The sequence below is a fragment of the Cimex lectularius genome, unplaced genomic scaffold (genome assembly GCF_000648675.2).
Source record: "Cimex lectularius strain Harlan isolate CLEC.00 unplaced genomic scaffold, Clec_2.1 scaffold218, whole genome shotgun sequence".
NCBI classification, from domain to species: Eukaryota; Metazoa; Arthropoda; class Insecta; order Hemiptera; family Cimicidae; genus Cimex; species Cimex lectularius.
In genome coordinates this window covers 319,158-607,515 of record NW_019392822.1, presented here as the reverse complement: position 1 = coordinate 607,515, position 288,358 = coordinate 319,158, and the positions used below count along the sequence as shown (strand labels likewise).

Sequence of the window (288,358 nt, the reverse complement as noted above, 5' to 3'; positions counted from 1 at the left end):
ATGTCTTAGTTCTGTGTCGAGCTCTAAAGCATCGGTGTGAATATTTATCAGAAAAGTGGCAAATTTCAAGTTACGTCAGCTTTTTTGTTTAGTGAAGGATTTTATGCTGTACCGAAGTCACATTTTCACATTATGATAAACTGTTGTTAAACCAATTGTATAAATATGTTTTTCGTAATATGAAATTAATAGAGGCACTGATGATGTCCTTGAAATAAATCGAAAGCGAGGCAGTAACAACTGAATTTTGCTTTTTTCTTCAAGACGATACCTTCATCTTCAGCGATCCAGCTTCCTAAATAATTTTAGTTTCATTTCTTTTATATTAATAACATTCTTACTTACGATATTGCTTTTTCATTATTTTTTTTAATGTTTTTTTTTAGATGTTTAAAAATGTTGTTTGTTTTTAAAAAATGTTGTCTTTCAACTTTTACATTATTTTATAATTTCAAAGATTTTTAATGCTTTAATTACAGTATGTTTAATAATCAATAAAACCTTTATTTCAATAATTAATTTTATATTTTAATTAGCTCTGACTTTTGCGACTGAACGAAAATAATCTTAGTAAAACTTACTACTTGGTAATAATACTTGGTATTTATTCTTATTTGTTAGGTTTTATGTTGTCTGTTACTATCACAAGAAAATTAATACTCTTACACTCATACATTGAGCACCATTATCGTTACAACGAGCAAACTTAAATGACTGAAACCCAATATCTGGAAGAAAAGTGTTACAACTCAAAAATAGGTAGTTTTTAGGGGTAGTACAGCTGGATTTTTAAAGTTTTGTGATTTCGCTTAAATCTTGGAGAACTGAAAGACAGTATTGATGGATCATGACAGTTTTTATTGCCAACAACCGTAATGGCGTGAATTTAATACATAAGTAGAAATAAGTAAACTTCCATTTGTCTCTCCTGTAAAATCTTCTTTTGTTGAGTCATTTTTCTTGCGGGTATCCTTTTTGATGACCCGGTTGAATTTATCTTGAACTAATGTCACTATCAAAGAAATACATTTTAATATTTTTTGTCAAGTTTCAAATATACAGTATACCCTCAGGTCCAGTTCAATTTCAAAATTTCAAATACGACCCTATACACCCTGTCAAATCATTTTAAACGATTTTTAATAGGGATGGATAGGACCTCATGCCTCGATCTGTTGGCCTCCTCGGTCACCTGATTTAACCCACATGACTATTTTCTGTGGGGTCATTTAAAAAAACAGTGTCTACGCCAATCATAACCCAGCAATTTCAGTTGATGAATTGCGGCAAAGGGGAGGAAATGCTTGTCAATCCATCTCCCCTGACTCTATCCCTTTTTTTTTGTAAGATGAAATTATTGGAATTAACAACGAACAAATGCGGTTTTTTCAAACTTTTACCGCGACTAATTTAAAGTCCGATTGCACAATATTGCAATCTCAATAAGCATGGGGAAATATAGAGAACGCCAAAATATAGCTTAGTTCTTGCAAGAAAAGGGACTAAAACAAACCCATTAAAAACAGCACTAATTGCATTTACCAGAAAAACCGTAATAAAAATGCCAAATCTATGAAATAATTGTATGGAGATCGTGAGGTGCGGTCTGGTGTTGATCAATAGCTCACTGGAACTCACACGACACACAATAATGACACATCTACACATAAAACAAACACTTTGATCCTGAAGATGATATCAATAAAGATCGAAACGTTGGCACGATAAAGAAAATGTTTTTCTAAAACCTACGTCACACCCGACCGCATCTCACGATCTCCAAATAATTACTATGAAATAATAATAAATAACAATAATAAATTATGAAATGCTGCAGTTAAAATATGAGGGCAAAACCTAAACAAAATCATTTAGAAGAAATTACAAAAACTTGAACTCTCACCTGCAATATATCACACCACAAAGCAAAATATCACTAATGACTACATGAAGAACTCTTGGTAAATATTTGGTACAACACGAAAATCGCCTATTGGCTATATACCGCAGTAATAAGATCCAAAATAGGTAGCGTATAAAGACTGGCAAATCGACATGTAGGGGCAATGAAAACAAACCGTCAAATGCACTAGAAACATTGCTAAACTTGTAAACATAAAAGGAGGAGCGAGGAAACGCTCATTTACGCTCCAAAAACAATCTCATTGTATGGGGACTAAACATTTAGGGAAAATAACAATAATTAATGCAATCGTACACCTATTCTTAGATATGGCGACTGACTACATGACACCAGAATGACTTTTTACAACATTCTGTAAAGTCTTTACAGACAACAAAAGAGAAGAAGAATTCAGGAGGAAATCAGTTACAACGATATAGTACAAAGATAGCTTCAATATAAATGAAGTACCGTATCAGACGTTTTCTGTACAAGGCCACAATATGAGCAATCAAACTCATTAGGGAAGCACACCTCGGTCTTTCATGCTGAAATATCAACGCTTCTAGGACGGAGAAGATATTTTGTTACGTACACAACTACTAATGGCGTAGTCATCATTTTATTTTATTTGAACCGTTCTTGTTTGGTATATGAGATTCGTTTCGACATCTGTCCTATAAAAATTGACATACCCATGGGAAAACACAAACCCACCTCTGGACTTGGCGAAATGCCGATATAGCCAAAGTTCGAATTTAATGGCACCTATAAAGAACATTTGGACACGAGAGAGGATATTAAATATGGATTTATTGGTAGGAAACCATTTTGTTTTAAGTATTTATAGTCGATGTAAATATTGCGCACATTCACGGATCAGGTACGCCATGGGAACTTTTAACATTCGAAACCGATAAAATATTTTTTGAAACACTTTTTTTACGGTTCTGATAGATCCTAAGGATATTGAGTAATTGAGAACATTACATAACCGAACAATATTGAACATGCTAAGCCAAGACGTGCAACTATGTTGTTTAATATAGTAAAATTATTAATTTTTCCCATAAAACGACATTTTTCATAGTTCTTATCGATTATTGGCAAATAGACGTGAATCCGTCGATTCGGGTCGTCGGTAAATGTTAAGGGCATCGGTTTGACCTTCGGTCCTTAGGTCGTTCGTGAAGATGGGGATAAGACTATTTGGAAAGTGTGTATTGTCTGTACTAAATCACCGTCTGTTCCATCGTTCTGACCGTTGGACACATAGTTTATCGAGTTTTACTTCTGTGAAAACAATCAACGCGTCCTAAACGTCCTTCGACGACGGGAGATAACGGAAGTCATGACAAGATCCGAGATTGACTTATATGCCACAACCTGTGTTAGCAAAGGCCCGGGAGATATGTCAAAGAGAAAGGCAAACACCTGAGGCTTCTTAAAGAAAGGTCGTAAAACTCTGTTGGGCATTTTTCATTTGCATCTTACAATATTAAATTAAATCTGTTTCGCCGTCCTTGCTTTTTTGATTGCAAACTAATTATAATCTTCAAGGAAGTTGAAGATGGTTTTCAGTTACGGACGGCCGTTTAAAACGAGTTTGCAATGCTGACCTGATTCATGATAAATGTTTCTGCCTACCAGCGAATAATCTACATTAACAATTATTATATCAGTACTCACTCAAAACCCAACATCATCATATTGCTTTTCAATCAATTTAATGAGTACGTTTGTTGAGTCGTTCATTTCTGTCAGCTTCAGTGAGCATCCCAGTTAGCGTTTATTTGGCGCATTCAGTACACAACGAAAATTTTGCAAAAGGGTGCGGATCATTTTCAAATACGAAGAAAAACTTCTCGTGAGGCTAATTCATCATTGTCGAAAAGATTCTTCAGCGGTTTGGTTTCCGGCTACTCGGTACAAGAAATTGATAATTCTCACCAGTTCGTTCTTGGGGAGAATCCGTTTTCAGTCTTCTTACCTTGTGGCGAGAAGTTTTCAGCTATGTGAGAGGGATACCTGAAATTGTATGGAAAGCAGCCCAGGACAACGAGCTGCGCAAATAATAAAATTTTCGGATCAGGTCTAGTCCTTAATAAAAGAAATTACAAATTACGAAAAAATGAGACTGTAGCGAATCAAAAATTATACCAACTCAGATGTAAGTCATATATAGCTACATCAAGTGTATTTATTAAAAAAAAAATTATTAAAAAAAAATTTNTATATATATATATATATAATACTTTATTGCAAAAAAGAAAAGTTATAAACATTACATAATACATAATTTAAAGTAAAATTACGGCATGGAGGGTCCGTCTGCCGGAGGTATATTTTCATTTGACTTAAATTTTTGGTCGACACAGAGAAAAAAGTACAAAATAAAAAAATAAAAAAATAAAAAAATTGATCCTTAAATAAATATTACAATTGATAATTTAATTTTTAATAATTACATTAATTACTAACATATATTATAAACAATAATGTAATATATATATATAAACACAAATTTGGTATGTATATATAAATTATGGTAGTATATATAAACACAAATTAAATGGTGTGTGAAAAGTGCGAAGATAGTTGATGATTAGATGGATGATTTTTCAAGTTTTCATTCAATAAATCAACTTAGTAAAATTGCAAAATGCGGGATCGTTCACGTACAAAAATGTTCCATTTTAATAAATGCATATACGAAAAATAATTCGAATGATTGAAAATCGAAAAAAGTAGACAAGACAAATCAAGACTGACTTTTCAGTGTAAAGTAAATAACTTATAATTTAATAAAGTAATACGTCTTTTAAACAAACATGATTAAAATAGGGCAGATTTGTCATGCACTTATAATTCGTGTGGGTGCAAAGTTTTTATTGATCCGATACAGCGTTTGAAACTTTTTTAATTTTCAAACTAAAGATTGTTATAAATGGAAATTTCTTTTTTTACACACGTTATTATTTAAACATGTTTTTGTAATCTGTCACGTCAGTTATCATCTCCAACCAAACCCGAAAATTCTACAAGAGAATTGAAGCAAAAGTGGCCTCGAGACCTCCTCATTGAGTGAAGATTGAAACTATTTCAGTGCGAATGAGTGTCGAGACTGGGTAATTTCTCCTACAAGAGACTCAAAAGACATACAGAAATTTAAAACTTTACCTAAAATAAATTTAGGTCTTTATCCATAAAGAACACAACAACAAACTAAAAATTATCGCAATACAAATTTAGCATAAACTTGTCTGTATTGATATCGGATTTCCTTAGATGGCTTCATTTTCTTCTGGTGATTTCATTTCTTTTTACTTTGGTATGCAACATAACGAAAAAGTAATAACGTTTATCTATTGAAAAACGGAAACGTTCCTTTTGGCCAATTACCTTTCCTTTTTGTGGTTACTTGAAAAACCATATTCCTTAATTTTCACTACGACTTCTGCAAACTATTACTGAATCCCAGTATAAGTTGCTTTTGTTTCGATACTGAGATGCCTCACCTCAAGTATCTAGTAACAAGTATGATAAAGATATACCGACGCCATGAATAACATTCTTAGTACTACTTTTTCGATAATCAAAAAGCTTTGGGTTGTCTTTGCTCTTGAGAAAAGTTGAAATAATATTTACATAGCAAGATGAGGCGATGAGAGGGCCGGGACCTCCCAACTTCCGGAATTAACCACTGCAATTCGACTCTCTGCTCGGCTAAAAATACAATAATATTTTTTTTTAAATAATGTGGCAGCGTTGGTGGGCCTGGACGGTAGAAAGTATCACTTATCAAGAGCACAGTCCGACCCTTCGGAGTTTCCGACCGGAGAAGAAGGGTCATGGTTTTAGGAACTAATTGCGTTAGGGGTTGAAAAGACCTAGCTGTTCGTCCCCCCCCGCGAGATCAACCTCGGTGGTTGGAAGGATGACCCTGGTTTGACTCCGGGTGTTGGCAGTCCGGTTATTCTCAAGCCCTGCTGGTAATTTATTGTAAATTATAAAAACTGGAATTTCCGGTGGACCACGAAAAGTGATAGCTCAAACCTGCACATGTTTGTACGTATGTACATACAAATGCAAATTTAAAGTTATATAAATCAGTAAACAGTAATTACGGCTTTTATTTCTGTATGGCATTCCTACAACACGCACACTTTTAAAATATGACTCATCCATGTCGTTGCAAGAGAATTTAATTTGAGTCTTAAATCTTGCGAAATATTCTCCGTTAATACAACGTAAGCATTCTACAGAGCATTCGACATTGGTGTTGCATGTGCCGTAAAATTATCGATATTAAATATTATAAAGAAAATATGTTCACGGAATGTCAGGAGAAGAAGACATGGAGATTACTCTCGTGATAGGGCCTAATTTACGGTTTTATGTAATGGAGGCGTGGCGGCAACACATATGGGTTGCAAGTGTCTTCCTTTGACCAAACCCGGCCCGTATTTTTATTTTCGCGGAGGATCACGACTGACACACGCTCTTGAGGGTTTTTCTATGTGAATGAATCGGCGGAGTGAGAGAGAAAAAAGATGGAGCGTCGTGGGACGGTCTCGAATGTTAAAAGTTCCCATGGCGTACCTGATCCGTGAATTTGCGCAACATCTAGACCGGCTATGAATTCGTAAAATACAACGGTTTTCTACCTCTAAATCCATTTTTGTAATCTTGTTGACAAAATGCATTATATATTCGTCTGGAATGCACTAACAATCGTGCTATTCGGTTTACATCTTGAGTTCCATCTCGAATCGTTCTTATACTTTCAATGTCATCTATTTGACTTCTTGTTCTTAATTCGCCTTCTCTCGAAGGTTAGCGATCCAAGCTGCTACCTCTTCCTTGAAAACGTCAGACAAGCAGCCAAACTACGCCTGAAAATTTTCAACCAAGAGTTCTGCCGCCTTCCAATGGAACGCGTCTCCAGCATTTCTCTCTCCATCATTAACTTGGGCCATTCATAGCGTGCTCCATGCATCACATGTTCCATATACCGTGTTTTTTCTTTTTTTGATGGTGAACAAAATTTAACTGGGTTTGCCCATTCTGCAAAGCACTTCTTAATATATAACCTTCACGATCAACGTATGCGGAGTATACAAATCATCTCAAAGGCCTCGATCTTCTTCTCACTACTTAATTCAAGTGACCAGCTTTCGCATCCATATAACAGGACCGAGAACCATCTTCTTATTAGTAGCATAAATTAAGCGTAGAATGAATAAAAATGTTTTCATTTGAGATAAAGTCTTCTAGCCATCTCTATTCTGCCCTTACCTCTTTAATTATCGAACTTTTGCATTAACTCATTATATATATAGGAGACACACACACACACACACACATATATATGTAGGATGAGGGAGGAGTGTAGAGTAATTGTCAGTACTCACTCAAAACCCAACATCATCATATTGCTTTTCAATCAATTTAATGAGTACGTTTGTTGAGTCGTTCATTTCTGTCAGCTTCAGTGAGCATTCCAGTTAGCGTTTTTTTGGTGNTCTCTCTCCTCTCCATTCCACCGTACATTTATATATATATTTGGAATTAATAGGTGCTCAAAATGAGAAGGTAATCGTGGAGTGAAACACTGTAATTACAACAACGTCATAAAAATTACAATTAAACGTCTTAATACAAAAAACGATGCAAACTACGTCGTTCTTCTTTTTTCACTGTCCCAAAACCTTCTGACCGCCAACTCCCCTCCTCCATACGTCACTTCAGTCAGAAGATGACGTCATTGCTATACATGCATCTTCCCACATTCGGCCATCCTACAGGTCATCCGCCCCGGATGACACCCGGTCGTCATAGTCAGCCGAAGTCACCCATGGCTTGACCATGTCTGCAGCTGTTGACGTAGAATAAGGCCCCTCATGATCGCCAACTCTTCGAACGTCATAGCGGTTATGTCCACCAATTCCAGTAATTACATAAGGCCCGAGAAATTTTCTGCCGATCTTCTTACCTGTAGCAAACTGGATACGCGAAATTGCTACCAAATCACCAACTGAATACTGCTTGGCTTCTTTGCGCTTCTTATTGTAGGTTTGTTTTTGCTCTCGCTGAACGTCCATTATCTTTCTCTTAGCCGTGTTTCTCAACTCGTCTCGGAAATTTTGGAAGTACTCGATATATTCCTCTTCGATTAGAGTTTTAAGTCGTAGATCGTCTGGCAAGCGCATTTCTACTCCAAACAAAAGCATAAAAGGCGTTGTTCCTGTGGAGCGGTGGAAAGTACTGTTTATTGCCGTCTGAACTTTCCCAACATGTTTATACCATTGATCTGGGTTGCCCAAAGAAAATTTTGTAAGTACAGCAATGATCATCTGGTTGAGGCGCTCTACCTGGCCGTTTCCTCGTGGAACTCCTGTAGTAACTTGTACGTGTTTTATATTTTCTTCTGTGCAGAATTTCTGAAAGTCATTCGAGGTAAAAGCTGTTCCTTTGTCCGTTATAATTCTTCTTGGGTTTCCGAATGTCTTCTGTATGCATTTTAGACTCTGTAAAACTTCCTTTGAATTCGTAGTTTTTGTAGCAAAGAGCCAACAGAATTTTGTGAAGGCGTCCACCACCGCAAATATATGCTTGTATCCTTTATTGGTCATCGTCATCGGTCCAAGATGGTCAAGATGAAAAGTTTCTAATGGAGTATCACCTTTGTCGATAGGATGAAGAAAACCCTCACATATATATACATATTTTTTTTTTCTGTTTTGAGAACGCAATGACCTTGGTTTTGGAAACATTCGTTAGTATGTGGGCTCAACAAAGAGTGTTCATCCTACATTGCAGGTCATTTATGTTGCCAAGTAGCACTATTTGATTTAGGATTGTCCTATTGATCCGGACGCCCTTCATCTGAAAATCGTTGAGAGCTTCTTTAAATGTAGCTTCCGATTATAGGTTAAAAAGCAAGGGTATTTCATTAATCGATAATAACAATTTAATAGTTGACCACGTTGCCATCTTCAAGAAATTCTACAGCTAGAATCAAATTGGTACCTTAATTTCATCGCTTGGTTCGAAAACTCTCACGAAAGATTGCTTTTTTTCGACCTAACAGTCTTAAATAGTCCAAATTATTTATTTTACAAGTTCGTGGCTGAGTTAATGTTTTTCTGCGTTTTAAGAAATGTTGACATACTTTTCCTATAGAATGTTTATTAGAAAATTGCTATAGCAATCTTTCTCTTCTATAAATTGTCTGTTTATTAGCGAATATTATACTGCATCTTTATTTAAATCATTTTAATCGACAAATTTGCTGTACGCAACTCCAACAACCCAAAAGAGTTACGAAAAATCAAACGTACGTGTTGGAAAGTTATACGAAGTGAATTTGAACTGTTTATTATTCTGAAAGTAGGGCAGGCTAATTTTATTAAAAATTTTCTTTTCGATCAATTTGTAAATATTGGTTACAAAAATCACCGTTGTTTAGCTCGTTTAATTAATTCATATTTAACCTTTCTTAAGAAAAAAAACCTTAAATTGGCCGGCTTCATTTCATTATACATATTGTAATTAAAGGAATAGATTCTTAGGTGAATAAAGTTCAAGTCAATCAGCCTTAATTTGCAAAAATGCAAATCTTCCACCATTTTATTAATTTACTGAAAAAAAAACCGGTTGAAATCACATACATGATGTATTTATTTTAAATATATTTTTTTAAATAAAAATATCTTTATCTATTGGGGCGTCGGTGGCCGCAACGGTTTAGGCGTCGACACGACGCTCATCACTGCAAGGTAAAGGTCCCGGGTTCGAATGCAGCGCAGCATTTATTTTTCAAAAACACCGGCACCCTGAGGGTTTATATGATCTCGGCTGTTGCGTACCCTCGTAAAAAAAAATCTTTATCTATTGTGGCCGTCAGCTTCTCAAGTGTCACGTACATCATGTTGGGTTCGCTTCCCAGGTTGCCCTTGGATTTGAGAGGTCAGTGATCTAAGATATTTGTAAAGTTGACCTCTACCGTTTATATGTTCATATACTTTTACAACCATTGAAACCTTGGAAATGGAAATTCATACCTGAAATTATCGACTGCTGTATTTTAATGTTTTATTAAATATATATTCATATATTCCGTACATATTCCAAAAGTGACCGACGTCTTATTAATGGATTATAGGAATTGTGATGGTTTAAAACAAATAGATTTGTCAATTGCTTTGCTATTTTTTTAATATGTTTATTTATTACATAACGAGTTTCTTAATAAATAATATATTATACAGTATTTTGGACATGTCCGTACATTTATTCCTTAGCTGTATGTAATGTGATTCGGAGAACGTACGTACCTCTCTCTCCTTATCTAATTTTTATCTTAAACTCATTCTTTTTTGCTTTCCTCTCCGTCTCGCTCTCTCTCTCTCTCTCTCTCTCTCTCTCTCTCTCTCTCTCTCTCAGTATCTATTGAAAGATTACTTTCAATTTCAAAATTCTTGTTTAAAAAATATTCAAGAACTCTCTGGATCAAGGTATGGTCTTAAAGGAAAAAAATGCAGTTGTTACTGCCAGGCTTTCGACCTATTTTAAGGTCATCATCAGAGCAAAGCAATCTTAATTATGTTTAAACGTTGAAATATTTAAGTTTTTTACAGGCGATCTCAGATTTACTTAAAGACCGACACGGTCTTACTTTGCTATCTGTCCTCAGTCGTAGGCTTCTCCTTTGCAAAAGCTGTTTATATTAAAGTGTCAATATAGATTTTGGGCCAATTGGTATATTGGTGGCCAACATTGGTTTCATATACCATTGCTATCATTATACATCTGTATAATTACGATTTTTAGGTAAACTTCTAATACGATGTGGTTTATTTTATTTTTGTGTTAATTAATTTTTTGTAAAGGGAAATACCGACAAAGGGGTCGTAAATTACTGGGTCTTTCACACAAACGCACCACTATGTTAATAAATAGAAGACCAGTTATCACAAGGAACACCTGCTTCCGAATCTTGTTAGCTCTTACTCAGCATAGCCATACTGAAAGCGCTGGAATACTCCGCGAAGATATCAAATTAAAAAAATTGGGGTTATGACGGACAGTCTCAGCACGATATGCCAGCTACGCACTTTCAATTTTGATAAGAAGTATGAATATATTTTAATCAAAATTGTCAGGTTAACCTACAAATTAATCAAGGAAAAACATTGTAATATGCTTGATAAAAGGGCATGCAGGTATAAAACATAATGAAAGAGTCGACCAGTTAGCCAAGGAGGCAACCATAAAAGGATCTCCCACCACTGTGCAGCTAACCGTCGGAGACCTTACAAACAATATCAAGAGAGACGTGTGCAGAAAGTGGCAAATTTGGTACGGGCACAGCAGAGATGTTCTACTGTTCATTATTCCCAACATTAAAAAGAAGCCGTGGTTTCAAGAAATAGAGAGAGGAAAAGCTTTCTTCGGAACAATTACACGACTCCGAACTAGCCATGGCATCTGCGGTTCATATTTATACAGGATTAACTGTATAAAATTGCCAAACTGTACAACGCGCGATGTTGAGAGCCTTGACCATCTACTACTACAATGAACCGAATATGAAGCCCAGCGAGAACAGTTTCTGAAAGTATGGAGACTCTGGGGTAAGTGAAAAGGCCACTGAACTTAAGCTCGCTGCTGGCAGAAGGTGACACGGAAGTCTATGCCTTGTTCAAATCAAATACTTCAAGGATTGTGACATTAGTGTTTAAGTTTTTAATCCTATTAGTTATATATTTATTAGCCTATTTATTTATTCATCTATTTATTTATTTCGTAGACAGGCAAAAAAAAAGAAGAAGATGAACTCAATAAAGATTGAAATGTTGGCACGATTAAAGAAAATATTTTTCTAAACCTACATCACACCAGACCGTATCTCACGATCTCTAAATAATCATTACTTAAAGGTTACTAAATATTACACATATATTGTTAAAATTGTTGTTATATTTACTTACAAACTGTATAAATACTGAATACTACATTATATGCAATATTTACAGTCTAAAAATGAGCAAGCAATTCCCTTAAAAATTCAGCCGGGGACCCAACAATCTACACTCATCTCCAAGAACTATATGTAGCGAGGGGCCATGCCTACTCGCTCTCTATATGGGGCCAAACCTTGATCAAATGAACGACCTTTCTCTACAAACGGGATACTTGCCCGTGGTTTGCTCCAAAACGTGTGTCAATTGAGTATAGCCTATTCTCAAAGTGATCAGCACAATACATTCCTTGGATTTCAGACATTCTTTCTTAATTACACTCCTTCTTACAGTATAAAAACTAAAATTTTAAATCTCTATTGATAGGATGAAAAATTCCAAAATCTCCGTGGTTGAAAACTTTTATTCAATTTAGTACATTACATGGACGTTTCGGGCTTCTGGCCCATCATCAGAAACTAAACAAAGAGAAATCTCATGGTAGAATGCATGCAGGGCAGACCCATCTGTAATGGGGGGGATGATAAATATATATTATTTTTCCACCCCCTTTATTTGTTGAGGGGAATGTCGTCAAAATTGTTTTAAAAACTGTAATAGAAACATATATTTTTTTAATTTTAGTAATTTTAGTAAAATAAAAAATATGTTTCTATTACAGTTTTTAAAACAATTTTGACGACATTCCCCTCAACAAATAAAGGGGGTGGAAAAATAATATATTTATCACAATTAATTAAGGTTTTTAGTTGAAATAAAAAAGTCAATGGCACAAGCGGGATTCGAACCCACGATCTTCGGCTAGATACGCCGCTGCTCTACCACTTGAGCTATCGTGACCTCGATCCACTNTCGAGGTCACGATAGCTCAAGTGGTAGAGCAGCGGCGTATCTAGTCGAAGATCGTGGGTTCGAATCCCGCTCGTGCCATTGACTTTTTTATCTCAACTAAAATCCTTAATTAATTGTAATATATTAATTGGTCAAGCGGACCACGAAATTAGTGAATTTAATATATTTATCACTGGCATAGTCTAGGTATAAATATTTTTATTTAAATAATTGGAAATTACTGATAGCTATGCCTTCAGATTGTTAATTGTACCATGAGATTTCTCTATGTTTAGTTGGTGATGATGGGACCGGACCCCGAAACGTCCATGTAATTTACTAAATTGAATAAAAAATTTCAACAACGGAGATCTTGGAATTTTTCAACCTATCAATAGAGAAGATATGAACCGTGGAGTTGGTAATATATAAAATAAGTTAAAATTTTCGCAGATTTTGATAGCCAATGAGTTGTGGGATGTATAGGCCGCACTCTATATTTGCGCTGAATATTTTCTGTTTGCAAAAACATTTTTTTCCGATATTAGTATACCCCATGAATTAATTAAAAAATTGGCTGTTAAAATTATTAAATTTAAGCCGAATTCACTTCGGCGGACTTGAATGGTCCAATATTTTGTGTTCAAATAATTTTTCGAGATTTTTTCCTGGTGTAGTTTATTACCCTTTCAGTTCATACTAAACTATCGTTTAACAATAGTTATTGGGTTTCTTCAAGGATTCCGGATCTCTCATCCTCGTCCGTCATTCTTTTATTTGTTTCAGACCAATTGGAGATTATACGTCCATTCTGTTAGCACAAATTGTCTTCAGACCTGCACGTCCTCTTGCTATAAATAGATTTAATGGCCGTCCACCCGATGAGAAAATGCTATCCTGGACGAAGGATGGTAAAAAGGGCAGGATAGGTACACGATTCTGCAAGGATAATCATCCCCCGGGTGTTTGTGTTAGTGAGTGCTCGATAGGTCCACCGTATAAGGTCTCGGCATGAATATGAAACGACCCTGGTGTTGAAATTTTAAGATGGTTATTTCAAGAAAACGCTCCGCGGGAGCTGTGGGTTTGGCCGGGAGTTTGAATATGGATTAACCTTTGCCCTGATCGGATGCTTTTTTGAATATATGTTTTCAGCCCTGTTATGAATACACCGGGCACTGTTTCGTCACGAGAAAAGAAATGAATTGTGTCATTGACTCGTTTTTTGAAAAAAGGTTCGTGACTTTAGAATTTAAAACAAAACCTGATACTTTTCATTATCTCTGGTGATAAATGGTCTGCCGAACACGATGCGAGCTAACACTACCAAATCACTAAGACAAACTATCAATGAAAAACATTGTGAATTGGGAAACTTGTACATCTCGATTGTATAACTACTACAACGATCAACTTTACAGACACATTCTAGACAATCCAGAATTTCTCTCAGATATGCAAAAAACTATAAAAAGCAAAACCAAAAGCAAAAAGCAAAATAAAAGATTTTATAATAAATTTTCACAACAATCAACTCAAGTCAGTTTATCCACTCAGTCGGCTGCTCTAATAGTTTTAACTGTTAACCGGTATCAATCAATTGGCTTACCTTTAGTAAGCACAACAATTAAAATTGGTGAGCAGTCACCTTGAAAACTGCTCGTATCCTGGTGTTAAGGGTTTCATTGTTTCACAGCAAAAGCGGCTGACTTTGTCGAATAAAGGGGTAATTACATCGTGTACAATGAATATTGCACACGGATTTCTTTCGTTCAACGATATTAATAGGCCGTTCGCACGGTCTCGTTGCCCAAGACTCCGTTTTCCAGGACGCTGGACTCCTGGCTATTCGAATGTTGCATTTGGCTTCACTTCGAACGCATCACTACCGTGCAGAGACACGCTTCCAGTTACATAACAGTTATGTCAATAACATTATTTCACTTCAATCTCTCAATATACATAACAATCCGTGAAAAGGAAAATCATATTACCAAGGCGTTTTTTTTTTTTAATTTAACGTAAAATTTCAGTAGACACAAGTGTCTTGCATAAATCTGTGCCATTTATTGAATTATTTATAATGACAATAAATAAGAAATAAGGTCATGATATATTTATAAAAAACTCGAAAGAAATATATATAGACTGACATAGAAGTAGAAAGATAGAGAAAGAGAGCGAGTGAGAGATAATAAGAGGAAAGATGAATAGATAGATCGACAGAAAATTAGAGAAGGAGAACAAGAAAGATATAGATAGATAAGAGAGAAATTGATTGAATGATTGATTAAACGTTTTATTTAATTCCTTAATTTCGTAGTACGCTTGACCAATAAATATATTACAATTAATTAAGGTTTTTAGTTGGGATAAAAAAAAGTCAATGGCACGAGCGGGATTCGAACCCATGATCTTCGGCTAGATACGCCGCTGCTCTACTACTTGAGCTATCGTGACCTCAATCCACTCGGACATCAACTTACTATCTCAACCCTTTTCCCTCTTTTTTGCCTTTTTTCGAATGTCGTGTAATCGGATTGGATTTTTGGCGACAAATGAAATGGCCACGGAGAGCTTTAGTGAAGTATACTTCATTTTAATGAATTAAATTCACTAATTTCGTGGTCCGCTTGACCGATTAATATCTTACAATTAATTAAGGTTTTTAGCTGAGATAAACAGTGACCCACTCGGACACGATAGCTCAAGTGGTAGAGCAGCGGCATATCTAGCCGAAGATCGTGGGTTCGAATCCCGCTCGTGCCATTGACTTTTTTATCTCAACTGAAAACCTTAATTAATTGTAAGATATTAATTGGTCAAGCGGACCACGAAACCAGTGAATTTAATAAAAAAAATATATTTTGCATTGTATAAATTCACTTTTTTCCACATCCTACATGTATTTGTTAAATTTAGACAATATTTGTAAATCCCAGGCTCTGAAGATGATCTCAATAAATATCGAAACGTTGGCACGATAAAGAAAAGGTTTTTCTGAAACCTACATCACACCAGACCCCATCTCACGATTTGTGAATTATATTAGAATGTAAAATGATTTTTATACATGGATATGTTATTGAATTGCAGTGTGAACAAGGCAATTAAAAAAAGATAAATGTTTTTGTTTTTATTTTAAACAGTAATATTGAAAACTGTCTATAATCAATTCTCCCATTGCAAAACCAATTTTATGTTGCAATCCTGTATGAAGCACATTGCTGTCTAACTGTTATATATGTCTCCTAAGTGCACAATGGTCTGAAAGCATGTAAGGATGCCAACGATGTCTCTGGCATTTATAACGAACATGACCTGACGTCTAGTCAAGTTAAGCGTTTATGTGCTTTAAAGGAAGTTTATTTACGCGTTGAGTCGTTTATTATAGCCATGGAATGATTATGGTTTTCTTCTGGAGAGGCTGGTCTTAATTAGCCTTGTTTAATGAAAAACTTCCGCAATTTCATTATTGCCGTGAGTATGCTATATATGTATTGTAAGGATTATTTAATCTGTCTTTAATATTCTTTAAATTAATAATATATGCAAATTGCGATTTATATAATTGCTTTCTATTTATATTTGGACACATCTGTACGGTATTTAAAAAAGACTGAAATTTATCTTTTTTTAAATGCTTGACCCTCTATTAGTACTTTCCTGTCTCTAGAAACGTGGGTTCGTCATGGAAACAGTTTAATAATGTATGTGACGGGATTACATGCGTGGGGATGAATTAATGCTATGGGAAAAACTCGAATAAGGCGCAAAAATACTTTCAAAGACCTAAGCAGTCTAAGAGTGATGAAACCGAAGAGCTAGTTTTTTTCGAATAATCCGTTCCATATCTGCAATTTTTTTTTTATGAATTCAATCTTGTTTTGTTGGCTTGTACTTTTGATAAAAATCGATTCGTTAATGTGAAATGATTGTTTACTACATTGACAGAGTGAAACTTTCGGAATCGGGAACGGACCAGTCCGTTGACCAAAGGTTGGTCAATTAGGCCAATTTGTCTGAGGAATTTTTATTGGAAGGATTGCATGCCCTGGAAATTGGATGGCTTGGCAGAACCACACAGTTCTACTCCGTATGTCCAAACTGGTCGTAGTAAAGTCTTGTGTGAGGTTATTTTAGTGTTGACGGTCAACAAGGATTTTGATCTTGGATGTCTTTGTTGTTATCCAAGTCTTCTGTTAAGTGTAGTTTTTATATCTCTTGTTGGGATTCCACAAGAGTAATTAAATATGTGACTGTGAAGGAAGTCAATATCTCTTTGTTGTTGTTGTACAGTGTAGGGCAAGACTGTTATATTCAATATGAACCTACACTGAGTATATTTATTTTTCATTTTTTCTTGTCCTCCAATTTTTGCACCAGTCGGGGTCTTCTTGGATGATGGAAGTAGCATGGTTAGGATATGAGTACAAAATTACATGGGTATGTTGTGATGGTATGAGGTGTGCGGGTATGAAAGCATTATAGCTGATGTAAAAGATGGGATCTCATTTTTCCTGGGAATATCGCAATTTTTAAGTAAATTTACCTTTTTTACCTTTAACAATTTATTATAAAATGCTTAAGTAATAACATAAAAGGAAAAAATATAGATAATCATGAAATACACTTCGTATTGTACTGTACAAACATAAAATAAATTGATTCAAAGTTATAGAACTCAGTAAATAATATTACTTTTATCATTTAAAACCCTGGATATAATAACTGTAACAGTTCAATAAAATACAAGTTTGAAAGTTTACTAATTTCTTATATAAGTCATTACATTAAATAATTTTGAATGACATAATTAATTTAACAACTTTAACATTTAACAACAACGCTCTCATTAACAATTTAATATATCATTCACCATTTAATTAAAAAAATATCTAATTAAATAAATAAAAATAAATAAAGTGAAACACCCTATGTAGTTTACAATTATTAGTCTTAACAATTTGAGAAACGTACATAGATAAAGCTACTATATTATATATTCATATTACTGTGAATAAGAAATCGTACATTCGACAATTTTTTAATATTCATTAATTACTCAATTAATTGTACACAATTTTTTCGAACTGAAAAATATGTGTCATAGGCGGGATTCGAACCCACGACGTTCGGCTAAATACGCCGCCACTCTACTACTTGAGCTACCGTCACTTCGATCGCCCATGCTACAAACTTGTAATTTCGTCTCTCTCTCCCCGTTTTACATTATAATAAAAAGTGTTTCTATATGAAACCGCGATTTGCTGACAATTGGAATAAAACGGGGAGTCGAAATGAGAAGTTTGTGGCTTGGGCGTTCGAAGTGACGGTAACTCAAGTAGAGCAGCGGCGTACTTAGCCCAACGTCGTGGGTTCGAATCCCGCCTATGACACAAATTTTTCATTTCGAAAAAATTGTGTATAATAAATTGAGTAATTATATAATTAAGAATTAGCTGATAAATATAATTAAAAAGTTAGTATTCATTAATTACCACAATAAATAAGTTACGAGAATCGTGATATAGCCACAGTCGGGAATTTAAAATCTATCTAATATCTATACATCGTATTGCCTAAATTTTATTTTAGTTGTCATATTATTTTATTAGAATTGAATGGATTTTCGGTTTGTTTGACGTCATGACTGCTCACTTTTCAGACTTTTTGAGTATAAGTTATGTTCAAGTGAGGATTGTCGACTATAAAGAACTTTTTATTTCCAGATGAGTACATGTCTCTAGGAATTTGTAAGTTTAATTCTGGTATTATATGTGTGGATTGTCGCTAAAAATGTAAATTTTGTGTATAGGTAACTCGATGTTTAAATCTTTAAATGAAAGAGAGAGAGAGAGAGAGAGAGAGAGAGAGAGAGAGAGAAAACATGAGAGAAAAAGAGGAAAGGATGAAAGCGAAATATATAGAAAGAAAGGGAAAGAGAGAGAGAGAGAAAGTGAGAAAGAAAGAGTGAGAGAGAGAAGAGAAAGAAAACATGAGAGAAAAAAGAGGAAAAGATGAAAGCGAAATATAAAGAATGAAAGGGAAAGAGAGAGAGAGAGGAAGAGAGGAAGAGAGGGAGAGAGGGAGAGAGGAGTAAGAAAACATGAGAGAAAAAGAGGAAAGGATGAAAGCGAAATATATAGAAAGAAAGGGAAAGAGAGAGAGAGGGAGAGAGAGAGAGAAGAGAAAGAAAACATGAGAGAAAAAAGAGGAAAGGATGAAAGCGAAATATATAGAAACAAAAGGAAAGAGAGGGAGAGAGAAAGTGAGAGAGAAAGAGTGAGAGAGAGAGAAGAGAAAGAAAACATGAGAGAAAAAAGAGGAAAAGATGAAAGCGAAATATATAGAAATAAAGGGAAAGAGAGGGAGAGAGAGAGTGAGAGAGAAAGAGTGAGAGATAGAAGAGAAAGGAAACATGAGAGAAAAAAGAGGAAAAGATGAAAGCGAAATATATTTAAGAAAGGGAAAGAGAGAGAGAGAGAGAGAGAGAGAGAGAGAGAGTGAGAAAGGAAAGATAAAAAGAAAGAGATAGAAAGAGAGGGTGTAATAGAAAGATAGAAGTAAGGAAAGGTAGAGGTTGGGAGGGAAAGGGCTGAGAGAGTGTAAGAGAGAGGAAGATGGAGAGTGAGAGAGAGAGGAAGAATGTGAGAAAGATGTTTTAAGACTCAAATCATTCGTAAATAATTAAGTACGATAAGTATAAGTATCGTACAAAGCAAGAACTATTATTACACATCTCACACTAATAGCCATTCTAAAAAGCCACTAAAATACAAATAAATAGTAAATAACTTACTATTAAGTAACACGGGGAGATTGCAATGCTTTAACGAAAAAGTCGGAATCCAAATATTATCATTGGTTTAATTTAAAATTCATTTCTATATCAATAAAAATTGCAATTTCTTCAACGTCACTATCTTTTAAATTCGTTTAAGCGTTCGTGTAAAAGTAACTAATTTTAAGATTGTTCAAACAAAATTTTTTGTGCGTTAAGTAATTTCACGTAGTTTCTCATAGCACGTTCCTCTGCAAATATGGCTGCATGATTTGAATGGATGAGTAATTTTTAACGTGAGCCGAAAAAAATGTTATATAACTTCTGTACGTGAATACAGGGGTAGAAAGAAGACGTGGTGAATCTTACGTATTTATCAGGGCTGGCTCATCGTTTTATTTCTCAATCCAGTGAACATTTTTCACCGTCCCACAAACTTAACACCTCGCTATGTACGACAGTTAAACAAAAATTCGGGTACATCTTAGATTTGCTTGGCCCAGGTTCTGAATATGTCAAATCAATTCATAGTGTAATATGCCAAAAAAATATTTGCATTCGGTTTATATTAATTATATCGGCTAATTTCAATTTAATTTTTTTGGGTACACTATAAAAAAATGTGATAGACCACAATATCATTCATTTTTCAATTCAGTGAATATTTTTCACCGCTTCATAAACTTAACATCTCGCTATATATGAGAGTTAAAAAAAAATTTGGGGACATCTACGATTTCCTAGACCAAAATGAGTCAAATCAATTCAGACTGTATTAAGTCAAAAAATATTTGGGTTCAGTTTATATTAATTATATCGGCTATATTTTAATTTAAATTATTTTGGATACACAAAAAAATGTGATAGACTACATCACTCCTTTCTCAATCTGGTGAAGATTTTACCCAACCGGCAAACTTTGCACTTTAAACGACAGTCTTAAAATAAGAAATTGACTTTAAATTGACCAGGTAATTTTTAATCTGGGGGGGGGGCTTCCGCAATTTACTTAACATAGGAGTCATTTAGGATTTCAGGTTAGCTTAATTTATGACCTTATAAACTTATTATAAGAGGTTTAAAAAATAACATATTTTCAATATAAAATATAGTTTATTTAAGTTATTACATTAGGAATGTTTTAGGAATGTTAAAAAATCTTTTTTATCAGGGATGCTTAAAACTTTATTTCACAATCCTCAGAAATCATTATATCGCCTTGTTTTAAATGACAGTATGGAATTAGAAATTAAATTGAAATTGTCCAGGTCATGGGATCCTTTCATAATTTATAAAGCCGAGGTTCAGGTGAGGTCGTGCCAGATCTGAGGTCAGCGTTATCCATTTCCTCGTGAACTTAATTCAAAAAGGTTAGGAATAAATTATTGAAATAAAAAAATATTTTATTTTAAATAATACACTATTTTTAAAATTAATCAAAAGTAGACGCTCGAACGAGTAATCTCTGAAACAAAATAAAAAATAATGAAATATTAATAAAGTTCATGTTCTAGTAGCCCTGGTGGGTCTTTCGTCGTGATATAAAAACGTTTTACCACACGACGAAGCATAACGGCACTTTCATACTTTATTGCCTTTCTGAACGTACCATTTCACCACTTGGTGTGCAATTAGCGAATAGCATCGTATTAGGCATTCATAACGGTCGAGAGGATTGCCCAAAGCCCGTTTCGAGTCGGGTTATCTGAGAATGCATCCGTTATCAAATGTTTATTTTTATCGGTGAAAACATCTCAGGAAACGTTCAAAGCATATAAATTCTATACGCGCGGACGCACAGGCAAACAAACTGAACAGTAAGAGAGAGATTTAAAATTGCAAGCGAAACAACTGGACATACAGGAAACATAAAAGCCTCAAACGTCATGTTCTAAAATAACAAATTTAACTGAATTAAATGAAATAATTTATATCAGCACCCTTTGACACTTTATGCTCCCTGGACGCTGAAAACAATCGAAAAAGTGACAGAGGGTACGAAGAAATTTTTATGCAAGGCCCGAAATGAAAAAAATTTCAAATTGCAAATTTTTAAATATGAAAAAATTCACTGATTTCGTGGTCCGCGTGACCAATTAATATATTACAATTAATTAAGGTTTTTAGTTGAGATAAAAAAGTCAATGGCACGAGCGGCCATTGAAAAATGGCAAAAAGTAAGGAAAATTCAAAAGGTGCGGTTGAGATGGGAAGTTGGTGTCCGAGTGGATCGAGGTCACGATAGCTCAAGTGGTAGAGCAGCGGCGTACCTGGCCAAAGGTCGTGGGTTCGAATCCCGCTCGTGCCATTGACTTTTTTATCTCAACTAAAAACCTTAATTAATTGTAATATATTAATTGGTCAAGCGGACCACGAAATTAGTGAATTTAATGATTTAAAATAAAGTTTACTTCACTAAAGCTCTCCGTGGCCATTTCATTTGTCGTCGAGAATCCAATCCGATTACACGACATTTGAAAAATGGCAAAAAGGAGGGAAAATTCAAAAGGTGCGGTTGAGATGGGAAGTTGGTGTCACGTAATCTCCAGTGGTATAGCAGCAGCGTATCAAGCCGAAGGTCATGGGTTCGAATCCCGCTAGTGCCATTGACTTTTATATCTCAACTAAAAACCTTAATTATTTGTAATATGAAATTAAAGTTAATAGTACACTATTTCACGTTTTTTGCTATTTCAACGCTCAAAGATGAAATTGACAAGTAAAAAGTAAAAAAAGTTTAGGCTTTTGATACAAATACAACTTTTTACGTAACTTTATTTTATTTTTCTTCTCCTGATTTATGAAACTCTCTCTTTCTCTCTCTCCTTCCTCCCTCCCTCCCTCTCACTCACTCTCTCTCACTCTCTCTCAACTTTAACAATTTTACACTCTGCCAGGTAGTCATTGGAATTTCCACATATCATATTTTGACAAAAATTGAACTTCGCAAGTTTTGCCCAACGATGAAGTAAATGTGCAATGTCAATCCTTGCAGATTTTGTGTATCCAAAACACTCTAAATACCATCCAAGATTACGCCCACCAGGGGGATAAAGTAAGAACACCGTCAGGCAGCCGCATCGCTCTTGATTCTTGTCGGCAACGTACTCAGCTTATAGAGGCAATTGGGGGAAGATCGATTACACTTCATTGTCATGTTTGGTTAAGTGAAATCCAACGCGGGTTCAGCTGGTAAGATGCAGATAATCTGGCGAAAACGGCATTCAAGAATTTAGATTTACCTATCAGCTACAAGTTCCCAACAACGATGTGAAGTGTTGGTTAAGACGGCGAAGGATAGCCTCCGGGGAGCAGAGATGGACGTAATCCAAGACTGGTATTCTGACGAAGGGATTTCTTACCTCTGTTTTATTTCCACACTTATAGCGTCCCGGTTCACACACATTATATCTTGTCAAGACAAAACGTAGTCTTGACTGCACAGATTCGGTAACAGAACATCTCCCGCTGGCATATGTGATCCTATGATTAACCCTACTGATGATCGACATTTAGGGTGGCTTAGCATCCTGGCACAAAAGAAGATACATCTTAAAATTCTTAATGAGTCCAAAACATGGTGGAGCAATACCACAGGTATGAGGCACGCGAAGAGATTCATAAAAGGACCATCCGCAAAACTTAGAAAAGAATTACTGGAAGGCAACCGCAACTGAACCAGGATTCTGGTTGGACTCCTGCACTTAAGAAAGCACATGCATCGGATAGAAGTACAGACAGAAGAAACACTTTGCTCATACTGCCAGGAAGGGGAGGTGGCTGCAGAACAAATTTTATGTTGCTGTGAAAGTCTATGTAGGTGCAGGCTCTTGCAACTAGGAGAAAAAAACAGCAAGCCAGATCCTACTGTAAGGAGTCGCTTGCAAAGCTATGGAGACTGGTAAACAACCTGAAGATGTCCAGTGAGTTATAAAAGAGGAGAGAACAATTCAGCTCTAGGTGTAGAAGGCTTGGGGCCGCCGATTTTATCCCTGACCCTATCCCTATCCCTAGATCGTCAACAGGAAAATATGATTTAACGCTAATGGTAAGATTCTTGTTTAAATAATCTTCCACCAGAAGAAAGTGGGAGAATAGATATTTAATAAAAACCGTGGATATGTAATTGCCAAATATTCTTCAGAAGATTGCGTCAAAATTGGTAGCGTTCATTGAAGTGGCTTCGAAGAGCGGAGCTCGGTAAAGTTCAATGCCGGTTGAAGGCGCGGCCGAGTTCGCGTGCTTCACCGAGTCTTCATCGCCGGCCTTCACTCTCACTGGGTCAGAACCGGAGGAAGATCATCGCGTGAAACCAAGTTTCCCGCTGCTTCACAGAAGCGGTTTTGTTCCCAGGAGCGGGGAGGACGGGGGAATAAGAACTTATACTTTCTAATACAGCTACCTAACTATTCCGACGATATTTTAATCTTAAATATTTATCACGGATTTAGTTGCACAATCAAAACACGCACATTTAAATTTACACACAAGGACTAATAAGGTCGTCAGTAAAAAATTTAAGAAAAACCTACAAAAGGCAACCAAAACACCTATCTGACCCTCTTTATAAACTTTCCTAGTAATTCACTATTTTTCGTGGTCCGCTTGACCAATTAATATATTTCAATTAATTAAGGTTTTTAGTTGAGATAAAAAAGTCAGTGTCACGAGCAGGATTCGAACCCACGAATTTCCTAGTAATTTAAAATATATGCTAAGAGATGAGGTCATAGTCAACTAGCATCCCAAGGTCAGTGAATTTACACGAATTACAGTACTGTTTGGTTAAAATGCTATTATTACATCATACGCTTTGGGTCATAATACCTCTGACTGAACTGAGTCACTGCAAAGAAACCATCAATGGACGACGAACACGTTTTGTTCTTTTATTATTCATAATAAATTTCAGATTTTCATCCGCCTCTTTCTTGGGAACGGTGTTCCACTAGGTTTTCCGCCGTCTTTCATGATATACATAACAAGTGGATTTAGCAATCACATTTTATACGGAAAATGATCCCAGGCAATTATAAGTTTATAAAGGTAGAATTATACAGCAATAAAACACACTCCGCGCAATTTTTATGGTCGTTTTTATGGTTCACTTCACACGATGTTTGTTGAAAAAAGTATTTAGAAAAAAATTAAATGTAAATTAACTACAATGCACATTAAACTTTTATTTTCTCTATCTAAATTCACTTGACTTGGTTATGCTATTTTCTCATCATACAGGAGGGCTTAACGACCAACTACAAGTTGGGGATCGCAGGCGAGAGATCGTAGACATTTTAAAATAAATGTGACAAATTGTTCTTAATTGAAATTTCTAGGGCTATGCTCGGATTTGAACCCAGAACCGATCGACAACTACGGCCCTTTATAATGCTGCGTTGTCTTTTCTTTCTTTAATTAAAACAAATTGTGTTAAAAATATATTAGTTACATGCCGGGTTCATGGTAATAAATAACATTATACAAAACATATTTAAAATTTTGTTGAATATTGTGAAAAGTTATTCAGAAATCGTGAGATGCGGTCTGGTGTGATGTAGGTTTCAGAAAAATATTTTCTTTATCGTGCCAACGTTTCGATCTTTATTGGGATCATCTTCAGGGCCTGGGATTTACAAACATTGTTTATATTTAACAAATACATGTAGGATGTGGAAAAAAGTGAATTTATACAATGCAAAAAAATTTATTTTATATTCAAACAAAGTATTTCTACTCACTCAAGGTGTTTGTTTTCTGTGTAATTGTGCCATTATTGCGTGTCGTGTTGAGAGTGCCAGTGAGATTTTGCTGTTTTATGTTTATGTATGTTGGATTTTGAAGGGGTGGTGAAGGAAGTCGGTATAGAAAAGACATTTTTGTATAAGGCGTCGGCTTCTTTGAGGTGAAAAGAGCCGACGAAGGGAAAAAACGTTGGTAATAGTTCAGCCAGATTATCCTTTCAGGATTATATAGAAGGGGATAAATAGGAAAAGGAAAGCTAAATTGTTTAAAAATTAGTCATGTGAAAATGTATGATGTGTGGTATGTGATGGGATGATTATGTATGTTATCTATATTGAATTTGATTAATGATATTGGCGTAGCTGTGACCGAGTTTACATGTGTCTGTTCTGTAATTGATGCTGTGTTTATCTCTATTGATGTAATCCATTTCTAAAAAATGTTTATGTTTGTTTTGTTCTGTGTGTAATATTTTTGGATTGTTGAAGTCGAAATTTTGAAAAGTACTGGCAAAATCATAAGCTACACGTTTGCACCGTATTCACAATTAAAAAAAAATGTAAGAACCATTAGTGGATTAATAATTAAAGGTCTAGAAAATCAACATAGTTTACAACAAAAATGAATAATGCATGCAACTCTAATAAATAAATATGTACAATTGAAACATAATATGCCAAATAAGGACAATAGGATGTGTTTTTAATCTGCGTTCATCTTTTTATTGATGTCAGCGTAAATTTTAATCAAATATTATAATAATGATGATATATACAAATTATCAGTGATAAGGGAAATTTTGAAATGACGAAATACACTAAGTTCGTTAGTCTATCTTTCCGGGCTTCTATATACTCTTCATCAGAACTTTGACAGAACACCAAGGTATAGATATTTTTAACTTACATAACAGCTTTGACGATGGTCCTAGAACGTGGTCCGAAGTGCATTACCAATAAAGTACAAGCATTTAAAATCGATGTCTATACCAACAAAAACATAAAATAAAATAACCCAAAGTGATTGTGTTTTTTTTATTTCAAAATTCCCATACCCCCGATCAATTCTCTTTTTCACTCTTGCCTGTTTATTTGTCTATCTTTTTCTTTCTTTCTATGTAGCTTTATCTAATTCGTTTCTTCTTACTCCCTTTCCCATTTTCTTTTCATTTCTCTTTATTTCTCTCTCATCCTCTTTCTTTTTGTCTCATTTTCTCTTTCCCTCCCACCCCCTCTCACACATTTATACTTTCTTGTTTTTCCCCTTTCTTTCGGCCTCATTTTTCAATTATCTATTCAATTATTTGAGCCTTAAAATATCTTTCTTTATCTATAAATTTTTCCCTTTGTCTTCTATCTCTCTTTCCTATTTTCATTCTCCCTTTTTCTCCCTCTCACCCACTTTTTGTCCCTCTAACCCGCCCCTCTCACTCTTTCATTCTTTCTTCCTTTTCCTCTTTCTTTCTGCATCCTACACACAGATATTGCATGTAAGAACAATTTTATTATTAAAATTAAACATAACCAACGCTAGGGTTTATATTTATTTGGTAAAAAACATGAACTTTATTAATCAATAGTCCCATGGAGGCGTCGGTGGCCGCAACGGTTTAGGCGCTGACACGGCAGTCATGACTGTAAGGTAAAGGTCCCGGGTTGGAATCCAGGGGCCCTGCGTAAGAACCCGGCATACAAATGGTGCGAAGTTGAAATACATATATGAAGATTTGTATTGTTAGAACTCGCGTAATAGTGGATGTGAAAATAAACGAGCCTACCTTTTAATTTTGTAAACTTCAAGACATTAAGACTGACGTTTATACGTGTGAACTTTTAATTACGATGACAGGTAATTTATTGGCGGAAGATGATTGTTGTAATTAAAAATACAAATTTGAGAACTAGATTAACATTTTTGATTTATATAGAAGAAGTCATTGAGTACAGTTCTCATAAAAGGAATCATCGCTTGTTAAGATGTTTTTTTGACATGATTCATACCGGAGGCCGTTCCAGACACGACTGCCGTATATGAATTAAGGAAGTCGAATGGCTGGATACATCGTCGTTAATCGATTTATCGTTGCGATTGGGATTGAATTTATTTAGTGTACACATGAACGCATATGATCGTTATCGAAATATCTCGGCACGGCTCTTTTCAATTGTTTCATTTTTCTCTTAAGAGTTTCTACTCGCGATCTTCAGAGAAAAACGGCCAATGGCGGGAAAACGAGAGCTGAGGATCAAAGAAGGTGATCGATCTTCAACGCGACGAATAGAATCCTATGAAAAATTGTATGAACAAAGCATTTTCTGTTTTTTATTTATTATTTATCGATGTTCATTTTATTTTTGAAATATTTTTCCAATGTTGACGAGTTTGTTATGCAACATAATTGTGCGTGATTTTTCAAACTATCGGTTTTTACCGAGTCTTTTTGTACCTATTCTGGATAGAAAATGATCTATATTTAGAAATGCGCTGACATAATGTACTAGATCATTTTGCCATTGTTCTCCTCAGTAATTGAATGTTGAACAAGACTTTTTAATTTATGATGTACAATTTGCAATTGCGATGTACCTTTACATTTGCATTTGCAATGATATGTTGATAACGTTCTGCCGTGTACACAATTAAGTCAAGCCTTTAGTGAAAAATGCATCTGTTGAAAGAAAACCGACCCGGAAAAAAGCCGTTTATGACATATTCCCGTCGTACGGACACGCTTGGCTAGTTGTGCGAACTGAATTACAGCTTTAACACGATGTTTCCCTTCCACGACCGATGATCTGTCAATGTAATTGACAGACGGGTGTGCAAGCCGGCCACGAATCGCCACTAATTGGCCATTTCGAACAAATGATAATAAGAAAGGAACGGACATTTAGTCTATCTTCATTTTAAATCTATTAAACACTGAAGCATCCTCGAGCTATAAGACGATTATTCGATAATCGTCTGTAAAGGGTGCGTGCATAAATAATTGTATAACCCCTTGGGTTGAAAGTTTGGCGAATTCTGAGCCTCTACGATGTTTTAGATACGACTAACGGCGAGCAAAGGGCAATTATGTAATGGGCAACAAATACGCCCACATAGCATCATCTCGCATATTCCCAATGCGAGAAATCATTGGGTAATTTTGTCAAGAAATGATTTCCTGTCATCATCCATTCGAAATAAATTTTATTATAGAAAAAATAAAAATAAAGTAAATATCTAACTGTCATTTTTGAGCGCAAATACAGAATTCTTAAAGAGGTATACATTTAAAAAAAGTAAACTTTGAATGAGTACCGTACAAAAGTTGCCAAAAGGTCTCATAAATACGCATTGTATTTACAATAAAGAACCCAACCTTATCAAATCTAGGGGGGGCAAAAGTCAACCCAAATTTTTAAAACTTAATGATTGAACTTAACTGATGGATTATTGTATTAAAGTATAAAGACAGTCTAAATGGTTATCAATGGAAATTTAAGATTATTAAATTCTTAACTCGGTTAAAATATAAATAATAAGTACATGCCTGAAAAAAAAGTAACCTATACGACCATGTTATCGTTTTTTAAACATTTTTATGTTATGTGTGGTGATTAGTGACCGTTAATCGATATTTATTTAGAAATCGTGAGATGCGATCTGGTGTGATGTAGGTTTCAGAAAAACATTTTCTTTATCGTGCCAACGTTTCGATCTTTATTGAGATCATCTTCAGGGCCTGAGTTTTACAAACATTGTTTAGATATAGCAATTAAATTTTGGATGTGGAAAAGTGAATTGACACAATAATACTTTGATTGAATACATAAAAAATATATTTTGCATTGTATAAAGTCACTTTTCCACATCCAAAATGTAATTGTTATATGTAAACAATGTTTGTAAATCCCAGGCCCTGAAGATGATCTCAATAAAGATCGAAACGTTAGCACGATAAAGAAAATGTTTTTCTGAAACCTACATCACACCAGACCGCATCTCACGATTTCTAAATAAATATTTTTTTGTTATGTTGTTTTATTGTTTTTAATTAATTCAATACTATTAATGTTTAGATACTGAGCCTCACCTAATTTTAAATAATCATATCATTAATGCAGTTTCTTGTTCTCATGATATATTTGAACACTCATCGAGTTGTAGTAAGAAAAATAATTGTTTTTGTCATTTTTTTTAATGATATAACATGTTCCAACAGCGATATTTTTCTAAAATAAATAGGCCCTGATGATGACGATATAATGGTCGAGAGCTCGGCAAAAACTTAAAGAATTGTCGTTGTGACCTCATCGAAGAACCTTTTTTCCATGTTATAAACTTGGTAAAACACGCAGTTAAAATTTTTGCAAACTCGAGGTCACGATAGCTCAAGTGGTAGAGCACGCCACTGCGTCTATCTAGCCGAAGGTCGTGGGTTCGAATCCCGCTCGTGCCATTAACTTTTTCTCATCTCAACTAAAAACCTTAATTAATTGTAATTTTTGCAAACATTTTGATTTTTGTCTTTTTTATATCCATAGTGAATGCATGTATATAAACAACATACATTGCAAGCAAGTAAGTATAAACACGAGGAATAATACTGTTCTGAATAACACGAAAAAATGTACCATCGTACTCAAATCACGCTCCCGAAGAGAAAAGAACAAATCCTGTCCATCATTTTCGTTTCCATTTCGTTATATAAGGTCGATCGTTTCTTCTATTCCAAAGAGTAAGCTCGTTAGGCTTATTATCTGAGGTTCTATCAATTATTAATTAGCCTTAACAAACAAAAAACCCGTTTTTTCTGTCTCTGAGTTATCCAATTAATATGAGTTATTATGAAAATTAAAAGTTATTATTAAATACAATTAACTTTTTTTATCGCATACGAATTTTGAGGAAAACGTTTGAAAATAGAACTACATAGAAAGAATGAAGTAAATGTATAAAACATCGACTGTTTTTGCCGAAGAAAGTTAATATATAAAACGTACGATTAGATCGTGAAACGACTATAGTAAATGTCATTGAAAATAACTATATTTACTATTGTTTTAGAGCCGAAATCCTTGCTTAATATATTGCATAACGTCTGTGCTGTTTTGCCTTATTTTAGATTGATTTTTAAAATGTATTTTATAAAATGGCTAGCTGCTACTGTAATTATTGCCAATTATACTTATTTTAAGCTATAATCTTATTTTATGAACTTTAAAAACATCCCAGTACACGATCCAAAATGTTTTTTTTTTTTTTTGTGGGGGGGGGGGAACAATTAAAATATAAATTGTTGATTTATTTCAGTTTCAAGTTTGATGGTAAAAAAGTTGGGTAATATTATACTGGACGTTATTCTCTATTTGAATAAAGACACTCGCTATTTTTCAAGGTTTAAGTTTTTAATTTTAATAATTGAATTTCCGATATTTTAATGGCAAATTCTAGAGAAAGTAATAATGAATATTAGTAAAGCATAATATTCGTGTAAAAAATAATTATACAACAATATACTTTGAGGAAAACCCAACCCAAGGTAGTTGGACGTGGAGCCGATTCTAAAATTTAGAGAAAGAAACTTGTTTTTTGAGCTGTGGGAGATACACCCTTAACAGGGCATATAAAGATTTCTCCCTTAATTTGAAATGTTTTATTTTAATTAGTAAACAATTATTATTCGCGATTTTGTAAATTTATAAAAATATAAACGCCGACGAAAAACATGTTATGTTTCAAAGAAAGATAAAAAATATTGTAAATCATCGATAACATTCATAACTTTTCATTCTTCTCAATTCAATTATTTAATTATAAATGTTTACTACCTTTTTCCAACTTAACTTTGCTTTTTATTATTTCATTAAAATAAGTAATTTACAGAAATTGTTTAGATGATTATTACCCAACGTATACATTTTTTTGTATTTAGATGAATTTGTGATAGATGCTATAGTAAATTTTTTGAAAAATTGTTATTATAAGAATGCTCTAAGGAGAAGGCCTAAAGTGTGTCGAATTATATCTAATTAAAAAATCTATACCTTATAATATATTTCCTTAGGTCGCTTATTTAAATGTGAAAGAGCAAGGTCAAATTGAAAAAGAAGAAGGATAAATAAAATTTAGAAATTATTATTCAAATTTCTATAAATCGTTAAAATAAAGCTGACAAAGAAATCAGTTTAGAAATGATGAATGATGGAGTGAGTGCGATGTTCAATATTTGTGGAAGAAATTAGTTTAACTTTAATAAACATTAGAAAGGACAAATGTTACATTTAATATTGAAATTTCAGTCGAAGATACAAAGATTTTATAGCTCCGATAAGACATAAAAGTTGATAACTTTTCATCTCGATTTAAATTATCAAATAATAAATTAGTTATTTTAGTTAAATTGGTAAAATAAGAACATCATTAGAATTTTAAAATAAATCATTATAATAAAAATTGATTAAGTTAAAATACCATGGAGAGTTCACAGATTTTATAACTGCAGTAATGTTTCATTATTTGTAATTCGCAACGGTGCAGAATTAAATTTGTAATTATGAAATGTAAAATATAGTCTAATAAAATGAAAGAAAAAGCAATCAAAAGAACACACTAAATAGAAAGACATAATATTACACTGAAATGTATAATTCTATAATAATTTGAAATTTTTTTATTAATTAACGATTAATATGATTACCTCCTGCAGTCTGAGTTGCAAAATTGAAGGTTAACTGATAACTACTTGGTTGTGTTTTTTGAACTTCAATTTCATGATTGAATAGTTTTGTTATAATTTTGATTAAAAAATGGGTTTACAAATAAAATATTAACTTATACAATTTTTGTCATCACGAGTATAATTATTTTTATTGCACATTTCGGTATATGGTTTACTTATGTTTACTTTTCTAAGTTCCTTATTACTTTCTTTTCTGTGCATTTTTTTTGCAAAATATTTTCGCGAAATAGTGGAAGTTGTGTTTTTTCAGTTTTCAACTTAGATTTTTTGATGATTGGCTTGATGGCCAAAACAAGCGTTTTGTTCTAAAACAGTTGAACGTGAGATTTTTCAATAATAAAAATGAGATTAATTACTGTAATAACGCACAATTGACGACCATTATTCAACTTAGTCGTTCTACGTTCGTCCATTTTTATATTCCGGCATCGCTTCAAAAATAAGAATAGGAAAGAACCATTGGGCGCTAATCAAAGGGGATTCTTCTCGGCAAAAAAGGCCTAAGTGGCTCTTATCTAACGTGAGTCGATCACGAACAACCGGAGAGACTTGAACGGTCGGAGTCTGGCGTTAAAATCCTTTACCTTTCGGCATCCCTTAGGTTTCATTGGCGTCTGCAGATCCGGCCGTGTAACACTGACAACCCCGAAGGAACGCCAGCATCCCCCAAGTCGGAACAGTGATGCAAACCTCCCCTCCACAAGAGAGCGATCCATATATAAGACGGGGAATCAACATTGGGGAGCATCACTTCACTTCCTTTCACATCACAACAAAGGTTTACCATGAAGGCAGTGAGTACAGCAGATTTTGGATTATTTCTCTCTTATAAACAATTTTCTTTCTATTTTATAAATCAATAGTTTCAATATAAAGTTTTAAATTTTTATAAAGTTTAAAACAGTGAACAACTTTTGGCTTAGCTAACAAATTAAAAATGTTCCAATAGTGCTGAGTTAAATAGGTCAAGTTCCATTTCATAACGTTTGTGCTAATTGATGTAAAATTAGTCAAATATACAAATTAACAACATTTGAGATAAATTTAAACAACATAAATGACGTTTGTTCTTTAAATTTTAAAAATTAATTTTTGTTTCATGCTTAGAATTTTTTACAATTCAAAGTCAACAACTTTTATACGTTAAATAATACTCTAATCAATAACGCAATAGTAGAATTTGATTGAAAAATTTGATGTTTAAAAATATTTAAGATATTTACCCTGTAGTTTTATCGTCCGTGTTCCTGCTTTTCTTAAAAAGTACGAAAATAACATTTTCAGTTTTGGTTTGATTTTTTCTGATACTTTTAAATAAATTATATTTTAAAAATGATACTCATTAATTGAGGTTTTTAGTTGAGAGATTGTAATGTAATAATTGGTCAAGCGGACCACGAAATTAGTGAATTTAATGATACTCATTGTTGATTTTTTTTAAATTTATTTAATGATCCAAACGTAAATAATAATTTTTTAAATACGTATAATTATTTAATCAGATTTTATTTGAGACTTCTTATATATATTCTGTTTTTTTAAATACTATAATTTTTGTTCTCCTTATTTTCAATTTAAATCATGGTAAAATACAAATAGTTTTGTTTTTTCGTAGTACAGTTATTTTGAAAAATATTTGTTTACGCTATTTAAAAAAATAGGTTAAGAATTTGTATAATCGTAAAAAATATTAAACTAATTTGTCTGTTAAATATTATTATGTTACGATAGTTAATTTATTTTTAATTAATTATTTTGTGGGTTCCCTGGTATATCGATTTTTTTGCAAAGCATCTTGGCATATTTGAGTTTTGTATAGTAATATATATTTCCGTAGACAACGTTTTTTATTTTTATTTTCATGGCGGCTCACAACCAACTGACGGTTTTGGAAAATTATGCAATTTTTAAAATCTAGTCCGTCTGGTGATCTCGTGACACCTCATTTCATTTCTAAACGTGTTTCCCTGATAATAGAAAATCTTAATCGCTCACGACTTTTAGTTCATGACACAAACGCTTAGCCATTGGATACAAACAAAATTTATTGTTATGAGTATTGTATAATATTTTGAATAAAAAACTAATTTATTGCTAATTTTTCAAATCTTATTTAATCTTTAGTGATTGGCACAGGTCTGAATGTTGCAAGTTTTATGAATGTTTATTTATTAATCTTAAACAATTCATTTAAAAAATTCAAGCGAAATGCCCTTGATGGGAATTACGCGTTTTGTGGTACAATCTAATTACGCTATTGTGTACGTAACTACTCATGAGACGAATCTTGTGAAACGGTGAAAGAAATGCATTATGCTGAATAAAAAGAGAATTGCTTCATAATACCTACAACGCCTTCACTCGGGATTGTACCAACGAACTCAAAATTTTCTGAACTTTTCATGAATACATTCATATTTCGTTTGTTGTAGATTATTTTGGCGTTATTTGGGGTGGTGGCGGTTGCGAGATGTGCCCGCTTGGATAATACGTACCTCCCACCAAGCGGAGCAGCCGGAGCTGGTGGTACTGGTAGTATTCTCTCTGCTCCTCACGGAGGCAGCGGATTCGGAGCCGGAGGAGGAAAGCCAGGATTCCCGGGTAGTGGTGGTGCCGGATCCTTCCCTGGGTCCCAGGCTGGCAGTGGAGGTTTCGGAGGCGGTGCTGGCAGACCAGGTTTCCCGAGTGGACCTGGTAGCGGATCCTACCAAGGAGGTGCCGGTGGTGGCTCTTTCCCAGGTAGCGCCGGTGGTGCCCATCATGGTGGCGCTGGCGGTGGTTCCTACCAGGGAGGTGTTGGTGGAGGTTCAGGCGGTGCTGGAGGTTTCCAAGGAGGTGCCGGTGGATTTCAAGGAGGCGCCGGAAGCGGTGGGCACCACGGTGGTGCAGGAGGTGGTTCGTTCCAAGGGGGAGCAGGTAGCGGCTCATACCAGGGAGGTGTTGGGGGAGGATCAGGTGGTGCCGGAGGATTCCATGGAGGGGCTGGAGGATTCCAAGGAGGTGCTGGAAGCGGGGGCCACCAAGGAGGAGCAGGAGGATTCCAAGGTGGAGCAGGAGGATTTCAAGGAGGAGCAGGAGGATTTCATGGAGGAGCAGGAGGATTCCAAGGAGGTGCTGGAAGCGGTGGCCACCAAGGAGGAGCAGGAGGATTCCAAGGTGGAGCAGGAGGATTTCAAGGAGGAGCAGGAGGATTCCAAGGAGGTGCTGGCAGCGGCTCATATCAGGGTGGTGCAGGAGGTGGATCTTTCCAAGGTGGAGCTCCCTCTGGACCTGTTATTCCAATTATTTCTCAAACCAACGAACCAAACCAAGGAGATGGCAGTTACTCATGGAGGTAATATATAAAAAATACCAAATAAACATTTAACTAATAACCGTTTTTCTTTTGGCTCCTTTGAACAGTGAGGTTCTGTGTAGGCAACAAGTACAGTAATCACGATTTATTTACAATTTCAGCTACGAATCTGGTAATGGAATTAGAGCCGACGAGAAGGGATATGTTAAGAACTTCGGTGCTGGAGAACCTAACGAACTTCAGACTGCTCAGGGATCTTTCTCATATACCGCTCCTGACGGAACCCCTGTCCAATTAACTTATACGGCTGACGAAAATGGTTTCCAACCACAAGGTGCACATCTTCCTACTCCTCCGCCAATCCCAGAGGAAATTCTTCAGGCTCTTCAAAAGAACGCTGCTGATGAAGCCGCAGGTATCTTTGATGACGGACAATACAAAGAACAACCTGGTGCTGGTGCTTACCAAGGCGGCGGCGGTGGAGGAAGTTATCAAGGTGGTGCCGGAGGCTTCCAAGGAGGCGCAGGCCGACCAGGAGCCGGAGGCTTCCAAGGAGGTCCTGTAGGTCCTGGTGGTTACCAAGGAGGAGCCGGAGCTCCTGGAAGTGGAGCAGGAGGCTTCCAAGGAGGAGCAGGTAGACCTGGTGCCGGCGGATACCAAGGAGGTGCTGGAGGTTACCAAGGAGGTGCTGGAGGTTACCAAGGAGGAGCTGGCGCTCCTGGAAGTGGAGCAGGAGGCTTCCAAGGAGGAGCGGGCAGACCCGGAGCCGGAGCTGGAGGATATCAAGGAGGTGCTGGCAGACCTGCAGGTGGTGCTGGTGGATTCCAAGGAGGAGCTGGTGGATTCCAGGGAGGAGCTGGCAGACCAGGTGGGGCAACAGGAGGATTCGGAGCACCCGGTGCCGGAGGTGCTGGTTACCAGTCCGGAGGATTCGGGTCCAGGCCGTCGGGTGGTGCCGGTAGCGGATTCGGCTCAGGAGCGTCATCCGGTGGCAGCTTCGGAACGGGTACCGGTTCTTACAATGCTCCTTCTGCAGGAGGACAAAGGCCATCTGGAGGACAAAGCTTTAACGCCAATACAGGATACTCGTACCCGAGACCAGGAAAATGATCTTTATTTTCCAAAAAAGTTCTACCCACTTTCTTTCTAAGCTCAACTATTTATTAGACTTCATACTTTACCCCGCCAAATGTTACCACTCAAGCAAATACGTCGAATGACGTTGCCTTTGTAAATAAGCCATTCGTATATGTAAATATACATTTTATAAAAATTAACCGACTCGTCTTATTTAAACCTTAAGCGCATTGGATTTTTTCTAGATAAATTTCATCAACAAAAAATTTCCTTTGCTATACAAAAGAAATTGCAAAAACTTTGCAGGTGTTGTATACATTTTCAAGGTTCCTTTCATAAATCACCAGCACTCTTGGAATCTTTTTGTTTAATGAGATGGGAACAAATCCGTCTTGGGTAATCTTAGTTTAACCGCCTTTTTCCCGTGGGTCTGATTCCGATTCATATGTCTTAAGTTTCGCTCTCACGGCATTCCTTACCCTCAATCTTTTTGAACAAATTCAAAATATTCTCAAATTCTGAAGTAATGTGAAATGCCGCACTTGAAACATTTACTGAAATGAAAAGCCGTAGGAAGTTATGAAAAACTGCAACTATTTTCGTAAGTGTTTCAAATGAGACACAATAAATCATTTAATCACTTTTAGGAAAAACGTACATTTTTTTTAAATAAGCACATATTTATTTACTTGAATAATAAAGATTTTACGTTTAATAAATTATGTAAGCATTCGCTAACGACTTTAATCACAAATTAAGTAATATCTTATTAGGCTTTCAAAATTAGAAAACAAACTTGGTCATATTTTTTATATCGCAGATGCAAAAATTTTTAAATTAAATTAATTTTTTCAGTACAATAAAATTAAAATGGCACTAGATTTAAATGTTTTTTTGGCACCAAATCGTTTGCTTAGATAAGTATGACGATTTATTCAACATAAAACATTTAAAAAAAAGTTTTATTAAGTGTTTTGTTTGTTTAAGTTAGAAGACATTTTCATGCGGTTTTTAAATAAAAAACTATTTGTATTATTTATTTACATTCATTTGGTCGTTTTGGAAATTTAAACCCAATTTCGGTTTTATTAATATCATATTGTATTTTAAAAGATATAACCCCCTTGTATCTATAATTTAAGTTTATTTGTATACATTTTTGTATTATTACTAATTATTCAGAAATCTCAACACTCTCAACACGACACGCAAGACTGGCACAATTACACAGAAGACAAACACTTTGAGCCCTGAAGATGATCTCAATAAAGATCGAAACGTTGGCACGATAAAGAAAATGTTTTTCTGAAACCTACATCACATCAGACCGCATCTCTCGATTTCGCAATAATTATCGATTAACGGTCACTAATCACCACACATTATTACTAACGTATGTAATATTTGAGAAAAAAATACTAACCGACAGGCTGCATGGCCAAGATGGAAGACGATTATCTATTATTTTGAAATGCACGGTTTTGTTACACGATTTGCTTTTTAGAAATCTAATTTTTTGGTGTACTTTTACTATTTTCTATCTTATGCATTTTTTCATAAATTTAAATTTATTTTAGATTATTTTAATATGTTTTGTGGAAAAATTTAAAATATTGGATTTTTATTTTATCTCTAATTATGAATGTTGTGAATTAGTAAGAGGGTTCGGTGGGCTATAATGGGGTTTTACGATAGAATAGCATATACTAAGTACAACATTGAACTGATGACGATAGCCTGAGGGAAGCGTCCTTTTTGTCCAAATCCGTACTCTAAAAAACCTCTTGGCCAAGTAGGACTTGATGACGAAGAAAAGTGTGTGGAGTAGGATGCCCTAGAAGTTCCTGAGCGAGCCAAATTCGGAAAAGGCAATTCGGCAGCGTTCCTTCTTCTCCAAGGAGGGTGCAATGTCCACAACATTATAGCACTGTTGAAAAATTGAATGGTGAAGTCTATTCTATTAGTCTAAATGCTCTTTTCGATCTATGACGGTGTGTTCAATAAAAATACTCCAAAATGGGGACAAATCTTTTTTTACAGCAATTTCCAGAATATCTGAAGTGCAAAGTTGTGTGACAACCTCCACAAAATAACCAAAAAAACCGGATTCCATTACCATCAAGTAGTCAGCTTACTAATACCAGTCTTCTTTCACTAATTAACCTAAAATTTAATTAACGAGATTTCTAATCAATCTAAAGGCAGTCTATTACTATACTTCACTCCCACAACGGGCAGTATTTCTTCACTAAATTCTCGAGAAGAAGTATGAAAGTACAGGAAAACCACCATTAACTATCCGGTCCTCGGGTCTGTTATATACGTATAAAGTTGACTCCAGACATGCGGTATTCGCCGATTGTTGTCCAAATCAGTTTTGGCATTCGCCAAATAGTGTGCTTATGTATACACACATGCGCGGTTTGTATAACCTTCTAGTTGTTGCGGAAACAGGGAATACTTATTTGCCCAATGCCGTGCGAGTGCTCAGCTTGCTACCACTCGTGATATACAAGAGTGAAACGTCATTGCTGCAGGTACGGTTACCGTTTCGTACAGTGGAAAAAACTAATTAAAAATATATATATTTAATTATATTTTTATTTATTATTTTATTTATAAAATAATTTATGATTCGTAAGAGAATCTTTCAAAATTATTGGTTTTGTTTCGTAAACATAGAGCAACTTCAAAACTGTTGCGTTGGTCCGATCCATTCCTAATTTAAAAGAAAGCTATTGTTATTGTGTAAATTAATACACATATGCCAGTCAGGAATCGTTTTTAATGAAAAAAAAAGTTTCTTGATTTTGATAACAGTTGACAGTTGGTTAAAGGTATGTACAGTTACAGTTGATTCCTGAATGTGTGGATGGTTTCAGTGCGCTTACTTCACTAATATTCGTAATTTGGAAGTGGTCAAAAAAACCGACAAAAAGCCGAGCACTGAATACTGTTGTTCGGCAAATAATCGAGCATCATCCCAACTAATCGGGATTTGGCAAAACTTTGCTTACCTTTATATGTATGCAGGCATGAATGTATATTTCGCGTAGCAAAAAGTCACTACAGATTCGAACCGCCTTTTTTCATGTTCTTATGAAACACTCACCGATCTGTATACATTGAGCACATTCCACGTTCCAAAACGACACCCCTGCTTTCAAAGCTTGTTGTCGACTCTTGGGGGTATTTTTGGAATCGAATCGGTGTCATAGCACTTTGCATCCCTTTGTCAACTTAAGACAATGAGTTATTCAGATATCGTGAGATGCGGTCGGGTGTGATGTAGGTTTCAGAAAAACATTTTCTTTATCGTGCCAACGTTTCGATCTTTTATTGAGATCNCGTTTCAACGTCTAATCCGTTGCAGCCACCGACGTCCCCCCACTACCATTATTGGTACGAAACATGTGAGAGCCTGATTGTTAGTTGCCATGGAAATTCATGACCAACAACTTTGTTCTCTGCGCGTCCAAAACTAAGCTAATTCGTACTTTCATCGTCCCCCCCTGTCATTCACGTGGAATTGACTTTGACAATGATGTGTTGTAAAATACAAAAATGACACAGGTTAAAAATAATATTTGCATACGTCCGCTTTACTATTCAAACGTTATTTGACGTTATGACAGCAGACGTCTTTCATTCGATTGTGTGCCGATCTCATATGTATAACAACTACCTGGGAACAGCAGTTTTCTCGTACGGTACGGGCGCGTTAGGGTCCTTCATTTACTTAGGTAGAGCGATGAAAATTTGGCGTGTGTAAGGCGTGCGTGATCCTCGCATGGCTTTTATCCAAGAACCGGTTCACCCTATGACCCGACCTCGTCTAAACCGCCGGCCCGATACTTTGTGCACTTCCTCCGATTTCCCTACGTCTACGCTCTCTTGCCCAAGATGGGAGTTGAAATTTTCGCAAATACCTCTAACGAAACTTCTGGGTTTTCGTAAGAATCCCCGCAGCCTGAGATCATCTACGCTTATGGAACGTGTTGCTCGTATTTGCTTCTCTTCTGATTTATGAGAAACGTGAAAATCATTGTCGTGTCACTTATTATTCCCTTTATTAATACAAAATTTATAATGAACTATAATTTTGTCTTTTTTATTTATGCAACTGTTATTCTTAAATGGGAAACACACATTTCGTTATTACCAAAAGCGACGTAATAACAACCGTAAATTATTTTGAGATTGTATCAACAGAATAGTAATCTTTGATTGTAATTTCTGAAAAAGCTAAATGGCTAAGGTCAATTCGTGGCCACCGCCTTCTCACTTCTCTCTCTAAATGTAATAGGTTTCTATAAATAACCTAAATATTATCTAACCACCGCCATAAACAAAAAGATCAAATCAAATTTTAAAACGTAAAAATCTTCAATAAACATTTAATTGATTTAACATCAATTAACCTAAAACGATTCGTCTTGTTGGCCGTAAAAGAAAGTCATGAAGGTGCAACGCTCACCGAGGAAGCCCGTACCGGGCCAAGTGCAACTTTTTTTGCCAAGTCACTAAATCTGAGGCCTTGCGTTGTCATGGTGGCTAACGACTCTATTTATATTCAGTAACGCTTTCGTCAAGTTCGAAACAGTACATTATCTAATATATAGGAAACAAATTGCTGGGGAAGTGTTTACAAATGAAGATGATTCATGAGGAGAATGGACGTAAATAACCATTAAATAATTAAGCAAATATAGTAGATTATTTTCGTCAAAATTAGTGTTAATTAATATTACCTTCTATTAATCGAACATATTAATTTTATTGTATGTTAAATTAATATTGAAAAAAAAAATTTCAACTTAAACGATATTTTAAATTTTTTATCTAAAGAAAAACGTTTTTGTTTGAGGACATTATGTTCCTCAGTTGGAAATTTAATATGGACCATGTATTTTGTTCAAAACAATTAACACTTATATTTATTAATTACTGTTTTTTAATATAAATTAAAAGTGTGTGGTGTTTAGTGACCATTAGTCAATGATTTATTCGGAGATCGTGAGAGCGGTCTGGTGTGACATAGGTTTTAGAAAAACATTTTCTTTATCGTGCCAACGTTTCGATCTTTATTGAGATCATCTTCAGGGCCTGGGATGTATAAACATTGTTTAAATTAAAGAAATACATGTAGGATGTGGAAAAAAGTGAATTTATACAATGCAAAAAAAATTTTTTTAAAATATTCAATCAAAGTGTTTATTTTTTGTGTAATTGTGCCATTCTTGCGTGTCGTGTTGAGTGTGCCAGTGAGATATTGCCTTTTTATGTTTATATACGTTGGATTTTGAAGGGGTGGAGAAGGAAGTCGGTATAGAAATTTTTCAGAAATAATTTGGTGATAATAATCCATTTAATAAATATAATAATCTATTTTTTTCGATATTGTCTTCAGAATTGACTGCCTACAATTGAAATTATTTAAAATATTATGCTATTGAATTATTTTAATGTTTCATATATTTGAATTTATAAAAAATAAGCGAGTGAACACGGCGATTATTTTTTTCTATTTAATTTGCATCAACTTTGATCATCTTTGAAGAATTTTGTCCCGATGTCGTACTAATAATATTTATCACGAGTTAAAAAAATTAAACCATTAGTGCACACTTCAATGCAAAAGCATGAATAAACGTTTTCCGTGAATAGAAATTAAAGCAATACAGCTTTGCTTATCTGTAATACTTGTTGCCTATGCTCAAGGGGTTTTCTTAAGAGCAGTTGGAAGTCAAATGATTCAGAATTACATAAAATTCACTAGTTTTCGTGCTCCGCTTGACCAATTAATATCTTTCAATCAATTAAGGTTTTTAGTCGAGACAAAAATATATACTATATTAATATTATATAAAATATTAATAAAAAGTAAAAATTGTTTATAGTGGTGATATCCGTTAAAAAATATATTCATAATAATATCTTTAGTGCATTATTTTTTAATAGTATGGAAATGGCATAGCTTAAAAAAATGGAAATTCTATTCTACCGAATTGAACTTAATGTTTAAATTTACTAAGGCATGTTGGATTGAATGTTTGTCAGAAGTTCGATTTTCTAAATCGGAGTGCAGTTGCGATTAAAAATAAACAGTATCATTATTCAGAAATCGTGAAATGCGGTCTGGTGTGATGTAGGTTTCAGAAAAACATTTTCTTTTTCGTGCCAACGTTTCGATCTTTATTGAGATCATCTTCAGAGCCTGGGATTTACAAAGATTGTTTACATTTAACAAACTCATGTAGATTGTGGAAAAAGTGAATTTATACAATGCAAAATATTTGTTAAATGTAAACAATGTTTGTAAATCCCAGGTCCTGAAGATGATCTCAATAATGATCTAAACGTTGGCACGATAAAGAAAATGTTTTTCTGAAACCAATCACATCAGACCGCATCTCACGATTTCTGAATAATTATCGACTAACAGTCACTAATCACCACACATAAACAGTATCTTTACTGATCTTGTCTTGTTAGGTTGTAAAGTAAAATATTTGAATAAAAGCTTCAAGTTTTTTAAAGCTTGTAATCAGTCGAGGTTGTTCAACTGGCCAAGTAATTTTTTTATAATTTTTCTCTTTTCGCCGTTATTAACATAGTCCTTTGCTGAATTTATAAATGAAAAAAAAATTATTCAAGAGAAAGCAGATTGTACTTAAAGGTCTACGACTTAATTTATTTCAGTCGCAGTAAAACTGAATTTTTTTCTCCATCTGTTGTCATAGGGATTTCTCTGTTTAACACTTAAACTTCCGTGTATTGTGCCGGTAGACAATGTTACAAGGAGGCCGAAATCATGGTGTTTTCCATTTGTTATCAACTTAGCTGTTGCAATGGAGATTTGAGGGCATACATCAACATGGCGGTTTACGTCGCTTCTACACCACACCGCTTCCAAAAAATAAAAAAAAGGGATAATTTCCGACCATAATATTGTATTATCTACGGGGCCTACTCATAAACTGTTCTTAAAGGTTACACACGACGTAAGAAACGGGCCGATTTCCTTTGATTTGACCTGATTGAAGACGAGATCTAATTGCACAATTGACCCCGTAATTAAGGCCCCCTCACTGACGTCAGAGGTCGTCGTGTCACGGGGATGGCAGAGGAAACGCGAGTCCATACCTGGAATGTGGGTTAGAGGCGCCGCGGGTGGGAACCTTGAAAGTAAAAGTAACCTGAGAGGATCTCGTTGCGAAAGAAGCAGTCGGGCCCGTCCCTCCTGTCCTTCCTGATATATTCAAGGCAGATGACAAGAACCAATTATCAACTGACTCGTCTATCCCAGGACATCGGAATTTTTCAATTCTGTGGACAGACGATTTATTTTAAAATGATGGCTTGAAAAAATGAAGATAAAAACAGAACTATAAACGCGGGATAGAGCTTTCCCATGTGCTTATTTACATCTATTTATATCATATTTATTCTGATTCGTTATACCTTGGGTGTTTGAAAGTAGTTACATATTAGCCAATAAGAATCAATGACTTCATATTCTTCTTGTGGGTGTCATTGCGATTTTTATAAACATGTACTAGAGCGATTGTGGGATGTAGTCACACACACACGCACACACACACACACACACACAGAATTACAAACTTTTTTTTTATTGGCCTTATGATCTTTGAATATTAGCCATGACGAATTCTTATATATGTTTTTCAAATTGGGGGTTATCAGAAAAAAGGGCCAGAGGCAACGGTGGGAATCGAACCCACGACCGCGGCGTGAGAGTCTCTCAATTACAAACTTAAAATAGTTTATTTTTGTACTACCTACAGAAAAAGAAAGAAAAGACCTTTGTATTTCTAGCGGGTTTAATGTGATGAGTTAGTAATGAAAGTATCCATTTAATTCACACCATTTTTAAAACCAAAACTAATTTCTGCTAATTGAATTTTTATAGTAGCCATTATAATTTTCTCTAATTGGTTTTATTTATCTAAAACTGCACAAATCTGAGCGTTTTCAGTCGCCAACTATAACTAATCAAAACGAAATAATCAAAATAAGTGACAGACGTGATATCTAAAACAAATCCGAGTTGATTTGTACATTAAACGATGTTGAATAGAAAATAAGCTCATTTTTTAATTTTAATCTAAAATAAATAGCAAAAAGGAACAGAAAAATACCCTTCTTACCCTTCTTTTATGTATTTTTCATAATGGTACATAAAAAGATCATTTCACATATGATTTTTTATTTCAAAATTAATTTTTACTAGTTTGTACTAATATTGAAGCTAGTGTTTTTTTAATCTATCTAGCCTTCTTTATTTAGTATCGAAGTAAGGGTAATTTATTGCATCCTCATTGTTGCAATGTTAGTTCTGTGTGTAAGGAAGTGTAATTTGTTTAAACATATTCTCAACGGCTCATCGATGTAAGGTAAAGGTCCCGGGTTCGAATGCAGGATCGCTGGAAAAAAGAGGGAAAATTCATACGGTTGCAGGTTGAGATGGAGAGTTGATGTCCGAGAGGATCGAAGTCACGATAGCTCAAGTGGTAGAGCAGCGGCGTATTTTGCCGAAGGTCGTGGGTTCGAATCCCGCACGTGGCACTGACTTTTTTTATCTCAACCAAGACCTTACATAGAAATAATAATTAACTGAAAGATTTAATAATAACAATAAACAATAAAATATATTTACATATTTTATATAATAGAAGAAATATATTTTATATAATACTTCTATATTTTTTTTAAAACAATATATAAAATTGTGGCCTTTAATTTATGTTTAAATGTATTAAAATTTAGATGGAAAAATAAATATTTGAACATATTTTATTTTCTTATTTCATTATTCTATTTACTGGTGAATAAAACATGTAATTTATTTTACAAAAGGGTACACCAAACATAGATGAATGCCTAGTACCATGTGTAAGCATTAAAAGCGTCAGGGTTATTTATTGCTTCCTCATTGTTGAAGTGCTAGTTCTGCGTGTAATGAAGTGTAATTTGTTTAAACATATTCCCAACCTTTAAAAAGGAGGCGCGGTGGCTTCAACGGTTTAAGCGTTTACACGGCGCTCATCGCTCTAAGGAAAAGGTCCCGTGTTCGAATCCAGCGGCCCTGCATTCGAACCCGATATACTCACAAATTTTTTTTTTGTTGGCAGCCCCGGGGTCAGACCCAGAGTTGGGCAAAATCAAGCTAATTCGATCATGATTAAGAATTTTAATTGAAGTTTAATCATGATTAAATTAGTCATGAGTAAATTAATCATTATATGATGTAATCATAATTAATTCAATCATGAAGTATGACTAAATCATATAATGATGAATTTACTCATGACTAATTCAATCATGATTAAACTTCAATCAAAATTCTTAATCATGATCGAATTAGTTTGATTTTGCCCAACTCTGGCTACGATGACCAAAATCCAACCGACTCCGGATAAAAATTTTAAGATGAGAGTCGTGCTCAAGGCTAACCTTCAAAAAGTGTTAACATAAACGAAAACCTAAGTTACATAATTATTCTACATGTGTATTTTATTACAATCAAGACCCCTAGATGGTGTATTTTCCAAATAATGTAGAAACCTCTCCTTTTAAATAGAATAAATTTTAATTCCAAGAAATATTTTTTCCACTGATCGGTTATGTAACCATATTTACTTTTCAAAGCGTAGCTTGTTCTAGGATTTTTTATTTTATTTTATTATTATTATCATTATCATTATTTTTTGGCTTTTTATAACGACGGAGTTTTACTTATAATTGGAAGATTGATTTTTGTTAAATAAGGTGTTGAAGGATTTTCGTTTTGATGAAATAAATTTCTGTTAGAAAATTTTTTAAAAGTGATGAAGTTGTGTATTTTTCATTTTTTTAGCACCCATTTGAATATGATTTATCGAAATTTAGTCATGAATAACTATATTGTGACTAAATTAGTCATGCTCGTATTTAATTACTAATCATGACTAATTTAGCCATCAATCACATACGGCGACTAATGACTAAATTAGTCACTTACTACAAATCATGACTATGGGTCTGAGTGATCAATAATTAATCATTAGACATGACTAATTTTTGCCCAACACTGGTCAGACCTCGTCCAGTCACTGAGGTGCTGTCGTATGCGGAGGTGCGTCAGCTCTCAGTTTGACAATCGAAACGTCCGATAATGCCGAACAGGCAAGGTGCGGACGTTAAAGATTTCTTTTAGGACGACCGAGTATACGGGAAGCAATGTCAACACCTAGGTCAATTCAGCACCGTGTTTCCTTGATGCAAACCTATTCACACTCTCCCTCATTCTTAAATACATACTTGCTCATTTACCCATCATCCACTCATTTAGTGAAGAGGAGTAATCGATATTCCTCCAACTCCCTTTACACTTATTATATAACTAATCTAATTGAAGGTCCATGACGATGGGGTACCCAATATTGAGCAATTAGCCCTCTCACATTAGACATTTACGCTAATAAATACAAAAAACTATTAGAACTCGATACAATAAAACAACCAAATATATACAAGCACGATTCTCATACCGGTTGCAATCATACACAATCTCTTTATGAATAAAGCCAAGGGGTTGCACCCTTCAATTAGGTGGGACACATCGAGCAACCTTTCGCTACATTTCATAGGCGGGCTTTGGACCAAATTTGTCCGTGTGTCAACCTCGCATGGCCTAACCTTAATCGGGTGAGGATGACCTTCTAAGAGAGATCCTCCGAGGACCACCTACGTCGACAGTGCGTCTGATACGTGAGAGTTCTTGCTGAACCGGCCCACCGACGCTTTCATCTTTTTATAATCATGTTTATATATCAATTTTTTCATGAGAGGGCCGAAGGTTGGGACCCTTTTAAATTTTAAAATATTTTTCAAAAAATTGTAAAACTGAAAGAAAAAAATTAAGTTTTGATATGGAACAAAGATGAATGCAAGAAACGTTTTCTTTATTCCATAAATAAAGAAATATAAAGTATTTTTGATAAATGATAATAAAATCCACCCATTAAAAATAAATATTATTATGAATACTTGTATGTACCACAAATACTTTACTTTAATTTGTAATAGTTCGCAAATTAAACACGCCAGAAAAAAAATCTATTTTAAAGTTTAGCTCTGGGTTAAAGTTTGGGCGTTCCTGGCCGCAACGTTTAGACGTTGACACGGTGCTCATCACTGTAAGGTAAAAGTCCCGGGTTCGAATCCCAATTATTATAAACGGGCTTTTTTCAATAACACCGGCTGTACATCGACAAACGCGTGACGTAGAATCCTCGCATACGACTGAAACGTCAAGAAAAAAAAAAAAAAAAAAAAAAAAAAAAAAAAAAAAAAAAAAAAAAAAAAAAAAGGTTGCAAGAGTTGCATCTCAGTTGACTTGCCGATCTGTCTTTTATTTCCATATTAATTACTGTTTGTTCTAACTTGGTTATAATTGCAGTATTTTTTCTTATTGTACCGAATTTCTGTGTTTCACTTTTTTCATACATAATAATTATTAAGTATTTTACGTTATGTATGATTATCATAATTTTTGGCACTTTTTTACTATCTTGATAACATGCATAATAAATTTATTTTTTTACTTTATTACGTTATTTAGGTAGTATTTTATTTGATCAATATCGATATTAGTTATAAAACATGTATTTGTAGGGAAAAAAACAAAAACTAATGTTGTATGTGATAATGCACTTGTTTTCGATTGTAATAAATCGTTATTATTTTTAGATGCAGGAAATGATATTAAAAAGTTGATTTTAATAGACAAACAATTACTAGTTTTATTTTTTGAACATTTCAAGTACAACGGTAATAACCGATTACTGTTCTGACTTGTAAATCACTGAGCAATTATTCAACATTTCACGACCTTCGTTTGTGCATCACCGACCTCTGCTTGAAGGGCGGAAGCATTTCGTTGAAATAACCCGGTTAAAATCGCATTGAATTCCGTGAATAAATGTGGTGGAGATGATTACGATAATCCAGCTGGATATTTATCAAGCGAGTCGACGCGTCGGCCTTCAATTCCATCGGGATGGGATTTAATTGTACCACCATTTACGGTGTTTATGTTTAACCTTAGTTCAACGGAGTAAACATGTCGAGTCGTAAAATAATTGTTCGATTAATACTTTCACCTATTTTAAATAAAGTTAACGGCCTTTATTTAAAATATGTGAAATTATTAATCGAAATCTTAATTTACGACTCGACATACTTTTGTACATTGTTTATAGAACTATAAATTTAGAAAATCATAATTGCATATTAAATAAAAATTAATTCTAATTCTAATGCCAAAAATATAAGAATTTTTGTTAAATTTAAAAATTACAACAGAGTAAATATGGCGAGTCGTAAAATTATTAATCGAAACCTTATTTTACGACTCGACATATTTTTGCATATTGTTCATACAACTATAAATTTAGAGAATGATAATTGCATAATAAATAAAAATTTATTCTACTTCTAAGGCCAAAAACATAAAATTTTTTGTTAAATTTAAAAATTAACACGGAGTAAATATATCGAGTCGTAAAATTATTAATCGAAACCTTAATTTACGACTCGACATATTTTTGTATATTGTTTATACAACTATAAATTTAGAGAATGATAATTGCATAATAAATAAAAATTTATTCTACTTCTAAGGCCAAAAATATAAAATTTTTTGTTAAATTTAAAAATTACAACGGAGTAAATATGTCGAGTCGTAAAATTATTAATCGAAACCTTATTTTACGACTCGATATATTTTTGCATATTGTTTATACAACTATAAATTTAGAGAATGATAATTGCATAATAAATAAAAATTAATTCTACTTCTAAGGCCAAAAATATAAAAATTTTTGTTATATTTAAAAATTACAACTAGTTCAACAGAGTAAACATGTCGAGTCGTAAAATTATTAATCGAAACCTTAATTTACGACTCGACATAGTTTTGTCTATTGTTTATACAACTATAAATTTAGAAAATTATAATTGCATATTAAATAAAAATTAATTATAATTCTCATGCCAAAAATATAAGAATTTTTGTTAAATTTAAAAATTACAACGGAGTAAATAATATGTCGAGTCGTAAAATTATTAATCGAAACCTTAATTTACGACTCGACATAGTTTTGTATATTGTTTATACAACTATAAATTTAGAAAATTATGATTGCATATTAAATAAAAATTAATTATAATTCTAATGCCAAAAATATAAGAATTTTTGTTATATTTAAAAATTACAACGGAGTAAATATGTCGAGTCGTAAAATTATTAATCGAAACCTTAATTTACGACTCGACATATTTTTGTATATTGTTTATACAACTATAAATGTAGAGAATGATAATTGCATAATAAATAAAAATTAATTCTACTTCTAAGGCCAAAAATATAAAAATTTTTGTTATATTTAAAATTTACAACTAGTTCAACGGAGTAAATATGTCGAATCGTAAAATTATTAATCGAAACCTTGCTTTATGACCCGACATGTTTTTGTATATTGTTTATAAAACTATAAGTTTAGAAATTGATAATTGCGTAATAAATAAAAATTAATTCTTACTCTAATGCAAAAAGTATAAGAATTTTGTTATATTTCAAAATTACACCGTTTTTATAGGCATTAAAAACTTAATTTATATATATTCAAAGACAAAAAACCGGACACTCTTACGTTGTTATTTATTTCAAACCATATATTTATATTTTTAACGTTATATATTGCTGCAACATATTTATTTTAATGTAAACCAAATTAAACGAAATCAGCAATGTATGAGTTTTAATAATAATGATTTAATTATGATGGTTTGAAAGAATATTCTCCAAAACATGGGAATATCATTTTGATTAAAATTTAACTAACCGTAACCGAACAAACAAATAAATAAATTGAAATGAGAATTTAAACAGAAATTAGAGCTATAGATGTTTATAAATATGATTTTTTAAGAGACTAAAATTTGTGTGTTGGTTAGGCAGGTGGATAGGTAATAACAATTTTACATATTAAGCACTTCGGTACAATCTGAAAGTTAAATGGAATGTTTAAAAGTGGATGGATAAAAATGTGAGTAGGTAGATGGGTAAACCAATAAAAAGAAACGAGTAAGAGTGTAGGAGTATACAATTTATGCTGTTATGCACGTAAGCGCTCACACGTACATAAACACAACTTGGATTGCGAGGGAGAAGAAATAGAGGTAGATTGAGAGAGAAAAAGAAAACAGAAGATAACGGCTACAGGGTGAGAAAGAATGAAAAAACTTTGTGTGTGTGTGTGTGTGTGTGTGTGTGTGTGTATGTGTGTGTGTGTGTGTGAGAGAGAGAGAGAGAGAGAGAGAGAGAGAGAGAGAGAGAGAGAGAGAAAGAGAGAGAGAGAGAGCGACAGAGACAGAGAGAGAGCGAAAGAGAAAGAATGTCGGAAAGAGAAGAAAGAGAGAGAAAGAGAGCAAGAAAGAGAAAGAAAAGAGAGAGAAAGAAGATAAGGAGGTAGACAAAAGTGATAGAATGAGAAAAAGAAAATAAAACGGGAAGAGGAAAAGAAAAAAATATGTTGAGAGAGTGAGAGGGAGAGAGAGAGATTGAGAGAGGGAGAGAGAGAGAGAGAAGAAAATTGGAAGAGGGAAAGAACTGGATAGAGTTACAATACATACATAAATAGGTTGATACAAAGATAGATAGATAGTTAAATAGTAAGATAGATAGTAGGAAAGGAGAATGAGATAAAACGAAGACAACACGGAGATGGAGAGAATGAGAAAGAAACGGGAAGACGGAAAAAATGAAAGAGAGAAAGAAAGAGAGAACGGCAAAAAAAGACAGGGCGAAATTGAATTGAATATGTTTACTTATGTTCTGGTTAATTAATTTTTATTGTATCAGAATTGTTGCTGGTCTTTGTAAATGAATGGTCTTTATCGTTGATAAAACTATAACCTACATTTATAAAAATAGGAATATAAATTAATTTTACAGATGGTCAGTTTTAAATAGCATGTAATGTTATGTACAAGACGTAAATCGATATAATGAATATTTTAATCCCCGAAGCGATCCTTGGGAAGGATTAGTTCTACGCTTCAAGGATTAGATTCCCACTCGATTTCACCTTGGTATAATTAAGAAACAGGTCTTGAAGAATTTATTGGTAACTTACAATATTAACAGATTGCATGAAAACGGATGAAAGTTATCGTTTATGTATCACTCTCCGTACATATAAGAGAGGAATTTGTAAATCCTTTAAAGCCCGCTCCTGTAAATGCTAAAATGGAGGGAAGTCCAGTAGACTCGGATTGGGAACGCTTGTGCCAGGGTGAAGGTCGGCTTATGCAACCTTTCAACTCATCCCTAGCGCCTCCAGTCCCGAGATCAATAATCTTCCTGTCACCTACTCGTCTTCTTATGCAAGCCATCATAGACTGGAAGACATTACCATTTATAAATCTATGAATTATGGTCTAATTTTTTTGTTTCGCCTCTTCCGACCTTAACCTGCTATTGTGATTGATGATCGCATTTACACTTTCCATAACTTCATATCATATTTCGATGTGATTCGTAATAGACCGTAACAAGAAAAATTAAAAGATTTTTTATATTAGTTTTTATCTTTTACAGGCAGTTTAGTAGATCTTCTCTTCAGTATTGCATGGACAGTATAATATTATATTTTTATCTGATCTCATAATAAGTCTTTAAAACCGTCTTTACGGTGCTTTCTTCACTCACAACTTCATTAGGAAGAAGTTAAAGTTTGATATATAAAACTACAGGATTCACCAATAAAAAAATCATTTATTTTCAACTGTATTTCATAGTTGAATAAATAACATGAATAAAAAAAGAGTAAAATTTTCCTTATCGTAAAGATTGGTCCACGGCAATTAAAACCACTAACCGCTTGATTAATTAAGGCCAGCTGACGATCACAGTAAATTAAATGTTATCACCTCGGGCCCATCGCAACGATGAGGGCTGAAAGCCATTGTTGCGATATTTCTAATAACCTAGCTTACGACTCATGCCGAGATAAATTCATCGGTGAACTATGGAATTGTTATGATCTCCGCCTTTACCAAACGGTTAACTGATGTGATGTAATCCGTCCACAAACAGTCGACGTCCAACGGCTAATACTTCCGCAAAAAAACCCCGGAAGAATTAAGATATCATAAATGTATTATCCAGGATATTTCTGACTCTTATAACTTCCACAATTTCAAGATTGTGCACGGATAACTGATTATCTATTTTCTCGTAGAATAACGATCTGACCTGCTATAGTTTTAAGATGCTAGACTCTTCACAAAGCTTGTATCATGTCTAAGAACGCAGCCAAGCGGTTCTATTTGTCCTCTAAAGCATAGGAAATGGTGTGAGAGTATAAGAAGTATTCCTAATCGTACGATGGCGAGGACGGAAACCAAATTGGAAGAGAACAGTTCTATGGAAATCTAGGATGGGTACTTCGTGTTATAAATGCAGCATGTAAGAGATGACTGGGAGCGAGCTGACAAATTTGTGCGTTTGTTTGGTGGGATGTTTGTTTATGTAAACAAGTAGATAGATAAAAGAGTACAGCTATAAATTCACAACTGGAGAATGATACAAACGATAAATAATGACAGAAATAAAGAGAGAGTTGAAAGATATATATCATATAGGAGATATATGAGACAGAAAGTGAGAGGGTGTGGGTGTGAGAGAGAGAAGGGGAAAGACTGGATGGGAGGGAGGGAGAGAGAAAGAGAGTGGGAGAGAGAGAGAGAGAGAGAGGTGAGATAGGGAAGGGGAAAGACTGGATGAGATGGAAGGAGAGAGAAAGAGAGATGGAGGGAGAGAGAAACAAAGTGAGAAAGTTAGAGGGTGAATGTCAGAGAGAGAAGGGGAAATACTGGATAAGAGGGAGGGAGTGAGAAAGAGAGAAAGAGAAAGAAAGAAAGAGAGAGAGAGAGAGAGAGGGAGAGAGACAGAGAGAGAGAGAGGTGAGATAGAGAAGGGGAAAGACTGGATGAGACGGAAAGAGAGAAAGAGAGATGGAGGGAGAGAGAAATAGGGAGAGAGAAACAAAGTGAGAAAGTTAGAGGGTGAGTGTCAGAGAGAGAAGGGGAAATACTGGATAAGAGGGAGGGAGTGAGAAAGAGAGAGAGAGGGAGAGAGAGAGACAGACAGACAGACAGACAGACAGAGAGAGAGAGAGAGAGAGAGACAGAGAGAGGTGAGATAGAGAAGGGGAAAGACTGGATGAGATGGAAGGAGAGAGAAAGAGAGATGGAAGGAGAGAGAAAAAAAGTGAGAAAGTGAGAGGGTGTGTGTCAGAGAGAGAAGGGGAAATACTGGATAAGAGGGAGGGAGTGAGAAAGAGAGAAAGAGAAAGAAAGAAAGAGAGAGAGAGAGAAAAAGACAGACAGAGAGAGAGAGAGAGAGAGAGTGAGAGGGAGAGAGAGAGAGGGAGAGAGAAATAGAGTGAGAGAAAAAAAAGAGAGAGTGAGAGGGTATGTGTGAGAGAGAGAAGGGGAAAGACTGGATGAGAGGGAAGGAAAGAGAAAGATTGATGGAGGGAGAAAGAAATAGAGAGAGAGAAAGAAAGTGAAAGAATGAGAGGGTGTGTGTGTGTGAGAGAGAAGGGGAAATACTGGATAAGAGGGAGGGAGTGAGAAAGAGAGAGGGAGAGAGAGAAATAGAGAGAAAGAAAGAAAGAGAGAGAGAGAGAGAGAGACAGAGAGAGAGAGAAAACGTGAATGGCATTTATAGTTTGTTACAAGTGCATTAAATAAACAGAAAAATGTGAAATGCATAATAATTTGCATAAAATACATGCATTTTATAATGTACAATGTAATCTTTTTTCAAAATTGTTTTACGAGGGTTCGCAACAGCACAGGTCATATAAACCCTCAGGGTGCCGGTGTTTTTGAAAACAAAAAACAACCATTTGTAAGTATATCGGGTTCGAATGCAGGACCGCTGAATTCAAACCTGGGACCTTTACCTTACAGTGATGGGCGCCCTGACAACGCCTAAACCGTTGCGGCCACCGACGCCCCTATTATAATCTATATTATTTTAATGTGTATTAATATACTATTATAGGCTTATATTGGACAATTTTTACTAGTCTTATATATTTTGATGTTAAGGCAATGCCACAAAATTGTTTATTTTTTGTTAGAGAATTGAATTAGTTGAATATTTATGTTCATATACATACAATGCTGAAAGTTCGTTAAATTGCGATAAGTTCTTTTTTAAACGTTTTGTTTGATATGACTACCCACTTGTATGAAATGTCCGATTGTCTCGGAGAGAATTCAGTTCGACTAGTTTCGCCGCGTAATGTCGGTCACCATGAAGTTGCTTTTACCTGCCCTAGCGATTTGTTGCAATGCTGTTGAATCTTTTAAGAACAAAGGGTCGGCTAATCACGGCGAACCGGTATTTGTGACAAATTACATCAACAAAGGGGATATTCAAGGAGGACAGTTGGCGGCAAAAGTAGCACCGATTGCTAAAGTCGAAAGCTACGCGGGCTTTTTTACAGTCGATCCTAAGTACAATTCGAGTATGTTTTTCTGGTTTTTTCCTGCGGAAAATAACCCGAAAAACGCTCCCTTCATCGTCTGGCTGCAGGGAGGCCCTGGATCTTCTTCTCTTGGAGGCCTGTTCGAAGAAAACGGCCCGTTCTACGTTAAACCCAAGGGAGGCCTCGGGTCAAGAAAATACTACTGGTCTCAGGTCTTGAACGTGATTTACATCGACAATCCTGTCGGAACGGGTTTCAGCTTTACAGACGACGATGCCGGGTACGCAAAGAACGAAGTCGACGTGGGAAAGAATCTTTACGAGGCTGTAAGACAATTCTTTCAATTGTTTCCAGATTACAAAAACAACGACTTTTTCGTCACCGGGGAGTCGTACGCGGGCAAATACGTTCCTGCACTCGCTTATACCATTCATACCAGCAATCCAACGGCAAAGGAAAAAATCAACTTGAAAGGCATTGCCATCGGAAACGGACTTTGCGATCCTGAAAATATGTTAGATTACGGGGATTATCTGTTCCAACTGGGTTTACTCGACTTAAATGGCCGGGACCAATTTATCAGTTTGCAAAACAACGTCGTCAGCTTGATCAAGGAACAAAATTACGACGCGGCTTCTGAAGCCAATGAGAAGTTAGTAGGCGGAGAAAACACTTTGTTTAATAACTTGACCGGTTACGAATTCTATTTTAACTTCTTACACACCAAAGACTACAATCCAAACGGCGATTTCAGAAAATACGTCCAAAAAGACTTCGTGAGGAGAACAATTCACGTCGGCGGCCTCCGATTCCAAGATGGAAATAAGGTGGTGCGAAAGTTCTTAAAATCCGACGTCGTGAAATCGATCAAACCGTGGTTTGAAGTTCTCGTCGAGAAATACAAGATTCTCTTGTACAGCGGCCAACTGGACATCATCATCCCTTATCCAATGACCACCAATTTTCTTAACAACATGAAATGGTCGGGAGCGGATGAATTTAAGCAGGCGGAAAGGAAACTGTGGAAGGTCAACGGAGAATTGGCAGGCTACAGCAAAACTGCCAAAGGACTCACACAAGTCCTCGTGCGCGACACCGGCCATATGGTCCCCATGGACCAGCCTTTGTGGGCCCTTGATTTGATTTCCAGGTTCACTTATAATAAAGCCTTTTAAAAATAAGGATTTAAATCATGAAATAAAGTAATATTAAAATGTATACGTGTTAATATTCTTTCCCTTCCGTATTTTTATTAACAGTCATCATTATCGCCATAAACATCTTTATAGCACCCGTTGTCATTGACGTTTTTCCATTTTTAAACTATTCTCTGAAAGGCCATGCGTGAAATGATCCATGCAGTCGGATTAAGCGTCCAACGTCATAAAAGAACATTAAACCGTCATTTAAAGTAACTTTTTAGCTCCAAGTATTTGATTGATTCCATAAGTGTTGATAATGATTTGCTGTGTAATTACTTTAAAGATACTCTGCCCCAATAAAAACGTAACCGTGAAAAATGGTCAATTTCTACATTCCTTCCAAAAAACTTGCCTATCAATATATGCACTGTGGCCAAGTACGATCTGTTTTATTCTATAAGATGAGAGAACGCAAAAGAAAAGATAAAAGTTCCATGGTATGGCCCAAATATGAAAAAAAGTCTAAAAAAATAGTGTGGCCCACCTCACTTCACTCCTACTTTTATGAGCAACCCAAGTTCTTTTACGTTTATTGGTTAACAGTTGGCCTGTTTCTGAATGAAGATTAAAATATGAGGACCAAGTTTGCCCACATAGGAGAGGTGGGTTTAGAGAAGTTAAGAACTCTTAAGAAAAGAAAAAAGTTCCAGACTACTCATTGCTCATTGAAAAATTCGATTCGATAACTCATCTGTTCGTAGTGACAAAGGAAATGCGCTAATCTACAAATTGTAGAGATTTTCGAAATTTATAGATTATGAAGAATCTAGTGTTGTAAATTGTAATTTTTAAGTTAATCTATTGAAAAATCTAAAGAAATCTAAAGATGTAATATTAAATTGAAAACTAAACGAACATTAAACATGAATAACATTAGTAAAAGTGTAGAAAAAAGTCAGAAAATAAACGAAACAAACGCAAAAATCGAAAATTCAAAATGTCAACCTGATAGTCCTGCCTAAAGGAATGCGAAATATTCAATATTCAAAAAATGGAGAGAGAGAGAGAGAGAGAAAATGGCAGAATTGGTGTTCTTGTATTGCCTCTGCGCTGTGTGTGAGAGAGAGAGAAGGGGGAAGACTGGCTGAGAGGGAAGGAGAGAGAAAGAGAGATGGAGGGAGAGAGAAATAAAGAGAAAGAAAGAAAGAAAGAAAGAAAGAAAGAAAGAGAGAGTGTGAGAGAGAGAGTGCATGTGAGAGAGAGGAGGAAAGACTGGATAAGAGGGAGGGAGTGAGAAAGAGAGTAGGAGAGAGAAATAGAGAGAGAGAGAGAAAGAAATAGAAATAGAGAGAGAGAGATAGGTGTGTGTGATAAAGAGAAGGGGAAAGACTGGCTGAGAGAGAAAGAAAGAGTGAGAGAGAAAGAAAGAGAGAGAGAGAAGGAGAAAGATAGAGTGAGTGAGAGAGTGAGAGAGAGAGAGAGAGAGAGCGAGCAATAGGTAAAGAGAGACATCTAAAGAAAAAATGTAATGAGTATTGTTAACTCAGTACTAAAAATGCTTAATTTTAATCAATCTTTATCAGATGATTCCCCTTAATTTTGTATCATGTAGAATACATAGATAAGTAGTTAGTATGTTTTGTTTGTTAGGATATACTTGAGTTTGTGACACTATGCACTTCATACTCCTTTGTATATTAAAATTTGCTGAGTGAGTCATATAAAAATATACACTTTATATCACATAAACATGTAAATAAGGCAACTTATATTTTTCATTACTTTATCATATTATATTGTGAATTTACAATATTACAATTATATTTTATTGTATGGAAATATAATTGACTATTAATTTGCATTTCAATTCTGGAGATTGTAACTATCGAATTAAAATTATATTACTCATTTATATACGACTTTTAACAAGAATTACATGAAACTATATTAATTGACATAATTTATATATATATATGTGTGTGTGTGTGTGTGTGTGGTGATTAGGGACTGTTAGTCGATAATTATTCAGAAATCGTGAGATGCGGTCTGGTGTGATGTAGGTTTCAGAAAAACATTTTCTTTGTCGTGCCAACGTTTCGATCTTTATTGAGATCATCTTCAGGGCTCAAAGTGTTTGTTTGTATTTGTTAAATTTAAACAATGTTTGTAAATCGCAGGCCTTGAAGATGATCTCAATAGGTTTCAGAAAAACATTTTCTTTATCGTGCCAACGTTTCGATCTTTATTGAGATCATCTTCACGGCCTGCGATTTACAAATATTGTTTAAATTTAACAAATACAAACAAACACTTTGAGCCCTGAACATGATCTCAATAAAGATCGAAACGACAAAGAAAATGTTTTTCTGAAACCTACATCACACCAGACCGCACCTCACGATTTGATAATAATTGTTGATTAACGGTCACTAATCACCATACACTTTATCAGATATTTAAAAACGGAGAAGTTTTACACTTTTTCCTTTTGAACACAGACCCTTTTGTCTTGGAAATAATCTACTCTTTTGTTAAGTCAGTATTAATTAAGGACGACTTATTCATGAGCTTGGTTTCTAGAAACAATAACCAACCTTTTGAATGCAGTTCGGTCAAAATTTATCATCTACAAAACCCACTACCCTTGCTGCTGTCCTGCTATCACATAATGGACAATTTGAGGAAGCTGTCGTTGAGAAAATCGTGTATGAATTATTAATGATAGATTATAAATCAATAATAAGTAGTCAATGTTTTCAAATAAACTTTAGCACCCAAAGATCACAATTATCGTTCCACATAATTACTTTGATTTATTTGAATTTGTTATTATTACTTAATAAAATAATGGCAAGGGAAATCAAAAATTTAACAGATTAGGTTTGTATAAATAAACATTGTTACCGTTTACAAAATAATCTCACGACGACTTGATCAAATCGTACTTCGGCGGGGCTTAGTGCATTTAAATGCGTTTTCCTGTTGAAAACTATTCATGCGAATCGACTGCTCGTGAGATCTGGAATCGTGCCGTTGCTTAACCTCATGCAACGTTCTTAAAGACTGTACCTGTTCTTTGTCGTTTTACTTGAAACTTGTCGCAACACTCGATCCTTGTAAAGTCCTAATTGTACCTTCGATTCAAAGTTCAACTGAAAAGTGTTTAGGTCACAGAAAAATATCAAAGACGTTAGTTAGTTTCTAAGGCATATTTTTCTGAAGTTTAATGTAAATGATAGCAATAATAATAATTCAGAATTGCAAAGAATTTGTCATGCCATTATTTGCTCTGTTCGAAGTGTGGTGTCGAAGCCATCAAAAATAATTTCTCGGTTGACCCATACTTCTTAGAAATTCAGAAATATTTCTATGAAATCAAAGAACTTAACAAACAAGTGGTATTCGTTTGGGTTTCTAGTCATTTCTGGAAATGAAAAAGCTGATCAACAGGCAAGGAATGCTGCAAACCAACCACAAAGAACAGATCAGTTACCTCTCCGCCCAGATGATATAGTAGTTTAGGTTAAAAACATTATCAAACGAATGTGGGCGGCAAGTTGGAACGTCTGTAGAGATAGTATGAAAGAAATGGCCAACTGTGGAACTTGAGGGAAAAGAACTTGTGATTCTTTCTAGATTGCGAATAGGTCACATCAGGCTAATCCATAATAGGCTTTTAATAGGCAACAACCTTCCAACTTGTCCTCGATGTATGTGAAGTGGAGAACGTATCATGCTGACCGTGAAACATATTTTGGTCGACTGTCGCACTTTGCCACCCTTTTATGCAATGGTTCAATCTTTCGAGTAATTTAAAGGAATTACTGGGCCCACAGTGTTTCTTTCGAAGAGCAATTTTCAGCTTTCTCAAATTTATTGGAATTTGTGAGATTTAGGCCTTTTCCCAAATTGTTGTACCATTGAATGTTTGTCTGCGAGTGTTTGAATAAGGGTTGTCGGTGAAAGATTTCTTTCTTAAGGAATTTTTAAGGCTGCCGGAGCGGTAATAGAAGAAAATACAAATTGCGAGGTACTAAACTACAATGCCCAAAATCGCAATTTAAATAAGAAAGCTCTCTCTCTCTCTCTCTCTCTCTCTCTCTCTCTCTCTCTCTCAAAAAAAAAAAAAAAATAGATATATATATAAAAAAAAATGAAGTGTTATTGTTTCATATTATTGTTAAGTAGAATTAGTTTATAAATCATATTTGAATGAAAGAGTAGGGAAAGATAATGATGAGTCTGTACTCATGCTGATACTGTTTGCTAGTCTGACTCCATTATTATTATTAGTGGTAGTATTGTGTGGTGGTTAGTGACGGTTAATTGATAATTATTCAGAAATCGTGGATACGGGCTGGTGTGTTGTAGGTTTCAGAAAAATATTTTCACGACACGACATGAACACGACACGCAAGAATGGCACAATTACGCAGAAGACAAACATTTTGAGTGAGTAGAAATACACTGATTGAATAAAAAAAAATATTTTGCATTGGATAAATTCCTTTTTCCACATCCTAAATGTGTTCGTTAAATGTAAACAATGTTTGTAAATCCCAGGCCCTGAAGATGATCTCAATAAAGATCGAAACGTTGGCACGATAAAGAAAATGTTTTTCCGAAACCTACATCACACCAGGTCGCATCTCACGATTTCTGAATAATTATTAGTATTATTATTGACTATATAAGCCTATGGAAAATAGTTATTCAGATATCGTGAGATGCGGTCGGGTATGATGTAGGTTTCAGAAAAACATTTTCTTTATCGTGCCAACGTTTCGATCTTTTATTGAGATCATCTTCAGGGCTCAAAGTGTTTGTCTTCTGTGTAATTGTGCCATCCTTGCGTGTCGTGTTGAGAGTGTCGTGTTGATTAACGGTCACTAATCTCTACACATTCCTATGGGAAATGTTGAAATTATTGTACAAAAATTCCAAATTTTAATTAAAGAACAGGAATAAATTTTATTATTTAAAATGGGATTTTTGCATATATTCGACCTTCGAAATTAAGAATTTTAAAATGATAAATTAAAGCTTTGGATGGGAATAGGGTAGATTAGTTTATAAGTGAATGTTTGTAGTCAGAGCTTTATAGCACTCAGAAGGGATATACCTAAGCTAGAAGGATTGGATGTTAGGGCGTAAAATGACCTTAGCCTTAAAACTCCCTTAAAAATTAATAACAATAACAATAATAATAATAATACAATAATAAGACTAATAAGCATATCTCAATTGGGGCAATTTAATTTGCATATGTTTCCCATTTAGAGTCTCATCATTAGTTGGGCACACTGTTAATATCTAACAAATATATATTATAAATCTATCTTTGGAGACGCATTAATAAAAGTTATTGTATGTTTAATTGTAATTTCAAAAAATCCTAACTTGAAACACTTTCACTTTACAGGCGTTAAGGGTAGATTAAACAAAATATCGTCATGTATATCGGGCTTAGTCTATAGCAAACGCCGTTAAAGTCACCAATTTTTTTTTAAACTTTATTTTCATCTACAACTAACTGTTCATGTATTATATACAACCAGCAAATTGTATTTTTCTACTTTGATAGAGCAAATCGCATTACCCCGGTAAAATTTCGTAACACTTTTTATTTAGCAAAAAATGATAATAGTTGTTAAAAAATTATTATATTTTATAAATATTTTTCATGTTCTTTGTTTTACAATCAATGAATATTTGATTAATTTATTTAGTATACTTTGAATATAATTATTTGAGCCGTGCGACTCAGACGAGAAAATAAATAAGGAATTTTTACTACTTTTATGGCTTAAAATGTTAAAAAAAATTTACTTCATTTATTTTCATCTACAACTGTATATGTACAACGAGCAGATTGAATTTCAATTTATGTTTGTGACATTACGGGCTTTATAGAGAAAGCTACCTATTGCCAGCAGCTCTTGATTAATAATATAATATTAATAATTTAATAGGTCTTATATCCATATTTTTCAGTCGCCTTTGACTAATTGTGGGGAACGTAGTAATTGTATTTGTGTGTTACTGTGATATTTTAATTTATTGTGAAAACGTCTGTAATATGTTTTGTTGGATGGCTTGTGAATATCTCTGTTAAATGTATTATTTTTTACGTAAGAATGAACAGAAACAATTAGTCTTAAAATTTTGGAATGAAAACATTGTATATTGGAAAATGTGGCCGATCTCAAATTTGAGAAAATTATTTCGTTTTATTACGTAATTAGTGTTCATTAATGTATTATTATTGAAATGAATTAATTGATTTTTAAAACATGCTTTAATATGTTTACATAATTACACATTCATAATTTCAGTGGTAAGAAAATTTTAAATATAATATTTTTCAATATGAACAGCACTAGTGCAATTAATAATTTAAAAGCAGTACAAGATAGACAATCGGTAATAACATTAAAATAAAATGTAACAACATAAACGTTGTTAGTCAAAGTTTTGTAACTACAAAGGAATTATATATACACAGAGTGAGCCTGAAATTTCATTTGCAATTTTGTCAATTGAGGCGAAAAAAGGTCACACTGGTCTCACGTTAATTTTAATTACGTGATTAAAAGCACCTTTGTATGAACGGTATGAAATAATTGTGAGTTCAATTAGACATATTCTTTAAAGGTTTACAGATTGCAAAACATATAGCTTTTACATTATTCAATAAATTTCCCACTTTTGGACTTATATACTCCTTGAATTTCAGAAAATCGGGTAGGCGAAAGTTTTGAAGAAGTTTAAACCTAATGTTGTACAATATTTTATTTCAAATATTTTGGTAAATTGTAACCTGCGTTAATTCATAAAAGAATAATTAATCGGAAATCGTGAGATGCGGTCTGATGTGATGTAGATTTCGGAAAAACATTTTCTTTATTGTGCCAACGTTTCGATTGAATATAAAAAATACTTTTTTCATTGTATAAATTCACTTGTTCCACATCCCACATGTATTTGTTAAATTTAAACAATGATTGTAAACCCCAGGCCCTGAAGATGATCTAAATAAAGATCGGAACGTTGGCACGATAAAGAAAATGTTTTTCTGAAACCTACATCTCACCAGACCGCATCTCACGATTTCCGAATAATCATCGACTAGCGGTCACTAATCACCACACATTTCATAAAAGAATGTGATACAACTTCTGTGCAAGTTAAAAGGTCATTTTTAGGGGTTGTTTATATAAATAGGTTCAAAGTGTAAATTTCACTGTATTTTTCTGACCATACATGCTTGGTTACAGAATTTTTATGTTATCGATAAAAACAAAAAATGGGCCGAAAATTAGACTTTACTCTAGGGAAGCTAAATGTTTGCGTGATATTGACTAGTTTACGAATTCACTTGCATATTTTTGAATAACAACGTTTTTATCATATTTTGAATAAAAGAATGAAAACAAAATTCCTTTTATATTAGTTTTCTTTTACAAAACCAAGAGAATAACGCCGACATTGACTATAAACATTGTTACAGGCATCACTGACACTTTTTTCTTTCGTTACTAGCCAAATCAACAATCAGATATCAACAGAAATATGATTGTTTTTGTTTTAACCTTTGTTCACATAAATGTGTAATTCTGATACTTTTGTCATTTTGAACTAACTATGTGATCACAATAAATAAGAAAATTACCATTATATTATTTGCAAAAGTTTCACATATGAAAAAGATTCCCGAAAACTAAAAAAAGAAACGGGCTTTATAATAAATCACCATGTGAGATTCAAGTACACAGAGGAATGCTTCTGTGACCTTGTTCGCATTTAGATGAGAACCGCTGCCACTCTGAGAACGGTTCTTGTAACGTATTCACATAAAGTTCATATCTCGCAAAAAAAACAACAACCCGGAATAACGATGAGTAAACTCTTTCCGTCCTTACTCGGGGCAATGGCATTTTATCAAGGTGGGATATTTCTTGTAATATTGGACAACCGAGGTTTCATCTAATTTTGCAAAGAAAAAGTCAGCGTTTCACAATGGTAATTGTGCCTGTAGAAAAATAGGGCACATGGTAAAGTGATGCATACACCTGGAAAATGTATAGTATAGAATTTTTCATCCAGCGAAGTTGGAACGGTTCTATATCAAAATTGCACTTTTGCGGCAAAAATGTATTTGCCCAATTTTGGAAAATATGAATAGTGCATATTATACTAAGTCTTTAAACTTAACAGAACGTGTATAATTGATAGAAGGAACCTTTTCATAAAACGGGAGAAAGAATTTTTAAAATATTAAACAAAAGCTACTTCAAAATTTGATTTTTTGTACCAAACAATTATTTGAAGATCGTGAAATGCGTTCCGGTATGAAATGTCTTTCAAATTTTCTCTATTGTGCTAACGTTTTGATCTTTATTGAGATCATCTTCAGGGCTCCAAGTGTTTGTTTTCTGTGTAAATGTGTCATTATTGTGTGTGGTATTGAGTTGAGGGTTTGTACCAAACATCTAATCATTAAAATTCGCAAACAAAGTGTGTATGTGTGTGTGTGTGTGTGTGTGTGTGTGTGTGTGTGTGNGCATATACATTCATAGAATTTCCATAAAAAAAATTTCTTTATCTGGTATCCATATGACTATTATTATAAATAACACCATATTATGTGTAAAAATTGTAATGATTATTAGTATAAATATTGTTAGCTTAATTACCTCTTTTTATGTAATTACTTGTAATACACTTATATATTTATATGTTTTTGTACAAGGATCCGTATATAAGTAAATAAACATTTCTATTTTTCTACTTGTATTTTACAATCGCTCTCCAAATATATTTAGCATTAGATCTAAAAAAGTGTGAGTAAAGGACAATACCTTGTGAATTTAATATATTAATGTTTATAAATATAATAAAAAAACCCAGGACACTTGTATTTTGTTGTTTATTTCAATCTATTTGTATTTTTACCTTATATTAATTACAACGTACTTATTTCAATGTGAAGCAAATTAAACGTCATTTCAAACAATTCACGAGTTTTAATTAAAAATATTTATTTATGATGGTTTGAAAAATTTCATCAAAATATAGGAACATGGTTTTAGTTTGTCTAATTTTTTTTTTTTAAATCGCCGAGAGGCATAGTGTTTAACCATCTTAGAGTCCTTCTTCTCAGTAATCCTTCAGACTCTAATTAGCCTCTACGAAAGCTAACGGACGTCAATCAAATAGGTTTCCCCTTTCTCAACCGCATAGGCGTTTCAACAAAGCAACAACAAACCATGAAGTGTGTCTAACAAATGATCTAATTCAGAAATTGAAATCTGAATGCGGAGGCCGATTTAAATATTGGGTCAAAGATATACGCCTAGGTCTGCGGCTTGTTACGTCAGAATCAAACCCATCCTTCGGCCGTCTCTCCCTCTAAGGAAACCGGGTACCATCCTTATTACTCATCCCGGTTCATTAAGAGGAAATAGTGCTCTTGATCTCGTGATAAAACCGACGTTTATAGCGTTCACTTATGTCGTCATGCATTGGATAAGCTTTATTAACCAAATGGCTAATTAGTAAAATACGACTGAAGTTACCATAATATGCAAATGAGAAGAAGTGATAAAATATAAGTTGTTAGATTTGTTTTGATGAAACCTGTAAGAGTATGGGTTGGTACATAATTTGTGGACTCATTACGATAGAAAATAACTCTCTATTAAAATCATCATCTTGGAAATCTTTATGGACCAACACATTTCATAAATCGTATATTCATACGTATACTACAGACCCATAGTTTTATCACCAAAAAAATTATAACTTTATAATATGAAACTTAAATAAAAATAAATATAAATTCAACGATTTCCCACTTTTTGTCCATCTGCGCAGATATACTAAAAATAATAAAATATGTAAAAACTGGATAAAACTGCTCATGTTATCATTTTGAAAGGAAATACCTAAACTGTCTCCCAGTATGTTGGCAATATTATTAATGCACAAAACTCGTGGGAATCAGACCAACGACTTCAATCATAATAAAATCCACAGTGAGTCTTATAAGCGGCGTCCACTGGACATATGAATATATTTATTAAGTTAGTATGGTATGATGTAAAAGGATACTAGGAAGCGGGGTTTGCGCTCCCCAGGCACTGCAGCCTTCTGCCTTATTGTACCCAGTTTTGGGCAAAAATTAGTCATGTCTAATGATTAATGATTGATCACTCAGATCGTTAGTCATGATTGGTGTCTAATTTAGTCATTAGTCGCCATATGTGATTGATGGCTAAATTAGTCATGATTAGTAATTAAATACGAGGCATAACTAATTTGGTCACAATATAGTTAGTCATGACTAAATATCGATAAATCATGTTCAAATGGGTGCTCAAAAAATGAAAAATACACTTCATCACTTTAAAAAAAATTTCTAACAGAAATTTATTTCATCAAAACGAAAATCCTTCAACACCTTATTTAACAAAAATCAATCTTCCAATTATAAGTAAAACTCCGTCGTTATGAAAAGCCAAAATATAATGATAATGATAATAATAATAAAATAAAATAAAAAAATCCTAGAACAAGGTACGCTTTGAAAAGTAAATATGTTTACATAACCGATCAATGGAAAAAATATTTCTTTGAATTAAAATTTATTCCACTTAAAAGGAGAGATTTCTACATTATTTGGAAAATACACCATCTAGGGGTCTTGATTGTAATAAAATAGACATGTAGAATAATTATGTAACTTTGGTTTTCGTTTAAGATAACAATTTTTGAAGGTTGGCCTTGAGCACGACTCTCATCTCAAAATTTTTATCCGGAGTCGGTTGGATTTTGGTAAGTTGGTCATTGTAGCCAGAGTTGGGCAAAATCAAACTAATTCAATCACAATAAAGAATTGTGATTGAAGTTTAATCATGATTGAATTAGTCATGAGTAAATTAATCATTATATGATTTAGTCATACCTAATGATTGAATTAATTATGATTAAATCATATAATGATTAATTTACTCATGACTAATTCAATCATGATTAAACTTCAATCAAAATTCTTATTCATGATTGAATTAGTTAGATTTTGCCCAACTCTGATTGTACCTTCCAAATTCCTCAGTTCAGTGCAATGGAATCAATTCTGATGAAGCTTATACGCAAAGGAAACAAGATTTTAGAATGTATGTAATAACAAACTTTTTTTCCTGTCAATACATACAAATATAGCGTGTTATTCTTTTATAAAATAAAAGACACTCTTACAGCCCTTAGAACCTCTGAGTTTGAAGGTGGAACTTCGACTTCATCGGTCTCCTCCTCGTCAACATCGTCATCGTTCTTAGTGTCCGATATGCTGCTATGGCTCGCTTCGTTCATAACGGACTGGCAGATTTGGACTTCAGAGTACGCTTCAGAGGTTTGAAGATTGTGGTCGATATCCATCCAATCCTGTAGTTCCTCACATTAAGGTCTTCTGTCGTCTCAATAGGGCAGTTATCTTCCTTCTTCTCCACCTCTTCATCAGTTTCGACAAGTGCCGAAAGCAGTTTCGAATGGTCACATTACTAACGTTATACCACGCTTCGTTGTCCAAGTGTACAGCCTCGAAAATGTTGATTTTCTTGGCGAGGTCATTAGCGTTCCAAGTCGAATTTGAAGATGAAGTTGCCTAGATTCCAAGGTTTCGTCAATAAGGCGGTACGGTTTTTTTTCTTCTCATTTTTGACCAGCATTGTGTTTTAAAGGTTCGAATGATGCCTTGGTCACACGGCTGCATCAATGACGTAGTGTTAGCACGTATTAGCCGTGTATTTCCTTGGAGACCAGGTGGAGGGCTTGCAAGACGGTGGAAAAAACTGAGTCATATCTTATAATCGAGTTTTTTTTTGCAATGTATTCGGATACGTCCGGACTGTTTCTGGCGATTCTGAGTCTCATAGGCGACTGAACCTTATATCCGTGAGTCTTATAACCGGCGTCCACTGTATATCCTCGTATATAATTGAAAAATTTTCTATTCAACTATTTATTTGTTTCCCTTTTTCCAGCTGTTTATTTACGTGTAAATTTAGGTTTCTTTTACTATCCTTTCTTTTGTCAGTTTTTTCTATATTAGCAAATTTATTTATAAATATTTCTATGTATTTATGTATTTGACAGTGTTAAATTTACGACAGTGCCTCCTTTATTCGTACACGATTTCAAAAGATTTAATATAATTTTTTTCGGCCGACAAACTGCTTCGGTCATTGCCGGCACCACGCGAATATCTTTCTCACATTTTGAAAAATCTGCACTTTCTACTGATAACTTCATTCTAATTGGCTACTCATCGGACCTTTTTATCGGTTTTTGTTGCATTTATCTTTGTATCCCCTCCACATGTGGTAAATTGAAGTATTTGACCATTTACATACACACACATTCATAATACACATTTATACTAATAAACCTAGTTTCCTAGTATTACAACTAAAGTGAAGGTCGGTAAGATGGTTCTAACCCTGTCGACCTCCTTCCATTCTCGCGAATAAATACATTCAAAAGGTATGTACAAATTCCACTCATCCATAAAACTAATCCTAATTTTGACTGGCCTGTGAAGTACTCGATATTCCTCGACAACCACGTCCATTCACACATAACCTCTCACGCTAATAAATACGATCATACTAGAAAGGACGCAGCAATAGTATTACTACAAACAAGACGCAAAATTGTTGTTGTTAATTTAATTATGACATTGGTAGTATGGAAATTAATTTACATAAAATATTTACTCCAGTATCTATTATACGTATACATTTTGGGATATTGATATATTTTTGAACACATTTTTCTATTAATTTATCATTCTTTTCATCCCTCCATCTATAAATATGCACAATGTGGAGTATAAAATAAAACTCAAAGTTTGACGAGGGCTTAGAATCTTTTTGGATCGAATTTAGTGGTTTCCTAAATAGTAAACAGCATTAACAAATAAGGAGGATATTTGCTATTTCTTAAATAATAAACCATAATGAAAACCTTTAGGAAAAAAGTCAATCCTGTTTAAAATCTCACAGTTGTGTGCAGTACCCCATATAATTCAGTGATTAAATAGAATTTATTGAAACATTTTAATTCTATATAACGATGAAATGGGCTTCAAAATTACTATATGAACTTTTATTCGATGTCCAACAATTAAAGAGAACATCAAGTCAAACGTTATTGCATTAAAAACTTTTTCAATTATTTCAGCAACTGTTGTATATTTTACAACGATACTAATCACAAAAATAAATAAAATGATTTTTTTTTGTTTTATTCTTTTAATACCTTCCCACTGTCCGAAAGACGAGCTGCTGATTCCCCCACGACCAAGAAAAACAGGCGAACATCAGACGAAACGGGTTCAGCACCGTTGGCAAATTTGTTATTATCTATTGGGCCTTTTAAATTAAATGAATAACTAAAATCCCGACTGATAGTGGTTTATCGCCTTTCGATTTATATTAAACCTTCTTTGATTTTCAGTCACGTCTTTTACTAATATGTCTTACGTAAAGGACACAAAAGAACGCACTTTCAATCATAAATAGTTTCTTTTCTTTCTCCCTATATCGGTTGCTAACCGGCAATCTATCAAATATTCATCTTTTCTGGACATCAAAGTCCTTTTAAGCCAATTCTCTCGTACGGTTTCACAACAAATGGGGAAATAGTCTTCATGTAATCTTTTGTATCTTGTCCGGGGTCTTTCTCACCCTGGGCTATAATTTATACGGGTGTTTAATGGATAAAATGAAAAATTGAAACATTAAGTTTATTAAGATAAGAGTAGGCATTTGTTATGAGCACACGATTAGGAATGAATACTTAACTTATATGTAATCAAGTCTTACATCATCTGTTAATAAAATTACATGTTTTTAAGTGTTTGACATAAAAAAGAAAATAATTTTGGTGCTATAGAACTGTTAAATCTTCTATGAAATAAATGATAGACTGATTTTTTAAAAGATAGTCTAATATAATTATTAATTATTTCTTAAACGATTATCCCCTCTTAAGAATATCACAGTTCTACACGTATGTTTTGAAATAATGGATGACATAGATCAAAAAAGTGCAACATTTCTTGTCGTAACATGTTCATTGTTGTGCCTCCCATCAGACTTTGACTCACAGTTGTACTCTTCTAAAATTATACAGAACCGGACGTGAGATGCATTGTATGAAACATACCTAAAGTGATTCACAATGAAAATATGCTCTATTTTTCTAGGAACTGCATGGGCAAACTTTTGGCCAGCAACCTTTCGTGTTGCGCCAAACGGTGAATTCTTGACCCGCCGATATGCCACGACCTTCTCAAGGAGCTCACCTCACTTTGTTTTATTATTTTCACATTTCGATCCTCCCTCGGGACCCAATTTGAACCGATGCCATTTATGAAGCGCAAGATAACCCCGAATGTGAAACCGCTACCTATAATCTTCTCGGTCGTTGTTTTAATAGGGGCGTGTTACAATCGAATTAGTAGGTTGGTTGCCAAAAAAAACCTTAAATTTTGTCGGCAGGATTACTGTCGCGATTCTGTTTAACCTATCAGTTAATCTTTTTAAGTATGCCCAAATTTTTATAAATCATATAGCTGAATGTGCAATTACGAAGATAGGAGGCAAACCCTCTACTAACTAAAACCTAGGCTATCACTCAAATCACGCAACAACGATTTATACAGTCATTCTAAATTGACAGCATCTAATCTTAGTGTTTGCGTCTGTGCTTGCGAATATAAAGTGTACGTTAAAAAAATCTATACAAAATATTTATAAGGGGATAAAACACGTGAAAAATCGACATGTACAGGGTGAGTTTAACTTTCAACCACGCTATTTTTTTTATTAGGACGTTTTTGAGCCTACCGACGACAAACAATAAATTACAATGCGCTATTAAATACTCGAGCAAATAATTTACTATCAATTAAAGTGATGAATAAATAAATTGGTTTTGGATTCAAGAAGTTGTAAAAGATTTCGTTTTTCCAAAAAACAAATTTTGCGAATAATTCGAGAACGGTTGCTCTAATATAAAATAGCCATTGTTAAATTCAATGTAAAAATACTTTTGAGCAATCTTGTTATTTGAATTAGTAAAGCCACTATTTGTTTCACACTAGCCTGGACAGTTAAACTTTTTAGCTTATAAGAAATTAGAGAAAAATAAACTTTGGCGCGATTCTGGGTGTTTCCAAAAACCGCACCAATAAAAAATATATATGGAGGAAAAGAGATTAAATTCACCATGTATATATTGATGCATTCGTAGTTACAATATAATGTATTGTTTCGCATTTATTCACTCATTGGCAAAAAAAGAAAAAATTGCTGTTTATTTCAAACTATATGTATTTTTATCGTTATATTAAAATCACAACATACTAATTGTAATGTAATCAAAAATAAATAAGATCGGAAATTCATGAGTTTTAATCAAAATGATTTAATTATGATGGTTTGAAAAAACATTCTCCAAAACATGGACAACTATTTAGTGTCAGATTAAAATTTAACAAACTATAACCCAACATACAAATAAATAAACTGAAATTAAAATTTAAACAGAAAATAGAGCTACAGATGTTTATTAATATGATTTTTTAAGTGAATAAAATTGGTGGGATGGTTAGACAGGCGGTTAGGTAATGATAATTTTACCTATTAAGCACTTCGGTACTATCGGCAAGTTAAATGAAAATGTTTAAAAATGGATGGATGAAAATGTGATGTTCATGCGAAAACCAATAAAAAAAATAAAAAAACGAGGAAGAGTGTAGTAGTATACAATTTATGCACGTACGCGCTCGCACATACGGAAAGACAACTTCCATTGCGAGGGAGAACAGATAAAGAGAGTTTGAGAAAGAAAAAAGAAGAGAATGGCTACCGGGTGAGAAAGAGAGAAGGAATGAAAGAAACATTGTGTGTGTGTGTGTGTGTGTGTGTGTGTGTGTGTGTGTGTGTGTGTGTGTGTGTGTGTGTGTGTGTGNCAGAAGGCGACAGAGAGCGATAGAGAGAGAGAGAGAGAAAAAAACAGAGAGAGACAGAGAGCGACAGAGAGCGAGAGAGAGAGAGAGAGAGAGCGATAGAGAGAGAGAGAAAGACAGAGAGAGACAGAGAGCGAGAGAGAGAGAGAGAGAGAGAGAGAGAGAGCGAGAGAGAGAGAGCGAGAGAGAGAGAGAGAGAGAGAGAGAGAGAGAGCGAGCGACAGAGAGCGACAGAGAGAGGGTGAGAGTGAGAGAGAGGGAGAGAGAGAGAAAGAGAGAGAGAGAGCGAGAGAGAGAAAATTCATCAAAACACTAGAAAATCATTCAATGCTAAACGGAAATTTAACTAACAATTTTACCTAATTTTTTCCTAATGCGTTATTATGAGCTAAACAAAGTTGTGTATTGTTTAGGTAAAGGAATTTAAATATATATTTTAAATATGTGCTACCCTTCTATATTTACCATCACACATTCACACACCAACACACACGGTCACACACAAAATATTTTAGTTTGTGAAACTTTCTTTTGGGGTCTACGGGGTGAAAACGTAACTTGGTAGCTAGGATTCGTAAACCAAAATGATCGTATTTTAGTCCGAAATAATTTTAAATATTTATTCCGCTTTATATATAAATATTAAGGCAGCACACGACGGATTTGACAATTTTGACAAGTAGTCCATGTGGCTGATGGTCAATTGTCTGACGTAAGTGCCGACGAGGCGTGACCCGTACTTGCACTTTACCACCGTCGTCGCTGATCTCATCAGGACGTTGCCTCTCACGATCTCAATGGAGAATGAGGCCCCGGCTTCACAACTGGGACGGATCAAATCCGGCAAATGACAATTCCCAGGGCGGGCTGGACACTTATTACATTTCTATACGAAATCTTAAGGCTCTTGCATCCGTCTTACCCAGTTTTTTCATCAATTTTACGTAATGTTACGACTGTATGGAAATGTCTGTGGCTTGTACATTCGTTTGGTCAAAAGTTATCCTCCATTGCTTCACTGGATCGGCATCAATTCAATCTTTTCTTGATCATCAAATCTTTACGATTTTAGCATTATTTTCATTTTTACATAGACTTAGTATAAAACGTATCTCGCTAATAAGTAATGAATAATTATTTAATATTTCATTTGAATTTACTTTTTATCATGACATAATTGTTAACTTAATTTTCAATTATTCTAACGAGTAACGTCCACGAATTTTCAATCATGATCATCGACTTTCAATCAGCCTTTTCTTTTTTTAATATTTTCCCTGTGTTCGCATTCCATTAAATGTACTTATATCCTACACTAAAGGGAAATAGATTACCCGTTACTGACAACAAGAGGTGGGTACAAAAGAATCACTTGTTTACAAATAGAAACGCGTCTATTCTTGATATTCTTCCCTTGACGTAGATGACAATCCCATTGAAGAAGATCCTTTGTCATTGATGAATGGTTGAGTATGCACCATGTCGGATTCATATCACGACATAAATCATGAGAGGCATAATCAGATAACCGCTATGAAACAATAAACGTTATTTTGTCTAGTGCGTCATTTTTGGTTTATTTCCTTTATTTATTTTATTCTTTAAACGTCTTAAACGTTAGGTCGCGGTGATCTTGGCTAATCTTGTTAATTAGATGGTTAATTATGTTTAGGAAAAAGAATCATATTATCTTTAGAAAAGCATAAAATCAAAATGAAAATGTGCAATGTAGAAAGTTTTGGGTTGAGTTGAAAAACGGCAAAATGTTCGTCTATCATAAAAACTATACTTTTATACGGGCGTCGTCCTTTTCACCTTTGCCAAGACACAAGTTCGAATTTATTGATACATTTTTATGGGGTAGGTCAAAAATTCTAAACATAACGGTGGAAAGTATACAAGACCGCGTTTTTTTTTTTTTTTTTTTTTTTTTTTTTATAACGAGAGTTTTCAACAGGGTGCCGGTTTTTTGAAAAAAAAAGGCCATTTGTAAGTATGTCAGGTTCGAATTTAGGGCCGCTGCATTCGAACCCGGGACCTTGCACCTTGCAGTGATGAGCGTCGTGTTATGTCATCCCCAAATGCACACATTTCCCATAAAATCTTACTGATTGGAAGTTTTTTTATTAAATAATGAATTCAAATAAGGAATTCATAGCGTTAAATTATCCTAGTCACCGAAAAATTGTACTTTAGAGGGCAAATTACTTTAAAAACAGCAATTCTCCTAATTGCCGACGATTGTGAGGCATTCGGAACGTGATAGAAGTTTCAATAGGGGGATAACCTTGTCGGACGGATGTGAAAGAAAATCGGTGACTTTTTTTTTCTTCCTTCTTCCAATTTTAACACCTTGTACTGCGATTATAGACCAATTATGTGAATTATTTATAAAATCAATTATATTTAAAAAAAAAACATGGTTAGTATCTTTTTATCCATTCGGGATATATTTTAGACGTCGGCGGGAGAAAAAATTATTATAAGGTTTTTAGTGTTTTTTAGTGTCCGAGTGGATCGAAGTCACGATAGCTCAAGTGGTAGAGTAGCGGCGTATCAAGCCGAAGGTCGAGGGTTCGAATCCCGCTCGTGACACTGACTTTTTTAACTCAACTAAAAACCTTAATTAATTGAAAATTATACGCAATTTCATATTATAACCGATATAAAGTTTTAATGGACAAAATCCTATGTTAATTAATTTTATTCTTTGCGTTTTTCAAGTAGTTTAACGTGTTCTATTCAAATTTGGTATTACAAGTTCTTTCAGTTCGTTATATGCGTGGATTATAAGCTTATTAGATTATTAGTCATCGTCTATTGTAAGATTCATTGTTTTCAGGCGAAAAAAATCTCCTCCTTAAACTTGGCAAATCGCTGACTCAAAAATATTTCAACACCTCATACCGCGCTGAATTTTTAATATTTCACGCTTGACTCTCATTTTTCCTACTCCAGAATGAAACAAAATATACATATCTAAAATATGTTGCGTTTTGATGGCAGCGGATGATGTTTAAAACTATTCATGAATAATTTAATTTTTTTTAAATTATTAAGAAATGGTTTTAAAGATTATAATGTAAATAGTTATCATCATCCTTCCTTTTCCCTATAAAATAGGTGGTAATTAAATAGTATTAGTATCTCGTGTCGAGAAAATGTGTCGTGTCCCCCGTGGTCATTAATTTTGAATGCATTTATCTATACGCTCTAAATCAATAAGCTCGATTTGGACACAACCGTAAAAAAATTTGACCTCTATTCAATATATAAAGGCGTTCAATTTTCCATGCAATTATTAAAATAAGTTGCTAATAATGTGTTCAAATCTTGTTGCATCCTCATTACTGAAATATTTATGACGATGATGACAGCAAATTGTTAATTTACAAACGCAAAACCTTTAATACAAGCGTTATATTAAACAAAGGAAGGTCAGGTGAAATTGCACGACAGATAAAATAGAATAATGTTAAAAATTATAAAACTTTTCATACAGTTTAACTAAAGTTAATCCTGCTATAAAACAGGTCCAGTACTTACTACCTTGAATTGCTATTTAAATAAAATTAATATGAATATAAATAACACTTTTTCACATCTAGTTAAGCAAAAGGCATATTACTACTACTTAATAATACAGACTTAATTTAAATAATTTCTATATACTGTTTTGGCCAACAGAACTTTTTATTTACTTGTTACCTTCAAGAAATTTGTTTTATATTAATTGAAATCTTTTGACTTGTCATTCGATATTCTTTTTACAGTATTGATTCAATGTTTATTTATTTAAATAACATTTTTTATCTTTCAAGTAATTAAGGTTTTTAGTTGAGATAAAAAAGTGTAGTGCCACGAGCGGGATTCGAACCCACGATCTTCGACTAGATACGCCGCTGCTCTACCACTTGAGCTATCGTGACTTCGATCCACTTGGACACTAACTTCCCATCTCAACTTCAGTTCGAATCCCGCTTGTGACACTGGCTTTTTTATCCCAACTCAAAACCTTAATTAATTGTAGGATATTAATTGGTCAAGCGGACCACGAAAACTAGTGAACATTTTTTTAAATTTCTCTGTACAAAATACTAAAGTACCAAAGCCCAAATTCCGGCTGACGGCTATGCCATGCAAAAATATTTATTTTACACATATAAAAAAGCATAATATTTTAAACATTGTTTAGTAAATGTTTTTCTTTCTTTCTGTTATTAATAATATATGTCAATAAAAATGATTATGGCTACAAACTAAATTAAAAGATCAATTCGTATGAAATATCCAATAAGTACGTGACATTTTTTAATCATTACTAAATTTTATTTTATTGTAATTGTTTAAAAATAAGATATTGTAAGAAAGAACGTACTGATACGAACATTTTTCAATTCGATCAACTGAGATTGACATTTCCAAGTTCCTTGTATTTGCATTAAATGTTAAAATATATATTTTAGGAAAGAACATAATGTTAAAAATATTTTCAAATCATACGCGTATGTTTGGTATGCATTTTTGAATAATATTTGCGTTTGACTTTTCGTAATTGCGAAGAAGTAATATATTTCAGGAAACAACATAAAGTTAATATGATTTAACAATTCTCCTAAAGAAACGTTAGATCAGATAAACAATACAAAAAGCCTTATACAAAAATATTTTTTCTATACCGACTTCCTTCCTCACCCCTTCAAAATCCAACGTATATAAAAATAAAACATCAAATCTCACTGGCACTCTCAACACGACACGCAAGAATGGCACAATTACACAGAAGACAAACACTTTGAGTGAGTAGAAATACATTGATGAATATATAAAATATATTTTGCATTGTATAAATTCACTTTTCCACATCCTAAATGTATTTGTTAAATGTAAACAATGTTTGTAAATCCCAGGCAAACAGAAGATGATCTCAATAAAGATCGAAACGTTGGCACGATAAAGAAAATGTTTTTCTGAAACCTACATCTCACCAGACCACATCTCACGATTTCTGAATAATTATCGATTAACGGTCACTAATCACCCCACATTTCTACACGTAAATAAACAATATTTTTATTTTATGATAGATTGGGTTAAATTTGTATGTAATAATGTCACGTCAATGGAGGACTTTCTGACACGCCAGAAAAGATTTTATACGTATATGGTAAAGCTCAGACAACATATGTATCACCGTACCAATAATTCTAGATTCCGGATAATATTTTATTTTGATAAAAAACGCTCATTTTAGCCATATTTTTACGCCGTGTACAAAATCTCGATAAGATATTTTTCGATTTACTATGCAGTTGCTAATGTTATTTAAATGTTTACTTGCAACTTAAATGAATACATACATTTTATAAACTTTTTTTCTTTTTTTTTAACGAGGGTTCGCAACAGCTAAGCACTAAGTTATTCCCCCCCCCACAAAAAAAGCTCTTAAATTTTGTTTATTTGTTTATTTTTCTATATTTTTTTAATTATTATTTAAAATTTTTTTTTTAACTTGGGTTTGCAACAGCAGAGGTCATATAAACCCTCAGAGTGTCGGTGTTTTTGAAAAAAAAAATTGTAAGTATGTAGGGTTCGAATGCAGGGCCGTTGCGGCCAACGCCGCCCCCTTTATAAACTTATTATTGTAATTTCTAATGCAAAATGTAATTAGGGTTTTTATAAATAACTTAAATTGCATGAAATTAGATCAATTGTGAGATAAAACCAAATTTTTCCACTATATATCCAAACGGTACAAATTGTACAATTTTGTGCAATATAAAATTTGAAAATATGCTTCGTTTTGTTGTGAAACGGGTAGAAACTTGGTTTAGAACGGGCAAAACGCAAGCAAACAAAATGTGCAATATCACAGAAATCCGGTTTCTAGTCATGAGTTTTTTTCCGGAAGGGACTGCTCTTAACATTAAACTAAATGAAAAATAAATAAATGAGTAAGTCGAACTCAGGGATGATGGATTCGAACCCCGGCCCTCTCCCTTCATATAGTGATTAGTGCCGTGTCAACCAACGAAATAACCATTGCGGTCGCCGACACCCCTAATTTACGTTCAATTACATTTTGCCAATTACAGACAAAAGCAATCTAATTTAAAATAAAAGGGGCAAAATCAGGATTTTTTATTGGGCCCTGCTCTTTGCTAGGAGCGTATAGAATAATGCCATGTGAATTATCAAGATTGTACTGTAACAGGCAAAAAGTGTATAATTAACAGCTCGCTTATGTAGAAATCGTAAAAGTAAGGTGAGTTTTCTGAATGTGAATGATACATTATACACAATTTGTTTTTTTGTAATTGGCGTTTAATTATTTAATAAGTCAATTTCTTTCCTCTTAGGCGTGATATAGGCTAAACTCACAACACATGTGAACGTTGAGGAATGGTTGGATACATAAATAATTTAAATTTTAATGAATGATTTAATAAAGAAACGACGTGTTATATGGATAGTAATTGTGTATGTATTTATGTAATTTACATACTCGTACATACTAACCAAGAATTAGGCGATTCGACATCTAATTTAGGTGACATAGTACCTAAATGTAAGACCCCTTTAAATAATTTGTTATTTTCCGCAAATATGCTTTTTTTTCTTTTGTATATTTTATATACAATATATCTAATGTATATTTTAAATAGAATTGTAATATTAAGAATGATATCAATCACAAGAAAATAATTTCTTTAAAGATCATTGTTGGGATATTGTATATCAATATATAACATACATACATATGCATACTACGGTTCTCATCAGTACGAGTTTTGTGTAGCCTTTGAACGGTTGTAAAGAAAAAATAGATTCTTCTGGGAAAATTGTCAATTTTATAATTTCAGTATTGGAACTTTTCTGGAATTCGGATGTGCAACGTACCGGATGACACGAAGGCTGAACGGCTAATAACTGTTGTCAAGAGCTGGAAATCGCTCGGGGATGGTGTCTGAGGATGGTGCCTTTTCGCATTGTCTTCGCAAGGCCGACCTGATTACAGCCCGCGACCTGAAGGAGATTCTACGAGATTACAGTTCACGGTGGTGACCTTCTGCTTCTCTTTTCAAGAAAACCGAACGGCCAGCGGGTTGACTCTTTGAACTAATGAAACGCCCGGTCACGAGAAGGTCCAATAAGTTCAAATTTACTGTAAGATTAGAAATGGGCAAAACCAAGGACATATTTCACCAAGTTCCTGACAATTAAGTGCCCCTTATTAACTTAGCAATTATGAAACATTTAAATAGATAATAATTACAAGCATTTAAAACATTAACGTTTAAAAAATAAACGTTTTAATATTAACGAAACAGAAAGTTTGCAACAATACACTTATGTATGTATAAGTTTACAGGCCATCATAGTTTCTAAGAAAGACATTCAATTATATTATAAATTGGTATTGTACTGATTGACTTAACTAAATTTTATTATCAATATGACACTAAATTGTTGTTGTTGTTGTCGTGTTGTTCTTCATTGGTGATTAGATCAGCACATGGAAACAATAAAAACCATTTAGTTTTATTATATGTTATAAATATTACACATTATATTTTTAAGATTCCGTGCGTTTAACTTGTCTAACAATCAATGGCATTATTTTATAAATACATTTTCGTGATTTGATGATTTTTTCTTCTTCAAAATTTTCACATATCAAATTTAATTTTTTATTTACCATTATTTAATAGACACTCGAAGTAACTAAAACATTTTCATGTTTATTTAAATACGAATCATTTGACTGAAATATAAAATTCTGAAGACGAATAGCGTTAAATTTCTATTTTTGCCAGTTAGCTTTTCTCTCACTCTCTCTCTCTCTCTCTCTCTCTATCTATCTATCTATCTATCTATCTATCTATCTATCTATCTATCTATCAATCTGTCTGTCTGTCTTTCTATCCAATTCTCTATGTCGCTTTCTCTCTCTATCTCTCTCTCTCTCTCTCTCTCTCTCTCTCTCTCTCTCGTTGCTCTCTCTCTAGTCCTCTCTCCCTTTTAAACGATCTCTCTCTCTCTCTCTCTCTCTCTCTCTCTCTCTTAATCGCTCACTCCCTCTCATTCCTATTCTCCCCTTCTTTTTTTTTCTCCCTCTCTCTCTTAATTGCTCTCTCTTTCTCTTTCGCCCTAGCACTCTCTCCCTCAATCTCTCCATTGCTCTCTCTCCCTCTGACTCTCACTCTCTCTCTCTCCCTGTCGCCCTTCCTCTCCTATCCCCTCTCTCTCTTTCTCTTCTCTCTCTCTCTCCTCTCTCTCTCACTCTCTCTCTCTCTCTCTCTCTCTCTCTCTCTTTCACTAACCCTCCTTGTACATCTGTGGATTCTAGTTCATTAGTTATTCTTTGAAAGAGTGGTCAAAATAGGTCGAATTGTGACATTATTAATAATTTTTTATTCAATAATTGCCTTCCCCTTTTTCTCTGTCCATCGTTCTTTCATTCATTTCTGTCTGTCTCTCTCTCTCTCTCTCTCTCTCTCTCGTAATTGCTCTCTCTAGTCCTCTTTCTCTTTTAAACGATCTCTCTCTCTCGCTCTCTCTCTCTCTCTCTCTCTCTCTCTTAATCACTCACGCCATCTCATTCCTATTCTCTCCTTCTCTCTCTCTCTCTCTCTCTCTCTCTCTCTCTCTCTTAATTGTTCTCTTTTTCTCTTTCTCGCCCTAACACTCTCTCCCTCATTCTCTCCATTTCTCTCTCTCTCTCTCTCTCTCTCTCTCTATATCTCTTTCCCATTCTCCTGTTATTTTTTCTCTATCTCTCTCTCGTTCTCTCTTTCTCTCTCATTATCGCACACACACATCACATGAAAGAGTGGTCAAATTAGACCGAATTATGCGACTATAAAAAAAAGATAATATATATTGTCTTCACCACTCTCACACTCTTGCTCTTTCTATCTAAACTTGGCACAATTTAAATTCCTTACATATTTCTATTGGGAACATTCTCATAATAAACGGTTATACATTAAGAACGCTAAACCATTAAAAACCCTCCAACTGAAATTGAGCAAACCAGGAATTCTGCGTAGGTGCAGTGTATCTACGTCTATAGTTTAATTTCATCGTCTCTAAAGAGATGTGGACTTGACGGAAGCTAGGTTTGAACGTTGTACATTGTACTGCCTGTTGTGTACTGTTCAAGCCTTCACAATCATTGACAGGAAATTTAGCTGGCAAATTCCATTTGGCTTCGAACTGTATGTAGTACTCTTCTTTATTGTTTTGTTGATTGCCTCTTCTTCGACTGACACCTTCGGAGATAATTTGTACAAAGCAAACTCCATAATTTATAATATATCCTGTTTTAATTGTTTTTATTGAATAGTTTTTATTTAGTGTAATAAAATTTTATATGTTGTATAGGAGCCAGATTGGCCCTAAATGCATCGGCATCAATAAATAAATGACTGAAGCAGTATGCTGTTTATTCCTTCGAATATATTCGTAGTGTGTTATTTTATTTTTGTATAAAAATAAATTAAACAAATACAAATTTGTACATATTTTTCATAGCACAAAACATGGAAGATTAAATTTTATAAGCTGCGTTAAATATTTAAAAAGAACGGTGTAAAATTAATTTTACTTTAAAAAAAATGTATTTTTCAAAATGGCACTGGATCGTTGAAAATTTGTGAATTTCTTTTTCAATTTTTTTTTAGTACCGGTCAGTCCCTAAAGCACTCGGGTTTATGGATGGAAAATTGTCTCACATGGTGTACGTAGGTGAGCTGGATGGGTTGGAGACCGACCGTCATCACTGTGCTACATCATGCTGAACATAAAATATATTTGTGTGGTGATTGGTGACCGTTAATCGATAATTATTCAGAAATCGTGAGATGCGGCTGGTGCACGTAGGTAGAGATGTAGGTGAGATGTAGGTTTCAGAAAAACATTTTCTTTATCGTGCCAACGTTTTGATCTTTATTGAGATCATCTTCAATAAAGATCGAAACGTTGGCACGATAAAGAAAATATTTTTCTGAAACCTACATCACACCAGACCGCATCTCACGATATCTGAATAACTATCGATTAACGGTCACTAATCTCTACACAAAAATATATTGTGTTGATTGAAGTGAAAAAAATTACCACTCTCTGTTTCAAGAAATAATGTCCTTTATTCTTATCATTTGTGAAAATTGTATATTAATGAATGAAATGCTTATAATACAGAAACTGTTTTTAGACTATTATGATGGATAAAAGACAAATGGACTTCTGTGGAACGTTTTCGTAAGACTTGACATTGTGTCACTTTTCTCTACATATATCATTGTCATAAAAGTAACATATGATCATTTTACAAAAAAACGATAAACAATTTGCAACCCTTTAGTAAAAAATATATGAGGGATTTGAGATTANGAAAAACATTTTCTTTATCGTGCCAACGTTTCGATCTTTATTGAGATCATCTTCAGGGCTCAAAGTGTTTGTCTTCTATGTAATTGTGCCATTCTTCTGCACTCTAAACACGAAGAATGGCACAATTACAAAAAAGACAAACACTTTGAGCCCTGAAGATGATCTGAATGAAAATCGAAACGTTGGCACGATAAAGAAAATGTTTTTCTGAAACCTACATCACACCAGACCGCATCTCACGATTTCTGAATAAATAAAATATATTGTGTTGATTGAGGGGAAAGAAAATTACCACTCTCTGTTTCAAGAAATAATGTCCTTTGTTCTTATAATTTGGGAAAATTGTATATTAATAAATGAAATGCTTGTATAATACAGAAACTGTTTTTAAGGCTATTATGATGGATAAAAGACAAAAGGACTTCTGTGGAACGTTTTTGTAAGACTTGACATTCTGTCACTTTTCTCTACATATATCTAAGTATAAAACGTGTCGGAAAAAATCATCTGAATATTGTCATAAAAGTAACATATGATCATTTTACAAAAAAACGATAAACAATTTGCAACCCTTTAGTAAAAAATATATGAGGGATTTGAGGTTATGGGGATAGGATTATATATCTATCTGAATGACAAACAAATAATTACCTGATAAAATATTTGTAAAAAAAAAGTTCAAATATCTTGTTGGCAATCTCTTTATTTCATAAAAGTATGCTCTGAAAGCGAAATTTTAGTGTGATATATGAATATGTAATTATTTATTGTAATTGCTTACAAAACAGAATCTAATTTTAATTATTCTATATTTATTGTCTATATCATATTGTATCTGTACATTGTTAAAACGTTGACGTGCCCATACAAAAATGTATTCTTGGGAAATAAAAAATGAAATAACAATTAATAAAGAAACACCTTCAAAATACAGACTATAAAAAAATGTTTTACTTATTAAAATATTTTTTTACATTATTAAAATTTGAAATTTACTTCAGTTTGTATGAGAGATTTAAAATATGTGGCATTCTATGTTTCTTAGGCTTTCCTAAAAGAGTGAATTTCAGACACTGTAAACATAATCCAATATTTGAAATTTCAAAAGTTTTTAGTTGTGTGTATAAATAAGATGGAATATATTTTTTCAAAAATTAATATCAAGGAGCCGGTTACTTTCACTCATAAGAATGTCAGAACTGTCAATTCTAATTTTATCAATGACATGAACATGTGCATCTCACAATTCAACCGTTCGATCGATTTGTCATGGAATAATGAACGAGCCCGATTATTCAAATAGTTAAAAGTCATTTTAAAATTTAAATCATTTTACTTGAATATTATTACATTTTTGTACCCAGCGAGATTTATAAATAAAATAAATATTAATAAATCATTGTATGCAATTGATTTGCAATCGTACTGGATTATCAATCATAATACACTCCAAGCTGTTCCATGTATAAAACAACTGAAACTTTGGTCGGATGATAGGCCAACCTTGGTTCTATGCTATGTTCCAAAAACTACAAATACAATTTAATTTTTACAGCAACTATTGAAAACATATGAATTATTTTATTTTAGTTTAATTTAAGTTCTTGAATAATAAAACTCGTAAATAATGAGGTAATTATAAAAAACATGATTCTCAAAGAAAGGCGATTAAGGTAACCTTTAATTTTATTGTATGCTAATAATAATAATTTGGTAAATTGCAAATACAAGTGAATAACAAGTGATAGTTGCATTAATTGCATTGGTTTCAAAACTATTATTCTAAACTTCGATTTAATGTACCAAATCGTGTTTATTTTTTAAAATGTAATCATATCATGATTTTTTTTCAATGAAAAATAAATATATATAAGCAGATAGTATTTTCGTTTTCTTTTTACATTAATTTTTAAGAAATTAGTATAAAACTTTAGTAAACAAATTCAATCCAAAAACTACGTAATTTTTATAAAATGATATGAATAAAATTGCCACATTTTGTCGTTACTACGATTTTTCATAATAAGAGGAGTATTTTTTCTATTGTTTTATATATATANAAAAAATCACGATATGATTACATTTAAAAAAAAATATATATATATATAACAATAGAAAAAATACTCTTATTATGAAAAATCGTAGCAACTACGAAATGTGGCAATTAAGTTTATAAGGATTATGTATACATTTTTGGAAAATGGTGGGCTTAACTAAAATTTTTATAATATATAACAGTGCAACAGATTTTCCTTCAAAAAGAAGCTGTACAAAAATACACTGAAAAAAAACTGTTCTAAACAACAAAATCAATTGCCTTATTTCATTTTCAAATTGGTTTTTGTTATTAATTTATAAATAAATGGTCAATGACGTAACGGGAAATTGATATGATATCAATTATAACATATGGTTTATGAATATATATTGTTAGTTTAAACATTTTTATAATTTCGAAGTGGAAAAAATGCTTGAAATCTTGTTATAAATGATGGATGTCTTTTGATTTCTTTGCTATAATTTTATTTCGTTTATTTTTAACATTTAGTTTAAATTCAAATGTTATATTTATAATAATATTATTTACTATTAAATTAAATAATGATTCAATGTTGATTTATTGATGTAAAAACAAACATGATGGAACTCCACTGCAGCTAGAATATAACTTTTTTTAAATTATTAATATGAAATAATCGTTATGGTTAGGAAAGAACCAAATAGAACCAATAGATTTTCTCAAAGTACAAAGTATAAATAATATATTTTTCAAACTATAAAAAACTATTGTTTGCTTAATTTCAGTATGAATATAATAATTAATATAAGTTTTATTACAAAACAATTCATATAATACATTGCAAACGTGTATTTAGAACTTACAACATTCTTTCGTTCACGTAATATACAGGAAATTCTTTTATGTATTACGTACACTTATAATATATTTCATAGTACAGCAATGCATATTATATATTCATAAATACAGGTGTTTTTCATCTCGCTTCTAAAAGAAAATCGGTAATTTTCACAAAATTAAACAAATATAAAAAGATGTAAAAATAAAATATTATTGATAAGTCTGTTATCATTGCAAAATTAAATCCTAACAATTGAATATTTAAATTTACAAACAAAAAAAACAAAAACACAGCGCAACCACTAATATATTTATGTAATATTCCAGTATTCACTTCCAAGTTTACGGTTTAAAGTACCACTCATTTTACAACTAGCCAACAACCGATTTGTACTAGGAACCACGAACGTCTTCGCCCCACGGTCTCGTTTCGCGGAATGCGAACGTTGGACAGATCTGGCTTTGATCCAAATTCTTGGAGGGATAAAAACCAAAAGAAGGGGTGGCCGGCTTGAGAAATTATTCGCGGGGGAGCAAGTCCTTGAAGAACTAGAGCGGGAGGCTCCTCTCACTCCCAGGTATATATACTCATCAACGATCTTCCAACGGTCATCTCACTCTTCATCCAACAACCGAGCAGGACCATGAAGACTATCGTGAGTACAACACACCGAACTGAGCATTATAATGTTTATAACTCTTTTAGATAAAGATTTTAGAAATGGGTTAAAAATTTGATTTTAAACCCGATAATAAAAACTATATGAATTTTGTCATGTAACCTCGATCTTAGTATATAATACAATAAGAATATGTACGATAAATGTCCAACAACACATCTAAAATATCATCATTTTTATTAATAAATTTATAATAATAAATAACTTTGATTCAATACTACAAATACTTAATTAATTTTAATAACATATTTATTATAGTTTTTTAATTGAAACTTTTAAAAAATCGTTTTGAAAAATTCGTTTTGGATAAAAATTTCACTCATTTTCACATCATAAAATTGTTTTGACACTCACATTCTTGCAAATTCAATACTTTTTGTACTAATCACTAGTTTTTATAAATTTGTTTCCTCTTAACTTCTGCACATTTGGTTTTTAATATCTGTATGAACATTTTGAAAATGGGCGTTTATGATTTGCCAAAGTAATAAAAATAAATGGTTTTGAGATTTTGACAATTCTTCTTGAGCATGTTGGGTTGCTTAAAGGTTTTTTTTGTTTCGATTTAGTTCATTTTTTTTTATATTTCTTTCGCAGTATAGAACCTACAAATTTGAAATATTTCAAAGTATAAAAGGAATGAAAACATAAATTTTTGCAAAGTTTTAGGATTTTGTTATATAATAGAAAACATAAAATAAATTTTCTCTGGATTACCAAACATTTTGTTGCCATTTTCTTTTTCATAACTTGTCAAATTTGTCCCAATCTAAAATTGTTCTTATATTATATTATGTTATATTTCGTTTTAATTATATACGTTTTTTTAAATTTATGCCCTCTTTAAGAAATATGAACTTTTTTCAAAAACAAATGCTCCTCAGCAAGAATTCCTTTAGAAAAATTAAGTATCAAAGGAGTTTTACCTTTAAAATCTATTTTAACAGTAAAAATACAGATTTTCTCAAATTTTACTCTAACAGCTAACTTTTCCTTTGTATTTTTTTTACATAAAATCAAATACATTTGTACATTATATTTAAATTTTAAATCATTTTTTAAAATAAACCACAATATATTTTTTAATGGTACAAATTATGGTTATTCAGATATCGTGAGATGCGGTCGGGTGTGATGTAGGTTTCAGAAAAACATTTTCTTTATCGTGCCAACGTTTCGATCTTTATTGAGATCATATTCAGGGCCTGGGATTTACAAACAATGTTTACATTTAACAAATACATTTAGGATGGTGAAAAGTGAATTTATACAATGCAAAATATAATTTATATTGTATAAATTCACTTTTCCACATCCTAAATGTATTTGTTAAATGTAAACATTGTTTGTAAATCCCAGGCCCTGAAGATAATCTCAATAAAGATCGAAACGTTGGCACGATAAAGAAAATGTTTTTCTGAAACCTACATCACACCCGACCGCATCTCACGATTTCTAAATAAAAATGCTTGTTAATGTTAATTTTAAATTTTTTCTTATCGGTCACTAATCTCTACACATTGGTACAAATTATTTTTTTTAACTTTATTCCTACGACTTAAAAATGATATTTGATTGACTTAATTCTCAGTATTTCACAAAAAAGTCATAAGTTCATTTTATGCAAAACATTAAACATACATCATTAAGCGAACATTGTCTTGTTGAAAAATTTCCTTGGAATTGAAGAAAAATCCTATCAACATTAGACATGTTGTCATAAAATGAATTTTTAAAAAATAATACATGATCTAGAGAATATGCCATAAAATCTGTTTATTGGATTTTATAAATTTTTAAACGGAATGTAGCAGTTATTCATAAAATAAAACTGTCTCAATCAGACATACAATGAAAATGCAATTTTAACTTTCGATACATTAGAAAATATGCAATAATTAATAATGCATAATAAAGATTGGATTTTAAGTTTTTGAATAATTTCAGTTTAATAAAACATCAATATTATGTAGAACCTTAAAGGTATCTTGCATCTTTTTATCCGATTGGGGTATCAATTTTGGAGATCTCGACAAATGTTAAGAAGGCACTAAGGTAGTTAAACTGCTTAATTAGGTTGTGGAAGCCACTAATTACTTCCCATAAATTGCCCAGAGTTTATGCTTCAGTTAAAGACAAAATACAGCAGTAAAGACAGGTCTAAAATGCTTAACTTTTGTTTTTCTATTCAGAAATATAGAAAACAATCATAGAAGTCTTGTAGTGTGTCAATGAAAAAACGACTGGGTGATATTACCCAACATTTGGTTTGATTGTGTTTTCCTGATACTTATTGACGGTCACTGCTGTTATGTGAAATTATTTTAGTTATGTGTATGTTCACGATTGAATTTTTATTTCAGGTATTTATCAACTTGGCCGTTTTGGCAGTTGGCTCTTTCGCAGCTCAGCTCACGTCGTATCTTCCTCCAAGGGGCTCCTCGGGCTCTGGAGCCGGTTTCGTTTCGGCTCCTCATTTTGGAAGCGGCGGTGGAAGCTTTTCTGGAGGCGCAGGCCATTTTTCAGGAGGTTCCGGTGGCTTTTCCGGAGGAGCCGGCGGTTTCGGAGGTGCGGGTGCTGGTGGATTCCGAGGTCCGTCCGGTCCCGTCATCCCAATCCTGTCATACCAAAACAACCCCAACCATGGAGATGGATCTTACTCTTATAGGTAATCTCATTTCATACTTTCTGTTGTGTTACCGGAAAAGCATCTTTATGTTCTTGTTCTGATGAATGTGTCTTTTCACATCCAGTTTATTGTTTTATATAAGTTGTTCTTTTTAAAATCATGCGTGAAATTTAAAAATGTCACAACTTCGGAAACGGAAGACTTTACCCCCCGGCTAAATTTTAAATCATGTATAGTCAGAAATGCCTACTTGGCGTGAACCGGTGATAATTATTGGATAAATCACGGATGATGGGTCGACATCCTGGGCCTAAGGAGATCACGACGAGACCTTTCGTCTAAATGTCTTCGACGATCGCAATAAACACGATGCCCACGATGCCCGCCGTGTGTGAACGAGTTGATTGGTTCACCTTTCCGATTTACAACAGGGGTACAAAAAACAGTAACAACCGTTTGCGGACACGCCCGGGGGTGAAAGGGTCGCCCGGGTCACGAGGCCGATATTTCACAGGAGGAATGTCGCAATATTGCATAGTTTTCCTATATCTTCCTTTAAGGGTACCTCGCATCCAGCACTACCCTTGGGATATTTTCTTAAAACTTATTTTCCATATCTAATATGAATATATTAGTTTAAAAATCAATTTTGACATATTTTCGTTGAATTTTTTAATGTAAGAAAACAAATATATTTAGAAGATTGTGAATTAATTAGGCAGTAGATTTGTTTAAAAATATTCAACTTACAATTACTTAATTTTTTAATTTTGGTTTATCAACTATGTATTAATTTTTCTCTAAGCTAGGTTTTATTAATCCATTGGTACTTCACTTATAAACTAATACATTATCATTTTATTTCCGTGGAGTCAAATATTTTTTTTTAAATCGGACACACAGGCATCAAATCAATTTAAAACTTAATGGTCTAAACTTTGTCTTAGTAATCATCCTGAAAATTGTAAACTCAGTTCGTTTAAGACTTTAACAAAAAGTCAAGCAAAAAAACTTGTGTACTTTTTGATCATGTTAGTATGCTCATCATACTAGACTTCGCGAACACAAATTATTCACTGAAATGTCTCACTGAACAAAACAGTGATGACAGTAGATCATGCAAACGACAGTATGATCACTTCGATCGTAGTTTCTTCAGAAGTGGATCATAGTTTTCCGTAACTTTGCTAATGATTTGTCTTTTTTTGCAGCTACGAGACCGGCAACGGAATCAAGGCCCAAGAGAGCGGCCATCAAACCGGCCCCGAATCCCAAGCAGCCCAAGGGTCTTATACTTACACCGGCCCCGACGGACAGACGTACACCGTAACTTACACCGCGGACGAGAACGGTTTCCAGGCCCAAGGAGCTCATCTTCCGACTCCTCCTCCGATCCCAGAAGCAATCCTTAAGTCCCTTCAGGCCCAAGGGATCTCCGGATACCCGGGAGTCGGCGGATTCCCAGCCCCTGGCGGATTCCCAGGCTCTAGGCCTTCACCGTCTTACTCCCAATCATCTGGATACCATTATTAATTTGCTTTTTATTATTTACCAACGAAAATACGCTTTGCAAACTGCTCGGGACGTGCCAACGCTTGAGTGTGATATAGTATGTAAATAAGAGTCTTATAATTTTGTATACGAGTTTTGCATTATTTAGTTTTCTTTGACATATGGAATAAAGCATTTAAAACACGTATTTTATCAGTTTTTCTTTATTTCACCTACAAATTCCGATCATAATTTTCAATGGACGAATTTGATGTGAGGCCAACTTCCCATAAACGATTTAGAATCGTTTGTGTTGATGAAGTCCTTGCCAAAACATGTTGATTTCTGTCATGCGTGGCACTCTCAACACGACACGCAAGAATGGCACAATTACGCAGAAAACAAACACTTTGAGCCCTGAAGATGATCTCAATAAAGATCGAAACGTTTGCACGATAAAGAAAATGTTTTTCTGAAACCTATCATACCAGACCGCATCTCACGATTTCTGAATAATTATCGATTAACGGTCACTAATCACCACACACATCTTGATTTCATTTAGAATTTGGGGGCCCTATGGAAAGAGTTCCGTCTTGCAGTAATGGTAATATTTCTGTCCTCCCTTAGGGACTTAAAGCGCTGAGATCCACTATCAAGCGTCCTTTTGGCACTTCCAGTTTCTCGGAATCGGGCTGAAGCCACCATTTCTCAGAAACGCCAATTGCCTCTGCGATATCCACTTGCCTGTAACCTCAATGACTCATTCTCACAATAATTTGCGAACTTCTGGTCCAATATGCAACTGGACTAAAATGGAGAAAATACGAGAAAAGGAATTAGAATGGAGAAAAGTGCGTTTGTTTACCAAATGAGTAACATTCATGTTTACTATTCTTAAGTAAATCCATTATAAAAATGAGGATTAACTTTTGTTTGATTTTGCTTTTTATTTTCTATTTTATGTAAAAGTGAATGTTGTGGGTTAATGATAAAATAGTAACCTAATGAACCGATTTCGATGAAACTTTCACTTTTTATTAGTGGCGGGCAGACGCTGAGAATATAAAATCGGCATATTTATACTGGGCATCATAACTTACAGAAAAAGGGAGATTTCAGGAATTATTGTCGTACACGGGGTAATTAAACTTTCCAAATTCAGCCCTAGTTATACTGGGAATGGATTCGTGGTGGCGCGTGGTGACGCCCCTGGCGGGAACTTAGACAGAGGATGTCTTCTATTTGTGACCTTCGTGAAGCTTGCGTATGGCCAGCATAATTACCCCCGGCCTCACGGGAGACGTTGCGACCGGACGACATCGAGTAAGCGTTGAGGACGCGATGATCATGCTGAATAGTCCCGCGAATGCGTGAGTAAGCGAACGGAAACGGATAGTGAATCGGTGTCTCGGACTCGAGTATGCTTTGCAAGTTGTGCGGATGATCGGTGTGGTACCCTTGGGGAAGCGAAGGATCGGACCACTTAGGCTGAGCCTATGGCGTTCCTCGAATGCGCATGGCAGGTGTAGGCTGAGCTCGATAAGAGACTTTACCGTAGGCGGTGCTCATCTAGGGTGTGGTTAGCAATTCCACTTTAAACTAAACTGCGGCCGGGGCGTTCCCGGAGGTTTCTACGCTAGGGGAGCCCCTATACTCAGGGAGAAAGAGCGGCCTTCTCTATCTAGGGAGTACGCGGGAGAACAGGCTGATGTATTTCGGTGCACAATGCGGGCCCTACATTCGGAATGGACAAGCGGAGAGCGAAGTTGTCTCGACCCTTAGGGACTGGGGCGCCTCTACACCAATGCTGCGGCGGTAACACCATTCCGTCGTATGCGGAGGTACGTCAGCTCTCATCTTGAGAATCAAAACGTCCGATAAAGCCAAAGGCCAGGTGCGGACGCTAAAGATCCTCTTGTCTTGTTGACGATGAATTCTCGGGAACGAACCATCCACATTCACAAGTGAAATCTTGAGGACAACCGTTACCCACTATGGAGATACTGAGCACTTCTCCCCCTGAACGCTTCAGTGTGGGCGATGTGGCCTTTGTGAAGTAGCTGGCACCCGAGAGGGCGAGTCTGTAAAGTCTTGGGGATTCCGGTCGCCCACCTGAGCGCACCAATGTGGAGAATGGTAACCTCAGATTGAAGTCCCAATCCCACCAGTGGGTCGGGAGGCAACACAGGCTCGGATTCACCTCCTCGAGATGACTGGTCGGGACAGTGCGATTCGTTCGGCTCTTGAACGGCCATCTCATCTCCTTCATCCACCCAGGGGAGTCATAGCCCTCTTAATGTGGAACTACGGCGACGATGGCTGGTACAGTGTGGACAAGGCGGGAGGCACTGAAAAGGTGTACCTCGTTCATTCCCTTTCTCAATCCGGGTTCCTTCTCTCTTCTCTGCGACCTCTCCAAACCCTTGATTACAAGGGAGTTTTCCAGGCGCAAAATAACGGTGCAGCCTTGAGGACGTGACAACCTCTCTAAAGCACAAGCTGGATTCTTGTCGGCCTCCGGACCGTCAGCGGACGGAGGGCAGGGGTTTATCCCAGGCACACGAGAGTTAGGGTACCAGATCCGGTCTGCATTGACGGGGGGTGTATAACCATCTGAACTATGGGGTAGCAGAAAGTATTCCAAGTTCAACCCTGCTACATCCGAATGGACTCATAGTGGCTTAGTGGCGATGCTCCTGGCGAGAACGTAGTGTTCGTTCGCGGAACAGAAACAAACCTGTTGCTCGTGAGTACCGTTTGCGGTTTCCTTCCGAGGGCAGTTGTTTGTAGAGAGTCCTCTAGGGGGTGGTTAGAAATCCACTTTAAACAAAACCGCGGCCGTAGCGGATCCGGAAGTTCTTACGCTGGAGGAGCCCCAATACTCTGGCAAATAGAGTCGGCTTTTCTACCTAGGAAGCCGGGAGGACGACCCAGCATTTCAACTACCTGAGGTTACCCTTTCCCGTGCGGCACACGGTCTGATGCTTAATACAGCCCCATCCACTCGGAATGGAAAGGCGGAGAGTGAGGGGCCGGGGCAGCTTCTACACCAAAACTTGTGGCTGTAACAACCATCCAGTCACGAGCGGAGGTGCGTCATCTCTCATCTTGAGAATCAAAACGTCCGGTAGGGCCGAAAAGGCTAGATACGGACGTTAAGATCCTCATGTCCTTTTAAGGGCTCTGAGTAAATACGGGAAGCCTTCGGCACCCGGTTTGATACACGTTTCCCATTTCTTTCAAATTCTCATTTGGAGGCGCTAGCACTCTATAATCGAAAAAATTTGGTTATAGTCGCAAAAACAACTGGATTGGTTTCGCTGATGTAAAGATAGGAAGATACAAACTTCACCGTTGTATCTTTATTATAGGCAGCAGTGGTTTAGGTGGTAGGTCTACGAACTACTCGCATGTGGCCTGAACGACGACCGTTCCACTAAGCCAAACCGTCATATTTGTGAAAAATGCTCCAAGTGAACATGTATTTAGTGTACAAAGATAACGAATGCTAGGATTCGCAATTTTTTCCTGTGTTCTTCGGTACATTCTTTCACTTCTTTCCTTGCAAACTTTGTTAGGAGGTTTATGGATTGTTTGTGTACAATGAGTGAATTCCATTGTTCCTTCATTTTCTTTTTATCCTTCTGTCTGAGGTATTCATCGATTGTGTGGATTCCTATGCCTCACAAGGGTTCTGGTCGTATCAGCGGTATAGCAGCCCCTTTTCTTGCTGGGGTGTCCGATTTCTCGCTTCCTTCTACTTCCTTATGTCTTCTACGTCCTTATGTCATTACGGACACTTACTTTGGGCCAAAACCTGTGTGTGTGACGGGTATACAGAGAAAAGTGGATCGACGTGTCTCACCTAAATGAAAGCAGGCTGTTCGAACATGAAATGTGATAATAAATAGCAAACTAATTGACGAAAAACCAATTGCACCATTATTTTCAGCGTGAAAAACTCTTTAAAATGATGTGTTATAATGTATAGGGTTGTATTAAATTTTTAAGTTGAACTGGGCCTGAAATACCCTGTATAACTTTTCTCCAAAAAAAAGTAAAGTTTGAAACTAGAATAAAAAATATTAAACATGTACTTTTTTTTTTATAGCGTCATTGGTTCAAGAGAAATTTAGCTGGGCCATCTGAAAAGGACACCCTGTATAAATAATTTAAACAATTCCCAAAATAACTATCTGAAATCTATTGAAATATCGAACAGTTAAAGCTTAGAATAGTTGTATTTTCTATACAAGCTTGAAACAAGTTACACTAAAAAATAATGTACCTGTCTATTTGGTCAGCTCAAAATATATTTATATATGCAATTAGAAGCATATCGGTATTATCAAAATGTGAATTTTATTAGTAAGAGTACAAGCATTAGCACCTAAAAATTCTCAAAAAAAAACTTTACATTACATTATATTTTCAAGGAAATCTTTTGTATTTACTATGATATCATAGTTGGGCCAAATGGCGTACGAATAATTAATAACCCAACGGTTAAGCAGGTGGAACAATCATATTGCTAGCTATGTGCAAACTTGCACCTTAGTCAAAATAATTTATGTCGTATGACTTGATTCGGTGAGAGGAATAAGGTCAGGCCGGGTTCATGATGAACTCTTGGCCCACAGGTAAAAACCGTGGAGTTATTTTATTTTTAATTTAAAACCCTGTTTACCCAAGACGCCCACTTTATAGAGAATTATTCGCCCACCTACGTCAAAAACCGGAGCGAATCGTGTCTCAGTGTTGCCAGGAACAAAGACGACTCAAAAGCAACGAAACGACGTCACGGAGGGTTTTAAATTTCAAATTAGGAATTCTGAGCGAGCCCAATCCTCAAAGGCAGTCGAGTTCAGTTCCCATAGACTGGCTAATTGCTTTAAAAGTTTTATAGTGACAACATTACAAGAAGTTTTTAAATGTCTGCCGTCTTTCAAGTTTTATGAAAATCGTCGGTTGGTAATAACTAGAGCCCGGATTTATATTCAATAAAAACCCTCAAATATGCCGTATAATTTGTACTAAAAATATAAAAAGAAGAAGGTTGAAAGTCACCGAAATTACCGATTAATAATTTCACTATCTCTTTTGACGGGACATATTGTTTTTGGTCTAATACATATTCTTTTTGAAGCAAATAGAACAAACAATTTTCAATTAACCCAAAATAATATAATTTAAAATACTATACCAAAAAATAATTGAGCTTAATTAAGTTCATGATCTGAACTAAAATTGATAATGGACATATCAAATATAATTTTTGTGAAACTACACCGTTTACAGCTCAAAACGTACTTAGATAAATTTCGAAAGAGTCTTTTCCACATCAACAGAGGAGAGGGGAGCATACTTAATGCTTTAACATTAATTGTAGTGCATTATTGCGTAAACTGATGGATCATAATTATCTTAAAGGCAATATACAAAAAATGTTAAATTACTTATTTACTATACTTCAATAAAAAATGTTATAAAAATTAGTTGTCGTTTAAAGTAACTTGGATGGTATAAATTACCACAATGCTATATCCAAAAATTAATTTTAACAATCCCAAAATATAATATTGGAGTTGATCAAGCAATTATCTCAATAATGAGACTTATTTAAACGTTTGCCATATTGTAGGATTTAAAAAAATTGAAATAATTGGATTAAAGTCTTAAAAAACGTTAAATGAGGAAGCATGTAAGAAGGAGAGAGACTTTGATAGAAAACGAGAGTGAGAGAGAAAGAGAATGTGAAGAGAAAGTCAAGGGAGAGTGTAATAGACGAGCAGAATAAGAGTAAAGATGTAATAGAAGAAAGCATAAAAGCATATATACAGGGTGAATTGCTACTCGTGCTACAAACTTCTCCAGTAGATTCTTCACCCTAAAATGAACAAAAAAGTTCATATTGTCCATGGTCCGATNCCCATTTAGTATGTAATGCTTAAGAAGTTTACAAACAGCTAGAAGGTCAAGGAAGAAAGACCCAATAAGTCTTTTATTTACACAATTGGAATTAGGATTAATACCTAATAAGATAATGGTGTTTACTCACAACGAATGAAAAGATTTGAATTTTGTTCAATGTCTAAAGTGTACTCGTGCAGTTAACAAAATTTGTGATAATGTCTACATTTTCGTATGAAGAGTATGCATATATGCTTGTTATGTTTTTAACACGCGAAAGACCTGGAAACGAAGTACAAACCAGCTATTTGTAGGCCCTTAAACTTTCCTCATTATAATGTAAAACTTACCAAAAAATCCACTCATAATTTTTATGAACTCATCAGCATGACCCAAATATTTCTTTCCATCTGTAATCATTGAATATTACGCTTTTAAAGCATTTGTATCTTACTGAAATTGGTGTTGGTGATGTTTAAAATATTAGTTAAAACAATTAGAATTATTATTAGATGTCTTAAAATTTTGATTGTCAAAGCACACTGAGAACTGTGTGAAATTAATCAAACTTTTTTATTCAGAACCTCTTTATAGCCTTGACATGGTGCGATACATACTTGATCTTTGTTAAATGATTTTTAGTAGATTTTCTTCAATAATCAAGTTTCTATCTAACAGCTGTTAAAAAATAGATAGAAACAGTTCAACAATAGCAGAGATCCCCAATGATTAAATATTTTGTGTCCAGATTGACAAGAAAAAAACCTGTTAAAAAAAAAAAAAAAAAAAATCATTGCATTGTATTTCAGGCGCAATTATGTCTATGAAATATTGGGAAATGGAAGTGCAAGAGGACATATTTTCCATGGTCATGCCTTTAATAAAGCAGAGCATTGAAGAGTTATCTCCGACGATGGATTTATGGAGTTCCTGCTTTTCAAGAATATTTGTGAGTAGTTTTGTCGTTACCGTTAAATTCTATAACCTCAAAAAATCTATGCACAGATTACAATTTGTTTTCCCTTTAATACGAATATTTTAGTTGTTTCTTGTTTATACATTCGTTAAGATCCCAGGTGACTAGAGGTTGTCTTGCCTTATAATTAAATAATAAAATATTGTAGTAGTAAACCATTAGCAAAGTTTAAAAAAAAATGTCACCACCTGTGTATTAAGTGGATAATGTTATTTCTAGCATAACCGTGACCCAAACACAATGGAAAAATTATACAATTATTTAAGTGATTGGACTCTGCATGATGTTACCTTTTCTACAGTGCTGCAAAGGTATTTTGGTGTTAAACATGTTTTTGTTAAATCAGTTGTTATTTAGAATAACAAGAATAACAATAAATAGAAATGGCCCCAAATATAGAGCAAGTAGGGGTAAAATGTTGAATTTTGCCCTAGCGCCTTGGGCTAGACCTAACAATCCAAACTGTGCACAAGAAATAAAGAAAAATAATGAAAGGTGCACAGATCTATTTGTTCAGTCCGGCAACTACAGACTAACAGACCTTACATTATACAATAAATGGCACTTTTCATACCACATTGAGTGAAACTTAAAAAAATCCTCATCTGGTATTTTCTTAAATATTCCACCAGCCATTCAATGTGCCATGATGATACATTCAAGCTTATATTTTTATTTTTAAGATTAATACTGTTTTTTCAGAAAAACCCATTTTTTGTGCCAATCCATGTTATCCAATCATTGGAAGCTTGCAGAATTGAACAAACATATTTTAACAAAAGTAACTCCGTTCTTAGATAACCCTTATCAATCCTTTCGTGAGGCGATTGCTAAGTAAGTATTTACGTTTAATTTGTAATATAGAATTTTTTTAATGATAAATATTTAATCCTTAACACCACACGATATGGCTTGGTTCTCTCAATGAATACATTTCTTAAACACTTTATTTAATAACCAATCCCAATTATAGTTTTATTCTGTCAAATTAACCCATTTTAATTGTAATTTAACTTCCTTCAACCTTCAAATTAACTTTTTTAATTTTTAATAAACAATATTCAAATGAACCTTTTTTCATTTCAAAAATGAACTTTTTCAAACTTTAAATTAACGTTTTTTAATTTAAAATTAACTTTTTAAACAATCAAATTAACATTTTTTAACTACAAATTAACACTTTTTAATTTCTGATTAACTTTTTAAACCTTCAAATTTTTGTTTTTTACATTTAAATTAACCTTTGTTAATTTCAAATGATTTTTTAACCTGGAAAATATCCTTTTAATTTCAAATTAACAATTTTTACCTTCAAATTAACCTCCTTTAATATCATATTAACAGTTTTTAACCTTCAAATTATCCCTTTTCAAATTAAAATTGACTTTTTGTATCTCAAAATTAACCCTTTATAATTTCAAACTGAAAGTTTTTTAACCTTCAAATAAATCTTTTTCATTTCAAATTAACAGTTTTTAACTTTAAATTACTTTTACAATTTAAACTTAACATTTTCATCTCCAACTTAACCTTTTTTAATTCCAAATTAAAAGGTTTTTTCCTCCAAATCAATCTTTTTTTCATTTCACATTAAACGTTTTTAACATTCAAATTAACTTTTTTAATTTCAAACTAACAGGTTTTTACCTTCAAATTAACATTTATTTACCTTCAAATTAACCCTTTTTGATTTCAACTGAGCCTCTTTTATTTACGAATTAACTCTTTCTTTAAAACATAAAAAAAAGTAGGAAACTGTATGAAATTTAAGAATAATAAGTAAAATTCCCACATTAAAAAAGGGCTTAGGGAAAAGGGCAAAAAGTCTACTTTGATTGAGTCTAAAATTTCTAGCATTGTGTAAATTCACTTTTTTTCCTTGTATAATTTAAACAATGTTTATAAATCCCAGGTCCTGGAGATGATCTCAATAAAGATCGAAACGTTGGCACATTAAAGAAAATGTTTTTCTAAAACCTACGTCACACCAGACCGCATCTCACGATCTCGAAATAATCATTAACTAACCAAACACCACACAAATCTGTTTTATTTTTAAAACTCCGTCCTTCACAGGAAAAAATTGATTCATGGATATGTTACCTAACCCTAAATAGCGCCCAAAATTTGTGTAACCAGCTCAAAAATCCTTCTTAAAAATTAAATTTATAACAGTCAATTTTATTAATAAGATAAAATTGTACATAGCTAAAAACCTGCTTTGTTTTAGATTATTGTATATCATATTTCTACCTGATGTAGAATTTAACAATGTCCATTCGACAAGATCGCCTCATGCTGCTCAATTTTTTAATGATGTCCTCCTACCAAGATTGAAATTCTTAAATTCACCGAAACAAAATATTGGTAATTATAATAAAAATTACAATTGAGATATTGTTAACATAATTTTAATACATAAATGGGCACTCCATGACAAAATTATATGTTTATCATTTAGTTGATGGGAAATTGGTATTATATTCTTGTAAATCATTTACGATTTAATCTGTTTTGATTATTGCAGATGATGAAGAATACAAGAAGAATAAACTTCTCCTTAAGACAGGTTTGCTTTTTTTCCAATAATAAATATTTATAAGTTGAACAATTACTTAGTATTATCTTTCTAGTAAATAATAGATGGTATTTTTTTCTGAAGCTTTTATCTTTCTTTAGTTTAATTTATTTATTGGGTTGTCCGGAAAATAATGCAGGATTTTAAGTTTTCATTAAAAAAAATCTATATAAAATATTNGAAATTATTTTGATTAAAGAACATTGCTTTAAAGTAACTAGTTTCTTTTTTTTTGTTTAATACCAAAATCCTGCATTATTTTCCGGACAACCCAATAGTTGTAATTAAGGTGGAAGTGTGCCAATAGATATCCTGTAAGCCTGGAAATTTTCAGCTTATTCCACCAGATTTTTCACCCTTTTTGTTTAAAAGAAAGATAATCTACAGAATCTATGAATAAAAAATGTATTTGAAGTGAATATTTTTTGGGTGAAAAGCAGCTGAAAAAGGCTAAAATCGGCTGAAACCACCAGTTAAATCTGCTCCTAGATCTCCCACCAGGGTATATAATAGGAATGATTGTAATACTCGGTCTCTGTTTCCGTAAGCCCTCCACTCCTGTAGTTATTAACTTTTAATACAGAAGGTAATTTTTCCTCTGCCTGTGTAGTTCTGCTTCTATCCTAGTCTCATCCCCATAATCCTGACATTGGTTATCACATTAGTTCGTTGACCATATCTTGCGAATTTTTGATTCTTTCAAGCAGATTTTGGCCTTTCCTGCTGAAAAGAAATATTTTGGACAAAGGATAGCTGAGAAAAGGCTAAAATCGACTGCATTCACCAAATTTTAGTCCATCCTCAAAAGTACCAAGGCTGTGAGCAGTGACAGCTTTGTGAGTGCAATTTTTGGTCATTTTTACTCCTAAAATGTTTTTTTCTTGGCTCTTGGGGGCCAATTGGACTGAACCCTCGGAAATGTGCCTTATATTTTGACCTAGTATCATTAAAAAAATTTCATTGAAATCGATGATCCCACAATCATAGCCTTCCCTTATTAGTCTTGGTTCTCAAAAATTCTTGAATTTTTTGCTTGCATCATTTTCCTAAAATGTTGGACTTAAATCAATGTGTTAAAATCATTTCAAAAATTTAAGTGCATAATCTGTATTTCAAATTTTCAGTTTGCTGTTGGTTAAACATGGCATCCTTGTGTCAGAGAATTTGGCCTGAGGCATACCAATTGGTCGGCATTTTGTGCCAAACAAGACGGAACGATTTGAACTCTGAAACATCTGTATTGTGTACAAAATCTTTGAACTTTTTGGCAAAGAACGTACACACCAAGTCGCATTTTCTAAAGACATTTGATTATATATACTTTGTTTTTACAAATGATGTAAGTATGGACAAATTTGTTGGGGGGGGGGAACTGATGTGTTTATACTTTTTTCCTTTCAGAATTTGAGCAGCAATGCGAAGATTTCTCTCCTTCAGTTTACCCAGGTGTTTGTATTTCACAACATTCCATACTTATTCTCCGATAATAACAGAATTTCTAAGGTAAATCAATTTACACGTTTTTTTCTTCAGTATTATCAATGTTAAAAAAAATCGACAATTAGATTTACACCAAACGTCAGCAACCGAATACGGGTGTTTTTGTATTTTTTAAAATTTGATATGGAAGTATATTCAAGGTTTAAAAGTTAAAATGAGTCAGCATCTTCACACAGTGCAACACGACCAATATTGGCCTATTGTGTAATCAACATAATTTTCTAAAGCTCTTCGTAAAGCTTAAGGTTTCTTAACAGGCCCCAAAACTTTGTCCCCTTCTGGCTTGGGCTTTGCTTCTGATAGGAGTAGGAATCTCGCCTGCAGCCTTTGCAAAAACAAATGACATGTTCAGCTTCTTCCCAACAATATCTATCTTCCCTGCTGTGACAAGTCAGCCCATGTCAAAAGTCTTCCTCCTTCCTAGGGTCACTAGTTCTGATGTTAGTTTCTGCAATGAACTTTATCCCCTACTGGAATACAATTCTATTGAACTGAGAACTTATTTTTAATCCATTACTTCATGGATCTGCGTTTTTGCATTAGTGTCCTTCAGGCCTGGGTTTTTCCTCTTCCAGGAATAAGAAATTCCATTCTGCAGTCTTTGCACCAACAGTTCCACTTCTTCCTCCTGGCAATATCTTCACAGGCATGTACCTGCTGCGACGGTCTTGCCTTTTGAGTCAGCACCCTCTCAGAAGTCCTACTATGACCTAGTTCTGTCATTATTTCTGCTATGGTTCTTTAATGAACTTTTTTGCCTCTGTCCTGGAATTCATTTCTTTCAAACAGACTTACTTTTAACCTATTACCAAATTGAACTATGTTTTTTGACAATTTGGTATGCCACAAATGGGTTCACGATGCCTTGGTTGAACTTTCTTCTGCCAATTTATCAGCCTCCTTTGTTGTTCCTCGGCCCTGTAAGTCCTGACACCCAGATGAATCCAAAACCGTTCTGGACTTTACTACCAGTGCCATCTGTGTAGCTGGCTATTTTTTATTGGTTATACCCAACCTTTTTATCTTCCTGACACAGACATATTGTCCAAGACATGAGTTCTAGTCTGTTTTATTTCCTTAGACACCAGCTCCAGGACTATGCTTTCTTGGAGTTGTGCAGAAATAGTCAAAATTAACTAATATTGATTTCTCCCAGTCTGCTCCAATGGTTATAATCCACTACACATAAATATCTAAATGAAATTTATAATTTAATTCTTTTGTTTGCTGACAATTATATCCAATTGGAATTTATTTGAACTGTAAACTATTGTAGATAAGTGACGTTATTGTGAACTTTCTGTTCGATTTGGATGTTGATGTGAAGCATGCAACTAGAGCAGTTTTAAGAGATTTCTTGAGATGTAATATGTCTGATGTCCAAGTGCTTATTGTAAGTCACCAATGTTTATTTTAATTTTATTTACTTATGCTAAACAGCTACGGTTTGATTTCAGGACCGCTTTACCCAAGGATGCTCCAAACCGGTCATTAGCAATAAAAAAGAAAGCATTTCAACAATACAGGGCAATATTCTAGGACTTCTAGCTGTAATCGACGCCAGTCCATATGAAATTCCGGATTACATAGTTAATATATTGGAAACGTTGTCTCAACATTTGATGGATCCTCATCCCATACCTGTAAGTAGATTTAAACAGTTTTCCTTCCCCTCGCCCACACTGTCACAGATGATATGCTTGTTTTTCCAGAATTGGATAGCTACGGCAGTTGACAACTTTAGACACACGCAACCTAACAAACTTTTACTGATAGAGAAGGTGCCGAGTGATCTTCTCCAATTATTATCTGGTTCAAAACTGACATATTATTCATAATTCAGATATTTCAATTACAAGAAATATTAATAATAACTTAAATAATGGTGTATGTTTTTACTTACTAAGATTGTAATCTTGTTTAAATAAATTCAAATTTTACTATGGTCAAATATTTATTATTCCTTAATTTTAATTTAAAACATCAAGAATCTTTCTGCTTATTTTTTCTATTTAGTATATAATGAACAAGTTTAAGGATTTTCATTCAAGAACTATAGTCCATTAAGAACAAATTCGAATGAACTAGGTAGTTCGTGTTTTGGAGAGGAAAAAGCTGTTACACTTTTAAAGTGGGTTTTAACTTGTTAATAGAAGTTAAAAAAAATATATATATTAGTTCAGGATAGAAAAGAAGAACTATAGTTCACTAAGAACTACAGTTCACTGAGAGCTGTAGCTCACTAATAGTTATGTTTCACTAATTTCTATATTTGGAAAAGTTAGTTCACCAAGAAAGATAGTTCACTAAGTATTATAATTATTATAGTTACATGTAGTGCACTAAAAAAAGACAGGTCTACATATGTATGTAATTATATTTCGGGAATTTCCTTTTGAGGAAAACAATTATAGTTTTTAATACAATAGAAGGGACAGTAGGAAAACAAAAAGTAATGAGAAGTTGTACAGTTCACTAAGAGTTTACAGTTCACTAACAGCTGTAGTTCACTAAGAGCTATAATTCACAAAATATTATAGTTCACCAAGAATAATAGTTACTAAGAATTATAATTTTTATAGTTAGATATGGTTCACTAATAAAAGGCAGGTCTATACATGCATGTAATTGTCTTTCGTTTTGCGGAATAAATTATAGTTTTTAATACAATACAAATAGTTTTTAATACGATTACAAGGGACAGTATGGAAACAAAAACTGACGAGTTGTACAGTTCACCAAGAGTTATAGTTCACTAAGAGCTGTAATTCACAAAAAAATTATAGTTCACCAATAATAATAGTTCTCTAAAAATAGACAGGTATACATGCATGTAATTATCTTTCGGGAATTTCCTTTTGAGGAATAAAATTATAGTTTTTAATACAATACAAGGGACAGTAGGAAAACAAAAACTGATGAGAAGGTCTACAGTTCACTAACAACTTGTTCACTGAGAGTTATAGTTCACTAAAAAGAAAGACCGGGCAATATACTTATGTAGCTTGTTTTCGGGAATAGCTCTTTTGATCTAGTTCGTTCATGAACTATGCGTCTACATTAAAGATGGGCAAAACCGTTGGTCCTGAAGAATAGTTCTTCTTCATGGATAATTCGTTCAAGAACTATACATATACATTAAAGATGGGCAAAACCGTTGGTTTTGAAGAATAGTTCTTCTTCATGGATAATTCGTTCATGAACTATACATTTACTTTAAAGATGGGCAAAACCGTTGGTTTTGAAGAATAGTTCTTCTTCATGGATAATTCGTTCATGAACTATACATCTACATTAAAGATGGGCAAAACCGTTGGTTTTGAAGAATAGTTCTTCTTCATGGATATCGTTCATGAACTATACATCTACGTTAAAGATGGGAAGAACCGTTGATTTTGAAGAATAGTTCGTTCATGAATTACACACCTCTAACTAGTATCGATACTTTTTCCGTGTAAACGATAACCTTGTTGTTACATTCCGATTCCTTTTTCAGCTGTTCGCGTCGTGAACTGGCCGCCGAATGGGGACGCGTACCAATCAATTCAACTGATAAGTCGATTGAAAGAAAAAAGATCAAATGTTTATTCCAAATGAGTTGACAAGACGGCAACTTGACACAGACGTTTCCTTCGATTTTTTTTTCTCGTCGAGCCGAATATCTCCATGGTGACGATGAGCCAATTTATATTTATTTTTCGGTAACTGAAAAAAAATTGTATCTATTATTGTTATTATTTAATTGGAAAAACTGCCCGACGAGCGATTTGATGACATGGAAATTCTCAAAGACGGCTTAAAGAAGGTGCTTGCATCATTCTCGGGTTAGTTTTATAATGCAATTCAACTTTAAGAAATCTAACTTTTAATTTGATCCTTGACGTTTTTCGACCGGGTCCTTGGGCTGTGTATGCGACCTGGGATGGTGGTGGGTGAGGCTGTGTAACTTGTCCTCAGGTGGTGAGATTTTGTGAGCAACTCTCGTGCATTTCTCGATGTGGATCAAATGTTCGATTGTGGCACCCTGGTTTGCTGGGGAAGTTCAAGGGCTTTTATTTTCACATACATTTTGATATTTACATCCCATCTGATAGACCAGTACTACCGCATCTCTTAGAGGGGCTGTCATTTCGTATTATATTACTGTTTAAGTGTCACCAATGGCAGCAGCCTTTACTATTCACAATGTACATAACCGATATGACTGATCTCTTTGCTGACTACTAGTCTTTAGCAAGCTCTCTGTTAGCCACTGAGCTCTAACTAGTTATTTCAGTACAGTAGGAAAAAAACTGAAAAGAAGAACTACAGTTCACTAAGGGCTACACTGAGAGCTACAGTTCACTAAGATTTACAGATCACCAAGAGCTTCAGTTCACAGAGAGCTAGTTTCCTACCTTATTATCTCCTTAACAACATTGTATGCTCTTTGCTGACTACTAAGCTCTACTTTTCTGGTTCTTTGCTAGTTACTGAGCTCTCCTAGGGAGGCGAAACCATTCATTCTGAAGAATAGTTCTTTTTGGGACAGCAGGAAGTAAAAATGCTGCCCACTAAATGCTGTAGTTTACTGAGAGCTACAGTTTGTATAGTTTTCTACATTCCTTACCCTCTTAAAAACATGACAAGCTCTTTGCTGAGTACTAGACTATTCCTAGCTCTTCTTCCCTGGTTCTCTTCTAGCTACTGAGCTCTATTGGATAGGAAGAAACAGTTCCTTTTGTGGAATAATTCTTTTCGGGACATCATGAAAGTAAAAATAACTGAAAAGAAGAACTACAGTTCACTAAGAGCTATAGTTTCCTACCCTCATTATCTCAACAACATTATATGCTTTTTGCTGTCTACTATACTCTACTAAGCTCTACTTTTCTGGTTCTTTGCTAGTTACTGAGCTCTCCTAGGGAGGCGAAACCATTCATTCTGAAGAATAGTTCTTTTTGGGACAGCCTGAAAGTAAAAATAACTGAAGAGAAGAACTATAGTCCATTAAGTGCTGTAGGTTACTGAGAGCTACAATTCACTAAGGTCTTCATTTCACTAAGAGCTATAGTTTTTTGCTGAAGTGCCAGTTTAATAGGAGCTACAGTTCACTAAGAGCTATAGTTCACTAAAAGCCATAGTATTTCACTGAGAGCTATAACTCACTAAGAGCTATAGTTCACTAAGGACTAAAATTCTCTAAGAGCTACAGTTTACAATATTCCTTAACTCTTTAACAATGTTATATACTCTTTGCTGATGAAAGCCATCCTGCCATTTAATAACGATGCTTCCCTAGCTAGTTATAACATCAAACTCACTTTAAACGTTATCAGTGTTAATCTTAACACAACTAAATCCTCACATCAGCTTTTCTTTCTGAAAATACACTTGTCCTTCTGTCTATTTTAATGGTAAACCTGTGTCAATCTCCGATATTGTGCTCTACCTGAAAACCTTGGGCTATTTATTGATTAGGAATAAAAATAAGATGTATAAATGTACCTTAATTTCCTACATTTAGATCATTCTTGATTGGTAACTATTAGTTTAAGACTGTTGTGAAATTAAAAACATTTACTGAATCGTCATTTATTTGTGTATGTTGTTTTGTTTTAGAGACAGCAATATCAGAAATCCGGAGCTATGAATCTGAGGTCGAATATTTCAATAAATATTACTACGAATGGAAACAAGACAAATCGTATTTGACCAATCCTACATACAAGTATATTCCAGTGTTCTACCAGCCTGTAAGCATTTGTAGATTCATTTTATATTAATTTAAATATATATATATATTTTTTTTTTTTTTTACTCTCGCTAACTATTTTGCCTTCAGCCCAATGAAGAAGATGATGGATCGTTACCTGCCAAATTGAAAGAAGAAGCTCGATCACTTTTCTTACAAAGGAAGAGGAAAGCTTTGCTGGACAACAACGAGCTGAAAACGTTGTGTATTTTGTTAGATCAACATCAAAGCCCTCCGACAATGAGTGATGAACAGCTTATTAATTATGATGACCTGAAGAAAGTTTTGCAGAGGAGTTCATGGAAATGCCGGTATTAATTCATCACAGATGCTATTAAATTAGCTATTCAGACTGACAAGGGGGGGCGGCTGCGGTCATGGGGTCACCGATTTCAATGAACTTTTTTAGTGATACTAGGTCAAAATATTACATGTGTAAGGATTTGATGAAATTACCTCCAGGGAGCCGTATGTAGTTCTTTTTCAAGACTAGTTCTTTTGAATTAGTTTGTTTATGAACTACACATCTCCACCAATGATGGGCAAAACTGTTCATTTTGGGGAATAGTTCTTTTTGCGACAGTAGAAAAGCAAAAGCTGAAAACAAGAACTATAGTTCACTAAGATCTATAGTTCTATGTGAATTACAGCTCACTAACAGCTATAGTTCACTAAGAGGAGTGCTAGGTTCGCCAAACCCCTATACACATGTCTAATATTTTTCGATCTACTAACATCCCTTAAAATTTCATTCAAATTGATTGAGAGAGTTGAGAGCAGTGGCAGCTTTGTAATATCAACTTTTGGTCTTTTTTTCACATAAAATTTTTCTTTCTTGGCTCATGAGCCCATTGGACAGATCTGTCGGACACCTGTCTAATATTTGTCGACCTAGTATCACTGCACTGAAAAAATTTCATTGAAATCGATGACCCAACGGCCGTAGCCAACCCTTGTTAGTGTTGGTTCTTGAAAATTCTTGACGGCTGTACCTCAATTATTGCAAATATTTAGGACCACAAATTCCCTAGTATTTTCGGTAATAGTTCTTGTGAACTAGTTCATTCATAAACTACCCATTTCTACAAGTGGTGGACGAAGCCATTCCTTATGAGGAATAGTTTGTTTTTGGGACAGTAGAAAAGCAAATTGTGAAAAGAACTTAGTTCATTAAGACCTATAATTCACTAAGAGCTATAGTTAACTGAGAGCTATATTTCACTAAGAGCTGTAGTTGTTCACAAGAGGGTTACAGTTTACCAAGAGCTGTATTTCACAAAGAAGTATAGTTCATTAAGAACAGCAGTTTACTAAAAAGACCGGTCAATGTGACTAAATGTTGTTCATTTTAATAATTCATAATGGTTGTGTATTTTCTGTAGTGTTATTAGCAGTCTGACCTGTAGTTACTTTGATGCGAAGCCCTCGTACATCACAAAATATATTTTTCTAACTTATAATCATTAAATATTCACATTTATGCTTTTATTGTATTAAAAAAAAATGTTACAATTTTAGGTCTTATTTTTCATCTACACTCTTTGCCCAATTGCAAATCGGTGATATTTATAATAGAGTTGGCATTATGTCTCTACTTAACTATGCTATGAGGAAGACGTGGCTTCATCAGTCTCGAATCGGACTCTCTTTATATGATACATGTGGAAAAGGTTATTTAAAGGAATCAGTAAGTAAATTGTTCCATGAAACAAAAACTATTTGGTAATTAATTTGTCTTTTATTTCAGGATTTAGAAAATTACATTTTGGAATTGATTCCAACCCTTCCGCAACTCGACGGCTTGGAGAAATCGTTTCACAGTTTTTATGTTTGTACAGCTGTGAGAAAGTTTCTGTTTTTCTTAGACCCAATGAGAACAGGAAAAATAAGAATACAAGATATATTGGCGTGCAGTTTCTTAGATGACTTGCTCGAGGTAGTCTTTTATTTTTATTGTTATTATACTGTGTTAAATGTTTCAAGTCGATATAATCTGGTTATTAGTACTATGTTAAGAGTAAAAAAAATTTTCCAGTTAAGAGATGAAGATATGCCTAAAGACTTGCAAGAAGCCAATTGGTTTTCAGCACCCTCGGCACTTCGTGTTTATGGACAGTATTTGAACCTTGATAAAAATCACAATGGAATGCTGAACAAAGAAGAACTAGCAGGGTTAGTGACATTGATTTGAAACACTTTTGCCATCCGATTTATAATTTTAGAGTTATCTGATCTAAAGACTGACATCGGCACCACAGGTTTGTGGAAATGTGTGGGTAGGTGAAGAGAGAGGGGGATGTTCCTCCTCTTTGCCAGGGTTCTTACAAAAATGGCTACCAACTGAGCAAGGTATGGAGTATGCCTTTTTCATCGCTTTCCTTAACACCTTCCCATGTGTACCATACCTTTGAAAATTACACATTGTTCGTTCCTAGTCAATAGTACATTCTCTAGCATTCGCTCCTTCTTGCTTTGCAAGAGCCCCTCCTGGTCCAAGTAATGCTTCCTCTTCCTTGCTCTGTGTAGAAGGTCCTCTTTTCCCTCTGTGGACTCTGCCGCAGCGGAATGCCTCTACTGAACACTTACGGGAGGTGCTTTCTCCTAAATAATCACAAATTTTCCTAGCAACCTGATCATTGTCAATCATCAATTTTTCTGTTTTAGACTTGGCACTGGTACCCTGACGAGTGTATTCTTAGAGCGGGTGTTTCAAGAATGTCTTACGTACGAGGGAGAGATGGATTATAAGACGTATTTAGATTTCGTTCTAGCCCTGGAAAATCGACATGAACCTCAATCTTTGCAATATTTATTTCGAATATTGGATATCAACGGCAAAGGCTACCTTGACACATTCTCTCTCAACTATTTCTTTAGGGTAAGTTTATTTTATTATATTTATTATTTTAATGTTTATTTTTTAAATAAATTTTTAAAGGCTATTCAAGAGCAAATGCATAAAAACGGCCATGAACCTGTGAGTTTTCAAGATGTCAAGGATGAAATGTTCGATATGGTCAAGCCTGCTGATCCGACTAAAATAACACTACAAGATCTTTTAAACAGGTAAAAACCTTGAATTAGTCTGTTATAATTTCAAGTTAAATATTACATTTGTTAATTAATGTTTTAGCGGACATGGTGATACATTGATAAGTATTTTAATCGATTTAAATGGTTTCTGGTCTCATGAAAATAGGGAAGCAAGAGTTATTGAGGAGCCATCAGACATTTAATTAATAAAACTGTAATTAATATTTATTAAGGCATTACTTTTGTATATGTATAACTTATTTTTAATAACTTTGTTCTAATAAAGTACTTAAAAAAATAATTTCCTTCCGTATGTGAAAGTATCTGTATTTTGGACTGTCGGTCTATATTATATTACACTTATATTACATTTTTTCTTTTCTTCTCGGGAAAAAATTAATAAAACTTAAATAGTGGTGGGACAAATCGAGACAAGAAGCTCGAGAAGTAGGAAGCATTTCGCGGCCTGGAAGATCCTGACCCGGCGGCAGACACTGGGTTCGAGGCTAGTGGGCTCTGCGTTCGAGATTGGAAAAAAAGCAAGCTGCGGTCAGTTCGAGATAGACAATAGGAGTAAGAGGTGGTCTCGCGAGGACAAGAAAAGATTGAAAAAAAGAGTGTGTGATCTGTGTTGGGTGTGATCCCAGTGGTGTTCATCTGCGGGTGCGGAGGGTTCCTCCGAAGAGAACGTGCTGATCCCTGCAGACACGGCACAGCCTCTGTGGAAGAGTGATCCCGTGAGTTTGTTCCTTTCCAATTTTGTTATCAGGCCTGATAATTCGGGACTAAAGACATTAGGTGTAACTTTCGGTCTATTATTAGTTTAATTTAAAAAGAATTTGTAAATTTAGTGATAAATAGAACAGTTGTTCTTCATATTCATTTTTTTAAAATCGTAGTTTAAACCCTAAGTATAAGATTTCTTGTGTTAACGAATTAACTCCGGTAGAAAGAAGAACATCATTATTTAGCTCCCATATTATAACCCTGGGTGGAAGCGCCACTTCATCAAGAAGAAGAGAGGCAAGAAGTGCTACATCGGTCGTCTGGGGTTCAACACGGGAACCGTATCTGTGCTTCCTTTTCTCTTTCTTTTTTTATCCCATTGTTCTACTTTTTTTTTCCTGGTTTTGGTATTTATCCTTCTCCAAAAATACTGTGGTGCTCAACATAACATTTGTAAATAAACTTGCACCCCCTCACTGACCATCACTTGTCTCTCCCTTCAACACATCCCCCCCTTCTCCACTGAGCTACTGCCAACTTACATGCAGCCACAGTAAGGAAACTGAAACACTTACATGTTTGGTGATTTTCATCTAGTCAGCATTTTTAATAAAAACATGCTCAATGATATAACACCCTTCCATTATAATGTAGTGATTGCGTATCCACAATCGTGAAAGTGAGAGAACTGCACAAATTGTGAATGTAAGCCAGTCCCTGTCTTAGTATATGTTAAAAATAGCTGTAAGCCATTTCAATCATACATTGGAAATGGTCATAAAATCTGATGGGTTGCCTACCCAATAGGGAAGCATCTATGCATCTATTGCACACAAACCTGGAACACGACAGACAAATAGCCCACTAACAATAGTCACAAGATTGTAACAGGCACAGCTCATCAAGCAGTAGGACACTATAAATTTTGGAGTCATGATGGTCTGGTGTCCATTATGTCCATCGACATAGGACTAAGGGGCCGTGTAATGGAAATTCCTGAAAATTACGAGTTGTGGCGTGGCTGTCTGGGTCATGACCAACCCTGCAAGAAGGAAGGTGACTGAATCTGCCACAACAGTTTTTGCTTTTCCTTCCTTCCTATCCTGATTGGTAAGTTGGTATAAAAGGGGATGATTTGAAAAGCAAATACAGTCGATCCAAGGCTCAATTGGGGACTCAGTCAACTGTACAATTTGATCAAAACTACCAGCACTTAATCTACAGTGTCCGAAAAATTTCTAAGGGTGTTCCCTCAAATTAAGATGAATTTTATAAAATTGCCCGTCAGTTGTTCTCGGACTAATGAGGGGTGTACCTAATATTTTCTTCCATGTCTTCTTTTCTTTTTCTAAAAACTCAGAACTATTGGTTGGTTACAAGAGTGTATCTTTAGATGAAAACAATCCAAAATTGATATTTTCCCTCTTGGTATTCTCTTTGATCATATTCCACAAGGCAAGGGAGAATTGCATGATTTGATGAACTTCCTCAGGCTGGTTTCATTTTTATTTCATTGAAGAAATGTAAGAGCATTCAAGATAATTGCATTTGTATTGATAATCATGACTGTTTGTAATCATGGGGAAATTATTCACATGTTACTTACCTTGTCTATATCCTTTGTGTACTGTGATATCCAGGTCATTCGTTGCAATTCTCAGTTAAGGAAAGGGTACTGAGGCAAAAATTGTCTGGGAAAGATTTCAATCTCGGTAGTTTTTTTATACTTGTGAAGTACTGTTTGTAGGTTATGCAATGAGGATGAAGAAACCGCCATTATCTTCGAATACAATGCAGATCAACTTAAACTTAACCTAGGGTGCCAAGGTGACTCAGGAAAAAGAATCGTAGCAATAACAGTCAATGATGTACTACTTCTTAGACAATTGAACTGAACTAAGGAACAAGGAAAAGTAGAATGTCAAAAAAGGGTTCGAGATGACAGATTGACTGGAAGTATCTCATCAAGTTGGAACTGAGATATCTTAAGTACTTAAAATTAAATGAATCAAAGTTGAACTGATTTTACAGTTCTTCACTGAAGATGACATGAACCCACACGAGACCCAGTAGAGTCATCCAGTGTTGATCAGTTTACAATAAATCAATCGAGTAAAGAATAAATGAAAAGTGCATATTTATCAAGTAATTTTATTAGTACTGTCGAGGAATGGATTGATGCTGCACATAAAAATAATTGTTTGCAATTTAGAACCACAAAAATATTATTATTTTTTCTTTTTCTTCTAATACATACCTTCTTAAACCACAGTAATGGCATTTGTAGATTTTTTCTTTTATGTATTCTACTTACATTTATTTACACACACAATTATTAGCCTTTAAATGTTTATTTTGTCTGTAGTATAATAAATGTTAATTAGAGTTTTATTAGTTTATTAAGGGGGTACATTATAGAGGGAGTGAAGGATTTGTATACTGGTCAATTTATTTTGCTCTCCTTCCTTCCTCATCAAGAGTGTTGTAACCTAAAACAAAACACTTGTTTTAGTACAATTTCAATGTACGACAAATAAATAACAAATGTTACCGATTATGGTTGATATTCTAAGAAAAGTATATAGATTTTTTCTGTCAAATTAACCCCTTTTAACTTCAAATTAACTTTATTTGATAAGAAATGAAACCTTTTCAATTTCAAATTAACTTCAAATTAACCATTTTTCATTTCAAATTAACCTTTACAGATTCAAATTAACCATTTTTCATTTCAAATTAACTCCTGTTAACTTCAAATTAACATTTTTTTAATATGAAATTGACTCTTTTCAACTTCAAATTACCTTTTTAGATTCAAATTAACCATTTTTCATTTCAAATTAACTCCTGTTAACTTCAAATTAACATTTTTTTAATATGAAATTGACTCTTCTCAACTTCAAATTAACCTTTTTAATTCAAATTAACCTTTTACATTTCAAATTAATCCTTTTTTACTTCATATTAATCTTTTTTTATTTTATATAAAAAATCTAGAATTAATAGAAGAATAACTTGTTATTATCTTTACTTGTAAACTTTTAATTCTAATTGTGTTATTTTTCATATTGTGCTCTGAGAGGCAAAAAAGTGGCACCCTTGTTTTTTAGTATATACTTTCAAGCATTCTAATTTTTTTTTTGTTTACTGGATATTAAAAAATATATAGCAAAAAAATTAAAGAATATATAATATTAAATGTTGCTATGGAAAGAATGAAGAAAATATTTAATTCAGTATGGAGTATTACCTCTTCTTGTGTTGACTACCATTTCCATTTGATGTGTCTTTACGTGTTTTTATATCATACCACATCCTAAGATTTAATGCTTTAATGAAAGTGTTGATTTAAAATTAAAAAGAGTTAAGTTTCAATTGAAAAAGGTTAATCTGATGTTAAAAAGGGTTAATTGGAAATTAAAAAAGTTAATTTGATGGAAAAAATTATAACGAGTTCTTGAATTTACATTCTCAAATAATACACAAAATGAAAATTGATATATTTGAATTTGATATACTGCATTGTGATTGTCCTAGAGCAAGATTTGAAAAAAATCTATCAAATCTCTTGTCAAAACTCAATGAATAAAGTGGATTTCTCAATTTTATTTAGACTATTGAAAGTCAAGAAAATTTTATAAAAATCTTTTCATATTGTTAACAGACCAATTCCATTTTGAACAATTATTTAAATGAAATTGATTGAATTAAGGAAATAGTTTACCTCATGGCAATGTTTTATTTTGCCATTTAAATTCAACTAATAAAAGGCCAAATTGCAAATGCTGCAAGCAGAATAGTTAAAAATCAAGTTTATTTGTGAATTTATAGTAGATAAATTATATCTTGTATGAATTATAAAAAACATTACCTGGGTCATATGGTTCCATGAATCCATTATAGTTTCTTTTGCCCCAGAGGCCCTTTAGGTTTTGCCATGCTGGATCTTTCTTGCCCCATGAGCCTGTCGATAGAATAAATCAGTCAGTAATAGATAATAAAGTTATCTATGATTTTAAATTGAAATTACATACCTCTAAAACTTCCCCAATCTGCTGCTCGTTTTCCCCAACCACTATGGAGTGAAACCCACGACCTCTTTGCATCCTCTCCTTCACTTTCTTTCTCCTTAAATTACAATATAATTCCAATTAATTTACATTTAAACAACAAAACCATATAAGTTGTAGTAGTTATTGGCAACTTTTTAATAGTTGGCAAGTTTAATTAATATAATCACAATGTTACTTGAACAAGCATCAATTCTTGACTGTTTATTCCAAGCACAAGAAATACATCATTTTAGTATGACTCATTATATAATATGATCAGACATTGTTAAATTTAATTAACAATCCTCATAAAGTGCACCAACATTGTGTAATGTCATCGATACTATTTTCATAATTTTTAAATAATAAATAAAATTATAAATTAAATATAATATATGGAAGTTGGTGGTGGAGTGTCATGAAATTGAGAGCAATGTCCAATTTTCCATTAGATTGCTTGTTTACAATGCGCTTTATTTATGCAGAATTTTTATTGAAAATAACCTCAGTGCATAACTATGCTGAGGTTGGTAACATTGCTACAACCTCAGGTAACCTACACTGAGGTGTAAGTTGGTAATATTGTTACAACCCCAGATCAACAATACTGAGGTTAAGTTGGTAACATTGCTTCAAACTCGGGTAACCTTTGCTGAGGTGTAAGTTGGTACATTGCTACTACCTCAGGTAGGCAAATATGCTGAGGTTAAGCTGGTAACATTACTACAACCTCAGATAACCTATACTGAAGTGTAAGTTGGTAACATTGCCATAATCTCAGATAACCTGTGCTGAGGTGTAAGTTGGTAATATACCTCAGGTAAGCTGAGGTATAATGTAATTTGGTAACATTGCTACCTCAGGTTGGCTACAAAATGCCAACATTAAACGTTATTTGTACTTGATAAGGCAATATTCTTTAAGAATAAAAGTGGTTTCATCACTTAGTCTTTTTTCTAATTTTTTTACAGACATTACAGGAATTTAGTTAATATAATTAGGTTCATATGAATTCTTAGTTCTTCATGTAAAGCATTATCAGAGAAAGGTGGAAGGGTGAATATTTTCCCGGACAGTAAATGAAATTTAAATAACTTATTATTAGTAATATTCGTAGGATTGTTTTATCAAAAGCAAGAGGTTGATCAAACAACATTCTTAAAAGCAATTTCCGATTTATCATTCCTTCGAACTGGATGACAAAAAATGTCCAGCAGCGAGTAAACGTGGGCAATTTATAATTTGAGAAAAAAACATCAATACGAGTTCATTTTTGCTAACAATGCCGTGGAATAAGGAGAAGGGTAACATCGGTTTAATGTTTATCCAGTAATCCAAGAGTTTACTCAAAGGGCAAGATCGCATTGTGGCACTCTTTGCTACCCCCTTCTCAAGTTAAACTCAATTTTGTAACTCCCTCTATTTACTCGTCCAAGAGTAGTTGGTTAACGCCTTTTTCTTTTCTCATCTCAAGAAATTGCTATGCCTTTTTTTCTTTGACCGTCATCGATGCAAAACGCATGAATTATTACATCAGATTACAAGAACTTTTTAAGTACAAACAAATAATTTGGTTCGTTCAACCCTTTACAACCCTAAAAAGAAAAGACGGCTAAATAAATGGTTAATTTGGTTAACAAAAGCTATATCTGAACGAAAAGTTAAAATTCTGACTGTATGTTTGTATTTTTGTTTGCTTTTGATATAGTCATGTCATGACGATTATAAAAAATAAATAAATTTTTCACTTACGTCAAGACTTTTTTCTTCCCGTTTTCCCCATGCTGGAGCTTGTAAATCCTGCCAACCCCTTTTTCCCCAGCCGCCGGAATTCAGGTCCTGCCAGCCTCGCTTGCCCCAGCCGCCGGAATTCAGGTCCTGCCAGCCTCGCTTGCCCCAGCCGCCGGAATTCAGGTCCTGCCAGCCTCGCTTGCCCCAACCGCCGGAATTTAAATCTGTCCAACCCCTTTTCCCCCATGCCGATTGAAGATCTTGCCAGCCTCGTTTTCCCCAACCCGTCGCCGGGAGGTCTTTCCATCCTCGCTTACCCCAGGCGGTTGTTAAATCTTTCCATGCTTTCTTATTAGGGGAATCTTCTGGAAGATTTAACGCCGAATTGGTCTCTTCATCCTGTATCGATACGGGTTGCAATTAGAAGACATAATGTATAGGAGACAGTTTTTTTGTCCGTTCCTTACCAGAGGACTTTGGGGTCCGACGAAATCTGGAACTTCGCAATTTATTGCCACTGCGACCCACGCGAGAAAAAGTAAAGTACGCCACGACATCCTGAAAAAATTAAACCACAATTATTATATAATAGATAAAATATGAAAATACAATTATTGTCGAGAAGTAGCCTATGGAATTTTTGTAACTTGATTGAAAGTATCCACAACGGCGCAAGAGCAACAGTTCCACAACATTCAAAAGTCGTGCAGGTTTATTATGCAGGGTGTCTCATCGACCAATTTGCTCATTAACTTTAAGTTTTATTCTCCTTTTAAATTTCTTCATTACTTTTAAAATAAACAAAATAATTAACCTGTTGGTTGATTTAATTATTTATTAATTACTGTAACGTTGATTTAAGTCTACCGTAACAGCGCAGAACCAACACTTCCGCAACACACAAGTCTTGCGGGTTTAGTATGCATTGTTGCCCATGGGACAAAACCAATTTCAACCACATTCGTACACTTTTCTTTTATACACTTTTATATTTATCATTTTATTTTATTTATTTATTTTTTTGCGGGGTGAACAGAAGAACATTTATTAATGATATAATTATTTAATTGAAATGAAAATAAGCAACCTTGAAATATTTCTAACCGATTGACGTAATTTATAATAAATGGAAATTGGGAAAGATAGGAAATCATTTTAAAAAATTCACATAGAAAATCCAGTTTTGATCAAATGTGCACATTAACTTTAAGTTTTATTAATCATTTATTTGGAAATGAAAATAGCAAGGTTGAAATATTTCTAACTGATTCATTTACAATAAACGGAAACAGGGATTAAAACTAAATTTCATATAGAATGTCCAGCTTATGATCAAATCGGCTCATTAACATTAAATATTCTTCTTCTTTTAATGATTTCTTCTTTTTCTTCTTTTAATATAAACAATTAATTAATCGGATAATTAATTTATTAATTATAGAAACGTTGATTGTTTTGGCCGTAACGGCGCGAGACCAACACTTCTACAACACTCACAAGTTTTGAGGGTTTAGTATGCAGGAATTCTCATAGACCTATTCAACCACATGACACACTTTTCTCAAATATTATTCGATTAATTTGTCTCAAATTTTGCATCTTTGTTTGTATGACGAATGGTTATGGCTAATTTTTTTCATAAGATAATTTTAATTTGATGAGTTTGAACGTTGGAAAAAAATTGTAAATTTTTTCAAATCTTAAACTTTGTTTTTTCATAAACTAAACATTATTTTATGTAAATCCCTCAGCTATAGCTCTTCGAAACCATTTGCCTTATTGTATGGAGAAAAGTGTTTTTTATGCGTGACAACATGATTTTACATGAAAGGCAAAAAAAAAAAAAATCAATGGAATCGGAGAATCATTTAAATTTTTATTATAAATTTAAATAAATGACTATCGATTTAACTGTCATAACATCACTAGAAAGTTTTCCAGCTCATTTTGAATCAATTGTTTTGCATGAGTAAATCCAATAAAAGGACTCTTCAAAAATGCAAAAATGTGGTTACCCGGACCCACTATTTTTAGCCACAACGCCACCAAAAAATCACGTCGATCAAATCTCTAATGCCCAAAGGAAATTGGAGAATAGTATAGTCTCTTACCCATTTTTTAAATTTTTTAATTTAAATTAACCTTCTCTTCACACGCAAAACAAACAACTGCTTATGTCTCAAGTTAGCCACAGGCAACCCAGCAGTTGGGATTTGTTACAATTGTTTACAATTTTTTAGTACATTATAAATTATTTTAGCCACCATTAGTATTACAATTTTTAATATTGAATTATATATTTATTTATTCTCCACCAAAACAATTAAATTATTTATTTGCTTGGACAAATAAATAAATAACAAGCATTTAGTAGCTCATCCCCGGATCCCAACCGGATGCGGCCCCGTGGATCATCCTGGACACGCATGAAGTGACAAAGTTCCGGTGGGTGTTGCGATGGACCACTGCCAAAGAAAGTCACCTCTGTGAAAGCCCACAAAAGGCCAAGAGAAAGAACAGGAAGCACAGGGGTTTTAAGTGCCCAGTTATAAATATATACACATACACACTTATGAAAAGTAATTACAGTAACAATCATTTATTATTAATAATATTTATATATAATAATATTTATGCAATAAGACTATAAAAATAAAGGATATTTTTAATCGGAGAATTGTGAAAAATTGTGATTTTTATCTTAATAATGAATTTTATTATGGGCTTCTAAGAGCAGACTTATTTTATATTTAATCTTTTTCAAAATTACAGTTACTTCTATCGCTTAGGTTTGTTTATGTTTTAAAGAAAAGACTAATTTGAAATTAAAAAGGCTTCATGTTAAGATAAAAACGGTTAATTTAAATCAGAAAAGGTAAATTTGAAAGTAAAAAAGTTTAATGTGGATTTAAAAACTCTAATTTGAGTTTATAGTGTGTTAATTTACTGAGAAAAGATGTTAATTTCAAATTAAAAAGTGTTTTAAATTTTTTATAACCATCGTAAAGATTCTTGGAATTCATCGAATTTTTTGCCTTTCATGAAATATCACATTTTTTCGTATGGAAGTATGAATTTCTCCGAAATTTGTATTTTTCCACATAAAAGTTCACTTTTCCCCCAATTTTATGAATTGAACCCGAACTGATTTTCATAATTAATTTTCATAATCGTTAAGTAAGATGTTTTTAAAGTTATAGCTAAGGAATTTACTAAAATTGAAGTATCGAAGACAAAGTTTAAAGTTTGAACAAATTAATCAATTTTTGTGTCTAAGTCTGTGGCAGACTTAACAACATTATAATAGTTAATTAATAATTAAGTTAACTATCTAATTAATTAGTTGTTTATATTAAAAGTAATCCAAAAATTTAAAAGGAGAATAAAACTGAAAGTTAATGTGCACAATTGATCATAAACTGGATTTTCTATGAGAATTTTTTAGAATGATTTCCTATCTTTCCCTATTTCTATTTATTTTAAATGTATTAGAAATATTTCAAACTTGCTTATTTTCATTCCCAATGACATTATTAAATAATAATGAATGATAATAATAATGAATAATAATAAATTTGCTTCTGTTCTTCCCGCAAAAAAATAAATAAAATAAAGTAATAAATATAAAAGTGTATAAAAGAAAAGTGTACGAATGTGGTTGAAATTGGTTTTGCCCCATTGGGAAACAACGCATATTAAACCCGCAAGACTTGTGTGTTGCGGAAGTGTTGGTTCTGCGCCGTTACGGTAGACTTAAATCAACGTTACAGTAATTAATAAATAATTAAATCAACCAACCGGTTAATTATTTTGTTTATTTTAAAAGTAACGAAGAAATTTAAAAGGAGAATAAAACTTAAATTAATGCGCCAATTTGGTCATAAAATGGACTTGTATGTGAAATTTTTTTAATGGTTTCCTATCTTTCCAAGTTTCCGTTTATTGTAAATGAATCGGTTAGAAATATTCAAACCTTGCTTATTTTCTTTCCCAATGTCATTAGCAATCAATTTCCGAATGTTCTCTTTCCTTCTCTGTTTCTGGAAGCAAAATGCCCCCCCCCAAAAAAAAAAAAAATATCCCCGAAAAATATGCACCCAAAAACTTTCTAGCAGTGTTTTATAATGAAATGGATAGTTAATTATTTCTACCTATTATGGCCATAGAAAAGATTCCACGATTCCTTTGATTTTTTTTTACCTTTCATGAAACAATCCCGTTTCCACACATAAAGGTTCACTTTCCTCCAAATTTTATAAACGGATGTTTATAATTAATTTTCATAATCATTGAGACAGATTTTTCAAGAGTTATAGCTAAGGAATTAACAAAAATTAATGTATAGTTTATTAGAAAACGAAGCTTAAATTTTGAAAAAATTAATCAAATTTTTCCTAAAGTTTCCATTTATAAATTTCCTCTTGTTCTATGCTTCTTTCTCCGTTTCGGTTTGCAACCCTCCCAAATAAATGAAGTATAATAAAATAATAAATACTTAACACATTATAGGAAAAAACCAAACACCCGGGACAGGCTCAGAGGCCACCCAACCAGGCAGCAGTGCCAAACCGAAATACATCCCTTTCAAGACAAAAAGCCAGGAGGGGATCGATTATTCGATTATTAAGGATTCAAGGGCAACAGCGGGTAGAACGAAAGGAGGAAGACCCACAATAACAATACCACATTGGGATGTTCCGGCGCCTTTGTTATAACAATCCTAACAGTAAAGGCTGCGGACGGAGAAAGAAGCAGAAGAAAAACCGTGCCCTCCCAAGTTGCTTGATGACATAGTGAGGTACTCTAGGGAACAACATGAAAAAAGTCATGGGATGTGATGCAAATGTTCACCACACTATATGGGGAAGTACCGAATCAACAACCGAGGTGAGTCCTTATCAGATATTACCTTACTGTGAAGGGTAAAACATTGCTAACATAGGCACAGAACCCACCTTCATTACCCAATGCAGGCAAGAAGTCTTAGACAAGACCATTACTTTCCAAGGGGCCGATGAAAATATCTTAAACTGGAATGTATCCAAGGAGCCATCAAATTCTGGTCACAGGCATATCAGATTTGATCTGAACACTCCCTCTCCCCTAGAAACAACATACAGGAACACTAATTGGATAGGATTCAAAAGAACCCTCCAACAATCCTTACAGGGAAATGTAGAGAGAGAGGCCAACGCCACACTAGGCTCCTACACCGAAAACTGCACGGAAAAAGGAAGGCTAAATAAACATAAAACAGTCTGGTGGAACAAACACCTAGATAGATTGAGAGCTCGAGAAAGGACTTTATCCAACCGAGCCAAGGCCCATAATGAGTGGATACATACAGAAATGCCTTGACGGAGTACAACAAAGAAATCTGAAAAGCTAAAAAAAGTGGCGCAGATTTTGTGAGGAAATCACAGAGACACCTCAATGTGCCCGCATACACAGAACCCAAGCGGGAGGCGGGTAAGCGACCTCACCAAGACAGATGGAAGCTTCACACAAACGTAAGAAGAAACACTCTCTGTACTGATTGAAAATCACTTACCAGGAGCAGAACCACGAAGAAATGCTCCTTGAGAACTCAAATATAAAAAGACCCATAAAAGAAGAGTGGAAGGAGGTGGCAGCCACAATACAATCTAAAGCCATAAGCTGGACATTTGAGAAGTTTAGGCCATACAAGGCGGCAGGATCTACCAGGATCTACGGGATCTACCAGGATCTACGGGATCTATCCAGAGCTACTACAAAAAGGTCGTGAGATTCTCATGCCTTACTTAGTGAGAATATTCAGAGCCTGCCTAGCGTGGAGCTACGTTCCTAAAAGATGGCGAGAGATACGAGTGGTGTACATACCAAAAGTAGGACGACCCATCGACTCCCAACTCGTACAGACCTATCGGTCTTACATCATTCATGTTAAAAACATTAGAAAGACAGGTAAAGAACCACATTCGAGAGAAAGCACTGAAGAACAAACCTCTCATTAGCGACAATTCGGATACCTACAGAGGTAGCCCTGGATGACCTGTGTAAATGCCTAACCAAGTCCATAAACAACAAGGAGAAAACTGTTACACTTTTCATAGATATAGAGGGAGCCTTTAACAATGCAACAACAGCCTCTCTATATAGAGCAATTAAAAACAGGGGAGTCTTGGCAAAGATATGCCAATGGGTGGAAGAAGGCCTAAGGAACAGCATAATCACATCCACTCTGAGCTACCATTCGGGCTAAAACAGCCAGGGGATGACCGCAAGTGGGTGTTCTCTCACCTCTACTGTGGATGACCCTGGTAGATAAACTCCTACAAACACTCGAACAAGGATTCTACTCACAAGGCTAAGTAGACGACCTTGACCTAGTAGAAAAGGACCGCCATGCAGACATCGTGATCGATCGTATACAACGAGCCCTCAACCTGGTTGACAGGTGGTGCAAAAAGGAGGCGCTATCTATTAACCCCCAAATTCAATAGTAAGTGATTCCATTCACAAGGAAGAGGTCAATAGAAAGCTTAAAACCTCTAAGCCTAAATGTTAATAAGTGGAACCCAAAGACCTCCCACCACCAAGGCTAGGAATACATTCCCGGAAGGAATACATCTTCTTTGACAATCAAGCAGCTCTAAAGACCTTAGCCTCATGCGAGGTGAAGGCACAAATTGTTTAGAACTGCGTGCAGGACCTGACGGAAGTCAGTGACACAAATGACCTGACCCGTGGGGCCCTGGACACTCGGGGCATAGAGGCATCGAAAAGGTTGACATGTTGCCAAAGAGGTGACCAACATTGACCTTCTAGGTCCTGAACCCTACTGTGGCTTAGAATTCTTCTACAAAAGAAGATACAACTTAAAATGGATCCTTAATGAGTCCAAAAGCTGGTGGAACAAAACCACAGGTATGAGGCACGCGAAAAGATTCATAGAGTGCCATCCGTAAAATTTACAGAGGCAACCGCAACCGAACCAGGATTCTGGTTGAACTCCTGACAGGCCACTGCCACTTAAGAAACCACATGCACCACATAGGAGTACAGACAGAAGAAACACTGTGCAGATACTGCCAGGAAGAGAAGGAGACCGCAGAAACAATTCGATGTTTCTGTGAAGGTCCATATAAGTTCTTGCAACTAGGATAAGAAAAACCACAAGCAAGATGCTAAGGAGCCGCTGGCAAGACTGTGGTGGTTGATTAACAACCTGAAGCTGGCCAGTGAGTTATGCAAAAAAGGGGAACAAAATAGATTTTCTCTGGTCGAGGTGCAGGTCTTGTGGCCGCCTGTTTTATCTCTATCCCCTATCTTTCCTTGTTTCCGTTTGTTGTTAATGAATCGGTTAGATATATATCAAGCTTGCTTATTTTCATTCCCAATGGCATTAACAACAAATTTCCTTCTGTTCTCTTCTCCCTTCTCTGTTTCTCGTAGCGAAATCAAAAAATGTTTCGAAATTTTGATGTTTTGTGATGTCTTTTCGATCGAGGTTTTTCAGTTGTTTACGACTCGTTCTTGCGCTACTTCGAGCCATTGAAGACGTCGAGTAGTTTATGCAAAGTATTTCGCCTTGTGAACAAAGCGGATTCCGCCCTTTGTCGAGACGATGCCTCAGCTGATTCCTTTGCGGTCTCCCCTATCCCGGGAGTTATGTGTTTCGACTCATTCCAACCGGGGGTAGAATCGATTAATTTGTAGTACAGAGTAGAAGTTAAATGTTCGGGCTCTCTCTCACTCTCTCTCTCTCTCTCTCAATAAATAAATAAATAAATAAAACGAGAAATGATCCCAATAAAGGGAAGGGAGAAGAAACTGTAGAATTGAATTCTCTTAAATTTTATTTATTTAAAACATTTTAACCTTTGGTTTTGTCGCTTTTGCGCGTATTGTAAATATAGGTCACCATTCAGATTGTTGAATTTCCGTTCTGACGGTTGTGAGCCGGGGGATCAGTTTCACGGATCATTCGGCGGTGATTTCGAAAATGTTACAGCAGAAAAAAAATCATCCATGCTTCTTTTCATATTGAGGCTGGTAATCGAATCCATAAAGAGGCTTGAAATCCAATAACGTCCAGTAATAAGGTTCTTCCGAATAAACTGCCCAAAATTTGTTTAAGTTTTATGACACTTCAGTCAACTGACTTCAAATTAGTTTTCCACCGTATTAGTACATACTTGATAGTGAATCTCGGATAAGCCTGTATATCCGGGTTAAATACTTTAAAATATCCTTTCAAATGAAAAATAGTTTTTCTGTTTAAAAGGAGCCCGACTCTTATATTCAGACTCAGTTTATACTTCAAACAAGATTCATAATTTCTCTCGAATTAAAAAAAATGTCTGAACGGAGAAATCGAGTCATTTTGCTTACTGGTTTAACTTGGGAACGGAAAATGTTTTATTATTAACCGCCTTGTTTTAACAAGGGTTAAAAGTTACCCAAAGAAACCCTTCTAATTGACAAAACCCTCTTGTTCAATTTTAAAATTCATTTAATAAAATTCGTTATTTTTTGTCCTCAAGCAGTGAATTTTTATTTTAAAAAAATCACCTTTGTTTGTCGCGAGTCTTGTGAAAGCGAAGGTATACTTTACCCTTGTCTTGGGATATTGGTCACTCATTTTCAACCTTTATAATGATAGAAAATGAAATTTTATTCGAACATAGTTTTTTCCATCAAATTAACCATTTTTAATTTTCAATTAACAATTTACTTCAATTTAACAGTTATTAATTTTCAATTAACAATTTACTTCAATTTAACCGTTTTTAATTTTCAATTAACAATTTACTTCAATTTAACCGTTTTTAATTTTCAATTAACAATTTACTTCAATTTAACCTTTTTAATTTTCAATTAACAATTTAATTCAATTTAACCGTTTTTAATTTTCAATTAACAATTTACTTCAATTTAACCGTTTTAATTTTCAATTAACAATTTACTTCAAATTACTTTTGTAACTTCAAATTACCCGTTTTTAATTCCAAGTTAACCCTTCTAAACTTCAAATTATATTTAATATTTTAATAGATATTTAATTTCAAATTACTTATTTATTTAAAGCTATAAAAATATTTAGGAGATAGTATGAAATATAAGCATGTAAAATGAAATTCCTGTATGTTTCAGTTTTTTATTATAAAATAATTAGCCTAAAAAATTATTTTAAAAAATTGTTTTTATATTTAATTTTTATCATTTTTAATTTTAATTATAATTAATTTTTATTAGCCTAATTATTTGATATTAACCAAAATGAGCTAACAAACAGGAATTTCACTTTACATGCTCATATTTCATACCAAGTTCCAAGTGTTTTTATGATTTAAAGAAAAGGTTAATTCGAAATAAAAAAGAATTTATTTAAAAAAAAGTTAATTTGAGATTATACAGGGTTAATGATTTTTATTTGAAATTTTCAGAAATGTATAAAATTTAGTTTAACAGAAATCTGATAGAAACTAACTTATGTAAGTCGTCTATAATGATTTAAAAAAAAGTAGTTTGATTCTTCAAGACGTTCAAGTTGCTTCAGAAACTTTTAAGTGTTTACGAGATGGACTAAGGAGTTTTTATCAGTAAATATATTTCTTTGTCCGTCAACAAACTTTTCTCTGACTGCATGCCGAAGTGAATTGTGTACGCTCAAAAATCGCCCCGACTACATTTTGTATCTCGAAACTGGCCGCGTTCCTCTGTTTGTTTACACGGTCTGGCTTCATATTGATTATCCCGCCGTGCTTTGGAAAGCTCGATGGTTAAGAAAAAAAAGTCGATGGAGACTATAATTGGAAAACGATCCAGCAGTTCTTTAAAAGAAATGGAAAAGACAACGCGCAAAACAAAAAATTCTACAAAGAAAATAATATATTTTGACAGACAGTGTAAAAAGCAATTTATTTAGCGCTTAGATAATATTTTTTAGACAAAGAGAGCATTAATCTTTTCATTAATGTTCACGTTTTGGAGCTTTAAGCGTCTTGGAGAATTGTCGTGAAGGGTTCGGGATGAAAAGGTGTTGGACCTGGGTTTTATGGAAGCGTCCCAATGAACTTGGCTTCGAGGATATATGGTGCCTTAGAGTCTGCGTGGATAAAAAGTCCGTTCCGAAGTAGAGAGTTTGGTCGTTGATTCAGAAGATTTTAGACTGGAGTAGATTCTTTGGGAAGTTTTTCAAGTCTTTTTAGCCGAGTGTAAGGCTAATTTCAAACCCGATTTTCCTTTAATAAAAGGTTAATCTAAACTAATCTTGTCGGTAGCATCCCAGTGCGTCCAGTTGCCCGATTCTTCTAGAAAGGACGTCAAAGGGATAGAAAAACGATCTGTATTCGCATCACTGGGGAAAATATAATTTCACGAGTGATCCGATTAAGTCGGTTAAGCTTCCGATTTCCTCGTCCTCCTTAAACCTTTAATCAATCCGTTCGTAAGAAGAATAAAGAATAAATCCAGAAACGTTCCTTGCAACGATCCGTATCAGTTTGCCCTAATTGAACTCGAGCCCACATCTTCCACGGGCGTTCTTTTCGAACGGGTTTCTGGTATTTCCGTCGACGAATGCTGAATTAGTAATTTAATTTAGTGATTCTATTGGACTGGTCAGAACGAGACGAACATTGCGTTAGAAAACGATATCAAATTCCACATCTAACTATTGTTATTGTTAATTGATATCCTTCCAGTTGCTCCAGATAAAATGCCAACAACTATTTCTAAAATCATTTCTCATTACAGAACGGCATAAAATGCAGTACTATAAAATACATTATAAAATTTAAATGTAAATGCTCAATGATTATTTGTAAATCGTGAGATGCGGTCTGGTGTGATGTAAATTTCAGAAAAACATTTTCTTTATCGTGCCAACGTTTCGATCTTTATTGAGATCATCTTCAGTGCTCAAAGTGTCTGTTTTCAATCTAAGTGTGCCATTCTTACGTGTCGTGTTGAGAGTGTCACTAATCACCACACATTTCTACACGAGAAGAATGAAGAACAAAAAAGGGCACTCTCAACACGACACGCAAGAATGGCACACTTACGTAGAAAACAAACACTTTGAGCCCTGAAGATGATCTAAATAAAGATCGAAACGCTGACACGACAAAGAAAATGTTTTTCTGAAACCTACATCACACCAGGCCGCATCTCACGATTTCTGAATAATCATCGACTAACGGTCATTAATCACCACACACGTAAATGCTCAATTTTATTTATCCAACCCAGAATGACAGTGCCCTACATGAAAGAGGTTGAGGATTTAATTTTTTTCTCTCTCCGGAAAATCCTTCTTATTGTAATTTCTGTTAAATATAAATTAAATGGAATTGTAGCTTTTTTAAAAAATTTCCTCTACCTTGCAACTACCTTCAATTAGACAACAAGCAACAATAAGAAGAAAAAATATATAAAAGTAATAAACAAGAGTTAAGTAACTACCCACTGGCAGTTCTTCAATGATACTGCACTGCTGTGCACAGACTTTCTCCGTGAAATTAATACTTTTTAATGTAAAATTAACACTTTTAGCTTCAAATGAAACATTTTTAATATGAAATGAACTATTTTAACTTATTATTAACGCTTTTTAAGTTTAAATTAACATTTTTAACCTCAGGTGGTGTAAGTTAGTAACATTGCTACCAACTCAGGTAAGGAATTACGCTGAGGTGTGTTGGTAACTTAATACCATCTCAGGTGGTTACGTTGGTAACATTGTCTCCATCTCAGGAAAGCAACTGGGTTGAGGTGTAAGTTGGTAACATCGCTACAACCTCAGATGGTGTAAGTTGTAATGTTGCTACCATCTCAGGAAAGCAACTATGCTTAGGTGTATGACAAATGAATGGGCTGAAGATGTAATGACCTAGGGATCCAAATTTATTTATAGTATTGTAGTTGTAAATAAAAACAACTTACTATAAAATTATTCTTTATGTAAACTCAGGGATTTTCAATCTAATTGAGTTGGTATTACGTTCAAATAACAATATAATTAGGATAAAGAACAGGGATAGGAATAAAAATGTACAGTTGAAGAATGAATTGGAGTGTATAAAGAAATTGAAATCTCTAATAGAACGGAAAAACTGCTGCCGTTTTGTGGCTTAAAACCTGCGTCGGTCCCTCCGGACAGAAAAGGACGCTACAAAAAAAATTTCATTCGGTCGGACCAAATTTGCAATAATTCTCCAAGAGCTGGACAAAAACAGCGATGCGGCCCTCTGAGGTTAAACTGTCATAAAAAAAGGACGCCGTCAATTAGGCCGGCAGAGATGCTTTCGAGTATCAACGATTCATGACTGGCGGCTTTTACCGTAGGCGGTGCTCCTCTAGGGAGTGGTTAGCAATTCCACTTTAAACAAAACCGCGGCCGGAGCGGATCTGGTAGTTTCTACTTTTTGGGAAGCCCCAATACTCTGGGAGATAGAGTCGCCTTCTCTATATAGGGAGTGCGCGGAGAACAGGCTGATGTGTTTCGGTCCTTTGCTCGCGGCATACGGTCTGGTGCTTAATGCAGGCACAGCCACTCGGAATGGACAAGCGGGGAGCGAGTTTGTCTTGGCCCTTCGGGGCTGAGGTGCCTCTACACCAATGCTGAGGCAGTAACACACTTCTGTCGTATGCGGAGGTGCGTTCAGCTCTCATGTTGAGAATCAAAACGTCCGATAAGGACGAATAGGCTAGGTGCGGACGTTAGAGATCCTCATTGTCGTTTTAAGGACGACCGAGTATAGTACGTTGTAATTAAGTACGTAATAAGTATACGGGAAGGCAATGGCCATCGGAAGGATCGCTTTCACAGTCTCCGAAATAGGTCATGCGCAATTACACTCATTAGGCTAGTAATAACAATGTGGAGGTTATATTTACCATTTATAATTGGCTGAAATTGGTGTATGTAATGGCTTACCCTGTATAGAATAACCATGTGGAGGTTATATTTCTGGTCTAGAATTGGTTCAAATTGTTAGGTGTATAAGCTGTCCCTGTATAGGATAACCAGGAGTAAGTCATATTTTTGGACTTGAATCGGAGAAAATGGGTATATGTATTGGCTGCCCTGTATAGGATAACCATGTGAAGGTTATATTCCCGATCTAGAATAGGTTGAAATTGCTAGAATTGATTGGTTATTCTATACAGGGCAGCCAATACACTTACCCATTTTATCCAATTCTAGATATATCTGCATAGGATAACCAGGTGTACATTATGATTGAAATTCATTATGGAGCTGATCTGCTGTTGCAATATTACCCTTTGTATGCTATTAATATATGTGTGGTATTATACTTTAGAATAATAATATATTTTAGAAATTTCTTTCATGTCTAGAAAAATCAAGATTAATGAAAGTTTTTATTGTTTTATTACATATTTTTATATTATTATGTATCGATTGTATCGATCAAAACAAAAAACTTTGAAATTTAACTTTACTTACATTTTTTTTTAAATTTCCGTTGAATATTTTGATTTTTATCAGTATAATAAAAGCGTTTTCACCCAGACCGACCCATGACGGTTTCATTTAAGAAGTAGTTCGCAATTTCTCACCCCTTCTTTATAAGACATGTTTCCTCAAATACTTGGGCGAGATGAGAGCGCTTTATTAATTTCTCAATAATTATCCACAAAAAGTTAACCAGACATTCTATAGCAGAAAGCCTTTCACCTCAAATATGCCACCTGTTCAGCCTGTTAATATAACACGAAATATTTCAAAGCCCGTTAATGAATGGCATTTATTAATAATTTCTTTGTAGTGAGTACATGTCAAAATATTGTGTGAACTATTTAAAATATAATTTTTAACCGTCTTAATAGGTAATTTAAAATCAACTGCATCATACCAGAAGAGCAGGCTGTTTTCTGTAAGAATAAATCTTGCATAGATAATATTTTTATTTGAGTTGTGGTAACGGTGTATGGTAAGATTATACGCATCCTTAAAAATGTTTTCTCGCCGAGCTGAATGACTATTTATTAGAGGATAGCATTGCTGTAAAAGGGGGGTGCTTGAGGGAGTATCCCTGTCGCCCTTACTTTTTTCTCTGTTTTATGGGCTTTCGTCCGCTTCTTTGAAAATAAGTACGTGGTGAGTGTTAGATTGAATGAAATTGCTGATCTTATATGCCTGCTCTTTGCTGATGACGTAGTACTCCTAGCTGAATGCTGTAGTGCGTCTCAGAGAATGCTTAACACATTATCAGAATACTGCTCTACTATTTACCTGCCTGTTAATGTTGATAAGACTGATGTTCTAGTATTCCGAAGGTCCCCAGACTGCAAGAAGTTAAGAACTTTATATTTTTAGTCGCAGCTTTTACAGTATTTAAATTCATTCACTTACTTGGACATACCCTTCAGCTGTACGGGTAAATTCAATTAGGAAAGGAATAGCGCACTTAACAATGATAGCGAGCTCTTGGAAAGACCAAAAAAATACTTACTTATTAACTAAGTACTTATACATTAAGTAAATCCAACGAAAAAAGGATATTTGCCTCAGTTGTCAGTGCATCTGCATTTAATGCGACGTGGTGGGGTCTCAGGATGAAAACTTAGTGTGGAACGTTTGGAAACGGGATCGTATCACCCGAGACCAAAAAAATGTTGACGTCATTGTGGATTGTTAAGTGAATGACTTAGCCCTTTGACAATTTCTCTGAGGATTTTTGATTGGATGCTGAATGACTGCGATGGCTTGGTGGAACCCACCAGTTCCGCTCCGTACGTTAGGGTTATTTAAGTTTCGACTGTCAAAATAGCTCTTCGTAGTTAGGCTTCTGTTAAGTTGACTTTTAAGTCTTTTGTGGAGATTTCACGTCAGTCTGCTTTCCATGTATAGCCCTGATATCTGACTTAAGTGGAGGTTGGTAGCTACTTGTTAATGTACAGTGGAGGTCTCAAGATCATCGTGTAAGGCAACGATTATAATGTGTAGATAAGGTTGGGCAGTGGTGTCAGGATGGATTGAAAATTTGGTGTGGAACTGTGGGAAACAGGATCGCATCAATTGGCCTAAAATGAGTCTTCGGAGGAATTTTTGACACATAGGACTGTAGAAGGAGCACCAGGAATGAGAATGACTACGGTATACTTCCAAAAGATTGGAAAGTGAGTACTTAGGATAGCATTGCGTGTTGTCGTTAAAAATACCATAATCTTGTTTGGAAGGTTTTAACGCATACTGGAGGCAATTAAGTCATTTCCGGGATTTTCTACATTAGGATTGATGTGATAACATTTAAACATCAGGTTTGACAGGGAGATGAGAAGGTAGTATACCAAGGTTTTGCACCGTTTTGTATGAGGTGCAACATATAAATGAGGAGTAAAAGAAGATTCTGAATGTGTTGCAAAAAGATTTGAAAAACATGAACATCAACTTAGGAATCCATTCAAGAATTGTAACCTCTGGGTGGTTATCGTAGGTTAGGATGGTTAGGATAACCTGATGGAGGTTACTATTCTTGAATGGACCAGTTATCTCGTTCCCTGTCAACTCACAAAACGATATTATTTGTTAAACATATAAATCATTTAATAATGAAGTCAGGAAGTAAACGTTTTTTAGACATTATGTGGGGTTGACTTTATTCACACGGTCGATCAGGCCATATTTTATAATCAACTGGCTCGCATATCACGCCATTTTTTTAAATTCATCAAATCAAAATGTAAAATCTTTCCATTCAATAATAGTGTATTTGTATGAACTGATCCGTTCCGTTCTGACTTATTAACATCTGTTGGCTTACAAGTCCCCACAATTAACATACAAATTAAAGGAAAATCTGTGAATCGGAGTGGTGGTAATCTATTGAGGACGTTGGGAGTAATTCCCTCCCTGTCAATTACTAAATGGCTTTCTATTGTTATAAATCAATTAGGACCTCGTACTTTATCACAACGTTAAATTCTTTGAAAGAGGTTTGTTACAGTAGGAGTTGGTAATTATTTAATTCTACTAAATACAAAAGAATCAGAACAGAAAAACGTACAGACCTTAACTTATTATATGAAAACATAATTGATGAATTGCGTCGTTGGTAAATGTTTGATAGATTGGTAAGCGTATAGGAGGCACCGAAGAGTCTACCGAGAACCTTAGAAGTTTGGACGAGGCGGTGTAATGGCTGGGATTTACACTGGAGGCGGAACTGGGCTCCATATTGTTGAACGCAACATCAACGCAGTCCAGTTAAGGCCAAGAAATTATCTGAGGAATAAATCTTTTCAACCAGGGATCTCATTGGCAGGGATTTTTGCTTTGCCAGACCTCATAGAGGAAGAGTTGTTCATCAATGTTTAGAAACCTTGGAATATCCCATTTCCCATTCCCCTATTGTCTGCGGACCTCAATCCCATTGAGAGCACAGTGGGATCCGTTGCACAGAAAACTTTTCTATCACCATCCGCAGCCAGTTGACCTGCATCAACCGAGTGCAGCGTTGCAACATCTATTGAGTGAAATTCCATTTGAAATTAGTGACAACCTTATTAACAGTAAATTCACTAATTTCGTGGTCCGCTTGACCAATTAATATATTACAATTAATTAAGGTTTTTAGTTGAGATAAAAAAATGGCAAAAAGGAGGGAAAATTCAAAAGGTGGGGTTGAGATGGGAAGTTAGTGTCCGAGTGGATCGAGGTCACGATAGCTCAAGTGGTAGAGCAGCGGCGTATCTAGCCCAAGATCGTGGGTTCGATTCCCGCTTGTGCCATTGACTTTTTTATCTCAACTAAAAACCTTAATTAATTGTAACTTATTAACAGTATGCCTAACAAGTGCACAGAGGTTACAGCAAGCAGGACATTATACACGGTATTAATTGCATTAAAAAAATACTGTGCCCAATAAACAAAATTGTGGAATTAAAAGATTTTTTGTTATTTTCAAAAACTTTTAATTAAATTTCCCTTCAGTTAAAAACATAATAATTCCTACTAAATTTTAATGCAATTTATAATAAAAATAAATGTGTGGTGATTAGTGACCGTTAATCGATAATTGTGATGTAGGTTTCAGAAAAACATTTTTTTTATCGTGCCAACGTTTCGATCTTTATTGAGATCATCTTCAGAGCTCAAAGTGTTTGTTTTCTGTGTAATTGTGCCATTCTTGCGTGTCGTGTTGAGAGTCTCTAAAAAAAAGATCGCATCTCACGATTTCTGAATAATTAATAAAAATAAAATAAAAATGATAGGGAAAGTAAATAATTCAAAACTGGCAATATCCCTATTCATTTTTGAGCAGTTTATTTCCCATTTAGAATTGGTTGAAATTGTTAGGTGTTATTAGCTGCCCTGTATACGGTGATAACCTAGTGAAGGTATATTTCTGATCTAGAATTGGAGGACATGGGTGTGTATTGGCTACCGTGGATATGATAACCGGATGGTGGTCATATTTCCGATCTATAACTGACCAAAGAACGTTCTAAGTTCTTAGAAAGCTTTTGGCCAAGTATCATGACCAATATTCTCTCGCAATTGTTAAAATATGTGACTGGTAGGTAAATTCAAAAACAAAGACAAGAAATGAACAGACATATAAAGAAAGGCGTAATGGGAAATCACAGAGACCTCAAATCCAACGGAATCGACGTCTTGTATGTTTATCTATTCATCATCTAATGTTAAACTTAAACTCTATTATAACGATCAATTATCGGAAATCTGCTATCTACGGATTGTTGGAATAGGACTCGACTATAACATTATTTCAAACAACTTTTAATTAGTTAGCGCCCTCATTACGTATCGGAGTGGATAATGTCGATCAAATCTAATTTATTGGTACTCGAGAATCCGTCCCGTAGGCGTTTCAATTACCTTTCCTATTCAATTTCAATAGTCTCAAAACTATGTTTAACTGTCCTCACATTGATTATTGTTTGATTAGGTTTGAATTTTTTTAAAATTGATTTATCTATCGTTCCCTATTCGTTTTAAGGAGTCGCATAAAATTAGTAAATAGAAGATTTAGGGTTGCCTCAAATTGTTGTCTCGCTACCTTAAGAAATTGACGTACAGACCTGGGGTCGACCTTGTTTAACATATTCTTAAATGCTCTTTACTCATCTGGCGAATGCTATTGTTAACAATCTGAAACGAAATCTTCAAAGGATTACAAAAGTTTGTTTCAGATGGAAACCCAGGGCCAATACTGGAAAAACAAAATATTATTGTTATGTACAAAATATTGTTATTTTTTAAAAATATAATACAGTCCAAGGAACTGTAATATAAAAACACTTCAAATTGTACAAAATTTGTTCCCGAGATTAATAATATCATCTCCGCGCAGCACATACATCAAGGAGGAAACGAAAAGCGTGGATGAGTGTAGAAATTTAACAGCTAAACGTAGGTGGCTACAACCTGAATAAAAACTGGTAACTATATATTACTTAATACTACTTTTTTATCTCACAAATATTTCTACATTTATTTATTAATTATGATTAATTAATTTACTATATATTTATGCATGTCCTATATTTTAGGCAACTATGCTGAAGTCTAAGTTGGTAGCATTGCTACAACCTCAGTGGGCAACTGTGGTAAGGTGTAAATTGGTAACACTGCTAAATCTTAGTGAGACTAAGCTAAGGATGTAGCAGTGTTACCAATTTATACCTTAACACAGTTGGCTACAACCTCAAATAGGCAACTATGCTAAAATGTAAAAGTTGGTAGTATTGCTACAACCTCAGGTAGACTGTGCTAAGGTGTAAGTTGGTAATATTGCGATTAACTCATGGAGGCAGCTATGCTGAAGTCTAAGTTGGTAGCATTGCTACAATCTGAGATGGGCAACTGTGCTAAGGTGTAAGTAGGTAGCATTGTTAAAGTCTTAGTTAGACTAAACTAAGGTGTAAGTTACATCCTTAGTTAGGCTATAGTGAGCTCTAAGTTAGTAGCAGGCTACAACCTCAGATAGGCAACTCTGGTAAGGTGTAAAAGTTGGTAGTATTGCTACAACTTCAAGTAGACTGTGCAGAGGTGTAAGTAAGTAACATTGTGACCACCTCTTGTAGGTAAAAATGCTGATGGGTAAGTTGGGACAACTCCGGTAAGAAACTATGCTGAGGTGTAAGTTGGTAACATTGTTTCCATCTTAGGTAAGCAACTGTGCTGAGGTGTAAGTTAGTAACATTGCTACCATCTCAAGTAAGCAACTATGCTGAGGTGTAAGTTGGTAACATTGCTACCATCTCAGGTAACCAACTGTGCTGAGGTGTAAGTGGTAAAGTTGCTACTAGCATCTCAAGTTAGCAACTACGCTGATGGGTAAGTTGCCAATTGATTTTTAGTGACAGCATGACTAGACAAAACATTATATTTTATTTTTACATTTTATTAGTGCTGCAGAGTCTAAAGCTCTAAACAGTCAGCTAACTCCCACCGCATTCAATTGAAATCGTTATTAAGTTGTACTTTTATCATTACCGATCAAATCCTGCCTATACTCGCTGAGTCACGTAAGATCTAAGATCTTCTGGCATAAATAAAAAAGACACACTGAAGATAGCAGAACAACGGCATTTTTGCGTACTTGAGGTGTTGTTATCAATCTACACCTCAGCATAGTTGATTACCTAAGGTTGTAGCAATGTTACCAACTTATACCTTAGCTAGGTTGCCTATCTGAGAGGGTATTAATTTTACCGACCACCACCTCAGCCTAGGTAACTACTTGAGGTTGTAGCAATGCTACCAACATACATCTGAGCATAGTTGACTACTTGAGGTTGTAGCAATGCTACCAACTTACACCTTAGCTTCGTCGCCTACTAATATTATTTTGAAACAAAAAATAATATAATCAGCCATTTTCGATTTCCCACTAAATACCTTGTGAAAAATCAATTGATTTGTTTTTACGCTCTCCTGAATTGTATAGAATAGAATAGACGATATGAGTTCTTCGAGTGTACAAATAGACAAGAATTATGGAAATGTTGACCTAACTTTACCAGTTATACAAATTCAGGCCTAGATACTAAAAAATTTGACTTATCCGGTTTTGCCTAGAGGGTGCAGAATTAAATGCAACGAGGAAACTATCAAGGGTCTTTCCTTCCTTTGACCAAAAGGAGAGGACTTGAGGAAGGAGTACTGTTTTAACCATTTTCCCTCTTTTTGTGTACAATGTGGGTCTTCAACGAAAGAGGCCTAATGGGCAAAAAGTCTTCAAAAGCGGCTCTCCTCGCTAGTCGAACCCTTTTAATCTTACAATTAATCCGGTATATTTGTTAATCGGCTCTCATTACTTTAATGGCTCGACTAGAAATTTGGGACAATCAAGACGTAGCAATATTTCATGAAAAGGTTCACGTATAATCAATTGATGAGGACATTATGTCTCCTTCGGATGAAGCTGTTATCACAGAAGGCGTTAAATCACCACCTTTGTTATGGCTCGTTGGCAACTTGAAATATTTGCATCTTTTCTTACGCGATCGATTGTGTACAGGAGGCGATTTTTACATCAAACGAAATTTTTTGTAAAAAAATAAGGTTCGACGAAAAAATTTGGTCCTGCTGAATTGGCAATAATCGATCAGCATTAAAAACAATAGGCAAAATAAATGGGAAGAATTTCTTTTCGGTAATTTCGACGACTTCACTGTCTAGATTTTATTATTATAATTAATTTCATTAGAAATTACCAAATTTATTGGTTCTCACTTCAAAATGAACATTGTAACTCGTTGCGTAATATCAACCGGAAACTAATCTACGAATACAATGGCAATGACAGTCACCATTCAATTAAAGCTTATTTGGCCTAATTGGAGGACTAAACGTAACAATATTTTGCCCAAAAAAAAAAGAAAAAGGATATTCGATCGAGGAACATGAATCCAGATAAATAAGCTGGAAGAAAAAAAGGCCAGATTTGGGTAGACCGAATTATCTAGGATGGTATTACGTAAATACTTAATTAAATAATGTCGATACAAAGTATTACAAAGCAGACAATGTTGTAGATTTAAAAATTTAAGACTGAGAATTTGTGGCTGTATCAGTTCAATTGCTTTAAAACAAAAAATTAGGTAAAGGAAATTCAATTTTTTATCCTTAACTATCCGGCAAATCAATTTAGAATAATCTTTTTCGTATTGTTCTCGACAGGAAGGTAACAGGGCAGGATAGGATTCGAACCTGGAACTTCTAGCGTGGCGGACGCCCTAGCCACTCTGCCATCCCGGTCCCTTCACGATTTTGCCATCTTTTGGAATTTATTTCTAAACTGGAGACACGAATTTACAAAATTGTATTTTCAAAATGATAATTAACGTTTTAATGAATTTTTATTCGTAAATCAATTCATTCATTCATCCGTTTAAATATTGGACCTTTTATCAATTCGCATGATTTACTGTGTTAATTGAGTTGACGTTGGCTTCTGATTATTTTCCGATTCGAGGAAAATACTGCGCTCAATTGATTATGGCAATACGATCGCCTACACGCCCTTGCCCATTATTTACTTATTATGTTACACCCAAAAGTTGTTTCGGGTCAGAGCAAAATTTATTCCGATAGCTCGCCGGGAGTGGGGGGGTAAGAGTGGAGGGGCAATACACAAAATATATTAAAAAAATAAAATAAAAATAAAAATAAAATATTAAAAACCAAAGAAATATTGGTGAGTTGGGCGCCACCCCATTTTATGCGTCCAGAGTAATGGGGAACTCCTTTAACTAAAAAATATATTCTTGTTTGTACTCTAAATAAATTTGAGAAAAATAAATAAACAAAACAATCAATATATGAGAGGAAAGTAGTATTTTCTATAAAAAAAGAATAAAATGATTTACTTTATTCCATGGCGGACACTCGCCATGGGGGGGGGGGGGGTGCACTCCAGGCAAGGCCACTAGGCTTGGGCCAGGATAAAGCCAGCCTAACACGGCGGGTCCTGATCAGCAACCTTACCTTCTCCTTATCGCATTCGAATTCCCTCTGCTTAAATGATTATCCATATATTTACGAGGTACCTGGCCATGCAAAGTAATCAAGCCAAACAAAGAAAAGGAGGTTATAATAATTATATATATGATTATAATATATAAGGAGAGAAATAAAACACAAAAAAAAGAAATGAGAATCCTCTTAAAAATGGGGCGATTTATTATTCCTAAGCAGAGTGAAATTAAAATAAGTACTTTGTTTCCTTAACCAGCTATAAAATAAACAATAAACCAGATCTGGACTAACTTAAAAGAATGAAAACTTAATCATCTAAATTAACAATAGAAAATCGCTAAAATTAAAACAAACAAAAATCACTTCTTCATGCAGTCTTTCCCGTAAACCTACAATTTTACTTGGGAATCGTAGGTCCAGCCACAACCATCCGCCGAGTCCTCCTGGGCTCCAGTCCTGCCGAAATCAGCTCCAAAAAAAAAGAAAATCTCCGGAGAATTGGGGCCGCCTCTATATCCTGTCCGAAAACTGCGAACAGACAGTCCTCGCTCGTCGCCGTGGTCTGGTGAGGAAGGCGCCCGGTGGAAACTCCAAAAATGGAAATACCCACGAAGAAAAAGAAAAAAAAATCCGGACGAGCCGTTTTCCGAAGAATCTCTATTCGTTGCCCACTCGTAGGTGTTTACCGCACTGTCCTCTTCGGCGACCTCTGGCACGGTCCAAGCGATCGCGTTATCGCTTAATCCCCGGCACTAAATACACGCTCGTAATAACAACACTCATTGCTGATTTTCACCAATTTCCTACGTACACTGGTTTTTTTTTAACTAATAAAAATGTATCCATCTTATTACAAGGTTACATACCTCCTCACAAGAAAAGGAAGCTGATCGAGGCGAGAAAATAAAAAAAATAAAAAATTGATTTTGGGGCAAAAAAAAACCACTTACAAACATGATATTATAAAACCCTATTTTTTTGTCACAATTACTATAAAAAAAAATAAAAAAACGAAAAAAAACTGGCCGATGTGCATAAGACAAGAGCGAATACAATAGGTCTTCCAGACGAAATGAATGAAAAAAAAATCCTGAACGTCTTAATTAATTGGCACTTGAAGTGTGAAATTTTGTCGGCATCGAAATTTTGGTCTGAGTTAAGCACTGTTTAGAGACACAGTATCTGATGACAATGATATCAAATTAGATCGTAGACGTAGGCTACTTTGAAGAAGGACAAGGGCTGTTTAGCATTACAGCTTAAGCGTGTAATTAGCCACTCGAACGTGAAATCGATCAAAAAGGGTGAGAATTTTTCGAGTCAAACACTAGGACACTCTATGTTTATTTTTTTGTCATATGATGTCTTATTCTTTATTACTTCTCAAAATTATATTATAATTATTTTATTCTTATTAAATCGTGTAACAAAAATATTAATTTATTGTTGGAAAAGGGGTTAAATTGAAAAATATTGTTAAGGATAATAAATCTGTTTACAGAACGTGAAAATGTGCACTAGTGAGAGGTCAAATAAATCTGCATCCGTTGTTGCGGATAAACGTACTTGGGTTCCCGCATACTCGGTCATCCTAAAAAGGACTCTGAGGATCTTTAACGTCCGCACCTAGCCTATTCGGCCTTATCGGACGTTTTGATTCTCAAGATGAGAACTGACGCACCTCCGCATACGACAGGGTTGTGTTATTGCCGCAGCATTGATGTAGAGGCACCTCAGCCCCGAAGGGCCAAGACAACCTCGCTCCCCGCTTGTCCATTCCAAGTGGCTGGGCCTGCATTAAGCAACAGACCGTATGCCGCGCGCAAGAGCTACCTAAGCCTGGTATCCCGCGAACTCCCTAGATAGAGAAGGCCCAGTGAATTGGGGCTTCCCCAGCGTAGAAATTACCGGATCCGCTTCGGCCGCGGTTTTGTTTAAAGTGGAATTTCTAACCACCCCCTAGAGGAGCACCGCCTACGGTAAATCCTCCCATCGAGCTCAGCCTACACCTGCCATGCGCATTCGAAGGACGCCGTAGGCTTACGCCTTGGTGGTCCGATCCTTCGCTGTCCCACAAGGCAACAACGACGGTCATACGCACAGCTGTGCAAAGCATACTCGAGTAGGAGCAACCGATTCACTACCCGCTCCCAACCGCTACTACTCACGCATTGGAGGGACTATCCAGCATAATCATCTCGTCCTCAACGTCTATATGCTGCCGTCCGATCCGCCGTATCCCGTGAGGCCGGGTGTATAACGTTCATACGCAAGTTTCGCGCGAAGGTCACAGGCAGAAGACAGCCTCTTCTCTAAGTTCCCGCCAGGGGCGTCACCTCAAGCCACCACGAATCCGTTCCCAACGTAACACGGGTTGAATTTGGAACTTTTTGTTACCCCGTGGTACAGATGGTCATACCCTCACCCCCGTCTATCAGACAGGATCTGGTACACTGACCCTCGTGTGCTTCTGATAAGGCACCCGCCGCCCATGCAGACCTGAGGCCGACACGAGTACAGCTTGTGCTTTAGATAGGTTGACAAGCCCTCCAGGCTACACCATTATTGTACGCCTGGATACCCCCCTTGTAACTAAGGGTTGGGAGGGGGTCACAGGATAGAATGAAGGTACCTGGATTGAGAAAGGGCGTGAATGAGGACTCGAGGTGAGCCGTAAACGTACTGCAGAGAAAATAATTAGACTTAAAACTAGTAAAACCACTCTCAAACGAGATTCATGAGCCTTTTTTCTATTACATGCTCATCCCGCTATGATTCAATAAACGATTCTCATCGATTCTCCTGGATTTTGCAATGACAGATTTTTTTATGTAAACCAATTAGCGTAAACTCGATAATTTTCTGGATAAATAGATATTTTCCGCTGATTGTAAGATTCAAAAGGGCAGAAATAAAAGAGAGGAGAGGCCGTAAACACGATAAAGAGGGTGGAAGGAGGCGAAACAAATGACCGTGATATAAAAAAAAAGTCGCCCGAATGTCTAGCTTTCAACACAGAACCGTTTGTTCAAGCTGTCAACTCTCAAGTTCTCAGGTCCAGAAGTAGTTAGGCGAGATTTGTGTTTCCTCTCCCCCAAATAATCACCGTAAGATCGAGTTATTGCAAACATTAATAAAACAGGGATCGAACGTTCTAACTTTTTATTATTACAGAGGAAACAGATTCCGGTTTTATTATTTACCGAGACTTTTAATTTTCAAGAGGAGTTTAAATTTAATCGTGAAGTATGGATATCAGAATTTCGATTTGGACCTGGAGGATCGACATGGGAAGTGGAATAGAACTGTCAGGAACGAATGAATGTGTGTTTATTTGCATTTACAAGTAACACCGAACTCGGAGCTGGGTTCTGACATCATAATTAAACGCATAAATAAACATTTATTTCTATTTTCGACCATCATTCAATTGAATCAGAGAATAACGTTCTCAAAGATAAGGCGAAGAGGAAGAAACAAAAACTTCTAAATTTCAATGGTTCAATTATGTATAAGTAAATAATTGTTTCCTTGAAATCGAGAGAAAACCCGACTGAAAGATTAGATGAGAATAAAAGTAGAGTAAGCAATGTTTCTAAATACTCGGAAAATTTAAGGAATCCTGGAAATATCGGGTAAGTAACTTTGGAGTGGAAGAGCGCAGAGGACGAGGGCTAAAGAAGTTATTGACTATTAAAATAATCACCCAGAATATAAGGTTTGTATCGCTGTTGAACAAAACTGGAAAGTTGGAACCATTTATTTCTTGGTGAACTAGAATTTTTAATTTAAAACAAAATCTACTGAAAGAGTGCCAGGTTTGGTATTCCACGTAAGCATCAAAATATCCCGTGAATTATCGTAAAATAATTATTTCCACAATTGTTCATAACTTTTTTGTCAAATTAACCCTTTCTTTACATCATTAAAACAACTTAAAAGACAGTATGAAATATAAGCAGTTAAATTAAAATTTCTGTATATTTGCAGATTTGTTCGATATAAAATAATTGGACTCTTAAAAGCTACATAAAACTAATTACGACGCAAATTACAAATTATATACATTTATATATAAAAATAAAGGATTCTTATTTTAATTTGAGAAATGTTAGAAATTGTGGTTTTTAAAAGCCGAATAATTTTATATTAAAAACATCAAATAAAAAAAATAATAATAATAATTTGTTCATATATTTAATTTTTAATTTTAATTGTATGTGATATGAGTTATTTATGAGAACGAATGTATTTATAAGCGCGAATGTGGGGCTTCCCCCAATTACCCCGAGGAATATCGAGTACTCTGTGATAAAGTGAATGTTAACCAGACTAATTATAATATATAGAAAAAATCTCAAATATACAGGAATTTTTCTTTACGTGCTTATAGTATGCCATAAGTTTCTCCTAGTTTTAATGATTAAAAAAAGGGGTTAACTCGAAATGAAAACGAAAAATAAACAAAAATGAAAATGAAAAGAAATTTGAAATTAGAAAGGGTTCATTTAAAACAAAAAAAAACAAAACACAATTCAAATTAAAACTGGTTATTTAACTTTAGGGGAAGTTTCATCGTTAATTTTATACAATATCATGTTTTTTAAATTAATTTGAACTTAAAAAGGGTGCGTTTAAAGTATAAAAAAACTACAATTCAAATTTACAGAAACTTTTAATTTGATGTTAAAAATGGTTAATTTAACTTCAGGGGAAAAATTATCTCTTGTATAGTTAATTTTATATAATATCATGTTTTTTTAAGACTTTAAAGTCCCGCAGCCAAGGGGGGGGGAAAGGGCAGCACATCGACAGCTTAAAGTACAGATTGGACGTGAATTGCTCAAATAATGAAGCTGACTTGTTTCGGATTTTAAACGCGCTACGATGGGTGGTGTCAAAAACAAAGAATATCTTGAGAAAAAAATGACCATTATAACAGGCAGTCGGGTGTCTCTTGACATTCTTCACCTCGATCAATAAGAAAAGAACTTGCCGAAGAAACTGAAAAAATGATGGTAGTAAGTGGGTGGAAGGATGCCATTGAGCATGAACAGCAGGCCCGGGTGCCAAACTCGATCAAAAGCTTGGCTTACGTCGAGAAAGGCCCCAGAACAGTACTGTCCCATCTCAAAGGAGATAATGACTACCACGCGGTCACACTGTTTGACAGTTGAGAGAAGGTTGCGAAAACCATATTGATGATCTGGGATTATGTTCAAGAATTCTTTTGAATAGTTTTTCTAAAATTTTACCCAGAGTGGGTAGTAGACTTATTGGCTTGTATGAGTACCATGTGTTGGCTTTTTTGGCATAGGGAATTTTCGAATATACGAGTGATTCCAAGCTATAGGAAACTAGGTTTACGAAGAAGATAATTTATTAGGTATGTAATGAGCTTGATGACCTTTTCTGGAAGGTGTTGGAGAATTTTTGGGGTAATAAGATCAAAACCTAAATTATTAAATCCATTATATTTCGTGTTCTAATTGACCAAACAACTTCTTTCAATTATTTAATCTTTATGTAAGGTATTGGTTGAAATGGAACCGCTAGTGTCACGAGCGGGATTCGAACCCACGACCTTCGGCAAAATACTCCGCTGCTCCACCACTTGAGGTAGCGTGACTTCGATTCACTCGGACACCAACTTCCCATCTCAACATACATTTCGAATTTTCCCTCCTTTTTGCTATTTTTCAAATGTCGTGTAATCAGGATTCGATTGGGGGAATTCGAATTCGACGGAAAATTCGAAAGGTAGATTAAGATGGGAAGTTGGTGTCCGAGTGGATCGAAGTCAGGATAGCTCTAGTGGTAGAGCAGCGGCGTATTTAGCCGAAGGTCATCGGTTCGAATCCCGCTCGTGACACTGGCTTTTTCACTTCAGCCTATACCTTACATAAAGATTAACTAAATTATTATTTAGAATTAGTTACGTAGAATTTAGGTTTTTATTCCATTTTCAGCATCTTGTACAATTTATTGTAAAATATGTAATTCAATTTTTGATAGCTAATTAGTCAACTTATTTTATAATATGATTAAGAAACATATGTAATCAAAAGGGGAACTTGTTTAGATAAACGGAAAAAAGGGCATAAAACAAATCCGAACTGGTTTTTATCAAAAACATTTTTCTTGCCTACTTTACTCGGCGTCATTTGATTTTTCAAACTTTTTATACATTAAAAATTATCCAAGGGTTGAAGTTAATTTACAATTAAAAAAAGTTCATTTGATACGAAAAAAACTTGATAGAAAAAAGCTCTATTTAGCGCTTGCACTTGGACAGAACGGATAGTTATTAGTCGCCTTGGATATTTTAGTGAAATTATGTCAACCCTGGTCCGAATACCACCCGCGACGGCGTTGTTTCCTTTCTGTAGACTTTATTTCCAAAAGATGCCAGTTCTCGTCGAAATAATTGCGTCCGGAAAAGGGAGAAAATAGGTTTTACTCATTTCTTTAACGTTCGGTCTCCCGCCGGCTCGCAGGACGAGGGGAGGCCACTAATGCTTCTACTGGGAAAGAATACAACCGGCCGGCACCATTTATAAAAGCAGTGCCATGTACCAATCTTTTTCCCTTCGCTACGCTAGGTGTTCCTTCTGTTGACATTATGGCTTTTCGAATATCTTCTCGCTTTTCGTTTCTCATGCTGCTAGACCACTTAAGTTCGCCTTTAATCGCCGAAAACAAAACCGCCGAATTGCCTCGGTGAGATCTTCGTCCTCCATCACCTACTGGGCACGACAAAATAATCGGATCTAGAAACATGTTCTGTGTTCTCTATGGCTACGAAAGAGTATCTTTTTGATGAAGGAGAAGAGGTGCTCATTACGCAGTATTGTCAAAGGATGTAAAGCTGCCATCACCAGGTGACATACGTCACCCGGGTCGTTTCTACCCAATGACAGAGTACTGGAAAAAGAAAAACCAACGGTTGTCACCATCACCAATTCGGTTTAATAGCCTCTTTTTTCATTTTAATTTAATTTTCCGCTATTTTTAAATCATTGTCTTGTTGCCCTAGGCAGTATTTTCCCCTCAATCCTCAGATAAATCATTTTAGCAAAAAACCTTAATATTCTGCCAACCAATCACATTATCGAACCGTACATTCTTTTGCAAATTGAATTCAATCTTTTCCAAATCAAATTCAGCCGGTTGCAAATTATATTCATTCCTTTGTACATCAAATTCAACCTTTTGCAATTCATTTTCACTCTTTTGCAATTCAAATTCAATTTTTATTAATCAAATTCACCCTTCATCAAATTAAATTTATCTTTTTGCAAATCATTTTCACCCATTTGCAAATTAAATTCATCCTTTTGCAAAATCAATTTCATCGTTTGAAAATTGATCTATTCTTTTGGAAATCATTTTCACCCTTTTGCAAATTAAATTCATTCCTTTTTAAATAAAATTCACATGCTTGCAAATTTCAGTCATTCTTTTGCAAATCAAATTCACCTTTTTGCAAATTGCAGTCATTCTTTTGCAAATCAAATTCTCCTTTTTGCAAATCATTATCATCCTTTTGCAAATTAAAGTCCGAAGTCGTCGAATGTAATGTACAATATGCTTCAAGTGCCTTTAATCAGTTCTCTAGGAATAGAAATGACGATAGTTTGTATAAATCATGTTTTCTTTCAAATTAAGTCATTCTTTTTCAAACCAAATTAACCTTTTTTGCAATTCAAATTCATTCCTTTCCGAATCAAATTCATCTATTTGCAAATAGCAGTCATTCTTTTGAAAATGAAATTCACCTTTCTGCAAATCAATTTCATTTTTTTGCAAATCAAATTCTCACTTTTTTAAAAATCAAACTCAATTTTTATCAATCAAACTCACCCTTTAGCAAATTAATTATCTTTTCTTTGCAAATACAATTAACACATTTGCAAATAAATTTCACTCTTCCGCATCTCAAATTCCATTTTTAATAGACAAATTCATTCTTTTGCAAATCAAAGTAACTTTTTGTACAAAATTCAATTTTTATTTTAATACAATTCAATTTTTAATAATCAAATTCTCCCTTTGAGCTTAATACCTACCTATTTTAAATCAAATTTAAGCTTTTAAAAATAAATTTCATGCGTTTGCAAATTAAATTCCCCGTTAAGCAAATCTAGTATTTCTACGTGTATATTATATTTAAGGAAATATTATGCTAATTAGTAAGTAAGAAATCTATTATGAATTGATTGAGTAGAAATGATCAACATGATAAAAAAAGGAATTGAAAATCGAGTAGTCACGTTTTTTATGCTTTTTTAAAATTATTTTTAACAACATAAATCACATTAAATGTCCTGCTAATAAAGCAACCAACAAACATAAAACATGTCAAATAGTTTCTTCCGAGAGGGTTAAAGAAAGGCAAAGGAGAGAAAGAATGTTGATGTTAACCGTGTCTAATCCTTAATCTAGAGTAGGAATGATGCGGGCAATAAAGATGCCAGCTGTGATAGTCGTCCCATTTGCAAGGTTTCAATGACGGCCCCTCGTCCTCGATTTGCATGTTTATACTAAATTATAAAGGACAAACTGCACCCTCCAACCTGATTGGAAATCGATCAATTAATATACTCAAAATTATCCATCATGACTTTAAATTGGTCAAATACACAAATCTGTAATTTTTGACTAATTTTTTTTTATAATTACACGCTCTATTGGGGTTATATAAAATAGGATATTTAATTTTATGACAGTCTGTTTCTATGATTATAAAACCAAAATTCCGGTCCAAAATTTTCGTTTTCTGATTTTCCTCTAGGTTCAGTTTCTAAACATTCAGGTAGGATCGACAGGAATAAAGCAACACTGACAAGAAAGACGTGTTTATCATGAACTAGAGGTTACCACGCCTCGCCGTTGTTATAACCCTGACCTTCGTTCGTTCAGACCATAAACGCCACATCCTTTGACCAATAAAAAAAAACTTAAAATACATGATCTGGAGATCGTCAACCCGAGATAAATAAATGAGAATCGTCGAATCTATTAGTCATTTACCCTGTACGGCAGAGATTATTAACGACTGAGTTCTCCTTCTAGTATTAGGTTTTTGTTAAGATTAAGAAGACAATATCCACTGAAAGATTATTAATACATCGTATGTAGAGGAGAGGAGGAGGAAAATTGAATTGGTAGGAGAGGACAGGTCATGAATCTAATCACGACACCCTAAGGGATAGCTGTCCTCATTCTTTTTTAATATTTATTTTTTCTAGAATCCGACAAAAGCGAAAATTGTATTATACAGAAAGTTTTAAAGCCGCCAATTGTCAGCTTTAACAATAATTTACAATTCATGATTGTCAATAAAAGCATAAAAGTAAAAAAAAAAAAAAAATAGGCAGGAACACCAAAAAATAAACAAAGTACATCCCTTGTTCAAATGGGTGAGCTATATTATACTGCACATATGTGATAGGTACAAAACTACTGAAAACGAGACAAATAATACACTTTGACGTAGTAAAACATGCACTCAGATTTACTCCAAAGCATATTGGTTGCTGACGGTAGCATTGGTAGACAGAAGTGTCTTGTAAGTGCGACGACAAACCAGCCTGTTTTATTTCAAGGGTCACGCCTACTCGCTCCCTGTAAGGGGCCAAGGTACCGAAGGCACACCAAGACCGAATGAGCCCGAGTTTTGGTTCAGAAGCAGTCCGTGTGCTAGAAGGGGTTAGCACGATTCGTCGCTTTCGTTTCAAACTCACGATGGACCTTAGTTGAAAACTGTTAATTTGAAATTGAAACAGCTTGATTTAAAGTTAAAAAGGGTTAATTGGATTCAAAAGAGAGTAATTTGACGAAATTTATTGGTTTAAAGAAAGGATTAATTTGAATTAAAAAGAGGACTAATTTGGAATTAAAATAGATTAATTTCAAGGTAAACATGTTTTTTTTTAATTTTTAATTTGAATTAAAATCAGCACATATTTTTTGCATCAAATCAACCCTTTTTAATTTTAAATTAACCTTTTCTTTAAAACATAAAAAAAGGCTTAGGGGATGGAATGAAATGTAAGCAAGCAAAGTAAAATTCCTGCTTTAAAAAAAGAATAATTGGGCTATTGTAAGACATATAAAATTTATTACAATTGAAATATAAATTAACATAAAAGTAAATATGCAAACAACACAAAATCTCATCTTTTAATTTGAGATTTATTAAAAATATAGAATAACTCCTTTTAAGTTATTTTCAATGCTAAAAAAACCTTTTACAGTGGTAGAAGGGATAAATCGCAATTGAAAATGTGTTAATTTGACGAAAAAAAAAGTTGAATAGTTTTGACATTTTTGAAAATATAAAAGAATTGAGCTCTGAAAAGACTCTAATATAACGCGTATGAAAGGGTTAATTTTAAGTTAAAGAGTGTTAATCTAAAGTTAAAAAATGGGGTATTTGAGGTTAAAACGGGGCTAAGTTTAGGTTAAAAACATAAAAATTTGATTTTAGGGGAAGGATCTTTGTTCATGATATTAAAAAATTGCAAATATACAGGAATTTGAAAATTATGAAATTTTATTTGAAATTAACTCTTAAAGCTTTTAAATGCCTAAAATAAGGTTAATTTGAAATTAAAAACTGTTGATTGGACATTGAAAGAAGAACCATTTGTTTTTACAATATTTTAAATTTTAAATTGTAATTCATTTTAATATGGGATTCTTAGAGCCCACTTATTTTATAATAATAAATTTTATGATAAAAAAATTATAATAAAAAAAATTCACGATTTACAGAAATTTTTGCTTTAAAAGCTTAATTCATGCTCTTAAGTTTTTTAATGTTTTGAAGAAAGGGTAAATGTTAATAAAAAAAAGGCTTGTTTTGCAATTACAATAGGTTAATTCGAAGGTAAAAAGTGCTTTTTTATATATTGTAACTACAATCAGCAAACATTAACTCTTTTTTTGGTCCCAAATCAACCCTTTTTACTTTGAAATTTGAAAATTTTGACTCTTTATATCAATACAGCTTATTAACAATTAAAAGCTTTAAATAAATGGTTAATTTGAAATTAAAATGGAATAATATGAAATTGAAATAGGTTAATTTGAAAGTAAGAAAATTAACTTTTTTTAAACTTTAATTATATTAAGCACAAATTAACCTTTTCTTGCATCAAATAAACCTCTTTTAATTACAAATTTGTATATTTTATTTCAAATCAACTCTCAGGTTTTTTAATGCTCCAAAGAAAGAGTTAAAAAGTATTAATCCAAAGTTAAAAAAGGCTTAACTTGAAGTAAAAAAGGTTAATTAGAAGCTAAAAATAGTTAATTTGACTTTAGCGGAAAAATCATGTTTTATATTTAACTTTATATGATTTTAAATTTTAATTGTAATAAATTATCATACAGTTTTTTCACAGCCAAATTATTTGATACTAAAAAAATTTTTCAAATATACAGAAATTTGAAAATTTTAGTTTCAAATCAGCACTTAAGTTTTTTAATGCTTTAAAGAAAGAGTTAATTTGAAATTCAATAGGGTTATTTGTGATTTTATTATTTAATGTATACTAGTGTTCTATAAAAGCTATCTATTTAAGAAAACCTAAAAATATTATCTATTTATGATAATAAATTTTAAATTATAAAAGAGGATTAATTTTAAATTAATAAGGGTTAATTTTTAGCGAATAATGATAAATTTCACTTCAGGGAAAGAATATTTTTTAAATTTTATATAATTTTAAATTTTAATTAGTTGTCACATAATTTTCCTAGAGTCTAAATATTTTATGTTAAAAACATAATTTTCGTATATAGAGGAATTTGATTTCAAATCAACGACTTAGTTTTTTTTAATGCTTCAAAGAAAGGATCAATTTTGTAGTAAAAAGTTTATTTTCGATCTTAAATTTTCATCTTATATATAGATGATATTATGTAATAGTACAAGCTATTTATTTTCAAACAATTTCCAAAAATATAGCTTTTACAGAACTCTGGATCAATACCAGAACTTTTGTTTATGTTTAGCATCATACAAAACAGGTGTAGAGCCCGCATATTTCGAGGTCCCCTCTCAGAGTACTGTTTGGATTGTACAAATCTTTAAAATAATTTACCCACACATCAGGTTGTTTAATATTTATCTGAATATTATTTAATACTCTAAATCCCTTTTCAAAAATAATCAACTTTTTTTAGAGTTTATTACTATGTTATAAAAGAAGAATTTTATTGTTGCAAGTATAAGGGAAGTGTTGTTAACTGAAAATTTATCTCCTTGTCAATAGCTTCACTGTCTATATTGAATCTTCGACATCCTCTTCTCCCACAGCTTCATCACCCTGTTTTATTTATATCAACTGCATTTCATTCTACTAACATATATCAACTACGTCTAGCCAATAACGTCAGCTATCCTTCTTCTCTGACAAAAAAAAAAAAAAATGCGAAGTTTCAAAACTTAAAATCTTTACATCTAGGTACAAATAATTGTGTACCAATTTAACCTTGAGAATGGTCTTCTTTTAAAGGACATAAACCTAATTTTTTAACTTTTGATTTAATTAAAAAAAAAAATATTATTTACAAATAGTAGGAAAGAAAGTAAATCCAATTGTATTAGCTCAATTGTGTCACATGTGCAAATTTTATTATTTTATACTCTTCTTTTTCTTGTTATTTTGCGGCAGAGCTCAAAGTGGTTTGAGAGAAATGTATTTTTGAAGCGGAAAAGGGAAACTTTTATACTTAAAATTTACTATGGCCTTATCCAAGCTGCCGCAGGCTTTGTGTGTTGTGGTGGGAGGGGGTCGAGCTTACATCGTAACTCAGAAAACAATCTTACAGACCATATTCTTTTTAAACGGAGTTTACACATTATTTTTCAACAGAGAAAATAAAAAAATTAATATATTTGGGAACCCTGACCGACTCTACGCTAGGTTAGGAGGACTATGAGAGATAGCAATAGATTTAAATTGACGTTATGGTTCTCAGTCTGAAAAGGTGTAAAAAAACCCTTAAGCACTTCTGTCAGAATGTATTGTAAACGTGATGTGGAACTATTGGAACTGGGATCGGATCACGACAGAAAAAAATTCACGTCATTGTGGATAGTAAGATTAGTGAGGTTAGCAAGCTTTGACAAATTTCCTGAAATGAGTCTTTCGAGGATTTTTGACACAGGATGGGTCTGTAGAGTGAGCTTTAGGAATATAGAATGACTACGTTATACTTCCATAAGATAGGAAAGCGAATGGCTTCTGATGGCATAGTGTATTGTCGTAAAAAATACTATAACCCTATAAGAAGGTTTCAAAGTATACTGGAGGCAATTATATCCGGGTTTTTTAAATTTAGCTTCAGAAGGTTTGGGAGGGAGTTGAGAAGGAAGTATAACAAGGTTATGATGTGATGTTCATTATTTATACCTGGATGAGGGATAAAAATGGATTCGATTGCAAAAAGATTTGAAAAACATGAAGCCAATTCTACAATTGTAACCTCCAGCTGGTTATCCTAGGTAATATTGGTAAGGATAACTGAATGGAGGTTGCAATCCCGATATGGATAGGATGTAAATCTCGATCCACTGTCAACTCGTAAAATAGTTACGTTTAAAACCAAAATATTTCTTGGTTATGTAAGTTATTAATAACAGTGTCAAAGTCGTGGTGAAATATATTCCTCGAATGCTTAACGATGGAAATATGAGTGTTTTATTTTTTTTTTCAAATTGGCTAACATTCGTGATTAAACTCTACATCCCTCAACATTCATCAAACCTAGAACTATAACCTCCGTCATATCCTAACCTAGGTTAACCTGATGGAGGTTCGAATAGAATGGAAGGGTTGAAGACAAACCTTGAATTGTAACGTCCATCAGGTCATCGTAACCATTATAACATAGGATAACGTGATTAATAATGGTGTCATAGTCCTGACGAAGGATGTCCTCGAAGTGTTTTCTGTCAAATGGCTACTGTTCGTGTTTAAACTCTACGTCGGTTAATATTCGACCAACCTTGAATTGTAACCTCCGTCAGATTATCCTAACGATTATAACATAGGATACGTTGGATAGGATGGAGGTTACGATTCCGATATAGAATGAAGTTAATGATCTCGTTCACTGCCAACTCATAAATTCACTATGTCTGAAATCATAAGTTTCCGTATTGCAGATAGATATAATTTGTAAATTATGTACGTAAATTCTTAACAATAGTGTCATAGTCCTGACGAAGTATATTCGTTGAAAGCTTGAAGGAACTGTATTTTCTTTCAAATGGCTAATATTCGTGCTTAAACTGTACATGTTCAACATTCGACGAACTAGAACTGTAACCTCCGTCAGGTTATGCGAACCATTATAACGTAGGATAACCCGACGGGGGTTACGTCTCGTATGTATATATATATATATATATATATATAGTAGATTTATATATATTTATAGATATATTGTAGATTGCTTTATTTAATTTCAAATTGGCTTCACCTTTGAGTTTTTTTCAATTTAAAATTGTCCTTACAAAATAAAAGTTCGTGTTTAAACTCAACGTAGGTTAAAATTTGGCAAACTACATCAGGTTATTCTAACTATCTTTACCTACAATAACCATGTGAAGGTTATAATTTCGAATTAGAATGGACAAGTTGTAGATCTCGTTCCACTGCCAATTAATAAATTTTAAATGTCTGAAGCTGAAAGAAGACATTATTGTTGAGCCTTATAAATCTTAAATAATAGTGTCGAAGTCCTGTATGAAATATATTCCTCGAAAGCTTGAAGAAGGAACTGTGTATTTTCTTTCCAATTGACTAACTTTCGCGTTTAAACTCAACATTGGTCAAAATTCGACAAACCTAGAATTGTAACCTCCATCAGGTTATCCTAACTATAATAACCTAGGATAACGATACCGTTTTATTGCACCGAAACGACGGACATTTTCACAGTTTTTAGCTAAATTCCATTGTCTGATTACAATCAATTTGGAACCCGTCAACGAGGTATGTGGATGGATTGTTTCAACGGTCCAAGTATTAATGGTCCGACGTAAAAGGATTTACATGGACGGAAATGGTGGTAATTATCAGTAACAAAAGATCTGATTTTTTCTTTTGCGAGAGGCCGATTGTATCGAAATGATTAACTCGCCCTTTGGTCAAATAGTAGACACTCACCAATAGCAACTAGAATATTTAACATCCGTAACAGTTTCCAATTACTGATTCACAAGACTCTCGTTGTCCGTAGGCTCGCTCACCGGCTTTGACGTAACAGGCCCTATTCTGAGGAGGCCGTTTTGTTCGACCCTGTCAATTGTTGGAGAAAGATTCGGTTATTAAATCTCACCTATCCAAAAGTTGACTATTTAAAAAAAAAGTCTTTTTTGGCATTAACACTATAGCCGTACATCCATGGTTGCCCACCTGTTGTTAATTACAAATTACATTAGGCATCATGTTTTTTTTCCAAAAATTATAAATTAATAGATAAATGTTTATATTTTTTGAGGACAACTTCACGCTATAATCAAATGGAACTTCTAGATGGCGGCTTACTTAATTGATAAATTATTTTATTTGTCCGTAGAATTTTGAACAAATCATTCTGACATGTTCCATCGACTAAACAACAATCATGTATTTCAGTTTCTGACCTATTAATCTTTCTTAAGTACTGATTGCAGACGCATTAAACCGCATAGTAATTAAATGAGAATGAATAGTTATTTAGTGATTTAAAATAAGAAGATTATTTTTGGCGGATTAATTTCATTGTTGTTTAACATACAAACAAAAATGATCTATGAATATGTCGCAGAATATTATAATTTTGTAAGATTTAAAAAGATAAATCAACAAAATACTGATTTTTTGTGTATGCATATTTTAACAAATATTCTGTAAGCAAAGTAGGTCAGAAAATGGTCAAAACTTGGATGTGACCTCATTGTCGTGATTCTAGCGTTATAAAACATTTAGATACCGACTTTCGCGGACACGGGTATAAATTAATTTTTTGACTGACAACTTCGACTGCATGACTGACATTCCTAGTGGCAGATCTAACAACATTTTTCTCAAAAGCTAGTGGATCGATTTTCATCACCGATGTTAAGTGCATTTTATGTTAAAATCCGACTATTATTTTAATTTTAAAACAGGAAGTTACATTCTGACAAATAATTTTGATATTTTGTACATTTCCTTATGTTAATATTTTAATGGCACATACGTTAAAATCCTTTTAGCCGTTTTTGAAGTATAGCCCTTTAAATCAGATATTCCGTTAATGACTTCTGAAAAATCGAAAAACTTTTAAAGGTCAAAAAAATAGGTAAATTTAAATTCAAACAAAAATTTATATTTAACGGTCTCAAGAATCTATAACTAATTTCATATTAGTTTTACAGGAAAAAATGTATGACCTAGTTTACCTGGAAATGTTTGATTTTTAGTAATTTTTTGGTTATTGATAAACTTCGATTCCTTTCATATAAGAAATGCTGTTAAACGATATTTTCACAGTTGATTTGAGGAAGCAGAAAGACACAATAAAAATATTAAAAAACGGAAAATTTCAACTTTCAAAAAAAAAAATGTTTTTCCGAAACCAGGGTCTATTCTCAAGAAGTGGCGTATAGGTGTCCAATATTTTGGTGTACAATCAGTAACAAAAGTTTGGTTCAAATACCTGACCCAACAACCTGGTCGTCCCCTTGTAAGTAATAAAAGTAATAAGAAATAAAAACATCAAAGTAGTTAAATTGTGGACCGGATCGGCATAGAAACCCACGAGTACCCCCTGACTCGTAGAAGAAGGATCATCTTAACACGATTAAGAATATTGACAATTGACGAGATTGACACAAGGAGACTTAATTTTGGGCCAAAGCCCGCGTATGTGTCCGGGATTGCTCGATGTGTTCCACCTATTTGGGGGTACCGCGCCTTAGCCTTAGCACCATATAGAGAACTCGTAGGAGTGCTGTCCGATTTGAGAATTGTGCTTGAACACGGCAGCGAGTATATGGATCCCCTGTTCCGATTCTCTGAGAAAAAACAAGTTATTTTATTTTATATAGTAATCGAGATTTGTTAGCGGGCATAATTGACCTATCTAATTATTTCAGTTAGATAGTTATAGTTATAGTTTTTCATCTCAACCAAGTCTTTAGACAAAAAGTATAATTAATTGAAATTATATATAATTGTGTGTTTCTGGCGTGTATTGAGAATGAATGTATTTATTAGCGTGAATGTGTAGTGTGAGAGAGCCGATGGCCGAATATTGAGTACCCCATCGACCCTCAGTAGGTCAATTTTATAATAGGTGTAAAGGGTGATGGAGTACTCCACCACCTTAATTGAGTGTAATGGTAAGGATGGCGAAATAAAAATATTAAAAAATGGAAACTAAAAAAATATGGCGAGACCAGAGTCTATACACAAGAAATGGACGGGTACGATATTTTGGAGTGTAGAATTATCAAAAAAAAGTTTGGTCCAAATCCATGACACACCACCTGGTCGTCCCCTTGTAAGTCTACATATGGTCTTACATAATTCTTTGCTAACTCGTTGATTTTTGAACCAACTAATTTCCACAGCTGGCTGCAGTTTTTGAAAAACGCTCCTTTTTCCGACTTTAACTATCTTGATAGCCATTTCTGGATTTGATTCCTTTTAAAATATTTTATTAATTCTGTATAATTAAGCAGAAACTTTGAGTCCTTTCCTGTGGATCGTTATTTTGTCCAAACCTTTTCACCTCCCAAACTTTTTCATTATGGGCACTATCAGTATGACATCTAACTCATGCCAGTTTAATATCTTTTTTTTACTTAAGCAGGTGAATTTGGAATAGGATCTCAAAAATTAAATAAATAATAGTAATTTGGAAATTACCTTGTTTAGTTTTGTGAGAGAGCTTTTACTGTCAGATATTAGAAATTAGTCCTTTTTGCTCGACCCAATGTAAACAAAAATAATTCTCAAAAATAAAGGAATTTGATTTCAAATCGGCTACTATGTTTTTTTTTAATCCTTCAAAGAAAGTTTTCAAAGAATTTATGATAATGTATTGGGTTGTCCGGAAAATAATGCAGGTGTTCATATTTTCTTTCAATTACCCCTCTATATAATAAACTGTTTACGTTTGATAGATAATTCTTTTGTAGGAATGTCAAGATTTTTTATTCCTTTACCAAACAAAAATGTTTGTTTACCTCAGTAGCATTTCGTTACGTGGGAATAATTTAGTCTTTACTAAGATGTCAACGCATGATTTTCGCATAATTTCGTTTAAATTCAGACGGAACGGTGTCCAAACGGCCAGAAACATTAATGAAGTCTGGGACGATGGCAGTGTGAGTGAAAGCACCGTTCAGAAATGGCTTGAAAAATTTCGAGAGGGAGACTTTAGCCTTGAAGACAAAAAAGGATTCCTTCCCTAGATGATGTTGTTCTGCTAGCGTTGTTCAAAAAAATCCCAGAACTACTGATCAAACTTGCAGAGAATCTTTCAGTTAGTAGTTAATCGACCGTCCCTGACCACCTGCAGGCAATTGGAAAGTAGAAAAGGTACAAAAGTTGGGTTCCTCGTGCATTAATCGACATTCAAAAAATCATCGTTATGAAGTTTGCGCAACACTTCTTGGCTGAAACAGATACGAACCTTTTCTAGACAGAATTGTTACTTGTAATGAAAAATGGACACTCCACAATAAGAGCAGACGTTTTGGACAATGCCTTGACAAAGGCGAAGTAGCACCACATTTTCCAAAGCCTCCAACTCGTCAAAAAAGGTGATGGTGTACCTTTTGTGGACTTCATTTGGGCTGATCTACTACAGCTTTTTGAATCCTGGCGAAACAATCAATGCTTGAATGCATTGCTCTCAAATTGAAGCGATTCACCATAAATTGGCATTATTGAAGCCATCGTTGGTCAATCGGAAAAAGGCAGATTCTATTACGCGACAACGCTCTGCCCCACGTCTCCCATGTCGCACAGCCACACGGAAAGTGACACAACTCGATAAAAGACAATTTCACAGAGAGACAAATGGAAGTTTACTTTTTTTTTAACTTATGTATTAAGTACACGCCATTACGGTTGTTGGCAATAAAAACAGTCATGATCCATCAATATTGTCTTTCGTTTCCAAGACTTAAGCGAAAACATAAAACTTTAAAAATCCAGCTGTACTACCACTAAAAAAACCACCGCTTTCAGTAATTTAACTTAGTTTATTTGCTCTAACGATAATGGTGGTCAATGAATGACTAAGTGTATTAATTTTTTTGTGATAGAAACAGTCAACATACAAGCCTAATAAACTAGCATAAATATCAATGTAGTAAATTTGACCAAGATTATTTTTGTCCCAAATGTGCTTTCCTCCTGGATTCAGAGCTGATGAGTTATTTAAAATTCGAAACTAATTATTGAAATAAAGGTTTTATTCATTATTAAAAAAATTGTTGAAACTGTAGAATAGTGTAAAAGTTAAAATGGAATTATGTTAAAAAGATTATGAAAAAACAATGTCATAAATAAGAAATATTGACACCTTTATGCCGAGAAAGGTTGCTCGATGTGCACATAATAGATGCTCGTCATGCCTTGAACGCGTAGCATGCCCCCGATTTACGAATGGTCCTCGGGTACGGTAGCGAGTTTCAAGGCCCCTGTTCCGCTTTTTATTGAGATTGAGATTGAGATTTTTTATTGCTTATTTTTATTGTTTTGTGTTTTGTATGAGTGAGTGTATTTATTAGAGCGAATGGGAAGGGGCTGATGGTGAAATAGCATCCTCATCCCCCTCGGGCTGTGTACGTGCTTGGGTCGATGGCGGAATATTTATAAAAGTACCCCATCGACGCCCAATTAGTTTGTTATTGTACGCGATATTGAGTAGGAGGAATATGGAGTACTCCATCTACCAAATGAAATGAATGCAATGTATATAGGTGTGAATGTATTTATTTGTGTGAATGCGTATTGAATGTGTGTTGAAAAATGAAATGACCAAGATGTCGGATGCCCTATAAAAAAGAAAAAAAGAATGTTATTAAAATTAAAGAAATGAAAGTAAAATAATTCACGAACACTCTAGATCAAGGTTTATTTCACATTACGAAAAATATATTGGTACAATAGATTAAACAATTGAGTTTCATAATGTGAAAATGTGATTACTGTACAGCATAAAATCCTTCACTAAACAAGAAAAAAACGACGTAACTCGAAATATGCCACTTTTCCTGATAAATACTTACACCGAACTAAGATATGCCACTTTTCGTGAATGGCGACAGTGCGTTCCACCAAATGGTATAATAGTACTGATAGATATCTCGTTTTGTGTGTCAATAGGCTACAGCTGGTATTAAACTTAATGTATCGATCTGGTCAATAGGCTACCTGTCGATGTGGGCCTTAATAGGTGTATCTGGTCAATACGCTACCATACGTTATGAAGTTTAATGTATTGATCTGGTCAATAGGCTAGCCGTCGGTATGGGATCGGGTCAATAGGCTACTATCCGTTATGAATGGACTGATCCCGCCGATTCAAAAGTGACACATTGTGCTGCCTAGTAGGTAAGAGTCCGCCTACAGTTTTGTCATTCTTCCTGTAGCATCACACACCCGAATACTTCAAAAAAGCTAAATAATCCGGTTTTTATAATTTTTCGACGTGTGTGACTTTTATTGTAGGCGTGTGATGTCAATACGAAAAACTGTTGTATCTTGATTGTGAGGTTCTGTCTCACTCTCCCCATTCTCCAGACCTCTTGCCTACCGGCTAACATTTTTTTCAGACACAGTGATGGAAGGTATTTTAGTTAATAAAAAATGTTTAAAATCATTTATTTAATTCTTTTTATTTTATAGTCATAAGCCTGCGTTATTTTCCGGCCAACCCTAATAATATGCGTTCTCTTGATCTTTAGAGTTCTTGCCGGTACAAAGGTTATAGCACAATTGAAAAAGCAATTCTTTTAAAAAGCAATTCAAAACTTAATTTCGGCGTTTCGACTCTCGAAGTGACGACTCTTGTTCAATCCTATTAGAAGAAATAACAAGTCTTGAGTCATTTTTAACTTTCGAGACGGAGAGCTAATTGTTAAGAGCAAATGAGCCGGCCTCTTGTAAAAAATGGTTTCCTCATTGTGTACTCACTGTAGATACTTTTTTCTCGTTGTCCGTGTCAAGGGACGTTTCCGAATTAGCTTCTGAACGCTGTAATAAAACAAATGAAACTTTTTTCTCACAAATTTATACTAAATGTTACAGCGTGTTCTATGGATAAAACGTTAAACGCTTTTCACTAGCATCCCTCGGAATTTTGTCCGCTCACTCACTCCTTTAACGTACTAACGGGAGTCGATCGTTCATCAGCCCAGTGTTTCTGAAAATAGAGTTGACCTTTAGTTGTAGTTGTTCTTTCTGTTTTGTTTTTGTCAAAATTTGTCATTACTTTTGAACGTTTTGAAGGTTGTTTTAAGTTATGAATGTTACGATAACCTGATTGAGGTTTCAGTTCTAGGTTAACCACGAACGTAAGCCAATTTGAAATAAAGAAAACAATCAGTTAACATTCTTCTATATTCTTCATTTTTTTTTAATCGGCCAACGTTCACTATTAAATTTATAAGGCTAACAAACGATATTTACTTTGGGTTTCAGACATATTGAATTTATTAGTTGACACTGGGAAGAGATCTGCAACCTGTCCATTCTAATTCGGAATTACAACCTCCATATGATTAGCCTAACCATCCAAACCTAGGATAACCGTTAGAGGTTAGAAACTTTCTTCTTTCAAATTAGGTCTGAAACTGTTATTAATATTTCACGAAGTTAACAAATGTGAACAACTACTTACAATACTAAAATTCAAGATTTCAAACAGTGAATTTACGAGTTGACAGTGGAGCTACAATCCCTCCATTGATCTAATACATCGGAATTGCAATTATCCTAACCTAGAGTAACCAGCCAGAGGTCACAATTCGTAAAGAGGTGTCATATTGGTTTTTCAAACTTTTAAATGTTTATTTGAAGGCGAAAACAGATTAATTTGATTGGAAAAGGTATAAATTCTTTTTTTTTCTGTTCGTCAACTTAAGTTTATATCGCTTGTCGGGTAGTCCAAGTCTTACACGGTTGCTGATGATAACAGGAAAATTGAAATAAGTGTATATGGATTTAGGGTGTGTAAATGAAGGTAAATTGGGTAGAGGGGGACCAGCCTGGTAAATAGGCTACCGGGCGGTATGAATGTTAATAAATGGATATGGTCGGCTACTGAATGTATTTACTAGCGTAAATGTGTAGTGTGAGAGAGATGTAAGAATATCAAGTATCAACCACCCTGACTGACTGAATGTTGTAATAGTACTGATAGATATCTCGTTTTGTATTGCCTTGTGTGTATATTGAACGAGAATGTATTTATTAGCGTGAATGTGTAGAGTGAATTAGGCTGCTCGTCGGGATGGAACTTAATATATGGATATGGTCAATCAGGTTACCTGTGTTAACTTGTGTATATATTGATGGTGAATGCATTTATTAGCATAAATGGTAGTGTGAGAGGGCCGTTGGAATAATATAAAGTACTCCTCCACCCTAACTAACTGAATGGTATATTAGTACTGATAGATATCTCGTTTTGTGTGTCAATAGGTTACAGCCAATATTAAACTTAATGAATCGATCTGGTAAATAGGCTACCAATACATCGGTTTGAATTTTAATAAATGGATTTGTCAGCTAGCCGTGGGTATGGACCTTAATAGATGGTACTGGTCAATAACCTATAATAGCCGCACACCTGCGAGAATCCCGTAAATGGTTTTACATGTTCGAATTTCAATTATCCGAATAATCAACTTTTGTAAGAAGATATTTTTATAACCTATTTCGATTGCGTTTCGATAAAATGGCTGATAGAAGGTAGGATATAAAAAAGGCTATTTCCTTCCTCGAGAGTCTAATCCTCCCTCAATAAGGGGACTAAAAAATGAATTAAATATTTATTTTGTCATTCTTAGAGGGATGAAGCCAACAATACACACTCAGGGAATCGTCCGATGAAAACTCGAGTACGGCCAGAACATAAATTTCACTTTATTGACCCGATTAGTGTTCGGTTACGATCCATCAACCGACCAAATGGTAGTCTTTAATCACGTTATTGTTTTCATCTCTTTCTTTTCTTATTTGTTCAGACATTACGTCAATTTTGTTAGAATTAAGCTAAAGAAGCATTTGCCATCTTTTATTACGTTTTGAAGAAATGGCATCAGAACATTGAGGAGAGTCGCCTATTTTCGATAGGATTTACCTTTGATACTTTTTGATCCTTTCAATAAGAAGCCCTCTTGGGTGGGTTTCTTAAAACGAAAAATATGCTCTCCAGTAACCTCACACATCAAACAAAATCTTTATTAAAAATTCAACAGGCTAAATTTATCTTTTAATTTTCTCCTTTCATATAAAGTAAGACTGGTTTTTCGTATTGTTTTATGGAAAACGAACACCTTCTGTACTATTGTAACATCAGTCGATTGGCAAATCAGGCGATGAACGAGTGCAGACAAAAATGATTTCAGTTTGCCTGCTATTCTAGTTGTTTATTGAACTTAGAGGAGAGGTTCGTGAGGTTCTAAAGTGAAGGAGAAGGATACAAAGGAGGAGCATACAAAGAGAAGGATACAAGGGCCCAGGGCTTAGGTGGCCAAGCACTTTAGACTTTTGGCTCAGGTTTTTCCTTGTCCCTTACTTTATGTAGTAGTTGATGTTGATCGTGCTTGATGCGATTTCCCAGGTCTTCTTGAAGTCCTAGATCATGTCTCCAATAAGCAGTTGGTTCGAACTGTTGGCAATTTCTTCCTCGTGATTGCATAATTTAAAAATGTGGTCATCGTGGGATATAACCCTGTTTTCTCAGATATTGACAAGTATATAGCTCATGAGACCATACCCAACATTTAATTTAGGTCTATACCGACGGGTAGCCGACCAGATCCATCGATTAAAAATCATTTCGAATGGTAACTTATTCACCACATTCATCTATTAAGAAGTGCCATATCAACGGCTAGCCTACTGACCAGGTCCATCTATTAATGTCTTCCGGGTAACCTATTGACTAGATCCATCTATTAAGGTACATACCGACGGGTAGCCTATTGACTAGATACATCTCTTAAGGTACATTCCGACGGGTAGCCTATTGACTAGATACATCTCTTAAGGTACATTCCGACGGGTAGCCTATTGACTAGATCCATCTCTTAAGGTACATTCCGACGGGTAGCCTATTGACTAGATCCATCTCTTAAGGTACATACCGACGGGCTGCCTATTGACCAAACCCATAAGGTAAATTTTATTCCGACGGGTAGCCTATTCACTAGATCTTCTCTTAATGTACATACCGACGGGCTGCCTATTGACCAAACCCATAAGGTAAATTTCATACCGACGGGTAGCCTATTGACTAGATACATCTCTTAAGGTACATTCCGACGGGCTGCCTATTGACCAAACCCATAAGGTAAATTTCATACCGACGGGTAGCCTATTGACTAGATACATCTCTTAAGGTACATTCCGACGGGCTGCCTATTGACCAAACCCATAAGGTAAATTTCATACCGACGGGTAGCCTATTCACTAGATACTTCTCTTAAGGTACATTCCGACGGGTAGCCTATTGGCTAAATACATCTCTTAAGGTACATTCCGACGGGTAGCCTATTGACTAGATACATCTATTAAGGTATACCGACGGGCTGCCTATTGACCAAACCCATAATGTAAGTTTCATACCGACGGGTAGCCTATTCACTAGATACTTCTCTTAAGGTACATTCCGACGGGCTGTCTATTGACTAGATCCATCTATTAAGGTATACCGACGGGTTGTCTATTGACAACAAAAATACATTAAATTCCATACCGACGGGTAGCCTACTGACTAGATCCATCTATTAAGATACATTGCGACGGGCTGTCTATTGACTAGATCCATCTATTAAGGTACATACCGACGGGTTGCCTATTGACCACAACCATATATTAAATTTAATACCGGCTATAGCCTATTGCCACACGAAACGAGATATCTCTTAGTACTATTAGGTCATTCAGTCAGTTTGGATGCTGAGGACTTGATATTCCCTATCGGCTCTCTCATACTACACATTGACGCGAGAAATACATTCACCTTCAATATCACCCCAAGAATACAAGACGAGCCATATAAAATATTATATACAGTAAAACAGCCGTCTGTCTTTTAGAAAATCCGATCATTAGACCCAATACTACCACGATTCCCATATCAAGTAGAATATCTACATGTTCTCTATATGGAGCCAAGAAATCTCCAATATCCAGTCTAGATATTACTGTAAGACATTGTAGGGAGTATGGAGGATATTTCACACTGATTAACAAATTCCAGATCTAGTTTCAAATGTGCTCTTATGCAGACTTAACATGATAAGCCCAGTTGGCGAGAATACACTTATTATCGTAGACGTTTGGTGTTGGTTGTAAGTAAATTTAATGGTAACTTTGCGCTAGCGGTTAAAAATTTACGCGAAAAGCTCCACGGGTATCCGCAATATCCCGGATGTTCATATAAGTGAAAAAACGACAAAATAAAATCATGTTTTCATAACGAAAGAAAGAGAGAGGGAGGGGGGGAGGAAAAAACAACAACAACCATTGTCCCGTGTTCTAGATTGGAGCTTTAAGGATAAAAATATGCCGGCGTTTATCGCTGAACTGTCCGGCACACTGTTCAGATGAAAAGAATAAAAACAGTCTCAGTTAAGTTATCACTTGGTTCAAATTAATGTTCGCAGGGTTAAACCTGAGAAAAATTCACCTACAGTGTTCAACTGGTACAATTTCCTTGTCTTTGTGCACATTGCAATTTGAGAGATTTTAGAATTAATTAGAAAGAGATAGATTCGTCAAGGTTTTTATTTTCTTGAAAAACAACAGAAAAACCAATTTTCTATGTAGGAAGTATTCTGGCAATGCTCTCTTTGCAGTGTTTGTGTCACGAGAGTAAAATGCTTGAAAGAAACCACCCGACCCGGCCGAATCCCCCCCCCCACCGAGTCCGCTGCTAGGCCATCGACTCTTGATAATCGTCGAACCAACCCTTTACTTACCACTTGCCAGCCCATAATGAAAGTGTTCACGTATGAAAAAAGACAACCTAAACATCTTCAAATTTCTACATGTAGGGAGATAGGCAGACCAGAAAGATAACGACCAAAACTGTCTTTACTTTTTCCGATTTTACACATAAAGATCATTTTTTCACCATCACCAATTTCGAAAGACGAGTTTTAACACGGTTAAGGGAACGAGTCGACGGCAGGTCGGACTTCACCCTGTCTTATAGGATTAACCTTTCTAGGGGTCTACGCGGCTAATTCCCTCACCCTCAGATCCGCCGAGGTTAATCTAAGCCATGACATGTAAATGACTCAACTTCTACCTTTCATCTGTCAACTATGGTCTCCTGAGTGATATAACAGTTCAGGAAACGGAATTCAAACTGAAAAAGACATTTAAACCCTTGTAATTGGAAACTTTTCCTAATACAGCATGGAATAGGCCAAGAAAAGGGTGGGTCAAATTGTAACTTACTCCCGCCTCTGGTTAACTTGGAAGTTTCCACTGTTTTCTAGACAGCAGCTGATGAGCTTGCTCCATCCCCGAGCAGGGGCTTAACTTACGGCAGACTCGTCGATGAGTCAGTTGATTGATGAGTTTCAGTTGTATTTGTATATTTTCTAAATTTCGAGTAAGTTTCGACTAAAGTGGTTCAAGTTGATAAAAACATGTGCGAAATCGGCCAACTGACGCTTAGTTAGCTTAGACTTACATTTTCATTCTAACTTATAAATTGAAACTTAAAAATTAAATGGGCATACCTGTATCAAAAAGCGTAGTGGAGACTCTCCTGAAAAAAGAAAAATTAATTATGTAATAATTAATTTAAATATGAAATGTAAAAATTATTCGTGTACCAAATATAACAATGGCAGCAATGTTACCAACTTAAACATTGGCATACTTGTCTACATGAGATAGCAATATGACCAACTTTCAAAGCAGCAGAATTATCAACCTAAGTAGCCATGTTACCGACTTAACCACTGGCATAGTTGCCTATCTGAGATTTAGTAATGTTACAAACTTAAAAGTTGGTATAGTTGCCAACCTGAGGTAGCAATGTTACCAACTTAAACATCCGCATAGTTTCCTACTTTAGGTAACAAAGTTACCAACTTACACCCCAGAATAGCTATCAAGCTGATGTAGCAATGTTACCAATTTACACCTCAGCACAGTTGCCAAACTGAGGTGACAAAGTTATCAACTTACACATATATCATTTTGTGCCATTTGTAAACTTTTTCAATGATAAGTATTTTTGTTGGGTGTAACCCACGGTTATTTATTTTACTTAATGAAATCAGCCTGCCTGGAATAGATGTTTAAGGATAAAATTGATATTAAATATTGAATTGACCTGTAAATAATGTCAGATTTTTTGTAACGGTTTTAAAAATCAATTTTGCGTTGATTGGGACGCAATAAAACCTCTGCTTTACGCAATACCAATTATAGTAATGACAATTATGTTTATTTTGAACCTTTTACGCTCCAATATTAACCCGTTATATTACGTTACAAATTGGAGTCTAAATCCATCGTTTGTTGGTTGTGTCACTTTTCAAAAAAGAAGGTAGGATTTTCTAGCCGGGAAGAAAAACAAGGCATTACGTGGTGATGGTATCAGAGGAAGCCGGTTTGACATGTTCAGAGGAGGTTTCTCTCTAAAAATCAAAGAAAGATTTTCAAAAAGCAGAGACAACTCACTTTTTACAAAATACTCGTGATTAAGTCCGGTTACACCAATATTTTGAAAAGGCAAAGGCGATCTCCACTCGACTAATGGGAACCGTTTAATTAGAAATTTTACAAGTCTGCCAAAAACTACATCCGACGATAGAAAATCAGTTGTGTTCCCGCAAAACATAAAGCATGATGGTAAAAGCTAATTATGACACAAGATACCAGATGCGTGTGGAAATGCATCTGAACAACGTGGTTATCCGGACGTCTTCTAAAAGGCCGGTAAGCTTCTTAGTTCTTATCCAACCCTCGACGATATTTACAAAATATTATATAATATAATTCCGCGGGAATTCTAAAATCTAAACATACAATTACGTAAAATCTAAACTTTGTTGAGAGAAGCAGAAAGTAGAGTAATCAATCCATCTTTCTAATGGTTGCAATTACGGTGATTCTAGCTAAGGATTTTTCAATGGAATAACAGGGCACCAGAGACAGAAATATTGTCCAAAAATCAGGTTAAAAATCTTTCCTTTTTTGCCGTAAAATTTGTATTTATGGGCTTTATTTATACTGTTTTCTTATCCTAGGTTAAAACCAAACAAATAAACAAATCAGCTGATATAGGGTGACTGGCGATAAGTGTCGAAAATTTCAGGAGGTGTTTCTACTCACCATATACAACAAATGACTTCCTATATTTATTTTATTTTTTTTTTTTTAACGAGGGTTCGCAATAGCAGAGGTTATATCAACCCTCGGGATGTCGGTGTTTTTGAAAAAAAGCCCAATTATAAGTATGTCGGGTTCGAACTCAGGACCTTCACCTTACAGCGATGAGCGCCGTGTCAACGCCTAAACCGCTGCGGCTACCGACGCCCCCAATGACTTCCTATAAACCCCTGTCCAAATCTCAACTGTACAGAAGTAATTTCAGGTTTTTTTTAAAAATTTTTCGACTTAGGTCCACTAAATTGCATATAAACTGGATAAGGATTACTGACTGTAGAAAAATCTGGTTTGTGCCTCCTGAAAGATCGTTAAATTTGCTGTAAGGAAACCTATTTACATTGTAGAATTGACGAAAAAATTCTGCACGAAAAATTCAGGAAGAAAACAAAAACGTTGAAATTTGTAATTTTTCGAAATGATGGATTGGTATCTGTTAATAGGGGGACCGCGGTAGCCGAGTGGTTAGCATGAGAGACTCTCACGCCGCGGTCGTGGGTTCGATTCCCACCGTCGCCTCTGGCCCTTTTTTCCCGATAACCCCCAATTTGAACACACAAGAATTCGTACTATGGCTAATATGCAAGATCATAAGGCAAAAAAAAAAAAAAACTGTTAACAACTACAAACTCCTGGAGCATTGCAAATTCCCTAAATAGTTCTCCATTCAATTAGCTTCCAGCGGTATACCCTCCTTTTTGGAATGCGCATCTGGATGGCCCAAAAATTTTACATTTTGTTGAAAAAAACTGGTGTTGATGAAGGGGGCACATTCAATTTTTCCAGGAAAACCGTCCGGCTCTTGAGTTTCGTGTCGGTTCTTTAATGTTCAATTCAATCAGTTTGCTTTATGTAATCAGCTGACACTTCCTCAGGTTGGGGATTTAAATTACGAGGGTAATTGATGTAGATGAGGAAAAAATCAACTCACTGCTTGTGGTCATTTCGTTTCAAATTTTGCACCCTCGTAATATGGTATAGGTACAACCCTTCCCGACGGAAGGTATCCCAACCTCATCATTGTGAAACACCAAGGTTTATACATAATGCACGTGTACTGGTTTCGGGATCACGATTAACAAAATGCAAAATTTCCTCATCTACATCAAAGAACCAGTTTCCCTCAGCCTCTGGTGAAGTCGTTAGAAGGTGCGATCTGCTGGAACGTCTCGATGTGGAAAACGAGCTTGGTATTCTCACCCTGCAGCAGTAGCATTACCGTTGCTGCAACCGTAAATGATATGCATATCAGCAAGATCGAACTATAAAGAACTGACACGAAACTCAGGAGCCAAACGGATTTCCTGGAAAATTGAGCGTGCCCCCCTTCAACGATCCAAGTTTTTTCAACAAAATGCAGAATTTTTGGGCCTTCCAGAAGCAGAGCAATCTAAAAAGTTGAGTATACCGCTGGAAGCTAATGGAATGGGGGACGTTTGAGGGAATTTGAGGGAATTGAAAGCTCCAGGAATTTGTGGTTAGTAACAGTTACCAATCCAACATTAAAAAATCCAAATTTCAACATTTTTGTTGTTTTTTCTGAATTTTTCGTGCAGAATTTTTTCGTCAATTCTACAATGTAAATAGGTTTCCTTACAGCAAATTTAACGATCTTTCAGGTGGCACAAACCAGATATTTCTACAGTCAGTAATCCTTATCCAGTTTATAAGCAATTTAGTGGACCTAACTCGAAAAAAAAATCCAAAACCTGAAATTACCTCTTTAACGTTGAGATTTGACAGAGGTTTATAGGAAGTTTTTTGTTGCATATGGTAAGTAGAAACACTTGAAATTTTCGACACTTATCGCCAGTCACCCTATATCAGTTGATTTGTTTATTTGTTTGGTTTTAACCTAGGATAAGAAAACAGTATAAATAAAGCCCATAAATACAAATTTTACGGCAAAAAAGGAAAGATTTTTATCCCTAATTTTTGGACAATATTTCTGTCTACGGAGTCCTGTTGTTACACGGAAAAATCCATAGCTAGAATCAACATAATTGCGACCGTATATTGTACCGCATTGTATATTTAATTTTATATAATTTTTAATTTTAATTTTAATAATTATTCGGAGATCGTGAGTTGCGGTCTGGTGTGACATAGGTTTTGGAAAAACATTTTCTTTATTGTGCCAACGTTTCGATCTTTATTGAGATCATCTTCAGGGCCTGGGATTTATAAACATTGTTCAAATTTTACAAATACAGGTTGGATGTGGAAAAAAAATTTGTAAACTTTTTGTAAAATTTCAACAAGGTTTATAAATCCCAGGCCCTGAAGATGATCTCAATAAAGATCGAAACGTTAGCACGATAAAGAAAATGTTTTTCTGAAACCTACATCACACCAGAACGCATATCACGATCTCCGAATAATCATTAACTAACGTCACTAAACGCCACACATTTAATTGTACTTTATTTTCACATGGTCTTCTGGTAAACTTATTGGGTTGTCCGGAAAATAATGCAGGATTTTGGTATTAAACAAAAAAAAAGAAACTAGTTACTTTAAAGCAATGNAATGAGTAATCCTGTAAACGTAAACAGAATATTTTATATAGATTTTTTTTAATGAAAACTTAAAATCCTGCATTATTTTCCGGACAACCCGATAATTTGTTCAATAAGCCTGTGTGTACTCGATATTCCACATAGACCGTATCCTTAGATACTTAACCACTCACGCAAATAAATACCTTCTCTCATTTGGGTAGTCATAAGGGTAATTATTATTACGCTAGTGATTACCCCTCTATCATACTGCAAATTTATAAAACTAAATAACCTAAACTTCTTTCGTATTAATTAAGGTTTTTAGTTGAGTTAAAAAAGTCAGTGTCACGATGTCACGGGATTCGAACCCATGACCTTCGGCTTGATACGCCGATTCTCTACCACTTGAGCTATCGTGACTTCGATCTTCTCGGGCACTAACTTCCCATCTCAACCCCACCTTTTTGAATTTTTCCTCCTTTTTGCCATTTTTCAATTTCAAAAAGGTGGTTGAGATGGGAAGTTAGTGCTCGAGTGGATCGAAATCAAAGATAGCTCAAGTGGTAGAGTAGTCAAGGTATCAAGCCGAAGGTCGTGGGTTCGAATCCCGCTCGTGACACTGACTTTTTTATCTCAACTAAAAACCTTAATTAATTGAATGACATTAATTGGTCAAGCGGACCACGAAAAATAGTGAATTTAACTTTTTTCGTATGTTTGTGGGTACTCAACACCCACACCCAAACATATTATACGTTCACGCTAATAAATACATTCAGATTAAATTAAAAAAAGACAAATTATGGATATTATTTCCACCTACAAAAGGTGCGGCCGTAATGTGCTTCTTGTAACCAATCAATTTCTTATTATAGTCCCTTATAAGCCTTAGAAGTTTGTTTAAAATCTGCAGGCAGACCACATCTTATTCTTTGCGCAAATTCCTCGCGGTTTGTTAGTATGTACTTTATAGATACATATGCGCAGCATAAAGCTCATCTCTGTGGTATTTTTTTTTCGGCTAGAAGATGCCTGTTGGGGCCTATCCGCAGGCCAGTCGAAAGGATTTTTTCTTTTTTCCCATTTTCTCCATGATCGACGATTTGACTGACGGTTTCATGCAGTTTGTCGGTCGTGTGGTTCTCTCATTCTTTCCAGCATTACGTTCTAAGATAAATTTTCAATTTTTTCAAGGATGTTTTGTATCATTTATCAATTTTACCAACAAAAAAATTTTAAATGCTGGACACTAACAGAGTTTCGTCCGTTGGACATTCTTTATTATCGTAGCTCAAAATTTGATTGTACGAGGTTGCGAGCCGGTCGAGTGGATTTATAGTGGCAATGTGTCCGCTAAGAGTATATTATTTTCCGACTCATTTCGGCAGGCTGGCCGGTCCTCTACATAGACAAGGATTATCGACCCGAGACGTATAAAACCTCCTTTATTTATATGATTTCGATAATCCTTGACTCAAGGAGGCCGGATAGTGCTATCGGCCACGCATTAAGAAACAACGCACGACCGATTTCCCCTCGATTCCATTTTAATTATTCCAATAGGAAAAAAAATACCACATGCGTTTAATTAAAATTATGGCAATTATCTGCAAATAGACTAGAAGGATCATCGGCGGAGATCCATTTAACTAAGACGGCGTAGCAACCACCGTTTTAACGTTTATACCCACTTTACCTATTTACATACAAAAGGCTGATGGAATTTATTTTTAATTTTCTGTTTACATCAAATTTTAACAAAACAATTTCAGGAGAAGAAAGTTCGAGTTAATCTTTCATTTTAATATTTATTACCTAGTTACTTAAACCAATCCTTTACTCGATGTCGTTCATTAATGTTTTACGTTATCTCTATTTTAGTTTTTTACTACATACTTAACCAATTGAACGTATTCAAATGAGAAATACACACTTTATTCTTCTTCGATCGAATTATAACAGAAGGCTACCGACCGCTGAAGATGGCGAGAAGCTACGAGATATTATTAAACGAGTCTTAAGCATATAAGAAGTTCCAAAAACCAAAAGTCACTAGCCGCCAAAAAGCCAAAAAATTGTTTTTGGAAAAAATCAATCGGGATTCGTTTTAAGCACACTGTACAACTGTCAAATAGGAATTTTTATCGCAAACAAAAAAAAATAGATTTTTGGATTAGATTAACTGGATGCAATTTTTTGTTGGTCTCCAATTTTCGAACTCCCAAATTCATAACTCCTCTGGATTTTACCAAATTTTAACATTAAAACAATCGTTCGAAAGCTGTATTGTTCTAATAAAAATTCCTGCATTAAAAATAACAACTATAAAAACAAATAATTCTTCTCTTAAAGTTAAATTAACTATTTTTAACTTCAGATTAAAAGTTTTTTTGGAACCATTATATTCAGTGGTCTGATTGATCGAACTACTTCTTTCAATTAATTGATCTTTTTATGTAAGGTTTTGGTTGAACTGAAAAAGTTAGCATCACGAGCGGGATTGGAACCCACGACCTTCGGCTCAATACGCCGCTGCTCTAACCACTTAAGCTATCGTGTTTTTTAAATTAATTAATTTTATTTTTTTTTTAAATTTGAATTGAGCCTCATTTATATAAGAGGCAAGATATGTTATATTTAAAAAATCTCATATTAAACCAAGATTCCTATATTTTTTATTTTAATTCACGTAATTTTTAATTTCAATTAATTATTCTTTTTTCTAAGGTTTTGGTTGGGATGAAATGAATAATCAATTGAAATAATCAATATGACCGCTAAACATATATGGTTTAATCTAACAATTTTTAATGTTAATTGTAATTAATTATCATAGGTCATTTATAATTTTTTTGTCAAATTAGCCCTTTTAATCTGAAAATAACCTTTTTATATGTTCAAATTTAATTTTTAATTAATTGCAAATAAACTGTTATTACTATTTATTACTATTAATATTATTATTAACTTCAAATTAACCTTAACTTTTTAATTTCAAATTAACACTTTTTCGCATCAAATGAACTTTTTCTACCTTCAAATTAATCTCTTTTTAATTGCAATTAAATTGTTAACTTCAAATTAACGGTACCTTTTTATTTTCAAATCAACCCTTCATATACAACATGTAAAAACCTAGGAGTTTTGATGAAATGTAAGCACGTAAAGTAAATTTCCTGCATTAAAAAAATTAACTATAAAAATAAAATTCTTCTTCTTCTGAAGTTAAATTAACCATTTTTAACTTCAGATTAAAAGTTTCTTTTAAATTTTAATTAGCCTCGTTTTAAGGGGCCGCGGTAGCCGAGTGATTAAGGCGTCAGACTCTCGGTTAGTAGATCCCGCGGTCGTGGGTTCGATCCCCACCGTCGCCTCTGGACTATTTTCTGACGCCTGAGGGGACCGGTGGCCGCAATTATGACCTCTAAAAATATATGTATTAATGCAATGATTTTTAATCATAATTGTAATTAATTATCATCGATCATTAGTTTTTTAAGCCAAATTAGCTGTTTTAATTTGAAATTAACCCTTTTCCAGTTCAACTTATCCTTTTTTAATTCCGAATTAAGCCTTTCTTTAAAGCATTAAAAAATCATAGATGGTATTATACAAAATTAAAAACAAATGATCCTTTCCTACAGTGCAATTAATCATTTTTAATTTCAAGTTAATCTTATTAATTTGAAGGTAAAAGATGTTAATTTGAAATTAACAAAGTATTAATTTGATAGAAAAATGCTATATTATGGGGTATGTACATGCCCAGTAGAACGTACCAGTCCCAAATCCGGCGTTTGGGACGTTTGTCACAACACTACAATAGAAATAAGACGCAGCCATAATAATATTTTTTCTCTTATACTTTTATCTCCTTTCGTAGGGCGTTGAATCATTATCACGACATTGTCCGGGGTCCGTTCAGCCTCCTAGTCTCGATTCAAGCAAGGAAGAAAGTTTGTATCGACATAATTAATACTGGCAACACTTGAATATTTTTGCTTAATTTATGTATTTCTACGAATACTTCGTCTTTAAATTGTATTTTCCCACTTAGTAGAGGGAAAAAAAATAAAAAAAGAAGCGCCGGATATAAAAAGTTTTCATTCCCTCTGAAACGCCTGACATTTACATCTCCTATGTTTAATATCAGGGTTTGAATGTGTTTCATCTGGGTTGAGTTGTTTTGTTTCCGCTACAGAATGTTAATAACGTTTCCATTTCCGTGCCAAGTTAGAAGAATTTGATACCATGACGTGACACCACATTAAGCCGATTGGAACGAACCGGCGCAACACCAACGTGGAAAATTTCCCATCCCGTAATTATCGCAGAAAAATTAGCGAAATAAACAAAAAAAAGTCATTATTTATTAAATTTCCGGCCGTGTCGGCATAAGAGGAAATGCAGAAAAAAAATATATCGACAAGAATGGCAGAAACGCTGGGCAGCAATGACCGAGAAACTGGCAAAAATGTCGGTCAAACCGTGTACAATGTCAACAGAAAAGATGGATGACTTGTTTGCGAATAGGCCACACCAGGCTGACACAGCGGCATCTCCTCGTTATCGAGTCCCAAAGAAATTCTAAAACAAACTGCTGCTTGGATTGAAGCGGGTTTTAAATCTCTTTAACGCGTGGTTATCGCTTATCGAATGAATTTAATTATTAGACCAATTAATTATTCTTTTTATCTAAGGTTTTTGGTTAAGATGAAAAATCAGTGTCACGAGCGGGATTCGAACCCACGCCGCTACTCTAACCACTTGTGCTATCGTGACTTCGATCCCCGCGGACACCAACTCCTCAATGTTCACAACCGTTCGAATTTTCCCTATTATTGCCATATTTTCAAATGCCGTGTAATCACGATAGTAGATATTTTCATGAGATGGGTAGTGGTCTTTTATTTATTAACTTGAGTGTTTTGATATGTGGGTGGGTAGCGGACTATAGAGTCCCAGACAGACAGTTGGTTGTGGCTTTTTCCCCTCGACTCCATTAAATTCCAAAATAAATAGGAAAAGTCTCCGACTAAGAAGTGTTTTTTCCGGGAAAATTAAAAAAAAAGAAGAGAAATAAGGAAAATGGCTCGGCAAAGAGAGGGCGCTAAAATTCGGAAGATAAATGGGACAGAGTTAATAGACGGTAAAGAAAATCGCTTTGTGAGATCCCTTCCGATAAGGAGACTTGGGGAAGAAAATGTAAAGGATTGGAAAACTATCTAAAACAAAACTCAGTCGGATCTGTGACAAAGAAGAAACTGAAAATATTCACCAATGCCAAATAATATGCATTTTTTTATAATAAACTTTGTGTAATTATTTAATACATTTACCCTTAACCATTGTCCATAAATGGCAAACAGACAATAACACAAAATTACCCTTAACGCCGTTACTCAAAACTTCAATTATAAGTAAGGAGGAGCATCATAGACGAGGAATCAAAACCACTTTACACATTTTTTACATGATCACTTAAAATTCCACCGCCTAGGCCGGCAGGAAATGTCAATTATTCAAAAGAAAGAATAATAAATTTATATTCAACATTCGGCAGTGTGAATCCCATGGCCTAAGGTATAAACTTTGTTTTTGCAAACCGGAGGAACTTGCTAGATGATAATGCCATGATATCAGTCTGGACATACAAAGATTTAACTGATAGTTTTCAAACCACTAAAGGATTGAAACAGGGCTGTGTCTTTTCTCCTATCGTAATTTTTATTATTCGTAAATAATATTAATGACCTTATGGAGGTTGATAGTAAAATATTTAAGAACCTATTAGAACTTTTCCCGTCAAATTAAATTTTCTTAACTTCAAATTAACAGTTTTCCCATCAAATTAACCATTTTTTCAGTCAAATTAACTTTTTTTAATTTCAAATTAACACATTCCCATCAAATTAACCCTTCTCCAGTCAAATTAATTTTTCTTAACTTCAAACTAAGACTTTTCCCATCAAATCAACTCTTTTTCAGTCAAAATAACTTTTCTTAACTTCAAGTTAACACTTTTCCCATCAAATTAACCCTTTTTCAGTCGAATTAACTTTTTTTAACTTCAAATTAACACTATTCCCATCAAATTAACCCTTTTTCGGTTGAATTAACTTTTCTTAATTTCAAATCAACACTTTTCCCGTCAAATTAACCGTTTTTCAATCAAATTCATTATTAATTTTATTGCAATTCAAACGGGTCAAATGATCCAAAACCGAACAGTCCAGAGTACAAAAACATACATAATAATTTAGAATTTAAAAATTTAACATTAACTTAATTTAACCCTTAATTTTTTTAAACTATATGATAACTGCAATAGATAACAATAAAACTTGTGGCCAAGGAATAAGGTCCATTTATAAAGTTAAGGACTTTTTTAGTTTGAGATTTTTTGAACTTATGAAATAATTAATTGTCCTCTGAGAACACATTTATTTTATATTTTAAAAAATATCAAATCAAAAGAACAACTTTTTTTACGTCAAATGTTTTCTTCCCCCTCAAAGCTCTTCTTAATTTCAATGAACATTTTTACCTTAAAATCAACCCTTTTTAATTTTAAATTTACTCTTTTTTTACATTAAAATCAACCATTTTAATTTCAAATTAACCGTTGTTATTTTTTTTAATCAAACACCTAGGAAATGGTATGTTGTGTACGTACCTAAAGTAAAATGACTGCATTTGAAATAAAATTAGATATATTGGGCTTATAAAAATCTCAATCCCTCACATTTCTTAAATCCAAAGGAGAATCCTTTACTTTTATATTTCATCTTATATAATTTTTAATTTTAATTTTAATTAATTTTCATGTGTTTTTTTAAGAGGGACGGAACTGATGAAGGGTACAGTAAAATAAAACGAAGGGGCAATTGGCAAATGAAGCTGCTTCTATAAGGTTAAAGTTCGTTAATGAGCCTTCATTACACTGTGAAGTACTATAGTAAATTAAAAGATACTATATTGTATAAATTAGATAAAAATATTTCAGAGTTGGATCCTATGTTATAAATGGAAAACACAAGCGGGCTTATAACTCCACCCTGTAGTTGTCCTTTGAAAGCATCTCTAGTAACGAGCCATCTGTTATGGGCCAGTGGGTTAGTTTTAGTTTGGTTTGTACAAATCTGATTATTAATTATGTATTATTTATATTTTGTGTTCGTATTTGCATTGGACTCCTTCGATTCCAGCTGGTCGCTCGTAATTGATTTGATTCAGGTCGTACGACTACGATCCTTTGTTGCTCACCTCCTCCGTCCTACGTTTTATCGAAACATGTAAGAAGAACCTATTCTCGCTAAAAAGGAGTCGGCTTCGAATCACTTTGAAGAGAAACACTTAAAACAAAGTTCAAAAGCGTCGGTACGACTTAAATTATTTTTCGTTTACCACGATGCTTTCCTCTCGGCCAATGAAATCAGACAGGCAGGATATAAAGATCAAAGCGAATTGATATGGTTGTTCGAAGGGAGAAGATTCTTCCAAGCTGCTTATCCCACTTTCTAATTCCGCCCGCCCCCGCGTCCACGACCGTTCATGGACGGCTGAGCATTTTACTTAATGGTGTGCAGCAATCAACACCTTAAATTAACCCTCATCCAGTTAGCGTCCTATTTTCCAGGGAACCTTATTTTCACCGACGCCAACTTCTTCAGCGACTTCCCTCCCCCTCACAATCAACCCTCTCTCACTGTTTCATTTTTGATCTATTTTACTATTTTACACTAACTTGAATCCACTCGTTTATTCAGCGTTCTATATATTCGTCAATATTTTTTTAAATTACATTTATTTGATATTTACAGCTACAAATATTGTATTAAGTAAATATATTCATGTATGTTGAATTTGTCGTTTGAGTCTCCTGCAGGAGAAGTTGCACAGTGGCAACACATCACACTTAAATCTTTTCTATCTTCATTCAATGGCAAGGTCTAGAGGGCCACTTTCGCTTCAATCGTCTTGGAGGATTTTCAGGTAGGGTTGGAAGTGATAAATGTCGTACTAAAAGATTGTGTGTGTTTTGATGAGTTCATGTACAAACGTGATATGTAGGTCATTATGAATAGTGTAAATTGAAACGTAAAAAGGAGAATTTATAATTTAACGGAGAATTTTAGATTGAATTGAGATTGGGAATGGGAATCCTTGGTTGAGCCCCACACTTCACAACCGTACGCCCAGAGAGGTCTAATCATTGTCTTGTAAATTAAAAGTTTATTTTCAACGTCTAATTTTGATCGTGGGTCAAGTAGTCACTTTAATAATTTATAACGTCGGTTTGTTTGCTTTCTTTTCAGTCTTATGTGGGGATTCCAAGTCAGTCGTTTATCCATGAAAAGTCCAAGAGAAAAGTCACTGCAGAACAGATATTTTTGCGTTAGGTTTATCGTTATTCTACACTTTATGAACTCTACTGTTAATTCATTTAGGTGTTATAAGTGTTGAGTGTTAATTGAGGTGTACGAATTACCTGTAAGAATCGCGGTATCATCAGCGAATGTATGTGTTGAAATGTTAACATGTGTAGGAATATCTGCAGTGTATATCCAAAATAGAAATTGGCCAAGTATGCTTCCCTGAGGAACACCCGCCTTAATGGGTATATAAGGTGAAAATTCAATTCCCTGACGGACTCGTCAAAATCGGTCATCAATATTAAAAAAATATCCTCCTATGTTGAATAGAGAGGTAACAGTGAACAAAACGAGATCTACAACCTGTTAATTTTAATTTGGAATTATAACCTTCATATGGTTATTTAGACAGGAAGGTTAGACGAACCATATGGAAATAACAAACTCTTGGCCTTCAAACTGTTGTTAATAATTCACAAAGATAACAAATATAATTATTTACTTACAATACTGAAATTTATGATTTAAAACATAGTAAATTGGTGAGATGAGCAGAGCAAGATCGACAGTATATCGAAATCGCAACCTTCATCGGGTTATACTAAACATCATAACCTAGGATAACCACCTGTAGATTACAATTCTAAAATGACCGGTTTGTACGTAGAGTTTATGTTTTTGCAAAATTATTTGAAACCCATTTAGAATTCAATGTCTAAAGCATAAAAATATGAACATCTACTTACAATACTAAAAGCCAATCTGTTCTAAAATATTGGAATTGTAACCTCCATCAAGCTATCCTGACCATCATAACATAGGAGCACCAGCTAGAAGTAACAAATTCTATAAGAAAGCGTGTCATAAGCAGATGACCGTATTATTAAGTTTTAAAAAATCACCAAAACAAGTGGGAAATAGAAAACGCTTGGTTATAATTTTCCTCTGAAAACGACATTTTTAAGTAGTTATATTGAGGTGAAAATTGGCAGCATTGCTACTACCATTGGTACTATCTAACTGGTACCATCTCAGGAGGCAACTATGGTAAGGTGAAGTTAGTAACATTGCTCCATCTGAGTTAGGTCACAATGCTGAGGTTATGATGGTAGCATTGGAACTATCTCAGGTAGGCAACTATAAAAATGTGTAAGTTGGCAAAATTGGTACCATCTCAGATAGCCAACTATGCTGAGGTTAAGTCGTTAACATTGCTTGAATGTCAAGTGATTAAGTTGGTAAAATTGGTACCATTTCAGGTAAGGGACTAGTCTGAGGTGTAAGTTGATAACATTAGTACCATCTGAGGTAGGCAACTATACTGAGGTTATGATGGTAACATTAGTAATATCTCAGGTAGGCAACAGTGCTGTCGTTATGATGGTAACATTAGTACTATCTCAGGTAGACAACTATATAGAGGTGTAAGTTAGAACCATTGCTTCCACCTCAGACAGACCTAATAAACATAACTTACTTGTATAATTATTCGTCACTTTAGCATGAATACATGTAATAAATCTAGAAATCCGTAAAAGTGCGATAGTCGATCATTGTCTTCCGGACGCCGTTGAGATTCCAAATTTTGAATTTTTCATATCCGTTACTTTTCGACGGTGTCGACGCTACTGAAAATATCGAGTACACGTAAGGTTAAGCATCGAATTTAATCGATTTTATGTAAAACTAGAAAAATTCGTCCCGCTAGCGTCAATCGGTGAAGTGATACATGAGGAACGTTTATTCGGGTATACCCGTTTTCCTTTTGATGATGACTGGAAGGAGAAAATCGTCCTTGATTTCCTCGCTCCAATCGCATCAAGAGAGACGTCGCCAAATGCACTCAGCACAAATGTTACCCTGGCCCGGATATGACGATATTTATTCTTTTCTTTCTTAACGCGGTTGATACTTTTGAGTCATCATCATTTTATAGACATCTGGTTAAGTCATTGGTCCTTTTGGCCAATCGGGGTCCAATATGTATATAAATATTTTTTTTTTCAAACGGTAAAGTTATATATATAACTTTAGGTGAAAATTATAATTAATGAACTGTAAATTGTATTAGGCCGTCATGTAAAAAGACATTTTCATTTGTTTTATACTGTCCATTCGTGTATATTTTAAGGTTTTTATGTCAACGAACAAAATTCACCCTCTATAAAATAAAATGACCGTGTTTTCGACTCTGAACAACTTTCTTGCGGAGGGGGTCGTGAACGTTTCTTCTGAAATGTACAAACGGAGTTAAGCTTGGAATTATGAAGCTTTTGAAGATTGTTATCAAAGTAAGTAACCTTTGTTTGCCTTTTTTTTACGTCCCTTACAGTTGTGAAATTAACAAATGTATCTAACTGTAAAGGAGAAATGTATCAGAAACCCCTTGGATCGCGTCCAATATCTGGTATTCGGAGCTCTATGAGAAAAACGGTCGAATCCTTCATTTAAGCTCGGGCGTAAAGGCAGTTTTTTTCTTTTAGTCTTTTTTTTTCCTTTAGCCCTTTGAGAGTAGAATACTTTTTTACGGAAAAGACCCTGCTTACGACCCTTTCTACCTTGAGACGTCATCGTAGAACTATGAGAGAAAATTGGACGTTTTGCGCTATTTTAACGAGGATTGATTACAATATTTTGCGCACTCCTGAACACATCGGTACAACAAATTTTACGCCTTTGTCGGTTTATCTACGCCGTCGGACGGATTCGGGGAAAGGGGCTACGTTCTGACATCAACAGTTAAAACGTAGCAATACGGGTATGTGGAATGGCAGTACGTATAATCTAAAACAATGATGCAAACGCTTTTATCACTCAGCGGTTTTTTTTTTTTAGCTTTTTGTAAAAAAAAAACTTCAGTTTGCCTGCTGTTGTGCTAACGTCCTATCGTGATACCCAGACAATTGTAATGCAGACATGATCTTTTTTTTATTCTACCTTAAAAGTGCCCTCGACTTTTTTCCTGGGTTCTACGTTCAGAATTACACACATACTCACATAAACAAAAAACATGTTTTGCAAGTGACACCATGGCCAGCATTGCATCCGGAATTAAGAGAAGCCTGGCTGGGACTCAATACGACGGATTAAAGGGCGGGGTCTCGAGGTCATCGTCTTTTAGGGCGACATGGTGGGTTCTCAAGATTTTAATGTGAAGATAAGGATTGAGCAGTAATGTCATGATGGAATGAAAACTTGGTGTGGAACTTTTGGAAACGGGATCGGATCACCTAAAACAAACGTAATGTTGAGGTCATTGTGGATGGTGACCACACAGGTGACGTAGTAAAGAGTTTTGAAAATTTAACAGTTTTACTTCCTGTATCCAAGTGGTCGCAGTACAGAATTAACTTGTATACGGTTAATTGAGTTTGACGGTCGAGGCAGATCGGCCTTAAAGGTCTTGTAGTTGTCAGTCTTCTGTCTACGGCAGTCTGCTGTCTAGGTATAGTCCTACGAATCTGATTTGAGTGGAAGTTTAGAACCTTCTTGTTGATCTACAGTGAGAGACTATTTTAATGTTTATGTACACTGGGTACATTTTGCCTCATTTAGTCTAGGTTTCGAAAAAGGATTATCAATATCAGTTTAACAAATTTCCAGTTTTGTCATATATCCATATTAAAGTATGGAGTAATCATATTCGAAAGTTACGTTTATTCGGCTTGCCTGGGGTGGAACCAATGTTATCAACTTACACCTCAGCAGTTTCTTGCTAATAATATTGTCAAACGAAAATAGCGACAGTAAAGGTTGCAAATAGGTTTGAAAACATGACCATCAACATACAACCCGCCCATTTTGGAATTGTACAGATGGCTATCCTAGGTTACCTGAAGATGGTTGCAATTCCGATATAATTTAGAATGGAGTGTTGCACATTTCCGTTGTAAATAGGTTTGAAAAACGTATATGACTATTTACTTATAACCCGTCTCTTATAGAATTTGCTACCTCCAGCTGGTTATTATGTGTTATGATGGTCAGGACAGCCTGATGGAGGTTACAATTCCAATATTACAGGATGGATGGTTGAGACATTGGATTCTAAATGGGTTTGAAAAACATATATGACTATTCTATGTTATGATAGTCAGGATAGATAGGATTGATACATTCCAATATTGTAGAATAAATTGGCTTTCAGTACTGTAAGTATGTTAGCGTTTGTGAACTGAGAAGGAACTGAGAGTTTTTGGCTTTTCAATTGACTTTGTAACTGTGTTTTTTTTAATACAAAATTGTCCTCAATTAATCCACGTGCCCTCGAACAACCCAGGGGCAAAGAGACGTAGAACGAACGAAAATAAATAGAACAACAACAATAAAGCTACATAAAGACTTCACGAGTGGCTAAACAAATGAACGTAAAAACAGGACGGAATATTAAAAGGGGGTACTCTTAATAACGGCTCCGATGACGTGAGACTTGCCGGCGTCTGTAAATGGGGTTAAAGAAGAAATACGGCTGCAAACACAGCAAAGTTTCAAAGTTTACTGCCTTCCACTAGTCCCACAGCACAAATAATACGATCATGGGACTTTACTAGAATTATTTATTTTAAAACTAGCCTCGGACAGGAGTCCAAATAAAACCAAACGACATTCACAGACGACAAGGCGTTTTTCTCTCCGGGACGATTTTTAGAAAATTCTTTCAAAAGTATCTACGTGTCCTTCAGTCCCACCCTTCCGAGGTTTATTTAATCTTTAAGACCTTCTATCTCATAAACTATTTGCTAAATTGATAAGCAATCCTTAACAGATAAAACAATTGATTTGAAACAAAAAATAAATTTAAACGCTGACAAACGAAACTATACATATAACCATTAACTGTGATAACATTGAAACTAAACTGCTCAAAAACGAATAGGGATATTTGTAATTTATTCTTATTCTATTATTTTTAATGAAATTAACCTATATATTCTTATTAGTTGGATAAAACAAAATAGAAAATACAAACCGAAAACAAACAAATCTTAATCCTCATTTTCAATGACGGATTTACTTAAGAATAGTAAACATGAAGATTCTCATTTTGTAAACAAACACCTTTTCTCGTCTTTTCTCCATTTTCATCCAGACGTATTCTCTTTAACCATGGAAAGACATCATCTTGAACCAGAAGTTCGCAATATTATTGTGAAAATGGGCCATCGAGGTCACCGGGAAGTGGATATCGCAGAGGCTGATGGCGTTTCTTAGAGCGCGGTCTCCCGGGCTTTAGCTAGAATCTAAGAGGCTGGAAATGCCAATAGGTGGCCTGTTAGTGGATCTCAGCGCATTACGACGGTAAGGGACGACAGAAATATTGTCATTGCTGCAAATCGGAAACCTTTCCATAGTGCTGCCAGATCCTAAGTGAAGTACAAGATGTTTTGGCAAGGTCTTTATCAACACAAACGATTGCAAAGTTAGCCTCACATCGTATGCCTCTTTGAGACGACCTCCAGGAACAGCCCGCCACCAGCAACTCAGGAGAATATGGTGCAGCGAGCGCCTAGAAGGAAACACCAATCGGAATGCTGTTACGTTTACTGATGAGTCGCATTTCTGTCTGTATAGTAATAAGGCCCTGAAGAGTTCACCAAGAACAGGGGATGCGTACAATGCCCCAGTTCCTGCTCCCTTCAGTGCAGTTGGGACGAGGCGGTGTCTGTGCTGGGATTTACCCTGGAAGGCGAACTGGACTCTATCTTGCTGAAGGCAACCTCACCGCAGTCCGTTATGCCCAGGGAAGTATTAAGGAATACATCCCTCAAACCAGCGATCTCATTGGCTGGGATTTTCGACTACTCGATGACAATGCCAGACCTAATAGAGGCAGAGTTGTTCATCAATGTTTACATAAGCTGGGAATTTACCATTCTGACCCTTCTCCCATTTTTTCCAGACTCCAATCCCATTGAGAACACGTGGGATGGGGTGCACAGAAAACTTTTCGATCACCATCCGCAGCCAGCAGATCCTAAAATCTGGCTTGATCTGTACCAACAGAGCGCAGCATTGCAACAGCAATGGAGTGAAATTCCTTATGAAATTTGTGACAACCTTATTAACAGTACGCCTTACAGGTGCACAGAGGTTTTAGTTAACAGGGGACATTATACACGGTATTAATTGTTTAAAAAATTATTGTTTCCAATAAACAAAATTATGGAGTTAAAACCTTTTATTTTCAGTTACTTTCAATTAGACAACTAAACATAAATTGATTAATGTATTTATTAACTATTAATCCATTTATGTTTTACTGGTCAATTGACCAAGTTACTTCCTTCAATTTTTTTTATGTAAGTTTTTGGTAGCAAAAAGGCAAAACGAGGGAAAATTCGAACGGTTGTAGGTTGAGATGGACAGTTGGTTTCCGAGAGGATCGAAGTCACGATATCTCAAGTAGTAGAGCAGCGACGTATTTAGCCGAACGTCGTGGGTTCGAATCCCGCTCGTGACACTGTCTTTTTTATCTCAACCAAGACCTTACATAAAAAGAGTAATTAATTATTAAGATTAATTAGTTTGTCAAAAAGGTTTTTGCACTTAAAAATGTTGATTTGTCAGAAAAAACCCATAACTGCTCATACTAGCTAGTCTCATTAAGAGTCGGGATACATAAAGCTCATGTCCCGCACACACATTCACGCTGATAAATACATTTTCAGGAAAAAACTATTTATTGCTTATCTAATAATACTGCAGACCCAAGAAAAGCATAAATGAACCCTCAGGAGATTAGAAACCACTGAACATCCCTGAAAGTTCACAAGTTGCTTGGACATCCGTTTAACTATCTCGTATTACTGATAGCCGTTTCGCGTTCGCATCCCTGCATGGCCGTTGCAATTTTATTTGAGATTACTTTTCAAAAAATATTGTAAAGTGATTAAGTCCTACTTTATGACCGAAATTACTTTATTTGATAAATCTGGTGCAATGTTATTACACTGTTTTATCCGATCACCTTTCTAACCGATGACTTTATATCCAAAAATACTAAAGTCGGCATTAATCAACGTCCCGCTTTACATTTCATTAAACCTCTTCAAACAATGTCATTTTGCGAAAGCAGAATTTTAATCAAGTGCGTTTGTGTTGTTTGTTTGTAATCGTTGTTGCAAATAAAAGAATAGCAAAAAACCGAATGAAGGATCACCAACTGTGAGGATTTGTCTGTTCCTTATTTAATCAATCAAAACCAGCACGATTTCAATTATGCGAAAGTAAATCAAAAATTGAAAATGAAATTAATGAATTTTATTTAATATTAGAACGGAGATTCCTTCTTGTAATTTGGTTTTTCCCGATCGTTTCCGCTTACTCACGCTGTTTTGGTCTGTCGGAACTTTCAACTTCAGTGTAAGTAGTTTCTTTTCATTTGGGATACATGTTGAAGTCGGTTTTCATTCCGGGTCCGAATGAATTAAGCAATTCATCATCAGTCGAACGCCCGATGGGCGTGAGAGGACGCTTTTAGCTTAATTTTACGAGCCAGATCGCCGAGGGAGGACAAATGGATGTTAGTTTTTATGTCTTTATTTACTCAAGACAAACATGAACAATTTCATCGAACCATAAAACTAAAAACTAAAAATAAATGGTTACGGAACTATTTTAATAAAAATTCTGATGATAGGTCGAGAAATACACGACACGTGTCCGAGCTCCACAATGCTTCTAATATACAGACAAAAAAATTGTATTTGAAAAATCCAATTTGGGTTTGTTTTAAACACCCTGTAAAACCGTGAAATATGAATTTTCAATGCAAAAAGTAGACATTTTTGGGCTGGATTAGCAGAAGCAATTTTTTTTCCTAAGATGTCCACTCAAAAATTGATAACTCTTCTCCATCTTATTTAAATTCAATTCACTAATTTCGTGGTCCGCTTGACCAATTAATATATTACTTAAGTAAAGTATACTTCATTTTAATTCATTAAATTCACTAATTTCGTGGTCCGCTTGACCAATTAATATATTACTTAAGTAAAGTATACTTCATTTTAATTCATTAAATTCACTAATTTCGTGGTCCGCTTGACCAATTAATTTTTGTCGCCGAGAATCCAATCCGATTACACATTTGAAAAATGGCAAAAAGGAGGGAAAATTCCGAGCGGATCGAGGTCACGATGGCTCAAGTGGTAGAGCAGCGGCCTATCTAGCCGAAGATCGTGGGTTCGAATCCCGCTCGTGCCATTGACTTTTTTATCTCAACTAAAAACCTTAATTATTTGTAATATATTTAAATTCAATGTTAATACAGCCCTTGAAAAGCTTAAGAGCTTACTCTCTTCTCTCTTGCTATTTCAAGAATGTTTAGATTTTATCAATATAATTGAGAAAAATAAGTCCGAAATCAAAAACACTTCCCAAACGTTTTACTTTATACCTACCGCTTTTTTTGCATGCAGGGCCGCTGGATTCGAACCCGGGACCTTTACCTTACAGTGAAGAGCGCCTTGTCAACGCATAAACCGTTGTGGCCACCGACGCCCCCATCTACCGTTCTTATTTATCGAGTTGGGGATGTGCCATTTCATGCATTTTGTGAAGTTCAAAACCGTAAGCGGAACCTAAAGTTCTATTGTAGGGCAATGGAGCTGTTTCAAAGTGATAGCCAAGTTTTGTGATTTTAGAAAAAAATTAGAAGGAAAAATTTAAAACAATGAAATAAAATAAAGAAGGAAGTCGAAAAATTCGAGAATTTTTTCAAAATTTTCTTCAAAACATGAATTCAGGGGTTTTGGAGGTGAAAAAAAATCGAATTTGTCGAATTTCTTAGTTTAAAAAAAATGTATTTCTTCTACTTTCCTAAGTCGCTACCCTAGGAGTAGGTATGAAATGTAATTACTGTCTTTGAACAAAACAACGAAATGAAATAAATAATCGGCCTGTTAGAAGACCACTTGTCATGACACCTCTTAGAATGAATTACAAATACAATTAAAAAATAACTTTTACGTTTCAATTTCTTTTTCAACTCTTTTTTTAACTTCAAATCAACCCTTTGTTTAAAAGTAAAAAAAAACTTATATGGTATGAAATAACGTTGTAGTATGTATGATTTTTTTTAAATTATTGCCAATCAGTTGGACTCTTAGAAAACTATGTATTAGCTACAATTTCTCAATGTCCCTTTAATTTAATGTATAAATATAAAATAATTGAACTCCTAAAGACTACACTTTTTTATATTTCACTAATTAAAAGAAAAATCCGATTTTTATATTTAATTTCATATAATTTTTAATGCGGAAAGGGTTAATTTTATGTTAAAAACGGTTAATTTCAGTTTGTAGAAAGGGTTATTTTTAAGATAAAAAAAGAAAAATTGCAATTAAAAACGTTAATTTGAAATTTAAAAGAGTTGTTTGTAGGTTAAAAAAATATTCATTTCAAATTAAACAAATGTTGATTTGATGCGAAAAATAATTAATTTCATGTTAAAACTTGTAAATTTAAAATAAAAAAAAAACTCAAGAGAAAAGCGGTTAATTTGATATTAAAAAGAGTCAATTTGAGTTGGTTAAAAAAATTGTAATTTTAAATAATAAAGGGTCAATTTGAAATTAGAAAGGGTTAATTTGACAAATCAAATTAGTAAAGTAGTTATAAAATATATTAAATTGCATTGACAAAGGGTTAATTTGAAGGTAAAAAGATCCATTTGAAATTTAAAAAGGTGATTTTGAACGGAAATAGATTAATTTTAATTTAAAAAGGGTTATTTTGAAGATGAAAAAGTTAAATTTAAAATTAAAAAGTATATTTTGAAAAAAAGGTTAATTTGAAATTTGGAAACGTTTATTTGTAAGTTAAAAAATTTGATATTAAAAAGGGATATGTTGACAAATCAAATTTACATACAAATGAACTCTTTTCAACTTCAAATTAATTTTTTTGTAACCTTCAAATGTTCTCTTTTTAATTTAAAATATATCTGTTTTACCTTTAAATAACCCGTTTTAATATCAAATTAAACGTTTTTAATATCCAAGTGGACACTTTTTCATTTCAAATTAACTCTTTTCCCAGTAAAATTAACACTATTTATCTTGAAATTAACCCTTTCTTTAAAGCATGTAAACAATCTTAAGAGTTGTTATGAAGTAAATTTCGATATTTTTTATGTAAAATTATTGAACTCTTAGGAGGCCAAGTAAAAATTAATTACAGTTAAAAAAATATTTATTTGAAGTTATAAAGGGTTATTTTGAGGATTAAAAAGTTATATGTAAAATTAAAAGGTATATTTTGAAGGTAAAAAATATATTATTTGAAATTTGAAAAAGTTGATTTATAAGTTTTGAAAAATTTAAAGTTAAAAAGGGTTAAGCTTCAAATCAAATTTAAATAAAATTACAAGGTTCATTGGAAAGTAAAAAAGATACTTTTCAATTACATCTGAAATAGAAATTTGAAGGTAAAAAGCGGTTAACTTGACATTTAAAAAGTTGATTTGTAAGTTAAAAAATTGTTAATTTGAAATTAAAAAAGGTTATTTTAAAGGTTAAAAAAGTTAATTTAAATTGAGAAGAGTTGATTTTTAGGTAAAAAATATTACTATGAAAATTGAACAAAGGTTGATTTGATGCGAAAAATAATTAATTTCATGTTGAAAACTGTCAATTTAAACTCCAAAAGAGGAAAAAAGCTGTTAATCTGAGAATAAAAAGAGTTGATTTATAGCTTAAAAATATATTTATTTCAAGTTATAAAGGGTTATTTGGGACATAAAAATGGTTAATTTGTCGAAGGGGGGGACTCTATTTGACTTTCACCCCCAGAGTGAAAGTATATATAGATGAGGGATGGTCTCTCCTTGGAGGGTGACGTATTCAAAATTCGGTTCAAGATTTGCGGCTTTGGTCTGAAATAGGATGATAAAACCTCGCCCTCAACACTCGTTCCATGCGGGGGCGGCACCCCAAAACACTTTAACATATCGCCCACATTTACTTTAACAAATCGCTTGCTGTATGCGGGGGCGGAGCATATCTTGCAATTAATACCGGCCATATGCGACTTAAATTAAATGACCATCAAAAAGTCATCACTATAAGCTATAGACTCGAGTTAAACATGCGATGCGCTCCAGTTTGGGGAATAATCAAAAACCGTTCATGTCTCTACTCCGCTTGCATTTTAACCCTCGACATTCTTATATTGGATATCACCGTCATTAATTTATCTAGCCTATTTTGTATTATTTATTAGCCCAAATGTTACACTTTTAAAATTAATTGAAATTATTCGTACACACTGACACGAAAAAAATTCCACCCAATTTATTTTTTTTTCATTTTCTCGATAAAAGAAAATTCTGCTCTTAATTTGTCTCATTGTTTTTATCAATAAATATTTGTTTACGCTATATTTTAAATTGGGAATGTTAATTAGAGGTAAACACACTTAATCCTTAATCCAAAACAAGGATAATGGATTTTACAAAGTTTACTTTTTACAGCATTTAAAATGTTTATTCAGTCTCATTTGAATTCTGAAGGAATAAACTGTTTAGTTTTCATCTTTGTTTTCTTAATTTCAATTTTTAAACTTAAAAATGACAGTGCTGAGGATGTTGCGCGTGGTATGGCACATATTGCGGACGTTGCGGCTATTGCTATTGGAGTTCCCTACAAAACACTGAGAGGCCCCCCGGTTTGTTAGAAGTTTTTTAGAAACTGTGTCCTACCATGGAAGGTCCGGTTATGGACGCCCTAACGTAACAGAACGAAAGGACGATTGTGTTTTGACTTCGAGAATTTTGCGAAACAGGCACCTTACTGTTGTTCAAGCGATTCATCATCTAAGCTCGAGGTGACGAATTTCGAATTTCTGAACGCACTGCTCGAAGAGGATTAAATCAGTATTGACTGATGTTTTTTCGCTCCGTAAGAGGATCAGAATTGACCAGAACACACAGAGTTGTACGGCTCGCAATTGTTCGAGAACACAGCCAATGGTCTTTGGACGATTGGACTCCTGTACGTTTTACAGATGAGTGTAGATATGCTCTACGATCTCCAGATGGACGTGAAAGAGTGTGGAGAAGGGGAAATGAAAGGTACGAAGCCAGTAGTTTTTAACAGAACCTTTTCAGCTTAGTTCAGTGGTAGTGATGGTGTGGGCAAGAATGTCAATGGAGAGTTGCAGAGAGTTGGTTGATGTTGTAGGGTCTTTGACAACCACTCGCCATGTGGATGAAATTTTGGAACATCATGCGTAGCCTATCCTCGAGCCAATCCTGTTCTAATGCACGATAATGCCCGTCCACATGTCGCTCGCATAGTGCAAGCATTACATCAGGATCTTAGCCTGGTCAGTCCGTTCTCATTTATGGGATAAACTCAAAAGACGAGTAAGAGCACGTCCATCACTTCCTGATACACTCCACGATCTTGAAATGTCTTTTCGTGAAGAATGGGCTAACCTCCAGCAAAGAAAACATTCCCAGACTGGTTTAAAATATTCTTTTTTTGCCTTCAAAATAACACTTTTTAATATCAAATGAACCTTTTTTTAAATATACAAACCAACTCTTTTGAAATTCAAATTAACCTTTTCTACATTTAAAATAACTTACTATTAATTAAGGTTTTCAGTTGAGATAAAAAAGTCAATGGCACGAGCGGGATTCGAACCCACGATCTTCGGCTTGATACACCGCTGCTCTACCACTTGAGCTATCGTGACCTCGATCCACTCGGGCACCAACCTCCCATCTAAACCGCACCTTTTGAATTTCGAATCCCGCTCGTGCCATTGAGTTTTTTATCTTAACTGAAAACCTTAATTAATTGTAAGATATTAATTGGTCAAGCGGACCAAGAAACTAGTGAATTTTAAAATAACCTTTTTAGTTTCAAATTTACAGTATTTAACATAAAAGTAAGCTGTTTTAATTTCCAGTCAACAAACTTTAACAACCAAATTAACCCGCTTTAATTTGAAATTAACATTTGTACCATCAAAATAACACTTTTTCATTTAAAATATAACTTTTTTACCTTCAATATAACACTTTTTGATTTCAAATTAATCTTTTCTTTAATATACAAATCATCTCTTTTGAAATTCAAATTAATCTTTTCTACCTTTAAACTAATCTTTTTAAATTCAAATTAATACTATTTAACATGAATATGCCGTTTTAATTATAAATTAAGTCATTAACATCCAAATTAACTTAATTTTAATGTCAAATTAACATTTGTACCTTCGAAATATCTTTTTTAATTTAAAGTTGACCTCATTTACCTTCAAAATAACCAGTTTTAAGTTCAAATTAACATTTCTTTCTTTAAACTAATTCTTTTAAATCCAAGATAGTCTTTTACATAAAATTAACTCTTGTTAAAATCAAATTAAAAGTTTTTATAAGTTCAACCTCCCGCGTAGGACGTTAAACTGCGACCATATACCCTCTCCGACCTGGCCATCCTTAACTCTCCATCTCTATCCCTATAACGTTACCCCTCATTTCCATAACAACCCTTCCCCTACACTAACCTTTTCCCTTTTCATATTTCCGCGTCCTATGGTCCAGGGAGGGGGGATATGTGTTGGTTCACCTTCGGTGGTAGCCCCGCTAATCGGCTAGGGTCCTTGCCTTAAGTTATAAAGCTCCAAAAACAGTCTACAACAAACGCCGTATATTCGGAAGGGGAAATGCCGGTAACATCGGGATCACAGGCCACCCTCGGGCCACACTGGAGGTGGTGGAGAGAAAGAGAGCAGCGCCATCCAACGTATGGATACTTCTAGGAATGGAAACGGAAATACGGAATTATTGAGGACAGTGCAGCCATTTGAGCCGGAGTCCAAAGAAAGAAAACAAAAGAGCGGAAGAAGCCACAGCGAAAAAGCCAGATATCAAAGAATTTCACGAGGTACTGGATCATGGAAAAAAAGATGGGGATTTCAAAGATGAATCCCCAATCCATATCTGTTGCATAGTCAACAAACAAATGGCCGAAGTGAAGAATATAGAGAAATCTGGAATTCTGAGTATAGAGCTTGTGATTCTCTGCAGGCCGAAATGGCCATTGAGACTAAACACCTAGGCACATCCCCCGACAAAACGTCCCCCCCACACAGAAAGCTGAACTCCTCCCAGGGTGCGAGACTTACTAATACGCTCTGAGGAGGAAATTCAAGAATAAATATCAAGCCAGGGGGCGACGAATTAAGAAGAATAAAACGCAAAACGGACAGAGGACTCAAATACTGTGTCACTCGTGTTGACATTTGACGGAGCGAAGATGAAGTAGAGAGAAAGTACGGGCTATACTATACACCAACGATTCTTGGTCCATGGCTTCGTACCGGCACCAATGAGATTCTTCAAATGGTTAAAGTTTGGCCACACAGCACTTCGATGTAGAGGCCAGAACGCAATCCGCTCGTATTACCTGCCGGTCCACGAAGGACAGCAATGAATTGATCCGCCGAGGCGTGTAAATTGCGATGGGCCGCACTATGCAAGATCCAGTGCGTGTCCAGTATAAAAAGAAAAAAAGAGAAATAGTAAGGGCGGGGGTAAAACCAGTAGAGGGTGTTACGGCAACCTCCAAACACGACGGAAGGTCCATGAACGGGGGTGATAAGACGAGACGAGGGACTTGCGGCCGATCATTCCTCACCTGGAACTCTCGGGGCCCTCTTTTCTTGTCCTTGAGTTCCTCTTGTGGTAAATCTGGAAAAAATCGAAAGCTTGAGGAATGGGAGAAGGGAGGGGCCGCGACCGAGTCGGTAGGTCGGTCGACTCGGAATAAGTCCAGGAGGCTAGAAAAAGAAAAAAAGAACTGGCTTAAATGTAAACCCCGCAAGCCGCCCCAAAAAACCAAATCAATGGAAACATGACCCCATGTCCTAGACCGACAAATTTCGTAGTTTATATATTTAATAATAAGAATGAACGAAAACATTTTGCAATGGAACGTTGAACGGATTCAGTAGATTAGTGTGGTAGTAGTGTGCGGTTGTATACATAGTACAGTTCGATAGATGCAGCTTGACATCTTCATCGTTTATATCCAAAATTAAATTAAAGGAAGCAATTGTCCAAAAATAGGTTAATGGGTGCACATGGTTATAGGGATTCGGAAAAGCTTCCTGACAAGAAGTACCAAATATGTTCATTAACGACATGGCCGAGTGCATACAGCAGAAAACGCTACCTCACTTTCAACACTGTATGAAAAACTCGGTATTTGATGTTATTATATGAACAGATACGGACTCATCATTAGGAAGCCTTTCTTGTCATGCCCTTGCTGTCATCACACAAATTCCAAGCCTAGGGAACACGGGCGACTGATTATAGGGCCGATATGTCGGGCTTTTTCACCACTGCACATTAGGCCTCTCGACAAGGGAATTTTACTTAGTCCTGTGCTTCACCTACAAAAACCGCATTGGAAAAAATAAAGGAAATAATTTGGTACACGGAAAGTAGCAAATGTGTCAGAGCATTAACTCTGTTGTTGTCGTACGCCCTATCGGGGCTAAGGCGATTAGGGAAGTGACAACTGTCAGCGCCCGCCTGCCACGCCAAAATATTAGAAATACCAATTCCCATATCTAACAGCCACATTTTCTTCTTTTTTTTCTCCTATTAGTTGAATAAAAAGAAAAATACAGGCCCTAACGATTTAGTATTAACAATTTACTTTTATCTAAATGTTTATATTTTATACTTTTTTCTGTATCTCATTCGGTCGTATGTTTGTTGGGTAATTAACAAAATAATCTAATTTGGGTCGGATACATCAACAGTATAATTGTTATCATTATTATCATATTTTACAATTGAGCAACTATACACAATCACCTACAGCAGACGATAAATCCCTCTGGACTGCGAGCAACTTTGTGTAAGTTTCCCCCAGTGTTGCCAAAACACGTGATGGTGGGAAAACAGTGTTAAATGTACTAAAGAGGTAGATAGATATAGAGATATATAGATAGTAAGATAGATAGATAGATAGATAGATAGATAGATAGATAGATAGATAGAGAGAGAGAGTGAGAGAGGTTGAGAGGAAGAAGGAGAGGGCGTGAGAGATAGAGGGTGAGAAGGACAACCTCCCAGTGTTGCTCCCAAAAGCAGTTTAAACTGTACTAAGTAGGTAGATAGAGGGGAGAGAGAGAGAGAGAGAGAGAGAGAGAGAGAGAGAGAGAGAGAGAGAGAGAGAGAGAGAGAGAGAGAAAGAGAGAAAGGAAAGATAAAAAGAAAGTTCGAGAGTGACGACACCCGGAATCAGTGTGTAACACGTGAAGAAGGAAAAAACAGTGTATAATGTATTAACTATGTGGATAGAGATGTGTGTGAGAGAGAGTGAGAGTGTGTGTCTGTGAGAAAATGACAACCTACTCCGAATCAGTGTTGCCAAAGCACATAATGGAAGGAAAAACAGTGTAAACCGTACTAACTAGGTAGTTATTGGAGAGAGAAAGACAGAAATAAAGAGAGAGGGAGAGAGGAGGAGCGAGTGAGAGGGAAGGGGAGGAAGATGGAGAGTGAGAGAATGACGATCTACCCGAATCAGTGGTGCCTCCAGTGTTACTCAAATCACACAACTTACGGAGGGAAAAGAACGGAGGTTACAATTATAATCAAGAATGGACCCATAAATCAAAACCTTCTTTAAAAAAAAGTCTGTATAGAATAATTTTTGATTTGTATTTACTACATGAATATTATTACTGACGTTATTTTGTTTGCAGTTTAGGAAAAATGGGTAGATTTTTTGGCTTTATGTGATAGCATAGCCAAATGGAGGTTACAATTATAATGTAGAATGGACCCATAAATGAAAACCTCCTTTTAAAAAAGTATGTATAGAATATTTTTAATTTGAATTCAATACATGATTATTACTGACAGTATTATTATTATTATTATTATTATTATTATTGTTGTTGTTGATGTTACACTTGTATACATTTCAGCGTGAATGTCGAACGACCTATAAATGGTGGAATTTTCGTGGTTAGTCGATATCCATGGTGACAGGATTAGCCATAAACCTCGTCCCAGGTGTTATGGGCTTTCAGTCTAGCATAATAAGCGAACAAAATACTATCTTGCGAATTTTAGAGATACATTTTTAATTAAAACTTATCTAAAGGAAATTCTATCATTAAAATTTTCCCCAAATAAATAAATCAAAAATACGACAGGAATGAGAACAAATTTATTATTTACCGGCAAATAACGATAAAAACAGGCTATGCGTTAAACAAGGATTCAAGAAAAGTATTGAAATACTTATTTAAAAATCTCTCAGGGTGGCGTGATTTTCGGGTTTCCTTGGAGATTACTCAGTTTTTCACCCTGTTTGCCGCCTGAGCGGAATAAATGTTGAACAAATAGTGAAAAACCGAACTACGACAGCCAAAATCCAGAATATAAGAAAGCGTGACAAAGAATACATTATCGGCCTATTTTCCATCTAAAAAGAATCAGCAAAAAAATAAATAAGTATTTGTTTTACAGTTTATCGTATTTCGAATTGAGGAAAAAGCAATTATCGGAATAAAACTAGACGGTAATGAGTAGATTTCACTTGTCATTCGCTATCGGTAGGGGCTTGATTGTGAGATTGGGCTTAGGGCTACCAGGAATACTGATGAAACCTTGGTCACTAATTGATTGAATAACTGCTGAGTGGAATTTGTTATATTGGGTAGATGAGGTATGTTCGGATCATGATTATGGACAAAATTAGAATAATAGAAGAAAGATACGCTGCCAATGTAACTGCGAGTTTTGGTCTAGATAGATTCTAGAGGAATTGGCTGAGAAGGCAAGAATGGATTAAGAACTCCTGCCTAGGTAGTGGAAGCATTGAGTCTATACTACATCCAAATATGATGGACTTCCTCGAGGACCAAGGCAACAATTAGTGAACAATGAGGGATCCCCTTCTACCTTTGAGGGACCCCAAGGGATATCCGCTATTGATTTGGTATTAGCACCAGCATGCTCAACTGCGCCACAGAATTCACCATAGACCAAAACGCGATCCACAGCGATCAAGCATGGATTCGTCTGCCATTAGACAAATCCCCCAAGAATTGTCCAACAGGTGAAGAATGACTCTCAAATTGATTTTAAAGGACAGGATAAGGAATCTATTCCAAGGGGAGTTTGCTGAGCAAGCCGAGGAACTCTTACGGCCAGGGCAGGAATTAACAAAAAATGGCTATCTTTGACGATAAAGCCGGACAGCTTAAGTCCAGGAGTAAACAGAAGTTATCAGCGTAGTGGACTGAGGGTATTGCAGAGCTAAAAAAGAATAAACAGAACTGCAAGAGAACGTACCAAGGCACAGCTAGGTGAACTCCGGAAGCTTTACATCGCGGCGAAAAAATGTTGCCAACGCAAACTCCGACGGTTTAAAAGATTGTCGTGAAAAATTTCTCCAAAGAATGCGGCAGACACGCAACTTGGAGCATGTATACGAAAATTGCTTTTCGGAATATTATTAATCAGTAGTGCTCGCGTTGAGCCCGGACATGATGCCCTTGAAATACAACGGAGAGAAGTTGCTGTGCGAGGCTTTCCCAACTGACAATCCTGCGGATACCTTAAAACACGTATTCGCGCAAGGTTGGAGCTTCGATCAAGTCCCCTCTGAAAGTTACCTACCTAGGAGTCTAGCACGGGCGAGGGTGAGTAATGAAAAGACACAACTAAAGTTGCCCCGACAATAGGGAAAGTGAAAATGATTTGCGGCCCAACCTAGGGCGCCTTTTTCCGTAGCCAATTCTACCACTTTCTACTTCATCATGACTAATCATTACTTCGCCAGAGTCGTAACCTAAAAAATAGACTGGAATCATTTGGAGCGAGCACAACGATGCGGACTTATTTCCGTGATGCAAGGCACAGGATCGCCATGGAAAAAGCTTTGGAGGTCATTGCCGAGGTTAGCCCTATTGACATTAGGTACAAATTGTTAAGCCTGTGGGACCTAACGGAGTTTAACCATACATACCTATAATTGAAACGCATATGTTGCCCTTGCGTCAGACAACCTGGGCAGCAAGGCAAAAGTGAGAATAACCCAGACTTAAAAACATCTCACATAAAGCTAGACCACTTCATTACAAAGCTAAGGAGTCTTCAACGAAAAGCTTGCGATTTCACCCTAATACTTCCAACTAGACCCCAGCATGGATGTGCACATGCACGACAAAGTTTCGGGGGTGTGAAAGAAATCCTCTAGGTAGAGCTAAATTGCCAAGAACTATCTGAAGTCAAGTGGGCCAAGTCGCAGATGAAATAAGAAAGACCTCAGAGTCGTAGGACTTTAGGATGAGGTAGTATGTAGTAGGAGACTCTATGTCCCAGCCTGCCAGATCATAATCGAATGCTTCGAGACGAGAAAGAGAAAAAAAAAACAGAAGACCAAAGCTATTTGTTACTCGAGGAAAAAGGAGGTATAGTAACTCAAGTGACTTACAATCGAAATTTTTTATTTTTGCTGAGTTTTATTTGTTATATTTAAAATTAATCGTGGGTCGGAACTGAACGGAGGAGCTTAAAATAAAGTTTCAAGACAATAAGGTAGTAACGAACCGATGTATTAGGGGAACACCGTGCAACTGATTCCAAAAATAACTTCATTATTTTTCGTTAATAATAAAGCCAATCAAGTTCATTCAAGTGTGCAAGACGGCAATACGCTCGGGGACCAGGGGGAGGGTATCTCAACCTTAATTCTCATGTCATTTTACTGATTATGTCAAGCAATGAAGTCATTTATTTCCGCAAACCACCTTTATTAGAACACGTATTCGTGAACTGTTTTTTTACAGTTGTTTCATTTTTATTTCATTAAAGCCGCATTGTCCTGGATAACGGGTATCATTTTAACGATGGTCACGTGGTACAGAAAAATGCAAGGTTGAATGAAGAAATCACTCAGTTCTTTTATCAAGCTTCATTCATCCCATTCATCGGGTCTTAGAAACGATCATTAATAATTCACAACGTTAACAAATATGAAACTTACGATTGCAAACATAGTCAATTTATGAGTTGACAGTGGAAAGTGATTTACAATCCGTCTAACAATATATCAAATTGCGACTTCCATCATGTTATCCTAGCCTTGCAAACATGGGATAACCAGCTGGAGGTTACAATTCTAGAATGGATGGGTTGTAACACATTTAGAATACGACTTTACTTTTCATACAGGTATAAATGTCAAACCTCATGAACTACTTGGTCTATCTACCTGCAATAGCGAAGCTTATGATTTCAAACATAGTGAATTTATGAGTTGGCAGTGGAACGAGATTTACAACCCATCTAACAATATATCAGATTGCGACCTCCATCAGGTTATCCTAACCTTGCAAACGTGGGATAACCAAATGGAGGTTACAATTCTAGAATGGATGGGTTGTAACACAATACGGCTTTACTTTTCATACAGGTATAAATGTCAAACCTCATGGACAACTTGGTCTATCTACCTGCAATAGCGAACTTACGATTTATCGGATGTCAAAATTCAACAAACCTAGAATTGTAACCTCCATAACGAATCTTAGGTTATAATGGTTAGGATAACCTGATGGAGGTTACAATTCGAGGTTTGTTGAATTTTGACCGATGTAGAGTTTCAACATGAATGTTAGTCAATTTGATAGAAAAGAAAACCCCTCATTTCCTTCGTCAATCGTTCAATCAAAAGTCCTAGGTGTCAAAGCTACGTACTACGCCATTTACCTCCCCATCCACAATGATCTGAACATTATTTTTGTCTTATGTGATCCCGCTACCAAAAGTACTATATTATCTTTTCGATCAATCATAACTATATTGCCTAAGATATACACTTTTCCATACTGAAAACCACCACGTCGCTTTAAACGACTATGTCCTCAAAATCTCGCATTTTAATCCCTCATGTTGAGACCCAGTCGGGATTCTTCTAATCTGGGTTCTCCGGGTGCAGTGCTGGTCATAATTACAGAGACTTCCACTCAAGTCAGATATTTAGGACTATACCTAGACGGTGGAACATATGGAGTGGGTTTTGGCAACTCATCCAATCCTTCCAATTAAAAGTCCTCAGAGGATGTGAACGGTTAACTATTACGTTACTAAATGTTCCGTTTGCCTTACGTGATCCGATCCCGCTTCCATTGTTCCACACCAAACCCTAGCCCTAATGCCCTAGCATTTTCCACACTTTGCCATCTTGAGAACCAGCCACGTTTCCCTGAACGACGATAACCCGAGACCTCGCCTCTAACTTTGCCACTTCGTGGTAGTGGTTCGTCCGAAAACAACTACTCTATGGTGCTAAAAACAACAGTTATTCACTCCGTTCAGGCCACTTAAGGCGTCTCAGCACCTACGCTAACAGTTGGGGAAAAGTGAGTGCCTTGAGGGTTACGGGTTGTCGGGACCTAAAAGTGATATGCGCGGAGATAAGATTTCGTCCTGGGTCTGGAGCAGCGTGGCCGCTAGAAATGCTGTATTAAACGTCTGTAGACCGATATGGCCTTTCTAAAAAGATCGCGTCCATTCATGTAAAATATCTTCCTGTTGACCTTGGCTAGGCGTCTGAAAGGCGTCTCACATTTTCGCTCTATTTATTTATTATTTTTCTATTTTTTGACCCCCAAATGGAAAAAAGCAACCGCGCAACGGAATTCCCGCGAAGATCAAATCAACAAAACAGTGGCATAGCGCCAAGCGGTTTCTCAATAAATCACCCTACAAAGAGTTTAGGACGTTAAAAAAAGTATTTGCGTCGAAAAGAAAACAAAAACAGTTGAATCTTACAAATCATATTTAGAGGAAACATTATTTCCTATTTGAACAGCGCAAACCTATTGAAAATGACGGTTCAGCGCTAACTGGTCACAATTGGGTCCAAACAATTCATTTGTAAAAAGGAAATTTTTTGCATTAAAAATCCTGACGAGCTGTGTGAATGTAATTTATTAGAGTGAATCAAGGCTAGTTCCCCCATTTATCCTGAGGATATCGAGTACTCTGGGACAGTATTTGTGCTAACCAGATTAACTTGTTTAATTTATTTGAATACATTTTTATTATACATTTAAAGTATCTCGTATTTATTATATGTATATTTTTATTCCGGACTGATAAGGTGTCGTGAAAATGGATGGCAGTAGGATAAAGAAACGATTGAATTGGTTACCACACTTTTTCCACTGGGAATGATGCCACAATGACTTGAGGAGTCGGTTGTTTCACCAGATGTATGACACCAAAGTTACGTCATGAGTCAGTTGCTTCACAAGACATATGACGTCACAAGGGCTTCAGTTTGTTTCATTTTTTTAAGATCTTAAATCAAGGTCATGAGGCAGTTGGTTTACAGGCGCATGGCACCATAATGGAGTCATGATTTAGTCAACACCATTTTCCTTTCCTAATATTCTTTTCTGGTTTAACCTTTTTAACGAGATCAGTATAAACTTGGACTATTAAAATGAAATCATTATTTAGTGCAAAGAGGTATAAAATATGTGAATTATTGACGACCTTTCGTCTATCGATTAGGCATCATCCAACACATTGAATTTATCTTTTAGTTCAAAGCAAATAAAAAAATTATACCAAAATGTGGTTTCTTGTAAAATGATTATTTCTAAAAAAATTTTTAATCAACTTTATTAAAATGAAATCGACCTAAACTTAATGGAGTTGGAGGGACTTAGATGTCCTTTCCTGTTCGAATTGTTAAATCGGTTAGGAAGGCGTCAATGAGTGTATGATGTCATTTGGTTGATAAAGTACCCCCGGCTCTCTTAATGACCCGAAACCACTATTCATGAGCTTAAGCTAAACGGCCATTAGGGTGTATTTGGGGGGTGGGAGTTTAAATGTACGAGGGACGCTTAATATTTGAGCGAGTATACTTTTCTTACGGGTAAGCCGGTCGACTTATGCGGGGGGTGGATCACCTTTATCCTAAGCCGGGAGGATGTTTAGTATTAATTTACGTGTTTGGAAGAAATGACTTTTTTGATGGATATAAAAACATGAAACTTCAGTTATTTTGATACCTACAAAATGAAAATCGACTAATTGTCATATCCTAATTATTTAGAAACCTTATTTATAGCTTTTTCCGACAAATTCAATTCTGCATAGGTACGTGATTTAACGTATGTGCTTTTATCCTTCCAAATACCCTTTTATTTAGTTTTACAGGCGATGATGCAATCTCATAAACGCTCAAGTCAGAAACATTTCATATCGCACCTTTCTAGATCATCTTCAGATAATCTTCTATATCTAGGTAGAATTGATTAACGCCAATAACAGACGAGTGATATATCTAGGTGGCAGTGATTAACACCAATACATAGCACTAGAATATCAGGTGGCATTGATAAGCACCAGTAACACACGAGTAGATATTCTATATTCTATATGCTATCTAGATATATTCTATATCTAGATGGCATTGATTAATGCCAATAATACCGGAGTGATATATCTCCGTGGCAGTGATTAACGCCAGTAACTCAGGAGTGATATATCTAGCAGGCAGTGATGAACCCCAATAACTCAGGAATGATATAGTTAGGGCAGGGATTAACGCAAATATACAAGAGTGATATATGTGGGAGGTAGTAATTAACGCCAATCCACACGCCAACTACTCTTGGGTAGTTCCTTTTTTTTAAAGAAGTTTCACAGGCGATTATCCAATTACACAAACCCTCATGCCAGAAACCTTTCATCTCTCATCATTCTAGTTAATCTCCATATGTAGATGGCAGTGATTAACGACAACATACAGGAGTGATAAATCTAGAAGGCAGTGATTAACGCTAATTCACAGGATTGATAAATCTAGAAGGCAGTGATTAACGACAACATACAGGAGTGATAAATCTAGAAGGCAGTGATTAACGACAACATACAGGAGTGATAAATCTAAAGGCAGTGATTAACGCCAATTAACAGGAGTGATAAATCTAGAAGGCAGTGATTAACGCCAATTAACAAGAGTGATAAATCTATAAGACAGCGATTAACGCTAATTAACATAATCTAGAAGGCAGTGATAAACGAAAACACAAAGGAGTGATAAACTACAAGGCGGTGATTAACGACAACACACAGGAGGGATAATCTAGAAGGCAGTGATTAACGACAACACACAGGAGTGATAATCTAGAAGGCAGTGATTAACAACAACACACAGGAGTGATAAATCTAGAAGGCAGTGATTAACGACAACACACAGGAGTGATAAATCTAGAAAGCAGTGATTAACGCCAATTCATAGGAGTGGTAAATCTAAGAGGTAGTGATTAACGTCAATACACAGGTCTGACTAATTTTGAGAGTTTTCTTTAACTAATATCAAATTTACTCAAGCACAGCAATAGTTTTGTACCTTACATCTTACTACATTATAAAACATGTTTAAAAACATTAGATATTAATTAATTATGTTTAAATCGGAAATCGATTCGTACACCGTTACCGATACCCCCATGGGTTTAATTTTTCGTTACGACATGTTTAAACCTGATTTGTACATAAAATGTTTGTACAACTCAGCTTATTAGCACGACGTACCGTAAACAACGGACATTTACGAGCGTCCTATGGAGAAAATCTCGACCGAGACAGAGCAGAATTGAGAAAAATGCTTATATAAATGGACCAAATAAGATTGAAGTACAAAAAAAATCGAAATCGAAAGGGAAATGCATGTAAATTTAACACACGGGTCATTAAGACACTAACAAAATTAACATAGGAAAGAAAGCAGATTTGGGTAACATACTATCAAAAAGAATCTTTTCAAAAATATTTTAGACGTGATGTGAAGTAAGCTAACTGTACGAAGGGTTATAGTCGAATGTTTCCTGAGTAAAGGAAAACGTTTAGTGGGGAATTTACAATTCCGAAATATTAAGCAGAAACAAAGGTCGACATGAATTAATTTAGTTTTCTCAACGGAATTCACTTATGTTTAATGTATCTCCGTTATGAATTCAATTCCTTTTCTATTTTGTATTTTACCGTTTAAAAGGGCTGCATTAGGGGTGGCCTGACACGTTTACAAAAATGACTCATGTTTATTTTATCCTAAATTTTACGCCAATCCGTGCTACTTTCGTCTCAATAAATAAATTAGTTATTCCATGAATTGTTTCTTCAGGTGGATTGCAACATCACACAATAGTGTAGAAAGTTTGCTTTTATGTTTGTTTTTGGATTATATTGTGTTTTAAAGAAAAAAAATTTCTGTTTACATATCAATTTTAATTAAGCAAGTTGTTGTTAAATAAATCCTTTTTAATTTCATGTTGATCCTTTTTAATGCTATGTTAAACCTTTTAATTTCAAGTTAACCCTTGTTAATTTCATGTTTACTTTTTAATCTCAAATTAATCCTTTTCAATTTCAAATTGAACCTTTTTAATTTCAACTTAACCCACGTTAATTTTACGTTTATCAAGGCTGAACCTGGAAGCAGCAAGATTGGGTTTAGTCGTAACCGCTCCAAGACGATGTGCATGCATTCCACAAGGGGTCAATTGCAAGTCAATTCAACACTGTAAGACATTTAAATAAACCCTGCTTACCGAAGATAACAGTATGAAAGAAAAAATCCGGACAAGAGTTGTCGTAGGAAAGCGTATCAGGGTATATCTTCAGGCCCGATCTCTCATCCGCAATTTGAAATTGAGAGTTTATTGTACGATTGAAAGGCCAATGGTACTTTATGGCTGTGAAATGTGGACGATGACGTGCGCCGACGAAGATTTTTTGAGGCGTTTTGAAAGAATAATGCTCCGGAAGATCTTTGGCGCAATTTGCATAGATGGTCGCTGACGAATTCGTACAAACGGGGAGTTGAACGTTTTGTACCAGAAACCAGATATGGTAGCCTCAGGAAGATTGGCCACATGGATTGGTGCAGATTGGACTTCACGGGCTGTAGCGCGGAGGTATAGCAGTAATGACTTAAAGCATCGGAAACGCTCAATCTTTTATAGGGTAATCAAGGAATAATTAAAAACTTTTGTTAAAAAACAAGACCTGATACATCCAAGATGACCCGTGTTAAGTTAACACTTTTTAAATTCAAATTAGACCTTTTTAATTTCAAGTTAACCCTTTTTACTTAAAAATTAACCTTTTTTTAATTTCAAGTTAACCCGTGTTAATATCAAGTTAACTCTTTTTAAACTCAAATTGGCCCACTTTAATATCACGTTAACCCTTTTTGATTTCAAACTAACCTTTTCTAATTTCATGTTGACCTAAAGGATCAGAAAAGGCCAACATTTTATTAGGTAGTCAAGGGATTATCAAAAATATTTCTTAAAGAACAAGACTTGATTCACTGAAGATGACGCCACCACACGCATCCCATCCTTCAAGTCCTAATAAATTGGACTAGACTTGACACCCTGAATATGGCGAGAAGACGAAACGCGTGCCAGGGTTCTCTTAACCAGTGCAGTGCTGAGTATTAGTTTGTGGCCAGAAAAAAAAAAACCGTTTGTAATATGTATAGCTTTTTCCGTCAAGTTAACCCTTTTTAACTTCAAATTAACATTGTTTAATTTCAGGTTAACCCTTTTTAATTTCAAACTATTTCAAACTAACCTTTTTAATTTCAAGTTAACCCTTTTTAATTTCAAATTAACCTTTTTACTTTCAAGTTGACCTAAAGGATCGGAAAAAACCAAACTTTCATTAGGTATTGAAGGGATTATTATTATTTGTTAAAAAACAAGACTTGATGCACGGAAGATGATGCCACTACTCGCATCCCATCCTTCACGGTCTTATAAATTGGACTAGACTTGACACATTGAAGATGGCGAGAAGACGAAACGCGACAGCCAGGGTTCTCTTAACCCGTGTAGTGTTGGAGTGTCAGTTTGTGGCAAGAAAAAATGTATGTAAAAAAATTGAGATTTATACATACCTAGATATTTTTGACGGATAGTGTATCATTTATAGGTTTAAATTGTATTTGATACCTTGGAGAATATCTTGTAGAGCAATTAATGGTTTACTCGTTAAATACCATTCGTATAATCGGTTTAGTCTTGTTTATCGTTTAGTCTTGTTTAACGGTTTCATTAAGAATGAAATTATTTCCTTAGCTGCAGCTGTTCAATTCACCGATATAGCTGTAAGGATCTTTTCAATCGGTAAACAAATACGAAATAATAATAATAATAATAATAATACGCTAGCTTAAATCTTAATTTTTTTAAAATCTGATATCGCTTATTTATGGTTGGTTATGTGGTATTTATTTGAACCGCTTTATCTCAGAAAGTTGAGGTTTTTTTAACGGCTCCAGTGAATTATCCTCGACCTCATTAAAACAATATTTCAGATTTGTCTGTTATTCCAGTATCGGCCGAACCTTTTGCAAGATCCTAAAGGACTCTTCGTCAAGGGTAAAAGAGACCCCTAATAAATGAGAAAATTCATCAAACACCGGCCTAGGCCACGCAATTCAACTTTTCCGATAATTTACCTCCACCTCTTTTCAAATTAGTTCATTTTCCCGTAAAAGTTTTAAATAATTAATTCTGATACTCATGTTTAAAAATGATTTATCTCTCTGATGACTCAAATCTTCTTAGGTCCAGCTTTTCCAAGTAGACTTATTTCTTATCAAAGGGAACGGGACTAAACAAAACATGAAATTATTTATTTCACTTCCTTTTTCATTTTAACGGCCCACACTCCTAAATTTCAAAACGCCGGTTGTGACGCAAAAACTTTTTTAAATTAATATTCTATTTGTAGCCTGTACATATCAACATAAACCTAATGTGTTTTTTTTTCTGGCAACAACACCGACACTTCAGCCCTGCACCTGAAGAACATATTATGTTAAGAAGAACCCGAGCGGTTATCAGTATGAGAGATTAAGGGGCTATATTTCGAAGTCATCGTCGTTTTTGGCTTCATCGCGGGTTATCACAAAGGAAAAGTGTGCATAAATCTTGGGCAGTATGGCTAGGATGGATCGAAAACATAATGTGGTACTTTTTGAAGCGGGATCGGATCACCTAAGACAAAATGTAATGTTGAGGTCATTGAGGATTGTGATGAAAGTAAAATAGTTAATAGCTTTGACATCATCTAAGGACTTTTGATTGAAAGGAATGGATGCGCACTATATTGGATGGCTTAGCGAAACCCACTCCGTATGTCCAAAGTTCCTCTGTCCAGGTTAAGTCTTATATATCTGACTTGAGTGGAAGTCTCTTTAACTATGGTCTGCACTGCACCCGGAGAACACAGATCAGAAGAAACCGGACTGGGACTCAATATGAGGGATTAAGGGGAGAGATTTCAAGCTAATCGTAGTTTAAGGCGCCGTCCCGTGTTCTCAAGGAGGGAGGGAAAGTGTGCGTAAATCTTGCGTAAATATGATTAGGGTGGATCAAAAACTTCATGGAACTTTGGAAGCGGGATCAGATCACCTAAGACAAAAGTAATGTTGATGTCATTGTGGATTGTGACGAAAGTAACGTAGTGAATAGCTTTCACTTCTTCCTATGAAAGGATTATGTCCTCAGTATGTCCAAAATGATTGAAGTGATCTCTTATATAGACTGCCGCCATGATTTTACCGTGTTAAGCACAAATTCGAGACTATTATCAGAAGGGGAAATGCGTCTGAGAGAAAAAAAAAACAAAATAGATAGGCGTAACCAAACGATCCGAGACGTATTAGGTATTATTGAAAACATTGTTTAAAAAATAAACACGATCCAAGACACTGAAGATGACTAGAAGCCGAAACGCATCCGGCATACCGAGATGATTAATACGGATCAAATTACCTTAAAATTGAGGATATAAAGAAAGGTCAGTTTAATTAAAATTAAAATTGAAAAATAAATTAAGGATCTCATAAATTGTAGGTACCTTGAATATAACTCTAATCTCTCTGATCTTATTAAATTAATATTTAATTGATTTTGCTTGCCGAACGTGTTACATCACCGCAAAACGCTCTTAACCGCTTTTATTCCGTGTGTTTCTCTTACGGTGGTACTGCAATGATTTTGAATAAATCGATCATCATTAATTCCCAACGCTTATCGATCACAGAAAAAAAGACGCAAATCTTTTTTTTTTACAAAAACACCAACGACCTTTAACGAGAGGGACCAGGGAGTCGATAAAGCTGTAAAATGACAACAGTTTCCAAAATTATCATAATCAGTGTTTAAAAAAATATTGCCGGCAAAAAGGGCATAAATCAGCATAATTTCTGTGCATAAATACATTTATGTTAAGGAAATTACTAAAATTGAATGAAAGTAATAAATGTCAGGCAAAGAGGATATCATTATAATTATATAATGGGAGTGATATTAGCTGTAGTTATAAATCAAATATCTACAGATCTGCTTTGACCGTCAAAACTCAACACTTTGGACATAGAACTATGTGATATCCAATCTTTCCTGTCAAAAGTCTTCGGAGAAATTTTCAAAGCTCATTACTTACTACGGCTTTACTACCACCCACTTCCACGATGACTTCAGCAGCGTGGCACGGTGGCCAGCTTGGTGACCAATGCATTGGCCTGTCATGTCCCGTAGAGTAGAGAGGCCATAAGGTACGGCGGGTGGTGGATGGAAAAATAAAGAAGGGGTAGGGCATTAGAGCAATAAAAAACCACGCTCACTACCCATATGTGTATATGTGTGTGTGTGTGTGTGTGTGTGTGTGTGTGTGTGTGTGTGTGTGTGTGTGTGTGTGTGTAGACGGGGGATGTACAACATCCCTTAGACCTGTCGATCCAGGTTACTTAGTATTATGTATGCATGAGCGTGATAGGCGAGTGAGTCATCGAATAACTCTAAATCCACGGCGGCTACCTAACTTTTACATGGCTTGAAAGATTCTCTGTATGAATGTATTTATTAACTATTTCAATTAATTAATATGGTCAATTAGACCACTAAACATAAATTGATTAATGTATTTATTAACTATTATTATTATAATTTTTATGCAAGGTTTTGATCGAAATGAAAAGGTTAGTGCCACGAGCGGGATTCGAATTCCCACCACTTGAGCTATTGTGACTTCGATCCACTCGGACACCAATTCCCCAACTCAACCTACAACCTTTCGAATTTTTCTTCCTTTTTTCGCAATTTTTCAATGGCAATTCAGTGTCCGAGTGGATCGAAGAAACGATAGCTTTGTTGGTTTGGATGTTAGGGCCTTTTCGAATTTTGAAAAATGGCAAAAAAGAAGGAAAATTCGAAAGGTGTAAGTTGAGATGGGGAGTATGTGTCCGGGAGGATCGAAGTCACGATAGGTCAAGTGGTTAGAACAGCGGCTTATTGAGCCGAAGGTCGAATCCCGCTCGTGACACTAACTTTTTCATTTCAACCAAAACCATACATAAAAAGATTAATTAATTGAAAGAAGTAATTTGGTCAATCAAACCACTAAATATAATGGTATTTATTAACGTAAATGATGGGAGGACATTTAGGTAATGAACAACAACGAATAATTATGTACGGGGTGTACGTTTTAGATGGTCCGGCTGAATTTCTCTTGAACCAATAACGCTAAAATAAAAAAATATGCCTTTAATATTTTTTAGTCGTGTTTCAAATTTTTAGCTTTTTTTTGGCGAAAAATTATACAGGGTATCTCAGGCCCAGTTCAAATTAAAAAATTCAAATACGACTCTATACATCCTGAGTCATCATTTTAAAGGTTTGTTAACGCTGAACACCATGGTGCAATCGGATTTTAAATGGGTCAAAAAATGGCAGTTATGGCTAAAAGAAACCGGCAAAGTAATTTCGGCAAACAGCTGACTATTTGACTGTTTTTCAATTAATAATCCTTTTCAAGTAAAGTCTTCGTTGAGACGAAAAAGTTAAGTGTCTCGAGCGCAATTCGAACCCCGACCTTTGGCTCAATAGACCGCTGTTCTAACCACTGTTCTAGTCGTACTTTGTGGCTCAAGTGGTTAGGGCAACGGCGTATTGACCCGAAGGTCGTAGGGTTCGAATCCCCCTCTTGACACTAACTTTTTCATCTCAACCAAGACTTTTTTTTTTGGCTTCTTCCAAAGGAAATCTGTCATTACAGTTCAACCAAGACTTTGGATAAAAAGTAAAATTAATTGAAATAATTAAATAGGGCAATTATTGTCACAGTTACAGAGGTGGTCCAAAGATAGAAGGAAGGGCAATTTGTTCTTTTCAAACAAATATTTTCAGTATGCAAACCATGAAATATTAGACCTTATTACCGCCGAAGTTGTAATTTTTGAGTATCTAGTATCGGGAGACATCAGAACTTTCACATCATAAGAGTACTGAAGATTAAGTGTATACAACAAAACTAAATCCATGTTGGCCCCTAAATGCAGTAATATAGTGTGGAGTACCAGATGGCAATGTGAATAACTTTCTTATAAAAAGTGCACTTTTTCTATTGTTTGGAATCAATGATATCCTCACATTTGTCAGCCATAACACAGAAATGCACGACATATCGCATTCGGCAAAACCCTATCGTGTATAAATATATCTAGCAAAAGCAATATGTGTACTCACAAAAATATGTTAAATAACACTTTATTATATATATATATATATATATATGTGTGTGTGTGTGTGTGTGTGTGTGTGCGCGCGCGCGCGCGTGTGTGTGTTATAAGGTTAATGTGTAAAAGTAGTTATGTACGTAATGTTGAATTAGGAACACAAAGCCACGTGTGGAAGGGTTGAAAAAAAAAAGAACCAATGAAATGTAAAAAATATTGCGAATCCGCATGGCATCTCTTAATAGTTAATATCTATCGATTATAGTTAGTTAATAATTCTTATCCATCTGCGGAGAGACAGGGCGTTTTGATTTCACCTGTGTCGTTGCAGGTCGTAATTTAAACTGACAGTGAAATATGGTGAAAGACAACTCCACGAGATTGAAGAAAGTGGCCGACTTGTTCTCACCCCGGTCCACAACTCTTTAATTATTTTAACGAAAAATCCCCCCACCGTGATGCTAGGTAGAACAATATTAGACACGTGTCCGAGCTTATTGTCCATGGGCCCCAGGAGCCGAGAAAAAAAATTGAAATTTTTTAAATATTTCGTTCAGGTCTTTGTTGATCATGTATTGTATAATAACGTTATTATATACCAGTCGATTTTTTTAAAACCTAGAATAGGAAAATAGGATTGTCCTATGTCGGTCTATGCAAACAGTGTTTAGATATTGATAAGTGAGAACAATAGGTCAAACAAGTGAAAGAACGTAAACTCGCTAAACGTTTTAAAAATTTAAATTTATTAATAATACATTTTTTGTCTTTTTTGTGCATGTATATCAATGTTATTATATATCAGTTGATTTACTATTTATATAGAATAAGAAAATGATAAGCAGAATTTGATTAAATGAGATTGGATATATAAAAAGGTTAACGAACTAAAATCGCTTTCAGTAAAGTAAGGCAAAAATATTTATTTTTGAAAAATCCCATTTGGATTTGTTTTAAGCACCCTGTAAAACGGTTAAATAAGGCTTTTAATCGCAAATAAAAAATAGATATTTTTGTACTAGAGTTACCAGGCAATTTTTATGTCTTGAATGGTTGTACCATATAAAAATTCAAAACTCCTCTGGATTTTATCCAAATTCAATTTAATTACAACAGTTAAAAAGCTGGACTGATATAATTTAAGTCTATATCAACCGATTTTAGATTTTAATAAATGAGCAAAATAAGAATGAAATCAACGAAAATTACCCAACCTTTTTAAAATTTTAAATTGTTTACAATTTCTTTTCAATTAATTAATCTTTAAGTAAGGTCTTGGTTGAGATAAAAAAGTCAGTGTCACGAGCGGGATTCGAACCCACGACCCTCGGCTAAATACGCCGCTGCTCTACCACTTGAGCTGTCGTGACGTCGATCCTCTCGGACACCAACTCCCCATCTCAACCTACAACCGTTCGAATTTTCCCTCCTTTTTGCCATTATTCAAATGTCGTGTAATCTGTTTGATTCTCGGCTACAAATGAATTGGCCACGGAGAGATTCAGTGAAGTATACTTCATTTTGCTTATTAAATCGATTAGGTTTCGTGGTCCGATTGACCAAATAAACTATTTTCAATTAATTAATCTTTAAGTAAGGTATTGGTTGAGATAAAAAAAGGAAAAATGCCAAAAAGGACGGAAAATTCAAAAGGTGGTGCTGAGATGGGAAATTGGTGTCCGAGTGGATCGAGTGGTAGAGCAGCGGTGTATATAGCCGAGGGTCCTGGGTTCGAAACCCGCTCGTAACACTGGCTTTTTTATATGTTATTTATAGATGAGATGATTTATAATAACATAGATTATAGTTTATATGTCTATATGTTATTATAGATCAGCTGATTTGTTTTCTTGTTTGGTAACCCAGGAAAAGAAAATAGTATGTAGGATTGTGTTAAACAAGTCCAAACAATAAAAAGGTACAAAAGCCCAATTCGTTTTAAGCATAACATAAAGCCCTTACATATGAATTTTTATGACTCGATATTCCGCCAATGACCCTCTCACAATATTCACGCTAATAAATACATTCACTTTCGACACAAGCTAGTTGTTGTATACATACTATTATTACTATATATATGCAATAGATCAACACCGTTTCCTCCAAGAATCAATCGGAACGGGGGCCCAAACACTCGCAGCCGTGTTCAAGCACAAATAAACGAATATAAACTTTGTTTTTGAAAAAAAAAAATTCGCTATCTTGCTCAGACGCTACATAGACAGGATTGTATCAAATGAAATGAGATGTGTAAAAAATTACAAAAATCAAGTCTCTTAGTAAAGTTAGCCCCAAAAAAATTGTTTTCTTGTTTTTATACATGTAAAAACTCCTTCAATACAAATTTTTATAGTTAACAAAAATGCTGACTTTTTTTTAGGTAGATCGGCCTGGAGTCAATTTCTTATTTCTTAAGTATCTGACGTCTGGGGTTCTACTTAAAAATTCATAACTCGCCTTGATTTTATCAAAATTCAAGGGTATTACAACCGTTGGTATGCTGGATATATTGCCTTTGGACCGATGTCATCAACTATTGGTTTTTACGCCATAAGAAATTATGATGAAGTCAACAGGAATGCCTGTAACGTTTAATTTTATGTATCAGGTTCTGGTTTCCCCACGACCAGGTTTAGCCAATACGCATAGATTAAAAGGTGCTAAGTTCCTATAAACTTTTCAATGGAGCGGTGGAGTCTTTTCAAAGTTATCATCATTTTTTTATTGTCAAAAAAAATGGGAGGCGAAAAATTATGGTAGGATTTATTTTTAAATTCCCAAAAATTTGTATTAACGAATTTTTCAGTAGCTGAAAAACGACAATCAACTTTGCTTAAAAAATTTTTTTAATCTACTTTTCTTTCCCACTTGCAAACTTGCAAATCCACCGGATTAGAAACCTATAAACTCCACGTTAATCAATTTGGCCTTCGTAAATAAATAAGAATTGGAGATATATTATGAAATGAAAACTTTTGAGAAGTTTTCGTTGATTTCATCCTTACCTTTTTTCACTAATAATGACAAAAAATCGAAACATTTCTCAAAAAGATATGAGATCCTATATGTCGAAATGAGAGAAATATGTCGAATGTATTTTGCAAAAGTTATATGGGAAATGATCGAAAAAATTTATTTCACTTTTGTTGCATTTGGACGTACACCTTTAGTAAGATTAATCGGAATTGGTCCAGTATTTCAGCAGAAGACGCGGAATAATCGAAAAACCAAAAGAACGAAACAGATAAGCCCGAGCCACGAAATTTCTGTGTAGGACAAAACAGTATTTTTGACATATTAAAGTGTAAATTGAATATTTCATCTTTTCATTAAATCAAAGACAAAATTTCAGCCTTGATGGATTTTTTTCAAGAAGACAGGATACCATTTAGTTCAAAATCTGAGATATATCTCGGCCCGAGAATAATCCAAGAGGGACTCACCATTTCTGCAGGGTGCTAAATCTAGACGTAGACGCAACTTAGGGCCCAAGTCCGTCGGAGTCACCCGCTAACAACTTGGCTATTGTTCTCGGAATTGAGAATTCTAGGGTAAATCAATAAGGCTTGCACAACATAATAAGAAAATTATTAATTTCCAGAAAGAAAAGAGGAGAGGTAACGTAAAAGAGGTGTTTGGTAAGAGAGTAAAACTGAAAAAGTGAGGTATTATTGTAAATTGAATATTTCTTCTTTTTGTTTTGTCGAGGACAAAGTTTCAATCTTGGTAGATTTCCGCATGAAAACAGGACATCCTTCATACAAAATCAGAGAAATATTTCAAATGTGATGTGGAAGATGTGCATTGGAAACTGTAGAAAAACGAGGGTTTTTTCCACTTTTGGTGTCGATAAAACAGTATTTGGCACAAAAAATTGAAAATTGATTATTTTATCTTCTTGTTAATTGGTGGACAAAGCAGTATTTTTGACGTAACAAAGTGTAAATTCAATATTTCATCTTCTTGTTAGGTAGAGGACAAAGTTTCAACCTTAACAGATTTTCCCAAGAAAGAGGACATCCTTTATATCAAATCAGAGAAATATTTCAAATATAATTTGGAATATTTACATTGGAAATGGTAGAAAAATTTTTTTTTCGACTTTTCTTCCCTTTTGACGCACACCTTTTGGAAGATTGTTTTAAGATTCGTCCAGGATTTCAACAGAAGACACGGAATATTTGACAAAAACAAAATGACCGGACAAGAACAAGGCAGACGAGCCAGAGTCGCGGCCTTTCTGAGAAGGATAAAACAATATGTTGAAATGTGTGGCGATTAGTGACCGTTAGTCGATAATTATTCTGAAATCGTGAGATTCTCGCGTTCTGGTGTGATCTAGGTTTCAGAAAAACATTTTCTTTATCGTGCCAACGTTTCGATCTTTATTGAGATCATCTTCAGGACCTGGGATTACGCAGAAAACAAACACTTTGAGTGAGTAGAAATACTTTGATTGAATTTAAAAAAAATATATATTTTTTTTTGCATTGTATAAATTCACTTTTTTACACATCCTAAATGTATTTGTTAAATTTAAACAATGTTTGTAAATCCCAGGCCCTGAAGATGATCTCAATAAAGATCGAAACGTTGGCACGATAAAGAAAATGTTTTTCTGAAACCTACATCACACCAGACCGCATCTCACGATTTCCGAATAACAATATGTTGACTTAAAAAAATGAAAATTGTCTATTTCCTCTTATTGTTGAATGGAGGTCAAAGCAGTACTTTTGATATAAAAAAGTGAAAATTGAATATTTCAACTTCTTGTTAAGTCGTGGACAAAGCAGTATTTTTGACATATCAAAGTGTGAATTGAATATTTCATCATTTTGTAATGTCGAGGACAAAGTTTTAGTCTTGGCAGATTTTCCCAAGCATACCTTTAAACTTTATATCAAAATCAGAGATAAATCTCAATTGTGTTTTGGAAAATTTGCATTGGAAACGTTTAAAAAAATAGGGGGTGCTGTAGCGAAATATTCTTTTTTTTCTACGTTTGTTGCCTTTTGACACACCTGTCAAGAACGAGGCAGACAAGCCCGAGTCGCGGACTTTCTGAGAAGGACAAACCAGAATTTTGACATGAAAAAGTGAAAATTGAATATTTCATATTCTTGTTAATGGTGGACAAAGCAGTATTTTTGACTTATCAAAGTGTAAATTGAATATTCCATCTTTTTGTTATGTCTAGGACAAAGTTTCAATCTTGTAGTTTTTTCCAAGTAAACAGGGCATCCTTTATATCAAATCAGAAAATTTTTCAAATGTATTTTGAAAGGAAATAGTAGAAAAAAATTTGTTTTCTACTTTTGTTGCCTTTTGACGCGCACCTTTCATAAGATTGTTTTTCGATCGGTTCATGATTTCAACAGGAGAAGCGGAATATTTGATAAGAACAAAATAACTGGTCCAGACCGAGGCAGACAAGCGCGAGTCACGGAATTTCTGAATATGATAAAAAGTATTTTGACATAAAAAAGTGAAAATTGTATATTTTATCTTTTTGTTAAGTGGAGGACAAAGCAGTATTCTTCACATAAAAAAGTATAAATTGAATATTTCATTTTTTTCTTATGTCGATGACAAAGTTTCAGTCTTGATAGATTTTCTTCAAACAGTCCATTATATCAAAATTTATATCAAAATCATAGATATAGCCCAAATGCATTTTAGAAATTATGCCTTGCAAATGGTAGAAAAATGTTCTTTTTCTACTTTTCTTGCCTTCTGACTCACACTTTCGGGAAGATTGTTTTTCGATTGGTCCATGATTTCAACAGAAGAAGCGGAATATTTGACAAGAACAAAATAACTGGTCCAGACCGAGGCAGACAAGCGCGAGTCACGGAATTTCTGAATATGATAAAAAGTATTTTGACATAAAAAAGTGAAAATTGTATATTTTATCTTTTTGTTAAGTGGAGGACAAAGCAGTATTCTTCACATAAAAAAGTATAAATTGAATATTTCATCTTTCTGTTATGTCGAGGACAAGTTCAGTCTAGGTAGATTTTCCCAAGAAAACATTACATCATTTAAATCAAATGAGAGCATTATTTCAAATATGTTTTGGAAGAATTGCATTGGAAGTGGAAGACAAAATGTTATTTCTACTTTTGTTGTCTTTTGACGCACGACTTACGGAAGATCGTTTTCTGATGGCCCATGATTTCAGCAGAAGAAGCGAAATATTTGCCAAATACAAAAGAACCGGTCAAGATCGTTCAACATCTTGGTAGACAACGTCCCGGAATTTCTGAGTACGAGAAAACGATATTTTTGAACATTACTTTTTTCTTGTCCAACCCCATCAGAGTGTCATTAATTCGCTATTTAAAAAACCGACATTTAAGTTATGACTTACATTTCGGTATGATAATAAAACCCTTATCTCGAGACAACCATAATGCAGGTGAACACCCGCATCTTTGCCCTGTAGGACAGTTTGCCACCAAATAGTGAACTTTTTCCACCGGGTAAAAAACAAATTAAAAACTCCTTCACATGCCACTCTAAATTTGGTCCATACTAATCATAATCAATAAAATTTTATCAGAAAAAAAACTTGTTGGTACTGATAAATAAAGCCATTTTATTTCCAAAAGATGCTCAGATGAAGACTCAGATCAAGACCTTGTTGGTCTTATTAATTGAACAATCCATTTTACGATATTTGTTTTTTAACCATATGCAAAATTTTACATATCTTTTCCAGAAAGTTGTCTGTTGAAAATTGATAGTAAAATTACAGTGAAAATTCCACATTCGACAAGTCTGTGTTTTTAGTATGTCAAAAAAAAATTTTCTCTGACCTTATCAGATATTATATATGCCAGTGTTCTAACGTAATGATTAATACACAATGGCTTGAGAAAATAACCCATATGGTTTTTGTAGGCATTGAGATCGTGATCGTGTCCTTCCTTACCTTGTGAACGATATTGTCGTGAGAGAGAGTCAACTACACTAGTGGCCGTCTGAGGACCGTTCCCTCCCTTTTATACCCATTTTCGAACCGCCCCCCCCCTTCCGATCCGTCCTCTAATAAAAACCACCCCGAGCGACCACTCACTCGAACACTATCCTTCAAAGTGCTTAACTATGCCTTTCGAATCTTATCGGCGGCCTTAAATTACGATTAATTTATTTGTTTATGATATTGAAGTGTTTTTGACTTTTTTTACATCGTGTGACTACAAAATAAACTAATTTATTGAGAGAAAGTGAACAAGAGGCAGAATCCAGAAACTGGCGAATAAGCAAAATCTCATTTGAGTCAATCTGACAATAATTAACCTAAAAGATTATTAAAGTTCAACCCCTTATTTTCTTAATGAAAATACATCATGTATGAAAAGACAATATGAAAACACAGATGAAACAACAATACAGTGGAATGAGGGATGCGTTTGTACTGAGAGAAGACAGAGGAAAGGGCTAGTTGTAATAACAACTGGTTTTAAACAGAACAATCACGCAATACAGAGTGTATTTATTCGATCTTTAAATTATTATATATGGATTTGTTTTTTTACCTAAGAAATTAAAATAATAAACAGAATTGTATTAAATGAGATTAGGTATATAAAAATACACAAAAACCAAAATCCGCTTTCCGTAAAGTGAGGCAAAAAAATTCCAATTCGGATTTATTTTAAGCACCCTCTAAAACCGTTAAACAAATCTTTTCACCGCAAATAAAAAATATACATTTTTGGTCTGGATAAGCCAGAGGCAATTTTTTCGTCTCCTATTTCATTTTGTTCCACATGAAAATTCATAATTCCTCTGGATTATATCTAAATTCAATTTAATTACAACCGTTAATAAGCTGGAATGTTATACTTTTAGCCCATATCAAGAAAGTTTAAATTTCATATAATAACGACTGAGAAAAATATGGGTGAAATCAAGGAAAACTAAGCAAGTGTTTTAAAAATTTAAATTGATTCAAAATATGTTTTTTCTATATTTGTTGTGTATGTATATCAACGTTATTATATATCAGTTGATTTGATTTTTACACAGGATAAGGAGGTAATAAGCAGAATTGTATTAAATGAGGCATATAAAAAGGTACCATGTTCAGTAAAGTAGGGCAAAAAAAGATTTTGTTGAAAACTCCAATTCGGATTTGTTTCAAGCACCCGGTAAAACTGTAATTCATAACTCCTCTGGATTATATCTAAATTCAATTTAATTACAATGGTTAAAAAGCTGGATTGTTATACTTTTAGCCTATATCAACAAATTTTAGATTTTGTATAATGACGACTGAAAAAAATAAGGGTGAAATTAGAAAAGTGTCCGAGCTTTCTTGACCATGGGCCCTAGGAGCCGAGAGGAAAAAATTATTTGCAGTTATTTAAATATTTGGTTTATTTTTTTGTTGTTCATGTACATCAACGTTAATATATATCAGTCGATTTTTTTTAACCTAGAATATGAAAGTATGATTGTTCTATGTCTGCCTATGCAAGAAATGTTTAGATATTGTGTGATAAAAGTGAGAAAAATAAGTCGAATAAATGAAACAAAGAAAACTCGCTAAATTTTTTAAAAATTTAAATTTATTCAACGTATGTTTTTTCTATATTTGTTGTGCATATATATCAACCTTATTATATATCAGTTGATTCGCTATTTACACAGAAAAGTAAATAATAAGCAGAATTGTATTAAATGAGATTAGGTATATAAAAAGGCAAAAAAACCGAAAACCGCTTTTAGTAAAGTAAGGCAAAAATATTTGTTTTTGAAAAATCCAATTTCGATTTTTTTTAGCAACCTGTAAAACGGTTAAATAAGGCTTTTAATCGTAAATAAAAAAATAGATGTTTTTGGGCTGAACTAGCCTGAGGCATTTTTTTTTCTTCAATTTCAGGTTGTTCCACATAAAAATTCATAATTCCTCTGGATTATATCTAAATTCAATTTAATTACAACCCTTTAAAGAGCTGGATTATTATATTTTTCGCCTGTATCAACAAATTTTAGATTTTTTAATTACGACTGAGAAAAATAATGGTGAAATCAAGCGTTTTAAAAATTTAAATTTATCCAAAATATGTTTTTTCTATATTTTTTATGAATGTATATCAACGTTATTACATATCAGTTGATTTGCCTTTTACACAGTTTAAGAAGATAATTAGCAGAATTGTATTAAATGAGATTAGGTATATAAAAAGGCAAAAAAACCGAAAACCGCTTTTAGTAAAGTAAGGCAAAAATATTTGTTTTTGAAAAATCCAATTTCGATTTTTTTTAGCAACCTGTAAAACGGTTAAATAAGGCTTTTAATCGTAAATAAAAAAATAGATGTTTTTGGGCTGAACTAGCCTGAGGCATTTTTTTGTCTTCAATTTCAGGTTGTTCCACATAAAAATTCATAATTCCTCTGGATTATATCTAAATTCAATTTAATTACAACCGTTAAAGAGCTGGATTATTATATTTTTCGCCTGTAAAATAAATGGTGAAATCAAGCGTTTTAACAATTTAAATTTATCCAAAATATGTTTTTTCTATATTTTTTATGAATGTATATCAACGTTATTACATATCAGTTGATTTGCCTTTTACACAGTTTAAGAAGATAATTAGCAGAATTGTATTAAATGAGATTAGGCATATAAAAAGGCACAAAAACCACTTTCAGTAAGTAAGGTAAAAAATATTTTTCGTCTCCAATTTCATGTTGTTCCACATAAAAATTCAGAACTCCTCTGGATTATTTCTAAATTCAATTTAATTACAACCGTTAAAAAGCTGGATTGTTATACTTTAAGCCTCCATCTACAAAGTTTAGATTTTATATAATTTCGAATGAGAAAAATAAGGGTGAAATCAAGGAAAACTACGCAAGTGTTTTAAAAATTTAAGTTTATTGAAAGTTTTTTTTTGTATATATGTTGTGCATGCATATCAATGTTATTACATATCAGTCGATTTGCTTTTTACACCGGATAAGAAGATAATTAGCAGAATTGTATTAAATGCGATTAAGTATATAAAAAGGTAAAAAAACAAAAACCACTTTTAGTAAAGTAAGAAAAAAAAAGATTTTTTTAAAGATACAATTCGAATTTGTTTTAAGAACCCCGTAAAACCGTTAAATTGCGTTTTCACCGCAAACAAAAAATAACATTTTTGGACTGGATTAGCGAGATTGTTTTATGTAAAATTCAGCCTTGAGTCAATTCTCTTTGATGTCCGGAGTTTCACTTGAAAGTTCATTACTCCCCTCGTTTTTTCCCGAATTCAACAACATTATGTATTGGAAATCTGTATTTACCTCCGCTATACCGATATCACCAACTGTATAGAGAGCTCGTAGAAATGCCACCCCGTATGAGAATTGCATTCGAGCACTAGGATTTCTTTTACTTGTCTCGCTTCTAGGCCCTTTAAGGGCTTTGCAGGTGACATTTTGCTTTCCCCTGCCTAGTGGTCGTCAAATTCCCCCGCCGGAACTTTGCGGTGCCAAACTGGCACCCCCAGGATGGGCCACGCGGAGGCGTCCGGCTGGGATATGGGGGAAGAGCAGTGTGGCTGTCTCTATAGTTATGTCATAATAGTTATATAGTGCTGCTTAATAAGCAGGAATTGCATTCGAGCACTGCAGTTAGTATTTTTGCCCCGTTTAAAATCTTGAAGGAAACAGGGTTGTTTTATTGTACATAGTACTGAAAGTCATGTGTCCCCAAGTGAGTGTTGAGAGTGAATGTATTTATTGGCGTGAATGTGTAGTGTGACAGGGCTGAAGGAGGAATATCGAGTACTCCACCACTCTGAGAGCATCGTATTTATCTAGCTGTTGATAGCACCCGGAGCCTAACCATCACTAACCATAACTAACGTAACTGAGGGTCGATGGGTACTCGATATTCCGCCATGGAACCTCTCCCGTCACACATTAACGCTAATAACTTCCCTAACTCTCAACACAACCTTTACACATACTATAAAACTCACCTAATTGAGTGAATGTATTTATTGTCGTGAATGAGTAGTATGAGAGGGCTGAAGGAGGAATACCGAGTACTCCACCAATCCGATTGAGTGAATCGTATATACCTAGCTGTTGATTGCACCCGGAGCCCAATCTCGACAGCTGAAGATCTGACATCCGGGGTGGGGGATTTTCGAGGCCTGCCGGTAATTATTGTAAATTAGATAAGCTGGAATTACCGATGGGCTGCGAGAAGCGATAGGCTCAACTGTGCTACTCGTGCGTATGTGTGTACGTGCATTTGAGCTTATCAGTAAATAATTTAAATCAGTAATCAGTATTAAAATGATCAACCTCAACTCACGAACTCTCTGGATCAAGGTATCCAGGTCTTGAAGAAGAAAGCAAATTAATTAATTATTTGAAGGTCATGTTTGCCCTGATGATGACTTTAAAATAGGTCGAAAGCTTGGCAGTAACAACTGCATTTGCGAGAAAAGATAAATGGTGGAGTGAGTGTGTTGTTCAATCTTTTTAAAAAGATAGTTCCTACTCACAGTAAGTTGTTTTCAACGATCCGGATTTCGAGCCACAGCTCATCATCAGGTTGAAGGAGCTCTACAACCACGTCTCTCGACATGAATTGCAAGACTGATCCCCGCCGGCCATCGCGACGTTCCAACGACAAGCTGATTTTAATGCCGCTCAATTATCTCGTGCGAAAAGCGGGAATTATAACACAATTAAATATTATATTAATAAATATTGTAAGAAATTAATTGTAGATTTGTGATTAATTTGTTTTTAAATTATTAATTAATACAAAAATTAAAATGATACATTAATAGTATTNTCATAAATAATAAAAAATATACAAAATAAAAAATATAAAAAACAGGAATAAATTTTATATGTAATTTAAAATGGAATTTTTGCATGCATTTGGCATTCCAAATTAAGAATTTTAAAAGGATAAATTAGAACTTTGGATGGCAATAGAATGAGTTTGGAGTCAGAGCCCTTAAAACACTCAGAAGGGATATAGCTAACCTAAGATAGAAGGTTTGGATGTTACGGCCTTTTCGAATTTTGAAAAATGGCAAAAAAGAAGGAAAATTCGAAAGGTTGTAAGTTGAGATGGGGAGTATGTGACCGGGAGGATCGAAGTCACAATAGCTCAAGTGGTTAGAGCAGCGGCGTATTGAGCCGAAGGTCGTGGGTTCGAATCTCGCTCGTGACACTAACTTTTTCATGTCAACCGAGACCTTACATAAAAAGAATAATTAATTGAAAAAAGTAATTTGATCAATTAGACCACCAAAATTTTATATGAGTGAGGACCTGCGAAATTAAATATGTCCAAACTAGATTTTCGCCAAATTTATTTGAATGAATTTAAGCTGCCGCGAAGTGCGGCCCAAACCGCACGTAACATCAAGAGAATTTGGGGAGAGGGAAGCATTAGCGAATGCACGGTGCAGCGATGATTAAATCTTCGAGATTTCGATTTCGAAGACAGCGAAGGATGATTGGTGAAAATTCATGTAAGACAACACAGGAAATAGCGGAAAAGCTTAGTATTGTCGACTCAACCGTTGTTTGCCGTCTAAAGTAAAGAAGCTCGGCAAGTTGGTACCGCATAAACAAACCTAAGCCCAAAGAAATCGACGCTTTGAAATTTGCACGTCTCTACTGCTGCGCCACCAAAATGATCAAATCATCACGTGCAATGATGGATTCTGTACGATAACAGGAGGCGTACAGGTCAGAGGTTGGGCAAGGACGAAGCGCCAAAATACTTCCTGAAACCCCGGATTTTTGGAGGTTTTATATGTAATGCTCTGAAATATTTTCTTACTCCTCCAACATTTTCACTTTCTGAAATATCTTTGGCATCACTGGGAGACTTTTTACCCGCTTTGACAATTCGTCCAAAGGTCTTCGATAGATTTTAACTACAACTACATGCTAGCCACTCCAAAATTGAATTGGACCCCGTTTCAAGTTGTCACTTATAGAAGCATAAGTAAGCATAAGCACCATAAAAATAATACCGTCACCAATTAGTGGCATATAAAGAAACAACTTCTCTATCACATCTTCAATGTATCACACAGCTCTTAGGGAACCCTCGATGAAGAACAAATTTGTGCGACCTTCCATAGCTCTCCATTCTCCGTAGCTTCTCTGGAGTGAGAATGTTGCGAGGATATATCGCTCTCCTGTTCTGCTCCAAACACTCTTTCGGACATCAGAAGACCTCAGACAAAACCTTGGCTCATCCGAAAACAAGATTTTAGTCCAATCTTGCTCAGACCAATTGGTGCGACTTCTTGCGAAACTTAACCGAGCTGTTCTGTGTCTTGTAAGAAGTTTTGGTCCAGTGGCAGGCCTTCTCATACATAATCCAGCCTCTGAAATTCTTCGCCTTACAGTGCATAAACTGACATTAACATTTCCAACTTGGTGAAGTTGTTTGACTCAACAGCGGTAAAATGTCGATTAGGTATTTCGAAACAATAAAACGATTATCTCTCTGAGATGTGACACACGATGGCGACCTGATCCATGCTTTTTTGAGAAACCTCCAATATCTCGTAGCGATGTAAGACTCTACAGGTGGTTCTGGGAAAGTTAAGCACCCTGGCCACATATACTTGACTTTTTCCATCTTCCTTTGATTCTAGTCGAATCTGAATTGCTTCAAACCACCACTCAAACAAATTTGTAACTTAAAAATGGTATAACGAAAAAAAGTTAAACCACCGGAACGTTAGAAAGAAGCTTTACAAAAAATCCTTTAAAACGGGCCAAATATTGTTGTAAGGTAATCAATGGAGGATTGTCTAAGAGATAATTCAAAATATTAAGGGTGGCAAATTTTTTTGCCTCTTAGTAGTTTTAACAAACTAGGTAGGTAGTTCATGCTTTTTGGAGAAGCAGCAAGCAAATACGGTAACGATTTCAGAGATAAACTTGTTTCACGAGATTTTTGAAAAAGTTATATTAATTAAAAGTAGGATATAAAAGAAAAAAGAACCAACGTTCACTAAAAAGACAGGCTGGTCAATATAGTTCTTTTTCGTAAATAGTTCGTTTGAACCAGTTTGTTCATGAACTACACACGTCCATTTCAAATAGGCAAGAACGGTTTTTAAAAGAAATAGTTCTTTTTGGGACAGTTCGTTTTATTGATATAGATCAGTGAGCTAGTTCAAACGAACTAGGAAGTTCATGCTTTTTGGAGAAGCAAAAAAAAAGCTGTTACGATTATATTAGTTCAAAATACAAGTTACATTAGAAACCGAGGCTGGTCAATATAGTTCTTTATGGGGAATAGTTCGTTTGAAACAGTTCGTTCATGAACTACGCATGTCTATTTCAGATGGGCAAGAACAGTTTTTAAAAGAAGTAGTTCTTTACGGGACAGTACGTTTTAATGATCTAGTTCAGTGAGCAGTTCAAACGAACTAGGTAGTTCGTGGTTTTTGGAGAAGCAAAAACAACCTGTTACGATTTTGAAGTGGGTTATAACTTGTTTCACAGAATTTTTGACAATGTTTTATTAAAAACAGAACAGAAAAGAATAAAAATAACTGAAGTTCACTAAAAGTACCGGGAATAGTTCGTTTGAAACAGTTCGTTCATGAACTACTCACGTCTATTGTTTATCATTTGAAACACCTACCGGCACAGATGAAATTGTGATAAGTGATAACCGTTCTTCGTTCGGTATATAACAACCACACAAAACTGCTACTGTGATGTGATTATCCAGAATTATAAATTCTCGAAATTATTTTCAAAACTATGGAAGAGTCGATTGGGATTTTACTAGAATATCCTCTGATCGTACCGTCGAAGGATTTTACCACTTGGGAAGGGTTCATAAAAATTAAGGTAATTAAATGGAATAAATACTGTTAGATCTTAGAGAAGTTAAAGTAATAAATGCGGGAGTGCTCTAAGGGAGAGTATTAGGCCCAATACTTTACTTGCTTTATACCAGTATTTTTTTAATTGCAATGAAATGATACTGAGTCATTCCGGACTTTCTTGAAATATCTTCCTTTTCAAAACCACCATTATTTATTTTAATCCAGTTTTACTTGAATTGCAGCGTGAACAGTTCCCTTTGACGATTTTCACACCTGAATATCCTTCAGTGACAGGCATGTCTATACATTGTCCACCTGAAGTGACGAGATTGATCAATCCACAGATGGAATACGTAAGTTTTTTTTATTTTTATTGCGTTTCAAAATGATTGTAAGTTTAGTGATTTGATGCGGTCAATATAAGAGTGGAGTAATATCTTGGACGATTTGGTCGTTACCAGTAATTTCGGCCTGCCTATCCGATGGGCAGATTCATCAAGCCACAGGCCACAGAAAATCTCTCAATGTATTGTAATTAATATTTTCAACTTGACAATTTTATCATTGAGACCATTAATTCCTCTTTAGACTTAAACATTTCCAAGAAATCTGCCAAAAAGGTAGATCAGGGCTTCCCAAACGTTTTAGCCAGCAGGCCCCTTTCTCTGAACGAAATTCAGGGCGGACCCCTGGCTTTCAAGCATTTAAAATTAGCCAGTCCGTTCCTAACGAGATGATGGAGGGTATAGTACTATTAAAACAAACATTAGATTGACATTCTTACACATTTTTGTTGAGTTTGAAGTAATGTCTATCAAACATTCATATTCACTTGAAGATAAACTGGTTGGCTTTGTTGAAACTGAAAATGTTTTGGCCATCCATTCATGGTCTTGCAACATTGTATCTCAAGCTGCTGGGAAGTAGTGCTCAAAAGGAATCTTCCAACTTAGGTGTTCATACATTTCATCAATCAAAGTTCGCAAGCTCCAGTTTGTTGTCCTTTAAAAAATCATTTAACACAAGAAAACACTCCACCTCAACAGATTCACTCCAAAACTGGATTTTTCTTTTGAAGGTGCGAACTTTGTCATCAGCATCAAAAGTTTTGAAACTCACCCTTTGTAAAGAAAGACTCATCATTTATTTTCATGCAAATATCTGATAAATACGACTGTTTGGGTATACATTGTCATTGAAATCTTTGGCCAATTTGACATTGTGGTCCATCAACAGAGATAAGAATTCAGAACATAATTCTTGTAATTGTTAATGTGCTATGTTCTCTAACTTGAATCCTATCCAGGCTACCTCCAACACCATGAGCTTGTCGAAGACTGGTGCAAAAAGTGGAAGACAAGATAGAAGAGAAAAATGTACTGTGTGTACGTTTTATTGACAAAAACAACCTTGTCTTCTTCTGTACATCACCAGCAAAGAGATACCGGACTATACCAGACTGACATAGAATCCCCACACCACAGTTATGCGACAATTACTTATTAGAAGACTTGGACAACTATGAAGACTTCTAGGACCAAACAACACTAAACTAACCTTATACAATACTTTACTGCGACCACTTTGGACAGTGGAACTGCTCTCAAACCTCTGGGCTTCTGCCAAGCTATCCAATCCTTCCAGTCAAAAGTCCTCAGACAAATTTCAAAGCTCCTTACTGGGGTGCCTCATATGATTTTTTTCTCCTTAATTTTAAACAAATGCTATTAAACTTTATTTTATAGTTACTCCAGTGTTCAAGTTTAAGTCAAGTTTTAAATGCCATTACACATTTATGCAAATTAAACATGCCCGACAAATCAGAAGATACGTTTCATCTGAAAGACATGACGAAAAGGTGCAAATTTATTCTCGGAGAACTGAAAAGTGACATCGAAGAAGAGAATATCGAAGAATTAGACGAAGATCTTCAGTTTGCCAAAGTCTCATATGTGGACAGTACAAATGAAAAACACCAAATAAAATTTTCATTCACTGATTATCCGAAGATGCCCTTAGTAATAACTCAAGTTGACGTACCCAGTGAACTGGTGAACGAACTTTCAGGGGTGAGTACAAAATTAGGCCATTCAAGTTTTCACATTTTTTCAAAGATGAACAAATTCGAAATATACATTCATTTACATATTATTAATTCAAATCATCAGTTTATTTCTTTATTCTTATGTTTTCAGATTATGAACTTCAGGCAGCTTTATCAGAAATTTACAAACATTGTCGAGCATCTCATACCATTTTGGACTGTACTTAAAGACATTGACAGCCAAACGTGGGTTATTGATCCACAACATCCCCAAAAAAGAGATGGATACCGAAGAATATTTTTAGGTAGTTTTATCCCTACCGACAGATTTCTAATTTTTAATGCCCCCCCCCCCAAACTTTGTCGGGAATAGTTGGTTTGAACCAGTTCCTTCATGAACTACAGATATCTATTTCAGATGGGCAAGAACCATTTTTAAGAGGAATAGTTCATGCTTTTTGAAGAACTATTCCTCAAAACAGCTTTTGACCATCTCAAATAGACACGTGTAGTTCATGAACAGGTCAAACAAACTATTCTCAAAAAAGAACTATTGACGTTTATCAGGCAGCTTTATCAGAAATTTACAAACATTGTCGACCATTTTATACCATTGTGGACTGTACTTAAAGAAATTGAAAGCCAAACGTGAGTTATTGATCCACAACATCCCCAAAAAAGAGATGGATACCGAAGATTATTTTTAGGTAGATTTATCCCTACTGACGGATTTCAATTTTTAATGCTCCCCCAAACTTATTTTATTGTTCAGACTGAAAATTCTGTGCTGTTTGTTACAGTTAACCATCTTGTTAGTATAACTTCTGTCATCCGCCATATATTTTTTGTATTTGTACTTTTTGGTAATTCCCAAAATGCATGTAAACTTTTAATTTTTATATAGTTTCTCACGAGACAAAAAGTTTTAATCTAACTCTTCAAGATAGTGGGTTATAAATTCAAAATGCATTGAACTAGTTCAAACGAATTCTTGCATTTTGAAGAAGTAAAAAAAAGTTATAATTTTAAAGTGTGTTTAACTTGTTTCACATTCTAACTATTCCTCAAAACAGCTTTTGACCATCTCACATAATTTCATAGAAGTTATATGAATACAGAACACAAGGGAAAAACTAAAATAGGATTATAGTTCACTAAAAAGAAAGACTAGTCCATATAGTTCTTTATTGAGAATAGTTCATTCATGAAGAGGGATAGTTCTTTTTGGGACAGTTCGTTTTATTGATCTAGTTCAGTGAGCTAGTTTGAACGAACTAGGTAGTTCATGCCTTTAGAAGAACCAAAAAAACTGTTATGATTTTAAAGGGTGTTTTAACTCGTTTCATGGAAGTTTTGGAAAAGTTATAGTAACTAAAAATAGGTTAGAAAAGAAAAAGAATCTAAGTTCACTAAAAACAGAGGCTGGTCAATATAGTTCTTTGTTGGGAATAGTTCGTTTGAACCAGTTCCTTCATGAACTGCAGATATCAGATGGGCAAGAATCGTTTGTAAGAGAAATAGTTCATGCTTTTTGAAGAACCAAAAAAAAACTGTTACGATATTAAAGTATGTTTTAACTTGTTTGACAGAATTTTGGAAGAACTATTCCTCAAAACAGCTTTTGACCATCTCAAATAGACATGTGTAGTTCATGAACGGTTCAAACAAACTATTCTTAAAAAAGAACTATTGACTTTTCTTTTCAGTAAACTATAATTTGTTTTCATTTTTCTCCCTCTTCTGCCCTGTATTAATATAACTTTTACAAAAATCCTATGATACAAGTTACAACACACTTTAAAATTGTAACTTTTTTTTCAAAAAGTATTAACTACCAAATTCTTTCAAACTGGTTCACTGCCTTAGTTCAATAAAACAAAATGTCCCGAAAGGAACTATTTCACAAAAATTAAGACTTTTGATCAACTCAAATAGAAATGTGTGGTTCATGAACTAACTGGTTGAAAAAAGCTATTCCTGAATAAACTATAGTTCTGTTTCAGTTTTTGTTCTATCTTATATTAATATAAATTTTACAAAAATTCTGTGAAAAAATTTAAAACATAGATTAATTTTTTTTTTCTCCAAAAAGCATGATGCCTCCCATTGTTGGTTCTTTCATCATTTTCAATACTTTTTAAACTTAACTGAAGGTTTAATTTAAAGTTTATTATATTACAGAAGATGACCTTTCGGTTATTGTTACCATTAATCCTCTCAATCCTACTGACATACCGGATTTGAAGTTTTTAGGAGCAATACTAGCATGTGAGAACAAACGTAGACTTTACTTCAGTAATCTGAAGGTTGGTCGGTAATTATTACATTTTTATTTTCGATTTTAACCCTTGCCAACATCACTCACTGCAGTTAATATTTGTGTGTAAATTTTCCTGATTTTTTTTTTAAAGAATACCCAATGGAATAATGATGAATCTATACTGGAGAACCTGAAAGTTTTGTTAGAACTAAAAGAATTTCCTTCCAAGCCCAAACCGGCAACATATGAAGGCATGATAGGACCGAATAGTTGTTCCATATGCTTCTCCGACGAACAAGAACCGAATCAATCTCCGCCTACAAAATGGTGTAACAACCCAAAATGTAATTCACGTTATCATCTCGAGTGTATCTTACAGGTAACTACTGTTAATAACATAGTTATGAATGATTTTATAAAATTATTATCGGTTTAGTGGTTTGAATCACGGCCAAACGTCCACCAGTTTTTCACATACATATCTGGCCCTTGTCCATATTGTGAAGGCGTAAGTATAGATTTTAATTTAATGTTCAATTTTAGTTTAACATATATTTTATAAATATTTTAGAAAGTGCTTTGTCCTGTTGATAACAACAGAGTCCTGTAAAAAAGAAAAACTGCTACTTGTACCTCATGCCAAGTGAATTGTGATATTGTTTATTTTTGTAAGTATTGTATATTTTTTTTTTTAAATAAAATGTTTGTTTTTATCCCCGTTCAATGTACATATTCCCAATCTTACCCGTACATGATTCAAAAGCCAGTCCAGGCTAAGAATTGGCCACATCAAGCAAGTGCAAAACTTGGAAGCACTCGTATATTCGAACCAACACATTGTACTACTTCATACAGGCCAATAAGTCGACTACCTACTTTGGGTAAAATGCTAGAAAAACTCCTATAGAAAAGAATTCTTCCGATTCTAAATTCTCAAAACATAATCCAAATGTCATTATCACCTTTTAAGATTAATCAATTTGAATTGATCAAAATGAAAACACATTTGTGTGTGCCAGAATCCCAGAAAGCAAGACTTCAGGCCTAGTTCGCCAGGTATATTTGCCCATGAGGCTTAATTCTTTCCTCTACTTCCACCTGTTTTTTTTATATTTTTTTTATGGCCTAGATCTAAAATAATAGAAAAAAGGTTATTGTTAATATATAAAATCAGGAATCACATATCTATAGCATTCTTTTGTCATACAGAAATGGTGGCAGTTTTCCTCTGGAGGCGACGAATCTGCACACGGAGTGCCTGTTATACTTTGCACCTGTATAAAACCCTATGAAGAATTTACTTAACGGTCGCAATGGAGACTTTAAAATATAACATTGAACTAAAAATTCCTCTTGTTTCATAACTCCCAGGGTCGTTTGACGATGCGAACCATACAAAATTTGCTGGTAGGATGGACATCATAATCATAATCCGTCACTTTAACATATATTTATTATCAAAAATAATGCACATTCAATCACCATTTACCAATTATACAAAGAAACTGATTAAAATATAATAAAAAACAATAATCCTACAACCAGAATAAAGTCACACAAAAAATAAACTATGAAATAACTTCATGATTTATTCAACCAATGCACATAAACTTTGAACAATCGTATTAAACAATAGTTAACTAGTCTGTTAACCCTTTAAAATTTGAACTTATATAAATTTCAATTACTTCAACAAAACAATAGATTTTTTTAAAAATAAATAAATAATCTTGTTATTTTTTCTAAGTACAGCAAATATTATATAATTAATTATTCATAACAAAATTATTTACAGCCTTATTACATTAATATGCCCTGTTTATTATCACATCCTTCTTGGATTTAATACTTGCATGCCAGACAAACCTCTCTTTCCAGTTGGATTAAATAAATATATGACAATGTTTCTTTTGCAAAAAAATACATAAATAAATGAGTCTGAAGTTTTTCTGCGGTTAAGTAAGATTGTTTTTTCAACAATTAGTGACTTTTTGTCTATTCTGAGTTTTTAAAGTTAACAACAAAATCACATTAAAACAGGGATATTGTGAAAAAATTCGCTACGGTTAAATTGATAGCAAGGTGAAAAAAAATAGGACCCGATGAATGTTAACATTAATGACGTTTAATTTTTTTAAAATAATTAAATCAACTTTTAATAATTTAAAATGAAAACAAAAATACATTTAGAAATAATTACTTTGACCCAGCCACTAATAGTTGGCATCTATGATTACCATATCATCTTTTTTTTATATTTTCATTAAAAATTATGTACAATTTATTAAATAATGTAAACTTCACAAATTCTTGCAAAGTTTACAATTTTCGCAAAATATAATTATATAAATCAAACCTTTTATCTGGACATAGATTTTAAATATGTGTGAAATTTATGCATCCTGTATTATAAATGGTTACAATTTATATTAAAGAGAGAGAGTTAAAAAAACGAAAAGCTTTAAACTGAATATTGTTTGGTAGTTGCTATTCACCTATTGTTAAAGATCGAACGAAATTTACAAAACAATTGCCAAAACAACTATCGGCGATTAGTTTCCTAGGAAATAATTACAACAGGGGGATAATATATATTTTTTTTTTTTTTTTGCCAATCTGAGACATTGGTTTTTAGGGAATGTTTACAAATTTTAATTTCTTGCATGTTTTAAAAAATTTAAAGCTTTTCAACATATATCACAGAAAGTTTATACTAACTGAAATTGATATCAATACAATTTTAAATTAATGATACAAAAAAAAACAAGTTTTTCTGAAAAAAAATGTATGGCAATTAAAACAAGGAAAATAATTTTGACAAATATTGAACTATTTCACTGTATTACATTTGTATAAGTCCAGTTTGCTTCACCTCAGTCGTAAATATGTGAAGAACCGTTCCACGGACCCCATTACGTCATTTCTTCTACCACCTTTAGTTATACTACAAGAAGAATAAATAATTTTAACATTCAACAGAAAATATTATTAAATTTTATTACAATTATTTGTTTAAGTATCAACTAGAAACTATTTCTGAAATTGTGAAAGTTTAGTAAGAACTGTCATCGTACATATACTCGGATCAAATTGGAAGACTTTATATAATACTTCTGAGGTTCTAAATTATGAGTGACAACTATTTGGCACTCAAAACAAACAAGATAAATTTCGGTAGATTCTTCCGACTTTACTGTTCATTTTTTCACATCTAGAACATATAATTCAGGATAATTTAACCATAAGACAAACCATTCCCCCACCACACCCACTGGTTTGAGTTTAAAGTTTACGTCTACTTTAAGTTCTTTTTTTTGCAGGATAAGTGTGGGATAACTTTATCTTAACCAGTTTGTAGCCCCGAAGCACCAACTCCTCATCTCAACTGGCAACTATTGGTGTAAAAAGAGGGAAAATTGAAATAGTTGTCCGTTGAGATGACTTGGTGTCTCGGGGACTTAAGTCACAATAGCTCAAAATGGTATAAGCACCGGGGTAATCCGGAGGTTGTGGGTTCGAATCCCGCTCGTGACACTAATTTTTCATCTCGACCTACTTTGTGTAAAAATTAATAACTTACTTATGACTCTTAAATATCCTGAGCTTTGTGTCCCTTGCTTAATTTTTCAGGGTACCTGTCAGAAATTGGAAAATATATGGCCTACACTTAGCCAGATGTGTAAATCAAAAAATTAAAAACTGACCAAAATTTTAAGAAGTTCCATTACAATAAACTAAAAATGCTTATTTATAAAAAAAATTAAAGTTATGCTTATCTTCAAGAAATAAGAAGAAATGACTGAAATGTTTGAGTTTAAAATTTAAGTCTATTTGAAGTTTTTAAGGCTAATTTTTTTACTATATGATAAACTTGGGATAATTTACTTATGACTTGTAAATATTGATCATAAATATGTATATTGAGCTGCATTCCTTTATTAATTTTTCAAGGTACCTGGCACAAATTAGATACAGGCCAGCACTAAGTGGGACATTTAAATGAAAAAATTAAAGACTGACTGAAATTTGAAGAAACTCGAATACAATAAACTAAAAATGCTTCTTAAATAAATAAACAAATAAGACGATGAAAGCTACATAAATCATTGCCAAAGAAAGAAGAAATGACAAAAGACTCCACTGAAATTTTTGATTGTTCGATATTTAAAAAAAATTTTTTTTTAACCTGTAGGTTGTTTAACAAACGGATATGACTTTGGCAAAACTACTTTGTAGAATTTTGACAAAATTAATTAACGCCTAATTAGTCGAGATGATCGAATTACTGTTTTACCACCTTGTAAACCTCACCACTTTTACAACAAAATTACTTATATCTATTCCTTTTTTTTTTTTTTTCATAAATACATAATTGAAATAATGATAAAATACGCTCCTCAAAAAAATTGAAGTATCGTGTTGTTTTTAAGTTATAATTTGATGTTAACTCACAAAGTAAACAAAGGTGTTCGCTAATGATTTGAGTTTAATTTATTTACATAATTTATGCTTATGTTTATGCCAAACAATAACCTGAAAAAGACTCAATACTACCTTCTTTCAAATTGTGATAATCCATCATTTTTTCTTTAATAATGAATGCAGCTAGAGTTCAACGAAGGCATCTAAACGAAGTAGAAGTGTCTAGAGCTGTCACACTACTAGAGGAGGAATATTCATAGTGTCAAGTTAGAATCTGCCTTTAATTTCAGTTGTGTAATAAAAGTTTGTGAATTTTTATCTAAATCTATCAACCCATTAAAAAATGAAGCTTCATTTTTTTGAGGAGGGTATTAAATTACCTGTTAATAAGAGGTACAAGAGCAAAAATCAAAAATGTTTGAACACATTTCAGTACAAACACAACAAAAAAGTTTGAAATAGAAATCAATCCAAAATATCACACTTGTTAATCTCAAAATAATCCTAAATAACTTCTAATATTTATGTAATAAAAGAGACTGTTTAAACCCAACCTTTAACTATATGAAATCTTTGGGTGATAAAGCCATATTAATTTTAATTTAATTATTAAGGTCTGTTTAATAAAAAATTCTGCTGACAAGAATTTTGTAAAAATATTTAACTACTATTTGGACCAGATTTATGTGTAGTCTTATCCATGTCATCACAATAATTATCCAAAATCGGAAACAATTATTCCAAAATTTGTTGTCATTTTTAATATAACAAGGATAATTAGATAATTTAAAAATAGATTAGAATTAAATACTATTCATATTTTCCAACTAATGCCTAGATAAAAAATAAATCAAAGTATGTTTACATAAATACATTTTTTATCTCATGTACTTCCAGACGACTCTTGTGACGTAGGCTGTACGGAAGGCAGTGGTGGTTTTTCTTTTGACAGAGTTGTAACAGGTGTGTTGTTCGACAATTCAGATGTACCCTTTTTATTACTGTTGGCGTAGTACGTTCTCATCGCTTCCCATTGGATGGCATGAAATAGAATGTGAGCCCGTTTCTGTCTCATGTAATCAACTGCTTCTTCTGGATTCCAACCGTTTTTCTAAAAATAATTTCAAATTACAACAGTTGATCAGTCATCAAATAGCTGTCGGAAACTTCTAAATTGAGCACTCACCGACATGAGATAGCATCCAACTAAAGTAGCACTGCGTGTACGACCAGCTTTGCAATGCACATAAACGCTGAAATTTGTATTGCGGAACTTGTTTATGAATTGTACCCCTTGGTTTAACTTATTTTGGCATGGTGCTTCAAAAATATCTCTTGTACTAAGCTGGAGAAATTCAACATCTCTGTCTTTCCACTCCTAAAGCAAAAACATTTTGAGTAGAATTTTAACAGTACAAAACTCATTCTTGTGACACATAAAAATGCTGAATGTTAAGAATTCTTATCTTTTTAGATTTTATTTATTAACTGTACAATACCCTGTAGGATGCAAGGAGTGTAATCAGATCCCAAGTGATAGAAAAATGGCATACATATAATACTGACACTCCTACGAGGCCTTTCCTTACTTGTATTAATTCCAATATAAGCGAGAAGCTGGTTTCACAACGTCAAATGGTCAAAGAGGGATTGTTCTATTATTATTAGATTAAGATCAAATCATAGGATCTGTGGAGTACATTTGGAAAGGATCAAACAACGTAGGGACCAATTATGTGAAACATGTAAGGTAACTGAAGATCTTAAACACATTATGATTTGTAAAAGATATTACAAGGAAAGGAGTTTGCTGTTTGATAGCTTGTATTTAATGGAAGAAGTAGATAAACCCATTCAACTAAAGATCGTTGTTACAAATGAAAGATGAAAGGGTTTACACGTACATAGTGAATTTTGTGCAATCTACTTATATGACAAGGTCAGTAAACGGCCTTCACTGAAAATGTAAATTTAGAGAGATATTGGGAGGAAGTGTGTGTGAGGTCTGTGGGGTGTCGGTGCAGTTGCTGCTGTGAGCAGAGGGGGGCTCCATGAGTATGTATAGCACCGGTGGTCTAGGAGACGCTTTTTTTTTCTTTGCTTTGATGCATACAGCCAGTGTCCCGTGTTGCCAGCAACATTATGCGAGGTGGACTTTTCCATGGATATTTCGATATAAATGGTTTTTATCCACGTCAGAGACCACCGTCCAAAAAGTAATTGCATAAATTGCACAAATTGAACATATATAAAAAAGGATCAGCCCGCTTTTTCCGCCGGCTCGTCTGTTGCTGCCGGGTCAGCTCCACCCAGTCCTTTCTTGTCACTCCTACCTAATGATAACTGTGACCAATCTGGAATAGTAAGGATAAAAAAAAATATAATAATAATAAAAAAATGAAAAACTACAATACAAGAGGAGAGGACTGCAGTGGCCAGTGGTTAAGGTATATTTGCAAAGTATTCGTAATTGCAACGCTGATGGTTCAGGGTTCAAATCCTTGCACAGCTCTTAAAATTTTAATTGGCATCAATACAGAAAAGGTATTGTAAAGTGGTTTGATCCCTTGTCCAAGACATGAAACGCATGGGCATTAAAACTCCCTGTATGACAGCAATGACTGTACAATACGTGAACTCTCTACAACCACATCCCCAGGTTACCAATGTTACCACATTATGCTACCAACATTTGTGTGTGTGTGTGTGTTTGCATCAATAAACAATGTAAAATTCAAACTATACAATTCGAGTATTAATATGTATGATTTTGTTGTTACCTAATTTTTAATCATCAATTTTTGGTAACTCTTTTATAAATATTTATTGTATTTTTTTAATGACTTCACCTTATTTTTATTTGACTACTTCGTCTAACATCTTAACACACCAACAAAAAAGTTCATTAATCTAATCTTATTTTGATGGCAGAACATGAATTCACTAAAAAAAAAATTAAAGAGCCTTTGAACATTTCACTTTGATTTCTATACTATTTTTTTGGCAAAAGTGAAAAAGCTAAATGTGAGTTTATTTAAAATTAATTAATTTATCAAGATGATGAAGTTTGTAGATAGCTTAAACACAAATATGCCACTGCATTGTGTACAACAACAAAGAATCTATATGTAGAATTACAGATTATCAGACAAAATCGCCTAAATGTGTAACAAAAAATGAAAAAAATATGTGATAAAAGACAAAATGGCATAATAGATTGAAAGAAGATCAATTCTTTCAATCAAAGAATTAAGAATGTAAAGAATAAATAATTGGCATAAGTTGTCAGGCATGATTGCCTTGAAATGTAGTATTATGGTGTGAAATATTCTGGGAGATATAAATTTTTATCAAGGCCAGCCGAACCAACATTGTCCCCTGGTCTTTGTAAAACTTGGAAAATGCTCAAAACTATTTTCGTCATCTCTACCGTCAGCTCATTAGAGGAGATGAATTACTGTTTGTCTGAGAAAAGTTTTGAATTTATGTTAAATCTCAATACATTATAAACAAAAATAATCTTTTATTAAAAATATTGAAGACAAGGCAGATTCAAAAGAAAAGAAAAAACGCAGTTCCTCCATTAAGATATTGAAGATATTAAAATCACCTGTTCATCAGGTAGTATTATCATTTAGGATAAATGGTTATGTGTGTTGGATGTACTGTACAGGATAACCGGAAGGAGGTTACAATTTTGATATAGCATGGGTGATCTCATCCACCGTTATATTTGAAACCATAATTCGAGCTTTTAACAAATATTCACCACTTCATCAGGATTATTATTATAATTCAGGATAAAATGGTAAGTGTTTCAGCAGTTCTGTATAGGATAATCGGATGGAGGTTATGATTTTGATATAAAATGGATGGTAGATCACGTCCACTGTTATGTTTAAAATAATAATTCAAGCTTTTAAAGAATGTATTCCCTTCATCAGGACTATTATTATAATTCAGGATAAATGGGTGTTTTAGCAGTTCTGTACAGGATAATCAGATGAAGGTTACAATTTTGATATAAAATGGAAGGTAGATCAACTCCACTGTTAAGTTTAAAATAATAATTGAAGCTTTTAAATAATATATTCCCTTCATCAGGACTATTTTTGTAATTCAGGATAAATGGGTAAGGTTTGGCCGTACTGTATAGGATAACCGTTTGAAGGTTACAATTTACAATTATAAAATGGACGGTACATCATGTCCAGTGTTAAGTTTAAAATTGTAATTCAAATTTTCAAGGAATACATCCTGTACATCAGGATGTAAAAACTGTATTATATAAGTATTTAATAACATATGGTTTCAACATAATTTATGAGTTGACAGTCTACCATTTGACACCGTCACAAATGTGATAGTTGAGAACTTATTAAATCATTCTGAGCTGACATGTGACTTTATGTAAAGTCCATAAAAATTTGGATCATTTCAAAGATCAACAAGTAAAAAAAGTACTTACTGCACAGCTATTGGAAAACAGGTAAAGTTCATAATCCTCGTTCATAGAAACAACTCCTCTCACGTTTTCTTCACTTATTAACTACAAATAAACAAACAATAAACCATATTGATTAGTTGCAATTATATCATCTTATATGTTATATCTTCAGTGTGTCTGACTCTTACAGACCAACTCAGTGAGGATAGGAAGAACACAATCAGTGGAACCAAGATAAAAAGGATAATTTCTCATTCGACTGATACGCTAATCTAAAACGATCAAATAACTATTTTAAACTGAAAGTTGGGAGATTTCTCTCTTTATGAATGTGCATTTTGTTAATTTCCAATCACGTTTTGGCCTTCAGTTGAAAAAGAAGCCAAATTGGTACAATGATAATTAGAAACTATCTAATACAAGAGGTTGGAGTTAAACAAGCTGAAATATACGATAATTATCAATTTCTTTAGATGCCAGGGCTCTCCTAAATAATGAAAAAAATTGCTCTGACATAAAAAACACTGATGCATGCCCTACATGACAGCATAAGTAAAATTCAACATGTAAAGTATCGTCGATTTAGCCAGATCTGAGGCTTCTCTACCAAAAAAAGATCCTGTAATTGAATTTTTTTCACAAATAGTGTAGTACCAATTTGAAAAGTCAGTATGACTATTGTTGATAAGGTAATTAAACAAAGACAATGTCTATCTCTCACTCGACGAGTTGTAATCTATGAAAATTATTTTTTTCTTTAATCGGCAGTCCTACCCAAATAACGAAAAATGTCTCAAACATAAAAAGCAATAACATGTCCTATGTGACTGTCAGCCCATGCAAAATTCAACATGTAAAGATACTAGGGAAGCTCTAAAATTTTTAAATTAGAGTGGACTTTCCATGACATGAACAAGAGTAAAAGTCAATCAACAATATAGTCAGATCTAAGGCTTTTCTATCAACAAGGACCCAAGAACTGAATTTTTTACAATCTCAAAATAGGGTAGTACAATTTTGAAAATTTGGTTTAACTACAGTTGATATGGTAAATAAACGTTCTCTCTCAACAGATTTGAATCTACAAAATTACTTGTTTCTTTGATCACCAGCACCACCTGGATAACGAAAATGTCTGAAACATAAAAACTGGCAAATATCCGATATGAATGTTTAGCCCAAGTAAAATTTAGGGTAAATGGGGTAAAAATTTAGGGTAAATGCACCAATAGCAGACAGTACACCAGTAGCTGCAATCCTCCTCAAAAAATTGAAATAACAGGGTTTCAGAGCCTCCTAAACCACAATTTCAAAAATTGGCAACTTCTGTAGGTATCTCCTCTTGGTTGCCAGCTCTACTTGAGATTTGGCAGGAATCATAACCTAACATCAACAAGTTCCTCCCAGTTGGTCTAGTGCCCTAGGCGCAGACATTGCCTGCAAGGACTCAGTGGTATGTTTTCGTCTCAGCAGTTCATCTTCTTCATTTTATCCTACGCTTTTTGTGATATTTCTAACACTGGGTGATTGTAAATTGTGTTTGTGTTTTTGAAAATTATTTTGCGATAGAATTGGGAAATTTAAGGGGTGCCAGTTACTGGAATCTAATATTGGGCCTTCTGCTAGTAGCCAGCAGGCCTGGAACATAACACAATTTTCTTCATACCGTCATTTCCTCTATTTCACGTTTCTCTCTCGTTACATATCCTTACAGATCCCTTTCTGACTTATGGTGGAAACATGACCGCATGATGAGAATTCTTAGCTTCAGGCTGATGATCTAAGCCAGTATCTGTTATCATAGAAGATGACAATGTACTGGAGTATGGGAATTGTGAAAGTCAGGACACAACACGAATGAATGCTGAACCCACACACCTACTTCACCAAGATACGTGCTCTCGATACCTTTACCCCCTAATTTGAAAGAAACCAACCTCCTTGAAACTCCTTTAAATGACTTCCCAAGCCCTTTACAAAAAAAGCACTGCCTTGGACTGATCTTCCTAATAAGAAATCAAATAGGAAAAGTTACCCAGGTTTCCTAATTTTCAGTGTTGGAGAGAGTTTTACTCGAAAAAAGAACGAAAAAAAGGAAGATGGAGAAAATAAGAGGAAGGGAGCTGACAAAAGGTTAAGGAAGGAGAGAAAAAGAGAGGTGTAAAGAAATAACTTGCTTGCTGCTTGCTTTCTAAATAAGAAAAAATGAGCGATTAGCTGAAACATAAAAAAACTGGAGCATGTCGTACATGACTGTGAAGCTCAAGTCTAATGCAACATAGATACAACCAAAGTGCTCGTGTTTCTAAATGATGGTGGATGTTCCATGATGTGGACGAGAGTAGAGTACATCAATGATATAGTTTACTAGCTATTATAGTTATTAAAAGAGTCGGAGTCTACAGATATTATTTACTTGCCATTGCCTTCTAAATAATGAAAAATGAGCAATTGACTGAAACAAAAAAAAAATGGTCCTATATGACTGTTCAGCTCAAGTCTAATGTAATACATAGATACAACCAAAGTGCTCCTGTTAATAAATGAGAGTGGACTTTCTATGTAATAGACAAGAGTAGAGTCCATCGACAATGCAGTTTACTAGTTATTATGGTTATTCAACGAGTCTAAAGAAATTATGTACTGATAATTTTAATAATTACACTGATATACATTTGATATAACGGTTAGGGTTACAGAGTCGGTAACGTTAACCAAAATTTGTTGGTTTTTAAGTGAATTTATTGGATGGATAAGCCTACCTTGTCGGTCATGCTGCGGAAAGGCAACGCGCCTAGAATTACAGTATCGTCGATCCTGTCGTACCAGTTGCGGCTCGTCATTTTCTCCATCAACACGTTGTAGAGGAGCGTCGGGTAGAATGATAGCCTCGCGAACATTTTCCTGTCTGGATCTTCTTCAAAAACGTGGTGGGAACAGAAATCTTCGTAAAACAATTTCTTCCAGTGAACAGAAACAAGTCCGACTCGAGCCCCCAACGGCTTAATTCACAGTCAACTGGCAAACTTCGACGTGAAACGACAAGCGTACAGTGACCGAGTAACAGTACTCACTTGTTATCTTCTGAAACCTCGGCATTTGCAGCTGTCCGACAGTCGACCAAAAGTCACCGCCTGTTACATCTCTCGATTCCCGGACATTTTTAACTGCTCCCTTTTCCAAATTTCTCTGTTTTAAGATAATCGACGGAATATTTAACAACAAAAATTAATAATTTGCACTTTTTTTTCTTGGAAAGAATCGTTTTTTTGTAATAATCACAGGAGATGTTTGATCACAATCGATTCCTCGATGGAATTCTTATAGATAAATCGATCCTCTTTAACCCGGCTATTTCGAAAATTGGTTGACCCCTAGAGATTACATTTTTTTTTTGCTTTATCAGGGATATTCAGCCAGATTCAAGTACCAGTGACTAACAAGAGATTACATTCGGTTGATGCAAAAACAATGTATGTTTTTGATATTCAGTAAAAACAAGCTACAATTTAACTTCAACCAAGTATACACTGACAGGCAAAAAATTCTTTCCACTTGTAATATAACTGACTTGTATATATTTTTATATATTTATCTAAGTGCCACATTTTTTAATGTTTAATAATCGAGTCTTTGTTTAAAAAAGTAAATTAAAAAAATGTAAATTGTTAAGGAAAATGAAGAATAAAAAAAATAGAAATAAATTTTAAAAAAGACGGACAGATAAAATTTGTTTTAATTTTGTTTTAGATTTTTAATTAATATTTCAATATCGCGAATTTGGCGCCACACAAGTCTACAATATGCTTTAAACATCCAAGCATAAGCGTGCGGATGGAAATTCCATTTAATTTTCAGAATCGTTATTAGATATCGGAAATAATATCATTAAAAAACTTAAATTATCCGAGGAAATGTTATGGATAATTCAATAGAAGAGTTTTATCCGTTAGGTTTATCTGAGGAAGAAATGAGCAATAGAGCTGTAATGGCAGGTAGAAATGATGAAGTCAAAAAAATTAATCATCTGATAGTGAAACGACTACCACGGGAAATTGCTAAGTGTGTTTCCATAAATCATGCAGAATCACTAGCTGGTGACAAAGACGACAATGAAAGCGTAAGCTTACAGTATCCCTTTGAATATTTACAAAATTTGTTTTAGATTTTGAATTAACATTTCAATATCGTGTATTTCCTCCTCTTGCCTTAATTACATCTCGAAGGCTGGATGTTAGCCCATTCTTCACGAAGAGACCTTTCAAGATCGTGGAGTGTATCAGGAAGTGCTCTTATTCGTCTTTTAAGGTTATCCCATAAACGTTCGATGGGGTTCAGTCTGGAGAACGGGCTGGCCAGGCTAAGACCTGATGTTATGCTGTTGAAGGTACGTTTGTACTACGGGAGCGACATGTGAACGGGCGTTATCGTGCATTAAAATAGGATGTCGCTGATTTCATCGAGGATAGGCAATGATGATGTTCCAAAATTTCATCCACATAGCGAGTGGCCGTCAAAGACCCTCCACGAACTCTGTGCGACTCTCCAATGAAATTCTCGCCCACACCATCACTGAGCTACGTTGAAAGGTTGGCTCTGCGAAAAATTACAAGCTTCGTACCTTTCATTTCGCCTTCTCTACACTCTTTTGCGCCCGTCTAGAGCAAATCTGTAAGCATGCCAATCGTCAAATACCAATGACTGTGTTCTCGAGCAAACGTGATCCGTGCAACTCTGTGTTCTGGTCAATTCAGGTCCTTTTACGGGGCGAAAAGCCAATAGACCGTACTGATTTAATCTTTTTCGAATAGTGCGTTCAGAAATTTGGACACCTCGTACTTCCTGGAGCTGGTGAATCGCTCGAATAACACTAAGGTGCCAGTTTCACAAAATTCTAAAAGCCAAAAAACTGTCATCCTGTGGTTCTGTTACGCTAGGGCGTCCAGGACCGGGCCTTCTATGGTAGGACACAGTTTCTCAAAAACGTCTAACGGGATCTCGCAGTGTTTCGTAGGGAACTCCGATGGCAATAGCATACCTCGAACGACCATCATCAATATGTGCCACACCACGCGCAATATCCTCAGCACTGAGTGGCATTTTTAAGTTTAAAAATTTAAATTAAGAAAACAAAGGTGAAAACTAAACAGTTTATTCAATTCAAATGAAACTGAATAAACATTTTAAATTCCGAAAAATCAATTTGGTGGATTTTTTGCCTGTCAGTGTATTTATCGAAATAACTTCCATTACTTTCTATACATTTTTGCCTATGCACAACCAAAGCATTAATCCCAGAAGAATAGAAACAAGGATTTCTGGATCGACGAACAACCGAAATGCTTTTTCTATGTCATTCTGGCTTCTGAACCGTTTCTCGCACAAAAAGTTGTTGAGATGTTTAAAAAAGAGATAATCTGGAGGAGAAAGATCCGAGGAGTAATGGTGGTAGTGGTAAAGCTTCGTAACCCAACTTATGAAGTCGTGCCAGAGTACGCTGTGCGACGTGTGGGAGTGCGTTGTCATGAAGAAGTATAGGCCCCTTCCGATTGATTAATTCTGTCAATAAATGTCGCAGTTTTCGGTCCATCTCATTAATTTCATTACAGTACTTTTCAACAGTGATGGTTTCACCCGGATTGGGGAAGCTGTAATGAATGAATCCCGCAGATGACCACCAGACAATGACAATATTTTTTTATTGGATGTAAGCTTAGCTTTGGAAAGTGCCCTGGTTTTTCACTCTTATCCAGCCAAGAATGTAGAACGCTGTCTATTGTCGTATAATATCCATTTTTCGTCACACGTTACTATATGACCGAGAAATTGACCATTTTTGCGTACGGAAAGCATTGAATACATTTTATACGTGCGATTCTTCTGGCGGTTGTTCAGCTCATGCGGAACCCACTTGGCAAGCTTCTTTGTTTTCCCGATAGCTTCCAGATGGCGAACGACTGTGGATTGGTCAACACCAAGTAAATAAGTAAAGCAAAATCCGGGATTAATTCTACTTGGCAGAACGTTTTATTAAATTCATAAATAATCTATGAACTCCAAAATTAGTGTTTTACGCAGCGTGTCGGCCAGTAGTTTGTTATGCAGCCCAAGTTTGGGGTTTCTAGATCTATGACCAAGTTGAGAGAAAACAGAGATTTTTTATGAAAAGGCTCCTCAACCTTTCTTACAATAAATTATATTCTAAATTTAGAAGTAGGAATGAATAGCATTTATGTATATACTTTTGGACTGCATTTAAAATACATTTCAAGTAATAATTAAAAATATTCTTTGGTTAAACTCATGGAAGAAATTATGTAATCAGGACAATATTAGTATAGATGTAAATGAAAACGTAGAAAATACTTGGGAAGAAAATTTATGTAAATTAATGAAAGCAAGGAGTGAACAGCTGAACTTAAATTTTAGACCTTTTAGACCAGATTTGTGCCACCTTTGTTCATTGTCAAACCTAAAAGAAATTCAAGATACAAAACAATTGATTGCAGTCTGCCATATAGAATCAAATATTTTAAGAAAGATAATTTAACAGATTCTGAACTTTGTAATTATCTAAACGGTAGAGACTGGGGAAGTAATTATTTAAAAGATGCGCTATATTATAGAAAATTACTTGTCAGAGATTTTAATTATTAGTAGGAATTCATTTTATTTATTTTTTCTCTGATTTCTTTCTTTTTTTATTGTAGTAATAAAAAAAATTGTAAAAAATGTATTTCAACTCAGCTGACAGATTAGTATCCAAGCAAAAAATATGTTTTCGCAGATAATTTTTTTATTTTGTAAATAGTTTTATTATTATTACTGTTATAATGCAGATTTTGAAAAGGAAGTCCAAAATATTTTTGGTTTTTATGAAATAAAGAAAATTTATTCGAAACATTTTTCACCACAATTATACATCTTTGCCAACGTGTAATCAGCGCTTTTATTCCGCTGACATAAAAATCTTTCTTTCGAGTCACAATAAATTTTTAGAAGGCTTTTCGGCTTCATCGCGTTCTCTAAAAATTTTATCCCTCAAGAAATAATCAAAATGCCTAAAAAATGGAAATCTGTAGGTGAGAGGTCGGGTGAACATGGATGGTGGGGTAAGGTTGCATATCCTGTCCTCAAGCAATGCGACATGTGCCCCTTACGGTTTACCAATGCTGGACCTAGACGTTGCATTTTGTCAATTTCTTGGCCACATTTGTCTGTGTGATAGTTTCACCACAATTGAGGTAATAATAGTGAACAACCCCTGCAGTACATCACCAAACAGACACCATAAATTTTTTGGGTGCAGATTTGGGTTCGGGAAATTTTTTGGCGCTTCATCCTTGTCCAACCACTGACCTGTACGCCTCCTGTTACCGTACAGCATCCATCATCGTACGTGATGATTCGATCGAGGTGTACTTATGTCAGATAGGAGAAGGTAGTCGAAATGATCAGTCAAAAAATTAATTTAGACCGATTTCCGCGAAAGTCGCTATCAAGGGGCTAGAATCACGACAATGATGTCAATTCTAATTTTTGACCATTTTCTGGCTTACTTTGCTTACAGAATATTTGTTATGAAAATTTGTTATAAGTCTTTGGCGAGAATCGGTGTAAATTAATTTTTTGACTACCTTCTGCATAACTGCCATTCCTAATGCCAGCTATAACATCATTTTTCTCAAAACCCATGGGACCGATTTTCATGGTTGATTATTCGTCAATCATAAATTTACCCTATTAACAACATCAAAATTAACGTAAAATTTAATTTATTAATAATTCACAAGGTTAATAAATATGAACATCTACTTACAGTACAGTAACTTATGTATCCAAGCATTGTGAATTTATGATTGATAGTGGAACGAGATCTACAAACCGTCCATTGTACCTTCCAACTGGTCATCTAAAACAATAATAATAGTAGCTTATCCTAAATAAATAATGTTACTAATAATATTCACGTATTTATCCTTTTCTTGCCCAACGTTGCCTCAGGACAACACCAAATTTAGGAAATTTTATAAAAGTCAACTAATCCCATGAGTTTAGGGCGGGTGCGATGTTTTCCTTAAATGTTTTATCCCGAGTGTTGGCAGCATTGATATTTTTGGCGCCAGTCTAAACTTGGAATCTTGGAATCTTTAGTCTCTAATCTGGCTCTTCACCTGCATCTCTCTCTTTTTTTTTTTTTTGTTACATTTATTTGGTATTTACAACTACAAGTGATGTATTAAGTAAATATGTTCGTATATGTTGAATTATCATTTGAGGCTCTTGTAGGAGAAGTTGCCCAGTGGTAACACTCCTTCACACTGATACTTGTTCAGTCTTCACACAACGAGACCTTCTCATTGTGTGAAGACTGAACAAGTATCAGTGTGAAGGAGTGTTACCACTGGGCAACTTCTCCTACAAGAGCCTCAAATGATAATTCAAAATATACGAACATATTTACTTAATACATCACTTGTAGTTGTAAATACCAAATAAATGTAATAAAAAAAATATATTTGCCAAACATTAAATTTTTCATAGCCATTTTATAATTTAACCCTTTCTTGCTTCAGAGCGATGCTAATTTAAGGAATTTTGTTTAAGGTTAGCAGGAAAGGTCCCTGCTCTGTTTTTTCCCGAGTATTGGCAACACAGATCTATTTGGCGCCAATCTAAAATCTCTATCATTATTAGTGCAGAAAATGTTAAATCCAAATGTAAAAAAAAAAATATATATATACATCAACATACAGCATTAGAACGTGCAGCAATTTAATTTTGAGCCCCAGATTCGCCTTTGAAAAAAATTCAAAATAATTATTTTCTAAATAAAAAACAGAATAAATACCACTACAAAAAAACGTAGTTTTAATAAAGAACTGTTTAACTTGGGCGTTCGTCATTTTTTTATCAACGCCCTTCGCTAAGAACATTTGGCAGAGATACAAAATGAAAACACACGGATTATTAGAACTAACTCAATCAGAATTAAGAATAAAGATACGTCAGATGATGATTTCAGACAGAAATTCAGGTCAAATGAGTGTATTTTAAGGTGTTTCAGACGTCAACAACTAAAATACGATTCAAAACGCCGAACTTTCAGTTCTTCCCCTGACCTAGTATTAAAAATGAATACAATCGAAAAGCTTTGGACCAAGGGACTTTTTGCTTGGATTTGAGAGTAGAGTGCTCAGCTCAGGGGACACCCTGTATAATTTGAGCTTTTTTGAGCTTAGCTTAACTAAAATCTCAGTTCGAAAATCAGGAAGCACCAGCAAGATTTGTAATTAGGACATTATTGTCCTTCTCTCGGGGACAGTTGTTGGACTTTTTAGTCGGATTTGAGACATAGGGTGACCTCTTAAAGTATTGACATCTGCTCATAGTAGACCCCTATAATTTTAGCTTCTTTTAAGCATTATATAGCTTAAATCTAGTTTCGAAAATTATAAAGCACCAGCAAGATTTGTAGTTGGGTCGTTTTGGTCTTTCTCTCGTGGCGATGTTTACACGGATCTTGTTGGAGTTGGCAAGCGAACACAGGAAAACTGGAAAAAGGGTTGAAAAAATGTCGTGAAAACTAAAAAAAAAAAAACTAAAAAAAACGAAATATCTTGTATACAATTGAGAATCTTTGGACAATATGTACTTTTTAGCCGGATTTGAGATATAGGGTGACCTGTTTAAGGTATTGACATCTGCTGACAGTAGACCCCGTATAAGTTTAGCTTTTTTTTAAAGCATCATTTAGCTTAAATGTAGTTTCGAAAATTATGAAGCACCAGCAAGATTTGTAGTTGGGTCGTTCTGTCTTTCTCTCGTGGCGATGTTTACACAGACCTTGTAAATCTAGTTTCGAAACTTAGGACGCACCGTCGAGGTTTGTAACTTGGTCGTTCTCTCGTGGAAATATATACAGACATTCTTGGAGTTGGCATATGTATACGTGGAAAATTCTTAGGGTGTGAAAAGAGATCGTGATTTCATTTGGAACGTTTAGGCAAGTTTCATGGTAATGAACATTGGCACTAGGTTCTCTTTTGTAATCTGTATTGCAATCTGTATAATATATCATAGCTAATGTCTTTTACTTGAAAAGTACGCCATGTCAAATTAAAATTTCGTCCGATACGCTTACTAAATATCGTTCTCTGACAGACCCCATTTATTACCGGTGGATTAGTCGAATTTTTTTCCTTAGTGGTTAAGACATCAACTCAAACAGCTTTTTTGGATCAATTTTCCTCCGAGATAATCTCATAAATGACAAAATTTTTTTCCAATTTCAGTACTCGTTAAGTCTGGATAATTTTTAAGGAGTTTGTTTTAGAAGTTGGAATAGGGTGTGAAAAGAAAATATCTTCTATTTTTAAACTGGAAAATATTTCGTCCGTTTGAGTAACAGAGGTGTTAGGCAAGTTGCCACCCTTTCACCCACACACGATTGGACTTTTTCAACGTCTTACGTATAATAGGAATAAAAACGGACCAGCCTCCGACGTAAACATATCCGAAGACAATTTCATACTTCGTCTTGGGAATAATTTCAAAGTTCTATTTATAACGAAAGTTTCCGACGCTAATTAGATAGCATGTTTGTATATTGAAAAATAGGCTACTTTGTATAAATGTTCTATCAACAAGGTTTTTGATGAAGATATAAATTTTTTGTTTTTTGGTGAAAGAATAGTCCTAAACTTGGTCTATTTTAATGTGAATTACGCCACTGAGATCCTCTCCTTCCTAGAATGTTTTCTATACATTTAAAATACCTCGATTTCCTCTATTTTGCTTATTTTATCTCTTGAACTATTTGATCTGGTTAAAAAATAAACTTTACGAAATATTATTTTATTTCAAAAAAAAAAAAAAAGAAAGAAAAAATCATTTTCCAGTACAAATAGGTTACAAATGGTACATATTTTGAAAGGTTTTTGCCGCTGAATCAGTCATCAGAACTGTTTTATTTAAAAAAATTATATTTTTTTGTACATTTATTTTCCGAGGAGGATTTTACGTCCAGCGCCAATGTTTTGTCCTGCTTGCGTCGCGCCTTTGTTCGAGCCGGCTTGTAGGCCGATGATGGATTCTCCAGCCCTGAGCTGTTCTTCCGAAAATTCTCTCTTGCACTCATCGGCCGGTTTGGGTCCGAGGTATGGACCAGTCCATTCCGGGTGTTTGTATGTCTGTTAAAAAAATTTAAAAAAGTAAAAAGAACAGTGAAAATTGTTTGGGAAATGTCACAGGGGAAAACGTACCGCCCTTCCAAGGGAGAAGAGGGTCATCGTGACTTGACCGATGTCTTTCTTTTCCCATAGGTCGACTGTCTGAAACAAGTCCAAGTCTGCGACTCCATAAGCGCCGAGAGCTTTCAAGAAACTAAGGAAAAAAACAAGATGAATTTATGTGATAAATTTAGGCGTCTTTTTTCCGCCATCTTGGGGTTTACTCACTTGTTTATGTTCTCCATCATTTTGAACTGTCCCCCAGACGTGTTGATCTTCGGCACGGATCCCGGGGCCAGTTTGTTCATGAGGGCGCAGAGCACTTGACCGTCTCTGAGGTGGTCCTCGTAAGTGGTGCCGGGGGGGAATTTCTCACCAAGAATCGCCTCCATCCATTCTTGGGCCTCTTTCTCCTGCTCGGGGTTCCTCTTTCCGGCGATCTATTTTAAAAAGAGAAAAAAACAGTTAACAAACAGATAAACACTGTTCGATTTATTATCTAAACTGAGTCTATTCTTGCAACGCATTTTTGTGCTGGCCCGTTTTTAGAATCACGTTCAAACAATTTCTTGAAAGACAGACGATATTACTCTTCGCCACAAAGTAAAAAAAGGGTAAAAAGAGTTTAGCAGTATTATTTTAAGCCACCAATTGAAGAGTCATAAAATCTAATTAAATTTAAAAAACTGTCCGTATGCAGGCTCATGGAAGAAACGATAAACCTCTTTTAAACTAGTGCATGAGAGTGCACTATTTTTATGTTTTACAAGCAACAAATAATGACACATCGGTCAATATATAGCTTTTTCCGTCAAATTAACCCTTTATTTAACACATTAAAAAAACTTAAGAGATGGTAAGAAATATAAGTATGTAAAGTAAAATCCCTGTCTACTACAGACTTTTTTTACTTTAAAGTAAAATAATTGGGCTCTTAGAAGACCACATGAAAATAAATTACAATTAAAATAAAACAATTATCAAATATTAAGCATTAAAAACAAATGATCCTTTTTTTATTTGAAATTGTTCCTAAATATGGAATAAATGAGCTCGTAAAAGCCATATACAAAATTAATTGAAATTAAATATTAAAATAAGTCTTTTTACTGAAAGAATATACAGAAATGTATGAATATCTCTCAAATTAAAAGAAGAATCCTTTAGGTTTTTATTCATTCAGTAGTCATTAACAATTTATAGCATCATATTAACTTTTTGCCCCTTTTCCATAAGGATGAGGATAGGATTGGGAAGCAAAGGGTTAAACGGAATCTATAAAGGAGTTATGATTTTCCCTCCCGTCGATTTAACCCTTTTCTCAATCAAATCGACCCTTTTTACTTTTGGATAAACTCTTTTATGTTGTAGGTATGGAGATGGTATGAACTTTAAGCGCGTCAAATTAACCTATTTTAACTTCAAATTAACCTTTTTTTAATTTGCAATAATCGTTTATGATTTGAAATTAACCCTTTACCCCGTCAAAATAACCCTTTTTAACATCATATTAACCCGTATAACTTCGAATTAACCCATGTTATTTTTATTTTCAAATTAACCCTTTCTTTAAGACAACCACAAAAATACATGAGAGATGGTATGCAATGTAATCGCGACAAATGAACCGATTTTAACATGAAATTAAACCTTTTTATAACATTGAATTAACCATGTAATTTTTATTTTTAAATTAACCTATTATTTAAGACTACAACAAAAGACCTAGGAAATGTAAGCGCGTCAAATTAACTTTTTTAAATTAATATTTAAAATTATATAAATTTTTTCCTGCTGTAAGTTGAGATAGTGATTTAAAATATTGAAAAAAAAGATTTTTTTAAATTAATTCGATTTTTATAAAATAATTATTTTCTCATTCTTCGAAGAGTTTTTTGTTTTTACATTTAATTTATAAAAATCTAAAATTTAATTGTAATTACTTTTAATGTGGCATTTTATTTATGAACCCTATTTATATTATAAAAAAATTCCGTAGTTAAAAGACGAGTCCTTTATTTTATTTATTTATTTTTTTTACGAGGTTTCGCAACAGTAGAGCTTATATCAACCCTCGGGGTGCCGGTGTTTTTGAAAAAAAAGCCCATTTGTAAGTATTTCGGGTTGGAATACAGGGCCACTAGATTCGAACACGAGACCTTTACCTCAGAGCGGTTCCTTTATTTCGTTATTCAATTTTAGATATTTTTTAATTTTAATTGTAATTAATTGTTATATGGTTTTCTAAATCCAATTTTTTATATTAAAACAACTACCAAATAAACAAGAATTTGAGAAATATTTATATATTTCAGCATATTGTTACAGTAAAAAGGCTGTATTTAAAAACTAAATTAAATACTTTAATATTAATTTCACTAATTTCGTGGTCCGCTTGACCAATTAATACATTACAATTAATTTTAAATACGGTTTTTAAGAGCCCAATTATTTTATATTTAGGAAAAATTTCAAATAAAAAGAAGAATCATTTGTTTTTTTATACTTAATTTTAGATTATTTTTTAATTTTTTTTTGTATGGTCTAAGAGCCAAATTATTTTAAACGAAAGTAAAAAAAAGTCTCTATAATATGCTGGAATTTTACTTTACATGCTTATATTTCATACTATCTTCTAAGTTTTTTTAATGCTTTAAAGAAAAGGTTAATTTGAAGTTAAAAAAGGTTTATTTCGGAAACAAAAAAGCGTCAGACAAAGGTTATAAAATTAGTTGAAAATTAAAATGGAGTTAATTTGATACGAAAAAGGGTTAATGTTCAAATTAAAAAGGGTTAGTTTAGCGGGAAAAAAGCTATAAAGTGTTAAAACCATCTCTGAGGTACCAGAATAATATACTATAAAATATAATATATTTTAAAAAATTATGCTCAAATATACAGGAATTTCACTTCAAATGTGTGTTTCATGGCACCTACACATTTTAATGCATTAAAGAAAGGATTGATTTGAAAATAGAAAAGGTTAAATGGAAGTTAAAATTGGGTTTATTTGAATTTTAATGAATATAAAAAAAACAGTTTTTTAAAATATGAGATATATAATTCAGTTTTAATATTAGATTATAGATAATTTTTGAATTGTAATCTTAACTAATTTACATATGGCTTATCTAGGATCCAAATTATTTTATATTAATATAAATGAATTTTATTTTACATGCTTTTATTTCATACCATCTCCTAAGGTTTTTTAATACTTTATAGAAATGGTTAATCTAAAATTAAAAAGGGTCAATTTGGCGGGAAAAAGCTATTTAGGTTTAAAGCGTGATCGTGGAATATCGAGTACTCCATCATCCAACGTGAGTGAATGCAATATTTTATGTAAATAAATAAAAAATTTAATAATGTATGTGTTTTTGAAAAAAAAAAAAGAGTTAAGAAGCTCAAATGTGCACAGTACAATGTTTATACACTTTAAGCTCTCTTAACGGGTAGTTGATGTTATCGTGATGAAAATCGTAAACTGTTCGATATTAAATTAATGTACCTTAGCGCGAATAGCCCTTTCTAGAGACATGGTTGCTCAAATGGCCGGCGATTGCAAATGAATCCGTATTGCCGCACCCTTCTCTTTATATCTTGGTCCAACGTCTAGAAATATCTCAGGGACTCATAATTTAGGCTCCAGTGGCCAACTTTCTGAGTTGGCCCATCTAAAATTGGACTTCTCCCCCCGCCCACCACTTTCTAAATTATAAGTTTGAATCACAATTTTTGTATTGAAGATGTCCCATCCGGAAACCGGAGGCAAATTCGTCCTTCGAGAGTGCAAATTTTATTTTTCCACCAATCGAGTTCTTATTTCTCATTTGGACGAATCTGAATCACCCCTATCATCACATTAATTTTTTTAACTTTAAACTTCGTTCCTAACGTTTAATTTTAATTGAAACAAGTAATTATATTATAATTAAATATATTTTTAACTAATTCTAAATTCTAAATTCTAAATTTGGCATTATATTGATGCTAATTTGCCAATTGAACGGGTGACAGTCAAAAGATATGACACCTGTTTATATTTAATGGAATATTTCATCACTGACCTTTTCAGCCGGAAACGCATCATTCTCAAAAAAATCTTTTAAAAAATGTCCAAATTTCCAAGCCGAAATTCAAATATTAGGACAAATCCTCCCCACTAGGAGAATTTTTGCAATATCTTTATTTGCAAGAAGGTACATTACATATAAATTAACAACAAAAAATAATATTTTGGTACATCCCTGCCTGCTGTCAATCTTTACAAAAGCATAATGAAAAACAAACCAATGAACACACATAATACAGAATAAACGTGTAGTATAGAAAGACTAAGTAAATCTTAAATCTTGGCTTTAAAATATCTTAACCACAATTTAAAAATTTTGAAATTATTAATTCGAGGTCATCGTGGTTTAAGGTGATTTGGTATGTTCTCAGGATGGAATTGTGCAAAAAAGACTTGAGCAGTATGGTTAGGATGGACAGAAATATTACTGTGCTACTTTGAGAAGCGGGATCCTATCACCTAAGACAAAAGGAAAGTCCGGGTTGTGGGTATTGGGGAAGTAACCCAATAAAATCATATTAACCCTTTTTAACTTTATATTCAACTGTTTTTTACTTCGAATTAAGCTTTTTTTCATCTTAACCCTTTCCTCAAAGAGTTGAACTGAAAAAAAAAAAAAAAAAAAAAACGAACACGGGAATGTGCTATGTGATATAAGCATCAAAAGTAAAGCAGCAAAAGTGTGAGAATATACTTTTTAAAATAGATAATACTTAGGCTTTTAGAACACCATTTGAAAATTAGTTCTGATTAAAATTAAAATTGTATAAAATAACATACAAAAACAAATTATTCGTATTTTAATTTGAATTTTTTTAGTATAAAATTATTGGGTTTTTAAAAAAACTATAAAAATAATTATACAATTAAAATTTAAAATTATGTAAAATAAAATATAAAAACATAAATTCATATTTAATTTACATTATTTTTAATTTTAATTACAATTAATTTTCAAATATTTTGAAGAGCCTAATAATTTTATAATGAAAATACCTCCAATTAAAAGAAGAATCATTTGTTTTATATTTTATTTTAGGTAATTTTTAATACGTGTTTTTAAATAACTCAAAAATTTTAGAATGATTTTTGTTTTTTAATTTTTTTGTTGTTATTAAAAAAATCCAAATGGTTTCTTATAAAAAAAGTAAATTCATGACTTATTTATTCCATCATCAGAATCTATATTTTAGATGGTCCAAATAAACGTTTAAATAAGTAATGTAAGTACTTATTTATTTTAAAAAAACATGGAATTGTTTTGTTTTTTAAAGAAAAACCAAATCTTATATTATCACTTTCTGAAGATAGTTGTACACACAGACGTGTTAGGCAGATATCAGGATTTTGAGTAGTAAATACTCATCATCAAAGCTTTGTGAACCTCCCAATTACCCAGAGTTGTCGACCACGTGACACAAAATTTTAATTTTAAAAAACATACGGGGATGGTTTTGCTTGACATGGTGAAGGCATTCGATCCAGTTTGGCACAAAGGTATTGTTTACAGACTTACGAAATACAATTTCCCAAGCTACTTTGTTAAGATAGTTCACAGCTACCTTCAAAACAGAACATTTAGAGTAACCTCAGATGAACTGTCTCACCACTGTATAATATTGATGCTGGGACCACCCACAAGGCTCAATCCTAAAGCCAACCTTGTTCAACATATTTATAAATGCACTCCCTAGACTTGATAGTGAAGTATCTCTGTGCGCTGACGATATAGCAACATACTGTTCATCGTGGAATGTGAGTGCTATTACTAGCCCGTACGCTCCACAGGAACGTTATATTTTGTCACAGATGGAAACCGGCTAAATAGGGCAAAACCTGAGGCAATATTTTTCAAACAATTTAGGAAAACTACAAGAATTGGTGACTCAAATGTTACCTTGAATAATAGTTTAGGCTAATGAAAAGGCGGACACCCTGGCAGACGAGGATCTGCAAGACTGTACATAGGTCCTTAACATATTCTGTGATAACAAAAATATGCACAGAATCCTCCATCACAGAAAGGACACAAAAAAGACAAAAAGAGAAGTGGATCTAGATGGTAGTGCTAGTCACAGTAATCTTATGCTAAAACAACCCTCACTGGTACAGTTAGAGAAGGCTAAAGTCAGGAGTGATAGAACTACCAGTCACTGGCATCTGATAAACATCTACACAACATGGGTATATTCAATGATGACCCTATTTTTAGGTTAGGCAATGAGGAGGGATAAACAGCCGCCCATATCATCTTCGAATGGAAAGCAACGGTTCGATGGATACGTAACCTGGGATACAAAGAAAACCCAGGGAATGGAACTGCAGCAACGACAGTCAATGACCTAATACGTTTTAGGAGAAGGTTCGATTGCACTAAGGAACTACGAATATACAATAAGCCTACAAGGAATATCCAATAAGGCTGCAGTGCTTGGGGAACTAATTTCCATTATCATCTTCATCATCATCCCCGTCCAGTTTTCCTCGTGTGCACGTGCCAACTCCAAGAAGGTTCATGTAAATATTTCGATGAGAGAATGACCAAATTAGAAATCTTGCTAGTTCTTTCTAATTTTCGAACTGAGATTTAAGCTAGTGGTGCTGAAAAAAGCTCAGTTTATACAGGATGTCCCGTGAGGAGTCGATTCTTTAAGAGGATATCCTACATTTAAAAGTCCCTTTTGTCAAAACATTCTCAATTGTATTCGAGATATTTCGCTTTTTGTTTTTACGACCTTTTTCCAACCACTTTTCGAGTTTTCCAAAATCAACATCCTTATGAGCCAACAACTCCCATCAGGAAAAATATTAGCCTTGTCAGTAACATTGCTAATCTAAGGGAACTAGGAAAGTACAATAAGCGAAAAGACTGCAGTTCTTGGGGAACACTTCCTAGGTCATCACCTCCATCATCATCTTCACATAGGACCGAGTCGGTTTCTATCTCAGTTTTCCCATTTTTGGGAGTTTATAAACTCCTGTTGTTTCCTTAATTTTTGCTTAGTGAAAGAGAGGTAGAATTTATTTTTCTGGTTGAGACGAGGTTGGGATGGAGTAATCATATTTTTCCCTTCATTGGTTCCGGCCTAAGGGGTGTGGGGGCTGCACCTGTTTCTTGGCCTAAATCAACTCTTGTCTTACTGCCCACCCGATTACGTTTTCCCAGGAGCTGAAGATACGTCAGGCGTTCCCAGACCAAGTTTGAATTAAAGGTAGAAGAGTTGAATGTCTTCAGTGTTCGGCTGTCTGAGAGAATATCTGACCACCGTTTAACTCATTTTTTAAATATTTCTTGTACACAAAATTCTATTTGATCTAAGCTTTGAAAAGTGATATTGCGGGATCTAAAGGTTTTGACACCTGCCCCCCTTTTTCAGACATTTCTTGCAGCTACTACGGATCCTGCCTTGAATAATAACAAGGGTGATATAAAAAAACGGAAACTAACGGCGGAAGGGTGGAAAGTTATGGATGAAGAAGTTGGAATGGGAAACTGTGTCCTCATCTGTTCACTGTTACGATTTGTTAATTTTAATTACGAAACATTAAGTAGGCTCTGGCCATTAAGATGGCTTTGCACGAGCTGGGCATTCGAGATTTGGCCAGTGTTAGCCGGGTTTCCATAGAGTAAAGTTGGTGAGAGTTATTCTCTTATAAATATTGTATTTTTTGGTAGATCAAAGTTTTGCAGGTATTTTATTACGGATATATTACAAACAAATCACCATCTCTTCACATAGCATTGAAAGATGGTAAAGATTCCAATATTTCCAGAATGAAGATTGGCAATATCACAATATAATTGATATCATTCTTCAATATCATTTTAAATTATAGCTGATTATGCTAGGTTACGATACCCAATTGGAGGTTTTAATTTAACAATATTATTTTAACTATTAACGCACATCTATCACCATCGATGTAAAGACAACAGTCACTGTGTTCTTGGATGAGGCAACGTCCTAAAGAAGCTCTTTTGAACTTAAATCTTGACCATACCTAAGTTCGTTTCAACTTATCTGAAGATTTCTTGGCAAATATCCTTTACAGAAAGATAAGAGTGCACTCGAGCATAAAAAAAAATGTATTACAATAAATATAGTGGGATATAATAAAAACTAGGTTTATACAGATTTATTTGAAACGTTGAATGTAGTTAAGTAGGCAGGTTATGTCTCATGAGGGTTATTTTAGAATAGCCTCTTGGATTCTAAAATTCTAAGCTAGGTTTATGTTGAAGCACGTTATTTATAGACGAAAGAAAGTCGTTCATCGCTTCATAATCCGCCTTATTGTTAAATTGCGACATCATAAACGGATTTACGAATAGAGGAGGGAATGTCCTATTAATAAAATGCGTGACCATGTGTAACATTGCTTTAGCCGTCTCATCGGCGGATGAAGGCTATCTTCCAAAATACTAGAATTCTTGACGAAATTTGGAACCCCTACTCAAACCATCTAATTTTAGGCCGTATAGAAGGCTAAATCTTTGAACGTATATTTGGCATGTCCGCATTCAAAACCGTCACAGCCTTTGGTAATTGTGCACGTTACTATTTTTCACTGTAAATGAAGGAAGAAACATCGCCGCCAGTCGAACAGATGAATTTGTCCTAATTGGGGAAAACCTTTCAAAATCTTTAGTTTTATATTGGCGTATAAATTTATTCTTTGGGAATCGGCGAGGATTAAACTGTAAAATTATAAAGCCACGGATTGAGTTAATCACGTCCAAAACATGACAACTAATCCAGTTTCAAAATTAACTGTATGATTTGTCCAGAGTTTAAACCCTCCGGATCACGTCTGGAATCCGTTTCTTGTTAAAGGAACGGATTTAAATTTAGCGTTCCGTATGGAACAAGTCAAGTCCGACCTCTTTAGCATGTCGTCCGCTAAAATAGAATAATCACTTTACATATGTGTATACCGGTCGGCCGTGTCTCCTGCTTGTTGGACATCAGTATATTCGATCTCAAGGTCACAGATCGTCGACCCACCCAGTGTTCAACCGCGACAACCGAAGATATTCAAACTCGCAGGCACCCCACAAACACTTCTTTTTTAATGTTTTTATATACTATATTTTTAAATTTATTTATTAACTTCTATAACATATACTGTAATGTGACCCTGATGTCTTGAGTGGAGTCAACAACCATTGTTATCCTAACGTTTAGCAAGGACTAGTCATTGATGAGGAGATCCCCAAGCCATTTCGCTTAAGTAACTGACGTTGATGGGTTATGTTGAAACGGCACACGGCCACTTGCTGGGTCTGTCTTCACTCGCGGGTTCCTCACTGAAGATGATATGATGCCGATACGCGTTTGAATAACTTAAACAAAAACCCGCATACAGAAAAGACAGACCAGTGGTAGAAATATTGGATGAGTGGTTTTGCTTCTGAGGGTAAATAGCATGGGTGCGTTTGTTTGCATTCACTTAAGCCAAAGTTTACGCCATTCGTCTATTCGATTGACCTCCTGATCATTCCAAACAAGGATTCAAGTGGGGATATCTGAACTTTTTAACCGCACCCAACGGGCAGTAGTCGGAGCGATTGGCGATCCTTGGCGAACTCGGATTCAAAGGACGCGCTTTACTTTGTACAAGATTAACTCGTGCTTTGCGTTACACGCCATGCAAAAAAAAGAGGGGATAGGGTATGTAAGCCTTGTCAAACCCCACGATGATGGAAGGAAAAGAATGGTGAAGACACACGCCAAAAGACGATAAAACCATAATGTTGAAGAGCTGATATAAATTATATCGCCATAATTTAATATTCTATTGTTTCTAAATTCATGTCGTACGTGAAGGTTTGATTAGATAGAGGCGCAGGAATGCAAGTACCTGGCGTGTTATAAAATTTCACTTGAACACATTTATTTAACCTATCGGTTTCTTTTGTTCCATTGTTTGCATATTATAACTTCTTACAAAATGTTCTTTTTTTATGACGTAGTGAAGCGTTCTTAAAACTGTGACTTTTACAAATTGACTGTCACCTCCCACGAACAGCGTATGAATCATCCATCTGCCACGGGTTTAACCGGACTCGTGTTGCAAGCAACGGTTATTTATACACTCTTCCCCTCTCCAAAAATCTATGCGGGTCAAATGGGAACAGCGAGAATAGAAGCGGCGATAAAAGACAACCTTGCTCGAACCAGTTTGGAAGACTCTAGGCTTCGTTCCTTCATTCAATCTTGCACTCATTCTACTCTTGCACATTTTCATAAAATTATTCAATTGACTCGAAGGTAATACTTTAGTTTACCGCCTAAATAACCAAGCCTTTTACGAATATTAATCGATTGTTTTTCGTTCTGGGTAGTTCTTTTTTTAATCGTTAATACTTTACAGTTAACCTTTTGTAACGTACACACTAGAAACTATTACGATTTTATTTATTTATTCTATCATACATTTATTTTATATACAACGTAGGACCTACTAATATGTATGTATAAACGTACAATGATAATTAATACATTTAATTATTATTATCATTATTATCATTATTTAATTTATTGTTAACTAACTAATAATTTATCACCCTCTCACTTCATGTTTATCAGAGCCTTCTAGATCTCACGACACATTCTAGCCGCCACACCACACCAACAAGTTGTTTATTAGACATATTGGTACAATGCTAATTATTACACTTAATTAATACACATTAATGCAATTATAATAGTTTAATCCACTGAGCATTAACTAATAAATTATTATCCTCTCATTTTTTCACAGTGCTGTCTAGATCGACATACCTTCTAGAATTCACGACATACTCTAGCCGCCACCCTACGCCAACAAAGCTTATTATTACACTTTAAAATACTGACACAATGCGAATTGTTACACTTATGTACACGAATGTTACACAATACAATTATAATTGTTTAATTCACTGACCATTAACTAATAAATTATAATCCTTTTTCACTGTTGCCGCCTAGATCGACGTGTATTTTAAATCTTGCGTCACATTCAATCCGCCACAGTACACCAATAACGTTGTTTATTACACTTTAATATACAGGCACAATGCTAATTATTACACTTAATTAATACACATTAATGCAATGATTATAGTTCAATTCACTGGTCACTAAAGGGAAATCATTCCCCGTTGTTTAGCACCAGTGTCGTCAAAATTGACATGCCTTCTTAATCTAACGACATTCTAGCCGCCATACCACTCCTCGGGCCTCGTTTTATTTTATTATTATTATTTTTGTATTTATTTTTTAAGAAGTACATAAAGCAACATATATAATTGTAAATGGCTGTTGAAAAGTAATGTAAATGATAATAATAAAGTAAAAATTTTAATGTAAATAGAAAACAACTTTATTTACTAACTTATTAATCAAATTCCGAATTCATGAGTGATTTTATTAATATCCCTCCTTGCTCGGATTTTCGATTGAACCTGTTACATTATAAAACACAATAGAATATCATAAAATGTTACCTGACCGATTGATAATATTCAGTTCATAATGGATTTCTTTGATAATAATAATATCAATCTAATCCAATATATACTTTGGATAATATTTGATCATTTTTTCGATATTGTTAAGATTACGAGTTTCTAGGTTCAATGACTCAAAAATGGCTTAAGTTTCAATTCATATCACAGTCCATATTTTCATTTTGTTCACCAAATAAGGAGCACATGTGACTTTGAGATCGGTCCCCACCACATTTCCGTATTTGGGAGCACTAGCTCAAATGGGCGTCCCCTTGAGAGTTGCACACACCTTGCTCGCACCGGTCTGACAGTGAGTCAAAATTCTAAAAACAGCACTACTTATGGTGTGTATGCCTGTCACGTTCGATTCAAGAAGCATTATTTATAGAAATACTTCTTCAATCAATACAGAACCCTCTGTTTACGATTCATCGGAATGCTGTGCCACTTCTCCATCCTATTCGCTAACATTCTTTTTTCTCCTAACTTAAATAACGGGTTTTTATTCATTGTAGTACTTATCCTATCTAAAAGAATAAAACATTATAATTCAACAGCTAAAGAAATGGCATTTCTACCCCCTGATTTATTGGTAATAATACATTCGACGCGTTACAATTTTTAAGGTGAGTTGTAAAATATTGCGTCGAGGTTGATGGACGTAGTAACTCGATCATCCGTGCCAATATTTGCATTGGGGAGGCGACAAATATTTACGAAGTACTAGTTACTAAAATAATAGCTTAAAGGAAATTGACTTAATGAAACAATTAAGTAATTGATAAAGTTAATTTAAAAATTACAATAAAATCGACTGGCTGGTAAAATTAATTTAATAAGGTAAAAAATATTTCCACGTGCCTCAAAGGGAAAAATTTACATAAAAACGTTTTGTAAAGAGGTCGTTAGCATCTACTTATGCTTGCAAACTTCTTGGCAAAGAATGGACTAATTTTTTACTTTTCTTTGTCCAAGTTTCTCCCACACCTCGTTTAAACATATTTTTCAAATATTGGCAAAGTTGTGTTTTTTTTATTTTTTGATGAATTAACCTATCTGTTTTTCACGGGCATTACGCATATACGTCACATACAAGACACCCTCAGTGTAAACAACTTTATTGGTGTAGTGTGGCGGGTAGGACATGTCGTTAGATCAAAAAGTCGTGTCGATCTAGACGGCACTGGTGAAAAACAACAGGGAATGTAATAATTTCTTAGTTAGTGACCAGATAGTTAAATTATAATAATTGTGTTAATATGTATTATTTAAGTGTAATAATAACATTGATGTATATATTAGAGTGTAATAAACAACTTTATTGGTATAGTGTGGCTGCTAGGATGTGTTGTGAGATCTAGAAACGTGCGTTGGCGAAAAACAACTGGGAAAGTAATAAACCGAACTACAATAATCGTATTAATTTAGTGTAATAATTAGCATTGTTCCTACGTATATTAAAGTGTAATAAACAACTTCATTGGTGTCGTGGGGCGGGTAGAATGTGTCGATAGATCTAGATGACACTTGTAAAAAATAATTAAGAAGATTATTAGTTCTTAGTTAATGGTCAGGGTATTAAACTAATATAATTGTATTAATATGTAATTAAGTGTAATAAATAGGATTGTGCCGATAAATTAAAATATAGTAAATAATTTCATTGGTGTTCATCTGCCGATAGATCTAGAAGGCACTAGTAACAAACCATTCCAAAGATTATGATTTATTAGTTAATGGTCAGTGAATTAAACTTATATTATGGCATTAATGCACGTTAATTAAGTATAACAATTAGCATTGTGCTTATATATAAAAGTGTAACAAAGAACTTTATTAGTGTAACGTGGCGGTAGAATGTGTCTTAAGTTTTAGAAGGAACTGGTAAAACTGGTCTGCTAGTCAGTGAACACACGTTGTACCGGCACTGGGTCAATTCCTCACGTAAAGCCCACCACTTACTGTCCATCTGAAGTGACCCAGTGACAGTTCAGCATAACCGAGGACACCAAGAAGACATTGGAAACAAAGAATTGGAGCACCAGTCAATGTGTACTTCTTAAAACAAAAATCGAGTCAATTGAACTGTACAAAGTTCCTAGGAAAAATAAATAAGCCAGAAAGCTGGCTTCTTTGCAGAGTTAAATTGTTTTTTCTTATATTATTTTACTAGAATGATACAAGTCCAAACACGCCATTTCCTTGAACAAGGAACTATTGAGCAACGATTTCACAACCTTGTGCAAAATACGGATGCAAGATGGATTCGGGCAAAAAAGCAGAACAAGAGTAAAATTCTCTCGATAATAACGAACTGCAGTAGCGTTGCCCGAATATTTATGGTGGCAGTTTTCCAGTTGAATGAATCAGTGGTTTCAAGGATGGAGTGAGTGCATTGGAGAAACAACTTTCAACACCAAGGCGGACCAGATGAAACGCCTACAAGCCGAATCACTCCTCTTCACGATCAACGGCGAACACATTTCCCACATAAGGCTATAAGAATGAACTTCAACTGACAGAACAAATAAAATAAAATAAAATCACTTGGATCGTCAAATCACGAAACAAAAAAAACATTAATGTCGAGACAAGGCAGTATGGTAAACGCCAAATATGTACATGGTTTGTGGTTGGTGGATAAAATATTAGTACAGTGTAACGTCCGATAAAGGACTACTCCGTTTAGGTGACACCTCCTTTTACAGGACAGTCACAGACTCACCGGCTCGAAGATCATTTTATTATCACTTTCTATGAATTTAACATCTCTACTTACAGGACACTCTAAATAAAGGACAAGGACGTGGGATTGAGAGAAGAGAAGATACGTAATATAAAAAAAAATAATTTAGAACCGAATGTATAAGTGAAATGTTAAAGGGCGTTTTTTCTTTGATTGATTTGATTTTTGTAAATTTTTATATACTTGACCTCTTTTAATACGATTCTGAATATTATTTTCTCATCATACATAAAAAAATCGAATATCCTCCTTGTTGATTTAGGAGGATTTAAATAAAAATGGGTGAGTCAAACCTGGTAAAATTTCAAGTTAAAAAAATATATATTTCGACACGTGCATCTGACTACGTTCGTCGAGAAGGGCTACTTTCTAATTGTGGTTTAGTAGCATAAAAAGGGGCAATTTCAAAAATTTCAGAGTTTCTGTGGTAAGGATCGGTGGTTTGGTGAACAGCTGAGGGGGTCAGGATTGTCGATGAGAACGACCACCACTGATACCCTGGAACCTGGAAGTTCTCATACATACATTATCCAAAGAAAGACTGTAGCCACAATTCACAGGCTAATGCAGGGACAGTTTCCAAAGGTGTGACGGCTAGAACGTAGCGATCTAGACGGCATAGATGCAAAACAACCGAGAAGGTACTATTTTGTCACTAGGATATTAAACAATATTGTAATTTATATATTATTAAAATGTCGACGATTTTGTAGGAAGAGATGTTAAATACAAAGATGTCCCGAAGGTTATAAACAGCGTTTGTGAGTCTCATGAAGATCTACGCTTTGGAGGAAGAAAACAGGTCAGAATACTCAGTAATGCTCAAACTAACCTGGGCATTGCTGGGATAATGAGAACGACCACCACTGATGCCTTGTAACCTGGAAGTCCTAATCTCCCAGCAAAATGTATCTTCATCCTAGGAGAGGTTATAGCCACAATTCACAGACTCCAGACTTACTCGTATAAAAAGGAGCAATTGAAGCTTCGGAAGAACTTCAGGTCGAGGTTATGTACATGCCTGGTGATGCCATATTTCCAAAATTCAGATGTAATAAGAAATTTAACATTAAATACGCGATGGCTGATAAAAGGATCCCAGTTAATGCCGACTATATTTGGCATGAGGATAGTTTTAAGAGCGAGTATATCTCAGGAATAGAAATAAACCAAGGGGTCATAAATACCTCGGGCAATATGGTATTGTCTTTCAGGCGATTCAAGGCTGGGCTTTCGAGCAAAAGAATATCATTTACTCGGACACTAAAGGCAACTACCTCACCGAAATTGGGAAAAACATCGAAATTTGGGTACAAGAGCATAGGGGCAAGGAAGTTGTAGTTTTTCTGTATAGTCTACTGTCGAAGTATACTGTCGAAAGTTTTTCTGGCATACCGCTAAAAACGTAGATTCATGAGACAATGGAAAAAGAATAAGGCCTCGGTTCAATGTGAATGATACCCAGGATATGAGAAAGTTCATTAAAAGACCAACACAGAAACTAACTGACTAAAAGACTAAACTAGGTCGTGTTCAGACTAGAACGATAGTGTAGTAGTCTCTCCGTAGGCTGACTTGCATCGGCATTATGGAGATTACACAGTAGGCCAATATTGTCGTGGTGGACAGGGTAAAGAGGCTCCTTTTAGCCTTAAACCTTAATATTAGCATATTGGCAAGTTACATTCATCTGTTGACACTATTTGACCGTGATTTTTAAGTTCAAGCTTGCAGGAAAAATGTTCAACTTTTATACAACCAACAGATCCTCAAAGTTTAAATGTTTTCAAGGATTGCGAATTTATTAATTGTTAATGTACAGCCCGTCCATTATATATCATTATTGTAACCTTCATCCCGTATTTTTCACCGTCAAGATGGGTTACAAATAGGCAGGTTAGGCAAAAAACTGTTATCTTCGGCTAATTTATTAATTTTTTTACTGATCGTTCTAGCATATTTTAAATAGTGTACATTTAAAAAATAAACAGTATGGGGCCCTAAACTGAGCTCCGTGGAACCCTTCTATCACAGCCCAGAATTTGATAGTCTTGCATTTACACTGACAAACTTTTCAAAATGTTTCACAGAAAATGCAAAGAAGCCTCTCTTACAACAAAATATTCCAGTTTGAACAACAGAAAATCGATTTACATTGTAAGGCATTTTTGAAGAAAATCTCTGTTTCATCTTTCAAGTAATAAAATCATACATCAAGGCTTTGAAACTACTATTAATAATTTACAAAGTTAACAAAACCGACTACTTACATTACTGAAACTTTTTGGTACAAGTGGATGTCGATTCTTTATCGGAATTATAACCTCCTAACCAGGTTATTCCAAGGTTAGGATTACCAGAAGTAGACTAGTGTATCGTTCTCTTTAATCAATTTAATACTGATTTTTCAGTGTAAATACTGTGAACGTTTTCCCCCATTCTTTTCTCCACTTTTCGTATCTATTCATCTTTCAATCGTACTCTCCTACAAGCTCCATTTCACTGTACACCATTTATGCTCCTCAAACAACAGCATTTATATTTTATTAAAATGTGCAATTCTACTTACAGTAATGAAACTTATAGTTTTAAACCGTGAATTTATGTATCGACTGAAGGAACGAGATATACAACCTATCCATTTTACATGTCGTAATTAACCTCCAGGTGGTTATCCTAGGTTAGGATGGAGGTAATAATATGACAAGATTGCTTGTACGTAGCTCGATGTACCTATGGCATATTCTTTTAAGTCGAAACCATTTGACACCTTAAGACTATCGATATTTGGTCAATTATGATCAAATCGCCATCTCTTCACTGGACATGTACAGAAGGTAAAGATTTCAATATTTCCAGAATGAAGTTTGGCAATATTATAATTTTGAATTACAAAATCAGAGTTAACAAGTATGAGCATCTACTTACAATACGACTCTATAAAAACTTTATAAACGTGAATTTTCGAGTTTATAGAGGAACCAGGCCTACAACCCATCCATTCATTATGTAAATTTGTAAATCTTCATATGGTTATCCTAGGTTAGGATAACCAGTTGGAAGTTATAATTTGATAAGATTGCCACATTAAGACACATTAAGACTATCGTTATTTGGTCAATTATTATCAAGTCACCATCTCTTTACTGAACATTTACAGAAGGTAACGATTCCAATTTTTCCAGAATGACTGGCAATTCACAATATAGTTACTATAAGCCTTTAATAATTTAATTTTGAACTAAATCAGGGTTAACAAATATGAACATCTACTTCAGTACGACTCTATAAAAATTATGTATGTAAGTCTTTTTTTACGAGGGTATTTCAACCATGAGGTTATATCGTTGACACCATGTTAAAGTGACGAATGTGAAAAGTGGAGACAATCCATATTCGTCACTTTAACATGGTGTCAACGATATGAACCCTCAGGGTGCCGGTGTTTTAAAAAAAAAGCCCATTTGTAAGTATGTCGGGTTCAAATGCAGCGGCCCTGCATTCTAACCCGGAACATATACCTTAGAGTGATGAGCGCCATGGCAACATCTAAACCGTTACGGCCACTGACACTCCCTATGTAAAAGCTATAAACGTGAATTTTCAAGTTTATAGGAGAACCAGACCTACAACCCATCCATTCTCTATGTAAATTTGTAACCCTTCATCTGGCTCTCCTAGGTTAGGATAACTGGATAGAAGTTATAATTTAATAAGATTGCTTGTACCTTACCTTGATGTACCTATGACATATTCTTTTATGTAGAAAAGCAGCTAGCACATTAAGTCTATCGTGTCAATTATTATCAAGTCATCATCTCTTCTTTGTATTACTAAATCAGGGTTAACAAATATGCTCATCTACTTACAGTATGGCTGTATTAAAAAACTTTGTAGGAGGAACTAGTTTTACAACCATTCTCTATTGAAATTGTAACCTCCATCTAGTAATCCTAACCACTTTAACTAGGAACTAGGAACCAGCTGGCAGTACCTTAGTATTTTTTGTGATAATAAACATAAACTTAATATATATATTTGTATATATTTTTTGTTGTAAATAAGTATAGAAGACTTTAATTCATTTAGAACAATTTTAATATGTAAAAAGGCAATCAATATTTGTTTTTAAAATATAACAATATGTTATACAGATTTGTAAACTAAATATAACTTTTTTAAAATATATTCTGTTATGTTAGATACACTAAAACAATGTTTAAGCTAAAGCACCAATAGGCTATCTTCTACTAGTATATTATCGATTTTTTTGTTGTCATTTTATGAAAACCTGATTACAATGGTACACACTCCTGCATACCTCAGAGTTTAATAAAAAGTATGTTAAACAAAAATAGAATATACAATTGAAAAACTAAGTTAAAAAAAAAGTTAGGCACAAACGTATAAGCCTGTTGGGCTAGATTTTCTTTCAAAGAGGTTACTTGCCAAAATAAATATTCACTTCTCATTATCCAAAATACAAATTGAACCATTTTTTATTCCTTAATATTAACAATTACAAATGTTTTGAAAACTTTTTTGCCATGAGGGCTTTAATTTTCTCTGTCTGAAAAAGAAACGTAGTAAAATTTTCTTAATCTTGCAGTTTAGTACATATGTTTTGTTAAAAATAAATTTGATTACTTTTTACATCCTACCGACTGTTAAAAATAGATAAATAATAAGAAATTTTCTGTTAAAGCTCAAAAATAAAATTAGTCTTTCCCCCTTGGGTAATGGTAACAATGCCTGAAATTGCAATAGGATACAGTTTCACACATGAAAAAAGTACAATTTAGGTTAAATACTCTGTTCAACATCCCTCAGTAATAAATTAACAGTGAAAAATAGAAACTATATTTAAATTATTATATTTTATTGGTTTAGGCTTAGGAAGTTTAGTGATCTTATAAAAACATCAAACTTGAGGGTTTTTTAAAAACGGTTTGATGAGAAAAGCTTATTAGTACTAGTATTGAACAATAAGGCTTATTAATTAAGTAGATGAATAGTTTTAAAACTTAACCTACATAAATTCAGTCATATTTATAAAGCTTTTGTTTTAACTTATAATTATTAGTCTGTTTTCATATTTTAATGATTATTAATTTCCCAGTCACCCTTAAAATATATATTTCTTTATTTGGACCATATATATCCCAGTTTAATAAGTATAATACGAATACTTAAATGTAAATTAGCAACTAATAATTGTTTAATTTGTTTTATTATACTTATATTCAAAATGATAATTGTGGTTGTTATTTGTGACTGAAGAGTGATTTGGACAGATTTAACCAAGTATGAAAAGCCAATCCTATTGTAATTTCCCTTTCTCTCTCAGTGTTACTAATACTCAAAAATATAATTAATTATATATACAAAAATTAAATATGGATAAATGAGCCCTCATGGCGGTGTTTTTCGGTGTTTATTTAGTGTTGGGTTATGGGAATGAGCTTGTCTGGGCCGGCCAAAGCAGGAAGTGGAGCTTCGACTGTCAGAACTCCGTCTTTACTCAGTGAAGATTTGATTGACTCGGGATTCGTGCCTTTTGGAAGAAGGAATTCTCTGTTGTATTCTCTGTAGAACGATTTGCATTCAGATTTCTCTTCATGTTTAGCGTGTACCTGTCAAAAAAACAAAAACTATATAATTTGACACATACAAAACTGAAACCACTGAACTATTATCTTTCCTCCCTGGGAACTGTTGGTTAATTAGTCTTCTTAAAGGATTATTGGAGAGAGTTCAGGATATGTTGAGGGTATAGGGTTTTAAGAAGGCGTCTGTATCGACTTCTTGCGGTTTCGAGGACAACTGTGATTTTATGGATAAGGTTGGGTATGAAGTAGGGAATTTCTAAGCAATATTTCAAATGATTTAGGCGTAGAACAACTGGCTTTTTTAAGTATAGTATATGGAGGTTTTTGGTGGTGGGAGAGAGGCTATAGTAGATTGGAGGTTATGTGAGGAGTGGTACAAATGAAAGTGAAGGTTATGTTTTGTGACTATGTCGTGATTATCTCGCTACATTTTGAATTGTTCAATGGAATGTAGGTATCTAGAGGGTCCAGTGAACTATAACGGGATCTGTCTGAATGGCATGTCAGGTGAAGGGAAAGCAATATATACTAAGTACAGTAACCACCGAGTAGAGTATCCGAGACATATTCAAAAGTAAAGGCCATCAAAGAGCACTCCTTCTTCTTAAGGAAGGATAATGTCCACCATAACCCATCCTCCTACTATGGTGACAACACGGACAGCTACAGTGAGCTCGGGACCAGGACTTAAAAATGGTGAAGTGTGGAGAAAGGATGACAATTGAGATTCCAGAGCACCCAGGTGCCAGGCATCTAGCAAGCCCCCCCCCAGTTCTCAAGGAAGGATATGTACTCAAGAAAAGGATGAAACTTCGCCATCACAATGGCACTGTAGAATATTTGAATGGTGACATTGACTCCAAATTAAACAGACATTACAGTAGAGCGTTCAAAACTGGAGAGTATTTGTTTTCAAAGTACTATCTTTAAGTAGTTTAAAGAATTGGCTGTAAACCAATAGGAGGTAAGAAATCAGAAGGTGGGGTTTGTTTAGTTCATTAACTAGAGATCATATGGCAACCCAGCTAGGGTAATTGCCTCATTTATAACTCCATCTTCCTGCTGTGGTGATGACATATGGGCAACTACTGTGAGATCAGGACCAGGAGTTGAGGAAGTGTGTATGAAGAATGCAATTGAGCTTCCATTGCAAACCCAGGTGCCAGAGATTGAGGAGCATTCCTTTTTCTTAAGTGATACGATGATAAACCCAAAAATGCCCATCATTGGTCGGTATTGGCATACAGTCGCCTATGGTGTGTGGGTATAGGCAAGGGAGGGCTTTGAGAGCAGTTTATCCTCCCACATTAAAGTGGAGTAGTAGGTTTCTACCTGTGTGACTACGCAATGGCACAAGTGTGTGGAGTGGATGGACTGATCACATCTGATGGTGCATATAGTTGGCCATTCTGTGTAGTCCCTGATTCAAGGATGGAGAGTATTTACTTACCAAGTTTACCATGAATTGGCAATAAATATAGGGCAGTAGTGATTCGGAAGGGGGTGTGTTTTCTTAGATTTAGGGATTAAGCAAATCATTTATATTCTGTTCGTTTGAATCGAATGTAAGTCAAAGACCATTGATGTTAAGCTCCAAATGGAAGGTGACATTGGTGGCTGGGTGAGGAGCAGAGTAGTCAATTAGAGAAGAGCGGAGGCAAAGGGAAAAGGTTATTTCTGAGATTGGGTTTCGTTGAGTCTGATTATACTGGAGAGATGGATCTGGAGGTTTCTGAAGGCCCCCGGTTTGGGTTTGCTGCCCAGAGAGATAGCGCCAGTTAGGAATGTCTGCATTGTATACAGAATAGAAAATGGGACGAAGGATATTGCTTTGTGGAACTTGGACTGAACTGGAACTTTGGTATAGAAGAGGGGAGGAAGGATATTCCAATTTGTACTTGAAAATTTAGTAGATTTTAGGATTTATGATTTAGTATTCCAAACATAAAGGTCCTGGAGGTTATAGACTGCCTCATACACTACCCCCCCATTCCACAGCTTTTGTACTTATTAAATTAATTTGAAAATAATTCAAAAACACTTACGAGAAGCTTGTTATCAACAGTTTTTACAACAATTTCTTCTGGTTGGTACTGGCTGACATCGAACCTGAGTTTCAACATTTTACTGTCTCCCTCTTCCTGGATGAGTGGAGAGTTGAGACTTTCCAACCACAAGTTCTGAGGCTTGTCCGCACCGAGACCTCCGCTGCTCGTCGACACTGAATTTGAGCTTGTGCTGAAAACAAACAGACAAACATTTGAGACAAATATTTCGAAAATTTCATGCAGATAATAAATATATTTCTACATCGGTCGCAATCTCACTGAAATGAAATATTGTTAACGTTTACCTTGACTCTCGGACAGATGACCAGGATCCGTAATGAGAGCATAGACAATAAAAAACAGATAAAGCAAAATGTTGGAATAAAAAACCGACTATACTAATCTACAGAGAACTACACTACTCTATTTATAAGAGAGGAATATTTGATATTCTGTTTGCTAGCAGACTTTGGATCTAGAGTAATTATCCGCATCAGTTTTTCTTACAAAATTCTTCCATTTAAATCATTTTCTGTGTTTATGAGTGTATGCATATTTTTATCCCAGAAACAAAATTGAGAATTTTGTCAATAGAATACTCAAGTTTTTTTTCACAATTAGTATTTTTATACTAAAAGTAAGCAGTTGTTGCAGTGATCAAATTGGCAGTGGAGACTAAAAACGGGATTTCAAGGGAGGCGGGAAACGAAACGATATTCCTCGATGACTCGACGTTACTTCCTCACCTTAAATGTCATAGGATCTGACATTTTAAACTGAGTCACGGAGGGTCATCGACATCGCTGACGGCCCGGCGGGTTTTGCACAAGGTATTCAAAGGAAATTAAGATATTTTGATTTAAAGATGCAGTAATTGTCATGCGAGGTATGATCATACACGTGTGTGCTTCAATTTTAACGTCAAACGAGTCGGAAAATGGAAAATATGTATGCACAAAAAATCTAGTGTGTAGGTCATGAACAAACTAGTTCAAACGAACTATTCCTTAAAAAGAACTATGTTGGCCGGTCCTTCTACTTACTGAACTGAGTAATTTTTCTATTCTATCAGGTTTTTAGTATAATTTTATCGAATTTCCATTAAACAACTTAAAATCAACTTTAAAATCGTAACCTCTTTGGTTTTGAAACTCGAAAAAGCATTAACTACCTAGTCCGTTCGAAGTAATTCAATAAAACGAACTGTCCCGAAGGTTATATTCTCTGATTTGTTGATGTGAGGAGCGGTCAAGAATGAGGTAGTTTAGAAAAACACCTTTCTCATTTTTTTGCCGATGTTTCGACCTTTATTCGGGTCGTCTTCAGGGCATAAATTGTAGTGCTATTCTTGTGGTGTCATATTGGTTTTCTGTCAAAGTGTTGTGAAACACAAAACCAATATGACACCACAAAAATAACACCAACATTATTCCCTGAAGATGATCCGAATAAAGGTCGAAAGTAAGCACAAAATGAAAAAGGTGTTTTTCTAAGCTACCTCATTCTCCGGCCGCTCCTCACTACTTCAACAAATTATTAAGCCTCAGGGATTCAGGACACAAGAAACTCACACGTTATATTCTATTCTATGAAGGCTTTTTGATCGCTTTCACGTTAGATTTAATTTGTTGTGAATTTATTAAAATTCACTCTATTCGAAACCAAAAGTTTCATAATTTAATTTAATTTCATAATTTATTATCAATCTTGTGAACTATTAATAACAGTTTCAAATTTTCTGATAAAAGGAGCAAATTCGAATTCGGAATCATAACTTCTTGCTGTTTAAAGCTAGGTTAGGTTTAGGATAACCAGACTGAGGTTACAAATGGTTTTTCCCTTGTTCCTGATTCTTATTCAAACAAAATTGTTTTCATAAGAATAAACAATTTCAGTAGGTAGCCCTTGATTCAACAAACTCTAAACAATTGTACCAATATTGCATAATCGACGTGTCAACTGCATTTTCGCCTAATCGTAAACGTGAGCACACAACTAAAAATCCCTCGTGTGTGATTTTTTTTCATAATCACCAACACTAAGGATAAGATTGAAACGATTTCAAGCAAAACACATTCGTAAATAAAGATTTACGGCCAAAACGAAAGGTTTTTCAAAGAGTATTTTTTTAGAAAGTTACTAGATGAACATACTGTGTGTTTGTTTTAAAAACAAACATTAATATAAATAAATTTTGAACAAATATTTCATGTCTAATTAATCGCCGCCAAACAAGTCTACAATATACTTTAAAAAACACATGGAAATGTTAAACGTTTTTCGGGATAGCAACGAAACCACTATCGGCGAAACTATCCGATTTTTCATTACTTTGTAAGAAGGATAGATTTCACGGTCATTATTTCGTGTTAGTTTTCAATGCAATTTCAAATAATAACGATCAAGGTCTAAGAGAATCGTCCAACAAATGCAAAAACGAAAAATTGCCTTGAAGAGATAAAATGCAATATTACGATCGATATAGAATATTTTGATGTAGGACATATGGATGTTATGCTCTTGATGTCGTGCTGCATCAAATTGTAAAGGTTTGTCGATCGGGTGGTAATTGTTGCCATAAGGGTAAAATTGTTTTACATCATCTCGATACCAATCCCGATGAACAATTCAATTTGTCCAAGAATATGAGTGCGGATGGAGATTCCAATTAATTTTCAGATTGGTTATTAGATATCGGAAATAATATCATTAAAAAATACTTAAAGTATCCCAGAAAATGTTATGGATGATTTAATACAAGGGTTTTATCCGTTAGATTTATCTGAGGATGAAATGAGTAATAGAGCTGTAATAGCAGGTAGAAATGATGAAGTGAAAAAAAATAGTCATCTATAGTGAAACGAATCCCAGGGGAAATTGTTAAGTGCGTTACTATAAATCATGCAGTCACTAGCTGGTGACAAAGACGACAATTAAAACGTAAATTTACAGTATCCTTTTGCATATTTAAACCAATGACACTTTCGGGTTTGCCTCGTGCAGAACTGCACTTAAAATCAGGAAGTATAATTATGCTACTGAGAAATTTATACATAGGCCCAGTTTGATAGAAATAAAAAATGACAGGACGATATACATTGCGAAATATTAACTGGGAATAAAAAGGAAAATTTTGTGCACATCCCTGGGATATACACGGACAGGCAAAAAATTCCACCCACTTGTAATATAACTTGATTTATATATATTTTTGTATATTAATCAAAGTCTTTGTCTGGAAAAGTAAAAAAAATGTAAATTGCTAAGGAAAATGAAAAATAAAAATAAAAACATTTCAATATCGCGGATTTCCACCTCTTGACTTAATTACATCTCGAAGACGCCTCAGCATACTTCCTACCAGCCTCGAAATGTCTCTTTGCTGGATGTCAGCCCATTCTTCACGAAGAGACCTTTCAAGATCGTGGAGTGCATTAGGACGTTATTATTCGTCTTTTGCGGTTGTCCCATAAATGCTCGATGGAATTCAAGTCTGGAGAACGGGCTGGCCAGGCCAAGATCTGATGTTATGCTGTTGAAAGTACGTTTGTACTATGCGAGCGACATGTGGACGGGCTTATCGTGCATTAGAATAGGATTGACGCTGATTTCATCGAGGATAGGCAACGCATGATGTTCCAAAATTTCATCCACATAGCAACTGGCCGTCACCATCACTGAGATACGTTGAAAAGGTCGACTCTGGGAAAAATTACAAGCTTTGTACCTTTCATTTCGCTTTCTCCACACTCTTCCACACCGATCTGGAGATCGTAGAGCAAATCTACACTCATCTGTAAAAAGTACAGCAGTCCGATCGTTCAAAAGACCATTGGCTGTGTTCTCGAGCAAATGCCAGCCGTGCAACTCTTTGTGTACTGTTCAATTTTGGGGACTCCGATGGCAATAGCCGCAAACATGATGGAACGTCCATTATCAATAAGTGCCACACTACGCTCAACATCCTCAGCACTAAGTGGCATTTTTAAATTTAAATATTGAAATTAAGAAAACTAAGATGAAAACTAAACAGTTTATTGCTTCAGAATTCAAATGGGACTGAATAAACATTGTAAATTCCGTAAAAAGTAAACATTGAAAAATCTTTTATTTGGATTAAGTTTTAGTTAAGGAAGTTTTGGATTAAGGATTAAGTGTGTTTACCTCTAATTGATATTCCCAATTTAAAACATAGCATCAACAAATATTTATTGATAAAAACAATGAGGCAAATTAAAGGCAGAATTTTCTTTTATCGAGAAAATGAAAAAACAAAAAATCAGTTGGGTGGAATTTTTTGCCTATTAGTGTATTTGAACACACGCTGAGATACTGCAATACCCTTTGTTTTGAATTGCAATTCCCAGTCCGTTTAGCATTCGCTATGACCATAAAAATAAATCACAAGTTTTGATAAAATAGATTTAATTATTAATTGCAAAAACGTAATATTTACACATGGACAATGATATGTAGCACTGTCGAGGTGTACTACAAAGAAGGGCGTTAAACTATGATGTAAATTAAGAGAAAAATGCATAGAAAATATTGTTTTCGAGGAAGCGTTGGAGTAGTGTAAAAGTTATTTTTTTTAGCGAGCCTGCCAAAAATCGAAAGTTTGGGGAAGGGCTTAAGCCTATTTATTTAGAGTTGCTCTTTTGTATTTATTAAAAACTATTATAATATACAACCAGAGGGGGCTCGTCAACCCCTGAGCCACCTCCATGACAGGCCAGTTCCTCTAGCTTTATCGCGGGGTGTGAGTAAGGAAAGAAAGAAGGGGTGGCAAATCGGCCAAAATCCTTGAAACAATCATTACGAATTTAAAAATCCACTTTAAAATATTAAGTTTTTTTTATTCTCGAAAAAGCATTAATTACATAGTTAGTTACCTAGTCGAACTAATTCTATAAAACCAACTATCGCGAAAAGAACTACAGCTTTTGGCCATTTCTAATAAAAATATGTATTCATCTAACTCAAAAGATATATTAATGTTATGGTTAACCAGTCTTCCTTATTAGTGAATTATAGATCTTCTAGGAATCATCTAGGAACAGCTTTTGACAATTTCTAATTAAAATGGGAACTTCATCTGGTTCAAACGAATTATTCTCGAAAAAGAACAATCTATTTTGACCCGTCTTTGTTTCTAGTGAACTACAATTTTTTTTTCATTTTTTACCCTGTATTATTACAACTTTTTCCTTCCAAAATTATGTGAAACAACTTAAAACCATTTCAAAATAGCAACAGTTTTTTTTTATTCTCGAAAAAGCATTAACTACCTAGTTCGTTCAAACTAATTCAATGGAACGAACTGTCCCGAAAGGAACTATTCTCAAAAGTAGCACTGCTTTTGCCCATCTTTACAGGTGAACGAACTATGCCTAAAATAGAAGTATTGGCTGGTCGTTCTTTTTAGTGAAATATAGTAATTTTTCGGAAGTATCTAGGTTTGAATATAACTTTTTCAAAAATTACACGAAACAAGATAACACCCACTTTAAAATCGGAACCGTTATTTCTCGCTTCTCCAAAAAGCATAAACATCCTAGTTTGATTGACCCAGTTCACTCAAATTGTCTAATATAACGAATTGTCACGATAAGAACTATTCCTCAAAAGGAATGACTTTGCCCGTGCGTTTCACGAACGAACTATTCTCAAAAAAGAACTTTATTGACCTGTCTTCGTTTTTTAGTGAACTATCGTTGTTTTTAATTTTTGTTTAAATCCAAAATTATGTGAACAAATTAAAACCACTTTAAAATAGTCACAGTTTTTTTGATTCTCGAAAAAACATTAACTACCTAGTTCGTTCGAAGTAATTTAATGAAACGAACTGTCCTGAAAGGAGCTATTCTTCAAATGGAACGACTTCCCCTACCGAGGTGGCAAATTAAAAAATCCTCTTAACAAGACATGTGTTTTCTACAGAAAAGAGAGTTTTATAAGAAAAACATATTTTTTTAACGTTGATAGTTTTGAATTTTAATTTTTAGTCTAATCCTCTACAGCAAAAGCCTCAGATTGCGGGTTAACAGACTTGACCGGAAAAAAAAGAAATCCATTTATTGATCCTTGTTTTTTCCCCCTATCTCGGACTGGATTATCGTCCTACACAGGCTGCCCATGAGGAGGCGAAAGTTCGAAGGACGAGATCACGGACACTTCCATTTAACGAACTGACCGTCCTCACCCGGCCTTTATAAGGAAGGAGTCCGAAAACGTCCGTTTTACAATTACAACAGGCAACTGTAAACATGGTTTATAATACTGACCTCCTATTACTGACCTATAATAAAAATCAATTCAATAATTACTTTAAAAGGATAATTATATATGCATTATAATAGTAGTACATTACAAAAATCGAATACTTTTTTAAAATAAATAACAATTTAATACAACAACACACATTCACACAAATAAAAACATTCACACCTATATACAATGCATTCGTTCTACTTGATAGATGGAGTACTTAATATTCCTCCTACTCAATATCGTATACAATAACAAACTAATCTAATTGGGCGTCGATGGGGTACTTTTATAAATATTCCGTCATCGACCCAAGTTACGGACACAGCCCGAGAGTGGCGATGAGGATGCTATTTCACCATCATCCCCTCCCCATTCACTCTAATAAATAAACTCACTTATACAAAACACATATTTTGATGGCTATATACAATAAAAAAATTCCCCATTACCCTAAAAAGCGGAACAGGGAACCCTGAAACTCGGCGTAGGTGGCCGCAACAGTTTAGGCGTTGACACGGCGCTCATCACTGTAAGGTGTGATGAAAAGTCCCGAGTTCGAACCCGACTTATTTTCATATGAGTTTTTTTTTTTTTTTTTTTAGAAAAACGCCGCCACCCCAAGGTTTCACGTAACCTCGTGGTTGAAATACCCTCGTTAAAAAATAAAGTAAAGTGCAGTATATTTATTAAATATATTATTAATGCATCAATTTCAAAACTATTATATTTTAACTTTATGTATAATTTTTATTATATTTATTAATTTATTATATTTTACATACAAAATAGTAATTATTATTAATTACTTCAATTATAATTATAATAAACAATAAATATACAATAAAAAAGTAACACTTGTGGCCTGGCGGATGATGCCTGGCCGGTAAATTAGCCGAAAAAACAGATCGACACATTAAGTATTTTCCACCCCCTATGGAAATTTATTATTTAACACATACATTAAAAAAAATAATGTGGTTTTTCTTTATTCTGTTGCATTATATTTTTTCCTGCTAATCGTAAATCAGAAGTATAACATCCAACCGTTCATACTATCAGTACAACCAAATAATGTACCCGATTAGTATAATAATTATTAATTAATAATTCACAAGGTTAACAAATATTAACATCTACTTTTCGTTTTAAACAGTTAATTCTAATTCGTAGCCTCTATCTGTTACAATTCGGATATAGATTTCATCAACTCATAAATTCAATTTTGAAATAAAACAATTGCTAAGCGACCTAGCCTTATGCACAGTTCACCCCACAAATTTATATTTAATCCATAAAGGGCACGATTTGAACACTCGCAATAACGAGGTTGATCTGTTGACAAAACAAGCAGCACGTACAGGGCAAGCCACACACGGAATATCTTCACCAGACATTCGTGCTCATAATCGAGCTGTCATAAAAAAATATTGGCAAAACGAATATGACCGTTCCAAATGTTCCAAAGTTAAATACTATGCCTGTATCCAACCAGCCATCCAACCCTTGCCATAGTTTATCTATTGACCCAGAATGGTCTTGGTTGCAATAAGTACACTTCGGTTTAACCATAATCGGCTACCCTATTTAAGATAGGATTGAGGGAAGATGAATGTTGCGAGTGGAGTGTGATGGTGTCATTAGAGCTGACCCAGAACACGTTATGCGGGGGCGGATACACTAAATCCTTTCCTCGGCTATCAGTATAGATGACTGGGACGATTGGCAAAGCAAAAAAAAAACTATATTTGAAATAATATGTTTCAATGTAGTAAGTAGACCATATTTGTCAACCTTGTGAATTATATAACAATAATTTCCAAGTCCCGATCAAAATAGTAACCAAATAAAATAGTAATTAATTTCAAAATTAATTAGTATTAAAATCGTAACAGTTTGTTTTTTCTTCTCCATAAAGCACAAACTGCTTAATTCGTTCGAACTAGTCCACGGAACTAGCTCAATAAATCAAACTGTCCTAAAGAAGAACTATTCCTCAAAAGAAATAACTTTGCCGTAAAATCGTTTTTTTTTTCTTCCCCTTCGCCTTAAAGGATAAATTAATTAACCTACGAACTCTCCCGTAAGAAACTGTTCCTTAAAAGGCTTAAAGACTTTTCACGAAGAACTATAGTTTTTTTAGAACCTTGACCAAGGCGACTCATCACTGTAAGGTTCCCGGGTTCGATTCTCACCGTTCCCAAATTCCAAACTTCTTCCAAATTGTCAAGCGTATTAGTTATTTTCAACTTTTACATTTGGCCTGCTAAATAATTATTTGTGTGATGGGAAATTTTTTGTTATGGGCGTTTTCCACCAGCCGTGTCGAGCACGGAAAGATATAATTTTTTTTAATAATCTGACTTCATCGATAATAAAGCCTATGGCGATAACGATTTATATCCACGTCAGTCTACTTGCACGGCAGTTCTGCTCGATATCACTTATCTTCCTTTTAACGATCCCCCTCACCAAACTTTACACACCAAATTTACCCGACAACCTTCAGTATCGAAATAGAACCAGGTGAGAAAGAAAATAAAGAACAGAGTAGAATCAGAGCTTGGCCCCCGACCTTCTCAATATTTCTCGGGGTCCAATCAAAAGATTCTACAAATGAGACAATAATTTTATTACGTTCGGATATATATGATAATCACTCGCTATGTGAGTATATTTAACAGGTGCAATGGATTTACGGACCCCCGACTTCATGATATTTTCGGAGTCCTTTGAAGCATAAAATCCTTCATTTGTCCATGGAATGAGATGCGGATTAAACCGGATTCATGCTCTGCATTTGTAAACAAAGGGTTTAACACCTGTTTTGTATTACACCACTTGTACACAACTTTGTATTATAATTATAAGTGCATTAGTGAAGACAATTTTATATTTATAGACCTTCTATCAGCACGTGCTATTAGAAGATTTTTCTACTTTGGTTTACAAAAAACAGCCAGTACAATTTTGCATTTGTAAACTTTGGTTTATTTCCATCTTCGCTTTTTTTTACGAATGTGTTTTATATGCATTGTGCAAAACAGTCATTGTTTGTCTTGAGACACTTGTGCCATTAGTTTTAATGCCATATTTACATACTTAACCATTTCCCACTTTAAAAAACTGAAAAGATCAGATAAAAAGATTTTTTTTTTAATTTGTAATCCACGTCAACCGGCGTAGATGCCGTTTCTATATTTTTCCTAGTGGGCATCGCATTCCTCCCTCTTCTAAAAATACTTCAGCCCATCTAAGAAAGTCTTTAAAATTAAAATGGATTCAAGACGGCGAATTCCAATCGGCGTCCGTCGGTCGGACGGAATCCAAAACATCCTATTCGCCAAGAATGATGCTCGAAACCCTCGGGGCCAAAAGTGGATAACTCAAAAAACAATACTTTTTCAAGATTGCGATTTTGAAGTTTATATATATGAAACAAACAGAACACGGAAAAGTCAATTCAGAGTCTAAATGTTTTTTATAAGAAATCTGTTCAATTTAAACGAAAGTTTGACTCGAGATTAGCGTCGCTTAGTTAAACTAACAGGCATCGTTTACAAGAACTATTAGACAGAAGGCGTCAAAACGTAAAAGTGCCGAGCGCATAGATATTTTTTTTTCTTTTTTAAGGCGCTAATTAACAACATTCGCACAACCGTGGTGTTAATGGTAGAACATTCGTTCGCTCAACCCTGACACAAAAAGCTCGCCGGTTTATTCAAAATTTCCAGAAAAGTCGACAGTCGACTTGTCTGAATATTTGGAACTTCTCCGACAATTGTTGAAAATTATAGTTCTACTCGCAAACAGTTTATTAGTAGAAGGTCAATAGTTGAAAGGGATAGTTCACAAACAGTTTGTGAGTAGGAGGTCAGTTTTTGATCAGGACACAAATCTTTACTTTTTCTACTTTTTTATAGACCCGTACCCAAACTGTGTTGACTGTTTTGTGTTAGTAAGTGATTGTGAGCGCAGACGTGGAGAAATAAAAACGGTTATGATGAGCGGAACAGTTTGTGTAAGAGGTTAATAGTTAAAAAGGATAGTTCACAAACAGTTTACAAGTAGGAGTTCAATTGTTGAACACGATAGTTCACAATTTTTATTTTATTTATTTCTTTTTTTTGGGGGGGAAGGTTACAAACCTTTACTTTTTGAACAGTTTGTGAGTAGGTTAATTGTTGACAAGGGCAGGTTTTTTGTTTTTGTTTTATATTTTTTGTCATAAATCTTCACTTTTTCTATATTTTTATAGTCCCGTTTTCAAACGTCGAACACAGTTTTGGGTTTGCAACTTATGTAAATTCAGACCCGGAGAAGTAAAATTGGTTATGATGAAGTGAGTATATCAATTCAATAGTAAAAAAAATAATAGTTCCACTCACAAACAGTTTGTGAATGTTCAATAGTTGTATAGTTCACGAACAGTGTTTTAGTAGGTCAATTATTAAAGGATAGTACTACTCATAAACCGTCACAAATTAACCTTGTCAACTGTAGAACTGATATAATCATTCCATCGTCATCATTTTTCTACTCCGAGTCTGCACTCGTGGTAACTTATAAACACAGTACTGTAACTGAAGAGGTAAATATAAAAATAGAAAAAGTAAAGATTTGTGACCCCCCCACCATATATATTTTTTTAAACTTTTATTATTAATTCTCATTGTTGATTGACATCAGAAAGACCTACTCGAGTTTTCGATTTGTGATCTTTCAAACTTTTCCGCGTCAATGATTAAAATAATAGTTCACAGACTGTTTGTGAGTAGAAGGTCAATAGTTGAAAAAGGACAATCCACGAACAGTTTGGAGGGTCAATTGTTGAAAAGAATAGTTCACGAACTGAGTAGAATTTTTTTTATGTATTATTTGATATACTTACTCCATTTTTACTTCTCCCCGTTGGCCCTCACAGTAATTCACAAAGACAAATCTTTAATGTTTGACGACGAGAATATAAAAGCAGAAAAAGTGGAGATTTGTCACCAAAAAAAGTGTTGTAGATCTATTTATTCAATGCAATGTACAATGTTTTTATCACGATATAATTGCGGCCTTTAATATCACAATTTCGTTAGAAACTGGAGCTCCCTCGCACGCCAAAATCTTCCAGTTTGTTCCAGAATGAAGTTCGCTAGCCAATATAACGATATAATTGATATCAACCTTCAGTATTATTTTTGCGCACGTACAATTTGTTTTAAGTTTCTGATTAACAATACTTAAGCAGGACCGTGATGGCGATTGTGGTTAATTTTTCGCACAACACTGACCAAAAAGCTCGTTGGTTTATTTAAAATTTTCAGTTTCAGTCCAGTCGTCAATTTGGTATATTTCAAACTTCTCCGGGTCAATGATTGAAAAGGTATAGTTCGCAAACAGTGTTGTGAGTAAGTCAATAGTTGAAAAGGACAATTCACAAACAGTTTGTGAATAGGATTATCTTTTCAAACTATTGAACTAATATTTTAAACTCCATCATAACTATTTTTACTTCTCTCGGTAAGAAGTCTAAGTAATTTAATAAATATAAAATTATGTTTGACGTTTGAAGGCAGGTTGATTCAAAATTTTCCAATTTTCAGACAAGTGGACAATCGATTTGGGATCTTTGAAACTTCTCAAAAGGGATACTTCACCAACAGCCTGTGAATAGATCAACAGTTGAAAAAGGACAGTTCACAAAGAGTTTGTGAATAGGGTTATTTTTTCACACTATTGAAGAAGTAACAAGTCGCAGTAACTTACTAACACAGCAAAGTATGTTCGACGTTTTACGGTCGGTTTATTGAAAATGTTCAGTTTTCAGAAACGTCGACAGTCGATTTGGGATCTTAAAAAGTTCTCCGGGACACTAGTCTTAAAGGGATAGTTTATAAAGTCTACGAGTAGGGCAATAGTTGAAAAGGATAGTTCTTAAACAGTTTGCGTGTAGGTCAATATTTGAAAAGGATAGTTCTCAAACAGTCTGCGAGTAGGACAATAGTTGAAAAGGATAGGCCTCAAACAGTCTGCGAGTAGGTCAATAGTTGAAAAGGATACTTTTCAAACAGTCTGCGAGTAGGACAATAGTGGAAAAGGATAGTTCTCAAACAGTCTGCGAGTAGGACAATAGTGGAAAAGGATAGTTCTCAAACAGTCTGCGAGTAGTTCAATAGTTGAAAAGGATAGTTCTCAAACAGTTTGCGAGTAGATCAATAGTTGAAAAGGATAGTTCTCAAATAGACTGCGAGTAGTTCAATAGATGAAAAGGATAGTTCTCACACAGTCTGCGAGTAGGTCAATAGTTGAAAAAGGATAGTTCTCAAACAGTTTGTGAGTGGAATTATCCTTTTCAAATTATTGAATTGATGTGTATACTCAATCATAAACAATTTTACTTCGCCGGGTCGGTTTTTCCCCACCTCGATATATTTAGACGTGGTTAAAGAAAAACGTTCCTGCCGCATGCATGTGGCAAATAATGCGAGTGTGGGGTGCGGCCGCGACGGCTATTTATAATTCTTCCGTGCACACACACACACACACTTTCTTCCGTGCACACACACACACACACACACACACACACACATTCACAGACAAACCGAGAGATCTATTTATAAATAAATCTGAATTGATTATACTTTGTAAATGTTGCGATGTTCTTACCTGGTGGTCGTTTTGAAAAAGTTGGATTCCCTGTTCATGAGTTCGGATCTGAATTTGGTCATTTCGTCTTCCATTTTTCTCATTTCAGCGTCGAACCTTTCCCTGATGTTGCTGAATTCCGTGTCCAAGACGCTAAATTCGCCCAACTTGATTGGGATGTTTCTCTTAACACCACCGTCAGCCATGTAAACGAGATTTGAGAGCTGAACCTTCTCGCAATATCGAAATTATTCGAGAATTGGAAAACGGACGAGGACGAATACAAGAATTCGAACAAGACTTGAAACGAGAGTGAAACACCGACTGATCTGCAAGGCGAGGCCACAAATGGATTTAAATAGACTCGGCTGACGAAGCGAGAAGAGGGGCGGAGCAGTGCGCATGCACATATTACGTCACCCAACGCCTCTTAACTCCCCACGCACTACATTCCCACTACCAAACTACCACCTTTCCCTCTTCTTGTTTTCTCTCTTTTGGACTTTTGACATTTTTACGAATCCCCACTACGATCCGCTGACTCAATCTCCGACGCCCACGCTCGCACCTTTTAATATCGTCATACGCTAGGCTCGTCGGCCTAGAACGTTCCAGGGCGAGCGTTTTGGAGCCGCGACGTTTCGCCAAGTCTGCACAGCCGGACAACTGCACGGAAAAACGGGTAGTCTATGGCGTAGAGGTAGTTAGTTACCCAATTGGCGAAAAGGGTGAAGCACGATAAGCCGTTTATGGCTGAAAGATAACTGACAACCTGCAATCGATGGATATCGGATTCCTTAGTGGGCAGATCAAATTGCCAAATTGGGATATGTAACATCTTACCCATTTCTTGCCACCTCAGTTTATTCATCAACCCTCTCTACTAAGCCCATTTCTGTTCAAAAATTTCACCATAAATGACATCGCAACATGTTTTGCAGAATTAAGTTCGCTCTCACTTTCTCTTTCTTTCTTGATCTTTATTTCTTTCTTGTTCTCTCACTCACTCTCTCTTTCTCTCTTTACTGATGTCTTTCTTTCTTAAATTTTCTCTCTTTTTATTATCTCTTTCTCTTTCTTTCTTTTTATCTCTTTCTCTTTCTTTCTAGCTCTCTCTCTCTCTCTCTCTCTCTCTCTCTCTCTCTCTCTCTCTCTCTTTCTTTCTTTCTTTCTTTCTTTTTCTCTCTTTCTTTCTTTCTCTCTTCCCTCCCTCTTCTCTTCTTCTCTTTCATTCCTTCCTCCCCCATATTCTCTCTCTCCTTCTTTCGGTCTGCATAATGTCCATTCTGATGTATATCCTCGGTTAGGATGCTTAGAGTAACCATCCGGAAGTTACAAACGTTTCCCATGCAAATTGACATTGAAATTATTATTAATAATTGCCAAATTTAATAAATATGAACATTTACTTATGATTTCAAATCTAGTAAATTTATGAGTTGACAGTGGAACGAGATCTACAACCACGTTCCTTTTCGTAATTTTTAACTTCCGGCCACTTCTGGTGAATAGGCCCTCATTTCGCCAAAAAAATTTAAAGTTGAAATTTTCCGTGGTTTAATATTTTTATTTCGCCGTTCTACTCGCTCAAATTAACTATGCGAATATAACATTTTACTGCAGGCAGATTGCAATAAAACTATATTATAAGTTATCAGAGTTTATCAATAGCCAAAAAATGTAAAAACCAAATATTTTTCTAGTAAACCAGGTCATAAATTTTTTTCCCATGAAACTAATATGAAATTTTGTTTTAGCACCTCTAGACACCCCTAAATATAAATTTTTGTTTAAATTTAAATTTATAGATTTTTGACCACTAAAATTTTTCCGTTTTTGAGAATTTATAGAATATACATATCCAACAGTGAAAAAATATTCATGCGGAATTCTTCAGAAATTGGTCACAACTTGGATTTGTCCTTGTCGGGATTCTAGCGTTATAAGACCGTTAGATACAGACTTTCGCGGAAAATGGTCTAATTTAATTTTTTGAATGATAATTTCGACTGCATAACTGACATTCCTAGTGCAAGCTCTAACATCATTTTTCTCAAAACCTAGGAGACCGATTTTCATGGTTGATTATTCGTTTTAGAGAAATTGTCAAGTGCATTTTATAACTGTATGAATCATTAAAATCGAACTATTATTTCCATAAAACAACCCCGAGGTTAATTTCTGCCAAATAATTTTGTGTATTTTCTTATAGAAATATGTTATATATTTTAATGGTACATATGCCGTTAAAAAGCTACTTTTCTCTCTTTTCTAATGGTATGTCTTATGTTAAAATCCTTTGAGCCGTTTTTGAATAATAGCCCTTTTAATCAGATATTCCAATAACGATTTCTGAAAAATCGGAAACATTTTAGGGGTCAACAAATCGGCAAATTTAAATTCAAAAAATTTATATGTAGGGGTTTCTAGAGATGCTAAAACGAATTTTCATACTAGTTTTATGAGAAAAAAATGTATGACCTAGCTTACTTGAAAAATATTTGATTTTGTTTTTTTATTGCTAAACTCTGAAATCTTTTACTAGATTTTTAGTGCAATCTACTTAAAATGTTCTGTAAATTGATATATCTACATAGTTGATTTTAGTAATTAAAATGGCGAAATAAAAATTCCAAATTTTTTTGCGAAACCGGAGCCTTTAAAGGAAGATAAGCCCAAGAAGAGGCGGATACGTGGCCGATATTTTGGAGTGTAGTATCACCAAAAAAAGTTTGATCCACATCCGTGACACATCAACCCGGTCATCCCCTTTTAAAATATTAGAGCATCAACAATCGAATGATAAATATTGTTTATTTGAAATTTTGCCTATGCTGGGTAGCTGTGTTGTTGTGTCTGTTACAAACCGAACCAAATCGTAATATATCACACCACAGACTTAAAACGGACGAATTTTAAATAATAACCTTGAAGTATAAAATGCTTGTAGGTAACTTTTCATCACTTCATTGTGTCCTAATAAATTATAAATAGAAATCAAGCATGAAAAAGAAAGTTTGTAATTTGAATGAAACGACGAGTCTAACAATAGCGGCATAGGTCTCCGAACTATAACTGAAAATCGTGCTCTTTACCTTGTCCCAATTTATCCGGCCTTCCATTCCCATTCCTCTTTCTCCGTCTTCTTCTACAGCCTTGGTCCTTTTGATATTTATTACTATTTATTTATTCACTTTATTATTTTATTAAAAGGAATTATATCTAAGAAAATGGAAATCGAATTATTTATTATTTTGGGCAGGTTGTTTATCATATCATAGGCATCATAAGTGTCATATGTCATAAGTGCTCAAAAGTCCTTTTTAAGATTAATTTAGGATTTGATTTATATTTTTATTAAGACTGTGGTATGAACATAACCTTTTCTAATGCGTCAGCGTTACAAACATAGTGTATTCATAAGTTGATAGTGAAACTTACATTAGGATGATTAGGATAACCAGCTGGAGGTTACGATTCTTTCAAATCTTCTTTATCCATGATTTTTAATACAAAATTTTAATAGTCATGGCTAATTCGTAACGTCCATTTTGTTACCCTAACCTAGGATAACAATCTAGAGGTTATAATTCCGAAGTGAATTAAATCTTATTAGATGAATCCTCGAACAAAGAAATTAAAATTTATATTATTTTTATTCTTTCAATAAGGACCCCCGATATTATAACCCATAGTATTTGGTCAATTTTGATCAAAGTTCTGTTCGCTGAACATTGAGAAGGTTCAGATTTCAATTTTCTAATTCTAGTTTGTTATTACACTGATGGTCAAAATAAACGCATCAACCTTAAATTTTAATGTGTTTAGGTTTATTCATATTTTGCATACCAAAAATAGGTTTGGTATACCTTTCATAAATATTAATCAATTGAAAAATGTTAATTGGTCAATCGGACTACGAACTGTAATGGATTTAATAATTAAACTGATGTATATCTTCACGAAAGCTCTCCTTGGCCATTTCATTTGTTGCCGAGAATCAAATAGATTACATGACATTTGAAAAATGGCAAAAAGGAGGGAAAATTCGAGAGGTGAGGTTGAGATGGGAAGTTAGCGTCCGAGCGGATCGAAGTCACGATAGCTCAAGTGGTAGAGTAGCGGCGTATTTAGCCGAAGGTCTTGGGTTCGAATCCTGCTCGTGACGCTGACTTTTTTTATCTCAACCAAAAACGTAGATGAAATATGAAATAACAATTAACTGTAATGGTAAATTATGTGTTGAGATTGGAAGGAGAACTACAACATGCCCGTTCTAATTCGGAATTGTAACTTCCATATAGTTATTCAAGTTTAGTATAGTTAATTATTGTTTGATAAAGTTAACAAATGTCACGTCCATTGGAGATTAGAAATATAACCTCCATCCGGTTATCCTATACAGTACTGCCAATTCACCCGCCCATTTCGACTAAATTTGCCATACTAGCATCAGCAACGGCATTATGTATAAGTTGTTTACTTTATTTGATGTTTTATTTGAAAGCGAACATTAAATTCGACCCGTCTCGCATACCTGGGAACGTAAATGCGTTCATCCCGTACATTACGCCCGTCTAGAATAAAAAACGAGTCGAGTATTCCGCAAGTGTAAAGGATCAACACGACATTTTCTAGTTTTGCTATTTGTCTAATCGTCTATTCGAGGAGTGGACTAACATACGACCTTTAAATCTCTTTTTTATACAATGTAAATTTGTGTATTTTTATCATCA

At 34.5% G+C, this 288,358-nt stretch overlaps 10 protein-coding genes across 15 annotated transcripts; 6 read left to right on the top strand and 4 right to left on the bottom strand.

Annotated features, from left to right (window-relative positions):
• The first annotated feature begins 32,659 nt into the window (after nt 1-32,659).
• LOC106665279 (pupal cuticle protein 36-like) lies at nt 32,660-36,545 on the top strand. Of its 2 annotated transcripts, XM_024228429.1 has the most exons (4): nt 32,660-32,767; nt 34,406-35,307; nt 35,430-35,776; nt 35,813-36,545. In XM_024228429.1, exons 1-4 carry the CDS (start codon nt 32,759-32,761, stop codon nt 36,376-36,378), a joined length of 1,824 nt encoding a protein of 607 aa, XP_024084197.1. In that variant the 5' UTR covers nt 32,660-32,758; the 3' UTR covers nt 36,379-36,545. The 2 variants fall into 2 exon arrangements, with proteins under 2 accessions (XP_024084197.1, XP_014247086.1); XM_014391600.1 differs by having other exon boundaries at nt 35,430-36,545.
• An 18,186-nt stretch (nt 36,546-54,731) lies between these two features.
• Nucleotides 54,732-56,092, top strand: LOC106665157 (venom serine carboxypeptidase-like). The gene has a single exon (XM_024228426.1). It carries the CDS (start codon nt 54,743-54,745, stop codon nt 56,090-56,092), a length of 1,350 nt encoding a protein of 449 aa, XP_024084194.1. The 5' UTR covers nt 54,732-54,742.
• Nucleotides 56,093-85,954: 29,862 nt separating this feature from the next.
• Nucleotides 85,955-90,361, top strand: LOC106665180 (pupal cuticle protein 36-like). The gene is made up of 3 exons (XM_014391425.2): nt 85,955-86,009; nt 88,397-88,701; nt 89,874-90,361. The coding sequence occupies exons 1-3, from the start codon at nt 85,998-86,000 to the stop codon at nt 90,193-90,195; spliced, it is 639 nt and encodes a 212-aa protein (XP_014246911.1). The 5' UTR covers nt 85,955-85,997; the 3' UTR covers nt 90,196-90,361.
• A 5,744-nt stretch (nt 90,362-96,105) lies between these two features.
• On the top strand, nt 96,106-103,071 carry LOC112127430 (proteasome activator complex subunit 4A-like). 2 transcript variants are annotated; one of them, XM_024228423.1, is made up of 11 exons: nt 96,106-96,307; nt 96,876-97,015; nt 97,262-97,353; nt 97,745-97,876; nt 99,273-99,409; nt 99,570-99,611; nt 100,745-100,959; nt 101,022-101,123; nt 102,397-102,513; nt 102,578-102,763; nt 102,833-103,071. In XM_024228423.1, exons 1-11 carry the CDS (start codon nt 96,301-96,303, stop codon nt 102,956-102,958), a joined length of 1,296 nt encoding a protein of 431 aa, XP_024084191.1. In that variant the 5' UTR covers nt 96,106-96,300; the 3' UTR covers nt 102,959-103,071. The 2 variants fall into 2 exon arrangements, with proteins under 2 accessions (XP_024084191.1, XP_024084192.1); XM_024228424.1 differs by having other exon boundaries at nt 96,106-96,376.
• Nucleotides 103,072-104,596: 1,525 nt separating this feature from the next.
• LOC106673004 (serine/threonine-protein phosphatase 2A regulatory subunit B'' subunit gamma-like) lies at nt 104,597-110,115 on the top strand. Its single transcript, XM_014404891.2, has 9 exons — nt 104,597-104,944; nt 106,722-106,855; nt 106,945-107,165; nt 108,373-108,541; nt 108,602-108,790; nt 108,890-109,026; nt 109,519-109,732; nt 109,793-109,920; nt 109,988-110,115. Exons 1-9 carry the CDS (start codon nt 104,896-104,898, stop codon nt 110,088-110,090), a joined length of 1,344 nt encoding a protein of 447 aa, XP_014260377.1. The 5' UTR covers nt 104,597-104,895; the 3' UTR covers nt 110,091-110,115.
• Nucleotides 110,116-112,748: 2,633 nt separating this feature from the next.
• LOC106673174 (prothoracicostatic peptide) lies at nt 112,749-216,510 on the bottom strand. Of its 3 annotated transcripts, none has more exons than XM_014405206.2 (8): nt 216,439-216,510; nt 165,350-165,378; nt 116,864-116,954; nt 116,583-116,795; nt 116,418-116,543; nt 114,648-114,741; nt 114,485-114,577; nt 112,749-113,102 (listed from the first exon to the last, which is right to left on the bottom strand). In XM_014405206.2, exons 3-8 carry the CDS (start codon nt 116,951-116,953, stop codon nt 113,062-113,064), a joined length of 657 nt encoding a protein of 218 aa, XP_014260692.1. In that variant the 5' UTR covers nt 116,954; nt 165,350-165,378; nt 216,439-216,510; the 3' UTR covers nt 112,749-113,061. The 3 variants fall into 3 exon arrangements, with proteins under 3 accessions (XP_014260692.1, XP_014260688.1, XP_014260683.1); XM_014405202.2 differs by having other exon boundaries at nt 116,418-116,551; nt 116,591-116,795; XM_014405197.2 differs by having other exon boundaries at nt 116,418-116,795.
• A 7,632-nt stretch (nt 216,511-224,142) lies between these two features.
• On the top strand, nt 224,143-229,989 carry LOC106672088 (E3 ubiquitin-protein ligase FANCL). Its single transcript, XM_014403225.2, has 9 exons — nt 224,143-224,364; nt 224,585-224,695; nt 226,088-226,411; nt 226,538-226,691; nt 228,568-228,692; nt 228,798-229,025; nt 229,083-229,154; nt 229,218-229,314; nt 229,856-229,989. Exons 1-8 carry the CDS (start codon nt 224,275-224,277, stop codon nt 229,254-229,256), a joined length of 1,143 nt encoding a protein of 380 aa, XP_014258711.1. The 5' UTR covers nt 224,143-224,274; the 3' UTR covers nt 229,257-229,314; nt 229,856-229,989.
• Nucleotides 229,990-231,240: 1,251 nt separating this feature from the next.
• LOC106672094 (phosphatidylglycerophosphatase and protein-tyrosine phosphatase 1) lies at nt 231,241-240,594 on the bottom strand. Of its 2 annotated transcripts, none has more exons than XM_014403245.2 (5): nt 240,278-240,594; nt 237,537-237,617; nt 234,255-234,446; nt 233,934-234,179; nt 231,241-231,590 (listed from the first exon to the last, which is right to left on the bottom strand). In XM_014403245.2, the coding sequence occupies exons 1-4, from the start codon at nt 240,413-240,415 to the stop codon at nt 233,952-233,954; spliced, it is 639 nt and encodes a 212-aa protein (XP_014258731.1). In that variant the 5' UTR covers nt 240,416-240,594; the 3' UTR covers nt 231,241-231,590; nt 233,934-233,951. The 2 variants fall into 2 exon arrangements, with proteins under 2 accessions (XP_014258731.1, XP_014258724.1); XM_014403238.2 differs by having other exon boundaries at nt 233,942-234,179.
• A 7,848-nt stretch (nt 240,595-248,442) lies between these two features.
• Nucleotides 248,443-252,447, bottom strand: LOC106673096 (muscle-specific protein 20). The gene is made up of 4 exons (XM_014405057.1): nt 252,258-252,447; nt 248,975-249,186; nt 248,780-248,900; nt 248,443-248,707 (listed from the first exon to the last, which is right to left on the bottom strand). Exons 1-4 carry the CDS (start codon nt 252,285-252,287, stop codon nt 248,516-248,518), a joined length of 555 nt encoding a protein of 184 aa, XP_014260543.1. The 5' UTR covers nt 252,288-252,447; the 3' UTR covers nt 248,443-248,515.
• Nucleotides 252,448-267,327: 14,880 nt separating this feature from the next.
• LOC106672036 (alpha-crystallin B chain) lies at nt 267,328-284,113 on the bottom strand. Its single transcript, XM_014403129.1, has 3 exons — nt 283,644-284,113; nt 270,717-270,909; nt 267,328-268,695 (listed from the first exon to the last, which is right to left on the bottom strand). The coding sequence occupies exons 1-3, from the start codon at nt 283,826-283,828 to the stop codon at nt 268,501-268,503; spliced, it is 573 nt and encodes a 190-aa protein (XP_014258615.1). The 5' UTR covers nt 283,829-284,113; the 3' UTR covers nt 267,328-268,500.
• Between the last annotated feature and the right edge of the window lie 4,245 nt (nt 284,114-288,358).

Excerpts from the sequence above, each read along its gene's own strand:
- LOC106673004 (XM_014404891.2), top strand. The coding sequence starts at position 104,896 with ATGGAAATTCTCAAAGACGGCTTAAAGAAGGTGCTTGCATCATTCTCG. Across the intron at positions 109,027-109,518 it reads AACAAAGAAGAACTAGCAGG|ACTTGGCACTGGTACCCTGA; the intron begins GTTAGTGACATT and ends TTTCTGTTTTAG. Across the intron at positions 109,921-109,987 it reads CTACAAGATCTTTTAAACAG|CGGACATGGTGATACATTGA; the intron begins GTAAAAACCTTG and ends TTAATGTTTTAG.
- LOC106665157 (XM_024228426.1), top strand. The coding sequence starts at position 54,743 with ATGAAGTTGCTTTTACCTGCCCTAGCGATTTGTTGCAATGCTGTTGAA.
- LOC106673174 (XM_014405197.2), bottom strand. The coding sequence starts at position 116,953 with ATGTCGTGGCGTACTTTACTTTTTCTCGCGTGGGTCGCAGTGGCAATA. Across the intron at positions 116,796-116,863 it reads TCGGACCCCAAAGTCCTCTG|GATGAAGAGACCAATTCGGC; the intron begins GTAAGGAACGGA and ends GTATCGATACAG. Across the intron at positions 114,742-116,417 it reads GGGAAGAAAAAAGTCTTGAC|GAGAAAGAAAGTGAAGGAGA; the intron begins GTAAGTGAAAAA and ends TTGTAATTTAAG.
- LOC106672088 (XM_014403225.2), top strand. The coding sequence starts at position 224,275 with ATGGAAGAGTCGATTGGGATTTTACTAGAATATCCTCTGATCGTACCG. Across the intron at positions 224,696-226,087 it reads TCAATCCACAGATGGAATAC|TTACTCCAGTGTTCAAGTTT; the intron begins GTAAGTTTTTTT and ends TTTATTTTATAG. Across the intron at positions 229,026-229,082 it reads ATCTCGAGTGTATCTTACAG|TGGTTTGAATCACGGCCAAA; the intron begins GTAACTACTGTT and ends TTATCGGTTTAG.
- LOC106672094 (XM_014403245.2), bottom strand. The coding sequence starts at position 240,415 with ATGTTCGCGAGGCTATCATTCTACCCGACGCTCCTCTACAACGTGTTG. Across the intron at positions 237,618-240,277 it reads TCCGCAGCATGACCGACAAG|TTAATAAGTGAAGAAAACGT; the intron begins GTAGGCTTATCC and ends GTTTATTTGTAG. Across the intron at positions 234,180-234,254 it reads TTGGATGCTATCTCATGTCG|AAAAACGGTTGGAATCCAGA; the intron begins GTGAGTGCTCAA and ends AATTATTTTTAG.
- LOC106665279 (XM_014391600.1), top strand. Across the intron at positions 35,308-35,429 it reads GATGGCAGTTACTCATGGAG|CTACGAATCTGGTAATGGAA; the intron begins GTAATATATAAA and ends TTACAATTTCAG.
- LOC112127430 (XM_024228423.1), top strand. Across the intron at positions 99,410-99,569 it reads TTCACCGAAACAAAATATTG|ATGATGAAGAATACAAGAAG; the intron begins GTAATTATAATA and ends TGATTATTGCAG. Across the intron at positions 100,960-101,021 it reads ACTTTGTTTTTACAAATGAT|AATTTGAGCAGCAATGCGAA; the intron begins GTAAGTATGGAC and ends TTTTCCTTTCAG.
- LOC106672036 (XM_014403129.1), bottom strand. The coding sequence starts at position 283,828 with ATGGCTGACGGTGGTGTTAAGAGAAACATCCCAATCAAGTTGGGCGAA. Across the intron at positions 270,910-283,643 it reads TTTTTCAAAACGACCACCAG|CACAAGCTCAAATTCAGTGT; the intron begins GTAAGAACATCG and ends GTTTGTTTTCAG. Across the intron at positions 268,696-270,716 it reads CTGTTGATAACAAGCTTCTC|GTACACGCTAAACATGAAGA; the intron begins GTAAGTGTTTTT and ends TTTTTTTGACAG.
- LOC106665180 (XM_014391425.2), top strand. Across the intron at positions 88,702-89,873 it reads GATGGATCTTACTCTTATAG|CTACGAGACCGGCAACGGAA; the intron begins GTAATCTCATTT and ends CTTTTTTTGCAG.
- LOC106673096 (XM_014405057.1), bottom strand. The coding sequence starts at position 252,287 with ATGTCTCTAGAAAGGGCTATTCGCGCTAAG. Across the intron at positions 249,187-252,257 it reads AAAGGGCTATTCGCGCTAAG|ATCGCCGGAAAGAGGAACCC; the intron begins GTACATTAATTT and ends TTTTTAAAATAG. Across the intron at positions 248,708-248,779 it reads TCTTCTCCCTTGGAAGGGCG|ACATACAAACACCCGGAATG; the intron begins GTACGTTTTCCC and ends TTTTTTTAACAG.